Raw genomic sequence first — 288,358 nt, 5'->3', positions numbered from 1 at the left:
ACACATTTACACGCTACTGATAACACCAAACGTACAAAAGCAATGTGAATGTTGTCCAATCCCATTCCCCTTAACGAATACAAATTTCCCATCAAAAATCTAACGGTAATATAAAATTATATAATTTTTCCAAAATTACTTTAATTCCTTGCCAAAATTATTGAACTTTAACACAAGTCCAAACGGGATGTAGAAAAGTTCCAATACATGAGCCACATCTAAAACAAGATTCCAAATTACTAAACCCATATTTTTTTATAGCATTTCCAGGGTCAAATATAATTGATGTAAAAAATTATAATTAACCATTCCATATCTTACATTAATCAATTTAATTTCATTGTCCTGACACATAGTTGCCCAATCAACTTAGGGAAAAATAAATACTAAATCACTCTCCCATTTAAGTTTAGATTTCTCTCAATCTGACTTATCCATACTACCTTGTAACAAATTAGACATAACTGAAATATAACCCTTTTTGGAATAGAGGAAATCAAAGATTCAAATTTTGACAAAGTAGGTAAAATCACCTCTCTACCATAATTATCTTTTATCTAAGTTCTAAGTTGATAATACGCAAACAAAGAATTTACAGGTATATCAAATCTTTCTCTCAATTGATTAAAATAAAGAAATTACCCCTCTGCAAAACAATCTTGTATTGTCTTTATACCTTTAGAATCCCAAATCTTTAAATAATTATTAAACTTTGAAAAAGGAAGAAACTGATTATTATACAATGGAGTTAAAATTAATAATTTATCTTTCAACCCTAAGACCCTGTTTTTTTAAATCCAAATCTTTAACAAATGTTTCAATATCTGCATATCATATTGCTGTAACAAAATCAAATTCCAATGAAATATAAATGTATGTATCTCAACCACAGAAATATACCCCATCTCCACTTTAGCCCAGCTAGGAGGCTGATCTAAATCCATCAATCTACTAATAAACTTCAACGGGGCCGTTTCATAATAGTTTTGAAAATGTGGTAATTGTAGTCCGCCCAATGCATACTTCCATGTAAGTCTGCAATGCCACTCGAGCTAATTTACCTTTCTATAAAAACTCTCACACTGCTTTATTCAAATCTTGAAAAAAGCCCTGAGTAAGAAAACAAGGTATTGACTGAAATAAATATTGAATTCAAGGAAAAATATTCATTTTAATACAATTAACCCAACTAATCAAAGTTAATGGATGATCTTTCCACTTAATCAAATCTGCCTTAATCCATCTTAATATAGGTACATAATTTAATTGATCTAATGATTGATAATTAGTATCTATAAACACACCTAAATATTTAATTTTACTTGTCCACCTTAATTTTGTAATAGTTTTAAATTTAGAATAATCTCCCACTCCAACTGGTGAAATTTCACTTTTATCCCAATTAACTTTATAACCATAACCATATAACCATTTACGGAGCGGAAACAGGCCATGTTGGCCTTTGAAGTCCTCACCGGTTCACTGATTTTGTGCGCCCTCTTCAGGCATTGGTGATTTTAAGTGTAGTGTATCTTTGAGAATTTTAACATCTATCCATAGGTACTCTGTACTTTGGATATCCCGATAATTTTCCAAATTTCAACAAATACTCTTGCAATTGTTTCAATGACCGCTCCGGTTCCTTCAAGTATACCAACACATCGTTCGCAAGTAAGTTAATTTTATATTCTTCATTCTTAATCCTCATCCCTCTAATTTCTTCATTTTTTTCTAATAGCCTGAGCTAACAGTTCAATAACCAACGCAAATAAGGCTGGTGACAATGGGCAGCCCTGTCGAGTTGAACGAGTCAATTTAAATGGTAAAGAAATCTGTCTATTTGTCAGCACCCTAGCAATCGGGTTCGTATATAAAGCCTTAACCCAACCAATAAAAAAGAGCCGAATTTAAATTTCTCTAACAGTTTAAATAAAAAAAAATCACACTCAACTCTATCAAAAGCTTTTTCTGCATCTAATGGTATGCGTTGACCAAAGTAATTAATTGCAATATATTGTCTGATGCATTTCTATTCTTAATAAAACTCAGAGCTCTATGAGCCCGATCCAATTCCAAGCCTTCAGGAAAAAGCTCTTTACCCAGCACCTCTGGGATCCAATGCTTAAAAAAAATTATAGGATCGGAACCTTCAATGTCCTCTGGAAGACCAACTATTTTCACATTATTCCTTCGGCTTTGATTTTCCAACGAATCAATCTTCTTCAATAAATCTCCTTTTTGAATCCCCCAATCTACAAAAGAACCTTCCACTTTTTCCATTTTTTCTCTATTACTTTCCACCTGATTTTGACACTCAAAGTTTCATTTTTCTTAAAATTATCTTGCACAGTATCAACTGATTTTATACATCTATTAATATCACTCTTAACTACAGTCATTACCTGTTTCATAGTCGACATTTTATCACACAGGGTATTCATTTTTATTTTCATCTCCATAAATCCTTGATTCACCTGAGTTGATATTCATTTTGACATATTATGCATTTGACAAGCAATCCCTTCCAAAACAGTGAACACTGAATCCATTCCAGATTCCACCTCCACTTTTTGTGGTCTTCCTCCTGGACAAATTCCAATAAGGTAAGTTCCTCTTCCTCAGTCATCGTAGATCCTTAAGCTGAACGGCTGCAGGTCTGGACACTCGACGCCAGCACCCTGACCTCTTCGGGACATTGGCATTCGGGCTTCGCCACAGCCCATACTTTGTCAAGCAATTCTCGGACCCGAGATGTCCCACGCAAGCCAGGCAAAGCTGCCAGATGCTCAGGAGCGTACTTAGACGCTACACTGCGCGTCCCCAGGCCGCCCAGTGAGGTCGCGGGTCCCCTTGTCGGCTGTGCCGCCCACGCTCACGGCTTCACGTGAATGCGGGTAGGCAACGGCCGAGCTCACCAAAGTGTCGGCGCCATTTTGGGGAGGCAGGATCGGCGCCAAGGTCAAACTCGAACGGGCTGGAGTCCTCTGAGGCTTGGAGACTCCCAACGACAATTTCGTGGATTCAGCTATGCAGGTAGGCCTCAATTCTTCTGCACTTTTGTATAGTAATTTTTTCTGAAGTTGAGGTTTAAATTTTTTCACATTAGATGCCATCATAAATCACTGTTATTTAAACAACTAAATATTATTTTTAACCACTTTTATGCTTTTTTAAAACCGGGTATTTAGTAATCCAGCTGGGGAAAGGTGGAATACACATCTTTCTTCTATGCCATCTTGCCACGCTCCCCTTATACCCCATTTTAAACTCAATTCATTGAAAAATACATAGCACAAAAAAAATTGGCACATAGCAAACAAGTGGCTGGCTTGCTCAAATGTATAAATGCTTTTTATTCAAAGCTGTGTTCATTCACCTGATGATAGTAGGTAGTTGTACAAAAGCTTGAAGATGGCATTTTCAGTTATTTTTTGGACTGAGAACGATTTGTATTCTAGCTATCTGGTTGTTGTGCAAAATACATTTTTTTTGTACACAGATGGATTGAAGTTTGACATTCACCACGTTTGAAACCTGAGAGTAAGCAATAGAAATAAACTTGAGACATTTGGACCACTGAGCTCTTCAGTCTTTGCCAAGTCTGTGAAGGTCAAGATTTTGCTCATGTGGTCAATTATTGGAACATAGCAGTTTTCCAAATATGCTTAAACTTTAACTTGATGTATATTTCACAGAACAGATTGAGGTAAATTGCTTAACTACTTACCTAAAAATCAATAGGTCCTGCAACACTTATTTTTAACCTAACGGCTACAGAAAAATATTATCCCAAGCAGTTTGTTATTTTATTTGTTTTATGATGTAAAATCGTGTGAGTGCTACTGGTACCATGTAACCTAGTACTACCTGTCACATAGTCGGGTGGTCGGCGACTAAACCGGCTCCCCCATCAGGGTTGCCTGGCGCAGAGAGTGGTTAGACACCCTGAAGGATGAAAAAGAAGACCTACCAAAGGACAGATGAACCCACTCTTAGGGTCAATATCCATCTAGCAAACACGTACCATGAAGCACTGAAAGGGCACCCCTTGCATTGGTATAGCCATTCATTGCAACAGAACCTCCCCCAGCCTTCTTGGACCTCATCATGCTGCTGGATCTGGGAAGGGATGCTGAGAGGGTGGGACTGGACCTGTGCAATCCCTACTCACCTAAATCCATTCACGCACTTGCTGTTCCTTTCTGAGGAGTGGGATATCCTTATATCAAACCCTACAGATTGAATGAAAGGAACCATCATCATCCTGTGGGATGGTTAGCAAAAACAGTGGAAATAAATAATTAACAGTGATTGACTTCTATACTTCAGAAGTTGAAATCCTTGTAAAGAGTGGAAAGATCCTTGCAGATGATCTCAGTTAGATTTTGTAATTTGGCCATTGGCTAGAAACGTGGATCACTACAGCACAGGAACAAGCCCTTCAGCCCATCTTGTCTGTGCTGAATTATTATTTGTCTTATCCCAATAATCTGCACCTGGGCCAAAAACCTCCAGACCCCTCCCATTCATGTACCTTACCAAATTTTTCTTAAATGACAAAATTTAGTCTGCATTCACCACTTCAGTTGACAGCTCATTCTGCACTCTCCCCACTCTTTGCATGAAAAGTTCTCCCTAATGTGCCCGTTAAACATTTCATATTTCACCCTTAAGCCATGTCCTCTAGTTCTTGTCTCACTTAACCTCATGCAAAAAGACTCTATGTATGCTATCTATATCCTTCAATTTTTTATGCCTTTATCAAATCTCCACTGTATTCTTCTATGTTCCAGGTATAAAGTCCTAACCTGCTTCACCTTTCCCTATGACTCAGTTCCTCAACTCCCTCTAACATCAGTAATGAGGTTATGGAGTACTTGAGGGACATGGCAAGATAGGTCAAAGCAAGAATGGTTTCCTTGAGGGAAAATCTTCTTTGGAATTGGAATTCTTTGAAAAAGTGATAAGCAGGCAAGATGAGGGAAATGCAGTGGGTGTTAAAAATTTGGATCTTCAGAAGGCCTTTGACAAAGTGCCATACATGAGCTACTTAACAAGATAAGAGCCCAAGCTATTAAAGGAAATTTACTTGCATGGATAGAGCAGTAGCTGATTGGCAGGAAGGAGAGAGTCAAAAGACAGATCAAATTCTGGTTGGCTGCCATTTGAGCATGGAGTTCCACAGGTCGGTGTTGGGACCGCCTCTTTTTATGATGTATATTAATGATTTGGATTTTGGAATTAATGGCTTTGTGCCAAGTTTGCAGATGAATTGAAGGTAGGTGGAGGAGGAGGTAGTGTTGAGGAAACAGGAAGATTACAGAAGGATTCAGCCAGATTTGGAGAATCTGCTTGAGAAGTGACAAATGAAATACAATGTCAGAAAGGGTATGGTCATGCATTTTGGTAGAAAAAAATAAACAATAAACAGACAGACTTTTTTAAATGGCAAAAAAGTTGAAAATGCCCAGATGCAAAGGGACCTGGGAGTATTCATACAGGATAACCTGAAGGTAAACTTACAGGTTGAGACAGTGGTGAAGAAGGCAAATGCAATGCTGGCATTCATTTCAAGAGGAATACAATACAAGAGCAGGGGCATGATGTTGAGGCTTTAGAAGGCACTGGTGATGTGGTGATATGTAATTACACCACTAGGTCACCGGGGGTCACCGGTTTATTAAAGTTGTCTTATACTCGCACTGCTGGTGTGGTTATTGTCAGTACAAGGTGAAAGCAATTCTCGAGATGCCCAAACTCATAGACAAAAAGGGTATATTGAGACTGCTGGGAATGATCCATTTCATTGGTAAATTCATACCTTACCTGCCTTCCAAAACAATGTTCCTGACGAACTTTGTTACACGATAAATGTGAATTCAAGTGGACAGCCAACCATGAGGAAGAATGGGGATGACTGAAGAGCATTCTAATACAGAACTGATGCTTTTGATGTTCTTTGACCTATCCAGAAGGACGAAAATATCTATAGATGCTTCAAAAGATGGAATAGGTGCCATACTACATCAGGCTGTGGAAAAGATTGAAGAACAGTAGCATACACATCAAGGACGATGACCACAACTGAATGTTAATATGTGCAGATCGAGAAAGAGTGTCTAGGTCTGGTGTATGGATTTGAGAAATTCCATAGTTATATGTATGGTCTACCAACATTTATGGCAGAGACAAGACCACAAGCCATTAATAGCCATAATCAAGAAAAATCTTAGTGAGCTGCCACCACAAATCCAAAGAAGCTACAACGTTATGACTTTGAATTGGTGTACACACCAAGGAAACTTATTGTCCTGGCTGAAACATTGTACAGGGCAATGACACAGAGTGAAGCACACAATAAAAATTCCACAGAGAGAGTGATGTGAATCTCCATGTGAACATGATCACTGAAACTCTTCCCATATCTGACATGAAATCCAAGTGGATTATAACTGAAACAGAAAAGGAGATAGTTCTACAGAAGGTCATCAAGAATCTGAATGAAGGATGGTCTAAAGGTGAATGTCAGCCATACTACAACATCAGAGCTGAGTTGAGTGTTGTCATTGGGCTTCTACTCAGACAGAGAAGCCCAATGACAACACTCAGCTCAATCACTGACAAGAGATGCTGAAAAGGCTGCATGACGGACACCTTGGAATGGAAAAATGCAAGCAAAAGGAGGGCCAGGACTGCAGTTTATTGGCCAGGGATAAATGCTGATGTTGACAGGATGATTTCAAATTGTGAAACGTGTTTGAAACATCATGCAAAGCAGACAAATAACCCCAGCAGAAAGTTGGGACTGATCTGTTCCACATGGATAGAAAAAATTACTTACCGGTTATTGATTATCTATTGAACGATCCAGAGATTGTGCTGCTTCCCAATATGTCTGCTGCCTGTGTGATCAAATGTATGAAATTGATCTTTGTAAGACATGGAATTTTTCAAATCGTCTGCTGAGTTTCTCCAGCATTGTTTTGATTTTAACAATGGTGTCTGCAGGCTTCCACCATCAAATTTCTGAACAGAGAGGTGGAGAGGATGAGCAAATGTAGGTTCTTTGGAGTCACTATCTCGGAAGATCTTTCCTGGAACCAACACACCAATGGCATCATGAAGAAAGCCTCTACTTCCTCAGGAGTTTGCGGAGGAGCTAGTGGAGTTGTTCAAGTGAACCGGTACGGACTTGAAGGGCCGACATGGCCTGTTTCCGTGCTGTAAACGGGTTATATGGTTATGGTTATATGGTCTCCAGTAACAATCGACCATGCTACAGTTGTAGAGAATTCCAGAACTTTGCAGAAGAGTATGATTTTTGACATATGACTTCAAGTCCTCTGCATCCATAGTCAAATGGTAAAGCAGAGAAGGAGTTCACAGAGTTAAACAGCTGCTCCAAGAAAGCACAAGTCAGTGGGTCAGATCCTTAATGAGCTCGGTTGAGTTATCGAGCTTCACCTCTTGTAGATGGCATGTCACCCGCTGAGCTCCTGATGAGACATAGACTACACACCACACTTCCCTATTCTGCAGATCCAAACAAGAGCAGAGATGTCAAATGGAAACAAAAGCATCTGCAAAGGAGACAAAAAGCAACTATGACAAGTCATCAAGAAACTTAGGACCTCTCGCACATGACACAGTGAGACTTAGAGATTCCAACACCTGGGACAAGATCCTACACTGTCAGAACAAAGGATGGTCAAACACTGAGGAGGAAATGAAAGAATCTTCTGAAAACACAAATGACACTGCAGGAACAGACAAATGCAGAGGATCCAGCCTTCACAGCAACAGAAACACCACTAGACAGTAGTGAACCAGAGGAGTGACACATGCACCTGAGTTAAGAAGATCCACACACGTTATCAATGCACTTGACAGGCTGAATCTCTAAAAGAAAAAGAACTGCACACTTAAAAAGTCCGTGCTGTTAATGCTTGTGTTTATGTTTGTGTTTAACTTTAAATTAAAATTAATACTGTATTACTATGCGTAATGTGCTAGATTGAACATCTTCAGGAAATGCAATGTAGTGAATGGGAGTTAATTATCCTCCTGACAATAGACAATAGGTCCAGGCATAGGCCATTCGGCCCTTTGACCCAGCACCACTATTCACTGTGATTATGACTGATCATCCACAATCAGTACCCCGTTCCTGCCTTCTCCCTATATCCCTTGACTCCGCTATCTTTAAGAACTCTACCTAACTCTTTCTGTAAAGCATCCAGAGAATTGGCCTCCACTGCCTTTTGAGACAGAGAATTCCACAGATCACTATCTGGGTGAAAAGATTTTTCCTCAACATTGTTCTATATGGCTTACCCCTTATATTGTGGCCTCTGGTTCTAGACTGTCCCATCAATGGGAACATGTTTCCTGCCTCTAGCTTGTCCAATACCTTAATAATCTTACATTTCAATCAGATCCCCTCTCATTCTTTTAAATTCCACTGTATACAAGCCCAGTTGCTCAAATCTTTCAACATATGTTAGTCCCGCCATCCCGGGAATCAACCTCATTAACCTATGCTGTTCTCCCTCAATAGCAAGAATGTTGTTCCTCCAATTTGGAGACTAAAACTGCACTCAATATTCCAGGTGTGGTCCCACTCGGGTCCTATGCAACTGCAGAAGGACTGCTCTGCTATTATTCTCAATTCCCTTTGTTATGAAGGCCAACATGCCATTAGCTTTATTCACTGCCTGCTGACTTTGAGTGACTGATGAACAAGGTCACCTAGATCACATTGTACTTCCCCTATTCCTAACTTGACACCATTCAGATAGTATTCTTCCTTCCTGTTCTTGCCACCAAAGTGGATAATCTCACATCCACATTAAACTGCATCTGCCATGCATCTGCCCACTCACCCAACCTGTCCAAGTCACCCTGCATTCTCATAACATCCTCCTCACATTTCACAGCTTTGTGTCAACTGCAAAGTTGCTAATGATACTTTTAATTTCTTCATCTAAATAATTAATGTATCTTGTAAATAGCTGCAGTCCCAGCACCGAGCCTTGTGGTACCCCATTAGTCACCGCCTGCCATTCTGAAAGGGACCTGTTAATTCCTACATTTTGTTTCCTGTCTGCTAACCAATTTTCTATCGATGTCAGTACCCTGCCTCCAATATCATGTGCTCTAATTTTGCCCACCAATCTCCTATGTGGGACCTTATCAAAAGCTTTCTAAAGTCCAGGTACACGACATCCACTGGCTCTCCCTTGTCCATTTTCATAGTTATATCCTCAAAATATTGAAGAATATCAGTCAATTATGATTTTCCTTTGTAAATCCATGTTGGCTCAGTCCTATCCTGTTACTGCTATCCAAATGTGCCTTTATTTAATCCTTTATAATTGACCCCAGCCACGAGACAGCACATCCTGATGCCTTCCTGATCATTGTGGAAGACTTCAATCAAGCCAACCTGAAGACGTGTCTATCATCAACACATCACTTCCAAGACCAGGGGAACCAATGCACTCGACCACTGCTACACCACCGTGAAAAACGCATACCGAGCCGTACCACAACCGCACTTCAGCAAGTCTGATCACCTGGCTGTACTTCTACTCCATGCATACAAGCAGAGACTAAAGACCACAGCACCAGTGGTGAAGACAGCGAAGGTATGCTTGAAGGAGACAGAGGTGCATCTGCAGCAGGACTGCTTTGAGTCGGTGGATTGGAACATATTCAAGAATTCATCCCCTAGACAAATGAATATCCAGCAGGTGTCATCGACTTCATCAAGACCTGCGTGGATAAATGTGTTCCCATGTGCAAATACTGGGTATTCCCCAACCAAAAGCCCTAGTTGAATCATAGAATCCACAACGTGCTGAGGGTGAGAACAAGAAAATTTAAGGCCAGAGATGGTGATCTTTACAAGAAGTCCAGGTACGATCTGCAGAAGGCCATCTCTGAAGCAAAGTGGTAATTCCAGAGGAAGCTACACACAGAGACAGATAGACTCCAGCTATTGCAGAAGAGCAGGCCATTACAGCCTTCAATGCATGGGCAAACCCTATAGGTCGCTGTGGTGCTTCACTACCCAATGAGCTGAACAACTTCTATGCCTACCTTGAGAAGAACCAAACAATGCCTACTAGAATCTCTGAAAAGGTTGAGGTCCCTGTGATATCTGTCTCTGAGGGTGAAGTCAGAATGAAAAAGTCTATTCTCTTTGAATATATTTAATGTTTTGGCCTCTGCTTCTTTCAATGGGAGAGAATAGCTTTTTGGGTGAAGAAATTTCTCATGATCTTGATTCAAAATTGCATTTCTCACATTCTGAAGTTGAGTTATGGACCACAACCATCAGGACCATCTTTGTATCTGTTCAGTCTATGCAATTCTGACAGGTTTAGATTTCAATGAGATATTCTCCTAATCTTTTGTACTCCAGTAAACATAGGCCTAATTGGCCCAATCCCACCTCTTCTGTTTCCCAGGAATCAGTTTCCTTCATTTTCATTGCACTCCCTCCATGATAATATAAACCAATATACAGAATGCCAGATTAGATCTCACCATAGCCCTGCACAACTGCAGCAAGACATCTTTGATCCTTTTCCTTTCACCTCAGTTATGGTGTAGTGCCTTTAGCCACTCAAACTCTATACTACCAAATTTCCTCTCTAAACTTCTCTATAAAGACCTAAGATTTTGGTTACCCTTTCTTATAGTTTGTTAAGCTCTTTGATTTTTTTTTTCTCTCAAAAGTTAGCATTTAGCCTATACCATTGACCTGCAAACAAACTTTACAATGCTAAAAGAAATCAAATTAAAATGAATACCTTCCTAGAAATGTAAATAACATATCAACAGTTGTTCTCCTCAAAATGATAAAAATTCCAATTATTGGCTATTTAACTGAAATGAGTAATAGACTTTTTTTCATTATTGAGAAGCCTTAGAGCAGAGCCAAGACCCATGAATAGCAAATGTATTATCAAAGAACGAGTTAATCAGGAAGTGTTGCAAAGTTTATTTCAGGTTTCAAAAAACCTATACAGGCTCATTTAAGTAATTGAAATATTCAACACAAGGTTTATTAACACACCAAGGTTAATTTGACAGCGTTTCAACTGAAGTGAATTTTTATTAGCAAGAATATAATGTATCTTTAATTTTAAAAGCCAGTAGATTGTGAGAAGAGGAAGTTTAAGGTAATTGAAGAGTTCTATAGTTTTGAAATCCTAAGAAAGATTCAGATAGAGCAAGGGAAGGTGAGGTGAGTATTCACTTCAATACAATGAGGATGAATAGGAGTGAAATAAGTGGATAATGTGTCACTCAAAAAGCACAAACAAACTAAATAATCTGGCATTTACTCTTGAATCATTAGCTTTCTGTTATATTGTTAAAATCCTAGCAATTACATTGAGGTTGAATTAGAACAGAAAACCCTTATCAACCGTTATCAACCATTTTATTTGGCTAAAGCACCCTTAGGACTCTACTGTGCTCAAAGTTCTGGGCCCTCTTCTCTGTGAACCAGTCAAGTTTAGTTTGTTTCTTCCCTCCTACAGTCGACATAAAAAACATTTAAAAAAATATGATTTCAGTCCAGAATTTCCCCCCCCCATATGTGGGCCTTGGGGGGAGGGGCTTATGGCCCCCCATTGAAAATGGCTGCTATAAATATTAACTGTCAACTGAAATGCAAATGCATATAAGCAATAAAATGATTTACATGTAGATTTATGTGATGCATAAGTATTTGAAGAAGACCGCAGAGCCCACCTCACTGACAAAAGGCAAAGGAGGAAAAACCCAACACCCAACCCCAACCCACCAATTTTCCCCTGCAACCGCTGCAACCGTGTCTGCCTGTCCCGCATCGGACTTGTCAGCCACCAACGAGCCTGCAGCTGACGTGGACTTTTTACCCCCTCCATAAATCTTCGTCCGCGAAGCCAAGCCAAAGAAGAAGTATATAATGTAAAAGACAATAAATCATTTATAAATCATCAATCTTCTGATTCAGTGACTGAAGAATTTATTACAGTCACTTGTGATCCACTTGTCTTTGATTGGCTGTTTGCTCAGGTTATGCCTGACTTTAAGATAACTCGCCTTCAACTAATTCGCTGACCAGTTAATTACACTGGTTTGCAGCTTCTTCTCAAGACCCTTTGTCTTGTTGATGAGCTGACATTTTGACATTATATCTATTTTCCAGATGAACAGCAAGTGAAGTATTTGTACAGCCATCTTATACTGACTGCAACCCAGAGAGTGACCACTGCAAATCCAAAATATCAGCAGATAGCTTTGACTCTTTATTTTGCAGAGAGCTTCCCTCTTCTTTCAGAGATTGTGGACATTAAAACACAGTTTATCTTAGTTTAGCTACTCTTTATATTTCCTTGTTTATTCTCAAGCATTGCTCTGTGCCCTCATTTAGAACCTTGAATATATTATCTGCTGAAAGGATACTTCTTCTTTAACATACATGGACAATAGTTGTATCTGCTCAAGGTCTTGAGTTTCCTAATAAATCCAACATGTCCTTACTTTCCATTGTCATTGCATGTTCTCAAAATAATTCTTCTCTGGTTTCCTCATGCCGAATGATGTCATGCTCTCAAGCAGTGATGTTCCATTCTTTTTTTTTAATAATTTTTTTATTTTTCACACAATGAGCCATACTGACCAAAATACACACAAACATTTCCCTCTTGAATATACACAGTGTCACTTTCTTCCCCTTCCCCCCTCCCTTCCCTCCCTCCTTCACCCCCCCCTCCCCACTCACTCAACGTTCAACATAAATGATACATTAAACCCATTAAACAATGTCATCACACAATGAAAATAAACAATAAAATTTGTGTCATCTACTTTTACACACTGGGTCAGTTCATTTCGTCTTCTTCTCCTTCTGTCATTTTAGGGGGTGGAGGTCCACGGTAGGACTCCTCTGTTGTGTTCCATGTACAGTACTCAAATTTGTTCAAATACTGTGATGTTATTTCTTAAATTATATGTTGTTTTTTCCAATGGAATACATTTATTCATTTCTATGTACCATTGCTGTATTCTCAGGCTATCTTCTAATTTCCAGGTTGACATTATACATTTTTTTGCTACAGCTAAGACTATCATAATAAATCTTTTTTGTGCTTCATCCAAATCGAGGCCTAATTCTTTACTTCTTATATTACTTAGAAGAAAGATCTCTGGATTTTTTGGGATGTTGCTTTTTGTGATTTTATTTAATACTGGGTTTAGATCTTCCCAAAACTTTTCCACTTTCTCACATGCCCAAATTGCATGTACTGTTGTTCCCGTTTCCTCCTTACAGTGAAAACATCTGTCTGATACTGTTGGGTCCCATTTATTTAACTTTTGGGGCGTGATGTATAGCCTGTGTAACCAATTATATTGTATCATGCGTAACCTCATGTTTATTGAATTTCTCATAGTTCCGGAGCATGCCAGATTCATGCAAAACAGCAATAATTACAGTAATACCAAAGATGGGGAAAGACCCACTAACACCAGCATCATATAGTCCAATATCTCTAATTAACACAGATTATAAGATAATAGCGAAACTATTAGCAAACAGATTGGCCGACTGTGTACCAAAAATAGTAAAACTAGATCAAACTGGATTTATTAAGAAAAGACGAACAACGGACAATATCTGTAAGTTCATTAACTTAATCCATGCAGTACAAGGAAACAAGACGCCAACGGTGGCGGTTGCCTTAGACGCAGAAAAAGCCTTTTACATAGTAGAATGTAATTATTTATTCAAAGTACTACAGAGGTTCAACCTACCAGAGAAATATATTAATTGGATTAAAGCATTATATAAGGGACCATTGGCAAAGGAGACAGTAAATGGATATATATCAAACCAATTTAAATTAAGCAGATCAACTAGGCAGGGATGTCCACTATCTCCCTCACTGTTCGTGTTAGCTATAGAACCACTGGCAGAACTGATAAGAACAGAAAATAAAATAAGAGGGATAAAAATAAAAGAGAAGGAATATAAAATCAGTCTATTTGCAGATGACATCATAGGATACTTAACAGAACCAGAAATATCAATAAAAGAATTACATAAGGAATTGAAGAAATATGGAGAAGTATCGGGGTACAAGATCAATGCAAATAAAAGTAAAGCAATGCCAATGAACAATGCGGATTTCACAAAGTTTAAGAAAGAATGACCATTTAGATGGCAAACACAAGCAATTCGATACCTAGGAATACAATTAGATAATAATTTAGGCCATCTATATAAACTAAATTATCAGCCATTAATGAAGAAATTACAAGACGACTTAAAACATTGGAAAGACGCCACTAAATTGTATTAAAATGAATATCTTCCCAAGGATACAATACCTATTTCAATCCTTACCAATTCACCTAACAGAGAAATTCTTCAAGGAGCTAAAGAAAATAATAAGGAAATTCTTATGGAAAGGGGGGAAACCGAGGATAGCGTTAGATAAATTAACAGAAAGGTACAAAAAAGGGAGCTTACAGCTACCAAACTTTAAGAATTATTATAGAGCAGCACAATTAAGATACCTATCAGATTTTTATCAAACAAGGGAAAAACCAGATTGGACCAGATTAGAGCTAGATAAAATAGTCCCCTATTCAGGTACCTGAACAAATACTCTATGAAAAGCTGGTGCAACATACGAATTCACCAGTACTGCACCATCTGCTCAACATTTGGAAGAAGATTCACGTAGAAAGGAATAAAACAAATTATCAACTACCAAAACTAATATTGACGCAAAATGAACTAATCCCTTTCACAATAGATAACCTTTCCTTGAGAAAATGGGAGAGAAAAGGGATCAAAAGAAAATAAAATTGTTTTTCGAGAAATAAATGATCTTTTGAACAAATGAAGGACAAATATGGTATAACTCATGGTACAATGTTTGCATATCACCAACTGAAATCCTACTTGAAGGACAAATTGGGAAGCAGACTGAGATTACCAGAAGGAAACTGTTTTGAATATGTGATTACAGACACAATGATAATTGAAAGATTTATAACAAACATGTACATCAAACTGCAAGAGAAAGAGAATGAGGCAACAAGCTGCAAACCCAAACAAAAATGGGAACAAGATCTGAACATAAAGATAAAGAATGAAACATGGGAAAAGATGTTCCATTCTTGATGCTAATATTTTAAGAGACAAAAGCTCGTTGTTTACCTTTGTTGATTTAACTGCAGGTGTCAGTGGCATCCTGGGGTCTGGAGGCTTCCAGCGTGCACGCGCTATGGACTTACGTGCGGGAGTTGCGCCTAGTTGGGCCAGTTAGTTAGCCCGCATTGACTGGTATGGCAGGATAGACAATGGGTGAATAAGGCTCTGATATTTTCTGTTGACCATTACCACCGATTCACAGTCATTACACGTTACGTTACTAAAGAGTCTGGTGAATACCGTTGGACTTTAGACATTGATCGTTATCCTTAGAAAACACATCATTATATTATCAGGAAAGTTACCAAGTTCAAGAATATTACCATGGACATTATGAGTCGTTTGTGTTAATTAATAAACCATTTAAAATTCAACTGGACTTCGATACGCGTCACAATAAAGACCCTACTTAGCCTCTGAGCAGCTTTTTTATGGGTGATAATCGTTATATATTATAATGATTAGACGAGACAGAATTTTGAAAAGAGCTACCATGATTAAAGGCAATATTATTGAATAATTGAGTTATAAAATGTAACTCTTGAAAATAGATATTCTATCTCTCTCTTTCTGTCTTCCCCACCCCACCCCAATCTCTCCATTACCTCGTTGTTTCTTCCATTTCCTTCTCTGGCAAACTACTTCTGGAGTGACTACATTAAGAGTATGAAAGGGTCCTGACTTTTAGTGGGGGGGGGGGTTTGCCAAGGGTCTTGTAAGATTCTGTTATGCATGTCTTTTCTCAGAAAGCCCAGTTCCACACTGCATCTGATACTGCTGTGCTGCAATGGTCTGGTCATCACCAAGGAGCAGGGTTGGCGCCAGAACATATGTTAGAGGGGGCATTAGCGAATTCGAGGGAGGCTCGTTTAGTGCGGGGTGGTGCTGGCAGAAACCTACCTGTCGTTAACACCATCTGCCCCTGCAATGTGGGGCACGAAGACGCCTTTTATTGCGTCAGTGTCACTAGATGCTACTGACGCTTGACTCATGCTAGTGACACAACCAGGGGCAGGTGGAAAGTCGCTAGCATGTGTCAACCTAGACGCTAAGAACGTGGGAGGGACTATGAGGGTCTGATGGCCACACCGTATGGGGGGCACAGCACCTTGTTTGGGGGAGCAATACCCATGGATGCCCATTCTTGGCATCGACCTTGCCCAGGACTGAGTAACTGATTGTCGGTTGAGAGGGTTTAGTAAGTTTGTACTCAGTGACTCTATTGGTCATTTTCCTCCACTTAAAATGGGTGGCATTATTTCAGACTTTATTAAATGGGCTTCATTTGGGCCTGGGAATATAGCAAGTAATTTTTTTATATCTTTGTATCAATTTAATATTTAACGAAACACAAATTTTGATCTAAATTAATGTTAAAATTCCAAACATTTTATGTGCAAATTCTTTACCGTTTTGATATCACGTCAATTATTTGTGATGTAAATTCCCAAGTGCTAAGCTTGTGCAATAACAAGTCTTGATGTTTCTGATAGTGTGTCATAGATGGAATCTTGCTTGCTTTATCACATTGCAAGTGTAACTACACGCTTTACATGTACAGCAAGCATTTAAGTATATTCTACTGAGTATTCTCTTGATTGTTAATGGACTGATTCTGTGTTCACAGCAGGAAATTGAACTTGAATAGATTACAAATCAAAGATGCCAAACCATTCTCTCTTTGAAAGTAATTCCACGGTGGGAATAGAGAATCCAGGTATTTACTCTTTCATCCAATACCTTGCAAAATATGACATTCATTTGATTCTAATTCTTAGTGTTATCTTTGCTTTAAATATTCACTTTGGTATTTTTCTTTTATTTGCTGAGTCTGGCCATCTTAAGAACTCAGTTATTACATTCTCAAATTAAATTTAAAATTTAATTTTATTCATAGAGATAAAACGTGTAACAGTTTGTTGAAATGTGTCTGAAGGAAGTGATTTAATGAGTATTTTGGAAATTTAACCATCCCAGAATCAATATCTGGGTAATTATTAAAATAATCATGGCATGAAACCCTTTAAATGTACTGTTCGTAATTTTAACAGATGAATTTTCGAGCTTCTTCAAACTTTATGACAGTGACTGCCAATTGAAATTAAATCGTGCTTCAGATGTATTAAACAGAGAAATTTAAAGCAAAGCATTAATCAATTTATATCATAAATTGCACAGGAGTAGGTGGTAATGATAATGAAAAAAGAAATCGGCTTTAACTGTTCACATACACTGTGGTTAACTGACAAAATATTTGCCATTATATTCCCTGATATCTTGTTATCCACATATGTTTTCTAATATCTGAGCAGCATGTGACTATCATGAGACATTTTTTAGAGCACCGTGCCCACAATTGGAGATCAATGATGCATGGGGGAAAAAAACCAGACAGCAGTGCAGCAGATTGAAGAATTTTCACTGGGACATGGAGGGATGAATCAGAAAATAGAAATTAGGATATTTCATTCAATGACAAGCTATTGACAATAAAAGTAATGAAATATTGGATTATAGATTGGATATTGGAAATACTGGACTATTGAAAAGTAACACTTAACGTCAACAGTGATGAAGGGTTGTTGAAAGGCTGGTGATGAAGTATATCAGTTCCTCTCTGAGCAGTGACATGGAGTCATTCCAGGGCTCTACACAAAGCCCTGGAACAACTGGATGCATACATCTTTATTAACACGATTATTGCCTCAAAACTGATCAGCAAACACCCCGCTGTATAATTGGATCATGGATTTCTTCACCTTCAGACCACAATCAGTGAAGATTGGTAAGAATTTCTACTCCACAATCTCCATCAATACCGGAGCACCACAGGGCTGTGTTCTTAGCCCTCTGCTCTACTCACTTTACACCTACGACTTATTGCACCTACGACTTTGTAGCTCAGTACGACAATAACACGGTAATGGGTTGTATAAAGGATGGGGATGGAGATTGAAAACTTGGCTGAATGGTGAACCTACAACAACCTTGCACTCAATGTCACCAAAACTGAGCAGCTGATTGTTGACTTCAGGAAAGGAAATCTAGAAGTATATAATCCAGTGATCATTGGGGGATCAGAGGTGGAGAGGGTGAGCAAATTTAAGTTCTTGGGAGTTGCCATCTTGAAGGATCTTTCCTGGATCCAACACACCAATGGCATCTTGAAGAAAGCATGTCAACTCCTCAGGAGTTTACGGAGGTTCGGTGTGACACAGAAACACTGGCAAATTTCTACAGAGGTGTGGTGGAAGGCTGGATCGCAGTCTGGTATGGGAACACCAAAACCCCTGAGCGTAACACCCTCCAAAAGGTAGTGGACACAGCCCAGGTCATCACAGGCAAAACCCTCCCCAATATTGAGTACATCTATAGGGAAAGCTTCAGTCGAAGGGCAGCAGCAATTATCAAAGATCCACACCACCCAGCACACGGTCTGTCTCACTGCTGCCATCAGGAAAAAGGTATAAATTCCACAGGACTTGCAGCACCAGGTAAAAGAACAACTTCTACCCTGCCACCATTAGACTTCTCAATGTCAAACTCAATCAGAGACTCACTTAAGGACACTTTTTTGTGCACTTTATTGATTTTCTTTTTGTTCTCCTGCATTGCGCAGTCAGTTTGTTTCATTTATTATCTGTTTACAGTTCTTTTATTTAGAAACATAGAAAATAGATGTAGGAGCAGGCCATTTGGCCCTTCAAGCCTACACCTCCATTCATTATGATCATGGCTGATCAGTACCTGGTTCCTGCCTTCTCCCTATGCCCCCTAATCCCCTAATCTGCCTCTGTTTACGCTGTGTACAGTTTATTTTTGCACTACCAATTAGTGGTAATTCTGCCGTGCCTGCAAGATAAAGGAATCTCAGGGCTGTATGCGATGTCATGTCATGTACAGTGGAACCCTGTTATAATGTCCAAAAAATCGGATTGTGAGAAAAAACGGGGTCGTGCTAAATTGAAGTCACAAAAACAGTGTTTTCAAAAATTTAAAAAACACATGTACAATACCAGTATTTGCAATCATCTTTTTTTATTTCTTACAATCATCATTTTATTTCTTAAAAAAACACAGCATGTTGCTGGCAGTGAGTGAAATCCAAAAGACTTCTGGGCTGCAGGATTTTTATTTGGTCCACATCCTGGGCCTCCATCCAACAGAGGCTAGCCTCGAAGTACTCAATAGCTTCAGACGCTTTCAGGGGTGAGAGTGGAAGCTCCTCATCGTCATCTTCCTGTGGTTCTGGAACCAGTGCTATAGTAATGGTATGGACGATCTCAGAGTCCGTCAGGTGCTCGTATGTCAGGCATTTCTCATCGGCAGAATACCACTGGTGAAAATCCTCTTTGCTCATTTGAAACAGCCTCTGTGCCTCTTCATCTGTGAAGCCATAGAATTCTTGTTCATCATCATCTTCATCTTCCTTGGTGGATTGAAAAGGCTGGACCCAGACCCTTCTCCCAGCATTTTTCCACACACGAGGAGTTGACTGCTGCCCAGCGCATCCCAACTAAGTGGCAAACTTCTTTAATGTTCATGCTTTTCAGATAGTCTTCCAGCGTGGTTGATTATCTACAATTCTATGAATTAATTCACACCTGTAATTCTGCTTGAACACGGAGATGATCCCCTGACCCTAGGGGATGGATGATGTGTTCTTTGGGAGGTAAGAAACTTGGATCTTTGCATCGTGGCTTAATAGGTTGGAAGCTGGTGAGTGGGTGGGACATTTGTCAAGCAAAAGAAGGGCTTTGGGTTCTAACTTCTGCTTTGGCAAATGTGTGTGGACAGCAGGGACAAAGGTTATGTAAAACCAATCCTCAAAGATGACACTGGTCATCCAAGCATTGCTGCTATGTGTGCACTTGAACAGTAATGACTTCATGTTGACATGGTCTAAACAGCAATGTGAGCGAAATTTGCCAATCGTGAATGGTTTTAACTTGTGTATTCCAGTCTTGTTAACACAAAACAACAATGTCACGCAATCTTTGCATTGTTTGAATCCCTCACGTTGCTGGGCGTCATCAATGTGTGGTCTGGGATCATCTTGTAGCAGAGGCCTGTTTCATCACAGTTGTACACTTGTTCTTCAACATAGTCACCTTTTAAGAGAGTTTTAGTTCTGCCAGATATTCGCTGGCAGCGGCACTGTTGGTTGAGCTAATTTCTCTGGGCACAAACACTTGAGCAATCCCGTGACGCTGTTTAAACCGGTCGAACCATCCATTGCTGGCTTTGAACTGTGAGGTTTCTCTGTTGATCAGCTGGTCAAACTTCTCAGCTTGAGCTTTGAGAATAGGCCTGAAAATTGGAAGGCCTTCTGAGCGCGCTTGAACAAAACACTCGTAGCCATCGAGGCTGACATCTTTGGCTGATTCATGCGTTTGGCCTTTGGTACTGCCTTTTCCTAGACTTTCTAAAGTGACGGGCGTAACTTATATTCCTGAGATTTCCAGCCATGAAGTGTTGATTCAGTCTGAAACTTGGGTTTGACTTTTATTATTGATCGCATCAAATGCGTGAAGTTTATCTTTCAATAAAAATTATTTTCTTCCATTTTGACCTGAAAACCATTGCTATTCCGGAAAGAAGGAAAAAAGGGGTCCATTGGCTGATCGCGTTTTTTCCAGGTTTGTGTAAAATGGGGTTGCATTAAATTGGGGTTCCACTGTATGTACTCTGACAATAAATCTGAAATCTATAAAAGGAGAAAGTAAGATCCAGAAAAAAAAACACTCCTTCATGAAGGAATGAGACTCCTGAGTTGAAAATTTGATTATTTGGAAATAATTATGACTTGCGTTATGGAAAATAAATCACGATCCGAACGCACCAATATATTTTTCTCGTGCACACACTGCATAATTTTGGCTAATGCAGTTTTATTCCCTTGTAATAAATTCAGTGAGTTTATTGGTGAGGTTTATATGGAGGGGATCTTTCAGATTTCAATATTTAACTGCAGATGCAGACTCTCAAAGTCCTCAACTAAACCTCTTCATACTGTCAGTGTTAACTAGCTATCTGATTTTTGAGCTATTCAACCATTCTGAGAGATTCATCTATCATCTATCATATCCAATGGTTTCTTGGGCATAAGAATAAAGCATTTACAGACCTTGAAGCTGGAGAAATTTAACAACTTACAACCCTTTGATTGTTGAACTTCTCTTCTTTCCTTCATTACATATCTCTACTTCTAGATTCTTTAGACAGTGGAAATTCAGTTCTATCATTAATAGCTCTACTACCAATAACTGAATATAGTATATGATCACAGTTTGAATCAACACAATCTATCTTCTGCAATTAAGTTTCTCATCCTAGAAATTAACCTTGCTACCTTCCACTGAACTTTGTCTAAAGCTGTAATGTCTATTGAGTTAAACCTTTTCACTCTTTTTTTTCTAATTTTATCAAATTAAGATTTTGTTTCGTCAAGGTGCAATGCAAATAAAAGCCATTTCTAAATTTATTTTTTATGGCATCAGAAAATAAACCAGTTAATTCTGAGCACGAGTTACCCTTGTATCTCATGATATGGCTTTCTGTCATGGGTACACTGGTGATACAACATTCCTTTTGGAGCATTATGGTAAACTTGGAAGTGATCATTTTTGAATTCCCTCTGCATAGCTCGATCCTCCTAATGCTGTAATAAATTAGGATCCCTGTCAAGTAAGAGACTTGTGATTTTAATTGTTATAGTTTTGCAACACCACATTGACTCCCTGCCTTACCACAATGTCCTTCGATCTCCCAATCACTGGACCTCAGGATCCATTGAGACTCAATAATATGCTACTTGTACATAACCAGGGCAGCAAATCATGAAAGCTTGGAAAGCAAAATCATGCAATACATCTCAGTGATGCAAACCACAGCAGGTCATGCAGCATTCAGTTTAAGTAACCAATCAATGTTTTGGGCCTGAGTTTCCCTTTCACCTCCTGTGAATCCTGCCTGATCTGCCAAGTTACCCCAGCGCATTTGTGTATTGCACTTGACTTCAGCATCTGCAGATTTTCTTGTTTAACTCGAATAAAACAATGCCAATGTTTTTAGTGAGAGTGTGTGTGGTCTATGGAGATACGTTTTATAGGTTGTGACCGATGTATTCATTTTCTGACATTTACTTTGCTAACTGCATTTGAGTCAGTTTGTTAAACAAAAAGGTGACAAATTGGAAATTGGGGCTAGTCGCTGAAGACATGGCTCCTGAATCAAAGCAACAATGATAAGATTGCCAAAGACTAGTCTGGATCTGCAGAGGAGTGCGCCGAATGTGTATGGGACTATTTGTATGGATCAATTATGTGACCAAAATAGGGACTGCTCTAACGATCAAGGATGGGGAAGTTTCATTGTGAAAGCTCTGTGCTTTGTTGTTGTTTGAGGAGGAAACATGGCCTCCTTGCCTGTCTGGAATGTGTGTTTTGCAGGTGGTCATGTGTCCTCCCCATCTGCAACTTATATTTGGAAGTCACAACATCTGTCAATCAAGGTTGGACTCCGGCCACCCATTGGTGCACTTTGGCTATTCTGTCCACACAGCACTCAGAAAATAAACCAGTTAATTCTGAGCACGAGTTACCCTTGTATCTCATGATATGGCTTTCTGTCATGGGTACATCCCTGAAGGGATCGTGGAGGGGAGCACACTATGGTTCCAGGTAGTGACTGAGCTGTGAGCCATGTTTTCCACGCTATTAGAATGGAACCTGACATTCCGACTGCAGTGGCGCACCATTTGCGAAATCAGGGAATGGGCCCTTATCACTAACCTCTACAATGGGGCTTCTGGGCGCAACGTCCCTGAGGACGTCAGGGTAACCCTCGTCTTGGTGGGACATCTAGTCACCACCATCCACCCCAACCTCAAAGGGGTGGTCTTGCCCTTGATGGGAAAGGCAAGCAACAAGATAGTCCATAAAGCCATTGCCCTGCTGGAAGGGCTGGAGTATTTAGAACAAGGAGCACTGCAAAGGGGGCACCCACACAGGTTCGCAGCGTAGACACTAAAATATGGGGAAAGCAGGAACAGTGAAGTTCATGCATCTCCACTGTTGCCATGTGGCAGGAATACTGCAAAAATAACCTGCAAAAACCTGCACCACCCACTGAGCCTCCCACCATGCTGCCCACTGTGGCTCTCACCACACAGCCTTCTGCTCCTACCCCATCTGAGATGGCCCCTCCTGCCCTCAGGGCAGAGATAATCTCCCTTGTGTGACAGGAAATGACCAACAAAGGCACCCTGTCACAGCAGATGCCCCCCTGCTCCATAGGATGGAGGCCAGGGATCCTGGCAGATCCACTCAGCGGTCCTGAACCACCCAGATGACCCGAGGCCATTTATCCTAGTGGCCATCCACTGGGAAAAGGGGAATTCCAAGAGCTGGATGGCACTAGTAGACACTGGGGCAGGGCACACAATCTTCCACAGGAATCCCAATGGGGTGGAGGTGTCTCGAAGTCAATATAGAGGGACAAGAGAGTTTCATCCTGTGATAGTACAGATTCTATCACCAATGTGTATATGTACAGATGGTCGTGTAGGATGAATGTGATTGGCTGAGAGTGTAGCACCACCTACTGGCTGGTCTTAAAGGATTGCTCCTTGCCAGACCAAGCCATTCTGGACTGGACGACCTACATGTGATACACTCCAGTCTTCTAGTTAATAAAACCTTGGTTTGGATCAACAAGCCTTTGATTCTTTCAACATGCTCTACACATCCTTTCTGCCAGGGAAGTCACTCTCCGCCTGTCCTTTGGGAATGAGCCTCCCTGTTTTGTCCTGGCATTTATGGCACCTGTGTAAAGAGAACATGAGCAGGAACAGCACAGAAAAATGGGGTACTCCAGATACACCCTGGATGCATGCCTGCCGGCCTGGCCCCTGCATCACAATGGGATAGAACAGTGATAGACATCTGGGCTCTGTGCTTAGGGAGCACCCAAGCATGAGGCCAAGGCGCAGGATGTGCAAGCCAAGGGAGGGATCAGGCACCTGATGGATGACCTTGCACTGTCTGCTCACAGACATTGGTGGTAAGGGTGCTTACATTTGCCAGCAAGTTGGTGTCCAAAGACGTTCCTTTTTATACCCTCCCCTCACATGCTGGGGAATGGCTTCCATAGCACTCTGCTCCATTAGGGGAGCTGATGAGGTGCTGTCATTGAATTTGTCCAGCATACAGAAGGCACTTGTTTATATATTGATCTGCTTAATCAGTATCATTTTTTAAATATGTCTTTTTGTTCTTTAAGTTTCCTGTTTTTATAATTATGGCATGTGCATAGAGTTATTGATTGTCATCATAGAGTTTGCAAGGTGATATGGTTTCCGTGGGGTGGAAGGGTGTGCGGAGGAAATGTGGCCTCCCTGCCTCTCTGGAATGTGTGTATTGTGGGTGCTCACGTGTCCTTCCCATCTGGAACTTGTTCGGAAGTCACATCACCTGTTAATAAAGGATGGACTCCGGCCACCCATTAGTGCACATTTGCTATTGCCTACTTTAAATCTCGTAGGGTCATTATTGGCTAGAAGCACAGATTAGCACTGTATATAGTACCAGCACACAGCACATTCTGTCTCTGCCTCGTGGTCCAAGTCCAAGACACCGCTCCATGCCAGGCGACTACTGTGAATGTCACTGGAAGGGTCGTGGATAAGGTGTGCACTACACTGAAGCTGAGCCGTTGTATTCTGATTGCTCAATTCTTGCAGTAGAGCTGAACTCCCATTGATCAGGGAACTGGGAGCGTGTGTAAGAGTCCCTGTTTATAGTGTGTGAGTGGGGTCGAATACATGTTTACCATTGTTAGAGTGTAACTGATGACCGAGGTGAATGTCTGTATTGTCGCTTACATGAATTAGTAATTGTGTACTGTTTAATGTTTCCTGTATGTTAATAAAAGTTACGTGTGATTGTAACACTTGTGTCCAGATTCATCTCCCTGTGAACCCACTGACCCTGATACTCTTCTCATCACAACATTTGTTCAGTAAGATGTATGTTGCAAGACATCTGCTGAGCACAGACTCTATTCACAACAAATCTTTTCATGTGCATTTCTTCTTTCCATCTCCAATATTGTGTGTGTCTTTTCTTATCCTGTCAGATTATCGTGCATGAGTAAATTTGCTCAGAGTCCAGTTCTGGAAGCCTATAATACAACAAAGATGTGCAGACATGGCAATTTATAGTTAACAGATTCATTTATTAAGGGCAGCAAGATATTCAGCGAATATACAAAAAACAGATATTCCCAGAAGGAACAATAAGGCAAAATTGATAGTAGATATACAATTAACTCACTGTGGGTGCTGGTCAATTTGATGATGGTTCCTTGACTTGTAATTTTTAACATCACGTCTATATATATCAGTTATCAGTTAAATACATGATTGGTGAAGACCGCAGAGCCCACCTCACTGATAAAAGGCAAAGGAGGAAAAACCCAACACCCAACCCCAACCAACCAATTTTCCCTTGCAACCGCTGCAATCGTGTCTGCCTGTCCCGCATCGGACTTGTCAGCCACAAACGAGCCTGCAGCTGACGTGGACTCTTTACCCCCTCCATAAATCTTCGTCCGCGAAGCCAAGCCAAAGAAAAGACATGATTGGTGAGTGATTTCAATATAATCACATCTTTTGGTGGATTGAGTGATATTACGGTAAATACCACAAAAGGATGGAATTTGGTGTTTGTATGATCCTCAATACGTTGATGTGTTTGAACATCGAACACAAGACCAAAGTACTGGCCCTTCAGCCCTCAATGTTATACTAAACCATCCCTATCTCATAACCCTCTATTTTTCTTTCATCCACTTGCCTGTCTGAGTCTCTCAAATGCTCCTAATGTTCCAGCCCCCACCACCTCCCCTGACAAGGCATTCCAGGCCCCCACAACTCTCTGTGTAAAAAAAAAACATATCCATGATATCTCCCTAAACATTCCTCTCTCCACTTTGTACATTTATCCTCTGGTGTTTGCTACTCCCGCCTTGGGAAAAAAGTTCTGACAGCCAACCTCTCAGAATCTTGTAGATCTCTATTAAGTCACCTCTCACCCTTCTACACTCCAAAGAAAAAAGGCAAAGCTCTTCTAACCTTGCCTCGTAAGACTTGTTTTCCAATGCAGGCAACATCCTGGAAAATCTCTCCTGCACCCTCTCCACAGCTTCCATGTGCTTCCTATAATGAGGTGATCAATATTCTAAGTGTGGTCTCACCAGGGATTTGTAGAACTGCAACATGACCTCTCAACTCTTGAACTCAATCCCAGCATTCATTGGCCTTCTTAACTATCTATAACCTGCGCTGCAACCTTGTGAGGTATGAATTTGGACCCAAAGTTCTTCCACATTGTTATATATCCAACCAGTAACCCTGTACTCAGCCTTCAAGTTTGACCTTCCAAAATGCAAACCTCTCACTTATCTGGATTGAACTCCATCTGCCACTTTTCCACCCAACTCTGCATCCTGCCTATGTCATTTTGTAACCAACAATGACTTTCAACACTATCCACAACTCCTCCACTTCAGTATCAACCACAAACTTACTGATCCATCTAGGTCATTTATAAAAATCACGAAGTGCAGGGTCAAGAACAGATCCCTTCAGAACTCCACTAGTCACTGATTTCCAGTCAGAATACTTTCTGTCCTCTCTTACACTCTGCCTTCGACAGGCAACCCGATTCTGAATCAAAACATCCAAAGTTCCATGCATCCCATTTCTAAGGATTTTCTGAACGAGTCTATTATGGAGAATCTTGTCAAATGCCATACTAAAATCAATATATACCATATCTATTGCCCTACCTTCATCAAGTTTCTTTTGTACCTCCTCAAAAAACTAAAGCAGGCTCATGAGGCATGACCTTCCCCTTACAAGGCCATGCTGACTGTCCCTGAAAAGACTGGACTTCTCCAAATGGTCATAAATTCTGTCCTTAAGAATCTTCTCCAATAGTTTTCACAACACTGATGTAAGATTCACTGGACCATAATTCCCAGGTTTCTACCTATTTAAACAAGGGGATCACTTTTGCCATTCTCCAATCCTGCAGCACCTCCCCTGTGGCCAAGGAGGATGCAAAGATCATTGCCAACACTCCAGCTATCTCTTTCCTCCCTTCCCACAGCAACCTGTGGTATATCACATCTGGCCCCAGGGACTTCATGTTTTTAAAAAGATCCAGCACTTGCTCTTTCCTAATCTCAGTATAGTCCAGCACACAAGCTTGTTCTATTCTGACCTTACTTGACCAACGTCCTTTTTTTCTGGTGAATACTGAAGCAAAGTATTCATTCAGGACCTTCCCAACCCCCTCCTCTTCCATGCAAACGTTGTCTTCTTTATACTTAAGCAGCCCTACCTTCACTCTTGTCATCCTTCTGTTCTTCACGTATGCATAGAACGCCTTGGGATTCTCCTTAATCTTTACCAGGGCATTCTCATGACCACTTTGAGCTCTCCAAAGTCCTACCTACTACATGTCATGGTTCTATTTGGGTGCACTGTAACAAATCAGTCAACCTGTAACCTACAATTTTGACATGGACAAAAACTCATTAAAAAATGTTTTGCATGATTTGGTTTTTTTTTAAAAAGCAGGGAAAATTACACATACAAATAGAACCATAGAACATTACAGCACAGAAAACAGGCCATTCAGCCCTTCTAGTAGAAATATCATTCTGCTAGTCCCACTGACCTGCACCCAGTCCATACCCTCCAGACCTCTCCCATCCATATATCTATCCAATTTATTCTTACAACATATGAGTGAGACTGCATTTACCACATCAGATGGCAGCTCGTTCCATACTCACACCACTCTCTGAGTGAAAAGGTTCCCCCTAAACCTTTCTCCTTTCACCCTAAAACCGTCCTCTTGTATTTATCTCTTCTAATCTAAGTGAAAAGAGCCTACTCGCATTTACTCTGTTTATACCCCTCCTAATTTTGTAAGCCTCTATAAAATCTCCCCTCATTCTTCTATGCTCCAAGGAATAGAGACCTAACTTGTTTAATCTTTCCCTGTAACTCAATTCCTGAAGACTGGGCAACATTCTTGTAAATCTTATCTGCACTGTTTCAATCTAACCAGAACTGAACGCAATTCTCCAAATTTGGCCTCACCAATGCCTTATACAACCTCACCATAATATCCCAACTCCTATACTCAATACTTTGATTTATGAAGGGCAATACCCAAAAGCTTTCTTTATAACCCTGACTACCTGTGACACCACTTTCAGGGAATTACGTATCTGTATTCCCAGATCTCTTTGTACCTCCACCTTCCTCAGTGCTCTACCAAATACTGAGTATGTCCTACCTTGGTTTATCCTTCCAAAATGCAATACCTCACACATGTCTGCATTAAATTCCATCCGCCATTTTCCGTCCCATTTTTCCAGTTGGTTCAGACCCCTCTGAAAGCTTTGAAAGTCTTCCTCACTGTCCACAACTCCTCCAATCTTAGTGTCGTCAGCAAACTTGCTGATCCAATTTACCACATTATCATCCAGATTATTGATAAAGACATCAAACAAGTCTGAGAAGCAACCACCCAGTATCACTGTCTGCCTTCTCTCATTCAGCCAGTTTCCAATCCACTTTACACCCTCTTCATGTTATAGTGTCTGAACCTTCTGAACTAACCTCCCATGTGGGACCTTGTCAAAGGCCTTACTAAAGTCCATGTAGACAACATTCATCGACTTTTCTTCATCTATTTTCTTGGTAATCTTTTTGAAAAGCTCTATAATATAGATTTTTTTAACACGACCTACCACGCACGAAGCCATGCAGACTATCCTTAACCATCCCTTGGTTTTCCAAATACTTGTATATCCAATAATTTACCAACGACAGACATCAGGCTCAGCAGCTTGTAATTTCCTGGTTTACTTTTGGAGCCTTTTTTAAACAATGGAACAACAGGAGCTGCCCTCCAATCCTCCGGCACCTCACCCGAGGTTAAGGACATTTTAAATATTTCTGCCAGCGCCCCGCAATTTCATTTCGCTGTTGAAGGCCTTCCACCTATTGAACACATCCTTGCCAGAAAACAACTTATCCCAATCCTTTCTTCCTAGATCCTTTCTCATTTCCATAAAATTGGCCTTTCTCTACAAAGATGAGCTGCATTCTAATCATTCTTTTATGCATGAAGTGAGGTCCTGTATGCACAAAAAGTCACAAACCATATCAGCAATTATAAATATTGTAAAATGATAGTCATTTAAGTTAGAGCTGATTTTTTTCAAAAGTGTGGTAAACCCTGACATGTACCTGCCAACCCTGGCCAATTCTAAATGCAACACTTCCCCATGAATATAATCAGATAAAAAAATGAACGTGCACAGTATAAAGCTGAGATCTTCATGTGCCTGTTTTTTTAACTTTATTAAAATTAGTGTGCCATGTCAGATTTGGAAGCAGCAATGTAAATCTTTCTTGTGGAGAAACCAGTCTGCTAAATTAGTTGATTTAATATAGTTATTCTACAAGAAGTAATGGTCTAAGAATGGCAGAGAGGCCTGAATTTTATTCCAAATTATGTGACTCTCTGCATGATCAGCAAGAAGAGTTATGCCTTCCCAATATGTATTGTTTAGATCAGTGGGTTTCAAATTTCCCCCCCTAAACTTGTATACCACCTTAAGTAATCCCTAGGCCATAAATCAGGTGTGGGCAACCTTTTTTAAATTTACATTCCACCTTAAGTAATCCCTATACCATAAGTGCTCTGTGATTGGTAATGGTGGGATGTGAGTGGGAAGGGAAGGTTGAGAATCACTGCTCTAGGCCCAATTGTTACTGAAATATTTTGCTTGAGAAAATTTGTTGTTGGCCCATTTCCTTTGGAGTTATGAAACTGTGCACATAACGAGTCAATTAGGCACAATTAAAACAGTGGTTTTCCAACCTTTTCTTTCGACTCACTTACGACTTTAAGCAATTCCCTACTAACCACAGAGCCCCTATGGCATAGGGATTATTTAAGATGGAATGTGAGTTGAGAGGGGCAGTTTGAAAACCACTGGTTTAGATGATTGTTGAAAGAGTGCATTATTTTACTATTATTTCCCCTCTTTCTCCTCCACTCAAACCAATTTATCCAAGGTACAGATAACACAATACTGCACAAAGCCACCATCACTGAATATAAAGAACCAATGGTCTTCAGTTGAAGAAGACACCCAAAAATGGCAACTCAAGGATCAGTGCCATAGTTTTCCATGGATTGATTTTATTGCCAAGATGTTCATGTGTGAAGTTTGCACTGGTGCACTCTCTTCAGGCACATTTGAAAGCCATACTGATACAGGTTCCTTTTTTAGACAATGCTTTTCACTGTCTATTCCAAGCCATAATTTCACACAGTGTTACTTTTTCTGTGTATTAATCCCAGAAGCACTTGTATCTGTCAAATTGGAAAAATTATGATGCCATATGCACAATGCCAGACGACTCATTCCTGGTGCCAGGAAACATTCCACCCATAGCACCAACTATTTGTCCCTGAAAAAAAATTAATGCTTCTTTTCAGCATTTGAATATGGGGGAAGGGTAGAATTAAAGCAAGTAACAGTTTTTAAATATCTTGCAGTTTCAGAGGCTTTTGACAACTGAACAGAATTGCAAACTAGCACATGTTCTTCACAACAAGACTTGTTGGGTTCCTTTCATTATTCTTATCCTTGACTCTGAGATTTTAACTTGTTAAATTTATTTAAGAATAATATTGAGTAGCATCAATTTCCCTGTCCAGAAGAGAGTGCCAAATTTATACCTTGTGTGTTGAAGTGTTCCTTAAGTTTACACAACAAAAACTGGCTTTAATATTTAAAAAAAGACTCCATATCCAACTCTCAGCAACCAGAAATCCGTTTTCCCAAACCACTTAATTACTGTAATTCCCTTTAATAGCTTGAAAATTTATGAAATTACCACTAAATCTTCAACATTTCCAAGAATACAATCATGAAATCTTTCCTCATAATTTAATGCATCCCAACAACTATATCTTGGAGCAATCATCTGATTCAAAAGACCGTCAATGCCAGCATACTCCTTTCATTTAGCAATCAAAGAATTTCTGGAGAAACTCATCAGGTCAAACAGCATCCATTAGAAATGGGCAGTCAATCATCTCTTTTTCATGAAACATCAAAATTCAAGCAACTGTGGTCTTTGCAATACTTGTTTTATTTCCCTATGTTCCTATCGATAACTCGAAAGATTGGAGTTACAGAACACTCGGCTTTTATTTACAATAAACGTGAAGGTCATCCTGTGCTATGACCTAGGCTTTCTGAGCCTTTATACAGGGTCAAGAGGGAGGAGCCATGGGTACAGTCACAGACTGGGGCAGAGTCAGATAAACAAGTGTACCGCAGTTCACCACATTCATCCCTTGTTTTTTTTTGTTCAGTGGGGTGATGTGGGGCACAAAGTCTTACAGGTTAACTCTGTCCAGTGGCCTGATCTTCTGCTGTGACTGGTGGAGAGCCAGTTGCTATGCTGTAGTTGGGGTCATTGGTGAATCCTGGACCTCCAACACTGTGTCAACCTGCTGGGTGTGTGACGGTTCGAACAGAGTGACTGGAGCGGGGATGGGTTTGGGGTACAATGGTATGTAGTGTGTGTCCATGAAAGGGGAGGGGGTGCTGTTTGGTGGTATGCTCCTTGGATGCTCCCGCGGTCATGAGGGCCTGGATGGAGACAGTTTCTTCACGCCCATCCAGGTAGGCCACGTACACATATTGGGGGTTTGCTTGGAGAAGCTGGACCCTTTCGAGCAGTGGGTCGATTTTATGGCTCCTCACATGCTCTCGTAGCAGGACCGGTCCTGGGGACGTCAACCAAGGTGGCAGGGTGGTGCCCGACAAAGACTTCCTGGGGATTTAAGGGGAAGGATTATGGCCTTCCGCACAGTGGCATTCTCACTCTCCACCTGGCTATTCCCTCGGGGGGTTATAACTGGTGGTCTTGCTAGTGGTGATATCTCTGGCCAGCAGGTACTGGCGCAGCTCATTGCTCATGAATGAGGGCCCCGGGTCGCTGTGGACATATGACAGGTACCCAAACAGGGTGAACAAGTTATGCAATACCCTGATGACTGTGGTGCTGGTCACGTCCAGGCAGGGGATGGCAAAGGGGAAATATGAATACTCATCAATGACCATGAGGAAAAACATGTTGCAGTTAGTGCAGGGAAGGGGGCCCTTGAAGTCCATACTCAAGTGTTTGAAAGACTGTGTAGCTTTTACAAGGTGAGCCCTATCTGGTTGGTAGCAGAATGGTTTGTACTCTGTGCAGACCCAGCAGTCCCTAGTTATGTCTCTGACATCCCGGATTGAGTACGGCAGATTATGAGATTTGATGAAGTGGAAAAATCTCATGATATAGGGGTGGGAGGGGTTATTGTGGAGGGTTTTGAGGCAGTCTATACACTGGCACATGTCCCTTGGGACAGGGCATCTGGGGGCTCGTTGAGCTTCCCTGGTCAAGAGAGGATATCGTAGTTATAGGTGGAGAGTTCGATCCTCCACCTCAAAATTTTATCATTCTTTATCTTACCCTACTATTTGTTGTTAAAATGAATGCCGCGGCCCGTTGGTCTGTGAACAGAGTTAAATGACTGCCGGCCAGGTAATGCCTCCAGTGCAGCACCGCCTCAACTAATGCCGAAGCCGCCTCCTCGACAGAGGAGTGTCACACTTCATGGCCTTGGAGGATATGGGAGAAGAAGGCCATGGGCCAACCTGCCTGATTAAGGTTGGTGGCCAGGGCAAAATCGGTTGCATTGCTCTCCACCTGAAATGGGGCATATTCATCCACCCCATATGTTGTGGCTTTAGCGATGTCTTCTTTTAGGAGACAGAAGGCTACCCAGGCCTCTCTTATCAGGGGGAAGGATTTGAACTTGATAAGGGGTGGGCTTTGTCTGCATAATTAGGGACCCACTGGGCATAGTAGGAAAATAATCCCAGACACCTTTTCAAGACCTTGAGGCTGCGGGGAGGAGGAGCTGTAGCAGGTGGTGCATGCAGTCAGGGTCGGGATCAATGAGTTCATTCTCCACAATGCAGCTAAGGATTGCTAGATGGGTAGTACGGAAAACACTCTGTTGTATGTTAGATTCAGGCATTTGGCAGTTGTGAGGAATTTCTGGAGCTTGGCATCCAAATTATGACGTTTTCCAGGTAGGGGAAGGCGGCACGTGAGTCATTTTGGTCCACCATCCAGTCCATCTCCTGCTGGAAGACGGAACCACCATTGGTAACACCGAAGGAGACCCTGAGGAAATGGTAGAGGTGGCCATCTACCTCGAAGGCAGTGTACTGGCGGTCCTCCAGGTGGATGGAGAGTTGGTGATAGGTGGATTTCAGATCGATCGTGGAGAACACATGATATTGGGCAATTTGATTGACATACCCATAATGCATCCAGCTGCATATAGTGGTTAATGATCTGGCTATAATCAATCACCATTCTGTATTTACCACCACCACTTTGAGCTCTCCATGGGCTGGTACTAGCCTCGATGATCCCCTCATTCAAGAGTTGCCACACTTCTGTTTTAATAAATGCCCTGCCTCTTCACATTCTTTAGCAACTGGTTTATATTTGAGAGTGAGGTTTGTGAACAGCGGTGGGGAATCGATCAGAGAGTAAAGAGACCGTGGGTCAGTTGCTCCAGTGGTGGGGGGGAGGGGGCATTGCGGGGAGCAGCGCGGTCTGCTGACAAACTGCAGGCGGACAACCATGGTGGAGGGGGGGTGGGGAGAAGACTGTCATATTGCTTCATAACCCTCTTAAGGTGTCACCAAAAGTCCAACTCCAGCAGCACTGGTGCGTAGAGCTGTAGCATGATGAAGAGTTTAAAGACCCTGTAAGCCGTGCCCCACATGGTCAGTGTCCCGGTAATGTAGCTGCAGATCTCGGCTGAATGGGACTTTAAGGCCAGGGTGACTTTATACCTTACTGGCCTTGCTTTAAGAGGGTAACACTGCACCATATTGGGGTGGATAAAACTCTCAGTGCTCCCGCTATTGAAAAGATATCTTGTCACCTGATCATTGATCGAGCTGTCTATCATAGACCAAGAGAGTTGACGTGGGCTGTTTTGATCCTGTACTACAGCGGTCAGTGTCGGTTCGTGGTCTTGCCTGTGCTGTCTTGTAGTCTGGGAGCATAATGCCAGTGGCCTGGTTAACCCCAGAAGTTGGCAGCATCCAAAATGGTGGCCCTCATGTTGTGGCGTGGTTGTCACCGGGAGATGACGGTGACCAAGATGGCAGCCCCCGTGCTGTGCATGCAGCGGTGCTGGGACAGGAAAGTGGCTGTGGTCAATGTACCTTCGCATAGAGTCCCTCCTTTCTGCACATTGTGTCTTTTGCTGGGCAGCATTTTCGGGGGTGCTTTGGTTGGCCACAAAGGTAGCACTTTGGGTGCTCCTGGGAGACTCGCTCATCAGACGCAGTAGCAGACTGTTGGCCTGTCAACCCACGTCCCAAGACGGTGGCCCCCGTGCTATTCGCTGAGTAAGCTTCTATGTTACGGAGGGCGATCTCCAGCGATTTCGCGAGGTTGATCGCCCCTTTTCAATCCAACTTTCTCTGAGTAACCTCTGGTGCATGTTGTCCAACCCGATGCCTGCAACATAGGTGTCACGGATCATGTTCTCTGTGTTTTGGGCAGCCGATACTGACTGGAAGTTGCACACGCATGCGAGTTCCCGCAGGGTGCAGAAGAATATGTCGCTCGATTCACCCACTGGGTAAAACTGAAAAGAATGTTGGTTTTCTTACTCAGAACGCAGTGGAGCACCGATCAGGAACCACAGGACATCAACCACCTCATCAAATCCATAATTCTGCATTATCTCTTGCTCTCTCTACAAAGAACAAAATGATTCCTTGAAGAAGCTTCAGCAGGCTTTAAATTGGGATTGAAGTGAGCATGAACTAGCTGAAAGCCAAGCACATTCCAGGTAGGATAATGTGGCACAATTTCTGTCTGCAACATACTAGCAGTTGCGACATCTGACTATAATCTTTGTGGACAAACAGTTATTGTACATGGAAGGTCATTAAATGATTAGTCATGTCTGATCAAACTGTGCTTTCTTCCCTCTTTGGTTTCCTCTAAAATATAACCTTTTGCTTCGGATCCTCTTCCTGGTCATAGCTATGCTTGGAGAGCACCAAGGCTGCAATTAAAGTTATCATTTTTTTGTTGTACTGAAATGGAAAAGATCATTTTAACTATAATTCTATTCCTCCAAACTAAGTTGAACACAATTCTGCCGCATAACTAATACCTAAGTAGTTTCCCTTTCTGTCACTTGTGCAAATTTGTGGAAAGTGGGGAGCGGAGACACAGCGCTCCTCCGCAGAGTCTGACTGCCCAGTCCAACTACTGACAGTTTTGTACAGACTTTATATAGCCTATTAAAGGAGTTGATGGTGCTTTATTTTAAAATCCTGCAACCAAAAGATATGGGCCAAGATGGCAACACCTAGGTTGCAGACTCCAGGGAAGCAGAGGACTGGTAATAGAGTCCCAGAAACTGGGAATAACACCTCCCACCCCATTTGAAAAGGAGATGACACTACGGGGTACTGACCACAGTGGCGAACCAGCGAGAGGCTCTGCAGATGAAGACCAGGTGTCATGCAGGTGGCCTATATATGTTGGTAGATGCATCTATAGGACTAAATTTGATAATGCAATTACAAAATAAGTGCTGAAACAGCCAGACATAACTGTTTATTTCCAAAACATGCTCAGCATGGACTGAACTGCACAATTTATTTCATGTTTCTATCGATAACTCGAAAGATTGGAGTTACAGAACACTCGGCTTTTATTTACAATAAACGTGAAGGTCATCCTGTGCTATGACCTAGGCTTTCTGAGCCTTTATACAGGGTCAAGAGGGAGGAGCCATGGGTACAGTCACAGACTGGGGCAGAGTCAGATAAACAAGTGTACCGCAGTTCACCACATTCATCCCTTGTTTTTTTTGTTCAGTGGGGTGATGTGGGGCACAAAGTCTTACAGGTCAACTCTGTCCAGTGGCCTGATCTTCTGCTGTGACTGGTGGAGAGCCAGTTGCTATGCTGTAGTTGGGGTCATTGGTGAATCCTGGACCTCCAACACTGTGTCAACCTGCTGGGTGTGTGGCGGCTCGACCAGAGTGACTGGAGCGGGGATGGGTTCAACTGTATCAGTTCCCAAATGCCAAAGAAAAGCATGCTCCAATTTTACAATGTACTCCAATTTCTAGGACCTGTTATTGCCCAGGTGAATCTAAACAGGGTTTTGCAAACCCACAACTACAGACTTTCGTGTTTGACTCCATAGTTTCTGTCCCTCATATTTAAATCTTTGATGTGAACATTCCCTTCATCTTTTTGATAATTTTCTCTTTGAGTCCATGATCAGTTGGTCATTTGTTCACATAAATTGCCAAGTTTTTCTGGATCTCCATTATAATTTTTGAAAAGGATGTAAGTATAATATTTCTTTGTCCAAAGTGGATGGTTGCACACTTACTTACAATGAATAGCTGGTTCATGCCTCCTTTTGATCCACTAATGTCTATTTGTAATTTTATATTCCTACCAACACTACTTCCAATATTGTGTATATCTTTGTGTTGAAACACAGCTTTTTAATCCCATCATTTAAGTCATTAATAAGTAAGTCAGCAAATCCAAGGACTATCCTAGCTGGACACCATTTAAATCAACCTTCCATTTGGCGAACCCGACTATTATCACTACCTCCTGCTGCTCAGCTAATTTGTTAATCAGATCAATAACTTAATTTCATTTTCGTGAGTTTCCATATTTCGTCGTCAGTCTATTATGAGGAACTTCATTATGTGCATTGTAGAAATATGTAAAAATAAGATTGCAGGTATTGCCTTGTAACCTCTTTAAAAAAATAATGCTGAACAACAGGGGTGGTTGGTTTGATTTGTGGATTAACCTGAGTGCATTAATCTCAATTGGGATACCAATAAGACACTCACAATTGGCAGAATTGCAGACGCAAACAAAAATAAAACTCCCTTGGCTCTGAATTCTGGCTGTAATGCAGCAAAGCCTGCTGAGAAGTGTGAATGTGTGGATTCGAGGCATCACATTCGGTAGGGTAAAGCTCAGCTGTGATACCCTGTGCAATTGTACAGCCTGCTGTCAATTAACTGTGGAGAATCATTCCAGAATAATGGCTTCTTTGTTGAGGTGTAAATATGTTGTTCTTGGTAAAGTATATGTTTTTAAGGGAAGACTGAAAAATGGTAGGAGAGACTGCCCAATGTGTCCAGTCATCAATGTATTTGAACATTTACTGTTACACGCCATGGTGGACAGAAGCTGCATTTATTAGAAGGCAACATTTACATAGATAATAAATTATAAAACTTGTAATGTTTAAAAAATATGCAATGAAATTGTTCTAGGTAATCAATTTAAGGCATCAGCCCCAAAGTTCTGAATCGTCTTGATTCAGTTACAAGAACATTAATATAATTTGCTTCTCCTTTATCTTGCATTACCAGTAACTGCAACATTTTGTTATTCAGTTCCACCATTTATTTTTCTCTCTCTGTTCTCATTTATCACTTTGAAAACCTTAGGAAACCTCTACTGATTTGTAATAGAAAGTATGCTGACTCCCTACAGCACAGCCTGCTATGAGGGCACCAATACTTCTGAGCAGAAATCTTGCCACTATCGAGAAAATCTACATAAAACACTCAGTCGTCAAAGATCCACACTATTCTTGTTGCTGCTATCAGGAAAGAGGTATAGATGCCACAAGACTTGTACCACCTGGTTCAGGAACAGTTGCTACCCCTCCACCATTACACTCCTAAACAACAAACTCAGAGACTAATTTCAAGATTCTTGTGGTGGATCTAAAATACCACGACAACCCGTTCTACCTTATCAATATGTACGTCATGCCATGCAGACGAGAATCTGGGCATCTTACAGCAGCTCCCACCGTTGTTGGTGACGTCCAGGCCAGTTGTTCTAGCTGGTGACTTTCAGCGGCTGGACATTCCGATGGTGCCAAGAGCAGACTGGACAGCTCCTTTAGACTCCTGATGAAGATGGTAAAGATGCACAGCTATGCAATGCCATCAACTATCCTCCAGGTGGAGCACAGCGCAGCCTGCCTGGTCTAGATTGGATGGTTCAATCTAATCTTGGATAGACTTTGTCTTCGTGTCGAAGGCCAATTCTGTCAGAACCACCAACGTCTTCTCTTATCACTACCTCTTTCATGCTTCCTATTGTGTAATCTAGGTATAGAAATACACTAATGGTGCTTCATTCATTCTTTATTATTTAACTAAGATGGTTCCCCACAGCACACAATATATGTACGTGATGACACCATACGTGATGATGTTATATGCACGCAGGCGTATATTCACAACACTCTTTCCCACACCCACAAAATAAATGCTTCGTGAAAAGAACATATAGGCACCACTTATACTAAAGTATGATAACTATGTGGTATACATGGACTAATGATGTGAATTACAATTATACTATGACATAAGTATGACATGTTAAGCAGCCATGTCACTGTACATAGTCCCTCAGGCGTTCTGGAGGATGTCTTTCCCTTTTTGATCTTCTTGGCGAGGTTGAATCTGCCGGGAGACTTTATGACTTCTCCGGACTTTTTGCCGTTTTGGAGAGTAACCTCGTCCTTGGTTGGTGGTAAAGACTGTGAACTTTGTCTTTGTTGAGCCCCATTCGGATGTTGCGTTGGACTGTGGTGCGGAGCAGTCGACATCCAAAGGGGCATCATCTTCAGAAGATATTTCTGGAATGTCGTCGTTGGAATGAGCCCACAATGGAAAGTCGTCAGGGTCATGAGCAGTGGGTGTGGCCACTGGATCATCCACCGCTCTAAATTGGTCGATGTGGCCTTTCCATATTTTAATTCCCACCAGTATGGGATAAGAACAGGGACTCAGGTTTTTAAGAATCACGCCTCTGATCCACAGCTCCCTATTGTTGCAGTAGTCCTGTACCAGTACTCGTACTCCTACTTCCAGAGGTCTGGTAGGTTTACTTGGAGATGTGGATTGTTCCACGTGAAGGCTGATGTTCGGGTCCACCTTGTTCTTAAGTCCTGCCCAAACATCAATTCTGCTGGTGTTCATTTGGTGGTAGAGTGCAACATGTTTCTATATGCGAGTGATTCCACGCTATGTTTAGCGATTTCTTAGTTTTCATGGCTTTTTTAAAAGTTTGCAGAATATGTTCCACTTCCCTATTTGTGCTTGGGTGATGGTAAGGTGTGTTGTATTGTTGTTATTATGTACAAACATCTTAAAAGCATTAGGTACAAACTGTGGCCCATTATCGGAGACTAGTCTATAGATAATCCATATGATGTGAACATATTTCATAGTCTCTCAGTCGTCTGGTTTGTGGTTATTGTTGTTCTTTTGTGCGACACTACTGGCCATTTAGAGTGTGCATCAACAACAATAAGGAAGTGTTCTCCCATAAAGGGACCTGCAAAATCCATGTGAATTCTGCGCAATGGCCATTTCCACGGGTTGGCTTCAGCTTGAGGTCTTTGGGTTGCATCTCCTGACAAATGCAACATCTTCTCATGGTTTGTTCAATATTGATGTCCATTGATGGCCACCAGACATGCATATGTGCCAAAGATTTCAATTGAACCATCCCTGGGTGATTATTGTGGAGCTCTGATAACATGGTCATCTGCCATTTTATAGGAATTATTGTCCTTGTTCCCCATAATAAACAACCTTCCATTGATATTTCAGTACGTCATATATAAAGTTTTATTTTGGGAGAGATGACTTCAGCTTCAGGCCACCCATTTAATGTGAAATACAGGACCTTTGACAGTGTAGCTTCTTTCTGTATTTCTTTGCTGATGGTCATTGTTGTAATTGGTAAGGAATGAAGTTGTTCTTGATTAATAGCTCTAGCTTCTGCTGTCCATTTAATTATCTTGTCTTTCTGTTCAGTTACAGGTAGAGGTAAGTGAGATAGGGAATTATATTTCAAATAATGATCATTTGCGGCGAGCAGCATGGCCCACCTTTGAATTCTTGTTGCAGCTAGCACTGGAATCCCCTTTTTAGGGCCTAGAATCAAACTCAGTGGTCTGTTTTCTGTTACCAAGGTAAACTTTCTTCCATAATTGAAATTGTTTGACGCCAAATATTATGGCAAGCCCTTCTTTTTTCAGTTGTGCATAATTATGTTCACAAGGCATCAAAAACCCCGGGAGGCATAAGGCACCGGTTGTTCCCCCTTTTCCGTCACTTGTGACAAGACGGCACCTAAGCCCACTGGAGAATGATTCCAAAGATTGTTTTTCCCTTCATTATTCCAACTTGATGTCTGTTCCATGAATGAGTCCTTGAAAAATCTTCCTTCTGTCAATTAACTTTAATGAATTTAACATTGATGGAATTCTGTCTGTCAACTGTATTTAAACCTGAACCAATTACCCATTCCCAAGAGTAATATCAATCCTTCTTTGGATTTACCCTGTGTGCCAAATAAGGAGTCTAGCTATTTCTTGTTAACATTGATAATAGAACCAAGCAAAGAGGTATGTAAACAAATTAAGCACAATCTTTGAATTTGTGGAACTATGAGGAATCCTGCCATTTTGATTGCTACAAAGGAAGATGCAGGCACTTGTCGATCAAACACTGCATCTTAATGCATGTGCACAGATGCTTGGCTCAGATTCCAAATTCAAATTGGAATAGCTCCACAGCTTCAAATTTAAGGGCGATTCTCACAATTGTTACAGCAAGAACAGAGCAACATTGATGCAGTCTGGAAAAGCTTGATGATCCCAAAACAACTTTCAGACAACTTGCTGTGTAAGGCTAGTGTCTGTCCGCTCGGTCAAATGCAGGTGAGAAATACTTTGCATGCTTCAGCTGGTGGAGGCATCAATAGGTGAGTCCTTCCATTGTACTCTAGCCCTCACTGAAGGTAATTCTCATTTGAAAAGACACTGTGACTATCTATGTTCAATAGTAATGGGAGAAGGAAAAGAACACTCAGCAAAAGCATAAAAAATGTATGTGAGAAATTGAGTTTTGTTAACCATTTTATGTTAGATAACTTTTTTCATAATAATGTGAAGGTGAATGAACAGAAATGAGGTGAAAATGTTAAAAAATAAGCTGAATAAAAACCCTTGGCTGTGAATAACTTGTCATGGACCAGGAAACTCAGGGATAATGAATTCAGGATAAAGGAAGATGCAGGTTATGTCTATGGCTGGACATTGAGGGGAACTCTCAAACAGCTGGAACATAGCTGCACGAAGGAACATTGATGACCTTGACGATTCATTCAATTTAGCTTTCATGTTCCTCAGGATAACTATCGCCAGTGGCTCCATCATTTATAGTCTCTAGATGCTATCAGACTGGGAAATGAATGGCAAGTTCACCATTAGCAAGTTTACGATTAAGTTTAAGATGATTTGCGGGGTTGGGGGGAGGAATTACTGAACATATCAAATGATTTTTTTTTTGTACCATATATTTTAATTGTGTTCAATGAGAACTTGACATGATGACTGGATTCCACAGAAATATTGCTGCAGTAGAGTGTAAAATATTAAAACAAATAAATGAAGAGAATTTGGTCGAACTGAAATGAGACCTGATCACAGGGTTCTACAATATTTATGGTCTCTGGTATTAAATTTCTTTGATGTGATTAATTATAGAGATGGAGATCACCTGATTCTGAATTGTGTGCCAGCAAAAAGACTCCACAGTAATAAAATCAAACAAACTACAATGGTCTAAATTAGTAACCAATAAATTATACTCACCATTAATGACATATATAGTTATTCAGCAATACTTTGAGCTTTCGTGGGGGAAAATGATCTGTTCCTTCATTCTCTAAAATCAAAATGTCTCACTGAACACTGCATGGATACTGATTGATTCAGTTAACATCCTGAGAAGATATTAATGAAGTGATATTTGAATTGCACTGGTGTATCCCATAGCTCTGGAAAATGACAGGCTGACAGTGAAGTTGAGCTCCAGTTCAGGTGGCGATTTAAACTTCTCATTGTTCAATCTGAATAAAAGCTCATTTGTTGCAGCTGGTGTCCCTGTTCTCTCGAACAAATGTTTGGCAGAGAATGCCTGTGTGGTTATGTATTTTACTGCCTTGGAGTCTTCCACCCTGACAAAATCAGAAAAGGAGGTGTTTTTGATGTATACATTACATTAGAGAGGAAAACCATCGTCAACCACAACAGTATCACTGTGCCAAAAAGGGATTAAAAGGGAGCTGTCCTGGAGTGAATCTTACAGATGGAAGAGGACAAAGGGTCTCATTATTTATCTTTGAATGATTAAACAGTAAGCAGACCTAAAGTGGAAACTATGTCTAACTCAGCCACTGCTGTCAGAAGCCATAGTACAAAAATTCCCATCATGTGAAACATAATAAATAAATTCCACTGACCTTTCCAATACCAGCACCATTCCCAGTTTATGCACATTATTTTTTATCCTCAATGGCATTATAAAAAGAAAGCTTGACATGAAATGCATTTGCTAATTTTTGACAATAAAATGCTTCCTGTCTCTTTTGTATTGTGCATTTTCAGTGGCCTTCAGCAGAGATTAGGTTGCTCAGATTCCTGCCTTGACTGCTGAGATGCTTTAGGCCCCCACTTTTGGGCTTTTTAGTCACAAAGGACCTTGTCGAAAAGACGACTCTACCTAAATCAGTGCAAGGATAGCTTCAATGTTTGTAAATGAAGCAGGATTGTCTCAGGAGATGCTATGGGGTAGGAGTAGGAGGTGGTGGTGGTGGTAGAGGGTGGTGTTGGAAACAACAAGTGAAAGCATTTTAATTTGAATTACCAATTCCAAGTCTTCTTTTGCATCATCTATTATGAGAGTTCATTGATGCCAGTGAAAATATGCAAGAGCATTGATACATTAAGCACTCATAACTATTTAGGTTATATACCTGCCCTGGCTTTATCTCCTTCAGGGCAGTCAGAGATACTGTTGCTTCTGGCAAGACTCAAGAAAGGGGACTGTCCAAAGCAAATCCAATAACTGTCACTTCTGGGATAACTTGCTCTAATTTTGCTTTAAAAGGGACATTAGATGGGGAATCTCACATTTGGGATGCTCATTTGATGTAGAAATCATGTCAGAAACCGAAATTGCGGATGGGGATAAGAAACAACCAGCAAAAAAACTGTTAGCATTCACAATTTTAGGCATTGAGTACTCATGTACATATTCCTTCATTCCTTGCATCATTGAGAGTGGGAAGGAAGTTCAAAACGTACCAGGGGTGCAGGTTAATGGGGTGTAAATTGGGCAGTACGGACTCATGGGCCGAAATGGCCTGTTTCCGTGCTGTATGTCTAATTTTTTTTTTTAGTATCATCTCCTTCCAAGAAAGAGGCTGGCAGTGAAGGCACCAAGAGCAAGTCAATATTAGAAACTATGGAGGTGAACCTTCCTCTGGATCTGGAATGATTTCTTCTGAGGAATTTGGCAATTATAAAAGTTAACTTCTCTAAACTTATTAAAATTGCATTGTCAATGGCCAGGAAATGTATTGTGGTAACATGGAAATTCGATTCCCTACTTCACACTGATCATTGGACATGGAAGTGCAAAGTTGTATTCCCCCTGAGAAGATTACTTATAGTCTTAGGATTAGATATAATATGTTTGTTGAAATTTGGCAAGCTTATTTAGATTACTTAAATGCCAAAGTTGTATAATTAATTTTGATATTTGTCAATTACTATACTCATTATATGAAATTTAGTACTTTTAAAATGATGTGACTCTGAGATGTCGAACATTGCTCCTGTTGCTTTTTCTTTTCTAATTTCTTTCTTTTTATCTCCCCCTGCTGCTGTCTGTCCCTTTTGAATCTGGGGAGGGGGTGTTGGGAGAAGAGGGACTCTCCTTTCCTTTTTATTTTTTTCTGACCTTATGAATTTTTTCTATGATTTGCATCCTATATTCTGTATTTTTTCTTAAAACGTAAGTAAAATATTCAAAAAAGAGCAAATCAGTGGTCTGACCAGGTATCATTTGTAATAAACCATTACAAGAGCAAGAAGTACCATGTTCTTCGAGTAAATGTCTGCCCTGCTGAGTCCCTCTTTGCACCTCTCTCCCTGCTTAAGATTATAAAGATTTTCAGGCAATTCCGAATGAGGTCTTCCTTTCATGGAGGCTTTACTGGGTAACATGTGGAGAGAGAGAGTGGCCAGAAATTAGATGAATAAATTTATGAAACTCTGCAAATCAATTAATTCCGTTGGTACATCAAAGTTGTAGTGGAAATGAAATGAGGAAGAGAATAAACTCCTAGCAACTATCTGCCTATGAACATTAGCACTGCCAGGGTACAGCTTGGGATCTATCATATGATAAAGATAGAAGATCACAATGAACATTAAACGAGGGTCCTGTTGTAATTAGTGGAGGTGCCTTTCATAAAACCACTAAAGTCCAAAGATCCCTGCGAGTCAACGAAGCATCACCCTTCCCCGCGCATCGGTGACTTCACCTTTAGTGTCCTTGATCGAATTTGGTACAGAACAGGATTCATTTGGTGATTATGATGGGCATAGCTATTGGATCCTATCCATTTTAAGTAGTGAATCTTCACTGCTCAGCTACCCATGCCCAGGATATGTGAATATTCAATTCAAAAATTAAAAATCGCAGACGGAATCCTTTGAATTCTAAAATACCACATATTTTTGTCTTTTCCATTCTATGTTCTTGTCTCCAATGTACACACTTTGATTAGGAATGCATTCTAACAAGCTATTCACTCACATGATGACCCATGCCTGTGTGTGAGATAATTAACCATTTGAAAATACATTTTAAAAATTGCTTAGTACACGTATAGATTACTATTTGTTCTAAAAAGCCTTTTTATCTAACTATCTTTTTCAACTTTCTTCATTGGATACTGTTTTTAAGGATTGGCATAGGTTAGATGTTAACTATTTTAAAGATCTTTTCATTCCTTTGAGCAATTGGTGGTAAAATTTAAAATTCATTTTTTTAGATATTTAAAATTAGACATTTTGTTCAATCAAAGATCCCTGACTTTCCACGAATTTTTGAGACAAATATTCTCAATTTACTTTTTGATTTACAACTTTCTCATAAAGGCTCAATATCAATTATTGAATAACAATTTGCTGGACTTAAGAATAGCGTCACTAGCTCACATCAAGGATGATTGGGAACACAATTTGCATGTTTCACTTTTAGATGAGGATTGGGATTCTATTTCTAATCTGTTGCAATTCAAGGTGGTCCATCGAGTACATATATCTATAACCATATAACAATTACAGCGTAGAAACAGGCCATCTTGGCCCTTCTAATCCATGCTGAACCCATTCTCCCACCTAACCCCACTGACCTACACTCTACCTGTATCCTTCCATTCCTCACCCATCCATATCCAACTTCTCCTTAAATGCTAATATCGAACTTCATCTGGAAACTCATTCCACACACCCACCATTCTCTGAATAAAAAAAGTCCCCCCCTCATGTTTCCTCAAAACTTTTTCCCCTAAATCTCAGCTCATGCCCCCTTGTTTGTATCTCCCCTTTCTCAAGATCTCCACATCAACTCTATCTATACCCTTAATAATTTTAAATAGCTCAATCAAAACCCCTCTCAACCTTCCACGCTCCAAAGAATAAATACTTAACTTATTTAACCTTTATAGACCCTGAAACCCCAGCAACATTCAAGTAATTTTTTTTCTGAACTCTCCAAATTGTTGATATTTTTGCTCTATTTTGGTGAACAAAACTGTACATAATACTCCAAGTTTGGCCTCACCAGTGCCTTGTACAATTTTAACATAATATCCCAGCTCCTATAGTCAATACTCTAATTTATAAAGGCCAACATACCATAAGCTTTCTTCACCACCCTATCTGCTTGTGACTTAACCTTCAGGGAACTATGTACGATTATTTCTAGATCCCTCTGTTCTACTGCAGTCTTATGTCCTATTTTGATTAACCCTACCAAAATGTAGCACCTCACACTTATCTTCATTCAACTCCATCTGCCATCTGTCAGCCCACTCTTCTAACGGACCTAAATCCCTCTTCAAGATTTGAAACCCTTCTTCACTATCCACAGCTCTTTGTATCAACTGCATACTTACTAATCCAATTTACCATCTCATCATCCAGATTATTAATGTATATGACAAAAAGTAATGAACCCAATACTGAACCCTGAACTAGTCACCGGCTTCCAATCTGACAAATAGTTATCTACTTTTACTCTCTGGCATCTCCCATTCAACCACTGTTGAATCCATTTTACTACTTCAATATTAATACCGAATGATTGAACCTTCCTAACTAACCTTTCCCGAGGAACCTTATCAGAGGCCTTACTAAAGTCCATATATATAGCAACTATTGATAAAATAGTTGTTACAAAGGAAGTAGTGATGGAGAAACTAATGGGACTAAAGCCAGACAAATCACCTGGTCCTGATGATATGCATCCAAGGGTTCTGAAGGAAATGGCAGCAGTTATAGTTGATGCATTGGTGGTCATAGACCAAAATTCCTTGGATTATGGGCAGGTCCCGGCAGATTGTAAGACAGCACATGTCACGCCACTTTTTAAGAAGGGATGTAGACAGAAGACTGGAAATTATCAGCCAATTAGCTTGACGTCTGTAGTTGGAAAAATGCTTGAAGCCGTCATTAAAGATGAAATAGTGAAACTTTTGGAATGTAAGGGTTCAATCAGGCAGATGCAGCATGGTTTTAGAAAGGGAAGATCTTGTTTGACAAACTTGTTAGGATTCTTTGAGGATATAATGGGTGCGGAGGATAGAGGGGAACAGGTTGATGTTGTATATTTGGATTTCCAGAAAGTGTTTGGTAAGGTGCCGCACAAGAGACTTCTCAGTAAGTTACAGGAAAGTGGAGTCCGGGGAAGTCTATTGGCCTGGATTGAAAATTGGTTGTCTGACAGGAGGCAGAGAGTCGGGATAAGTGGGAGTTTTTCAGGTTGGCAGAGAGTGGTAAGTGGGGTGCCGTAGGGGTCAGTGTTAGGCCCACAACTGTTCATCATTTACATTGATGAGGAGGAGGGGACAAAATGTGGTGTAGCCAAGTTTGCGGATGACACCCAATTGAGTGGAAGAGCAAATTGTAATGAGGATGTGGAGAGTCTGCAGAGGGATAGAGTTAAGCTGGATGAGTGGGCAAAGGTATGGCAGATGGAGTACAATGTTAGTAAGTGTGAGGTTATCCACTTTGGCAAGAAAAATAAAAGAGCTGAATATTATTTAAAGGGTGAGAGGGACTTGGGAGGGCTTGTGCATGAATCGCAAAACGTTAGGTTGCAGGTGGAGCAGGTTATTAAGAAGGCAAATGGAATGTTGGCCTTCATCGCTAGAGGAATTTAATTGAATTTAATTCAAGAGTAGGGAGGTAATGTTGCTACTGTATAAGGTACTGGTGAGACCGCACCTGGAGTACTGTGTCCAGTTCTGGTCTCCATATTTGAGGAAGGATTTACTGGCTTTGGAGACGGTCCAGAGGAGGTTTACTAGGTTGATCCCTGGGATGAAGGGGTTGACTTATGATGAAAGATTAAATCGTCTAGGATTGTATTCGCTCGAGTTCAGAAGAATGAGAGGAGATCTTATAGAAACATATAGGATTATGAAGGGTGTGGATAGGATAGATGTAGGAAGGTTTTTTGAGCTGGCCGGGGAAACTAAAACGAGAGGACACAGTCTCAAGATTCGGGGGAGTAGATTTAGGACAGAGATGAGGAAAAATAGTTTTTCCCAGAGAGTAGTGAATGTTTGGAATTCTCTAACCAGGGAAGTGGTTGAGGCTGCTTCATTAAACATATTTAAAATTTGGATAGATAAATTTTTACATGATAGAGGAATTAGGGGATATGGGGAGAAGGCAGGTAGGTGAAGTTAGGTCATAAATTAGATCAGCCATGATCGTATTGAATGGCGGAGCAGGCTCGATGGGCCATTTTTGGCCGACTCCTGTTCCTACCTCCTATGTTCCTATGTTCCTATCCACTGTCTTACCCTCATCAACTTTCCTAGGAACCACCTCAAAAAAATTCGCTAAGGTCTAAAGTTAAAACTATCTCACTTTCAGTCTGATATAAATCCTTTATGAGACAAATGCAAAATTTTTGAGGCTTCATTGTTTCATATGTTCTGGGCTTGCCCTAGTTTAGAAAAATTTTGGAAAAACATCTTTCAAACTCTATCAGTGATTTTTAAGGTCAAACCAGAACCCTGCCCCTTAATTGCTTTATTTGGATTTTCTCAAGAAGATGATGTTTTACTAACTTCAACCCAAAAGTGAATTCTGTCTTTATTTCTCGGATAGCCAGATAGGCAATTTTGATTACATGGGAAGACAGTAGTCTCCCTACACACACACTATGGTTAAGTGATATCAGTTCTACCGAAATTTGGAAAAAAAATCAGATACGCTATTAATGATGTAACGACAAACTTCCATTTATGGATTATTATTATAATGTTATTGATTTTTTTTGTGAGAGTATTTTCCAATTCACACTTTTTTGGCGGCAGTATCCTGGCTGCAGTGTGGAATTGGTGAACTTACATAAATTATCTCTGCATTTTTCCACAAATACATGCATAGTTCTATTCTGTCTTCCAAACATTGGTAACATTAAACGATGTGTCTGCCATACAGGCTCTACTGCATTAATTTTCCTTTCGGTCTCTGTTCCAAGTACATAAATTTTAATTTTGAAGTAATAGCACTGGAACAATTACTTCCTGTGGTCTGATTTATCTGATAACGTTGCCATTATCAAATCATTCTTATACTTCTTTTTGTACACAAAGTCCAGGCATATGCATTTAGTTATTTGTCATCTCAGCCAGGACAAATAATGACACCTCCGCTGAACTGGCAATAAAATCAGTATCTATGCTGTTCCAGGAGTAGTCATTTTCAAAATTGACGGATTTATCTTGCACTGATTCTATTGTTAAGTGATTCATCCCGAGCATTCCACTAAGGAAAAGTAAATCATATTACTGTCAACTGCTGTCACATCAGACTTATTTTTAGGTTGGCTGACAAAACATGAAAATAGCACAAATCCACTTCACTGAATATGATGGATCTATTTTTTCTGCATCATCACAGAGTTAGCAATATTTCCAATTATTAATAAAGTTCAACATGTCACTGCTCTATCTTTTAATTTAATAATATCTCACAGCTGTTGGAGTAGACAAGATGGATTTCCAAGCTTTTTTTTTTGCTCAGGGAATGTAGATGTTTCTCACAATGCCAGCATTTGTAATCCATCCCTGACTGTCCCTGAACTATCAAGGCAGTTAAAGTTCAGCTCCACTTTAATTCTGCAGTCAAATATAGGCCAAACCTCAGAATTTATCCAAGCAAAGGACATTAGTCAGGTCTAGCAAAGTCAAGTCATTTATTGTCACCTGATTGTACAAATACAGCGTCCTCCGGTCCTCGGTGTAAAAATAAGCAAACATTCAACCAGATATAACATACATACAGACAAATGCAGTAAAACATATATATATATATATATATATATATATGGACAAGTATTTTATCTGAAAGTAAATAAATAAATTTTGTTTTTACACAAATGAGATCCTCAGATGGTTAGTGTGAGCAGTTCTTTTGGTCATTCAGCATTCTCACTGCCCATGGCAAGAAGCTGTTCCTCATTGGTGGTGCTGGCTTTGATACTCCTGTATCTCTTCTCCAATGGGAGCAATTGAAACATGTTGTGTTCAGAGTGGAAGGGTCCTCAATGATTTTGCACGGCCCCTTCAGTTAAGATCACAGTTGATCATGTCAATGTTGGGGGGGATGGAGACTCCAGTGATCCTCTGTGCCACTCCTGTGGACTGACCTCCGATCCATTTCTCTGTAACAACCGTACCACACTGTGATGCAGCCGGCCAGGATGCTCTCGATAGAACTCCTATAAAGGTTGACATAATGGAGGCTGGTAGCCTTGCCTGCTTCAGTCTTCTCAGGAAATGTAATCGCTGTTGTGCCTTCCTAACAAGTGAGGAGATGTTGAGCGTCCATGATAAGTCACTAGTTAAGTGAACTCCAAGGAACTTGATGCTCTCCACTTTCTCCACTACAGAGCTGTTGACGTGTAGGGGGTAGTCATTCCCGGTTCTCCTGAAGTCGACGATAATCTCTGTCTCGTCCACAGTGAGACTCAGGTTGTTACTCTTACACCATTTCATGCGATTTTCCACCTCTTCTCTGTAGTGCATCTCATTGTGGTGGCTGATGAGGCCAACTCCTGTCGTGCCATCTGCAAACCGATGACACTATTGGAGCTTGATCTGATGATGCAGTCGTGGGTCAGTTGCGTGAACAGGAGCAGCCTGAGCACACAGCCCTGAGGTACGCCAATGCTCAGTGTGACAGTGCTCAATATTTTGCTACCAACACGGACAGACTATGGTCTTTCCCATAGAAAGACCAGGATCCAGTTACAGAGAGGAGTGTGTAGTCCCATTGAGGACAGCTTCTCCACCAGCCTCTGGGGAATGATCATATTAAATCCCGAACTGAAGTCAATGAACAACAGCCTGGCATATGAGGCGTCATTCTCCAGGTGGGCCTAGATGGAGTGAGATGAAAAGGTTATAGCATTGCCTGTGGAACAGTTTCTTCTTTAGGCAAATTGAAATGGATCCAGCATTCCTTGGAGGTATGCTTTGATGTGTTTTATCACCAGATGCTTGAAGCATTTCATAATGGTGGAGGTCAGTGCCACAGGGTGGTAGTCATTGAGGCCTGTTATTGTCACGCTTTTGGGTGGTTGCCTTGAACCCTGCAGGAAAAATGGACTGCTGCAATGAGGTATTGAAGATGTCCGTGAAAACCTCCGTCAATTGGTCAGAGCAGTCCTTCAGTACCCAACCAGGTATATTGTCTGATTCCGCCACCTTATATGGGTTCACCCTGGATAGGGTTTTCCTTACCTCAGTCCCCGGCAATGTGCAGGGCCCGTTCATCAGCGAACATGGAGAACGAAATAGAGAACCAGGTTGGTTTCTGCGACATTCCACTAGTTTCATGGCTAGCGTTTTTGTCTACTTTTTTTTCCCTGAAAGTCTAGAATTAATCACTTGAGCTAAAATTTTCCAGCTGCCTCAAGATTTTAACTCACATTTCCCGACCAGAATTTTAGTCATAGTTCAGAACTTATCCACTATTTTGCCTTATTATTACACAAAATTTTCAAACACTATTATTAAAGATTGACAGGACCACATAAATTTTGACAACTACTAAAGTAAATAATTTGCTAAAACATTAATGCAGTTCATTTTAAAACAGAATTTAATTAATTTTTTTAACACAATGAATAGTTTTAGCTTCATATATTTGAGAATAAACCTGTCATAAGTTTCAATGATGAAAATCACACTTCACTCCCATCAGATTGCTAATGTGCCTCCTTTGTTTAAAAATGGTTTGAGGAGCAAGCCTAGCAATTATAGGCCTGTACGTTTGACATCTATGGTAGGAAAGTTAATAGAAAGCGTTCTTCAAGATAATATATAGAAGTATCTGGAGAGACAGGGTCAGATCAGGAATTCTCAACACGGGTTTGTGCGTGGAAGATGATGTTTGACCAATTTTGTTGAATTTTTTGAAGAGGTGATTCAGAATGTTGATGGGGGAAAAGCAGTGAATGTTGTCTATATTGACATCAGTAAGACCTTCGATAAGGTTCCGCATGGAAGGTTAATTCGGAAGGTTCAACTACTAGGTATTAACTTTGAGATAGTCAAGTGGATTCCACAGTGGCTGGAAGGGAAATGCCAGAGAGTCATAGTGGATAACCCTGAGGCCAGTAACAAGTGGTGTGCCTCAGGGTTTTATATTGGGTCACTTGCTGTTTGACATTTACATTAATGATCTGGATGATGGGGTGGTAAATTGGATTAGTAAATATGCAGATGATACTAAAATAGATGGAATTGTGGATGATGAAGAAGGTTTGCAAAGATAGCAGAAGGATTTGGACTGCTTGGAAGAGTGGGCTGAAAGATGGCAGATGGAGTTTAATGCTGAGAAGTGCAAAGTGCTTCATTTTGGAAGGAATAATCAAAACAGGACACACACAGTAAATGGGAGGGCATTGAGGAATGCAGTGGAGCAGAAAGATCTAGGAATAATGGTTCATTGTTCCCTAAAGGTGGAATCTCATGTGGATAGGGTAGTGAAGAAGACCTTCAGTATGTTGGCCTTTATAAATCAAAACATAGAATACAGGAATTGGGACATGATGTTGAGATGATTCAAGGCATTGGTGAGGCCAAATTTAGAATACTGTGTGCAGTTCTGGTCATCAAATTATAGGAAGGATATCAACAAGGTAGAGAGAGTGCAGAGAAGATTGACAAAAATGTTACCTGGGTTTCAGAATCTAGATTACAAAGAAAGATTGAGCAGATTAGGTCTTTATTCCTTGGAGCATAGAAGGTTGAGGGGGGGGATTTGATAGAGGTATTTAAGATTATGAGGGGAATAGGTCGAGTTAATGTGGAAAGGCTTTTTCCCTTGAGGACAGATTGAAATAAGAGGTCACGAATTAAGAGTTAAGGGGCAATAGTTTATAAGTAATGAAGGGGATCTTCTTCTTTACTCAGAGAGTGGTGTGTAGAATGAGCTTCTGCGAGAAGTAGTGGCGGCATGGTCAATTTTGTCATTTAAGGAAAAATTGGATTGGTATATGGATGGGTGGGGAATGGAGGGTTATGGGCAGGGGGCAGGTAGATGGGACTAGAGGAGGGTACTTGGGTTAGTGTGGACTAGAAGGCCGAGCTGGCCTGTTTCCATGTTGTAATTGTTATATGATTATTGAGATCCAAGTATCTAATCTTCAGGATTGTGTCCACATTGCACAATATCACATATTACAAATATGGTCCATTCGGACCAGAAATACCAGAAAAAAATAGTGCTTGAAATATTGTTCCCTTTTTGGAAAAATCCATTCTTGTCGTTGAAATACATTTGGCTTTTCCCCCCATTGGTTTATGGTGAATAATGAAAAATTAAGAATTTGGAACCATATTAATTCTATTATTTGTGTCAAGATTTCCTATTTCATTGATTCATTTAACATTTTCTAAAGTAAAATAAAATCTTCAAGATACAGGTTTCATTAAGTAGTTTTGTAAAAAAAATTGTGTCAGATTCCATGAGGACTTAGCCACTACCTTACTTTCTCCTATTTTCTTAAGCTATTTATTTATTTTTGAAATGTGATTAATAGCAATATTTGTAGTATGATCGCTGCTCCAAAGTATAGAATTTTGAGACGTGTTCCAGACAATAAATCCTGATTGTGTTTAGCCACTTTACCAGCTGTATCGCTGAATATCTTCCCAATTTTCTTTAGTTCCTTTCTAAAACAAGCAGAACATGGACATGTATCCATTTTGGGGTTGATGTCATATCTGCCATGTGCAGCCTCATATTTCTCAGTCTATAAAATTAGACTGAAACGTAATGATCTGGTGAGACAGATGTAAAATGTTAATCAACTTTACAGGAAGAAACTGAATCTCCAGAATAACAGACCTAATCAAATTTTAACGGGTAGTTATCAATTAAAATTGACGCAATTATCTGCAGGAGAGTAATGTTACGAGCCCAGAGGACCCCGAACCTCAGCAACAATGGATATTCACCAAGACAAATGGTTAGTTAAACAAAAGTTGCTTTTAATTATCTTTAAACATGAAAATAGAATCAAACTTTAACATAAATATTGACTTACTTAACCTAACTTAACCCCCTTCTCATTCTAAGCGCACATGTATGTAATGTGTGTGTAAGTTCAGAAAAGTTCTTTGGTTCACAGTCCAAACTCACTTCTCATTCCTCCAAGTTCACTGGATGCAGGCAATTCTTATACAGTGCACAGAATTTAACGTTTATAAAGTTCACCAGGCTTTGGTGCTTGAAAGGGAAATGATTACAGCTCAAGAGGGTTCTTGTCGGTTTTCAGAGAGAGATTTGTTGTTCCAGGATATCCACAACTGATGTACTTCCATCAGCCACTTCAGTGTCTTGCTGATGAAACTTGCCCCCTCTGGGTTCTCCAGATGATAACCTCTTTCTTTCAGGTCATCACAGAGTTCCTTTTTGTTTCACTTATTCCAAGTGAAACATTAGACAGCCAGTCCTCTTTTCTTGCATGAACCACAAGGGTTTTGACCAGGCTACTTTCCAAGTGGGGTTTTCCACAAGCTTACCAGCTTGTCCTGTTCCAATCCCAGCTGCTATAGCTGACTGTAACACTGATCTCTGTCTCTCTATCTGTGTGTGTGTGTGTCTCTCTCTCTCTCTCTCTCTCTCTCTCTCTCACACACACACACACACACACACACACACACACACACACACACACACACACACACACACACACACACACACACACACACACACACACACACACACACACACAGAGCCTGTTTGACTCTCTCTGCTTGAAAAACAACATGACCCTCTTAGAACAGCGTTCTCTTCCAGACAGAAGGTGACTCCGACAAGATCTTTCATCTGTTGCCTTTTTGAAAACAACAATCCATTAATGAAGTCTCTTGGACACTCTCCAAATCTCTTGCAAAGATTGCATGTTTGCCCTGACAGGTCTAGCATGGGGCAGAGCTCCAGTATTTTAAATAAGATCTATTTTAAAGTGTTTGTTTGTGACCTACTCTAATAAACCTTTCATAGAAACATAGAAACATGGAAGATAGGAGCAGGAGTAGGTCATTTGGACCTTCGAGCCTACTCCGCCATTCAATGGGATCATGGCTGATCAGTACCCCGTCCCCACCTTCTCTCCGTAACCCCTAATTCCCTTATACTGAAGAAATATATCTAATTCCCTCTTAAATATATTCAATGAACCTGCCTCTCCTGCTCTCTGTGGCAATGAATTCCACAGATTCACCACCCTCTGGGTAAAGGAATTCCTCCTCATCTCAGTTCTAAATGGTTTGCCTAATATCCTCAAACCCTGGCCCCGGGTTCTGGACTCCTCCACCATTGGAAACATCCCTTCCGCATCCATTCTGTCCAGTCCTGCCAGAATTTTATATGTCTCTATGAGATCCCCTCTCAATCTTCTAAACTCCAGCGACTACAATCCCAAATTGTGCAATTTTTCCTCATAAGTCATTCCTGCCATTCCAGGTATCAGCCTGGTGAATCGCCTTTGCACTCCCTCCATTGCAAGAACATCCTTCCTTAGATAAGGTGACCAAAACTGCACACAATACTCCAGGTGGGGTCTCACCAAGGCTCTGTACAGCTGCAGTAAGGTATCCTTGTTCCTAGACTCAAACCCTCTTGATATGAAGGCCAACATACTATCTGCCTTTTTAACCACCTGCTGTACCTGCATGCTCGCCTTCAGTGACTGGTGCACAAGAACCCCTAGTTCTCTCTGCACTTCCCCATCTCCCAATCTATTGCCATTTAAATAGTATTCTGCCCTCTGGTTTGTATTACCAAAGTGGATAACCTCACATTTATCCACATTGTAGTGCATTTCCATGTATCTGCCCAGTCCCCCAATTTATCCAAATCACACTGAAGCTTCCTGACCCCCTCTTCAGTGCACACAACCCCTCCTAGCTTAGTGTCATCTGCAAATTTGGAGATATTACATCCAATCCCCTTATCTAGATCATTAATGTAAATTGTGAACAGCTGGAATCCCAGTACAGATCCCTGTGGCACCCCACTGGTCACCGCCTGCCACTCAGAAAATGAGCCGTTTATCCCAACTCTCTGTCTTCTATCTGCCAGCCAGTTCACAATCCACATCAATACTTTGCCCCCAATCCCATGACCCTTGATTTTGCATGCCAGTCATTTATGTGGGACCTTATCAAAGGCCTTTTGGAAATCCAGGTACACCACATCCACTGGCTCTCCCCCATCTATTTCACCTGTAACCATCTCAAAGAATTCCAATAGATTTGTCAAGCATGATTTACCTTTTGTAAATCCATGTTGACTCCGTCCGATCCCTTCTCTGCTAGTCATATGCTCCGCTATTACATCCTTAATAATGGATTCCATCATTTTGCCCACTACTGATGTAAGGCTCACCGGCCTATAATTCCCCGCTTTTTTTCTACCCCACTTTTTAAATAGTGGGGTAACATTAGCTACCCTCCAATCCATGAGTACTGATCCCGAGTCTATTGAGTTCTGGAAAATAATTCTTAAAGCATCTACTATCTGAATGTCCTCTTTTTTAAGTACCCTAGGATGTAGATTATCAGGCCCTTGGGATTTATTGGCCTTCAATTTCCCCAAGATCATGTCCTTAGAGATACTGATTTCTTTCAGTTCCTCCCTTGCATTAGTCTCTATGTTTCCCAACATCCTTGGGAGGTTATTTGTATCCTCTCTTGTGAAAACAGAACTAAAGTAAGAATTTAATTGGTCTGCCATTTCCTTATTCCCCATTATATATTCCCCTGATTCTGACTGCAAGGGACCTACTCTGGATTTCACCAATCTTTTCCTCTTGACATATTTATAAAAACTTTTGCAGTCAGTTTTTATATTTGCCGCCAGCTTACTTTCATAATTTATTTTTGCCCTCTTGATTAATCCCTTTGTCCTCCTTTGGTGCATCTTGAACTGTTCCCAGTCTTCGGATTTGGTACTTTTTTTGGCCAATTGATACGCTCTCTCTTTGGACCCAATTTATCTCCCAAAAACTAGATCTATATATGAGGTTGTGGCAAATAAAATTCAGTCCAAAGAAATGATCAGTTCTACACATTTCTTCCCTACACATAGGAAAGGCAGAATATGAGAAATATATAGAACATAAAAGGATATTAAAAAATGTCAAGAAACAGGAGATCCTTGGGTTAACTTTTGAATGTAGTCAGGCAGGTAGACAAGATGATCAGAAAGCAGACAGGATACTTGCCCTTGTAAGAGCAAGGAGTTCATGCTAGAAGTATTTTAAACACAAGTGAGCAGAGATGCTGTGCTGCTGGAGCTCACCAGAGCACTGCTCCCGCACCTCGCCAGGTCGCTCCGGCATCTCTCTGGGCCGCTTTGTCACCACTACAAAAGTGTTCCAGCACATCACGGTGACAGAGGCAGCACCCCCCGTCCTGGTTCTCAGCAGCCACCCCCTCACCCCTTCTTGGTCCTAACCCTAATCCCCCGCCCTGGTTCTCAGCAGCCACCCCCTCACCCCTTCTTGGTCCTAACCCTAATCCCCCGCCCTGGGTTCTCAGCAGCCACCCCCTCACCCCTTCTTGGTCCTAACCCTAGTCCCCTGCCCTGGTTCTCAGCAGCCACCCCCTCACCCCTTCTTGGTCCTAACCCTAATCCCCTGCCCTGGTTCTCAGCAGCCACCCCCTCACCCCTTCTTGGTCCTAACCCTAATCCCCCTGCCCTGGTTCTCAGCAGCCACCCCCTCACCCCTTCTTGGTCCTAACCCTAATCCCCCTGCCCTGGTTCTCAGCAGCCACCCCCTCACCCCTTCTTGGTCCTAACCCTAATCCCCCGCCCTGGTTCTCAGCAGCCACCCCCTCACCCCTTCTTGGTCCTAACCCTAATCCCCTGCCCTGGTTCTCAGCAGCCACCCCCTCACCCCTTCTTGGTCCTAACCCTAATCCCCTGCCCTGGTTCTCAGCAGCCACCCCCTCACCCCTTCTTGGTCCTAACCCTAATCCCCTGCCCTGGTTCTCAGCAGCCACCCCCTCACCCCTTCTTGGTCCTAACCCTAATCCCCTGCCCTGGTTCTCAGCAGCCACCCCCTCACCCCTTCTTGGTCCTAACCCTAATCCCCTGCCCTGGTTCTCAGCAGCCACCCCCTCACCCCTTCTTGGTCCTAACCCTAATCCCCTGCCCTGGTTCTCAGCAGCCACCCCCTCACCCCTTCTTGGTCCTAACCCTAATCCCCCGCCCTGGTTCTCAGCAGCCACCCCCTCACCCCTTCTTGGTCCTAACCCTAATCCCCTGCCCTGGTTCTCAGCAGCCACCCCCTCACCCCTTCTTGGTCCTAACCCTAATCCCCTGCCCTGGTTCTCAGCAGCCACCCCCTCACCCCTTCTTGGTCCTAACCCTAATCCCCCACCCCGTTCTCGGCAGCAACTCTCCTGACCCGTTCTCACCGGCAGCTCCACCGCCCCCCCCCCCCCACCCATTCTCGCCAGTCTCCCCAACCGTTCTCAAGTCTCAACAAACCTCCTTGTTGCCATTTTCCATTTTGATGAGCTCCGGCTCCTAAAGATTTACCACTGCACCACTGCAGTGAGGCCACAGTTAGGGTTTTCTGACCAACACAAGAAATATTGCCAAAGAGAAGTTTAAATTTCAGGATACCTTGGCTTTAGTTGAAATGTTTTCTTCGGAGCAAAAGGATAATGATTAAGAGTACACCAACCTCTAAAATATATGAGGTGAATGTAAAATTTCTATTTCTCTTAATAGCAAGATCAACTACAAAGTGGTATACATATCATCAGTATAATGTAAGGGGGTTCAGAAGGGAGTTGAGGCAAAATATATTTTACCAAGAGGTTTCCTGGGGTGTGGAACTCACTTCCTGAATGGATGGAGAAACAGAAAACCTCAACACGTTTAAAAGTGCCTGAATAAACATTTCTGCATTCATATCAAATCAGAGATTCTGAAAATAATTCATAAAGGATCCCCCACCGTGTTTGAAAATTTAAATCCAAATCAGAAATTGAGCATGTGATCTTCTCTAAATTTAAACATGGCATGATGTCACGTAGCCATTGAGAATGAGAAGGCGGAGCAACATCCTTCCATCTGAGCAAATTGGATGGCATTAGAGCAGTGGTTCTCAACCTTTTCCTTCCCACTCACATCCCACTTTAAGGGTATTAAAGGTTACGGAGAGAAGGCGGGGACGGGGTACTGAACTTTAAGATCAGCCATGATCTCGTTGAATGGCGGAGCAGGCTCGAAGGGTCGAATGACCTACTCCTGCTCCTATCTTCTATGTTTTTTTTCTAAGTAATCCCTATGCCATCGGTGCTCTGTGATGAGTAAGGGATTGCTTAAGGTGGTATGTAGGTAGAAAGAAAAAGTTTGAAAATCACTGTTTTAATCAACTCATTATGTGCACAGTTTCAGAACTCCAAAGGAAATGGGCCAATGACAATTTTTCTCAACCCATAAATATCAGAAACAAATTGGTCCAGAGCATGATTCTCAGCCTTCCCTTCCCACTCACAAACTACCTTTAGCAATCCCTTACTAATCACAGAGCACCTATGCCATCGGGATTACTTAAAGTGGGATGTGAGCGGAAAGAAAAAGGTTGAGAACCACTACGTTAGAGTTATGACACTCTCTCCAAAAGAACACCAAACAAGGCAGTTAAAGGATTAGGCTTAAAATTAAGTTTAAAAGGTACAGAAAAAGTTTGAAATAGCTCATTCCAGTATTTCTCAAGTCTCTGGCATGTCCAAAACATAAGGCCAAGAGCTGTCAAATGCTCTGCATATGATAACCCTTTTGTTCCCAGCATTTGGAGGCAGTCTGAAATGACCTCGATAAATGCGGAATATAAACAATGTTTGCAGAGCATTCCTTGCTTTGACATGATTGTGTAGGACTGGCGTGGAACTAGCTTTGGCTGGGAATTCCGCACGGTTTTCCACTTTTGTTCTATTACTTTCAATTCCAGGAAATAAGTGGCTAAGCCCTAAAGATTAGCTCTATATTTCTCATTTTTGATTGCGTTTTCATGACTACAACATACACGCCGACATACAGCACGGTACCATCCCATCCTGCCCACAAGCCCGTGCTGGCCAAATACTGCAATTAACCTACAACCCCTCTACATTTTTTTGAAGGGTGGGAGGAAACCGGACCAACCACAGGAAACCCACTCAGAAAAGGGGAGAACGTACAAACAATGCCAGATTCGAATCTGGGTTGTTGACACTGGAATAGCGCTACACTAACCGGGGCACCCAAATTATGATGTGTAGTGAATGAATGTCTTCTTCTGATAGATTTTATTGAAGGAAGTATATGCATTGTTTAATCCTTTATCTGGACATCTAAAGTCTGGAAAACTCCAAAAACCAGCAAGTGGGGAGAGAGACAGCAGTGCAAGTCGGGCGGCCAAGGGGGAGAGACCGGCAGCGCGAGTCGGGTGGCCGAGGCAGTGGGGAGACTGGCAGCGCGTCGGGTGGGCCGGGGGGGGGAGACGGCAGCGCGACTGGAAGGGGGTGGGGTGGATACGCAGCACAATTCAGGTGAGCTTAAATCTGGTTTTCCGAAATCTGGAAAAATCCAAAATTCGGAACACACTGTCCCCCAAGGGTTCCAGATAAAGGATTGTATACCTGTATTTTATATTCAGCCTAGTTTTGAACTAACCCTTGTGAGAAATGCTTTTTGTTTTATAATTATTAATATGTGTTGGCAAGGATTCGGTGGAATACTTATCGTATGGTTTCATTATATCTCTGCAAAACTCTCCGCCCAAATGGGTGAAATGCTCGCTTTGACTGAGGGCCACAAGCCTTGCCTGCTTTTGAGCAGAACTTTCTGGAGCAACTGCCCGAGCATATCCGATTCTTGCTCATGGAAGAGAACTTAAGAGAGCCCCAGAGGGTCGCAGCCCGGCAGACATGCTCTGGAGAGCAAAGAGGGATACCAGCGCCGTAGTAGACCAGGTTGGCAAGCTCCATGCACACCCGACTTCTAAGCCAAGACCAGAGGAGAGGCAAGTCAATACCCTGGGCCAATTTTGTTATTATCATCAGCGATGGGGTGTGGAGGCCTATCGATGCCTCCCACCCTGTGGGTTTCCGGGAAATGCCCTGGCCAACCGTTATTGATGGTTGCAGCAGTTGGTCCACATGATAGTGTCCTCTACGTTTGGGACTTCTTGTCGGGCAGGCGTTTCCTGGTTGACACTGGCGCCGAGATAAGTGTCTTGCGCCCTGCAGGCCTTTACACCCACAATGGCAAGCAGGGCCCAGCACTGAGGGCAGCCAGTAGCTCCTCCATTCAAACATTTGGTACCAAACCACTCCCTTTGGTTCGGCCACAACCAGTTAATGTGGACTTTAACTCTCATGGCAGTGGCACAACTGCTCCTGGGGGCTAACTTCCTTCATGCCCACTGCCTGCTCGTAGACCTCAAGGGACGGTGCTTGGTGCATGCCAGACCTTTTCAATCTCTACCTCTAGGGGAAGCCAAACTACCTGCCCCCCACCTTGACTCCATAACACTTTATGACAAAGAGTTTGCCTGCATCCTGGCAGAGTTCCCCTTAATAGTGGTGCCACAGTTCTCCGTGGCTGAGCCAAAACATGGATAAGGCATCACATTCTGACCAAGGGACCCCCACCCCACGCCAGGGCATGCCGGCTCTGTCCCGAGAAGCTCAGCCTCGCTAAGGAGGAGTTCAAGATAATGGGATAATGTGGCACTCCAACTGTCCCTGGGCTTCCCCCATTCACATGGTGCCAAAAACAGTGGGGAGGGGGGTGGAGGCCATGTGGAAAGAACCCTTACCCCCTTACCTCAACAAGGCCACCACACCTGACTCATACCCCATGCCCCACATCCAAGAATTTGCTGCCAACCTGCATGGGGCATGGGTGTTTTCCAAGATGGACCTCATTGGGAGTACCACCAAATCCCAATTCACCCCCAGAATGTCTCCAAAACCACCTTTATAACCCCCTTTGGCCTGTTCAAATTCCTACGGATGCCCTCAAGTCTGAAAAATGTGGCACAAACTTTCCAGTGGTTGATGGACACAGTGGGACCACCTATTTGCGTTCATCTATTTGGAGGATATCCAAAATGCTAGCTGCAGCCACAAAGACCATGCTGCCCACTTGAGACAACTGTGCACCCAGTAGAGTGAGTTCAGGCTGACAATTAACCCCGCAAAGTGCCAATTCGGCCTGGACACTACTGATTTCCTGGGATACAGAATAAACAAGCACAGGGCAACACCCTTTCCTGAAAAAGGTCGAGGTGGTCCAGCGCTTCACCAAGCCACGAACAATTAAGGGGCTACAGGAATTTGCCAGTAATATAAACTTTTACCACAGATTCATACCAGCAGCAGCCTGCATCATGCGCCCCTTCTTTGCGCTAATGTTGAGGAAGTCAAAGGACATTACCTGGGACAATACATCTTCAAGAGCATTCCAAAATGCCAAAAAAACGCTGGCCAATACCACCCTCCTGGCATTCCCCACACCAGAGGTACCTACCGCTCTGAAAGTCAACGCCTCCAGCACAGTGGTAGGAGGCGCACTGGAGCAGCTCATTAAAGGCCAGTAGCAACCCCTGGCCTTTTCAGCAGACACCCCCAGAGCTCAAATATAGCGTCTTTGACCGAGAACTATTTGCGCTGTACCTGGCGGTTAGATACTCTTGTTACTTTTTAGAAGGTCGGCAATTCAAGGTCTTCACCAATCACAAGTCACTGACCTTCGCCTTCTATAAGGTATCAGACCTGCGGTCAGCCCGGCAGCAGAGACACTTGTCCTACATATCTGAATTTACCACAGACATACAGCACATTGCTGGCAAAAAGAATGTAGTAGCCAATGCTCTGTCATGCCCCACAATCGAGTTGGTCCATGCCCTGTCCCAGGGGGTCAATTACATGGCCCTCCCCATGGCACAACACCCAGGCCCGGAGATCCCTGCGAATAAGACAGCCGTCTCTGGTCTCAGGGTGAAAGACGTCCCCGTCAGCCCAGGTCACGTGACTCTCCACCAGCAGTCCTCGCCCCATCGTTCCGGCCACATGGAGGTGCTAGGTTTTCGACGCCATACACAACCTGGCACATCCAGCCACACAAGCTACTATCAAGATAGCGACTAGCAGGTTTATCTGGCATGGTCTCCAGAAGCATGTCAGCCAGTGGGCCGACTTGCACGAATTGCCAATACTCAAACGTGCAGACTCGCATGAAGGCGCCCACACATATTTTTGAACCAGGACAGCGCAAGTTCAACCATGTACATATCGATATGGGGGGTCACTACCAGTTTCCCATGGGGTGAGATACCTACTTACCATGACTGACTGTTCCACAAGGTGACCTGAGTTGGTCCTGTCTGCTGATACCATCACAGAAAACTGTGCCAGGGCACTCAATGATACACGAGTGTCCAGATTCAGGGTCCTAGAGCACCTAACCTCGGACTGTGAGCCCAATTTATTTCTGGGCTCTGGCAGCACTGGCTAACGTGCTGGGGACACAGCTCCACCACACCATTGCATACCAACCTCAGGTCAATTGGTTGGTGGAGCAGTTTCACACCCTTGATGGCCCAACTCAAGCATCCCAGCTGGGTGGATGAACTGCCATGGTTCCTGCTAGACATTCGCACCATGCCTCAGTGGCAGAGATGGTCTATGGCACACCATTAATCATACCGGAAGGTGTTCCCGGCCCCTGACAAACCACCGGAAGCCCCGTAACTACCCTTGAGAGCTTGCGGCAAAATCTGGGCTCGCTCGTCCCACAACAACTTCTACCACATGGCCACCCCAAGCATAACAGGGACTTTAAGACTTGCCAATAGGTGTGAAGAGGTGCACAAAGGCCACTCCTGCAATGGCCCTACCAGGGGCCTTACAGGGTCATCAGCGACAACAGCTCCACTTTCATTCTGAATGTTGGCGGTAAGGAGGAGATCTTTACCATCAACTGCCTGAAGCTGGCATATCTAGACTGTAACTAGCTAGTCCCCACTCCTCCCACAACACAGGGGCAGACCATCCAAGTAAATCGATGATTCTGGGAGGGGAGTCATGTAGCGGCCCGCGCATGGAGATATGGACCGGCTCATAAAATGGCCGATGAATGTGGCAGCCACGCGGACCTGGGGGTATGACACCAGCCATCATCCCAGGTGACCTCCCGCATGGTGGGAACACAGCGAGCTGTGACAGGAACGCAGTGCCCTGACACCAGTGCCTGGGACCTTATAAACACGACGACCAGAGCAATAAACCAGTCTTGACTTCAACGCTTTGGTGGGTGTATCATTCTTCTCCACGCTCGCATAGCGCGAATGCTACAATCCTTGAATTACTCGAAAACCCTTCGAGATAATTTTGAGAAGGTCAACAATCAAGCAGATGATTACTGACACAGCACAGAAATTAGATAGGGGTCTTCTTGCAGGAGAAGTGAATTGATTGTTAAAAGTGGAAATGCTCAGAATATCGCTGAGTCACTTATTTTGTATTCAGTGTCTAATAATATCTGTTGTCATGAACTTAAATGCCAAAAAAACTATTCAGTCAATTCCACTGTTTCTAGAAGAATCAATGAGATGGGAAGGGCATTGAAAAACAATTAGTCATTTCATTACAATCCAAGAAATTTTCTTTGCAAGAGGACATTGCTCTTCTCGAGGCTTATGTCAGATTCGAGAATGGAAACGAGCTGATGGAAGACATGTTATTTGCCATAAGGATTAAAACAGATACTAAGGGACTGATTATTTTAGAAAAAAATAAGGATTGCATAAATGATAACAGTATTCCATTCGGAAACATAGTTGCCTTTGCAACTAATGGTTTCTCTTCAATAGTTGGACAATGCAGAGGGTTCTTCACATGCCTGAAGAATGTAATACCTTCACTCTTTTGCTCTTGCGTCATTCACAAGGAGCACCTAGTGACTACAAAAATTCAGAGGATGCATTCAATTGTCATAAAGACTCTAAACTTTATAAAATCACATCGCTTTTAGACCGATTATCCCGGCAGGTGTGTGAAGAAAATGATGAACATTTTCAGACGCTGCTGCTTCATACGGAGGTGAGGAGGTGGTCCAAAGAAAATGGTCTTCATCCTTTGGTTGCACTCTGGGACATGATTATTTTCTTTCTTTCTCAAAACGAACATGGAGAAAAACTTGTTTTGCAAAGGCGGACATATTTAATCTGGCAGGTATCTTTGACAAACTCATTTTATTGGACCAGATCTGACAGGGTAAATACAATAACGCCATTGTTTCTTCCCTTAAAAAGCTCAAAGTCTATTGGAGCAATGTCAGACGACAGGATTTTTTAAAGTTATTTTTATTAAGAATTCACATCCTCAACTCAATGTGTGCAAACTATTGCGCTGCCAGAATCTTTTCTAATTTTTTTGTGAAGTGTATGCTCATCATTTCTTTTTTCTTACATGTTCAATAAGAATTATTTCCTATTTGTCGAATTGTTCTGGATCCACAAGTCACAGTTATTACACTCAAAGTAAAAAGCCGAGTTCTCTTTGCACCTCATGTATCATCAATACTTTCATGATATGATGTATTTGGAAGGAGAGAAGCATGGAAGAGACCAATTAAACCTGACTGCTCTCAGGGTAGCGAGCTCATAAACTTTGAACTGAGTCCTCAGGGGGCCATAGCCAAAGAGGTTGATAAAGGCTGATATATCCCTATCTAAGATTTGTTTAACTTTTCTGGTTAATTTTGACTGAGACAAACACATTTTGCTTCAATCATCTCTAGCTAACTAATGATTGTTTACAGGATGTGGACAGGAAAGCCAATATTTGAGTACCTCCTGTTAACATTACCTAACTCCACATGTATCTCCTTATTCTATTTTGCTGTATTCAGCCAATGGAGAGGCTTTCTTTCTGACTCCATCCCTGATCAGTGGCCCACCAGTCAGCTTGCCATGAAAGCTGGTATCTCTCAGACTGACTTTGAGTTGCAGATTTAAAATATCTCCACCTTTGTCCAACAATTCTGTCAAACAAAAAAAGAAAAGAACAATGAATGAATCTTTCAACAAGAACACAAAAAATGGGAACCGGAGGAAGCCAGTGAGTCCCTAAGACTTTCTACCATTTAATAAGAGCAGATCTTAATGTCATCACCATTTCCTTTCTTCATATCTTTTGATTTCTTTGTAATTTACTTGTCTGTTATCCTTTTCCTTGAATGCATTCAGTGTTTATGCCTCTACACTGCCTGATGTCGAATTCCAAAGATTCACATTTTTGAGAGATGAAATTCCTCCTTTCTGTCTTGAGTGGATGATTCTTTATTCTGCATCCCTACTTCCAGACACCCCACCACAGGAAATTTCCTGTTAGCATCCGTTGTGCCAGTTCCTTTCAGAGGATGCCATGTTTAATTTCATTACCTCTCATTCTTCCAAACGGCAATGGGTACAGGTCCAAGCTACTCCACCTTTCTTCATAAGTCAACTCATTCTCCCAACGATCCATCTGGAAAACTTCTCTGTGCTGCATCCAAAATAAGGACATCCTGCCTTAAATAGAGAGGTTGATCCTCCAGCTTTGGTCCCATCAGCACTCTTAAATAACTTGCACTGCAAATTGAAATATAATAACTAGGTCATTGTAATACAATAAGTTAATTGAGTGATGCAGAAAAGTCTGATTACTCAATTCACAATTGATGTGCAGATCAGGATGGACCAAAGAGAAACATACAGATAGACCCCCTACTTACAATATCCCAACATACAATATTTCAAAGTTATAATGGTTCCATTCTCGTGTTTTTCAGCGAAATCTCATGTTTTTTTGGTGTAATCTCACGCTTTTTTTCTGGCAAAATCTCATGTTATTTTGGCCAGTTTTAATAATTTCAACTTACACTGTGAGCCCTGGAATGGAAACCCATCAAAAGTAAGGGTCTACCTGTACTGGATCTGGTCCCAATGAGGTTGCCAGCAGTTTAAATGGAACTACTGACACTCAGCCTATTTGAATGACCTGACATCACAGACTTCTAAACTTCCACATTCAAACATACAGATCTGGAACATACTGAATGACATTCAGTGCCTCCTGTGTTTCGATGCTCCACAAATGGACTGCACAGGATTGGAAACCATACTGGCTACAAAGGGAATTTCAGCTCTGTAATCAGTTGGCAAAAAGAAATTCAAATAACGATTTGATTTCCATTTAATGCTTTCAATTCTGCAGGTATACAGAAGTATAGAACTTTATAGCATGGGAAAAAGGCCCTTTGGCCCTTCTAGTCTATGCTGAACTATTATTCTGCCTAGTCCCACTGACCTACACCCATTACATATCACTCCATAGGTCTCCCATCCATGGATCTGTCCAAAATGTTCTTAAATGTGAAAAATAAGCCCGCATTCACCACAAAGAAAGAAGAGGAATCTTTCTGGGGCTGATTCTTGATAGGCAAGAGGTGAATAGATGCTGCAAATCAGAGACCAGGTGGAGATCAGTGCTGACATTATTGATTTATTAACTGCCTTTGCCACCACACCATCCATCCCCCCCCACCCCCACTCTTTTGCTCGGACACCTACTGACATTTTTCAAGCCCGAAACATCGACATTTGCTATATAAAGTACACTGTTTGACCTGCTGAGTTTCTCTAGGATTGTGTCTTTTTACTTCAAGCACGGTGTCTGCTGACTTTCATGTTTCACTTCTGACATTAGTGAATGGTGGGGTAGGCTGAAGGGCCATCTACTGCTACTACCAATTCATGTCTTCGCCTCTTCGTATGTAAGTGCAAATCAGGGGTTCTACAGTGGAGTCATCTTTGGTGCTCAGACAATGGTGGCAGTGTGACTCATTAAAATGCTGGAAGAACTCAGCTGATCTCACAGCATCTATAGGAGGTAAAGTCATGTTACCAAACTGCAGTGGATCAACTGAACAGCATCTATAGGAGGTAAACATATATTACTGACCATTATCCAGCATTTCTGTGCGTTTTTACAACAATCATAGCATCTGCAGGCTTTCACATTTCACTCCGTTCAGTTGATCCACTGCTAGTTGGTAATGTATCTTGACCTCCTATGGATGCTGCGAGACTGCCTGAGTCCCTCCAGCATTTCAGTGCTTTTACTACTATCACCACGTTTGAAGACTTTTAACTCCGTTCAGTGGATCAACTGTGTGAATCAAACTGGATGAAAACTGTGAACTTGAGGGCAAAGGTTCTTTTTTTGAGAGGTTGATAAATGAAGCCTCAGAGTCAAATGAAATCAGAACAGCTTCCCTCTTCACCTGGTAAACCTTCTTATAATGATGCAGGATATATGGCATTTTATACCAGTTGATCATAGCTAGTTGAGAAATGTTTTTAAAAAATCCTTTTTGTAATGGGCTGATATGATGATATTGGGACAATATTGGTGCTTTCTTGTTTCACTTGTGAAGAATATTGTTGAAGCTCTAACAGATCCTTGTTTGTAAGCTCTTTGCCATGAGATTCCAGTTGCAGATTCCAGCAGCGCACCTCATTCAATGCATGCACGCACACACGCACACTGCAGTCAAGGGAAGTGAGGCAGCAAGAGTGTGCGGAGTACGGACCCCCCTGGAATTTGCCAACAGCCTGCCCCAGATCACAACCCGGACAGCTACGGCAGGGTCAGTGCAGAGTCAGGTCAAAAACTGGAGTGATGGAACTTCAGCACAGAGTCCTACAGCACAGCAGGCAAATCAGCATGAAGTCAGGCCTGTCTGTTCCTGTCACGGTGAAAGGCAAGGCTCGTGCATTTCAGGAACCCTGCTGACAAGGCTTTGGTCAGGGAAAAGAAGGTGGCTTCTGTCAGACTGAAATAATCTTCATCAAGTCACTCCCTTTATGAGGACAGACCACTGGAGAGGACACTTGGGAGGCAGGAAAAGGAAGTGAGAGGGCAAGATAGATGGGAACTTCAAGAGACTTGGGAAGCTAAATAATGGTGTAAAGGTAGATGAATCTGCCGGGAATGCACCCTCGGGTTCTGAAGAAGGTAACTGAAGAGATTGTGGGGGCAGTGGAAATGATCTTCCAGGAATCTATGGTTTCTGGGGGACTGGCGGATCGTGAATGTTACTGCATTATTTAAGAAGGGAGGGAGGCAGCAGAAAGGACCTATTAGACTGACATCACTGGGTTGGGAATCTGTTGCAGTCAATTGTCAAGGTTGATGTTACAAAGTACCTAGACGCATATGACAAGATAAGCCCAAGTCAGCATGGTTTCCTTAAAGGAAAATCATGCCTGACAAATCTGCATTTTTTTGAAAGGATCACAAGTAGGAGAGGCGGGGGAGATGCAGTAGAGGATGTGTATTTGAACTTTCAAAAGGCCTTCAAAAAGGAGGCACATTCGAGGCTGCTTAACAAGATGAGAGCCCATGGATTTACAGGAAGGGTAGAGCATTGGCTGGTCGCCAGGAAGCAACAAGTGGGAATGAAGGAGTCCTATTCTGGTTGGCTATCAGTAACCAGTTGTGTATCACAGGGGTCAGTGTTGGGGCCACTTCTTTTTTTACGTTGTATATAATTATGAAATAGATGGCTTTGTAGCTAAATTTACAGATGATACCAACATAAGTCGTAGGGCAGCTGGTGTTGAGGATTCCAAAAGGCTGCAGAGAGACGGATAGATTAGGAGAATGGGCAATGAGGTGGCAATCGAAGTACAATGTTAGAAAGTATATGGTCATACATTTTGGTTGGAGAAATAGATAGGCAGACTTTTACCGAGATGGGGAGAAAATTAAAAATTCAGAGATGCAAAAGGACTTGGGGGTCCTCGTGCAGGATCCCCTAAAGGATAACCTCCAGGTTGAGTCAGTAGTGAAGAAAGCGAATGCAATGTTGGCGTTCATATCGAGAAGAATAGTGCAAGAGCAGGCACATCATGTTGAGACGCTATTGGACTCTGATGAGACCTCACTTGGAGTACTGCATACAATTTTGGGTGCCTTATATGCTGGTGTTAGAGAGGGTTCAGAGAAGATTTACTAGAATTATGCCAGGAATGAAAGGGTCAACATATGAGGAACGTTTGTCGGCTCTTGGACTGTACTCATTGGAGTACACAGAAGTATAAGGGGAACCTCATAGAGACATCTTGAATGCTGAAAGGTCTGGACAAATTTAAATGTGACAAGGTTGTTTCCCATGATAGGGGATTCTCGGGCAGGATGGCACAACTTCAGGATAAAAGGGCATCAATTTAAAACGAGGATGTGGAGAAGTTTCTTTAGCCAAAGGGTTGTGAGTCTGTGGAACTTGTGGCTGTGGAAGCAAGGTTTGTGGGTGTGTTTAAGGCAAAGATTGACACGTATTTGAATAGTCAGGGCATCAAGGGTTACTGGGAGGAAGCTGAGGAGTGGGGCTGAGTGAGAGGATGGATCAGCTCATGATAGAATGGCAGAGTAGACTCAATGGGCCGATTGGCCCACCTCTGCTCCTAGATCATGACCTTGTGAAATTCCACAGAAATATCAAGGAGAGCGGGAGAGAGAAATGGTCCCAATGACGGTGGACAGGACAATCTTTGCTGCTCTCTACCACCTTCCCCACCATCTCCCAGCCTGCAGTTGCTGTCTTTCTGTCATCCTAAAGGAAGACTGATGAGGTATTCATCCAAAACCACAACCCTCTCCCATGGGTCCAAAAGGAATGCAGATTAATCCAAAAGATGCAAACCACTCGTTAGCCACAGAAACAGGACGGCCAGATTCCAGTTGGCCAAGAAGGATTTAAAAGAACCTTCAAAATTCTGGAAAAAGGACTTGTGGACAGATGAGCCCAAGATTAACCGGTTGACAGTGAAAACAAGAGCAAAGTTTGGACATACAAAGGAACTGCCCAAGATTCGAAGCATACCACTTTTGCTGTAGTTAGCATCTTGCTGTGTAGCCTCTGCATTTCTGTTCAAGAAGTCTTCTGCAAAAATTCGTCATTGACACATCCACACCTGTGACCCGAAGTGTGATTCTGAACTGTCAGACATACATTTGGGGATTTTTCTTCATAATGATGAGAATTTGTCATCAACATTGGGGTCTTCCTTGGAGCTCAGTAGTCCCTTTGCGATTACTGAGTTCATCAGCATGCTCTTTCTTCTTAATGAACTTCCTAACCGTTGATTTTGGTAATCCTCAGGATGTCTCTTACTATTTTATTCTTGTATTTCAGCCTCATAACGGTTTCTTTGACTTTCAGTGGGACAACTCTGGTCCTCATGTTGAAAAAATGGCAGCTACAGATCCCAAAGGTGATCAAAAGCTTGGAAGCAAACCCAGCTCTCTCATATCTGCACCAATGAAGCAATTAAACATACCCGAGTACTCACAAACAACGGTGAAGCCAAAAGTCCCAATGAAAACAAGGGGACTATGTCTAAAAAGTGCTGTAATTTCTACATGGTCAAAGCAAAATGTATAAATAACCTTGAATAAAATCTGGAATGTGCACTTTAATTACATGTGAATTGTTTGATTACAAATTTAAAACTGTGGAGCACAGGGGCAATTAGTGTCTTTGTCCCAAACATTATGGAGGGTACTGTACGCTAGGCATGAGGGGTTGCAGAATCCAAGGGGTTGCAGACCAGCGCTGGACACCAGAATTCCCTGTTGAGAAGGAGAAGCCTGGAAAATGACCCTACCGGGTGGTAACCACGACAGCAGACTAGCAAGGGGCTCAACTTCTGAAGGACACCCAGGGTGTGGCTGTTGGCAACTTACAGGCTGCTGGCAACTTGTGGTCAATGGACTCACTGCTGGAGACTGGTTCATGGGAACCAGGTATTAGAACTAGATTTCGAGAGAATACCGAGGGCAAGATGGGCTCTCGAAAGGCCTCGGGTGCTGAAAGTTTCCTGATAGTCTCGGAGGTTTTGATCGAGAGCTCGGGTTGTGAATGGATTGAACTGTAGACTGTAAGGCTACAGGAGTACTGGTGGCTAATCCACGGGCACTCAGTGTTTCTGAAGGGACTCCTTTTTTGCTTCTCATGGTTGGGGGTGCTGTATAATGCTTATGGTGACTATTTCCCTTAATGGTAGGCAAAATTTGAAGTATACAGTAAATCCCCATGATTCAGAATTCAAGCATCCGGCAACAAAAATCACTGAAAATAAATATGCAAAAATATAAAAGTTTAAGATTGGTTAAATCGTCAATCACACAACATTCAATCTTGAGCAACCAGCAAATTCACTTAACTGGCACCTACCAATCCCGATCGATGTCGGAAACCAGGGGTTTTTACTGTATCACGTATATTACAATTTTTTTTTGCATTATTACATGACAGTAAAAGGAAACTTTGAACTTTGAACTCATTCTCAATTACTTCATCAAAGTCAACCTCATTTGCCAACTTCACGATGTCTTATTGAATGTTTTTCATATTCATAAACCCATTGGAGTTATGCCCACACTCTGGCCATAATTACCTCAGGTCAACATTGATTACGACCAACACATCCTTCAGGATTTCTTGGGGCTAAGACTGCTCCGCCACTCTAGTCATATCAGGACACTACATTGCACCATTACCATGACCATTGAAACAGGCACCACTGGAAGGAGTTGATTTGGACTTGATTGAACAAGATACTATTAAAATGAGAATAAAAAGAAAAACACAAATGATATGAGGCAACAAGTGCTATGAGGGATAAACCTTGAGTTACTTTCGAAATTGGATCACTGAGCATCACTGGGAATAATATCAGGTTCAGTGGGTTCACAGAGAGATGAGTCTGGACACAAATGAAACAATCAAAGTCATGGGAATCGAACAGGAAGATGTCAAATGTTAATTAATTACTCACGAATGACTAGCTGTACAAGCATTCACATTGGATCCAGGTCGGACTCCGATACCAGTGGCAGCGTATCTTCTACACTTTTTGAAACAAAAATTATAATGTTGTAAGCAGGCTTAACCTACCACACTCTTCCACGCATGTAAACACTCACAGACAGGGACTTCAGCAGACACTCCCAAACCCTGTAACTCAGGGTGCAGCTCATTGTGAAGTAATATACAGTTACTAACACACTCTCACAAGACAGGGACTTAAACGCACAGGCCAGGTTCCCTGTACCAACCGGGGTGGTGGGGAAGTCGGGTCAATGCTACGGTCCTGTTCTAGGTGTAGTGCACACCTGACCAACGACTCCTCCAGCAATGTCCACAGTTAAGTGACCTGGCATCGGCAGCATTCGTAGTCAGGACCAAGGAGCAGAGAGAACTGTTGCACATGTTGGAGTTTATACTGTTCTGAACTGGGTGTCTGACCATTGATGATGCTGGATCATTTAATGAGCAAACGGCAAGGTGTGCACTAATGGGTGGCCGGAGTCAGGTGATGCGTCTTCTGACTAGGTTTCAGTCAGGGAGATCGCATGATCCTCCGCAATCCACAATGTTGCAGCCAGGGAGGCCACGTGGGTCTCCACAATCCACATATAACAGTGAATCATCATAAGGCTAAAATGGAATTAATATCCTCCAACATGCAAGAAGGTCAAAATGTACACACAGCATTTTAACTGAAGCCATATTAAGCTTGAAAAGCAATTGGAATAAAATGTAAAATCATACAGCCTGGCTATCAGCCACTAATACCAGATGGGTGGTGGTTAAGTCATCTTCAGCAAGGACAAAAGTTAGCAGTAAGGGAGCCAAAACCTCCCCAATCAACTCAGTGAAAGCATTTCATGTTGTGACATGCACAAGTAATAAAATAACGCTGCTGGATTTGAGTGAGTGCCCTTTTCAACAGCTCAGAGAACAGGTTACACTGGAGAAAAATCATTATTTCTACCCAGGTATCTAAGTTCTTTAGAAAAGGAAAAGTTAGTGAGAAAAATTGAAAAGGTAAACATAGTATTTTATTGATCCAAAAACAAGGTCAAAATATATTGCAGTCCAGAAGATATGAAATGGTAACAATCGCAGCTTTTATATTGCACTGCATTGGACAGGTGAAATGCACAAACAGATGGTTTAATTTTAATACAACATGTATTAATAAATTAACAATAATAGAATTACCTCAATAAACTTAACTCCTGAACATATGCCTTCGTGGAAACTCTTCATTAACAACAGGAGTATGTGGGAAAAAAACCCCAGACCATTACAGTCAAAGCTCAAAATAAAAAAGAAAACTCCCAAATCAAACCTCAAGTCAGTCACATCAAGTCCATCAGTCAGAAAGGAACAGCTCTCAGAGTCTGGTCTCCAGGCTTGGGATTCTTAGTTTGGTCTTTTAGTTGGATGCGGAGACAGATGGCCGTGATCACTGTAGACGTACAACTTACCTGAGTTTAGAATGTGGCAACGACCACCTATGATTTCTTCACACGGGGATTGTCACCTCCAGTGACCTCCAAATCACTGCAAGAGGTTCACGTCTCTGAAGCCCACTTTAGGGTTGACAAGTGACCTTCTATCACACAAGTCTTCCCCTCTAAACAGCCTGTCTTGGGTTGTCAAGTGACTCCTGTCACACAAAGACCTCCCTTTGGAAGGGGATTGGGGAAGCCCAGGTAAGGGACACACACACACACACAAACACACACACACACACACACACACACACACACACACACACACACACACACACACACACACACACTCTGGGTATCGGAGTGGTAGAAACTGCCATCAGGACATCAGTGTTGGCACCCGTGGACAAAGTAGCTCAGTCTCTTTTCTCCCACTGAAACTACTGACGAGTACATTGACAGTTACAGACGCCAGTGTGCTGGCACTCATGAACGAAGCAACCCAGCCTGTTGCTGAAGCTGCCAGGTGATCACGCATACACAGACAGACTGTCCGACTGACTGCCCTCCAACCAACCGACTAACCTGTGCAAAACTCAACTGCCCCGCGTGTGCCTTCAGCTCTCCCGATTGGTGGAGAGAGGTTGGCAACAGCGGACGCGCTCTCCACGGGCCCACCATCTTCCAGCGCAAGCCTCGCACTTCTGACACCTGTCATTTCTCTCAGCACTGTTTCAGCGCTTCTCACCAGTGCACAATCCTCTCTCTCCTGCCATAGGTTCAATCCTTTCCCCGGTCCGAAAAATAAAATTGTCCAGGGTCCATAACGCAGGAATATTTTAAAGTCTCCAGAATCAGGCTTGTCATTGCCATCATTAAGAATTAGAAGCAGAATTAAGCCAAGTATGTTATTTTGATATCCTCAGTGGACATAGTAGAATACCACATTAGATAATCAGGCTGCTGCAAATCAACCAGTTAATGGAATACCAAGTAAAGTTATTAAAGGATCGTTATAGGCAAGAGCAGAGCCTAGGGATCAGTTCCACAACTTCCTATTCATGATATTTATAAATTATGTAGATATCACATCATACTGAATTGGGATTTGGAACCTTTGCTACAAAATGACATCAATCTCAGAACCACTTTACCTTCATTCCACATTGACCACATCCTGTCTCCTCCACTGCTCTGGAACCCTGCTCTGCCACAGACTTCAGTGGGATGAACCCTCACCAAAACCCGGTGGGAAAAACACATGATTCTGGAGAAGCTCCGCGGTGTTCTTTACGTAGCAAAGACAGAGATACAGATCCGACGTTTTGGACTTGAGCCCTTCATCAAAAGTATGAGGAAATGCCGGCGAGCGTGAGAACAAAAAAGTGGGAGGGGGAAAAGGTAGTTGGCAAGGCAGGAGATGATAGGCGGAGAAAGGAGGGAGGGGACAGCAGCAAGGGGGGGAGGGGTGAAAGAACTGGAAGGACAGGAAAGGGGGATGGAGAAGAAAAGGCAAGCAGGTTTAATGTAAAGCAGTGAAATCAATGTTCATGCCATGTGGCTGGAGGGTGCCCGGCTGGAAAATAAGGTGTTGTTCCCCCAATCTGTGGGTTGTCAGGGTGGGACAGTGCACAAGCCCATAGACAGACATGTGCGCGTGGAAATGTGAGCCGGAATTGAAATGGTTGGCCACTGGGAGGTTGCTGTGGTTATGAATCGAGTGGAGGTGCTCAGCGAAGTGATCTCCTAGTCAGCGACCGGTCTCTCCAATGTAGAGAGTGCCACAAAGGGTGCACCGGATACGGTAAATATGTCCTCTGGATGTACAAGTGACGTGTTTTTTTTCATGTGAAAGGACTGTTTGGGCCCCTAGACCATGATGAGGGAGGAGGTGTGGGGAGCAAGGGTTGCACCTCCTATGGGCACAGGGGAAAGTGCTGGGGGTGCGGTGAGTGGGGAGGAATCAGTGCATGAGGGAATCGTGGAAGGAGCAGTGCCTATGGAAGGCCGAGAGAGGAGGTGAGGGAAAAATGTGTCTGGTGTTGGGATCCTGTAGTAAGTGCCAGAAATTCTGATGGATGATGTGTTGGATGCAGAGGCTGGTGGGGTGGTAGGTGAGGATGAGAGGGATTCTATGTTTGTGGCCTCTGGGGGGAAGAGGGGGCCAGGGCAGATGAGCAGGAAATGGAAGAGTTGTGGGTGAGTACTGAGTTGATAGTGGTGGAGGGGAAGCCACGTTTGTGGAAGAAGGCAGACATTTCAGAAGATCTGGACTAGAAGACCTCATCTTGGGAACAGATCAGGCAGAGACAGAGAATTTGAGAGAAGGGGATGGAATCCTTGCAGGGGGCAGGGTTAGAGGAAGTGTAGTCCAGGTAGTTGTGGGGGTCAGATGGTTTGTAATAAACGTCAGTGAAGGGGAGAGTGTTATCAGACCAGGTGAGTCTGAGATCAGGGTGGAAGTTGGACCCCAAGTGGATGAACCTGAAAAGCTCATCGTACATGCATGAGGCAGCCCCGATGTAGTCATCTATATACCAGGGGAAGAGTTGAGGGGGGAGGGGTCCTTGCCTGTGTTGGCTTGCAGCATGGATTACTCCACAAAGCCTACAAACAGGCAGGTGTAGCTGGGACCCATGTGGTATATCTAGGTAAAATAGCGCCTATGGCAAAGCACTGAAATTGCATTCCCCTCTACCTCCATTAAAATAAACACATATAAAGTTGACAGTTGGGTGATTTTCATGCGCAATTGGGCTGATGCTAACCGCTACACCAACTGTACCGCCCCATGTATCCTTGTCAATTTCACATGTTGCGTTGTCATTTATTAGAAGTGAACCAGTAGATTAACTCCCACCTGGGCCCCGAGGCTGAGCTTTAGTAAGGGAAAGGCCTCTCCCCTTCTTACTACCCCCCCCATTCCCACCGTCCTCTTGCTTCCCCCCACCCACCGGCTCCCTACCTCCCCACAGAACCCTCAATTGCGAACCACGCCACACCACATTGAGGTTTATTATTCCCAATTGCTTTGAAGTGACCCCACCCTTGTATTTATTACCTGCCGCTCCCAGCTGGAAGCTGAAGCCTCCGCAGGCAAAATGGGCGACTTCCTTATCCATAATCCTCCTTGCAGCTGGAACCGTTCAGCATTCCCTGGCACTGCCAGAGCAGTTCCAGCAGTGTGGGGGATTATGGGGAATGAAGACGGCCATTGCTCAGTTTACCAGTGCCCAAGGGTATGTGAATATTTCAATTCAAATATTAAAAACCAAAGGCAGAATCCTTTGGATTCTAAAATACAATTTGTTTTTGTCTTTTCAATTCTATGTTATTTTCTCCAATGTACACACTTTGATTAGGAATGCATTTTAACATAACCAGCAGTATGTCGGGCTGCGGCACCCCGAGCCACCCCCAGCACCAATCACTGTGGGAACCCTGGGTGGTGCTGCCCCTGTGTGCTGACGGGCCTGGACTGCTAAGGAAATCAACTGGCACAAAAAAGCAAAACATCCTTCCCGGAGTAAAACTCCAAAGTCTGCAGACACCGTGAAACAATACTGGAGAAAGTCAGCACAGCAGGTTGAAACAGTGAGTCAAGGCGAGGACCATGGTGCCCTTCCCCTTCAAGAGGGGTCCAGGGCATGTGCCCTGGCTGCCATACCCTGGATACACTTATGATGAAACCTATTCTCTAGTCATGACTGGATTGCCCAATTTATCCACCCACCTTGGAAACCTATTTTCTTTCCCACTTTCTTCTTGTCGGCTTAAATACTTCTAGGGATAAAATATGAGCCATTTTCCTGCATTTGAGCATTGATATGGAACAAATATAAAGGCAGTTGTATGACTGGGTAAACTGGACTAATAGCAAGCCAATGGGCATCTGTTAAACATTTGTAAAAGCACCAACACATTCAAAGGAAATAATGTTAAGTCTTTGCCCAGATTTTACCATGGCAACTCAAGAACCAAACCTATCATTCGCTCGACCTGCCCCAAAAAGTTGCCCAATTTGCAATAAAGGGACAGGAATCAAATCCAACAGGCTACTTCCAGATTTGAAGATGGTAAAACACAGAATTCTGTGGACACTGCGGTTGAAGCAAAAACGCACGATGCTGGAGAATCTCAGCAGGTCAAACACTATGTAGACACAAAACCAACATTTCAGACTTGATCCCTTCATCAAAGTATGACAAAATGTCAGTGAATGTCAGAGTAAAAGAGTGGGAGGTATTACACGCCTGCACTCACATGTCTGTCCATGGCCTTATACACTGTCCCACCCTGACCACCCGCAGATTGGAGGAACAACACCTTATCTTCTGACTGGACATCCACCAGCCAAATGCAATGAACAATGACTTCACTGCTTTCCATTAAACCTGCTTGCTTTTCTTCCCCCTCCCCTTTCCTATCCTTTCAGTTCTTTCATCCACACAGCCCTGCCTTTCCATACCCCCCCCCCCCAGTGCTGCTTTCCCCCTCCCTCCCTTCTCCACACATCATCTCCTGGCCTGCCACCCCCTCCTACTCTTCACTGGCATTTTCTCATATTATGAAATAAACCACTGTTATACTACGATTGACTGCTGCCAGCTGGACACACTGCCTGAGATCGATCCTACCTCTAACTCTTTGCATGCTCCCCATTTCACTCTGCCTTGATCAGTCAATGCAGTTGACGGCTGTTCCAGTCTATTGTTAATAAAAGCCTGTCATTTTCACAACTTCAATCTTTTGTGATTATTGATGGTGCGTCAATTTTATTAAGTTTAATTTTTCAAAAAGTCATGGAACAGTCCCTGAAATCTAAGAAGTTCAACTCGACCCTCCATTGCCAGATGCCCCGAATACGTTCGAACTTTGACTATGCTGTTTTGAAGACAGTGGCCGTGGACGTTATCACCATGGATGCTAACCGACTAAGATTACTCTTCTCACGAGTCAGACCCCATGTATTCCCAATGATTAGTGACACCAGCTCATACCCTGTGGCCATGGAGACTCTGAAGACCCAGTAAGAAGGTAAATGAGGTCTACGCCAGGCACCTCCTGGCCAACAAAAAGCAGCAACCCGGATAGTCAAGCGGCCATTACCTGCAGGCCCTCCAGAGCCTATGCAGAGCATGTGACTGGAAGGCTGTGTCAGCTGCCCAGAACGCTGAGGACCTCATCTAAGATGCTTATGTGGCCGGTATCCTCTCCAGGCAGCAACTCCTGGAACAAAAGGTACTTGATCTACAGAAGGCATTAAAAGAGAAATTAGAAAAGCGTGCAATAAGGGAACAGCTGTCATCATGGGAGACTTTAATTTGCATATAGATTGGACTAGTCAAATTGGTAAAAATACTGAGGTTGAGGAATTCCTTGAATGTTTACGGGACGGTTATCTAGACCAATATGTCGAGGAACCAACTCGGGAGCAGGCCATTTTAGATTGGGTATTATGCAATGATAAGGGGCTAATCAACAATCTTGTTGTATGAGGCCCTTTGGGTAGGAGCGATCACAATATGATCGAATTCTCACTCGACATGGAGAGTGATGAAATTAAAACCGAGACTAAGGTCCTGAATTTAAATAAAGGGAATTATGATGGTATGAGACGGGAGTTTATTGATTGGGTGGTGTTTATGGGGGAGTTGACCGTGGATAGACAATGGAAAGCATTCAAGGATCGAATGGAGAAATTACAAAAATCGTTTATACCGGCTTGGCATAAAAATAAACCAAAAAAGGTGACTCAACCGTGGATAACAAGGGAAATTAGAGACAGCATTAGGTCCAAAGAGAGAGCATATCAATTGGCCAAAAAAAAGTACCACAACAAAAGACTGGGAGCAGTTCAAGATGCACCAAAGGAGGACAAAGGGATTAATCAAGAGAGCAAAAATAAATTACGAAAGTAAGCTTGCGGCAAATATAAAAACCGACTGCAAAAGCTTTTATAAATATGTCAAGAGGAAAAGATTGGTGAAATCCAGAGTAGGTCCCTTGCAGTCAGAATCAGGGGAATATATAATGGGGAATAAGGAAATGGCAGACCAATTAAATTTTTACTTTAGTTCTGTTTTCACAAGAGAGGATACAAATAACCTCCCAAGGATGTTGGGAAACATAGAGACTAATGCAAGGGAGGAACTGAAAGAAATCAGTATCTCTAAGGACATGGTCTTGGGGAAATTGATGGGATTGAAGGCAGATAAATCCCAAGGGCCTGATAATCTACATCCTAAGGTACTTAAGGAAGTGGCCATTCAGATAGCAGATGCTTTAAGAATTATTTTCCAGAACTCGATAGACTCAGGATCAGTACCCATGGATTGGAGGGTAGCTAATGTTACCCCACTATTTAAAAAGGGGGTTAGAGAAAAAGCGGGGAATTATAGGCCGGTGAGCCTTACATCAGTAGTGGGCAAAATGATGGAATCCATTATTAAGGATGTAATAGCGGAGCATATGACTAGCAGAGAAGGGATCAGACGGAGTCAACATGGATTTACAAAAGGTAAATCATGCTTGACAAATCTATTGGAATTCTTTGAGATGGTGACAGGTGAAATAGATGGGGGAGAGCCAGTGGATGTGGTGTACCTGGACTTCCAAAAGGTCTTCGATAAGGTCCCGCATGAACGACTGGCTTCCAAAATCAAGGCTCATGGGATTGGGGGAAAGTATTGATGTGGATTGAGAACTGGCTGGCAGGTAGAAGACAGAGAGTTGGGATAAATGGCTCATTTTCTGAGTGGCAGGCGGTGACCAGTGGGGTGCCACAGGGATCTGTACTGGGACCCCAGCTGTTCACAATTTACATTAATGATCTGGATGAGGGGATTGGATGTAATATCTCCAAATTTGCAGATGACACTAAGCTAGGAGGGGTTGTGTGCACAGAAGAGGGGGTCAGGAAGCTCCAGTGTGATTTGGATAAATTGAGGGACTGGGCAGATACATGGCAAATGCACTACAATGTGGATAAATGTGAGGTTATCCACTATGGTAATACAAACCGGAGGGCAGATTACTATTTGAATGGCAATAGATTAAGAGATGGGGAAGTGCAGAGAGACCTAGGTGTACTTGTACACCAGTTTCTGAAGGCAAGCATGCAGGTACAGCAGGCGGTTAAAAAGGCAAATGGTATGTTGGCCTTCATATCAAGAGGGTTTGAGTCTAGGAACAAGGAAACCTTATTGCAGCTGTACAGGGCCTTGGTGAGACCCCACCTGGAGTATTGTGTGCAGTTTTGGTCACCTTATCTAAGGAAGGATGTTCTTGCAATGGAGGGAGTGCAGAGGCGATTCACCAGCTGATACCTGGAATGGCAGGAATGACTATGAGGAAAGATTGCGCAAATTGGGATTGTACTCGCTGAAGTTTAGAAGATTGAGAGGGGATCTCATAGAGACATATAAAATTCTGGCAGGACTGGACAGAATGGATGCAGATAGGATGTTTCCAAGGATGGGAAAATCCAGAACCCGGGGCCATGGTTTGAGGATAATAGGCAAACCATTTAGGACTGAGATGAGGAGGAATTTCTATACCCAGAGGGTGGTGAATCTGTGGAATTCATTGCCACAGAGGGCAGTAGAGGCAGGTTCATTAAATATATTTAAGAGGGAATTAGATCTATTTCTTCAGTATAAGGGTATTAAAGGTTACGGAGAGAAGGCGGGGACGGGGTACTGAACTTTAAGATCAGCCATGATCCCATTGAATGGCGGAGCAGGCTCGAAGGGTCGAATGACCTACTCCTGCTCCTATCTTCTATGTTTCTATGTTTCTATGAACTGACAGAGACACTAGAGGTGGTCCTCCAAAACTCAGATGATTACTCAGCCGCTTCTTGGTCATCATGGGCACTGCTATCTGGGATGGTAGAATTGTACCATGCCGTAGCACTACATCACTCCTCTAATGACCTGACCAGCTGCCATTGCGGGTGATCTCCCCAAATGCTACTTCTGCAGGCAGGTAAGCACCCAATGAAATGCTGCCCTGCCAAGGAGGTGATAGGCAGTAGGTGCCAGGGTTTGCCAGTCCAGACCGTCTGCAAAACCTAGCAGCACCGGATACAGACAGTTGCCATTTCAGACTGCATGATCGGCACCATCTCCTCTACAAAACAGTGATGCCATGTGGAAGTCATGGAGGCTTTCATCTTGGACTGCGCAGCAAACACCATCTTCTCAGGAAAACGACACCACAAGGAAACAGTGAGGGTGGTCATTTTAGGGTTGAGGGCAGCCATGTCAGGATCATGAGTACCTATCAGACTCAAACAATGAGTCTATAGTAGCCTTCATCACCCTGAACCAAGAGGCACCACATGATCTTGCCAGGTCCATGATGGACATCCGGGTAAATGGGCACATTATCAACTGTTTATCCGATAGTGGGAGTACAGAAAGTTTTATCCACACAGATACCGCGAAGCGCCTATCCCTTAAAGTACGGCTGGCAAGCACTCAAGTCCAAATCATATATGGCAGCCATTCATGGGTCCTGAGTAGTGACCCTAACCATTGGAGGGATAGTTTACCAACATTTTAGGCTACTCGTCATGCCACAGCTCTGTGCCCCCTTGCTACTGGGGCTGGACTTACAGTGCCAACTTCAGAAAGTTACATAGAAATTTGATAGTCCCCATCCACCACCACCCCACCATCTGCAACGATCAATTCACGGATGACCTTCTGTGTGTGACCTGTGGTCTTTCAACCCTCAAAGTTGACCCCGCCCACCCGTCAACTGCAAGCTGGTGGCCATCAGGAGTAAATGGTTCCATGTGGCTGGAAAGGTATTCATTAAGTCGGAGGTTCAGGGCTTGTTGGGCGAGGGCATCATCAAGGACATCAAATAACCTTTAGAGGGCCCAGGTAGTTGTTGTAAAGAATGGGGAAAAGAATAAGATGGTTAGAGACTACAGCCTGACCATCAACCGGTACACGCAGCTCGGCACGTACCCCCTTCGCCGCATATCCGATATGGTCAACCAGATCACACAGTATCAGGTATTCACCACGATCGACCTGAGGTTGGCATATCACCAGCTCCCGATCCGCCCGGAGGACTGCCAGGATGGCCACCTCTACCAGTTCCTCTGGGTCCCTTTTGGCATCACCAACAGGGTCTCCATCTTCCAGCGGGAGATGGACTGCATGGTGGACCACTATAATCTGCAGGCCACTTTCCCACATGTAGATAATATGACCATCTGCCACCACGATCTGCAAGATCATGATGCAAATCTCCATAAATTTCTCCAGGCAGCAAAATGCCGGAACCTTACTTATAACACGGACAAATGTATGTTCCGGACAACACGACCAGCCATCCTCAGCTGCATGGACGAGAACAGCATCATCAGGCCCTGAACCTGACCTCATGTATCCATTGCTGGAGCTAATTCTCCCACATACCCCCAAAGCACTGAAGAGATGTCTCAGGTTCTTCTCATTGGGTCCTCAACTATGCGGACAAGATTCGCCCATTCTTCAAAGCCATCATGTTTCCCGTTACCGGCAGAGGCTGAAGCTGCATTTGATCTGATCAAGGACGACATCAGCAAGGCAACCATAGATGAGTCCAACCATTCCAAGTGGAGAGTGATGTGTCCAACTTTGCTCTGGCTGCCACATTCAACCAAGCGGGCAAACGTTTTTCTCATGCACCCTCAAGGGCCCTGTAATCCACCACTCTTCATCAAGAAGGAGGCCCAGGCCATCATGGAGGCAGCACGCCACTGAAGGCACTACATCACTGGAAAGCGATTCACCTTGCTCACTGTGGTGATATAACCACCATTATAGCCGCAGTCCTACCGGCCTAAACAGGGAGCAACCATTGTACCTGTAGGTAGATAAACTGGGAGGCTGGCCCCAACATGCTGGCTGTCAATCACCAGCCCATATAAAGGGTCGAGCTGGCCTTTTCCTAAACCAGTCAGGCACGTGGAACTGGAAGCTACACACATATCTCGTGCTTTCTACTTTAAGCTGATCACAGCCTGCTGTACAGTCTTTCGAGTTTTGTGTTGCTTGCTACACCACCCGCATGGATCAGCAAGTGGACACATTCATGTTTAATAATAAGCAGAGGGGCAAAATCAAGAACAATAAGATCCTCATGTGGAGAATCAAACTGTCCACTTACAGCTCTGATATCCTCTACTGGCCCGGCAAAATTAACGATCTTCTCCATAATAAACTTTGTCACCTAGGTTTTTTCATTTTATCAAAGCTTGGAACTGACCATATGCTGTTTTTTTTTTCGAAACTTTATTTATTAATTTTAACAAATGAAGAAAGTAAGTAATTCATGTACAGAAAAAATACAAAATAAAGTAATACAAGTACAAAGTAACATAGTTAATACAATACCAATCTCGGCATCTCCCCTAACAACTAAAAACTAAGACTAAAAGAAAACTATTTTTAACCCTTAAACCCCCCTTCCCCACCCCCACGATAAAGAGTGAAGAATTAATACTATTAGTATAATTAAAAAAATAAAAAATATATATCTTAAAAAAAAGATTGATATTTATAAAAAAACAAAAAAAATATTAATTAAGTATTAAATATTAATCTTTTTTAAAAATTATATAAGAATATATATGAAAAAACAAAAACAAAAAGAACTTAAATGAAAAAAAAACCAACTAATAATAAAAAAACTAAAAAAAAGGAAAAAAAAAGAAAACATATAATATAGAAAAAATATATAATAAAAAGTTTTTTTAAAGAAAAAAATGATTAATTCAAACTTATTTAAATTGTATATAATCAATGAATGGGGTCGACTTTAACTCAGATATTTTTTTCCATAACCAAACAAAACTTCATCTCTGAATACCACCTATCTAAAGACAGTACATTTCTATTCTTCCAAGTAATCGCTATACATTTCTTGGCCACTGCCAGTGCTAAGTAAATAAAAGAGATCTGGTAATTATCTAATTCTAAATCAATCAACGGTTGCATATTCCCTCATAAAAATATATCAGGGTCTAATACAATATGAAGATTATATAGATTATTAAATACAGATTGAATACCTTTCCAAAATTGTTGTAACCGATCACACAACCAAACAGCATGTAAAAAAGTACCATAAACCTGATCACAACGAAAACAAAGATCTGACTTACTAAAATCAAATTTTTTTAATTTTTCGGGTGTTAAATATAATTGATGTATAAAACTATAATTAATCATCGCCAATCTAGCATTAATCAATTTTCGAACACTATTATGGCAGATTTCAGACCAATCTTCTTCAGTTATTATTAAACTTAAATCTTTTTCCCATTTCATTTTATCTTCATCCCAATCTATTTTACTTTCACTTTCCAACAAAATACGATACAAACCTGATATATAACCCTTTTTTGGAAATGAGAGCACATATTTCTCAAAATCAGTTTCAGACAGTAAATTCATTTGATGACCGCATACCTGTTTTACAAAAGATCTTAACTGATAATACACAAATATAGAATAACCACTTAGACCATATGCTGTTGAGAAGTCCGGACAGCGGCTAAAAACTGCCAGGTCTGCGCCGAATGCAAACTACGATTCTAAAAACAAGACAAGGTGCACCTGATGAAATCTACCCACCCTTTTGACCACCTGAGCTTTGATTTCAAGGGGCCACTAGCAGGACCACCAGCTACAATCCTAGAAGAAACAGCCAAGTGGAAAGGGGGAACCACGATCTAGAAAATGATCCTCCTGGCACTGAGGTGACGGGGCCTCCCTGTCTTCCAATGGCAAGTCCTCCCAGACGCACTCTACTCCATCCAGTCACTTTTATGTTCGGCCACTAACACACCTCATGAGCGGATGTTTGCTATTCCTCGGAAGTCTGCATCAGAGACTACGCTACCCGCCTGGCTTACCTCCCCAGGACAGGTCCTGCTTCAGTGGCATGCCAGGCAATCTAAGACTGTTCAAGAGGATCTGCCTCCCTCCTCCACGCTAACCCCCAGTATACCTATGTTGGCTTCCCTGACGGGCGCGAGGACAAGGTCTCGATCCAAGATCTGGCACCATCGGGAACTCCTACGATCACCACTGACCACCAACAGACACTCCACCCCCACCCCCCACTGCTACTTTACGGGTCCCTGAGCCTGCGGCTGACAATTCTTCACCAAGGCTACCATTGTCACCCATGATGAACCAGCACCAAACCCCCTTACCCCCTCACCTGTTTCCCCCCCCCTTGACGAAGTGTGACCAGTGATGACAGGCCAACCCCACAACCTGCTCAAGACACTACGGCAGCACTCCAACCATGATCATATCATTCACTGCGGCAAAGGAGACCCCCCCGACAGACTTAATCTGTAAAATGTAGAATTGTTTCATCTTTTTTTCTCACCCAGCAGGAATCTTCTTAAAAAGGAGGGGTGAATGTGGTGAACCCCTGTAGTGCTATGATTGGCTGCTGCCAGCTGGACATGCTCCTGAGACCGATCCTACCCATAGCCCTTTCCCTGCTCCCCATTCCACTCTGCCACGATCAGTCAACTTCAGTGCGCTATTGAGCAGAAAAGCAGACATAAAACATAAAGTCTGTTCTACAGGCTTTATTCCACAGAGCTGGCTGTGAGAGGAGCAGTGCTGGCTCTGAGACTGACCTCAAGGGGGCGATGTAGCTTATGTCCCGGAGGGTGATTGGCAGCCGACCGAGTGGGGCTTGGTTCATTCAGGTCGGCTGATTGACAGCCGGCCTGGTGTTGCCTTGTCCTCCAGTGCTCTTCCTGCAGGTACACAGGTTGCACCTGCAGTCGGCTAGTGGTGTATCACCATAGTCAGTATACAGTTTCCTTTCTGGTCCCTGAGAATTGAAAGGGAACTCATGGCTGTGGTAGGGTTACCCCTCTACAAATACCTGAGGCAGACAGGAATCTATCGCTTGTACGAAGCTGAAGGCAAAGTAGTGCAACTTGAAGAGCTAATTTTGGCTATTGGCATTTAACCTTGCATCTGATTTTTGCCTGAGACTGCTGTGCTATTTACACAGGGAGAACCATGAGCCCAACTAATACCTTGGCAGAAGGACCTAGCCTAATGTTTTCTTTGTGTAGCGGGCAGTGTAAAATAAGCCAAAACTTCATCTGTTAAATTGTTTATTGATTTTTCTTTTCCTTGAAGGAACAAGCCAAATTTAATGACATCCTTTAGTTTAGTCCAGTTCTGAGGTGGAAAGGTAGTAAGTGAATCTGAAAGCATTGCCAGTTGTTGCTGTGGTATCAGGAGAATTTGAATTCATCCAAAAAGAACAAGACCAATCGAATATTTCCAACATTTTTCTTTATTAACTATAAAAACATGTTTTGAGCTGCTAACACGTGAATCATTATTGGGTTTTTAATATAATTAATTTGTTTTTAAACCAAAAAAAAATCTCAGGTCATGAAATACCATGCATCAGTAAACCACAGTTGAGGATACAAAAAGATTCATGGTTCTCATCCAAAAGACAGCCTGAGATTTCTTTATAACACCAAGTGGACATTAACAATATTAATATTCCCTAATAATAACTTGGAATGTGACTCAGATATAATATGAATCATTTTCATCTTGCCAAGTTTGTTAGCAGTAACTCATCATTACTAACATGGTCAGGCATTTGTCATGAGATTTCTTTATTAAAATGATAGCTTTGCACAGAAGGCAATCAACATTTACCTTCTTTTTTGGCTTGGCTTCGCGGATGAAGATTTACGGAGGGGTAATGTCCACGTCAGCTGAAGGCTCGTTTGTGGCTGAAAAGTCCGATGCGGGACAGGCAGACATGGTTGCAGCGGTTGCAAGGGAAAATTGGTGGATTGGGGTTGGGTGTTGGGTTTTTCCTCCTTTGTCTTTTGTCAGTGAGGTGGGCTCTGCGGTCTTCTTCAAAGGAGGTTGCTGCCCGCCGAACTGTGAGGCGCCAAGATGCACGGTTTGAGGCGATATCAGCCCACTGGCGGTGGTCAAAGTGACAGGCACCAAGAGATTTCTTTAGGCAGTCCTTGTACCTCTTCCTTGGTGCACCTCTGTCTCGGTGGCCAATGGAGAGTTCGCCATAGAACACGATCTTGAGAAGGCGATGGTCCTCCATTCTGGAGTCATGACCTACCCAGCGCAGTTGGATCTTCAGCAGCGTGGATTCGATGCTGTTGGCCTCTGCCATCTCGAGTACTTCGATGTTGGTGATGAAGTCACTCCAATGAATGTTGAGGATGGAGCGGAGACAAAGCTGGTGGAAGCGTTCTAGGAGCCGTAGGTGATGCCGGTAGAGGACCCATGATTCGGAGCTGAACAGGAATGTGGGTATGACAACGGCTCATTTACCTACCCTCTTTCTCATTGCTAATTGAAGCTTGTGCTGAGGTCAATATCATTATGGAAATGTTATTCCTTGTTTACAAATTAATTTTGCATAATTATATTGTGTCCAGGAAATATGTTGGCGAAATTAGTACATAGTTTTGTTGAGCATGGCAAAATAATTTTGTAGAAACCTAACACTGTTAGGATCAACCTTCCAATGCACATAGATATAAACAAGATATATATCAACAAACACACAGATAATTTAAGCCTTTTACATGTCAGTACAATGATTCTTTCTGATAATCTGTATTCTACATCGTATTTTGTTTTGAGAATTTTCGACATACAAAGAATAATCAAAAGGTAAAACATCAATATCAATAATATTAACAAAATAATAAATATCGATCTGCAACAATATTAAAGATGAAAGATGTCAACATTGTGATTTAATTATTATAAAGAAAAATTATAATACTACCAAAATGCAAATTCAACATCCATGTTGAACCAAAGTGTGAAAAAGAGAATAGAAAGCTAATAGAGAGAAAGAAGAACAAAAAGAGGACCACTTCCACCCTTCGCCCCCCCCCAATAAACAAGAAGAAAGCTGAAAAAGTAAGAAAAGAGAAAGAAAAAGAAAATGGTTGGCTTTACCTAGAATAAACCCCATTCCCATCAAGGGATAAATTACCTGAATTATCTTGGGTCCTTGGCGCTGCAAGCACCAGAAGGAAGAGACAGGAAGGGGGAATCATTAAAGATTTACCCCAATGCACCTCAGGTATGAATTCCATATTCTTGAAAATATATCCTACCTGTTTCTGAGGTTCTAGATGATCTTCGCCATGGGAACACCGTGATGCATTTCTATCATCCAACGGGCTAAACCTAGTTGGGAATCGGATTTCCAAGTCACTGCTATGCATTTCCTGACCACTGCCATATGAATTTTAATTGATATTTTGACAGCCTCATTTTAGGTCTTAAACTTCTAAATTCACCAATAAAAATAATTTAGGTCCCTGATGATATCGAATTCCAGTAATTTTTTTTTCCCCAGGCGATTTCCCAAATCTTCCCAGAAAGGCCTCACTTTAGGGCAGGACCAGATTGAATGCAAAAATGTACCTATTTCTTGACCACATCGAAAACATTAGTCTGATGTTTCCAATTTCAATTTATGTAACTTTTATGGAGAAAGGTATGTTGCACCAACTGATACCTTACATTAATTGTGTTAATCTGACTCCCACCTATGTCTTGATTCATCAAGCTCTTGTTTAGGAGTTCCCGCTACATCACATATTTGATCAAAACTCAAAACCAAATCTTGAATCTAAATTATCTTATACAATGCAGGGATTATCCAAGATTATGACTGAACTTGGTACTAGGTTTAATACCCTGGTGAAAATACATTCTCAACAGATGGCTGAGTTTGGAGCTTTTAAGCTTGAAGTGAGAGATAAATTTAATTTGTGTGAAGAAGATATAGACAAAATACGGGATCAAGTTCTTGATGTGACCAAAATGGTTGAAGACTTACAAACTCAAAATAAAAATTTGGTGAAAAAGATTGATTATTTGGAAAATCAATACAGGTGGAACAATATTGGTTTGCTGGAAAGTATGGAGGGACCAGACCCAAGAACATTTTTTACTGAATGGATTCCACAGGTGCTGGGTCAAGAACATTTCCCGGAAGGTATAATACTGGAACGTGCTCACAGAGCTTTGCGTAGAAGACCTATTTCAGGTCAAAGTCCAAGACCTGTTTTGGTTCGTTGCTTGAATTATTATGACAGAGAAATAATTTTACGAGTGGCTATTAGAAAAGCACAACAGAGAAATTCACCCTTGATGATTCAAAACAATCTAGTTTTCTTCTATGCGGATTTGAGTCAAGAAGTTATGTTCCAACGACGGGAATTCAATTCTGCTAAAGAGTTGTTGTGGAAGAAAGGTTATAAGGCAACCTTTAGATATCCAGCTGTTTTGAAGGTTTTTCAAGATGGTTGCCAACCAAAGTTCTTTGATTCTCCAAAGGAAGCTATAGCATTTGCTCAAGAGCTGCAAATCACTCAGTTTCAACAGAGATATAGTCCGCTGCGATCTCCAAGGAGACAAGAGATGGAAGAAAAGAGCCGTGCTCCAAGAAGGAATGGTCGTAATGGTGACTTGGCAGTTGGAGCTGATTAAAAGAAGAGTTGTCCTTTTTTTTTCTAATGATTTTTTTCAAAAAAAGGGGATATTAAATAATGATGATGTTAGTTTAAGATGAAGTGAGAGTTGGGGGAGAGAACTGGATAGGCACTATTTTCTGAAAGTCATCTGCTACGTGTGAGTTATCTCACACCCATTTTTTTGGGGGAGTTACCGCATTGCGCGGTTTAGACGGGAGGGGGTATTTTTAACCTCCTACCCATTTTTTTTTCTTTTTCTTTTGTATTATTAGATTAAAGAGTGAATGGGTTTTTTTGTTTAAATAATTTTAAAAAAAAATTTTTTTCCTTTTTTTTCTCTTCTTTATTTTTTTCTTTTTTTTGATCGTATTAAGAGAGGGTAAGGGGGTAAGAGTTGTTTTTTTTTCTAACTGTTGTAAGACATGTCAAAATTTAAATTTGCTTCTCTTAATGTTCAGGGTTTGAATAATCCTATAAAGCGTAAGAAAGTACTTGCTTATTTAAAAAAACCTAAAGTAGATGTGGCCTTTTTACAGGAAACTCATTTGACAGATAAAGAACATTTGAAACTTAAGCGGGACTGGGTTGGACAAGTCTTCTATTCTTCATTTAATTCAAAGGCAAAAGGAGTTGCGGTTTTGGTACATAAGAATTTACCGTTTCAATTGCAAGACCAGGAGAAAAATGGAGGAAGACTACTTAAGTTGAATTGTATGATCTCTAATGAAGCCTGGACTTTGATTGATGTTTATGCTCCAAATGTTGAAGACACTGCTTTTATTACAGAAATATCTTTATTATTGGGACAAGCTAATTCCAATGTGATGATTGGGGGGGATTTAAATATGGTATTAGAACTGTTATTGGATAAGTATCCAAAGGTAATTAAGAAATCTAAGATGGCGATACACATGGCTAATATGATGAAAGATTTGAATTTAGTTGATATTTGGCGTAGATTTAATCCTACACAGAAAGACTTTTCTTTTTATTCTTCTCAACATAATTCTTTATCAAGACTTGATTATTTTTTTAATTTCGGCACATTTACAGGATAAGGTTATATCTGTGGATTATAAGGCAAGGTTAGTCTCGGACCATTCATTGTTATTACTGGAATATCAAAGTTCTCAAGTTACACAACTTACTTTAAGATGGAGATTTAATATTATGTTACTACAAAAGCCAGAATTTATTGTTTATTTGAGAAAACAAATTGAGGATTTCATTGCTAATAATGTTCACTCTGTTTCTGATCAGTTTGTTTTGTGGGACGCAATGAAAGCTTTTTTACGAGGTCAAATTATTAGTTATGCATCCAAACTGAAGAAAGAGAGAGTTAGAGAAACTGAGGATTTCTAGAAGAAAATAACAATCTGTGAAAAAGAATTGCAAAAGTAAGCTACTGAATTCCAAAAGATCCAATTAACTAATTTAAAGTTGAAGTATAATAAGTTACAGTCATATCGATTTGAATGTCTGTTGAATCGTTCAAAAAATAAATTTTATGAATGGGGTGAGAAAGCTCATAAAGTATTAGCTTGGCAATTAAAAAAAGAACAGTTATCTAGGATTATACCAGCTATTAGAAATAAATCGGGTATTACTTTTAGTCAAAAAGAAATTAATGATGAATTTTGTAATTTTTACAAAAAACTTTATTTGATTGAATGTAAAGAGATAAAAGAAGATGCAATAGACTCTTTTTTGAAAAATATTAATTTACCACAGTTATCTCAAGAAGACAGACAAGAGTTAGATAAACCTTTTACGGATAGTGAAATTGAAATGGCTATAAAAGATATGCCAAATGGAAAAGCGCCTGGTGGAGATGGTTTTTCTATTGAGTTTTACAAGACTTTTTATGTTGATATATCTTCCTTATTTAAGAATGTAATACAACAACTTTATGATACTTTTCAATTACCTGAGTCCTGTTCTAATGCTATAATTACAGTTATACCAAAAAAAGATAAAGATCCCTTACAGGTAGCTTCTTACCATCTTATATCTTTGTTAAATGTAGACTATAAAATAGTGGCTAAAGTTATGGCTAATAGGTTGGCTCAGTATTTACCAAAGATAATACATCATGATCAAACAGGTTTTATAAAAAATAGGTATGCTTCGGATAATATTCTATGATTAATTACTTTGATAAATAGATCTAAATCTCAGAAGAATTATCCAATGGTGGTTTCATTGGATGCAGAAAAGGCATTCGATAGAGTAGAATGGAAGTTTTTATTTAAAGTACTTGAAAAGTTTTCGTTTGGTCTCTCATTTATTGGTATGATTAGGGCTCTGTATAATGGTTCGAATGCTAGAGTTGTTACTAATGGTTTGCTTTCAGAATCCTTTAATTTAACAAGATCTACTAGACAAGGATGTCCATTATCACCCGCCTTGTTTGCTTTAGTTATTGAACCTCTAGCACAATTAATACGTCAGAATGAAAGTATCAAAGGTATGAGAGTCTTGAATGAAAATTATAAAATAAATTTATTTGCGGATGACGTTTTGCTGTATTTGGTGGATCCTGATGTTTCTCTGCCAGCACTTCAAGATTCCTTAGAGATTTATGGTCAATTATCTGGTTATAAGGTTACTTGGACTAAAAGTGAAATTTTATCAATTAGTAAAGATGATTATTCAATGTTTAGAAATATTACAAATTTGAAGTGGACGAAACAAATTAAATATTTGGGAATTAATGTTAATACTGACTACCAAAATTTATATTCACTTAATTATCTTCCTTTAATGAAGAAGATTAAGGCAGATTTAGTTAAATGGAAAGATTTACCTTTGGGTTTATTAGGAAGAATACTATTTTGAAACAATGGGAGGAGAAAGGAATACATAATTTATCTGACTGTTTTTTAGAAGGTCATTTTTGTTCTTTTGTAGAATTGCAAAAGAGATTTGATATAAGTGGTTATTCTATATTTGTGTATTATCAGTTAAGATCTTTAGTAAAACACGATCCTATTCCTATCACCGTCAGTCATTCAGTGTAGACAACTAGTGCTCATGCCAACAAGTCACAATCTGAAGCAAAGCCTTGGTACCAGGACCCGATCATGGCCATTTTCCATTTACCTCCTTTAAATCTTTCCTTGGGAAGGGACAGTTCAAATGAACAAATCTGAAGAAACACTTGCTGAATTTGTCATTCCTCTGATCTCCTGTCCATTTTCACCTTCCTTTCCCAAACCGTCAGATGAGATATTTGATGCTTTAGTTTGTTGGTTCTCAACCTTTTATTTTTCACTAACAATACCACCTTAAGTAATCTCTTATTAATTGCCTATGGCATCCTCAGACAAAAGCACTCACTTTTGTTTGTGTGTGGAATTAAAATTTAACATACTTGGAGCCTGTAGTTTGGTTCCAAATGCTTTCCACTCAGCATGATTCCTTCTATGGCCTACCTACAATATAAGAGTACTGACATCGGATTGGTAAAGGAAATGGTTTCCTTATTCTTCAATCCAACCCCAAGGACTAATAACACAATTATAAGCTTTTATTAATGCAGAAGTATGTTATGGGCCCAGAGGACCCCAAAACCCAGCAGCAATAGAAATTCACCAAGACAAATGGTGACTTAAAGGTTGCTTTTAATAATCTTTAAACATGAAAACAGGATCAAACTTTAACTTATTATTATTAACTTAACCTAACTTAACCCCCTTCTAATTCTAAGTGCACGTGTATGTAATTTGTGTGTGAAAGTTCAGAAAAGTTCTTTGATTCATAGTCCAATCTCATTTCTCACACCTCCAATGCAGGCAATTCTTACATTTAACATTTATGAATCTTCACCAGGCTTTGGTGCTTGAAAGGTAAATGTTACCGCTCAGGAAGGTTCTTGTCGGTTTTCTGCTCATTGGACACAAACTGATTCCTTCCGATCAACCATTTCAGTGTCTTGCCAAAGAAACTTGCCCCATCAGGGTTTTCCAGATGATAACCTCTTTCTATCAGGTCACCACAGAGTTCCTTTTTGTTTCCCTTATTTCAAGTGAAACATGATGCAGCCAGTCCTCTCCACTTGTATGGACCACAAAGGCTTTGAACAGGCTGGATCAAGAACTCACAACCCGTCTTCAAAATGGGGTTTTTCCACAAGCTTGTCAGTTTGTGTCCTGTTCCAGTCCCAGCTGCCGCTGCTGAACTGTAGAACTTAATTCTCTCTCTCTCTCTCTCTCTCTCTCTCTCTCTCTCTCTCTCTCTCTCTCTCTCTCTCTCTCCCTCTCTCTCTCTCTCTCTCTCTGAGAGAGACCTTCTTAGAACAGCAAACTGCACTCAGACTGTGGCTCTGGACCTAATCTTCAGAGTTCATTCATCGCTTGCTTTCCAAAACAATAATCGATTTCTCCACGGCGTGTCAATTAACACCTACTTGTGAAGTCCTTATAGGACAAAGTTTTTGCAAAGGCACTCGGAGCCTGGACTGTCTGGCTTGAGGAGAGCTCTAGTATTTTAAATGAGATCTGTTTTGAAGTCTTTGTATCTGTGTGTGACCTACACTAACAGAACCTGCCACAATTTATCTCCTTTAAAACTTATCTATATACAATATAAAATATAACATAATCTGTCACAGGTACATTTGTGATTTTACAGTTATGAGCAGAAATGATGCCTCAGTAATACTTGTCCAGCTCAAATTTTGCAGTGACGAACATAATGAGGATTTCATTGCTCCCTGTCATTTCTGGTACCTGCAGTTGCATTAAAAACACACTGAAATTTTGGCGGAACTGAGCTGGTCTTTTCAGCAAAGATATGTTGCCGACGTTTCGGGGCTGAGCCCTGCTTCAAGGAATAAGCAGAATTAGCCAGAAGCAGGAAATCTCAGAGTCTCAGAATCCAAGCAATGCTGGCTGGGGAAGGAATCCAGACTAACAAAATGGTATGATAAGGGATGAGGTAAGAATTTATCATGTTTGTGCAAAAGCAAACTGGGAAGGGAGAGGCAGAGCTGGGGGAAGGTACTGGGGGAAGAAGTCGGGGGGAGTGGGGGAGGGTTTAACAAAAGCCAGAGAAGTCAATATTAATGCCTTCCAGTTGGAGGGTACCAGGATGGAAAATGAAGTGTTGTTCCTCCCATTTGTGGATGGTCTCAGTCTGGCAGTACATGAGTCCATGGGCAGACATGGGGAATTGAAATGGGTGGCCACTGGGAGATCCACGCTATTGTACCAAAAAGCGACCTCCCAGTCTGCATCCAATCTCTCTGATGTAGAGACTTCAAATGGATCTGTGCATGCAGAAGATGACATCTGCAGATTTACAAGTGAACTGTTGCTTCACTTGGAAGGACTGTTTAGGGCTCCAAATGGTGGTAAGGGAGGAGATATGGGCATTAATGAAACATTTCCTGCAGTTACTGGGGTAGGTCCCAAGGGGACGATTGGTGGGGCAGGAGGAGTGGACAAGTGGTTCACTAAGAGGAGGTCAGGATATGTCTAGTGCTGGGATAATGTAGTAGGTGGTGTAAATGGCAGAGGAGGATGTGTTGGATGCGGAGGCTGGTGGGGTGGTAGGTGAGGACAAGAGGAATCCTGTCCTTGTTGTGTATGGGGGCGGAGAAGGGGCCAGGACACATGTGCAGGTAATGGAGGTTATGTGGGTGAGGACAGAGTTGATGATAGTAGAGGGAAAGCCACGTTGTTTAAAGAAGGACAACATCTCTGATGATCTGGCATGGAGGTCCTCATCCTGGTGTAGATGCAACAGAGATAGAGGAACTGAGAGAATTAAATGGAATCCTTACAGGGGCAGGGTTGGAAGAGGTGCATGGCTAAATCCAGAAACCAGGACTTGCTGTCTGAATTGCTCTGATCCTTGAGAAGTTGCATGAATTACATTTTTTTCTGAGCTTCAGGATTAAATGGCAAAAAGTAAAGTTGGTGCTCTGTGATAAATATAGTAAAAAATGGATAATTCCTTGTCTACTCACGTGTAATTGAAGTTTTGAAGGCTTGCAAAGTCTTATCATAATCTTAATATCAATACCTTATCTCCAGTGTTGAATATTGACAGAGCTGAACACCCGTTGCTTCAATTTTTAAGATATGAATGTAAATATAAAATTGTGCATGATTTCCTGGCAGCAGTGAGCTTCATTCAGGAAGCCACCTCCAATCTGTTTGGTGTGGCCCTCTATTGCTTGTGCCTTTTGGTTGCAAATGCCATCACCTGACAGTCCCAAAGCAACAGAAGTGCTTTGACAGCCTTAGCCATCGTCAACAGTCAGAGCTCTCAAACAAATGGCCTGTTCGTGAAATGTCACAGCTCAAGGTGCTGGCAATTACTTTTCAGGAAGTTAGAAATTCTGCAAGGGTGTATACTCACATTAAATTGCCAAGAGGGTTGTGGAAGAAATTGCCAACAGCTTTCTATAAATCTACTGGCATTTTGAAGGGAAGTTAGGGCCAATATTGTTTCTGTATTTTCCTTCTGAATCTAATCTCTCTCCCGTTCTTTTCCTTTATTATTTTCATTCTGAGCATAATTTTACATTGACTTGTCCATTGTAAGAAATATTATTGAAACTGATTGATAAGGAGATATACAGGTTACAACAGGACACAGACTACCTGCAGAAGGTGCAGCAAGTGGATGCCTGCAGGTGGATGCCTGCAGGTGGATGCCTGCAGGTGGATGCCTGCAGGTGGATGCCTGCAGGTGGATGCCTGCAGGTGGATGCCTGCAGGTGGATGCCTGCAGATGGATGCCTGCAGGTGGATGCCTGCAGGTGGATGCCTGCAGTCCACTGCAAACCTGATTAAAAAAATTTCAGTGCAAGTGGAAGTATAACAAATGTTGTTTTATGAACAATATGTGTTGAATTATTTGCATTTCTGTGAAGTTCATGGCAGTACTGATTGCTCCAAATCAAAATACATTATCATCCATTGAAATTTAATAAAACATTAAACATAATTTAATTCCAACAAATTACAAATTAAATTAACACACACTTTGTTTATGAAATAAAAGGAAAAGGTCGGGTAAATCAATTTCAATGTTTAGCTGCAAAATCGAGTTTATACAGTGTTGTGAAACCACTATTGTACATACTTGCTATATGTAAATTACACGACCTTTCCTGGTCGACCCTGCTCTCAGTGGCCGGCTCATGACTCCTCCCCCTTTCTTCCCCATAAAGACTGTCATGCCATAAGCCTGCCCCCAGTTTGAGTCTGGGTCAGTGTGAATGACCAGCACAGGGATGCTGTCCATCCCTTATCTCTGTCCCTTCAGTCTCAGCAACTTCAGTCTTTGTGTAATTGATGGTGCATCATACAGGTAGTGCCCAACTTGCGACTGTAATGGGGACACAAGGATTGGTTGTAACTCGGGTTGGCCATAAATCGGGGAATGGGGACCTCGGGCTGCCGACGAGGAACTCGGACTTTGGGTTGCCGCCAGGAGCGGGGACCACTATATACATTAATTTTAATATAAATATGAACTTGTACCACAGTTTTAATAAAGATTTTTCTTTTTCATTTTGGTGGTATTTGCAGATGGATGTAACTTGTGTAGGTTGGAAGTCAAACTTTTGAGTTTGGTGAGTGTCACGGCTGGTTGGATGTACAATGAATGGCAAAGGAGGAGTTTGAAATATGACAGAAAATAATCACTGAGTACATTTCGTAGGCAATAGCTGAAAACATCTATTTGGCTTCATTGTAATAATAAAATTATGTCTAAAGAGGGGATGAAAAGCTAATGCACAATTTACCATAATTCTCGTCAGGAATAAACTGTTGTGCAAAGAAACACCATTCAATCTTGCAGTCAGAATGTTCGAGAGAACTGAGAGTTAATTGGAGTTCACGGAAATTGCGATTTAGGTTTAGATTTTGTTACAGATTGAACACTTGGTTTTATTTATGTTAAAATAAATACTGAGAATCTTTCAGTTGCACAGTGACAATTTTTTGAATTGCACGTTTCTGTGGCATGAGAGGATGCAGAACCTCATTCTCATCTCTCATGTTGCTGTTGTCTGACCAGAATCACTGCTATTGCTAATGCTTTAGTGAGACCACACTAGAGCATTGTCTGCAAATTTGGTCTCTATACCTAAGGAAAGATATTCCTTCCTTTCAGCAAGAATTCACTTGATTGATTTCTAAGGAGTGGATTGTCGTAAAAGAAGAGATTAATTTAGGCATGTTCAGTCAAGTTCTGATAAGTAAGCGTTGTTCTCATTTGGGTCAGTAAATTGGCTTAGCTGGTAAACCTGCAAGCGGGGTTCAATCCTGTCTGTGTGGAGATAGACATGCACCCTGTGACCATCTGGGTTCTCCGCTTTCTCCCCATTCCTCAAAGATGTGCTGATTGATAGATTAATTGACTTCTGTGTTGATGGGCATGTGAAAAGAATAAAACAAGATAACAGGGTGAAGGACCTGTTCCTGCTCCAAACGACACAATTCTGAGGGGGTCAACAGGTAGATGATACAGGGCTGAAAATGAAAAAAATGTGCTAGAAACACTCAACCGGTCACTTTTGTTCTGTTTTTATTTCAGATGGTAGAAGATTATTTGCTTAGGGACCAGCCAGAAAGACTCCACAACGAAGTCATATTAAGGAGAAATGTCTTTCTCGTTGCTTTGAATCTTGGGAATTCTCAATCTTAGAGATCTGAGAATGCTGTCTTTGGATATACTCAAGGGTGAGAATCAGAGACTTTTGGACACCAAGCGATGGTAATGGGTAGCGACAAGTCTAAAAGTGCCCTGTGGAAAATACATGGAGGGGTTGCGTCATGGCCTGGTTCGGAAACTCAAGTGGCCAGCAGAAAGTGGCAAACCCTTGTCATTCCTCACATGCACCAATCTTCCATCCACTGAAGACATTTACAGGAGGCACTCCTTCACAAAGGATCCCCCCCCCCCACCCCCACCACCACCACAATCCTACCTTCATCCAGGTCACAACTTCTCTCCACTACCTTCGAGCAGAATGGGCCAAAGTCTGAAGTCTGGCATCTCTACAACTGCTATGAAGCCCTTGAAATTCCCTATACTACCCCCAACCCTAACTATAAGCTACTCCAAGACCACCTAAAGATCCATCTGCACATTTGAAACATCATCTATTTTGAACTTAACTGCAGCTGTGAATATTTATTTTACTTAATTTAGGATATAGCGGTGTAACGGACTTCCCAGACCATGAGTGTGTACCACCTAAATACATCCTACTAACCTACTTACCTGGACATCTTTGCAATGTGGGAGGAAACTGGACCATCGAAAGGAAATCCATCTGACATGTGGACAACATACAAACTCCATACAGAGAGCAGTGGATTCCAACTCAAGTCGCTGGAACTGTAATTGCATTGCACTACGCTAACCATCCTTTCATATTTATTATCTCTTTCTGTCTCATGGCTGCAGCTGGTAAAAATTTGGTGCATCAGTGCATTGTACTAAGGAATATGTAAATAAACTGTTATGCTCCCACTTGCACACGCAAGATTTAAAGACAGCCAAAATAATGGAGCAAGGTTAAGCAGCTGCTTCTGGATTCTTTTTCTTCTTTCTTGCTATTCTTCTAATTGTCGACAAAATTTTGTGGAAGTGAAGGTACAAGAAATATTTGTCATCTTGAAGCAATCAGACAACCTGCTGCTCTCAAAGATTTATGACACCGAGGTTTCACAATTTATGAAGCTGAAATGACTCGACTATTCAGTTTATCTCCTGCTTCTTTTCCCAATTGAAATACATAATATCACCCCCTTCCTCTTGAAGGATCCCCGGACTCAAAATGTTGACTGATCATTTAGGCCCATGGATGGTGTCGGACCTGTCGAGTCCACCAGCAATTCTTTGCCGCAGGTCATTTTATCATTGGAAAAGGCAATTGGTCAGGGTGTGAATTCCACAGTTTTTAAAGACCTGAGTCATTCTCACAAATTGAACATTTTTTTTGGAAGCAGTATCTGCAGTAAAGGTAAAACAGGCAAGAGTGAAGGCTAAAAATGCAGCAAACTTCAGAAGAAAAAAATAACAAAAACAAGAAATAAGAATGAAAGCCTAAAGTCTGTGTGCTTACATGGTAACTCAGGGAAACGATTCAGAATTTGTTCTGAGAGCCACCCAGTGCAATTAAAGACTAACGAGATTACGCAGGCAAAACAGACTGGAGCTGAATTACTCTGTTCAATCCAAGTCCAGAAACAAGCCAGGATCCACAAATGCTGCATCCCTGTCTTTGCAAGAAGAGAAGCTTTCTGCCACCCTTTATGGTGACACACAAACTCGGAGATTCCCCTGCTTCCTGAATCAAACTAGGCAGGATGTACAGGCCTTTGCCCTCTCACCAAAAGCTGAAGGACTGATTAAAATAAAATGATGTCAACATATTTCCAAGGAGAGACAACAACCCGATTCAGGGGTTTATTTTAATAACCTCCGATTGTCGCCTTGTTCAGTTGACCTAAGTGAACTAAAAATATGTTTTATGGGATTTAAATTTAGACATATATCATGGTAACAGGCCCTCCTGGCCCACAAGCCCAAGCTACCCAAATACGCTAATTAAATTAAAACCCCCATATGTTTTGAAGGGTGGGAAGAACTGGAGCACCCGGAGGACACCCACGCAGAATCTGAGAGAACATACAAACTCCTTACGGACAATCCGGGTCACTGGCGCTGTGCTAACCACTAGACTAACCATGCTGCCCTAATTTCCAGCAGTCATGGGCTAGCAGGAGTTTGTATGTGCCCATTCTGCAGCGAACATCCCAATAACACAAAATACCTCCCTACTACACCCCTGTGAGTACTTGTCTACATTGAAATTTCAGGAAATGTGATTCCAGCAAGGACCACCCCCAAAGGTCACAAGGTAAATGATACATAGGAATTTTTCTTTCTTTTTAAAATATTTTTATTGAGTTTAATATAAATCTACATACATAGTCATCTGGTAATAGCATACAACAGGTCGTATCATTTACATATCATGTATCTTAAGACATCGAATTCAATTATATATTAATCAGCAGTTAATCCAATTCTCATAATATGTCCAATATAATATTGAATAAAAAATAAAAGGAACAAAATTGAAAATCCCTTTATATAGATAAATATATATTTTCATCTTATTTGTTGATATGATCCATGATAAACCCATATTTATGTATTTTTAGGTCTGCTTTGTTCGAGAATGAGTGAGTCAGACACCAGACTGAGTCGAAATCAAGGTTCTTTATTACCGGATTGTAACACTTGCAACTAACAGTGTTAGTTGGAGAAGGCGCATTCTCCCGATATCAGCAAGAAGTGTTTTTTTTATACCTCAGGACACGCACTTAGTAAATTATCATACCATTACATTGTCCAATGAATAAGCTGTTGCTACTCTTCTCTGTTAGTCTGCTGCACATCATCTTGTTATTGCCACACTTATCTTGAGCGTACAAGGTTACACCTGTTACTCCTTAGTACTGGGTGACTCCTTCTCCGGTCCCAACTCATGATGTTTTTACCTTACAGTATTCTAAAAAAAAGGATACATTAAAAATAAAAAAAAGAGGGGAAAAAAGCAAAATAATCTGACTCATCTATCCCTCCCTAACCAAGGTCAACTTGTAAAAATTGTAAAGACACGGATCAAAGAGTGACCTCCAGACAACAGGTCGAGAGCCCCAGGACCCTCCAACCTTCTTAAATCTTCCAATTATGATAAAAGTCAGTGAATGGGCCCCACGTCTTGTCAAATAGAAACTTTCCATCTTTAATGTTGTATCTAATTTTCTCCAAACTTAAATAGGAATTTTTAAAGGAAAAGCTTGACACATAAATGGAAATCTGGAGTTCATGTGGACAGCACCTGCATGCAAACACTGTTTATAATTTCAATTAGATATTAAACAGGAGACATGTCTTTACCAGATCCTTCCTTCCTTCCCCACCAGAGTTATTTTGTTAAATGACAGTAATGTGTGGCCTTGCATTATATTGATGGCGTACTCTCATAATTTTCCCATTTTTTTTCCCTCATGGCCTTCATTCAGAGAGTGGTGGGCATGTGGAATGAGCTACCATCTGATGTGGTGAATGTGGGCTTGGTCTTGAGTTTCAAGAATAAATTGGAGAGATACATGGATGGGAGAGATCTGGAGGGTTATGGAATTGTAGCAGACTTCAGCAGGGATTTTATCTGAAGGCCGCATCTGGCAATTGGAGTCAGGTGACTCAGGCAGTTGGTTTTGAAAAGCTCAGATCAACAGGAAGCTGATTGGGCAATAGAGATCGAGTGATCCAGAGGATTTGTATTTCTTTTCCTGAACTTGTGGCACAGGGTGGTATTAATTGACTTCAACTCAACAGTTTGGAGATGATACTATCAACTGGAGTTCCACACTCTGTTTGCAGCAGTGAGTAAGAAATTCACAAGTAACAAGTTTTTTTTTCTGCAGAATGGGAGCAGGTCAATGGGACTGGTTAAATAATGGTCAGCACAGATTAGAAGGGCTGAATGGCCTGTTTTCTGTGCTGTAGCATTTGATGGTTCTATGGCCTTCTCTTTACTACAATATTATTACACTAATAGGAAGCACCTTTTAGCACCTCAACAAACAGGTGATTGTTCAGGTTATTCTACCATGTGAATGATGGCCTGATTTTGTTATATACTTACAGTAACTTTGAATTCTGATTTTTTCCTTTGATTTTTAAAGGGGATTAAAGACTGCATTTCTGCTATTCTTGATGCGGGCCCAATGGCATAGATAGGGGGAGAAGGCAATTCCAAGAATGTCTCTTGGTGTGAGAAAGAAAGTGAAAGTCCAGACAAACAAGGTTTAAAATTTTATCTTCTTAACATGTGACTTCACGTCCTTATCAGTCCTGCTAAAAATAATAGAATCAAATGTTATTCTGAGGAAATGCCACTTGTTAAAACGGTTTTTAGACCCTTCAGTTTTTCAGACCATTTAAAAACTCAGATTTATTTATTTCAAAATAGTTGATAACTTCAATTATTTTTTTAGTCCATAGAACATTACAGCACAGTACAGGCCCTTCAGCCCTCAATATTGTGCCAACCTACATATTCCTACCAAAAAAATTAAAAATACTAAACTCTTCCCATCTCGTTACCTTCTTTTTTTCTTTCATCCTGGTGCCTGACAAAGTCTGTTAAATTCCCTAATGTTCCAGCCTCCACTATCATCCCTGACATGGCATTCCAGGCACCCACAACTCTCTGTATTTAAAAAAAAATCCCCTGATGTCTCCCCTAAACTTCTCTCCCCTCACTTTGCCCTCTGGTGTTTGCTATTCCTGCCCTTATCTATGCCTCTCATTATCTTGTAGACCTCTACTAGTCCCCTCTCATCCTTCTTCACTCCAAAGAGAAAAGTCCCAGCTCTGCTAACCATGCCTCATGAGACTTATTTTCCAATCCAGGCAACATCCTGGTAAATCTCCTCTGTCCCCTCTCCATTGTTTCCACCTCCTTCCTATAATGAGACGACCTGGCCTAAACACAGCCAGAGTAACTAGCTGGATCTTGTTAGCCACTGACAACAGTCCCAAGAGAAAGGTTATTTGAACTGAATAAGGCCGGGTCATCTGCATGTGCAATGTCTCATGTTCAGGATCAGGGCACGTTGACAAATTCCAGAGGCCAAGCTATCAGGAACATTTTGCGGCAGCGAGCCCCCACGATGTTATTGGGACACCCTCCCCCCACTACAGCCTTAAATGTGCTGCTGGACTCTGGGATGCCTTGGATCAGTTAGGCTGGTCTTCTGTATGTGAAGCAATTTTCATTTGCTTTCTCCGCAGATGCTGCCCGATCTACTGAGTATCTCCAGCATTTTTTTGTTCTTTATTTAATTACATGAAGAATCGTGGCTCGTGGCCGATCAGTGATCTATGTACTCTGCTGCTTGTTTGTGTTCAGATTGTAATATACTTTATGAAGGACTGTGGAGCGAACCAGTTTTACATGATAATAAAGAACGAGCTGACAGATTTTCCTGTATTACAATTGTAAATTCCATTGTAACTCTGGATCTGGCCCAGAAAAAATATCAATTGGAAATTAAGCAAAAGAACTCCGCTCTTTTAAGGTAGAAATGATTCTTCAAACATGATAAAGTTTGCGCAATTTTTCAATAATGTTCTTCATGTGGGTGTAAAAAGGCGCTTCATGGCATTATTGGAGGTTAATGTGAAGTGTCCATAATTCTAACACAAGAATCTCAAACACACAATTAAAAAGGTAAAATTGCATTGAGTCTCAGAAGGTTCAGCAATTAAAAAATATTGTGTCCCTTTTTATTTTCACCTCTCGAAGTGTGACAGGAAATCTACTTCAATTGTAAATACAACAGGAGATAGATTACATTTTATAAGTTTAAGCCTTCAATATATTTGGTAAATTAAATGTTTCAGAGGCATGTGTTCATTATTTTGTCCAGATATATTTCTTACCTTGTGGTGTTTCCTCCATTGTATATAGTTATTGTTGGCTACTGTATATATGGAGCTGGACTGCCCACTGATGTCTCATACCCTATGACTCCTCCCTCGTGGTCCTGGGCCATAAAGGTCGAGCCACCTCTCCCTTCCCTCCAGTCCTGTACCTGGATCTGGGCCAGCAAGGATCTTCTGTATATTAAAGCCTATCGTCCCCTCAGCCTAGCTTTGGTGGTTACTGGTAGTGCACTACATACCTTAAATTAGCAGTAATATTTTTCATTGTTGAAATATAATTGATAGGATTGCAACAGAAATGGTATACTGATGGATCCTTGATTTGCTCATTTGGTTAAAAACAACAGCTTGCCATCGAGTGACATCCATGGTGTGAGCTTCTGAAGCCCGCAGCTGAGCAGATTGCTGGAGCTCCACGGGACACTCCAGGAGGATAATATGCCAAAGGGTTGCCAAAATTCTCTCAAGTCTCAACTGTGGAGTCAATATGATGAAACTTACAGCTTCCACACCCATGCTCATGGACTGATTAAATTGTTTTATTTTGTTGACCTTTGCCTTCTGAAGAATAGGCCTGATTGGACATTTCAAGTAGGTCATTCAAGAAAGAAATTAATTTTCCAAGTTTCCATTCTTCAATATATTGTGAAATTTGGGTCTCATAAATAATTTTTGCAAGTTAGAATTTCAGACAATGGAAGCATTTTTTCCAATTTTGATTTGAGATGGAGTTTAACCAAAACATTTGTGCCCAAACTTGTGATTCCATGTATTAGTTGTAATCAACTGGTTTCCAGAATATTTCTATAAGCCTTTTTTCAAATTTTGTGGTGAAATCAAGCTTGAAACTAAATAGTGTGTTAATTAATTTTTGGTTTCTGATTTAAAAATATTTTATAAAAGACAATTGCAAGCACATTTATTTGCCCTCATCATGAAAACAATTTTCTCTTTGGATGTAACTTTTGTTTCATCATTGAGAGAAATACACAAAGTGGTGGAAGAACTCACTGGGTCAGGCAGCATCCAAGGAAGGCAATAGATAGTCAATGTTTCAGGATGAAACCCCTCATCAGGGAATGAACAGAAACCTGGAAAAAAGGGTAGGTGACAGGTGAATATACAGGTAGGAGGAGGATGAAAGTAAGAAGCTAGGGGGTGCTAGGAGGTTGCATTCTGATTGGAGGAATGTCGGTTGTAGGAAGAAGGAAAGTGTGGGTGACAGGCAGGTAGAGAAGGTGGGGGAAGGGATAGAGGAGGGAATCAGAAGGAATGGGTTGATAGAGAGATAAGGGAATGCAAGGGCAGGTTAAGAGAATGGGGTGGGGGGGAGATTACTGGAAATAGAAGAATGCGATGTTGATGTTGTCTGATTAAAGCAGTGATTCTCAACCTTTTTCTTTCCACTCACATATCACTTTAAGTGTTCCCTAGGCCATCGGTGCTCTGTGATTAGTAAAGGATTGTTTAAGGTGGTATGTGGGTGGAAAGAAATAGCTTGAAAACCACTGTTTTAATTGTACCTAATTTACTCATTATGTGCGTGGATTCAGATCTCCAAAGGAAATGGGCCAATGACAATTTTTCTCAAGCAAAGTAGTTCAGGAACAATTGGTCCAGAGCAGTGATTCTCAACCTTCCCTTCCCACTCACATGCCACCTTACTAATCACGGAGCATTGATGGCATAGGGAATACTTAAAGTAGATGTGAGTGGAAAGAAAAAGGTTGAGAACCACTGGGTCAGAGACTACTAAAATGGAATATAAGGAGCTGTTCTCCAATTTCCATGTTGCCTCAACCTGGTGGTGCAGTAGACTATATTAGACAGGCATGTGCATATTGGAATGAGAAGTGGAATTAATGTAGGCAGCCACTGGAAGATTCTGGTTGTTGTGATAAATGAAGCAAAAGTGCTCAATGAAACAGTCCCCCAATCTGTGCCTGGTCTCCCCAGATGACCAAATGTTGCAAGTGATCACTACTGATTTGCAGGTGAAATGTTGCCTTGCCTCTCAGGGCTGTTTGGGGCCCTGAATGGTGGTGAGGGCGGAGGTGCAAGTGTAGCACTTGGTGCAGTTACAAGGGGGCGACCAAGGGGAAGTGGCAATTCGTGGAAAGGGGTGAGGGGACAAGGGAGTCATCGAGAGAGGAATCCCAAGAAAAAGTAGAGAGGGGAGAGGAAGGGAAGATGTATCTGGTAGTGGGAAACCACTGGTGGTGATGGATATTGTGGAAAATACTATGAAGGCTGGTGGAATGGTCAGTTTGAACAAGGGGAGCTCTATCCCCATTATGTTGGGAGGATGGGGAGAGGGCAGATGTTTGGGAAATGGAGCAGATGCAGGTGAGAACTTAATAATATGGATGATTTAATCATCTGCAGTGATTGTAATTATTAAAGAAAAATTTTCCATTTGGTTTAACTTTGAAAAAATCATCATCTCCTGACTTTTAAGATGAATGGATATAGAAAGTGTTTTAATTTTAAGTAATTTCTTACATTACAATGAATTCTGTTTGTGAATGTGATACTTACAATAGGCACACCTTGAGAATGCACTTTTAGAACACTTTAGTACATCACTTGGCACACAACTAAGTTCTGTTCCAACTCTAGCTGAAAATTTAGCAACCCCACAATTATGGGCAATACAGGAGGGAGATTGAAAACTTGGCTGAATGGTGCACCAGCAATAACCTTGTGCTCACTGTCACCGAAACCACAGAGCTGATTGTTGATTTCAGGAAGGGAAAATCAGATGTGTATGATCCAGTGATCATTGGGGGATCAGAGGTGGAGAGTTCTTGGGAATCACTATCTCAGAGAAGCTTTCCTGGACCCAATGGCATCATGAAGAAAGCACATCAGCTTCTTTACTTCCCCAGGAGTTTGCAGAGGTTTGGTATGACATCAGAAACCCTGGCTAATTTCTACAGGTGTGTGGTGACCGACTGCATCATGGTCTGGTATGGAAATACCAATACCCCTGAGTGTAAACCCCTCCAAAAGGTAGTGGACATGGCCCAGGACACCACAGGCAAAACCTTTCCCACTATTGAGTACAACTACAGGAAACACTGCCATTGGAAAGCAGTAGCAATCATCAAAGACCCTCACCACTCATCACACGCTCTGTTCTCACTACTGCCGTTTGGGAAGAGGTATCGGTGCCACAAGACTCACACCACTAGGTTCAGGAACAGCTGCCTCCCCTCCACCATCAGACTCCTCGACGACAAACTCAATCAGGGACCCATTTAAGGGCTCTTACTTCTATACTTTATTGATTTTTATTTTTGCACAGTCAGTTTGTTTACATTTATCTGTTTACATTTCTTTGTTTGTTTACATGTTTACACTGAGTAACTTCCACCCACAGGAAAAAGTACTATCAGGATTGTATGTGATGTCAGGTATGTTCTCTGACAATAAATCTGAAATCTGAATCTACTTCTGTCCTGGAGTAGACCAGCTCCTGTACCAAGCTGAGATGTATCCAGCAAGTATGCTTTGAAGGTTGAAGGACAAGGGGGAGATGCCCAACTTGCTTAGCTTTCTGAGAAATAGAGGCATTGGAATGCTTTCTTGACAGTCACATCAATGTGTTTGTCCTCAGACAAGTCACAGGAGATATTTATTTATTTAATTATTGTGACCGTCTAGCTGGAGGTGGTTTGGGAGGAATTGTTAGAGCAGCTTGCACTCACACAATGAAAGCTTATTTGAAAGGACAAATTATTTCTTATGCAGCAAATATTAATATTAATAAGAAGACTAATAAAGAAAGAAAGATCAGAATTAGTTAATCAGATTAAGCAAATTGATATACTGTTTGTTCAAGATAAAAATTCGGAAAACCAAATTTGATCTTCTCTCTACATATCCTATTGAACAACAATTTTTGAGAAGTAAGAGTCAATTTTATATTCATGGTGAAAAACCTAGTAAACTATTGTCAGGACAAGTGAGGGGAATCTCGGTTAAAAAAAACAAATTAACAGATCATTTTAAAATCAATGAAACTTTTAGAGAATTTTACTCTAACCACTATAGTTCAGAATTTAATCATAATTTCATTAAAATATCAGAGTTTTTAGGCTAAATTAACTTACCCACCCTATCTCAGGATAAGCGTACAAGTCTGGTGGCACCTATTTCTCAGGAGGAAATATCCTTTGCTATTTCCTCCTTGCAGTGTGGTAAATCTCCAGGGCCAGATGGTTTTCTTGTTGAACTTTATAAATCTTTCTCCAAATGGCTTGTACTTCACTTAGGATCCATGCTTGATGACTCATTTAAGGATAAGATGCTTCCCTCATCTTTTAATGAGGCTAGTATATCTCTTATTCTGAAAAAAATATTAAGAATCAACAGAATTTGCATCTATTTCATTATTTAACGTAGATATGATTTTATCTGAAGTTCTAGCACATAGATTAGAAAATATTCTACCAATAATTATCGATTCTGACCAAACTGGTTTCATCAAAAATCATACACCAATGATTGAATACCTTGTATTTACCCTCCATCCCAGCCATGGAATGTGTATTTTCATTAGATGCTGAGAAAGTGTTTGATCAGCTGGAATGGGAATATTTATTTGCTTTTTTAGGAAAATTTATTTTTGGTGCAGATTTCATTAAATGGATTAAATTACTGTGTTCATGTCCTATAGCTTCAATTCGTTCTAATTCATAACAATCAAAAATGTTTAGGCTTTATAAGGGAACTCGGCAAGGATGCCATTTAAGTCCTTTGCTTTTTGATAAGGCATTGGAAACTCTAGCTGTTGCTCTTCAACAGTGTAGCGAATTTAAAGGAATCAGAAGAAGTGGAGTTGAACATAAAATATCTCTGTATGCAGATGATCTTTTGATTTTTATTTCAAATCCTGAAGTTTCTATACTGAATATATTAACTTTGGGTTATAAATTAAATTTGCACAAGAGTGAATATTACCCCTAAAAGAATCTTTTCAAAGGTATCCTAATTTCACATTTAAAATAGTGGAAGACCAATTCCAATATTTAGGAATTACAATTACTAGAAGCTATAAAAATTAATTGAAATCAGATTAAACTATTATTATTAGGATAGTGACCTTTATCTATGACAATCATTGGATGTATCAATTTGATTAAAATGAACATTTTACCTAAATTGTGGTAACTTTTTTAAGCTTTACCAATTTTCATTCCTAAATCCTCCTTTAACTCATTAGATTAGGTTATTTCTTCACATATATGTGGCAGGGAAAACAACCATCTTCAAATGACTAAAATGAACAGGGGATTATCTTTCCAAATTTTAGATTTTATTATTGGGCAATTTAACATACGTAATCTACTCTTATTGTTACATTTTGATAAATTAGTGAATTACCTTTCTGGAGAAGAAATGGAACTGAAGTTTTCGATGTTGGCAATTTTAGATTCCTTTTTTACCCTTTTCCTTTTCGAAATTGACACGTAATCTGATAATGAGAAATAGGTTGACAAAATGGGTTCAATTTCACTTCATGGGCTCAAATACCATTTAAGATGGTGGCGCTGCCGGAGCCGGTGAAGTGGCAGCGCTGCTGCTGGTGCGGACCGGCCAAGAGTGAGGGAGCGGAGATACAGCACTCCTGCGGGGGTCTGACCACCCAGTCAACTGCTTTCAGCTTTGCACGGGCTTTGAATGGCCCATTGAGGGAGCCGGCAGTAGTTTGAGTTGAAATCTCTTGAGTGCAAGTCTGCACCTAAGATGGTGGTGCTTATTAATCTGGAGCACCCATGAGAGACTTTAGACTCCAGGCAGAGCTCCAGAAAACAGAAAGACCACAAACCATCTGAGAGGAAGAAGCGGAGGAGACGAACCACAGGGATGTTGACCAAGGTGGCGAGGGGACTCAGCGGCTGATGGACCAGTGCATGCAGCGAGCTGCTGGCGACTTGAGGTGAGGAACCCACGGAAGCAGTGAGCTGCTTAGAACTGCTGTTAGGAGACTCACACTGACTGCTGGTTGCTGGCTCGAACTGGCTGGAGGGGTACCGGGTATTGGAACTGGGATGTGAGGAAGTGCCAAGGGTGCTGAAGGATCCCTGACTATGTCAGCGGTTCAGATCTGGAGCTCAGGTCTCCAGTGATTTGGACTGGACTCTGTGTGGCTGTGGGGGCTGCGGAAGTGCTGGAGGCAAATCCATGGACACTCGGAGACTCTGGGGGATCTCTCTTTTGCTTCTCTCTCTCTGACTGTAAGAGGCTCTTAGGCAATTCCTGTCAGTGGAGAATCTCTCTGCCTTGCAGCAGGCAAAAAGAAATTTCATGTTATAGGGATACAAAGATAATAAATTGAATCTTGAATTTAGAAAATGATTTGGTTATAACAGTTTCTCTCTTGCCAATCCCATTATTATCAACCATCTTTTTTAGCCATCTATGTTAGACACAGGTTTTAAGGAATGGTATATATTAGGTGTTAAAGTTATAAAGATCTTTTTATTCAAGATAACTTACCTCTTTTGTACAACTACATTTAATCTTCCTAATAAACACTTTTTTTAGATATTTACAAGGATTCGGTGGACTGTGCGGAAGAAACCTTTACCGGTTCCACAGGCAGAAAGGCGATTCTCAGCAATGCGTTGTGGAGCACTAAGAGGACACTGTTTGACACAGTGAAATACTGCTGGCCATCCACTGCATCCTGACCTGTCTCCAGCCATCTTGACGATGTCTTGCCTGATAGGCCAGGGCGAGAGAGTGAGGCTGACGACCTGCGCAACTCTCCCTCACTTTAATCCAAGTCAAGCGCAAGTCGTGACTTCAAACCTAACGACTTTGAAGCCACGGTCATCTTCAACTACGCAGGCCATACAACCACAATCATATCTATATGATATGACCTGTAATTAGTTTTATTAATAGACTTTATATGCAGGATTTATAGATAAACCCAATAAAAATATTTTAGGAAAAGGGAAGATCCTCTGAGATAGTGACTCCCAAGAACCTAAATTTGCTCACCCTCTCCACCTCTGATCACCCAACAATCACTGGATTGTACACTTTTGGCTTTACTTTGAAGTCAACAATCAGCTCTTTAGTTTTGGTGACATTGAGTGGAAGGTTGGTGGTGGTGACACCGTTCAGCCAAGTTTTCCATCTCCATCAATCTCATTCTCTTCCTTTGTACAACCCACCTACTCTGGCATCATCAGGAAATTTGTAGATACAGTAATTTAATCCATTTCATGAAATCTGCACCAAAAATACATTTTCCTAAAAAAGCAAATACATATTCCCATTCCACCTGATCAAACGCTTTCTCAGCATCTAATTGTTGCACCGAGTCACACAGTCTTAGTTGTAGAGCGGGGGCTAAGAACACAGCCCTGTGGTGCTCCGGTACTGATGGAGATGGTGGAGGAGATGTTCTTACCAATCTTCACTGATTGTGAGGAAATCCTTGATCCAATTCCACAGTGGGGTGTCAGCTCCCAGGTCTTGGAGTTTGCTGATCAGTTTTGAGGGGATGATGGTGTTAAATGCTGAACTGTAGTCGATAAAGAGCATCCTGATATGCATCTTTGCTGTCCAGGTGTTCTAGGGCTTTATGTAGAGCCAGTGAGATGTTTCTACAATATTTGTTTCGACAATGTTTCTAGACCTGTTTCTTGAATAGGTGAACTGGAATGTATCCATGTTACCGCTCAGACAGGAGCTGATATGCTTCAACACCAGGCTTTCAAAACTCTTCATCACTGTTGATGTAAGTGTGACTGGTCAATAATCATTAAGGCAGGTTACTACACTCTCCTTGGGCACTGGTATGATTGTTGCCTGTTTCAAACAGGTGGGTACTACACCCTGCTGGAGTGAGATATTGAAGATATCTGTGAATACCTTGGCACGTTGGTCAGCACTGATCTTTAATACTTGGCCAGGTACTCCATCCAGGCCAGATGCTTTCCTCAGATTCACTGTCCTGAAGCAGCACGCACATCATCTTCCAGATACAGACAGGATGGGGTCATCAGGGGACATGGAGGAGCGGAGGGGTACTTCTTCGCTGTCATCAAATTGGGCATGGAAGGTGTTGAGTTCCTCTAGGAGAGAAGCTTTGCTGTCTGCTACTTTACCAGATTTGGTTTTGTAGCAGGTTATGACTTTTAGGTCCTGCTGTACATCATTGTTTCCAATTTTATCCAGAATCTTCACTCCAGAAGGTGGTGAATGCAGCTCAGAACAACATGGAAAGATCCTTCTCCACCATGGACTCCATCTACTTCTAAAAAAGTAGCCATCACATTGAAAGACCCATCACACCCTGGACACACTCTCTTCTCCATCCCTCCCATTGGGAGAATGTTTGAGAGTGTGAAAGTGCACACCAACAGGATTAAAGGTAGCTTCTCCCCCTCAGTCATCAGGATCCTAAATGAATGCCATAAAGGTGCTCTCATAAAGATCTGGACCCACTGCAATTCGCCTATCATCACATCCGTTCCATAGCAGATGCAATTTCGCTGGCTCTCCGCTCAGCTCTAGGTCACCTCGAAAACAGCAAATCATACATACAGCTGCTCTTCATCGACTGCAGCTCAGCCTTCAATACCATTATTCCCTCAGTGCTGGTCAAGAAGCTACAAACTCTAGGCCACTGTAACCCTCCCCCCACCCCCCACCCCTGCACCTGGATCATTGACTTTCTTATTGGAAGACCACAGTGAGTATGAATTGGAAACAACGTCTCCTCCTCACTGACTATCAATACAGGTGCAACCCAAGGATGTGTGCTTAGCCCCTCTGCTCTACTCATTATACACCCACGACAATGTGGCCAGGCACAATTCCAATGCTACTTACAAGTTTGCCGATGACACCACGGTTGTCGACTGAATCACAAACAGCACTGAGGAAGCGTCCAGGAGGGAAAGAGATTAGCTCGTTGAATAGTGTAATGACAACAACCTTGCGCTCAACGTCAGCAAAACCAAGGAGATGATTGTGGATTTCAGGAGGAAGTCAGGGGAACATGATCCAGTCCTCATCAAGGGCTCAGTAGTGGAGAGGGTCAAGAACTTCAAATTCCTGGGTGTCAACATCTCCGAGGATCTGTCCCGGAGCCTCCAATTTGATGTAATCACAAAGAAGGTTTGCCAGCTTGTGAGGTGTCAGGAGATTTGTTATGTCACTGAAGACTTCCGAAAACCTTTACAGGTGTACCATGGAGAGCATTCTTGCTGGTTGCATCACTGCCTGGTATGAAGGCGCCAACTCTCAGGACAAGAATAAACTCCAGAGGGTTGTTAACTCAGCCTGCAACATCACAAGCACCAGACTTCATTCCATTGAGAACATCTACATGAGGCAGTGCCTTAAAAAAGCAGCCTCTCTCCTCAAAAACTTCCACCACCCAGCCCATGCCTTCTTCACCCTACTACCATCGGGAAAATGGTACAGGAGACTAAAGACCAGCACTCAGCGGTGTAAGGACACAGGATCTATGCCGGAATGTAGGTTAGAAGGGGGCATTAGTGTGTTAGGGGGGGCGGCCGTTCAGTGGGGGAGGGGTGCTGGCCGGGACCTACCTGTCCATGGGAGGGAGGGGCGGTGGGAGGGGGTTGAGGGGGTGCTGGGAAGGGTCTGCCTGTCCTTAACACCATCCACTCCTCCAATGCATGAGACGAGGGCACTGCTTTTATTGCATCAAGCGTCACTAGATGCTACTGAAGCTTGACACATGCTAGTGACGCGGCCGGGGATGGGTGGAGATTCACTAGCGTGCGTCAACCTAGACACTAGTGACACTGGAAGGGTGGGGGCTGGTCTAATGGCCGTGACCGTATGGAGGGGGCACAATGCCTTGTTTGGGGGGGAAATGCCCGTGAATGCACCACTCTTCCCCCCACCCTAGTGCTGACCGGGTGAGGACAGCTTCTTCTCAGCTGCCATCAGGTTCCTGAATGATCAGTAAAGCAAAGACATTGCCTACTTTTTGTGCACCATTTTATTAAAGTAATGTCATAAGATGATTATAATATGAATGTTTGCACTTTGATGCTGCCACAAGACACCGAATTTCATGACTTGTTCATGAGAACAAATTCTGATTCTTATTCCTGTCACCTTCGCTCGGTGCTGATTGATCTTCCCTTTTCATTGACGTCCTCTGTACATTGTGCTTTTTACATGGCTGTATGAATGTCAGAGATAACCTTCTTAGTTTGCTCGCAGAAGAATAAACTTCACTCTCTAGATTCAGCTGAAGTCCGACCCTGGGCGCTTATGAACAATCTTCATAATGCATTCTCCTTCTGCAGCAACTCGAAGAGAATTTCCTTTCTGCTGAAGTAGTTAAAATTGTCATGTGATTAATGACTTTGCCAATTTTCCACGAAATCAATGATTCTCCAGAGGTTTGGGCTCTTCCACTTTCTTTCTTTCTTTTTTTTTTCATCATTAATCACATCACATATTCATCAAAAAGCTCATCCACACTTTTGGTGATTTTTTTTTCCCTCCTGCATTTAGTGCCTTTTATTTAGATTGGAAAACCTGGTGCGTTCACCTTCTATTATCCTGCAATGCGCCAGATAAATTGTTACAACCGAAGACCTACCTTATTTGTTTTTCTGTATGTGCCCTTCGCTTGCTAGGACAACATTTAAGCTCCATTTTCAATTGTCTCTGAGATTATGGTTGTGAGCCACTGGCTTGATTTCCTGGTGAAACTATTCTCACAGTTTAAGTAGTTCAAGTATTTTGTCCGAGTAACACTAAGAATAAAAGCAATCTGGTTTGGAATAATGATGCTGTGTGACTGATTAAAAATTGCAATCGGTGGTGTTCCCATGCACATGGTACCCTTGCCCCTTGCGTTGAAGAGGTCACCATTTTAGAGCTGTCATTCAGTCAGTGAGGCAAGTCATTGCATTACTTGGTGCACACAATTCAGCCGTAGTGGAGAGCAGGGAACCAATGAAGTGAGCTGCTTCATCTTGGGTGCTTCTTGAATATTGCTGGATCTGCACGAGTGCTCCATCTGTGTCTTGCAGCTGGTAGAAAGGCTGCAAGTGGAAAACCACCTGCTGCATAACTACCCAGCCCTGACTGACTCTGAGAGCTGGGGTGTTTATTTTGCTGATCGAGTTGAGTTTCTGATCATAAATGAAGACCCAGCAATGGTAATGCCTTGGAATACGAATGTTGTTGGAGATTATCATTGCCTGGAACTTTTTTCACAGAGCCAGAGTTACTTGCCACTTCTCAGCTCGTCTAGCTTTTGTCGTACGCGTGCGTGGATTGCTTCATACGATGAGGAATTGCGATTCGAAATGAACACTGTGCACTCATCAGTCAACATCTCCGCTTTTCTGTTATTCGTCCCTCCGTGCTCCTCAGTCCTGATGCAGAGTCTCGACCCAAAATGTTGACCATCTCTTTGCCTTTATTTTTTTTTGCTCCACATTCCAGCAATCTGCTGCCTCTTGTGTTTCCAAGATAATCTATTCATTTTGTTTCTTCTTCTTTGGTTGCCTGCAGGTTCTGAGAATAAGAAAAGAGGGCAGTATAAATAAATTCCAGTGTGTACCGTGTATAGCCACTTCTAAATGTGACAATATTAAGCACATTGCACGCAGGATGTGCCAATATTTTATTGGAGAAATGTGGACGTAGTTAAGGGAAGGTGTTGGATTCTGGAGCTCCACTTTGGCAAGACCAAAATAAGTCCTGGAGATGGTGGATGTCCTGTTGCAAGCTCCTCCAGGAAGGTTTGTAGCAGTGACCTCACTGCTGGGAAGGGAAGTTAAAGTAGTTCCTGATCTGCAGAAAGATCTGCCTATGCTCAGCTCTTATCGCACTGTAACAGGCTCAGAAGAAGGTGTTGATGTGTCCCTGTAGTTGTCCTCCTCCTCCTTCCTCACTTTAGTCATTACCCTTGATAGCCTCAACCTGGGAGATCAAGTATGATATCTAAATCCCATACAAGGCAATCCGATCATTTTAAAGTCCATTCACCTTCTCCATCAGCACAGAAGCAGCACCACAGGGATGGATACTTAGCCAGCTGCTCAACTTGCTTGATTTGTTAGCTCTTAAAGTGACAGTCCCACTCAAATGAAATAAAATTGGAGCACGCTATTGTGATAGTACAGATCTATCACCAATGTATATAATGTATATAGTTACAGTACGGAGCTGCCCGAAAGGTGAACAATACATCATAATTAACCCATCCCTTCCTCAAGTTAACAGATAAAGCCTTGCTCCTCTTTGGCTTGGCTTCGCGGATGAAGATTTATGGAGGGATATGTCCACGTCTGCTGCAGGCTCGTTGGTGACTGACAAGTCCGGTGCGGGAGAGGCAGGCACGGTTGCAGCGGTTGCAAGGGAAAATTGGTGGGTTGGGATTGGGTGTTGGGTTTTTCCTCCTTTGTCTTTTGTCAGTGAGGTGGGCTCTGCGGTCTTCTTCAAAGGAGGTTGCTGCCCGTCGAACTGTGAGGCGCCAAGATGCACGGTTTGAGGCGAGATCAGCCCACTGGCGGTGGTCAATGTGGCAGGCACCAAGAGATTTCTTTAAGCAGTCCTTGTACCTCTTCTTTGGTGCACCTCTGTCTCGGTGGCCAGTGGAGAACTTGCCATATAACACGATCTTGGGAAGGCGATGGTCCTCCATTCTGGAGATGTGACCCACCCAGCGCAGTTGGGTCTTCAGCAGCATGGATTCGATGCAATAAAGTTAAACACTCTTACTTAGCAGGGACAAGGAGACACTTTAAGAGAGTCACCCCAATACTGAGCGGCATCAACCAGCTCTTCATGCTGGGCTACGGGATTTTATTCAAACACAACTTTATTCAAAAAGTTGCTACAAGCCAAGCACAACCAAGGGAAATATTGGCTCCCGTCTTCACCAACATTTGTGTGTTATTTCAGAGAATATTTAATTTTGTAATTTAAAAATTTTATGTACATTTTTATTTGTTCTTATTTATTTCTATTGCAATGGATAAATATTTGGGAGGATTTTGGTAAGATTTAGAGTAAGGTTACATACATACACACATTTTAAAACAATCTTATTTGAAATACTGAAGAATTCATATTTCGTAACATTGTAGAATCTCTGGAGAATGTGATGCACATTTCACAAGTAGGTGTTAATTGAAATGATGTCATGAGATGAATGGACTGGAGACACTAGCTGTTGGAAGCTCTTTTCAAGGGTTTTGACAGAGTGCACAGAAAGGTCACTCCTGGGTTTTGTTTATCTAAGCCAACATCTTGACTAAGGAGAAGAACTCCTGTTGTTTGTTGAAGAAGGTGGGTGTTTTGCAAGTGAGAGAGTTGCGTGGGCTTTCTGGCAGTTGGTAGTTGGAGAGAGAGAGGGAGAGAAGACAAACCCCCTCAGCTAGTGTGTGTGACACTGAAAAGAGACTAAACAGTCACGGTTGAAACAAGCCAGGAAGAGCTGATTGGAAACAGAAAGTTCCAGAGCAGTGGATGGTTGGAAGTGCTATCTGTCTGATGTTTCTCTTGGAATAAGGAGTACAGAAAGAAACTCTGTGGTAGCCGTTAAAGAAAGAGGTTACCATCTGGAAAACCCTGATGGGGAAGTTTCATCAGCGAGACAATGAAGTGACTAATGATGGTACCTCAGTTGTGGAAATTCTGGAACAACAAATCCTACAAGAACCTTCCTGAGCAGTAAACATTTACCTTTCGAGCACCAAATCCTAGTGAACTTTATACATGTTGAATTTTGTGCACAGTATAAGAATTGCCTGCATCCAGAGAACTTGGAAGAAGAAGAAGTGAGATTGAACTGTGAACCAAAGAACTTTTCTTAAATTTACACACACACATTACATATACGTGTGCTTAGAATTAGAAGGGGGTTAATTTGGGTTAGTTAAGTATAGAGATAAGTTAAAGTTAAAGATTCTGTTTTCATGTTTAACGTTGATTAAAAACAACTTTGATTTTAAAAACTACTTGTCTTGGTGAATGTCTATTGCTGCTGGGTTTTGGGGTCCTTTGGGCTCGTAACACTATTTATTTCTTTTCGTTGACTTTTTTGCCAGTTGCTTGAGGTTGCCGGTTGCTTGAGTTCTGGATAATAGGGGGTTTATTGGGTTATGGCTGTAAAGACTTGTTGATCCAAACCAAGGCTTTTATTAGCAAAAGACAGGAGCTCTTCACAGGTGGCCAACCAGTCCGGAATGATCCGACTTGGCTAGGGACACAACCCTTTTCAGGCCCAGACAGTAGGCGTGGCTAAGCTTCCAGCCAATCGCTGTAAGCACAGTCTAGATACTGTAACTATATACATTATATACATTGGTGATAGATCTGTACTATCACAATAGCGTGCTCCAATTTTATTTCATTTGAGTGGGACTGTCACTTTAAGAGCTAACAAATCAAGCTGCATACCTTGCAAGCTTTGGACTACTTCTAAAGAGAAGCAAGGAAGTGTTTCAGGGACACAGGTGCAGAGTCACGTGACCAACATTTTAAAGAAACAGCACATTGTTTGATCAGGGGCCATTTTAAAGAAGCAACACTTGGAGCAGAAGCTCTTTGAAGGAATACTATGCTGGAGTAGCTGTGCGATAATGGTCAATTGATTTATTTTTCCCTGTCAGGAGGATTTTGATCCCCACTGTGGCTAAAGGAAAGGTTATTTTTGAAGGGGAATTAGTGTACCCCACTGTGGCCCAAGAAAAGGTCACATTGATTGGCCCGTATTTGGGCTTCTGGAAGCAGAGGAATCACTGCATTGTGATGGTCCTTTTGGACTGACCCATGTCTGGGTTCTGGAAATATTGTTAGAGTCACTCCTTGTTGATTCCCCCACAAAAAGAAAAGGGGAGCTGTGACCACCACTTGTCTGAAAGGACATTCGCTCTGGAAGTAACTCATCAAGGATTTGTGAGTCTGTCACCTGGTCTCTCCCACCTAATTCGTAATCACTTCTTTGCATCAATTTAAGAGTCTTCATCTCAACATTGGATGTCTAAGAATGTCTTTGGAATAACTTTCCAGAATTATGCCTGAGCTATAATAGTTTGGGTAATTCCACACACACACACACACACACACACACACACACACACGTATATTTGCATATTGTTGGGGGTTATGTTTAGATAAATTTAGATAAGTTACATAAGTGTTATATTATTGGTAATTAACAAATAAAAATATTATTTTAAATATAACACTGTCTTGGCAAATTTATATTGCTTTGTCTGAGATGTAACAGAATTGGGGGCTTGTCCAGGATCACGTCAAAATTGGAGCTTGGTGGGAGGAGTCAGGTGATGGAGTAGTGGCCAGTAGGAGAATACCAGCCCTCTTCAGAAAAGAAGAAAAAAAGTGAAGAAAAAGCAAAGCCCCAGATACACAAAACACAACAAATAAAAGATAAAGGTGTGGAGAAAATGGCACCTAAGAAAGAAAAACCAAAAACAATGGGAAAAAAAAGAAGGAAAGATGCCGGAAAAGAAAGGTGAAGGCCTTACCTACACAAAAAAGCATGGACCCGCCATGGAAAGAGGAGCCCACTCCCCGAGGTAGAGTGGGGACCCCACAGGGTCGCAAACCACTGACCGCGGGACTGTAAAGATGGCTCATGGAGTCAAACAGAGGTGCACAACTGCATATGCGGGGTGCGCACAACAAGTAGAACACCGACGGAAGGGGGGACCAGCTGTGGAGTGAAAGTCCACAGCACGAACAGCTGACAGATACCTGACAGCAGGGCTCCCAGCTGGAAGATAAAGAAAGCAACGGGAAAGGGAGGGGTGAGAAAGAAAAAAGGAAGCAAGAGACACAACAGATAACCAGCCCAGAAGAAGAGGACCAACATCAAGAAACCATGAAAAAAAAATACCCAACAAACTGAGACAAGCAGCTCAACAAGAAAGTCAGAAGAGACACAGATACGGGGAAGAGAAATAGAAGACACAAACCCAAGAGCAGACACAGAAGAAGAAGAAGATCAAGCTCTACACAGAGGAATAGAAGGTAAAATGAATGGACAGTACATAGATTTTTTAAAAATTCAAGAACAAATGAAAGCATTAAAAGAATAGTTGACACTAGAATTTAATGAAATTAAAAGAAAAATGAAAAGTACAGAAGCAAAAGTGAATAGAATAGAACTGGTCATAACACATGTAGGAAAAGGATTAGAAAATGTGGAAGAACGTATAATGGCGGTAGATATGGAAGTGAATGACTTAAAAAGAAAATTGGAAGAAAGTGACAAAAAAGTTAAATAAACACAGGAATTGTTAGCTCAGAGGATGGATATAATGGAAAACTATAGTAGGCGAAACAATATAAAGATAATGGGCCTTAAGGAAGATGAAGAAAGCAAAGATATGAAAGAATTTATGAAAGAATGGATCCCATAAGTCCTGGGAATGCCAGAAATGCAGGAAGGAATGGAAATAGAAAGGGCAGACAGAACATTAGCCCTGAAACCACAGTCACAACAAAAACCAAGATCCGTTTTAGCAAAATTTCTGATATACACAACAAGAGAAAATATATTGGAGAAGGCAATGAATAAAATTAGAGAAGACAAAAAAACCACTGGAATACAAAGGTTAAAAAAAATTTTCTACCCAGACACAAGTATTGAGCTCCTAAAGAAGAGGAAGGAGTTTAACGCAGCAAAATCGATCCTATGGAAAAAAGGCTATAAATTTATGTTAAGATATCCACCGGTGCTTAAAATAGTTATCCCAGGGGAGCAAAACAGACTGTTCTCGGATCCAGAGAAAGCACGAGAATTTGCAGAACGACTGCAAGACAGAAAGAAAGATGAAAAGATGTAACAAAAACAAAGAACGACGACAAACTACATATAAAGATGTAAAAATAATGTATAAGTAAGAACTAAAGGAGGGAAGAAAAGGGAAGTAAGGGAGAAGGGCTCCGAATCATGGGTCCTCTACCGGCACCACCTACGGCTCCTAGAACGCTTCCACCAGCGTTGTCTCCGCTCCATCCTCAACATCCATTGGAGTGCTTACATCCCTAACGTCGAAGTACTCGAGATGGCAGAGGTCGACAGCATCGAGTCCACGCTGCTGAAGATCCAGCTGCGCTGGATGGGTCACGTCTCCAGAATGGAGGACCATCGCCTTCCCAAGATCGTGTTATATGGCGAGCTCTCCACTGGCCACCGTGACAGAGGTGCACCAAAGAAAAGGTACAAGGACTGCCTAAAGAAATCTCTTGGTGCCTGCCACATTGACCACCACCAGTGGGCTGATAACGCCTCAAACCGTGCATCTTGGCGCCTCACAGTTTGGCGGGCAGCAACCTCCTTTGAAGAAGACCGCAGAGCCCACCTCACTGACAAAAGGCAAAGGAGGAAAAACCCAACACCCAACCCCAACCAACCAATTTTCCCCTGCAACCGCTGCAATCGTGTCTGCCTGTCCCGCATCGGACTTGTCAGCCACAAACGAGCCTGCAGCTGACGTGGACTTTTTAACCCCTCCATAAATCTTCGTCCGCGAAGCCAAGCCAAAGATGCACCTAATGAAGAGGATCAAAAGTTTATGCAAGATATTTTTTTGAAGACTGTAGATACGCAGGGGAATATATTAATAGGAGGGGACTTTAACCTTAATTTGGATTCAAAGATGGATAAAATTGGACAAAAGACTAGCAGAAAGAACAAAGTGGCCAAATTTATGGTTAAATCAATGCAGGAAATGCAACTTTTGGATATATGGAGGAGACAACATCCAAAGGAGAAGGAATACTCATATTATTTGGGTAGACATAAAACATACTCAAGGATAGACCTGTTCTTGTTGTCAGCCCATATCCAAGGGAGAGTTAGGAAAACGGAATATAAAGCTAGATTGTTATCTGATCACTCACCCCTGTTATTAGCAATAGAACTGGAGGACATCCCAACAAGAACATATAGATGGAGATTAAACTCCATGCTACTTAAAAGACAGGATTTTAGATAATTTATTGAGCGCCAAATTAAAATGTACTTTGAAATAAATACGGAATCAGTGAAAGACAAATTTATACTATGGGATGCAATGAAAGCCTTCTCAGAGGACAGATAATAAGTTATGTATCTAAGATGAAGAAGGACTACAATCGGGAAATAGAACAGGTGGAAAGGGAAATAGTAAGTACAGAAAAAGAACTAGCAACAAGGGAAGATACAACAAAAAGAAGAGAATTGGCAGACAAAAAAATAAAATACGAAACACTACAAACGTATAAGGTGGAGAAGAACATAATGGAAATAAAGCAGAAGTATTATGAGCTAGGAGAAAAAAACACACAAAATACTAGCTTGGCAGCTTAAAACAGAACAAGCATCAAGGAAAAAGGACAAACAAATTATATATAACCCAACAGAGATCAATGAAAACTTTAAGGAATTCTACGAGCAATTATACCGAACTGAGAACAAAGGGAAAGAAGACAAAATACATGAGTTTCTAGCTAAAACTGAACAATCGAAATTGCAAGAAGAGGAGCAAAACAAATTGATAAAACCATTTGAAATAGAGGAAATAAAAGATATATTAAAAAGCTACCAAACAATAAAATACCTGGGGAGGACGGACTCCCAATAGAATTCTATAAAACATTTAAAGAGTTACTAATTCCTCCTCTCCTGGAAGTAATGAACCAGATAGAAGAAACACAAAACTTGCCAGATTCATGTAAAATAGCAATAATTACAGTAATACCAAAGATGGGGAAAGATCCACTAACACCAGCATCATTTTGACCAATATCTCTATTTAATTCAGATTATAAGATAATAGCAAAACTATTAGCAAACAGATTGGCCAACTGTGTACCAAAAATAGTAAAACTAGATCAAACTGGATTTATTAAGAAAAGACGAACAACAGACAATATCTGTAAGTTCATTAACTTAATCTATGCAGTACAAGGAAATAAGACGCCAACAGTGGCAGTTGCTTTAGACGCAGAGAAAGCCTTTGACAGGGTAGAATGAAATTATTTCTTCAAAGTATTACAGAGGTTCAACCTACCAGAGAAATATATTAATTAGATTAAAGCATTATATAAGGGTCCAATGGCAAAGGTGACAGTAAATGGATATAGATTGAACCAATTTAAATTAAGCAGGTCAATGAGATAGGGATGTCCACTATCTCCCTCATTGTTCACTTTAGTAATATAACCATTGGTAAAACTGATAAGAACAGAAAATAAAATAAAAGGGATAAAAATAAAAGAGAAAGAATATAAAATCAGTCTATTTGCAGATGACATCATAGAATACTTAACAGAACCAGAATTATCAATAAAAGAATTACATAAGAATTGAAGGAATATGGAGAAATATCGGGGTACAAGATCAACACAAATAAAAGTGAAGCGATGCCAATGAATAATGCGGATTACACAAAGTTTAAAAAAGAATCACCATTTAAATGGCAAACACAAGCAATCTGATACCTAGGTATCAGACTAGATAATAACCTAGGCCATCTATACAAATTAAATTATCAGCCATTAATGAAGAAATTACAGAAGGACTTAGAATATTGGAAAGATTTACCATTAACACTGGTAGGAAGGGTAAATTGCATTAAAATGAATATCTTTGCAAGGATACAATACCTATTTCAATCATTACCAATTTCCTTAAGAGACAAATTTTTCAATGAACTAAAGAAAATAATAAGGAAATTCTAATGGAAAGGGGGGGAAACCGAGCATAGCGCTAGATAAATTAACAGAATGGTACAAACAAGGTGGTTTGCAGCTACCAACCTTTAAAAATTATTATAGAGCAGCACAATTAAGATATCTATCAGATTTTTATCAAACAAGGGAAAAACCAGATTGGACCAGAATAAAATAGGGGAGAAGGTACCAGAACATATACTTTATAAGTGGGAGGAAAAACTGGTGTAATATAGAAGTTCACCAGTACTGCACCATCTGCTCAACATTTGGAAAAAGATTCACGTAGAAAGAAAAAAAACAAATTTCCAACTACCAAAATTATTATTGACGCAAAATCAACTCATCCCTTTCACAATAGATAACCTTTCCTTTGGAAAATGGGAGAGAAAAGGGATTAAAAGAATAGAAAATTGTCTTTTTGGAAATAATTTATTATCATTTGAACAAATGAAGTACAAATATGGAATAACTCATGGTACAATGTTTGCATACAATCAACTGAAAGCCTACTTAAAGGTAAAAGTGGGAAACAGACTGAGGTTACCAAAAGGAAGCAGCTTTGAATATGTGATTACAGACACAATGATAATTAAAAGATTTAAAACAAACATGTACATCAAGCTGCAAGAGAAAGAAAATGATGAAATAATCTATAAACCCAAACAAAAGTGGGAACAAGATCTAAAAATAAAGATTAAAAATGAAATATGGGAAAAGCTATGCTCCGGAACTATGAGAAATACAATAAACACGAGGTTACGCATGATACAATATAATTGGTTACACAGGCTATATATCATGCCCCAAAAGTTAAATAAATGGGACCCAAAAGTATCAGATAGATGTTTTTGCTGTAAGAAGGAAACGGGAAAAACAGTACATGCAATTTGGGCACGTGAGAAAGTGAAAAAGTTTTGGGAAGATCTAAATCAGGTATGAAATAAAATCACAAAAAGCAACATACCAAAAAATCCAGAGATCTTTCTTCTAAGTAATATAAAAGTAAAGAATTAGGCCTCAAACTGGATGAAGTGCAAAAAAATTTTATTATGATGACCTTAGCTGTAGCAAAAAAAATACATAATGTCATCTTGGAAATCAGAAGAGAGCCTGAGAGTGCAGCAATGGTACATGGAAATGAATAAATGTATTCCATTGGAAAAAATAACATCAAATTAAAACAATAAAGTCACATTATTTGAACAAATTTGGGAACCATACATGGAATGCAACAGAGAAGTCCTACCGCGGGCCTCCACCCCCTAAAATGATAGAATGAGAAGAAGACGAAATGAACTGACCCAGTGTGTAAAAGTAGATGACAAAATTTTCTTGTTTATTTTCATTGTGTGATGACATTGTTTAATGGGCTTATTGTATTGTATATGTTGAAAGTTTAAGGGTTTGGAGGGGGGTGGGAAGGAGGGAGGGAAGGGAGGGAAGGGAGGGGGAAAAGGGGAGAAAATGACACTGTGTATATTCAAGAAATGCTTGTGTGTATTTTGATTAATATGAACATAAAAAAACATAAATGTAACAATTACAGCACGGAAACAGGCCATTAGGCCCTTCTAGTCCGCACCGAACCAAACACCCCTTTCTAGTCCCACCTCCCTGCACAATGCCCATAACCCTCCATCTTCTTCTCATCCATATACCTGTCCAACCTTTTCTTAAATAATACAATTGACTCCGCCGCCACTATTTCTCCCGGAAGATCATTCCACACGGCTACCACTCTCTGAGTAAAGAAGTTCCCCCTCATGTTACCTCTAAACCTCTGCCCCTTAATTCTTAACTCATGTCCTCTTGTTTTAATCTTTCCTCCTCTTAATGGAAATAGTCTATCCACATCCACTCTGTCTATCCCTTTCATAATCTTAAATACTTCTATCAAATCCCCTCTCAACCTTCTACGCTCCAAAGAATAAAGACCTAATCTGTCCAATCTCTCCCTATACTCTAGATGCTTAAACCCAGGTAACATTCTGGTAAACCTTCTCTGCACTCTCTCCACTCTGTTTATATCCTTCCTATAATTAGGCGACCAGAACTGCACACAGAACTCTAAATTAGGCTGCACCAACGTCTTATACAATCTCAACATCACCTCCCAACTCCTATATTCCATGCAATGATTGATAAAGGCCAGCATACTAAAAGCCTTCTTCACCACCCTATTCACGTGAGTTTCTACCTTCAGGGAACGATGTACCGTTACTCCTAAATCTTTCTGCTCTTCTATATTCCTCAATGCTCTCCCATTTACCACGTATGTCCTATTCTGATTCTTCTTACCAAAATGAAGCACCTCACACTTATCAGCATTAAATTCCATCTGCCATTTTTCAGCCCACTTTTCTAAGCAGCCCAAATCCCTCTGCAATCCTTGAAAACCTTCTTCATTATCCACTATTCCACCTATCTTAGTATCGTCTGCATATTTACTAATCCAATTCACCACCCCATCATCTAGATCATTAATGTATATAACGAACAACAATGGGCCCAATACAGATCCTTGAGGCACACCACTGGTCACCGGCCTCCAACCTGACAGACAATTATCCACTACCACTCTCTGGCCTCTCCCTTTCAGCCAATGTTCAATCCATTTGACTATCTTAAAATTTATACCTAAAGACTGCACATTCCTAACTAACCTTCCATGTGGTATCTTATCGAAGGCCTTACTGAAGTCCATATAGACAACATCCACTGCGCTACCCTCATCCACATTCCTAGTCACCTCTTCAAAAAATTCAATCAGATTGGTCAAACATGACCTTCCTCCCACAAATCCATGCTGAGTGCTCCTGATCAGACCCTGTCTATTCAGATGTTTATAAGTACTATCTCTAAGAATTTTCTCCATTAATTTACCTAGCACAGACGTCAAACTTACAGGCCGATAGTTGCCAGGCTTCCTCCTTGAACCCTTTTTAAATAACGGAACCACATGCGCAATGCGCCAATCCTCCGGCACTATCCCCATATCTAATGACATTTGGAAAATTACCGCCAGAGCCTCTGCTATTTCCTCCTTCACTTCTCTCAATGTCCTGGGGAAGATCCCGTCTGGTCCCGGAGACTTATCCACCTTTATATTCTTCAAAAGCCTTAAAACTACACCTTTTGTAATCTCTATATTCCCCATATTTACCCAATTTGCTTTTTTTATCTCACATCTCCCAATATCCTTCTCCTTAGTGAATACCGAAGAAAAGAAACTGTTCAATATCTCCCCCATTTCTCTAGGCTCCACACACAATTTTCCGCTCTGATTTTCTAAGGGACCAATTTTGTCTCTAGCTTTCCTCTTACCATTAACATATTTGTAGAACTCTTTTGGATTAGTTTTCACCCTGCTTGCCATAGTTTTCTCGTACCTTCTTTTAGCTTTCCTAATTCCTCTCTTAAGATTCCTCTTACATTCAATGTATCTTTCAAACATCTCCTTAACTCCATGCTTCTTATATCTAATGTACGCCTCCCTTTTTCTTCGAACCAAGTTTCCAATATTCCTTGAAAACCACGGCTCTCTCAAACCTTTTGCCCCTCCTTTTAACCTAACAGGAACATAAAGCTTTTGCACTCTCAAAATCTGATCTTTAAAAGACTTCCATCTCTCTACTACATCCTGCCCATAAAACAAATTGTCCCAATGCACACCCTGCAAGTCCTTTTGCATCTCCTCAAATCTAGCTTTTTCCCAATCAAAAACCTCAATCCTTGGCCCTGATTTCTCTCTTTCCATAATGACATTGAAGCTGATGGCATTATGATCACTGGACCCGAAGTGCTCGCCAACACTAACCTCCGTCACTTGACCCATCCCATTTGCCAACAGTAGATCTAACACTGCTCCTTCTCTGGTCGGCACCTCTACATATTGTTGTAAAAAACTATCTTGCACACATTTCACAAACTCTAACCCATCCAGTCCTTTCACAGAATGTGTTTCCCAATCTATATGTGGAAAATTAAAATCTCCCATAATTACAACCCTGTGCTTATCACAAATATCTACTATCTCCCTACAGATTTGCTCCTCTAGGTCTCGGTCCCCTCCGGGTGGTCTATAATACACCCCTACAAGTGTAACCTCTCCTTTCCTACTCCTCAGTTCCACCCAAATAGCCTCCATGGATGTGCCCTCTAATCTATCCTTCCTAGGCACCGCTGTAATATTTTCCCTGACAAGCAATGCAACCCCACCTCCTCTTGCCCCTCCGACTCTATCACACAATGAAACCCAGGGATATTCAGCTGCCAATCACATCCCTCCTGCAACCATGTCTCACTAATCGCTACTACATCATACTTCCAAGTATCAATCCGCACCTTCAGCTCATCCACCTTTTTTACAATACTCCTGGCATTAAAAAATATGAATTTCAGAGATTTCCCAATTTTTAATCCCTGTTTTCCCTCATCTTTAATAACAACATTATTTACTTTTCCTGCCTATTGCCCTTCATCTTCTTCCAGAGCATTTCCCTTCTCTATCACCTGCCCATCCATATTCAAATACTTACTACAAACTTTCTTTGTTTGCATTCTAACCTTCTCCTTACTGCTCTGTACTATTTTGTTTCCTCCCCCCCAACCATTCTAGTTTAAAGGATCCTGAGTAGCCCTAGCAAATACCTCTGCCAGGATTCTGGTCCCCCTGGGATTTAAGTGTAACCCGTCCTTACTGTACAGGTCACATCTCCCCCAAAAAAGGTCCCAGTTATCCAGAAACTTAAAACCCTGCCCCTTACTCCACCCCTTCAGCCACGTGTTAATCCTCCACCTCATTCTATTTCTATTCACACTGTCACGTGGCACAGGGAGTAATCCAGAGATTACCCCCTTTGCGGTCCTTCTTTTTAACTCCCTACCTAACTGCCTGTACTCACTTTTTAGGACCTCTTCTCTAATTCTCTAATTCTCTAATTCTCCCTATGTCATTGGTACCTACATGTACCACGACCTCTGGCTCCTGTCCCTCCCACTTTAGGATATCTGGTTCATAGTGTGAAAAATTTAAAAAATTAAAAAAAATAATTGGAGCTTAGTGATTGATTAATTTTCAATTTGATTGATTCAAATTATTTTCAGCCAATTGAAAGGCTTGTGTGTGGAGAAACAGCAACAATGGACATTGACGAGTTTTTGGGATCACCAACCTTTGCAGATTTTTCAGAGGGCAAAAAAGAATGAACTGTTGACTGTTGTCCAAAAGTTGAAACTTGTGGTGGTAAAACCAATAATAAAAAAGGCAGAGATCCACAAAGTTATAGTTTACTATTATGTCATAAAAGGGAAGTTTGGAGAAGAAGAGTTAAAACAATTTCCCCCGAGTAAAACTCATTAGAGCAGTGGTCAGCAGTGGAACAAACTGAATTAGAAAAACTTAGATTTGCTGAAGCAGAGAAACAAAGGCAGTTTGAGGAGGCCGAGAAGTGAAGGCAGTTTGAGTTAGAACAATATAAAATTGTGGAGGTAGAGGACAAAGGCAGATTGAGAGAGAACAAAGGCAGACTGAGCAAGAGTTAAGAAAAATATAGAGAAGCAAAGGGAGTTTGAGAGAGAGAAATGGAATCAAATCTTGGTTTGACCCACACGGTTATGTTTGTGCCAAGTGGCGCCTTCCAGAAGGGTAATGTGGGATATCCACATAAGTTAGAAAATAAAGTGGCACCACCTACGGCTCCTAGAACGCTTCCACCAGCGTTGTCTCCGCTCCATCCTCAACATCCATTGGAGCGCTTACATCCCTAACGTCGAAGTACTCGAGATGGCAGAGGTCGACAGCATCGAGTCCACGCTGCTGAAGATCCAGCTGCGCTGGGTGGGTCACGTCTCCAGAATGGAGGACCATCGCCTTCCCAAGATCGTGTTATATGGCGAGCTCTCCACTGGCCACCGTGACAGAGGTGCACCAAAGAAAAGGTACAAGGACTGCCTAAAGAAATCTCTTGGTGCCTGCCACATTGACCACCGCCAGTGGGCTGATATCACCTCAAACCGTGCATCTTGGCGCCTCACAGTTTGGCGGGCAGCAACCTCCTTTGAAGAAGACCGCAGAGCCTACCTCACTGACAAAAGGCAAAGGAGGAAAAACCCAACACCCAACCCCAACCAACCAATTTTCCCCTGCAACCGCTGCAATCGTGTCTGCCTGTCCCGCATCGGACTTGTCAGCCACAAACGAGCCTGCAGCTGACGTGGACTTTTTACCCCCTCCATAAATCTTCGTCCGCGAAGCCAAGCCAAAGAAAAGAAGAAAATAAATCAGAAATTAGGGCTGGGACAATGAAAAGGAAAAACCTTTAGGCCCCCTTTGCCACTGTTGTAAGAAACCTAGTCATGTGATAGCAAACTGTTCTGTGCTGAGGGAAAAGATGAGAAATGAAGATCTACCTTCTGGTCCCAGTGAGATGTTTGTCACCATTAGGGAGGAATGTTAGTTCCTCCTTTTCATGAGGCAAAGACAGATTCGGATATCTACCCAGCCTGCGCAATGAATTGCGTCAGGGATACAAAGTTTGCTAGTGCAGACAGTGCTGTGCAGACTGATTTAAAAGGGTCTGGAATCTGTCAAGGTGAAAAACAGCAATTACCTGCCAAAAGGCTTTACATCCTTCTCTACTGGACCAGAGTTATGGTGTTATACCCAAGAGTGGGGATTTTTCGTTGTCCCAAAAATTTTGATCTTACTGAAGTGAGAGGTAAGGCTCTCTCTGAGGAGGAAATTAAGAAAGTGCCAGTTGGATATTATTTTAAGGAAGGGGTGCTAATGAGGAAGTGGGTCCATTTGATATCCCTGCCAAAGAAGAATGGGCAGTTGTTCACCAGATTGTTGTTCCTAAAGCCTATAGGGACAAAATTTTAACTTTGGCCCATAGCACACTCTTAGGTGGTCATCTTGGTGTAAAGAATACTATATATAACATTATGAAACAATTCTATTGGCCTAGCCTGAGAAAAGATATTGTGGCATTTTGCCGGACCTGTCACGTTTGTCAGGTGGTAGGTAAACCCAATCAGGGTCCCCCAGTGGCTCCTATAAAACCTATTTCAGCTTTTGGCAAACCATTTTCTAACGTTATTGTGGATTATATTGACTCATTGCCCAAAACAAAAACTGGGAATCAGTATTTGTTAAATGTCATGCCTTCAGATTTCCAGAAACAATGCCATTTAGAAATATTAAAGCTAAAATTGGTGTCAAGAGCTCTTGTAAAAAAATTCTCTTTGTTTGGTTTGCCTAAAGAGATTCAATCAGATCAGTGAAGTAATTTCATGTCAGAGCTGTTTCAGCAGATAGTTTATAAATTTGGAGCTAACCAGATTATATTATTTGCATATCACCCAGAATCTCAACAGGGCTTGAAGAGGTTCCATTCACCCTCAAAACCATGATGAGGACATATTGTTTTGAGAATGAAAGGACTGGGATGAGGGTGTCCATTTGCTTTTGTTTGCAGTAAATGAGTCTTTGCAAGAATTATTAACTTTAGCCCTTTTGAACTGATGTTTGGACACCAAGTTAGAGACATCGAACAATACAGCACAGTACATGCTCTTCAGCTCTCGATATTCCCTGCCAAAAAATAAAGTACTAAACCCTCCCTACCCCATAACTCTCTACTTTTCTTTCATCCATGTGTCTGAATAAGAGTTTCTTAAATGTCCCCAATGTTTCATCTTCCACCACCATCCTCGGCAAGGTATTCCAGGCACCCACCACTCTCTGTGCAAAAACATTACCCCTGAGGTCTCCCCTAAACTTCCCTACCTTAACTTTGTACATATGTCCTCTGGTGTTTGCTGATCCTGCCCTGGGAAACAGGTGCTGGCTGTCCACCCTATCTGTGCTTCTCATAATTTTGTAGACTTCTATCAAGTCTCCTCTCCTCCTTCTTATGCTCCAAAGTGAAAATCCCCAAGTCTGCTAATGTTGCCTCATAAGACTCATTTTCCAATCTAGGCAAATCTCCTCTGCACCCTCTCCATAGCTTCCACATCCTTCCTATAATGAGGTGACCTGAATTGAACACAATTCTCTAAGTGTGGTCTTTAGAATGAATATGTGGCTTAACAGTGGTGCAGGAGGGAAGGTTTCAGTTTTTTTGGGCCTTGGAACTAGTTCTGTGGTGGATGGGGCCAGTACAAACTGGATGGTCTATATCTGGACAGGGCCGGGATCAATGTCCAAGGGAAATTGTTTGTTAGTGGTGTTGGGGAAGGTTTAAACTAATGGGGCAGGGGGATTGGAACCCACAAAGAAAGAATAAGCAAGGTGGTACAGAGACCAAAGATAGAGTTAGGAAAGAAAAAAAGAAAAATAGAGGGCAGAAAAGTCAAAAGCAAAGGATGCAGAGGTCACCAGATTCCAAAAGGTCAATGAGAATAAAGGCACTTTATCTGAATGCCTGCAGTATAAGAAACAAGGTGAGTGAACTTGTGGCATATGATTTAGTGGCCATCTCAGAAACATGGCTGCAAGATGGGCATGATTGGGAATTAAACCTTCAAGGGTATCAGGTAATATGAAAAGATAGGATGATAAGGGTGGTGGGGTGGCCCTCTTAATCAAGGATGAGATCAGGACAATAGTGAGAGACGATATAAGATCTAAGGAACAGAATGTTGAATCCATCTGGATAGAGATTAAGAATAGCAAAGGGAAAAAAAAAATCACTGGTAGGAATTGTCTACGCCCACCAAATAACAATGGCACTGGCCATTAACGGAGAGAGAGCTGAGGCATGGAAGAAATGAACTGCAGTTGACTTGGGGGACTTTAATTTCCACGTAGATTGGGAAAATCAAGTTGGTCAAGGGAGTCTGGAGGATGACTTCATAGAATGCATCCGTGATAGCTTTCTTGAGCAGTATGTTAAGGAGCCAGCAAGGGAGAATGCTGTTTTAGATCTAGTATTATGTAATGAGATAGGTAAAATTAATGATCTCGTAGTTAGGGACCTTCTTGGAAAAAGCGATCATAGTACGATTGAATTTCTCATCCAGATGGAGGGTTCAACAATCAGATCTAAAACTCGTGCATTGTGCTTGAACAGGGGAGACTATGACAGGGTGAAGGAGAAATTGGTCAGCATGGACTGGGACCACAGGCTGGTTGGCAGAACAGTTGAGGAACAGTGGCAGATTTCAAAGAGATTTTTCACAGTCATCAACAAAAATATATTCCTGTTAAAAATAAGGGCCATAAGAGAGGGAAGAGTCAGCCTTGGATAACTAAGGAAATAAAGGAAAGTATAAAATTAAAAGCTCATCTGTACAAAGTAGCCAAGAGTAGTGGGAAACTGAAGGACTGGGAAAACTTTAAAAGGTGACAACTAAACTGAAAATAAGGAAAAGGTAAAAAGATTATGAAGGTAAATTAGCACAAAATAGAAAAACAGATAGCAAATATTTTTATAAATATATAAAATGTAAGAGGGTGGCTAGAGTCAACATAGGTCCCTTGGAAGATGAGAGAGGGAGATTGATATTGAGTAATGAGGAAATGGCTGAGGGATGGAACAGATATTTTGTGTCAATCTTCATGGTGCAAGACATGTCCAGCATGTGATAGGGATGCGAAGGGAGGTGAGGGCCTCGATAAAATAATTGTTACAAAAGAGATTGTGATGAACAAACTAATGGGACTGAAAGTGGTCCTGATGGGATACATCCCAGGGTACTGAGGGAAATGGCAGGATTTATAGTCATTTGCATTGGTAGTCATTGACCAAAATTCTCTGGATTCTGGGCAGGTCCCGACAGATTGGAAGACAACAAATGTCACACCGCTTTTTAAAAAGGGACGTAGGCTGAAGACGGGTATCTATCAGCCAGTTACCTTAATATCTGTAGTCAGGAAAATGCTTGAAACTGTCATTAAGGAAATAGCGAGACATTTACAAAAAGGGATTCCATCAGACAGACACAGCATGGATTCAGAAAGGGCAGGTCTTGTTTGACAAACTTGCTGGAGTTCTTTGAGGATATAATGGGTGCAGTAGATAGAGGGGAACAGGTTGATGTTGTATATTTGGATTTCCAGAAGGCGTGTGATAAGGTGCCGCACAAAAGTCTTATCAGTAAGATACAGATGAATAGAGTTGGGGGAAGTATAATGGCATGGATTGAGGACTGGTTAACTGACAGAAGGCAGAGAGTCAGGGTAAATGGTTGTTTTTCTGATTGGCAGACGGTGGTAAGTGGGGTGCTGCAGGGGTCAGCAGTGGGCCCACAGCTGTTCACCATTAACGTTGATGATTTGCATACAAGTATGGACCTTTAGTGTTGCTGAAGTAACAATGGGTTAATGAGGATAGGCAATTGAATTAGTTAGAATATGTTTCAAAATTTAAAGATTTATTGCTGCTGTCCGAGACATAACAGTATAACTGATATTTTGGGGACTAAGCCCTTCTTCAAGTTATAGAGATAGACCTCAGCTTCCTATGGACGTTGAGAGACCTGCTGAGTTGCTTCAGCATTTTTGTGTTTTCACTTTCTTTCTTCGCATACAGTTCACAGTTACCAGTAATTAGAAATTCTGCCTGCCTCACAGAAAAATAATCTCAGTACATGATGCCATGTATGTACTCTGACAATAGATTTGAACTTTGAACTGTACCCTTCCATCTAGCATTGTTGACAAGGGCCTCGACTGCATCTCAACTATTACATATACCCCTACTTTCACCCCATCTCCAGGATAGAACAAGAAACGAGATTCCCTGGTCTTCTACTTCCAATCCACCAACATCAGCATTCAACAGACCATTCTCCACAATTTCCACCACCTTTAGAGATTCCACCACCAGACACTTCTTCCTCTCTCCATTTCTGTCAGCATTTTGCCAGGAATGTTCTCTTCGGCACTCTCTCGCCCCCCCCTTCCGTCCATTGCCACCAACCCCACCCTATTCTTGGGGTATTTTCCATCGAACCACAGAACATTACAGCACAGAAACAAGCCCCTTTGCTGCATTCAGTCACCCGGGCCAACCCTGAGCTTCCCTTTTCCAGCCGTTTTTAATTTTCCATCCCATCCCCACTCTGACCTCTTGGACTGTAGCCACCAGAACTGTTACAATCAGGCCTAGTGTAAACTTGCAGAACTCTGAATTTAACAACTTCAAGAGACTTGACACCTCTGACTGTATCAGCCTTTCATATGTGATATTGGCTCAGCTCTCCCTGGAAGTGGAGGACATGTCCAGCTTGACCTGCCAGGCATGTCTTCCCGATCTGCATTTCACAACAAATATTGAGGTGCCGGAAGAACTCAGCAAGCCACGCAATGTTCATGAGTAGAGAAACGATCAGTCAGCTTTTTTGGATCAGGACTCTTCAGTCAAATTTTTAGGTATTTTCCTGTGGCTGGGGCCCACCAAACAATAACTGCACTGACACTTGCCACTGAACAACCAAGGCTGCGACACTTGTATTCGATGGCCTGCATTTTTTAATCTATGTTCTTTTGTCCATGTTCTCATACTTCGACTGCCCCCATTTATTCATTGGGCTGGATTTCTGTGTTTACAGCTTATCTTCATGGTCATCCCAGTTTTACACGATGAGACTCATCTCCCCTCTCCCACTCTCCCTCTAGCTCAGTCAGCTTCTCTTCCCCACTTCCCATTTCTGCTGATGGTTCTTGGATCTGAAACACTTTTTTTTAACCAAAAACACAATTAATTCATAATAAATTATTTATAAAAGGAAAAGCGTTTAAAGTCTCCTGCCACTATTCATTTCGTATTCATCACTGTACATTGTTACATTCATTTCTATTTACACCATTACCATAACCAAGGCCCCTATTGTTACTCCACCTCTGTGGTTTGAGGGGCTTCCCCTTGGTCTCAATGCCCAGTAACAGAGGGAGTCTAGAGAACCCTCGTGTTGGCTGCACCCAACCTCAACACGTACTCTAGTCAGTAGCATACCCTCACTGATGCCTCTGTGGGCTGAAAGATCGGGTTTCGGGCAGACCAAAGTGTGTCTTTCATTGAGTTGATGAATTTTGAGTGTGGATCCCTGAGATCAGCCCGTAAATCATGGTCCTCTGTCACGCTGCTGCAAGGGATGAACAGCAACAAGGACCCTGCATCCTTCTCCACACACTCTTTGCAAATCTGCATTCTGAAAAGAGGTGGGTGACTGCCTCCTCTCCATCCCCGACATCTTGGGGATAACGTGCATTGTGGGTGATGTTCCAAATGTTAAGGAAGAATCTGACTGGAGGGCTCTTCTCGCTGTCAGTCAGGCTGTGTCCTGGTGCTTGTTTGTGAGTTACTGGGAATGAGGCATTTCTCCCTATGACGTGGACGGTCTGCTCAGGGAACCAATCCACCATGCCAATTGAGTCCTTGTCTCTCAGTGTCTGCAGGATATTTTTGCTGACCATTGACTATTGGTCAAAGGAGTTTACTGGAAAAAAAAACTTTTCCACGATGGCTAGATGGTGTGGCAAAGTCCAGCTGACTGAGAGATTTCATGGCCACAGGGCCAGGTCCTTCCTTTGCCACACCTGGGACACATAATGGCACGATGCCCTCGTTCTTTGTTTCCACACTCAGCCTGATGCAGCTACACAAGAAGGTGGTCATCAGGATGAGGGCCACATTGGGTACACCATTGCCCCTCGTTCTCTGTCGACTGAATGGCGACCCTTCAGACCCTTTCCATCTTGGATCCCCACCTGAACAAGAAAACTGCTCTGGTGGCCGTCAGGGCAGCGTGCAGGGGATGAACCACACATGCGCCATGTACAGCAGTAGTGAGAGCAACCCGCACCTGATGACCAGGTTCTTCCTGTTATTGAGGGGGAGTGTCGTGCCAACAGAACCATTTTCTGGTCTATCTTTGTGAACCATACAGCCAATTTTTGTTGTCCACCTTGGCCCTTCCAAATCAGATCCCCAACACCTTCAGGTAGTCAGATCTGACAGTGAAGGGGATGGTGGACCGGTCAGACCAGTTTCCAAAGAGCACTGCCTTATTCTTCAGTGGCTTACCCTGGCGCCTGACGCAGATGCAAATGGCTGCAGATATTGATCATGTGTCCAAATAGAAGATGGTTATGTTGTCCATATATAGAGATGCCTTGACCTCAGTGCCTCCACTGCCTTGCAATGTCACTCCTCTTATGCCTTCGTTCTTACTGATGGATTCATCAAAGTGCTCTATGCAGTATTTCAGGCATTTTCTGTTTTTAATTTAAAAGACGTGCTCTTCCAGGAGGTGCACACTCTTGCCATTCTGACATCACATTAAAGTTACACTGTTCACGGAATCCAGCAGCAAACCTATCAGCATCCTTTGATTGGTCAACATCTGTATTGCAAAATCTGGACTCTGAACTTGTGCCAGGTTAAGACCACCAGAAGCTCACCAACTCTTAATTAATTGGCAAGAAACTGTGAAAGAGAGGTAGATTTGTTAATTTGCTTGATTCATAAATCACTGTAATATATTTAATTTTAAATATATTTATTTGTTTACTGGTCTTTCATTTCTAATGTTTCAATTCTTTGTAATAGCAACATTCATTTTTGTTGTTTTTGGTGAGGGCAGCAGCAAGACAGAGCGAGTGCTGGTGGTGTGGATCCTTGATGATTGCTGCTGCTCTCAATGGTAGGGAGAGCTTTGCCTGTGATGTTCTGGGCTGTGTCTACTACCATTTGCAGATCTTTCCGTTCAGAGGTTTGGGTCCCCCCGTACCAGGCCGTGATGCAGCCTGTTGCCACACTCCTGCCACACATCTGTAGAAGTTTGCCAAGGTTTTTGATGTCATATCAAACCTGCAAACTTTTGAGGAAGTAGAGGCACTGATGTGATTTGTTCACAATGACGTTAGTGTGTGGGGTCCAGGAAGGTCTCTCTGAGATGCTAGGCCTTTTCACACCACAGTGCAAAATGAAGACTCCCAGGAAATTTTCCCGGGAACCCTCCCATGAACCTGCGGTGGGTAAAGGTCAACCTGGGGATTTTAAACGGGACTGCGGCCTGACCTAGTGGTTCCAGGTAATTTTCCTGGACCACCCTCTCCCTGCGGTGTGAAAACGCAAATGGCCAAGCAGAGAAAGTGAAGTCAGCGCTTGTGTGTTGTGTCAAGTAGGTGATTAAAATTAAAAGATTCATACCTCCTGACAACAGTGGGCCATTTTGGCCATTCTTGTTAACCATAATCCCTCACACAGTGGCCGCAGCATTGTGCCACTGTCATAATGTGCCGAAGTGTCCCCGAAGCATGGGGAGGGGGTCAGGTGGGCAACCGACTGACAGACGACCGTGGGGGGAGGGAAGGAGTGAGCAGGCAGGCGGGTGAGTGACCGACGGAGAGGGGGGACTTATTCTTACTCTTGTGAGCACGTAACGCATCATTGGTTGGAAGCGCCCCCCCCCCCCCCCCCCCAATTTCTGGGGAGGGCAAATTCCCAGGAATTTGGGCCACTGTGTGAAAGGCCCAGGAGTTCCTGCATTCCCAGGAATTTCACCGGGTCCAAGTTGGGTCACCGGTCGTCTGCGGTGTGAAAACGGCTAGTGACTCCCAGGAATTTATATTTGCTCACCCTCTCTGCCTCTGATCCTCCATTGATCACTGGATCATACACCTCTGGTTTTCCCTTCTGACAGTCTACACTCAGCTCCTTGGTGACATTGAGTGTGAGATTATTGTGAGTGCATCATCCAACCAAGTTTTCAATCTCCCTCCTGCATCCTGACTCATCGCCCTTTTCCACAGAACCCACTACCATGGATTCATCAGCAAATTTGTAGATGCCATAAAATCATAGGCGGGGGACGGGGGGGCGGGGCTAAGAACGTAGCACTTTGATGCTCTGGTACTGACGGAGATTGTGGAGGAGATGTTCTTTCCAATCCTCACTGATTGAGGTCTGGAGGTGAGGAAATTACATAGTGGGGTATTGAGGCTAAGTTATTGGAATTTGCTGATCTGTTATGAGGGGATGATGATGTCGAATGCTGAACTGTAGTTCATAAAACGCATCCTGATGTGTTCCCAGGTGTTCCAGGGCTTTGCTCAGAGCTAGTGTGACAGCATCAGCCAAAGACCTGTTGGAAATTGAAATGGATCTATGTCACTGTCACCACTCAGAAAGGAACTGATGTGCTTCAGTGTCAGCCTCTCAAAACACTTCATTACTGTGGATATCAGTGCCACTGGTCGGTAGTCATTTAGGCAAGTGACCACACTCTTCTTGGGTATCAGTATGATTGAAGCCTGTTTGAAAGGGGTGAGAAGCACTCCCTGCTGGAGTGAAATGTTGAAGATACTGTAAATACATTGGCAAGTTGGACAGCACAGGTTTTCAGTACTCAGCTGGGTACTCCGACTGGACCGGATGCTTTCCTTGGATTCACTCTCCTGAAGGCAGCCTGCACGTCATTCTCATTAACTGAGAGTAAAGGATCATCAGGGGCATGTGGGTGTGCAGTAGCTCTTCCTTGTTCTGATGGGCAAATCAGGCGTTGAAGGCCTTTGGCTCATCTGGAAGCGGAGCGTTGCTGTCTTCTCCTGCATCAGATTTGGTTTTGTAACATATGATGTCATTTAGGCGCTGTCAGGTATTCTTCGTTGTTTCTATTCTCGTCCAGAACTTCCACTTCTCCCAGGAGATGGCTTTCCGTCGGTCATACCTGCTCCTCGTGTAGGGTTCTAGATCTCTGGATCTAGCCCTCAGCAGGCTCTGGATTTCATTGTTCATCCAGGATTCTGGTTGGGGAAACCTTGAATGATTCAACATGTCCACACTGATTTTGATAAAGCCTGTGATGGCCCTGATGCAATAATTCAGATCATTATTTCATTTCAATTCAATTCAATTCAATACAATTAAATTCAAGGATGGAGTCCTTGAATTTCAAAGGTGTTGCTTTCAACATTCCTTTATTGTGGTGTACATTTTCCACACAACTCGTGTCAAGGCACACAAAGAAGCACCGCTAGCCCAACAGCCCCACCAATGAGAGAAAGGTAAACAAATGATATAGATCTACCTGATCTCTTTTGTAGAAGCAAAGAAGCCCAAGGCAGTTTTTGGAAGAGGAAGACTTCCCTTCATCCTTTTTTAAAATTTTTAGAAATACAGCATGGAGCAGACTCTTCTGATCCCTGAGCCCGTGCTGTCCAAAATCAACAATTAACCTCTGTTTTTGTAAAGTTGGAGGAAATCAGAGCACCCAGAGGAAACCTACACCATCGTGCGGGTGTCATTCAAACTCCTTACGGACAGCGCCAGATTTAAATCCACGTCACTGACACTGCAATAGCTTTGGCCACTATTTATTTCTAAATGACAATCACTAAAACAGATGGCCTGTTTTTTTTTAATCACATTGCTGCTTGTGCAAGGTGACGGAATTGTTATTATTGATCTTTAGTTGTTATATATATTTTTAGTAAAGTTATATTGTGGGCTTGACAGGGGCACACTCAGTCACCACACTCTCTTACACAAAGAAACCATTTTGAAAGCCGAAATGTCTGCAGATGAAGCTATGCATAAAACCTGAAGTGAATTTTCATAGAAATGTTGAAGACAATGCCCTTTACTCAGAGAAGCACCTGCGTACACAAAAAGGACTTTTGATTTAATGGCCAGCAGAGAGGAGACATTTGCTTTTGAATTACAATTCTGAAGTGGTTTCAAGAAACTTCAAAGACAGCAGTGATGCCATGTGATTTTGAAACTCCAAAAAAGCTGCATTTTAATATTGCACCAAGATTCATCTGGAATCAGAAATACAGTAGCCTCTGATCAGAGAGGTACTGGTCATGTTGTATTCTCTTTGACAAGGGAGGAACACAGAATTGCAATGTCTTTGGAAAGGATGGCCATTTTGCTGCTTCTCTTGGTCAAGAGAGAGAGAGCAGTGCTGTAGTGGCATTTTAAACAGCTCCTTGCAACTGATCTAATACTGGGTTAAAGAAAGCAAGATCATTTTTGTTTCTGGATCGATAGCCATTGGGATGGTTACTTCATCAGACTGATTCCTGGGTTTGTGAAATTACCGTGTGAAACACAGATATTGTAACCTGTATGCAAGTGGGGGAAATCATTCATATGAAGAAACAATTCTCTGAAAACAACTATACAAGAATTTAGTGAGTTTTGAGAAGTCTGAAGCCTCACACCTACTCCATAATTACTTTTGAGCAGCAATTTAAAGAATCTGAGTTTCAACATAAAACTGATTGAACATAAAAATTGATTCTTTTTACAATTGTGTGCCTTAAACTACCATGGTTCAATGGTTTTAGAAAGGGAAGATCTTGTTTGACAAACTTGTTAGGATTCTTTGAGGATATAATGGGTGCGGTGGATAGAGGGGAATAGGTTGATGTTGTATATTTGGATTTCCAGAAAGCGTTTGATAAGGTGCCGCACAAGAGACTTCTCAGTAAGTTACGGGAAAGTGGAGTCCGGGGAAGTCTATTGCCCTGGATTGAAAATTGGTTGTCTGACAGGAGGTAGAGAGTCGGGATAAATGGGAGTTTTTCAGGTTGGCAGAGAGTGGTCAGTGGGGTGCCGCAGGGGTCAGTGTTAGGCCCACAACTGTTCATCATTTGCATTGATGACTTGGAGGAGGGGACAAAATGTGGTGCAGCCAAGTTTGTGGATGACACCAAATTGAGTGGAAGAGCAAATTGAATTGAGGAGGTGGAGAGTCTGCAGAGGGATATAGTTAAGCTGGATGAGTGGGCAAAGGTCTGGCAGATGGAGTACAATGTTAGTAAGTGTGAGGTTATCCACTTTGGCAAGAAAAATAAAAGAGCTGAATATTATTTAAAGGGTGAGAAACTACAGCATGCTGTTGTGCAGAGGGACTTGGGAGGGCTTGTGCATGAATCGCAAAAAGTTGCAGGTGCAGCAGGTTATTAAGAAGGCAAATGGAATGTTGGCCTTCATCGCTAGAGGAATTGAATTCAGGAGTAGGGAAGTCATGTTGCAACTGTATAAGGTACTGGTGAGACCGCACCTGGAGTACTGCGTCCAGTTCTGGTCTCCATATTTGAGGAAAGATATACTGGCTTTGGAGATGGTCCAGAGGAGGTTTACTAGGTTGATGCCTGGGATGAAGGGGTTGACTTATGTTGAAAGATTAAATCGTCTAGGATTGTATTCACTCGAGTTCAGAAGAATGAGAGGAGATCTTATAGAAACATATGGGATTATGAAGGGTATGGATAGGATAGATGTAGGAAGGTTTTTTGAGCTGGCCGGTGAAACTAAAATGAGAGGACACAGTCTCAAGATTCGGGGGAGTGGATTTAGGACAGAGATGAGGAAAAATAGTTTTTCCCAAAGAGTGGTGAATGTTTGGAATTCTCTAACCAGGGAAGTGGTTGAGGCTGCTTCATTAAACATATTTAAAATTCGGTTAGATCAATTTTTACATGATAAAGGAATTAGGGGATATGGGGAGAAGGCAGGTAGGTGGAGTTAGGTCATCAATTAGATCAGCCATGATCGTATTGAATGGCGGAGCAGGGTCGATGGGCCATTTTTGGCCTATTCCTGTTCCTACTTCCTATGTTCATATGTGAGAGGCTGAGGCCGGGTGGAGATGGTGTACCGTGTATACGCGGAGTGTGAGAGGATGAGGCCGGGAGTAGATGATGTACCGTGTATATACAGAGAGTGAGAGGATGAGGCCGGGAGGAGATGGTGTACTGTGTATACGCTAAGTGTGAGAGGCTGAGGCCAGGAGGTGATGGTGTACCGTGTATAAACGGAATGTGAGAGGCTGTGGCCAGGAGGAAATGGTGTACCGTGTATACGTGGAGTGTGAGAGGCTGAGGCCGGGAAGAGATGGTGTACTGTGTATATACAGAGTATGAGAGGCCGAGACCGGGAGGAGATGGTATACCGTGTATACGCGGAGTGTGAGAGGATGAGGCCGGGAGTAGATGATGTACCGTGTATATACAGAGAGTGAGAGGATGAGGCCGGGAGAAGATAGTGTACTGTGTATATGCGGAGTGTGAGAGGCCATGGCCGGGAGGAGATGGTGTACTGTGTATATACAGAGTGTGAGAGGCTGAGGCCGGGAGGAGATGATGTACCATGTATACGCGGAGTATGAGAGTCTGTGGCCGGGAGGAGATGATGTACTGTGTATATACAGAATGTGAGAGGATGAGGCCGGGAGGAGATGATGTACCGTGTATATACAGAGTGTGAGAGTCCGTGGCTGGGAGGAGATGATGTACCGTGATGTAATGGAAGATTTAGACCATGCTTTTGCTTATACAACTTTATGTATTGGTAACCTTCTTTGAGAATAATTTATGAAGCAGACATAATCTAATTTACATCATGAGGCCCAGAGATGCAGTTGTCTTTTGTTGGTCGCAGACTGTCAGGAGACCTTGAAGATAAGTAAACCATTTATTCAGGGTGATGGACTATGAGTAAACAATTTTTGGGTAATAAATGCCATGGTCCCGCTGCTGAAGTTTCAGACTCTCTGAGGGGTGGGAACGTCTCTCAGCAAGAAGAAGAACTTCTGGAGTCCAACCAACGTCACAGTTGGGGGAGGTGGAGAAGCTGCTACTGGCGCCCCGACAACCTACTACAAGTGTGCGGTCGTTGCCTCACTTCGGCAGTTGGGACAGTCCAGGCATTGATAAGTATAATTGGGAAGGGCTTGCATATTGTAGTTTGAAATCAGCTTTAGATTGAGTAATAAAGATTTGTATAAACTGAAGTGATCTCGGCGTGTGTCTCTGTTTTCTTTCGGTAGCTCAAACACTGTGACCAATCTAAAACAAGTTTACCCAGGAGTGTGCTGTGGCCGGGAGGAGATGGTGTATCGTGTATATACAGAGTGTGAGAGGCTGAGGCTGGGAGGAGATGGTGTACAGTGTATACGCGGAGTGTGAGAGGCTGAGGCCGGGAGGAGATGGTGTACCGTGTATATACAGAGTGTGAGAGGCTGAGGCCGGGAGGAGATGATGTACCGTGTATATGCGGAGTGTGAGAGGCCGTGGCCAGGATGAGATGGTGTACGGGTATATAGAGACTGAGAGGCTGAGGCCGGGAGGAGATGACGTACCATGTATACGTGGAGTGTGAGAGGCTGTGGCCTCTATTTGAATATCTAAAGGAGGTGCTCCTCAAATTCTGGCTGCATGTCAGTCTCATGCTCCTGATCTTCAGTCACCCGGTGAGCAGGGTGGGGGGGGGGGGGGGGGTTAGGTTGCTGACGGGATCTTTTTAAATTTTCAGTTGAATGTTTTGATAAACGTTTTTGAAGATTTTATGTGTTTCCCTGTTAAACAAGTGTTGGTGTGTTTTTCTCAATGGCGAGCAAAATAAAGCTTGTTTCCTTCTCATGAATGGCTCTTGGATGTGTTTCTGGGGATGAACCTGGGCCACATTCACCTTGTAACTCCTGTTTTTCCTCATTCCTGGCGGATGTGGGTTTCCCATGACTTCCTATGGATGCTAAACTCCTCCATCCCGCTTGTGCGTGGCCCCTCGCAGATGAAATCCGTTCTTTTCCCTTGGGTTTGCTGCTGCCTTCAGCACCGAGTGGACAGGGAACGTTGCTCGACTGCAACGTGCGGCGGAATTGCTGTTTCACGCGCCCACCCCGACCCCGTGTGGGTGAATCGGCTTAGTTCACGGGTCCATTCCCGGTATTCGCGCGGCGGGAAACGTCCCAGCTTGGCAGGGCAAGTTCAATGCCACATGGCGGGGAGGGTGGGGGTGGGTCAAAGGTCAGAGCCCGGCCGAGTTCACTGACTCATTGCGCTCCGGCGGTGTGGGAACATTGCCAATGACGCAGCCGGGCCACCCCCTTCGGATGCCGGGTGGCCGATTCACCGGGTAAAGAGGGAAAGCCGCAGGGCAGCGTGCCCGCTTCCGTTAACCCGCTTCCGAGGAGGGTCGGCAGTGTGAAAGGGTGGGGGGGGGGGGGTTGGCTTTTGCTTCCCGGCGCGGACGGAAGCGGAGCTGCGCTTCAGGCCTCCGACCTGCGGGGGGCGCGCGCGTGGGCCGGGGCCCCCGCTGCGCGTGCGTGCGTGTTTGCGTGCGTGCGTGTTTGCGTGCGTGCGTGCGTGTTTGCGTGCGTGCGTGCGTGTTTGCGTGCGTGCGTGCGTGTTTGCGTGCGTGCGTCGCGTCCTCCCTGGTTCTCGTTGCATCGGGACTCCACCATATGGCGAAGTGAAAGTTGCGAGTGCGCGGCGGTAAAGTTTCGCGGCGAGGAAGCGCCGCAGCCCCCCCGCCCCCCGCCCCCCGCCCCCCGCCGCACGGAGCCCAGCTCGGCGCCCTCGCTCGCAGGGATGGCCAGACGGTGAGTGGCCGCCGCTCGCGCCTGCTTCGGGTCGCGCCGGGACGGCGCAGGCCGCGGCGCCTCGGGCTGCTGGTGACGAGGGAGCCGGCCAGGAAGTGCGCTGCCCGGGCCGCCACCTGCAGGCTGAGCGCGGGGCCGGCGCGGTGCGTGGTTGGGCGGCTGGTGGGGGGGGAGGGGGGAGAGAGTGGGGGGGGAGGGGGAGAGTAGAGGGGGGAAGATTGGGGGGGAGGGGGGAGAGTTGGGGGGGGAAGAGTGGGGGGGAGTAGAGGGGGTAGAGTGGGGGGGAGGGGGGAGAGTAGAGGGGGGAGAGTAGAGGGGGGAGGGGGGAGAGTAGAGGGGGGAGGGGGGAGAGTAGAGGGGGGGAGGGGGGAGAGTAGAGGGGGGAGGGGGGAGAGTAGAGGGGGGAGGGGGGAGAGTAGAGGGGGGAGGGGGGAGAGTAGAGGGGGGAGGGGGGAGAGTAGAGGGGGGAGGGGGGAGAGTAGAGGGGGGAGGGGGGGAGAGTAGAGGGGGAGGGGGGAGAGTAGAGGGGGGAGGGGGGAGAGTAGAGGGGGGAGGGGGGAGAGTAGAGGGGGGAGGGGGGAGAGTAGAGGGGGGAGGGGGGAGAGTAGAGGGGGGAGAGTAGAGGGGGGAGGGGGGAGAGTAGAGGGGGGAGGGGGGAGAGTAGAGGGGGGAGAGTGGGGGGGAGGGGGAGAGTGGGGGGGAGGGGGAGAGTAGAGGGGGGGAGAGTGGGGGGAGGGAGGAGAGTTGAGGGGGTAGAGTGGGGGGAGGGAGGAGAGTAGAGGGGGTAGAGTGGGGGGGAGGGGGAGAGTAGAGGGGGGAGGGGGGAGAGTAGAGGGGGGGAGAGTGGGGGGAGGGAGGAGAGTTGAGGGGTTAGAGTGGGGGGAGGGAGGAGAGTAGAGGGGGTAGAGTGGGGGGGAGGGGGGAGAGTAGAGGGGGGAGGGGGAGAGGGGAGGGGGGAGAGTAGAGGGGGGAGAGTAGAGGGGGGAGAGTAGAGGGGGGAGAGTGGGGGGGAGAATAGAGGGGGGAGAGTGGGGGGGAGGGAGGAGAGTTGAGGGGGTAGAGTGGGGGGAGGGAGGAGAGTAGAGGGGGTAGAGTGGGGGGGAGGGGGAGAGTAGAGGGGGGAGAGTGGGGGGGAGGGGGGAGAGTGGGGGGAGGGGGAGAGTAGAGGGGGGAGAGTGGGGGGGAGGGGGAGAGTAGAGGGTGGGAGAGTGGGGGGGGAGGGAGGAGAGTAGAGGGGGGAGAGTGGGGGGGAGGGGGAGAGTAGAGGGGGGAGAGTGGGGGAAGGGGGAGAGTAGAGGGGGGAGAGTGGGGGGAGGGGGAGAGTAGAGGGGGTGAGAGTGGGGGGAGGGGGAGAGTAGAGGGGGTGAGAGTAGAGGGGGGGGAAGAGTGGGGGGAGGGGGAGAGTAGAGGGGGGAGAGTGGGGGGGAGGGGGAGAGTAGAGGGGGGGAGGGGGGGAGAGTGGGGGTGTGGTGATGCAGCCCAGAGATAGGAGTTGGTGGATTGACAAACTTGGAACGAGCTACAGCTCAACCCCCTGCCCAAGGTGGGCTCCACTTGAAGAGGACCAGTCCCACCCCCACCCATTGGCATCCCTGATTTGCATTATATTCTAAATTTGAAGTCCACTTTATAAACTGTTGACTTCATTGCGCCTGGTGGACTAAGTTTACTCTGTTCAGTTGGAAGCTTGGCAATATTACTTTGCAGGATCTGTGAAATAATTTTTTTTTGAAATCAAGACGGTGAAAATGTGGCATTTTAATACTTGTCGCATTTATAGATTTGTTGTGACTGGATAAAATTATTTCAGGTGTGACAGAGTATATACATATGTTTTTAGGAGATAAGCTGGGAAAGGGTTGTTGGAGGAGGTCACATACAAACACTTTTAAACAGACCTTATTTGAAATACTGGAGCTCCGGCCCATGCTAGACCATTTTTGCAAGAGCTCTGGAGCATGCCCAAAAGACTTCACTGATGGATTGTTGCTTAAAAAGGCCACAGATGAAAGATCTTGGAGCCGCTTCTGTGTAGGAGGGTCATGTGGTTTGGCAGGCAGAGAGAGAGAGAGTCAAACAGTTTTTTCCTCTGAGAGAGAGACACACGCACACACCGAGATCACTTTGACAGTTTTACAGCCAGCAACAGGAGCTGGGAACTGGAACAGGACAAGCTAGAAAGCCCCATTTGGAAGACGGCCTGGTCAAAACCCTTGTGGTTCATGCAAGAGGAGAGGACTGGCTGTCTCATGTTTCACTTCAAATAAGTGAAGCAAGAAGGAACTCTGATGACCTGAAAGAAAGGTTATCAGCTGGAGAACCCTGAAGGGGCAAGTTTTGTCAGCAAGACACTGAAGTGGCTGATGGAAGTCCATCAGTTGTGCATGTCCTGGAACAATAAATCTCTGAAAATCATCAGGAACCATCCTGAGTGGTAACATTTACCTTTCAAGCATCAAAGCCTGGTGGACTTTATAAATGTTAAATTCTGTGCACGGTATAAGAATTTCCTGCAACCAATGAACTTGGAGGAATGGGAAGTGAGATTGGACTCTGAACCAAAGAACTTTTCTGAACTTACACATACATTACATACACGTGCGCTTAGAATTAGAAGGGGGTAAAGTCAGTCAATAGTGATGTTTGATTCTGTTTTCATGTGTAAAGATAATTAAAAGCAACTTTTGTTTAAGTAAGCATTTGTCTTGGTGAATATCTATTGCTGCTGGGCTTTAGGGTCCTCTGGGCTTGTATCACAGGAAATTTATATCAATGCAGTAAACATACAAATTCAAATGCAAGATCTAGGGAAGAGAACATCAGTATATACATCAGATATACCTTTGATGCATATTTAAGTTTATTCATAATACACTACAGCACAGAAAACAGGCCCTTCTAGTCTGTGCCGAAATGTCATTCCACTCGTCTCACTGACCTGCATCCGTTCCATAACCCTCCAGACCTCTCCCATCCATGTATCTGTCCACTTTATTCCTAAATCTTAAGAGTGAGCTCGCTTTTACCATGCCAGATGGCAGCTTGTGTCACGCTCCCACCATTCTGAGCAGCGAAGTAGTTTCCCCTAATGTCCTCCCCAAACCTTTTACCCAAAAGCCATGTCCTCTTGTAATTATTTTCTCCTCAGTGGAAAGAGGCCTACTCACATTTGCTCTGTCTATTCCCCTCCTAATTTTGTCAACCTCTATCAAATCTCTGCTCATTCTTTTAAGATCGTATTCTCTCTGACTTTTGAGTATGCAGATATAGGCAGCGAGTGACAAAATCATTTGGATAAGGCTCACATTATTTGATCTCATTGGAATACTCCGATTTTAAATAATTTGGGTTAAGGGAGAGGAAATTGTCTCTTGCAGCTATTAAAAGAAAAAAAACCTTTGAATTAGAAATGTATTTTGGTATGAGCATATTTTGAATTCTGATATGCTTCTGCAGTTGAATGGTCATTTTGTGATGTGCAGGCTTGTTAACTCCCAACCTCTTGAGGCTTAGTCATTTTGTTTAACACTAATGTAAAGTGTTGACAGACATAAGAACAATGAATATTAAACAGAAATAGCAGCAATTCAATGTTTTATTGAAAACCCCAAATAATGAAATTTGGAGTTTTTTAGAATGGTAGAAAATTATTACTGAATAGGGTGTAAAAAACTGAAAAAAGCAAGTATAATTCTGGTACAATTTTGAATAAAACTTCAGTTTTTGTCATTGTCAAAGAGTGCTTATGACGTGCAGAAATCCTCTTAACAATCAACATACAATAGCTTTTGCTGTCATTGCAAGGTTTGAGTCCTGGCAGGGTCACCCATGGCAAAAAAATAGTCCTAACCATGTCTTTAAGGGTGGAAACAGGTGGATGAAGTTACTCCGAACTCCACGGCTGTGATAACGGATGAAGGCTGCAACAAATCCATCAGCTCCAATCGTCGTGGTTTTTAGGCAATTGGAATTAGTTGGTTGATTTGTGAAGTATCGTGTGCTTCTTTGAGTGCAGCATCAAGTACACATTAAACAAATACGCGCACAGGTGTCTTCTTTCTGTCGATCAACGGAAAGAAGGCCTCATCCTTGACTCGAGGGATAGCCATGATAAAGGTACGAGTCCTGTGAGGGTTTCTCTGAATTGCACACCAATCGAGCAAACTATTTGGATTTTTAAAAAAAATCAATGTATGTGGATTCCAAAGTCAGGTTTAAGATTATGGACTGGAGACCTGATTATAGATAAATGGGATGTAGGCCACAATGAACCTCTTAATTCAGGCATTTAAAATAATGTTTCCAGAACTCTTCATGGACATAATGTGAGTGTTAGTAGCCAGAAACTGGTCAGATGGTGAGACCGACGGCATTCTCAAGAATCAAAATTAAATTATACCTCAACTCATACTTATCACATTGACAGCCATATTTTTGTAATATGCAGTAAACATTAATTTAAAATTATGAGTGTCATCCTTGATTTAATGGCATTGTTCCCCACCAAGGGTGCCCCTCCTGTCTGAGTGCCCGACATTCCCGCTGCTGCCGGGAGGCCACTCTCCTTGATGACACTGGGACAAAGGGTTTCTTCCGACTGCTTGCAGCTGGGAGACTTGGCACACAGTTAAAGAGGGAGAGTTGGAGAGAAAAGTCAATAAGGGAAGGTAAAAGAAGAAATGCAAAAAGAAAGGATAGGGGGTTACCTGAAACAAGGACAATCGTCATTCTAATTTCATATTGAGTGAATTTTTTTTACAACTTGAGGTCAGATTAAGGGGTTTTTTTTTGCTTCATGTACTGGGCTAGCATATAAATGTAGTAGAGAAAGGAATGCTTCCTTTTGCATGGTGTACTGATGTTCTCTTCCCCAGAATAAATGTAAAAGGCTCAAGGAGCCATTGGAAGGTCATGGGAATTCTTCCATTTTCTTGTCCAATATTTATTCCAACGAATAATTTTTTTAAAGATAGAATTATGTTCCTCATCCTAGGAGCTGCCTACTTGCAAATAATCTGTACATTTTCGACAAAACACCAGTTGCATTTTCTGAGTACTTAATTGTCATAAGGAGTATTATACTGATGGTGTAAGAAATGGGGCTTTTGTAATCTTTGATTTCTGCCAATTGCATCAAGAGCTTTCCCATTTTCAGACGTTGAATCCAAGATTGCTTGGCTTTTCTCATTTTATTGCTATTGTTTTCAAAACATCTGATATCTTCAAACCTGTTTATGTGGATTTTAAATTTCTGATTTCTTGATCTGCAATTAAAATCATTAATGTTTGTGGAAAATAACCAAAATAACCGAGTTTGGTCCCATGTAATGAAAATGAAATAAATTGCACAGGCAAAAAAAAAATTCATAAGAGGATGAAAATTAAACTGGATTTAAGTAAGAATTACTTTTTGTAGGAATTGACCAGATTTACTTGCATGTGCTTTAAAAGTCCAGCATTTTTTTTTGCTGAGGTGATAGGAAACCTTTTGATAATTGTGGATTATAAGTAAATAAACATTTTGAAATGATAAGAAAATAGAAAAATCAGATTGTCTGAAGAGAGCATTACCCCCTTTAAAGTTTTCTACTCTACAAACTTGGAAGTTAGATAAAAAGTAAACAGGTACATCTTCACAATTCAATTCTCTCATTCTACTGAATATCCCTTTCACTGTCTCATTCACTGTCTCATTTCACTGTCTCATTCTACTGAATATCCCTTTCACTGTCTGTTACTCTGGCTTATAACATGTTTCCCGTGAGCAGAAAATATTCAACCAATTTGTATATTAAGTTAGTAGACAAATGACTGCAAATAGTTCAGATTTAGATTTAATCTTATTTATACTTCTGCTTTCTTCCCATTCCCAGCAAACAATTTTAGTCTGTGCTTTTATATTTTTAATAGAGTTTATGTTGTGATGTTTTGCAGAAGAGCACTTTGATTTGTTTAAAATGTATGTGATCAGTGTACTTTGAAAGCCTACGTTGTCAAATAGAAACCAAATGTAATATGGATTAAAATGTATTTATTAACCAATTTCCCAGTTATTTTAACATATTTTGATACAATATCAAAAGTAAAGATGTTTCAAGTTGTGAGAATTTTAATTTGGATTTATAGTGAGTGTTAGTGTTAGTGGTAAAATTATGTTTTTCATTGCTGACCGAATGAACTATGCCATAAAAATCCAGTCATCGTCCTGGGTTTCCATTGTCAGACATTAGATGCTATCAAGGGACAGATCAAAGGAATCCCTGATCGGCAACTGATTTATCACCAAGTTAGCTGAATAGTGAGTCACATTGAAGATTTCTTGTCAATACTAAACCAGGAAGGAAAAGCACAATTGAAAGATTGAAAGCATTAATTGAAAGATTTTATACTGTGAAATAATTAGTAGGATTAAGGGTCAAGAGTATGATTAAAGGCCAAGATGAAATGTAGAAATGAGTTCTAAATCAGAAAAAAATATGATTTGAAGTGTTTGTACCGAAAAACAGTCCAAGTCCGATTATCTGAAATGTTTGGGTCCTGGCCTATGACAAGGAAAGGTTTTTAAGCATTAAAGTAATGTTTAATTCTCAGCAAAAAAAAATGCTGGCCACTGCTGATCACAAACACCTCCCCACCAAGAGTCCCCCTCCTGTCCGAGTGCCCGACATTCCCGCTGCTGCAGGGAGGCCGCTCTCCTTGATGACACCGGGACAAAGGGTTCTTCCGACTGCTTGCAGCTGGGAGACTTGGCACACAGTTAAAGAGGGAGAGTTGGAGAGAAAAGTCAATAAGGGAAGGTAAAAGAAGAAATGGAAAAAGAAAGGATAGGGGGGTTACCTGAAACAAGGACAATCGTCATTCTAATTTCATATTGAGTGAATTTTTTTTACAACTTGAGGTCAGTTTGGCTCCAGAAATATTTTGGATAAAGGAGGATTTCTGATTTGTTTCGGACATCCTCATTTATCTAAAATTTAAAAACTTTTTCGGATAAATCCAATTTCGGATCATCGGAGTTGTACTGTACTATTAACTTAATATTACTTAAACCCAGAGATCTACGCCCATGATTGTGTGGCTAGGTACAATTCAAATGCTGTCTACTGATTTGCTGATGACACTGCAGTTGGCAGCAGAATCACAGATGGCGATGAGGAGGCGTACAGGAGTGAGCTAGATCAGCTGGTTGACTGGTGTCACAATAACCAAATATTTAATGTTAGCAGAAGTAAGGAACTGATTGTGGACTTCGGGAGAGGGAAATCGGGAAGATACTCACCAGTCCTCATCGATGGATCGTCAGTGGAAAAGATTAACATAACATAACATAACAATTACAGCACGGAAACAGGCCATTAGGCCCTTCTAGTCCGCACCGAACCAAACACCCCTTTCTAGTCCTACCTCCCTGCACAATGCCCATAACCCTCCATCTTCTTCTCTTCCATATACCTGTCCAGCTTTTTCTTAAATAATACAATTGACTCCGCCGCCGCTATTTCTCCCGGAAGATCATTCCACACAGCTACCACTCTCTGAGTAAAGAAGTTCCCCCTCATGTTACCTCTAAACCTCAGCCCCTTAATTCTTAACTCATGTCCTCTTGTTTTAATCTTTCCTCCTCTTAACGGAAATAGTCTATCCACATCCATTCTGTCTATCCCTTTCATAATCTTAAATACTTCTATCAAATCCCCTCTCAACCTTCTACGCTCCAAAGAATAAAGACCCAATCTGTCCAATCTCTCCCCATACTCCAGATGCTTAAACCCACGTAACATTCTGGTAAACCTTCTCTGCACTCTCTCCACTCTGTTTATATCCTTCCTATAATTAGGCGACCAGAACTGCACACAGAACTCCAAATGAGGCCGCACCAACGTCTTATACAATCTCAACATCACCTCCCAACTCCTATATTCCATGCAATGATTGATAAAGGCCAGCATACTAAAAGCCTTCATCAAGGAGCCTCCATGTCGATGCAATCAGGAAGAAGGCTCTCCAGCAGCTATACTTTATGAGGAATTTGAAGAGATTTGGTGTGTCACCAAAGCCTCTCTCAAATTTCTACAGATGTACAGTGGAGAGCATTCTGACTGATTGCATCGCTGTCTGGAATGGAGGTGCCAGTGCACAGGACAGAACAATATTTCAGAGTTGTGATCTAGGCCAGCATCCTCAAGGGCATCAATTTTCACTCCATTAAAAACATCTACAAGTGGTAAAGTCCCAAGAAAGCAGCCTCTGTCCTTAAGCATCCTCACCACTTCTTACTGTCTCCATCAGGAAGGAGGGACAGGAGCCTGAAGGCAAACAAAAACAGAGCTGCTTAATTTCTGCCATCGGATTTCCTTTGCACTAATATATTTATTATTTAAAAAAAATGTGATTTATAACAATTTTGCGCCAGTAATGTTGCCGCAAAACAACATGGCATGTTCATGACATAAGTTCTGATCGAGTTTGCTGAGCATGAATTATACTATTTAAAAATTCAACTGGATTATCCATTAAAGCATTGTAGAAGGGCATATGCTTTGAGGCAGTTCATAATTCGACATTAATTTCAGCGATTTAAATGATTGTGAAGTTTGCATGATTAAACAGTGGGGTTTAATCATGTGGGGAAGCAGAATTGTTGAGTTACTTCAGGATGAAAGGATTTCAGGGGCTTTGCTCCCATCCCACTTGGCCTTTTGAAGTCTTTCTCTCAGACATCTGCAGATTGATGTCTAAATGGACCTGTGTTCCAGTCATGGAAGAGCCTAATATTGTCATGTAAAAGAATAGTGTCTTGCAATGTGCAATATATTGTCTTACTGCACAGGGACACTCAGGCAAGCAGCCTTTCAAAGCTTCAGCATTGATACCTGAAGTCTCATAGCATCAGGTCAAATAGTTAAGTGCCCCCACCCACCCCAAACAAAGGAAGAAGATACACGGGTTTGAAGTACACACCACCAATTTCAAGGACAAGTTGTTGTCACTCTTGAATAAGCCTTTTATTTGTCAACTGATGATGACTTTACACTGGTTTAAATTAACTTTTTTTTTGTCTCTGTAACACTATAAGCTACACTTTATTTTGTACTACCAGTTGTATTGAAGTCTGGGTCAAATTGCCTGGAAAGCAAGCAAAACAAGATTTTTCATTGTTAATATGACAATGAACAATTACATTCAACACCCTTCTCCTTGTGCCAATTAATGCTGTGCCAGGTTGAACAATGCTTGGGTGAGGGACTTCAATGCCCATAGCCAAGAGGGGCTTGGTAACACCACCAATGAGTAACCTGGCCATGTCTTGAAGTACAAAGCTGCCTAAATGTGTTTGTAGCAGGTCCTGAGTGAACCAAACGAGTGACAAATCTACTTGTTCCCATTCCCCCAAGCTTAGCCATGTCTAACTTTGCCCATGATAACTTGGTTAAATATGATTGCATAACCCTTGTGAAAATGCAGTCCATTCTTCACATCGAAGACGCCAATATCATGTTGTGTGGCATTCCAAAGGGACTAACTCCAAACATGTAGCAGCTCAAAATTGGCATGGATCAGTAGCAGCACCGGAAATGTGCAGCACAATGTATAATCCTGTGATCCTAATATACCATGTAATTAAGCCAGAATTAATGGATAGCTTGGAAGGGCAAGCTTAAAATGCACTAGTGATAAATACAATGGCAGCTTGCCTGGTGAACACAAAAATAGTGTTTAAAAGCTCTTAAAGCACCAGAAATCTCTCAAACAATGGATTAGATAAATACTCTGCTGTTCTATGACATTCAAGATACTTTTATGGTCATGTAATATAGACAGTGCAATATAACATGGAATTTGCTTTCATTTGCCACTGTTGACAGAAACTGGCTGAAGCACCTCTTAAAGTCAGGGAAAGAGAAGTGAAGGAGTTTCCTCAGAGTCCCTCAGTGTCCATAGATTTACCTCCAGCACTGCCTTCTGCAGCGCCCACATTCAGTCCAGTCCAAACCATCAGCAACCCGAGCTCCAGATCCAAACCTCCGACACGATCAAGAAACCTTCAGTGCCCTTGGCAACCTCTCACATAGCGGTTTATCAATATCTGGTATGGCTTCAGCCAGTCTCAAGCCACTGTCTAGCTGTCCACCATCTAGTGTGAATCCAACTACAGTTGCCAGTAGTCTGGCAGGTTCCTCACCTCAGGTTGCCCCCCCCCCCCCCCCCCCCCCCCCCCCAACTAGTCTGCCTCTGTGGGTCATCTCTGCCTCTGGTTTTCCTTCTCAAATGGAGATGGTGGTGGTGGAGGGTTGTTCTCCCTATTTTCTGGTGCCTTGTGCCAGTTATCTGCTCCCCTGGAATCTGCAACCCTGTGTGAGCTGCTGCCGATCATAGGCGCTGCCATCTTGAGCAGTCGCAAATTTAAAAAAAAAATGAAACTGCTGTTGGCTCCATTAACAGGCTGGTTACAGCCTGTATGGAGCTGATGGCAATTAGATTGGGTGGTTGGACTCTGCAGGAGCACTGTGTCTCTACTCCCTGCTCTCCACAGGTCTGCAACAGTGACTGTGTTGCCATTACAGCAGCTCTGGCAACGCTGCCATTTTATAAATGGTGGTGGGCAATGAAATAGCCAATGAAAGAGGGGGTTCCAAAAATGTCCAAATGCTCAACAAAGATGTGGCCCATAAATAAATGCTGGAGACAAAGTCAAAGCATTCACAACTACGTGCACTTCCAAATGCTGGATATTTGATCCATTCTACTTCCTCTTGAGATCTCCACTATCTTTAACCCAAATGATTCATTCCACGTGATGTCAAAAAACAGCAGAAAACACTGGGTACAACAAAAGGTATGGGACCAAAAAGCATCCTATTTGTAGTACTGATGGCTTGCCCTCCAGAACTAGCTGCACCTCTAGTCTATGAAGTGTAAAATTGCCTAAGTATCTCATGTTCACAAAAAGCAGGTCACACCAGTCTGGTGAATTCTAGCATATCCGCTAAATCATCCATTCTCAACCTTTTTATTTGGCTATGGCACCCTTGGAACTTTGCTCAAAGTTATATGGCCCCCTTCCCTGCGAAGTAATCAAGTTTGGTTTTTTCTTTTTTTTTCAAAACTTTATTTATTAATTTTAACATATGAAGAAAGTAAGTAATTCACGTACAGAAAAAATACAAAATAAAGTAATACAAGTACAAAGTAACATAGTTAATACAATACCAATCTCGGCATCTCCCCTAACAACTAAAAACTAAGACTAAAAAAAAACTATTTTTAACCCCTAAACCCCCCCTCCCCAACCCCACGATAAAGAGTGAAGAATTAATACTATTAGTATAATAAAAAAATTTAAAAATATATATCTTTAAAAAAAGATCGATATATTTAAAACAAACATTTTTTTTATTAATTATTAATTATTAATCCAAAAAATTTTTATTATATAAAATATATATGAAAAAACAAAAACAAAAAGAACTTAAAAGAAAAAAAAACAACTAATAATTAAAAAAAAACTAAAAAAAAGAAAACATATATAGAAAAAAGTTTTTTTAAAGAAAGAAAATGATTAATTCAAACTTATTTAAATTGTATATAATCAATAAATGGGGTCGACTTTAACTCGTAAAAAGACATCTTATCTTGTATAGAAAAAGATATTCTTTCCATAACCAAACAAAACTTCATCTCTGAATACCACCTATCTAAAGACAATACATTTCTATTCTTCAAAGTAATCGCTATACATTTCTTGGCCACTGCCAGCGCTAAGTAAATAAAAGAAATCTGGTAATTATCTAATTCTAAATCAATGAACGGTTGCATATTCCCTAATAAAAATATATCAGGGTCTCATACAATATGAAGATTATATAGATTATTAAATACAGATTGAATACCTTTCCAAAATTGTTGTAACCGATCACACAACCAAACAGCATGTAAAAAAAGTACCAGAAACCTGATCAAGTTTGGTTTTTTCCATACTTCTCTTCTATCAATTACATTAAAAAAAATTATGTTCGTGAGGTGAAAAGAATTCAAAGCTTTTACTTAAATGTGGCCCTATTGGGAAGTCATCAAGTGATGGATGGTGTCATCAACAATGCAATCAAGTAGCACTCATTGTTCACTAATGACTAATACATGGTGATTCCAAGTTTTGGAATTTGAGATGTTTGCAATGATTCCATCATGTTTAGATCCTTTCTCCTCTCCTTGGCAAGTACAACAATGAAGCTTGCCTGCAGCAAGACCTTGACAACATTCAGACATGAGCTGATGTGGCAAATAATGCTTATTCCTGAAATGGCAGGTAATGACTACCTCCAACATGAGAGTCCAAACCTCTGACCCTTGACATTCAGTGTCATTACTTGTGTCATGTTCCCCACAGTCAATGTGCTAATGGTCACTGTTGACAAGAAAATGAACTGGAGCAGTTGTGTTGTGCCATTGCAAGAGTAGGCAAGACAGAAGCTGAGTGTTGTGGTAAGAGACCCCATTCCTAACTCGGTCTGTTTTACCATGTGCAAGGCACATGTCAGGATTGTAATGGAATACTCCATTTGCTTAGGTAAGAGTTCCAACAACTTGCAGGAAGCTTAGTGATAATCTTGGACAAAGCTGCTGATTTGATTGACGCCACTATCTCCATCCTAGAGACTTCACTGTCTTCTCAACAAATGCACTACAATTACCCTTCAAGGATACTTTGGATCCTTCAAAATCTGTAACCTCTGTCATCCTGGGAACACCAGCTGCAGGCCTTTCAGCATTCAAAATGCCTCTGAGGTCCCCCCTCGCCCTTCTGTACTACGAGTATAGTCCAAGAGTTAACAATTGTTCCACATATACTAACCCTTTCATTCCTAGCATCATTCTAGTAAATTTTCTCTGAACCTTCTTCAACATCAGCACATTTTTTTCAAATGCAGTGCCCAAAACTACAAGTGAGGTCTCACCAGTGCTTTGTAGAGTTTCAACATCACTTCTTGTATGCTAGCCCTCTAGAAATGAATGCCAGCATTGAATTTGCCTTCACCACAATTCAACCTGGAGGTCAACCTTTAGGGAATTCTGCACGAGGACTCCTAAGTCCCTTTGCACCTTGGAATTTTGAATTTTCTCTCCATTTAAATAATAGTTTGCCCATCTATTTCTTCTACCAAAATCCATGACCATACACTTTCCAACATTGTACTTCATCTGCCACCTCATTGCCCATTCTCCTAATCTATCCAAGTCTGCAGCCTTTTGGTATCCTTAGCACCACCTCCCCAACCACTTATTGTGGTTTTGTCTAGAAATTTATACACAAAGCTATCTCTTCCATAATTCAAATCATTATTTACAATGTTAAAAGAAGTAGCCCCAACTCCAACCCTGGTGGAACACCACCAGTAGCCAACCAGAATAGGGTCCCTTCATTCCTACTCTGTTTTCTACTGACCATTTCTGCTCTAGCCATGAGAGCATCCTGGTAATTCCATGAGCTCTCATCTTGTTTACCAAGCTTGTGTTGTGGCACCTTGACAAAGGCCTTTTAAAAGTCAACATTCACTGCATGCTCCACTACATGTGATAGTTATTGTACCTCACTCTTCTGCCAGAAGTCAAGCATTACTGTGGGAGGAAAATGTATGATTATTTTTCTTTACATCAGTGAAAATGTTTTCGTTGTCCATGGGTGAGGAATTAATTGTCTTTGAAGTTATAGTTTAATGTCTACATTCACATTCGATGGGCTCAAAGCTTGGGCTTGCGTCTCCTACTACTTTCCATATGATAACTTTGAATTGCTTTGAACATGTGGTTTTGGAGCCTGTTGGACAAACATAAAAGATTTATTTTAGTTTGTCTTGTTATTTTTATACATATATTAAAAAAAAAATATATATATATATATATATGTGTGTGTGTATTTTAAAATTCTAAATAAATAAAAAAAAAATAAAAGAATGTAGCAGATCTTGGGGGGGGAAACCTCTATTTACAATTAATTTTGGTGTACCTGTTTTGGCCAAAATGAGAAAAAGTATCTGCAGGAGAAATCGCAAAAGTTAACATTTATTGTGCAAGATGAAATCATTGTCTCGTGCATCTGTGCTGGAGTAATACAAAATAGTTTATTTTGCTCTGTTCTGTCACATACATGAAACAAATGAAGGTGCTACATGTTCACTGAACTGTGACAAATTGTTCCATGATTTCACAATTCTTTCGGAGGCATCTCCAAGATGAAGTTAATTTCCATGTTGACTTGAAATTAACAAAATCAAAATCAGTACAAATCATTTATGCTTTTTATACTGCCATTTCGTTCTGGGACATTTTCTCCTTTTTCCCCAGAATGCCTGCTGTGTAAAAGGCACTGAACTGGAAGGGTGGTGGGGAGGTCATTCTAATACTGATTTTTTTCCACAAAGGGACCTAGTAAAATCCTTGGAACGCCTGCAGTGTAAACGACACTTCTGGCATTCTGGGACCAATTTGGGTAATGAATATGATATTTTGATGATGTGTTAAGTACATGACGTTTCAGCGCAAGATTTGAAACCAACAGTCAGTCTATTCTAAGCATCCAACAGTCAGTTATTAGCATCCAATGACCATGATGTCTGCCAACTGAAGGGATTCTGAGATCCGTGAGCACCTCACCATCCGTGCGGAGGCCAAAATAAACTGCCACGTAATGGGCACAGTGAGGGATGGACCGATATTAGATTGGGTAGCTCAAAAAATGAGAGACGGGCTTTGGACAGGGCAAGTCGCAGGTTATTCGGAAGCTGAAATGCCTGCGTAAGAAATACCAACATGTAAATTACCACAACGGCAGGAGTGGCGGTTGGGGGGGGGGGGTGCTGATTGGACTGGGCATATTTTGAACTGTGCTATGCCATCTGGGCGCAAGCCATTCAGCACACCCAGTTGCACTATGGAGCTACGCGAAGGATCCATCGCCCACTGAAATTGTCCAGCTGCGTCCTCCTCCTCCAGCACCAGTCCTGATGCCAGGGTCCTGAACGGCATGGAAACTAAGTCCAGCAATCCAGGCCTGCGCCTCATGAGCAACCAGGTAAAAACTTACTTCTTCTCGTGATCAACAAATTTTGTCATGTGTTTTGTAAGTGTGTCTGCCCATAAAGAGTAGTCTTGCTAATGTAGCTTATGCTCCATTGGTTTCCAGGGTACCAGCTGCCTAAGAAGAGACCGAGACCTACCAAGGTACGGTGGTGACCCAGGAAATGAGGGAAATGATGCACTCAACGAACCATGATGATGTGGAGAGGGAGCGTATTCGGCAGGAGATGAGGAGGGGTACAGGAGGCAGACAGACGTACATGGTCAGAGGAGATGTCCAAGGTTTGGACAAATGTTCAAAGATTTCCAACAGGAAACGCAGAACCAAGCCTCACTCATGAGGGACATGATTACGCTAATGTCATCCTCTGCTCGACAGCATCAAGCTCCTGCTGCCCTGCAACAGACTCTTGTACCACAGTATCACACTCATCAACCTCACAGCTAGTGTTTCTCTCATGCATCACTGCAGAATGATTTCATGCAACACTCAGACAAGGCAAATGAGTCTTTTCAATCACCCTCGTCCTCCTCCTTCCTCCAGCTGCTGGAGGATGTGACTTTTGCAAATGGTTATTGATATTTGGTTTCATTGCGCAGGTGTAAATAGTTAAATGCAGTTGAATTAAAAGTTTTTTTATTTTCATTTACATGTCTCCTGTTCAGTACTATTCTTTGACAAGTGCACCAATACATTTACTAAAGGCTGTCATTTACTTGCTTAATTGCTTACAGAAGGGACATAATTGCTTCATGGATCGCATGGTAACTGTGTGCCTGTGTTCCATGTTGATCTCACATATATTGTGTAGAAACACAACAGGCAACAACATCTGATATAAAAATAGTACAAATATAAAGTCCTTGACCAGGCACCTCCAGTGACCGTTGAGACATCCGAAAGTAGTTTCCACCACCATCCTTGCCAAATGCAAATTATAGCTACGCTGCTGTTGATCGAGTGCGTGGTGGTTAGTGAACCCCTTCAGCAACCACTTCCTGAGTGGGTAAGCTGGGTCTCTGATTCAATGCATGGGGATCTCCACTCCTTAAACAGTTTGGCATTTCTGTAGGCAGGGCAATGTAGATGTATAAGTGCCTTCTGCAACCTCTAAGAACGACACATAAATCACTGCACAGTGGAGTAGATTAACTTATTTCACATGGGAAGAGGTACCCCCTTTCTGGAGTTGGGCGAGTTGGCAGAAATTCTAGCATCATGGGTGCAACCAGGCCAACCCACATTCACATTGATGAAGCTGGAACAACAAAAAAAATCTGTGTTTAGACAGACATATATATGAGAGACAACTCAGGTCATGATCCTTACCAGTAGCTGTGGTGTACAACAGCCTGAAGAGCAATATATTGTAGTAAGTTAGTGGGTTCTCATGGGGGGCTCTAATGGGAATATGTGTGCCATCAATGGCACTAGCACTCATTGGCTACCCCTGTTCTGCGAATTCGTCCATTGTCTTCTGAAGTCGTGCACTACTTGGCAGATGAACAAAATGTACTAAATAAGGCCTTGTTCAATGCTTCAGTAACTTGGGGCGCGCGCGCGCGCACACACACACACATATTATTTGTGGATCGATATTACACACACACACACAATATTATTTGTGGATCGATATTACACACACACACACAATATTATTTGTGGATCGATATTACACACATACACAATATTATTTGTGGATCGATATTACACACATACACAATATTATTTGTGGATCGATATTACACACACACACACACACAATATAATTTGTAGATTGATATTTACATGGGGTAGCATACTACCATAAAGCAAATACAAAGTCAAAAGTGTCCCGAGACATATGGAAATGACCCCTCCACTCATTTTAATCAAAATTGATTAGGACATTAGGCCGGAATAAGAGTCCATGTGGTCACTCTCTCTCCTCCACATTTTTTTTAATCCAACGGCAGCACGAACTGACCCAAAAGAAGGAAACCTCTCTGTCTGCGGTGTCTAAGGTCCACACATGTTTCTGCCTCAAACTGCCCTCTTCTTCTCTTCAAATTCTCCTCCATTGTATTTCTGATCACACAAATATGTTGCTCACACAAATTCTGCATCCATCTGTGCATCATGAATTGATGTATGATGTGCAGGAAATTAGCCTGTGCTTGAAGAATGCTATTGTTCATGGCTTGTACCATAAGCACATCAAGATCAATTGCCATTTTGATTTGTTTTGAAGGATTTGTCCACAGGGGTGTAGTGGGGGGGGGGGGGGGGGGGATCGAGTGCACTCCATGCCTTTTCAGCCCGGCAGCACCCCCGACCCTACAGTCCTCCTGCACCGCATATTTTTGAATTGTTGTGAGACCACTGAATCCCTCATCCCACACCAGAGCTCCGAACGCCCGTCCAATGTACGTGTGTGGTAGGCTGAGGGGAGGAGACACGAAGCTCCTGACGCCCGAGTACCGACTCTGAACCTTTCCCTCGGCCTACACTGGAGATCCCGACACTCAACTCTAAACCCTCCCCTCAGCCTACACCAGAGCTCTGACACTTGACTCCAAGCCCTCCCTCAGCCTACTCCAGATCTTCATTTCAAACCGCAGGCAACAATCACTGAAAGAAATACACAACCACTCTACTCAACCTTTCCCAAAAAAAAGCAAACTGGCAGGTGCATAGCGGAGTAAATGATCATTTTGACAGTCTTTGGTCTGCACCATACACTGGGATGGTCTGTTGCAGTTTTATCTCATGTCATTTGGATTCTCACTGAGAGTGTATGTGTGTGTTTATGTTCACTGGTTGCAAAACGTGCGTGAGCATACAGGTGAGGTTGTAGCGCCTTTTTAATGTGCTCTCGCTCCCCCAACGTTAAAACCTGGCTATGCCGTTGTGCATCACAGCAGTGGAGTTACACGTCCCGCCTTTTTTGCTCCCACAATGGCGGCTTGCTGTGTAAAAAGCCACACTGACCTGAAAAATTGCAGGATTTGCTCGTTTCAAAGCTGGTACATTGGCGGGTCTTCATTATAGAAATATCGTGTGATTTCTGTGTATATTTTAAAAAAAACATAATTATTTCATTGACATTTTACAGAAATGTTGCTTCAGAATTTATGGTAATTGTAACCAACAAAGAACCTATTGCCTTGTGTGAAGGCCATAATGAAAAGCACTCTAAATTTCTACCATACATTCTTACTTCATGGAATGACCGCGAACATGTAAATTTCACAAGGTGAAGATGGGGCCTGAATAAATCCTTTCCATGAAAATCCTGAAAAACTGGCCATTAATGAGGCTTTACTTTCTGTTTGCTTGACTGTCAAAGTTGTGAAAAGATCAATATTTTTGACATTCAACAATCGTGCAAATATACAAATTTTAAATGTTCAAAACATTAAATTGCTTGTGTCAAATGAATAAACAGTTTAAAAATAATGTTAAATGCGTATAACTTAAGCTCTAAATACAATGATATAAATATTTAAAATGAGAATTCTAAAACAAATGAACTCAGACCTTAATTCCTCATTGAATGGATGTTTTTTGGTTAATGGATTGCCTGCCATACTTGCTGCAAGTGTGCTCCACCAGTACCTCAACAAGAAAAAGCAGGCAAAGAGTGTGTCTGAGAGAGAATAGGAATCCTGAACTGGTATTTTTCCTTCAGAATCTGAGCCAAATCCTTTTTTGTTGTTGCAGATATTCACCAAAGTATATTGTCTCAATTAATTTCAATCACCTGCTATTGTCCGAGTTTGCTTGCCTTTGCACATGTAATGGGGTTCTCAAATGTCTCTGAACAAATATGTTCTTCGCACTATCACAGCAATTTCTTGAAGGTCAGTGAAAATGCTTTGAAATGTTCAGGTGGGGAAATCCTTGACCCTTAACTACTCAAACTGGAGACAAAGCCCAGAGTCCCTAGGAGAATCTGGTGAGCACATGTGTGGTGAATGTCTCCCCTCTGGCGACCCTTGCTGTCCTAATATTGGATGTGCATTATCTCGACTGTTAAGGACACTCCCCTTGGATATAACTGTAGATGCACATTATTGTCCCATAAGTTTCTGCTAATAAAAGCCATGATTATTGTTTGACCACATCGTCTTTGTCGACTTCATCAACTGGCACTTCAATTTTATGAGCAGAAATGGATGCAGCCCTCAAGCCAGAGCGCCTGGTAATCGACCCGTCTGCCCCGAGGGCCAGAGAAAATTTCAACCACTGGATTGCTTGTTCCGATTACTACATGTAAACAGAACAAAGAATGAAAAGCAATCTACCATATAACCATACCATAACCATCTAACCATTTATGGAGTGGAAACTGGCCATGTTGGCCTTTCGAGTCCGCACCGGTTCACTGATTTTGTGCGCCCTCTTCAGGCCTTGGTCCCGGTAGATCTTCATTCAATAACGACGGGCGAATTCAATGCGGGTGGAATCAGTCGTAGAATTGTTTGATAATGAACCTCATTCCTTTATTCTTTCACCCTCAAATTTCCAATTTTTCTTTGATGCAAAAGTCTTCTAAACCTCCCTCTTATTTCACAGAATATTTCAAATTTATGCCAATCACTGACCAGTAGAAACACCGACAAAAACTCAACAAATAACATTAGCTTATTTTAAGTCAGAGTTTTAAAAATGGACAAAGTCGGAGAATCCACACCGTTCTTGAGCTAAATGCTGATTATAATTAAAGATTCTCCCGATAAAGATTGTTATATAAATTGTTGTTATTGTGCATTATTGATGAAGTTAGAAATGCTCCTCAGCTTCACGTGACTTTGTCTTTATTCAAAGAATTTTCTGTATAAATTTGTGTCACTCTGAAATTTATGCACCTCCATTTCTTTTTTGAGAGCATATGCAATGGAAATGTTTTTTTTAAAAGATATTTGAAGGTTAGAAGGTGGAAAGAAATACTTAATCGATTGCTCAAAATATTCTCTTGCCTTGATGGCTGATAATTGGGGCAAATAGTTATAAGAAGACATGCTAAGAGAGTTCAATTATCCATCCATCCCAACCTGAGTCAGGTTCCAGGAAAAACTTGCAGGGGGATTGCTGACAGCAGTGCAGTAGAAGAGTGGTCTCACTGGCACGTTGATCGGCAACCATTTTCTCCATCTGACTTGCCTTCACGTGAGAAGTTCGATAAATGCAACAGTCACTGCCAGTTGGTAGGTCTCACTGTGGTCAAGAGTTTTTTCTATCAAGATATGCTAAACAATGTTTGTGCCGCCAACCAAAAAAAAAGAGGCTAACCTGTGGTGGTAGTTGATGTGGTGAAGTAATTGTAAGTTTTTAGTTGGTTCTTTTATGTTCCTGACAAGATTAAGTCAATAGTACAGAAAGATGCCATTTTTTTGCGTAATTACAAATTGATTCTATGATTTCAATTTTCTGAATTAAAAATATTACTCTTGATATCACTCTAATTTCATCTGTTAGTTTATCATGAGAGATCCACTGGCTGCATTGCTGTACAGAATTATATTAATTAAATATAAATAAGATTTAAATAAAACATGAAAATCTAAACACTGGTTGAAGTAAAAATATAATGCTAGAGAAAGTCAGCAGGTCAAGTAATGTCTTTTATCGAGCAAAGGTAAAAATACATAACCGAGGACCCCTTCATCAAGTTATGGAAAAATGTTGGTCGCGTCTGAACGAAAGAGTAAGGGGGGGAGGGGAGGTGTGGTCGCAAAGGCAGGAGGTGATAGGTGGAGAAGGGAGGGAGGGGGTCAGCAGATATCCAGGAGAGGGGAGGGATGGCTGGGTGAATAACGAAGGAAGGGAGGGAGGAGAACTGGAAAAGAGAAGGGGTGAGAGAGAACTGGTAAGCAGGACAGCAGAAACTGGAAAAGTCAATGTTCATGCCATCTGGCTGGAGAGTGCCCAGACCCTTCCCTTCCCCTCTCCAGTTTTCTTCCCTCCCTTCCCTCTCTATTCACCAGTATTGTGTTTTTAGAAAATACTTAATCCTCTTTAAGGTTTTATGAGCATTTCCACTTGATCACCAAGAGTGACCAATTGCATCTCTAGATTACTGGCATCATGTTGTTTCCTTTGGGATGAAATGGTGAAAATGCTGTTTGTATAATAAGATTTTAGACATTGTACAATTGCTGGAAGTTGGATATGAAATATTTTTTTGATAAATTAGAGCCAATTAAGACTTGTATGACAGATGCCTTGTAGGATAAACATACTATTGTGGGTTTGTTGCATTTGAATGTGGCTTAGGATAGAAAATCGCAAAATGCCGTTGGGGAAGGGTGTAGGAACGTTCTGAACAAGATTAATGATTTCATCAAGCTTGCACATGAAATGTTCTGTTGAGTTCCAGATTGTGTTCTGTTGAGTTCCAGATTTTGTTCTGTTGAGTTCCAGATTTTGTTCTGTTGAGTTCCAGATTGTGTTCTGTTGAGTTCCAGATTGTGTTCTGTTGAGTTCCAGATTTTGTTCTGTTGAGTTCCAGATTGTGTTCTGTTGAGTTCCAGACTGTGTTCTGTTGAGTTCCAGATTGTGTTCTGTTGAGTTCCAGATTGTGTTCTGTTGAGTTCCAGATTTTGTTCTGTTGAGTTCCAGATTGTGTTCTGTTGAGTTCCAGATTGTGTTCTGTTGAGTTCCAGATTGTGTTCTCTTGAGTTCCAGATTGTGTTCTCTTGAGTTCCAGATTGTGTTCTCTTGAGTTCCAGATTGTGTTCTCTTGAGTTCCAGATTGTGTTCTCTTGAGTTCCAGATTGTGTTCTCTTGAGTTCCAGATTGTGTTCTCTTGAGTTCCAGATTGTGTTCTCTTGAGTTCCAGATTGTGTTCTGTTGAGTTCCAGATTTTCCATAGTCGCAGTTCAGACTTCAGGGTTGTATGCGAGGTACAGCTTTTGCACTAAGATTTTGTTCAGTTGGTACACAACACTGATCTGTAATGTCTGTGTAGTATTGAATATGTTTAAGGTGCTTATAATGCAATTATTAACCTGCCAATGAAAGTAAATTAATTTTTTCAAAATAGTCATGTTCTGAGTTCAGGGAAGGAAAACAAAAATCACAGGTGTAATTGTATCTTTACAGGATATCCCTCCAATTACATTCCAGACTGTCCCCTGAAATACTGCTTAAATCATTCAGGTTTTATTTTATTTGGTTTAGGATAGGTTTATTTGGGTAGACTCTGTGTGCTTGAATGAATAATTCATAAGTGACTGAGGTGAGAAGTTGGAAGGCTTGAGTCTGCTTTGTTTGAGACTTCATTTTGACAGATCCAGAACAAAGGGATACTGATTTAAAATGACAGGGGCAACCATTTTAAGGTGAAAGCTAAAACAGTTCCTCTGGCAATTGAGTCTTGAACTTTTTCCTTAATGGGGAGTGGAAGTAAAGTTTAAATATTTTCAAGGCCTAAGCAAAGGGGGTGAATGGTGACCACAGGTGGTTAGGAATGCAGCTGTGATCTTATGAAATTGTGGAATATGTTGAGAAGTCAAGTGGCCTATTACTGTTGAAAACATGTTTGCGTGCCAAACACAAGAAAATGATGCCACCATACAAACTTCTCAAGACTGAACCTGAAAACCTCAATTTGGAGCAAAATTAACAAGTAACCCTTGTAATCTTGTAATTGCTCCTATGTTGCCCAGTTTACCGTTATCAGTTTAGGCCCATAGGTTTGAAATTCTTTCTCTGAACCTCTTTGTTTCTTTACATTTTGTTTTGAGATGTTAAGTTACTTTGGCAGTTGATCTCGGGAGTATTTCTTTCAGAGGAGTGGGTACTCAACACTGCAGATGCTGAAATCTTGAGCAAAAACATCAGCAGATCGGACAGCATCTGTGAAGGTCCTGCTTCAGGGCTGAGAAAGGAGAGTTAAGATGGGCAAAGTGAGAGAAGTTGGTAGGTGGACTGAGAAGGGGTGAAAGATGATGGGCAAATGGAGCCAGGTGGGGCAGTTAGAGACAGAAGAATGAGAGAAGAGTGTATATGGGGCAAAGTAGGGAGGATAAAGGTGGAGATTGGTGCAACCAAATTATGGCAGGACAGGGCAGGAGAGAAAGTAGAAGTTTTTGTGATGGGCAGGTGGACCTGGTGAAAGGAACTGGGTAGCAGGTGGCTGTGGGGGAGGGTTGGAGAGAAGGAAGGGGCTATGTGAGAGGACCTAGAAGGGTGAGGAGAGAAAAAAAACTGGGTTGTGGAATGTGGTTTGCTTGAAATTGGAGAATTCAGTGTTTTTGCAGTTGGGTTGTTCTTTCCCTTCTCTAAGTCTGCTTGTCTTCTGCCTCTTCTCAGTTCTAACCATATAACCATATTCAGCACAGAACAGGCCAGTTTGGCCCAACTAGTCTTTTTTTTTTAATTTTTTATTTTTCACACTATAAACCACATTGATCAAGATACATACATTTTCCTTTTCAAATATATAGTGTCGTTTTCTCCCCCCCCCTCTTCCCATCCCACCCTCCCTACCTCCCCTCCCATTCATTTAAAGTATAGAATCTAAGATACATTAAACCCGTCAAACAAGAAATTCCACTGAGTCAATTCTTTTCATTTCCTTCTCCTTCTGTCATATTCCCGGTAGGTTTTCTCTATTGTGTTTCATGTATGGCTCCCATATTTGTTCAAATATTGTAATATTATTTCTTAAACTATATGTTATTTTTTCTAATGGAATACATTTAATCATTTCTATATACCATTGTTGTATTCTCAAGTTATCCTCTAATTTCCAGGCTGACATAATACATTTTTTTGCTACAGCTAGGGCTATCCTAACAAATCTTTTTTGTGCTCCATCCAAATCGAGTCCAAATTCTTTGTTTTTTATGTTACTTAGGAGGAAGGCCCTACTAGTCCATGCCAGAACAAATCCCCACCCTCCTAGTCCCACTGACCAATATAAACATAACCATATTCACAGACCAGTTTTGACCTGAAGCATTGACTCTCATTTATCTCCAATGATTGTCAGAGAACATGCATGACATCATATACCATCCTGGGATTATTTTTCCTGAGGGTGTGGCAAAATTACTACTTATTGGTAGTGGAAAAAAAATTAATTAAGGTACACATGAAAACAAACAAATACAAACAAACTGTAATACAGTGAGAAAACAAATCCATAAAATGCAAAAGTGTCCTTAAATGAGTCTCTGATTGAGTTTATTGTTGAATCTGGTGGTGGAGAGATAATCCTGAACTTGGTGGCACTAGTCTTGTGACACCTATTACACTTTCCTGATGGTAGCAGCTAGAACAGAGCATGTCCTGGGTGGTGTGGATCCTTGATGATTGCTGCTGCTCTCCAATGGCAGTGTTCCTTGTAAATGTTGTTAGTGGTGGGGGAGGGTTTTGCCTATGATATCTTGGGCTGTGTTCCACTCACTCACTCACTACCTTTTGCAGGCTTTACATTCAGGGATATCGGTGGTGTCTGATTCACTGAGTTCCTCCAGCAATTTGTATTTTTATTTTAGAAGAATCTCTGGTTGGAAATGCAGAATTATCTTGCGAGCCCTGGCCAAATTTATCCCTCAATTTGCATCAATGAAGTATTTTGAAGGCACTGCTCATACTAACAATTGCAGACTGTAATAGTCACTAATCGATATTTATTTATTTAGTTTTATATGCATAGTTTCCCTGTGCGTTTATTGTTTCTCTGTATGTGTGCGATATCTGGTTCTGTGCATGTTTTACATTGATGACCAGAGAATGCTGTTTCTTTGGGCTGCACTTGTGCAATCAGATGGTAATAAACCTGAACATGAAGTGCTGAGAAGGACATGAAAGGCTATACATAAATACAGCTTTTCCTTTTATGTCACTCAGTGGCAAATCTTGTTTGATAAATCTTCTTAAAGCACTTTAGGGCATTTGCTCCAAATGCTTTGAATACAAGTTATCACTGTTATGAAGTATCAAGCTAATAATGAAACTAAAGCCCCTTTTACACTTGAGTCCCACTAAATTGGCTGTTCAGTTTCCCGGGATAGAAATGGCGTTTTTGCTGTTTACACTTGACCACTCTTAACTGGGACACTGAACACTTTCACACTTACAAGGAGCCGTCCCCAGAGTTAGGACTGTTAACCCTAACTAACCATGGGCCTTGAGTCCATCCGGCTAACTCTGCCAGGCACTGATGAGGACAGACCCCCAGGCCAGAACACAATTAGGAATCACAGAGGTAACCTTACCCAGACTCCACCTATCCTAAATACACAACAACACAAAATCAATCCCACAAGGACCTCAAGGCAAACTCAAACAGGCACTGCCTGAGGGAGACTCTAAGCTAGGACACAACCAGAGAGAGTAAAGACACCCTTACCCAGACTCAACCCCATCCAAAGACAGCACAAATAGAAGCCCCACAACAACACCAATTCCCACAACAGACTCCCTGGGCCAGAACACTTATGACACATAACAGGAACACTCTATCATAGACCCAAGCTTACAACCCAATTCTAACCCTAACCCTGATCCTAACCCTAATGTGGCAGTACAGAGTGACACAGAACCCCAGAGAGGGGAAACATGTGAACACAAGGGGGATGATTATCCCGCTGCCTGCATATTGACAACCTAACGCTTCTATTGGTGATGTCATGACGCATCAAGTGATAGTGGACCTGCCCTAAATCCTGATCAATGTATTATGATCTTATACTTGAACAAAATTAATCATGCCTAATTATAGCATAATTAAGCTTTATGTACAGAATAGTATGAGTCCTTCAGCCCCCGTTGTTGTTGTGCCGACCTATGTGAACCTTTAGAAGGGACTGTGGAAAAGTGCTGGCACACAAAGCCGACCCAAATAAACCTACCCTAAACCAAATAAAATAAAACCTGAATGATTTAAGCAATATTTCAGGGGACAGCCTGGAATGTAACTGGAGGGATATCCTGTAAAGTGCTGGCAGATTAAAATGAAGGTATAAACTTAGTGGGAAAGTCGTGCAGGAGAGAGAGGGGGAAATGCTAGCAATAAATAGCAAGAGTGGACAATTTTTAAACAGTGGGGAAAGTTAGTAGCACACAATTGATAAAGACCGTGAGGAAAAAGCAATAGCGGACCTGCTCTCCCAGAATTCCGAGCAGCAAAGAAAAGACAATGTACGACTGCATGCATGGAACGCTTGTGGAGAGGTTTCTTTGCCACACAGCATTCTGGGAGGGCAGGTCCGCCATTACTTTCTCCCATGGTCTTTATTAATTGTGCGTGACAGCACTACCAACTTTCCCACACTGTTTAAAAATTGTCCGCTATTGGTATTTATTGCTAGCACTTCCCCCCCATTCTCTCTCTCTCTCCTGCACGACTTTCCCACAGACAAAGGTTATGCCTTCATTTTAATCTTTCTTTACGTTCCTGCACTCATGCAAAACTTGGGTCATTTCTGTTGGGAGGTGATGTTGAGATTGTATAAGACGTTGGTGTGGCCTAATTTGGAGTTCTGTGTGCAGTTCTGGTCGCCTAATTATAGGAAGGATATAAACAGAGTGGAGAGAGTGCAGAGAAGGTTTACCAGAATGTTACCTGGGTTTAAGCATCTAGAGTATAGGGAGAGATTGGACAGATTAGGTTTTTATTCTTTGGAGCGTAGAAGGTTGAGAGGGGATTTGATAGAAGTATTTAAGATTATGAAAGGGATAGACAGAGTGGATGTGGATAGACTATTTCCGTTAAGAGGAGGAAAGATTAAAACAAGAGGACATGAGTTAAGAATTAAGGGGCAGAGGTTTAGAGGTAACATGAGGGGGAACTTCTTTACTCAGAGAGTGGTAGCTGTGTGGAATGATCTTCCGGGAGAAATAGTGGCGGCGGAGTCAATTGTATTATTTAAGAAAAGGTTGGACAGGTATATGGATGAGAAGAAGATGGAGGGTTATGGGCATTGTGCAGGGAGGTGGGACTAGAAAGGGGTGTTTGGTTCGGTGCGGACTAGAAAGGCCTAATGGCCTGTTTCCGTGCTGTAATTGTTATGTTATGTTATGTTAGAATGCATTTGCCCATTCTACCCTTGTGCCTGATTGCAATGCCGGCGTCTGCAGATGTCAAAGATTGCACTATGAGTCGAGGCAATCCATCCCTGGTGTGAGAGGATGTCATCTCACACTGGCCGGCGTTGAGACGACTTTCATTCCACACTAGACCCTTTTTAGGCCGATTGCCTGTTATTTCCTGGGTCAACTTGCAAGTGTGTTAAGGGGCTATTAATTTCAAGTTTTAATGATCAAGGAGTGGCAAAAAAGTAGGAACTTTACAGGTATACTTGACGAAATAACATTTTACATAAGCCCCTCCATAAATCTTCGTCCGCGAAGGCAAGCCAAAGAAAGAAAGAAGAACATAAGCCCCTTTCACACTTGCAAGTGATCCCAGGAATTAACAGCCAATCGGCCTAAAAAGGGAGTAGGAAGCCCCTTTCACAACCATTTTTTTTCCCAAAAGGTTTGCTTCCTGAAAATAAAGATCATGACAGACAACTTCAAGCCGAACACAAGGATAATTTCAGATTTCTGTATCAAGTAGGAAGTTGGAGAAACATTAAATTAACTTCTTTTGAACTTAGCATGTTTAATTGCTTAATGATGCTGGCACATTGCGTTAGTTCAACTGACCTAAAAATGTTTTGCTGTTGAATCTCTGCCCAATAATAGTCGGTGAGCATTGATGGTTTCTAGTTACCCTGACATCACTTTTTCCATGGTCGCAATGTCCTGGTGAATGGTCATGAAAGACATGGTTCATGTCTTTCACCACATTCATTCCTGACTGCACCAAGATAGCAAGGAATGTGAATGTATTTTATAGCCTGTCCTGACTAAGCATGTCCAGGCCTAAGACATTACTGCACTGACTGCATGCTTGGCCTGACCAAAACAGCTGGCTTTGTGGGCAATTTACGAGTAGACTTCAAATATGACAGGAAATCACAAAAATAGGTTATATTTTTTACATTAATTTTCATGATCAGAGGCCCAAAATCCATAAAATATATCCAGAAAAGTTTAGGAAGCAAAATCTTTGTTGTGATGTGGAATATGCTGTTACAACAGTGAACAACATGTACATTTATCTGAAATGTATACAGAAATGCTATTCATGGAAGATTTTATATCAACTGTGGCTTGGAAGATGCCAATACAGGAAAACCCTGCTTTATGGATACTCAAATTATTAAGAAATTATAATGGGCTTTCGCTTTTACAAAAATTGCCTTCAATGGGTCTTTGCTTTACGAATTTTTGGTTTACAAATAGTTTCTCAGAAACACTCTACCTTCATAAAGCGGAGTATACCTGTATTGGGTTGAAGCTGCTTTATTATAAATAGAAATAATCTAATTTCTCCCCTCATTCTTGTTATTCTTACAAGCTTAATTAAAAGCTTTTTCCATATCTCTTCTGAATACTGCAATGCTATGCTCGATCAAAATTGTAAAATTTCTGATGCCGAACTTCCAACTTTTGTTACATTTCATAGGCACGTTGTAGCAAATGCAATAATAGGAAAATGGATGTTTTCATGTCTGGATTATTCTTTAAAGATGGGAATGGTATTGGTGCTTATCAACTGTTTTAAATACATGCAGTTGACGGTATTTATTCTGCAAAGCATTTTAGATATTTGCAAAGCATTTTAAATATTTTAAATCACAAGTAATATTGGAACAAAGTAATATTTTGTTGCTTGGTTTTCACTTGGATGTTTATCAAAATACACAGATCATAGCAGTTAGTGCAATGCCTTTACATCGCCAGCGATCGGAATCGGACTGCGGTTTGAATCCCATGCTGTCTGTCTGTAAGGAGTTTGTATGTTCTCCCCATGTCCATGTGGGTTTTGTCTGGGTGCTCTGGCTTCCTCACACAGTTCAAAATGTACCGGTGGTGTAGGTTAATGAGGTGTAAATTGGGCGGCACAGACTCGGCCAGAATGGCCTATTACATAGAAACATTGAAAATAGGTATAGGAGTAGGCCATTTGGCCCTTCAAGCCTACACTGCCATTCATTTTGATCATGGCTGATCATCTACTCAATACCTGCCTTCTCCCCATACCCCTGATCCCCTAAGCCGCAAGGGCCAAATCTAACTCCCTCTTAAATATAGATAAGGAACTGGCTTCAACCACTTCCTGTGGCAAAGAATTCCACAGATTCACCACTCTCTGAGAGATTTTTTTTGCCTCATCTCAGTCTTATCCTTAAACTGTGACCCCAATTCAGGATTTCCCCAACAACAGGAACAACTTTCCTGCATCTCGGCTGTCCAATCCTTAAGAATTTTATACATTTCTTTAAGATTCCCCCCACAATTTTCTAAATTCGAGTGAGTATAAGCCTAGTCGATCTAGCCTTTCTTTATATGTAAGTCCTGCCATCCCTGGTATCAATCTAGTGAACCTTCTTTGCACTCCCTCCATGGCAAGGATGTCTTTCCACAGATAAGGAGACCAAAACTGTACACCATGCTCTATGTATCAACTGCAGTAGAAACTCTCTGCTCCTGTACTTGAATCCTTTTGCTATGAACGCCAACATACCATTCGCTTTCCTCACGGCCTGCTGTACCTGCATGCCCACTTTCAATGACTGGTGCATTGCGATACTCAGGTCTTGTCGCATTTCTCCTTTTCCTAATCGGATGCCATTTAGGTAATAATCTTCTCTCCTATTCTTGCCTCCAAAGTGGATAACCTCACATTTATCCACATAATATTGCACCTGCCATACATTAGCCCACTCATCTAACTTGTCCAAGTAACCCTGCATCTTCTTAGCATCCTCCATACAGCTAACCCTACCACCCAGCTTCATGTTGTCTTCAAACCTGGAGATGCTGCTTTCTATTCTCTCATCTAAGTCATTGATATATATTGTAAATAACTGGGGTCCTAGCGCTGAGCCTTGCGGTACCCCACTTGTCACTGTCTACCATTCTGAAAGGAACCTGTTTATTCCTTCTCTTTGCTTCCTGTCTCTCAACTAGTTCTCTTATCCACCTCAATACAATCCCTCCTATACTGTGTGCTTTAAGTTTGTACACTAATCTCCTGTGTGGGACCTTATCAAAAGCCTTCGGAAAGTCCAGATATATGACATCCACTGGTTCTTCCTTATCCACTCTACTAGTTACATCTTCAAAAAATACTATAAGATCTGTCAGACAGGAGATTCCCTTCATAAAACCATGCTGACTGTCCGATGATATCACTACTCTTCAAATGTGCTGCAATCGCATCTTTAATAACAGACTCCAGCATTTTCCCCACTACAGATGTCAAATTAACTGGTCTATAATTTCCTCTTTTCCCTCTCACTCCCTTCTTAAAAAGTAGGGTTAAGTTACCATGCTGTATGTCTAAATTAAATTATATTTGAAAATTCATATCAAATTTATGATTGAGTTAATTAAATAGAAAACTTATAATCTCCAAATTGACTGGGGTTAGAATTTTCATTTTATGCTCAAGTGTTCATCCTGGTGCAAACCTGATTTTCATACTTTCATGTGCAATAATAGAGCAAGCAGTGAATTTATCCCTTCATCCTCATACCTGACACAACAAAATATTCCACTATTAGGTCCTGTTCTTTGCTGAAATTTCACTATTTCTGGGTCAAGTCAAAATATGAAGGTGGTTTATAAATTGTAGTGAAAAAAAATCTTTACATTTAGTAGCATGCCCTATTGCTATTTAAAAACTGCTTTTGGACTGGTTGTAGAAATACAGTAAAATTCCTATTATCTGGTATTCGAGCAAAAAAATCAGAAAATAAATAGGTAAAAAATAAAGTTTAAAATTGGTGCCCCCCCCTCTCTCCCCTCTCCCCCCCCCCCCCACAGTGGTTAGTGGTTAGTTCACCAATCCATCACATGCAATATCAAGCAACCAGTAAATTCATTTAACTTGTATCCACCAATTCTCATAGGTGCCGGATACTGTATATTGAACCTTAACTTCTGTTAACTTTTCACTTTATTTTCATCTCATTTTAGGAGTACTCTTAAATTTTATGATGTGCTAAATAAAAAATGAGTCCCATGCTGTATTTTTTTTAAATCTAATTAATGTGAGGAGTGTAAATAAGGCATGCTATTCGTCTGAATTAGTTTTGCAGTTATTTGACTTGATATTGCCAAAAGGTTAAAACTTGTTAGGTTATTAGGACATGATTAAAGCTGAGAATAAGTTATATCGAATCCACCATATCATTGAAATGAAAGATTGATCAGTGAAGGTTCCCAATTTTATCATTTTAAATGGCAGAGTAGTTATATTTTAACCCTGGGAATATTCTTTCTGGTGGTCAAGGAGTCAATTGGAAATGTTTTTCAAATTTAAATTTGGACAAGCAGCACGGTTCTGGCTCTTTCAGCCACAAGCCAGTCCCACCCAATTGACCTATAACCCCGGTATGTTTTGAATGGTGGGAGAAAACCCATGTTGATGCAGGGAGGACATACAAATTCCTTACAGTGGTGGATATGAACCTGGGACACTAACTGCTATGTTTACCGTGTTGCCCTGAGTGAGATATTTTGCATTAAGTGCAATTTTAAAAAAAATACATGGTTGCGATTGTGATTAACTATGAAAGGGCTTCAGGGTGGAATAATAGAAGTTGGTCACAACAAAGTAGGAATGAGCTATGTTAGAAGAACATGACTTGTGTCTCAATTCAATTAATGTTTTTTCCTTTCTCTTAATGTTATAGTGGTACTTTAAAATTACAAGTAGACCTTTAAATATGAAAAGAGATGAGGCAAAAAAAAGCTCCACCTTGGCATTATTCCAGTAGGTTTTGGTTTGTAAGAGATGATAATCTGCTCCACCTTGTCATCGGAACTCCTGCATTATACCTTATCATTATTCCTTTCCCAATGTTGAAGTGACCAGATACTGATGAAGTTATAATATTGTCTTGGATCAGTTAGAAATCAAGACTTGCAAATTCATTTTGGTTTCATTGAAGAAAGAAGGTATTTATGCAGATTTTAAAAATAAATTACAAATTGTAATATCTCACTGGATTATTGGCACTTGTCTCTTGTTCAGATAATTTTCCAAGGATTTAAGATCACAGCTTGGCCTGGCACATTTCATTACACTGTGATTTCCCCATTGTTGAAGATGCGGAGGGCTGTGTACTACATAAATAATGATGTTAATTGGGATTTTCCTTAAAATCTTGCCAGAATTTATTTCTGTAGAACTTCAGTAAAATGAATTGATTTTTGATTTTGCTTCTTTCTTGTTCATCCTTGCACTGCACAAATTGGTTCATGTTTCTTCCTCTTCTTTGGCTTGGCTTCGCGGACGAAGATTAATGGAGGGGGTAAAAAGTCCACGTCAGCTGCAGGCTCGTTTGTGGCTGACAAGTCCGATGCGGGACAGGCAGACACGGTTGCATCGGCTGCAGGGGAAAATTGGTTGGTTGGGGTTGGGTGTTGGGTTTTTCCTCCTTTGCCTTTTGTCAGTGAGGTGGGCTCTGTGGTCTTCTTCAAAGGAGGTTGCTGCCCGCCGAACTGTGAGGCGCCAAGATGCACGGTTTGAGGCGAGATCAGCCCACTGGTGGTGGTCAATGTGGCAGGCACCAAGAGATTTCTTTAGGCAGTCCTTGTACCTTTTCTTTGGTGCACCTCTGTCACGGTGGCCAGTGGAGAGCTCGCCATATAACACGATCTTGGGAAGGCGATGGTCCTCCATTCTGGAGACGTGACCCACCCAGCGCAGCTGGATCTTCAGCAGCGTGGACTCGATGCTGTCGACCTCTGCCATCTCGAGTACTTCGACGTTAGGGATGAAAGCGCTCCAATGGATGTTGAGGATGGAGCGGAGACAACGCTGGTGGAAGTGTTCGCGGAGCCGTAGGTGATGCCGGTAGAGGACCCATGATTCGGAGCCGAACAGGAGTGTGGGTATGACAACGGCTCTGTATACGCTTATCTTTGTGAGGTTTTTCAATTGGTTGTTTTTCCAGACTCTTTTGTGTAGTCTTCCAAAGGCGCTATTTGCCTTGGCGAGTCTGTTGTCTATCTCATTGTCGATCCTTGCATCTGATGAAATGGTGCAGCCGAGATAGGTAAACTGGTTGACCGTTTTGAGTTTTGTGTGCCCGATGGAGATGTGGGGGGGCTGGTAGTCATGGTGGGGAGCTGGCTGATGGAGGACCTCAGTTTTCTTCAGGCTGACTTCCAGGCCAAATATTTTGGCAGTTTCCGCAAAGCAGGACGTCAAGCGCTGAAGAGCTGGCTCTGAATGGGCAACTAAAGCGGCATCGTCTGCAAAGAGTAGTTCACGGACAAGTTTCTCTTCAATAAATGCATTAATGGCTGTGAATGCATTTAGACATTGTGTTACATTAATGGAGCTGTAGAAATGCTTTGACATCTTTTTATTTTTTTTGCCTGCCTTGATGTTGAATGAAGAAGTTGGGTGGCAAATCCCCATCTGATAACTTTTGAATTGATTCTGCTGGTCCACACTAATTTAAAAAAAATCCCTTTCAGGTGTGAATTTAAGAAAATATAATGTAAATTGTAAAAGACCTTCTATGCAGGTTTAAAATTTGGAACCTCATTGTTGTTGTTGATCAGTTAGTTTTCTTCTTGCTGGAGTTGCAATTCGAATGGATTTTGGTTCTTCACACTTGTATGTCCCTCAGCCTTGGTATTAAAGTTAAAAAATATAAACAACCTTGCAAGTTAAGAAAACTTTGAATTGCATAAATAGTACAAATAGGGATTTTTTTTTCCCTGCGTTTGTCTCGTTTTACACTAGTTTAGGAATAGAAATCGTCAATTGTTCAAGTAATTTTTTTGGCTTGGAGGCAATCTTTCATTTGGGAGGAAGTTGGTCATGTATTTTCAGAGGGAATTAATCTAGATTCTTTTATTATCATTGCTGAAAGCAAAGATTTAAAAAAAACATGATCTGAATTATATTTTTCTACCTCATAAAGTCTGATGGTGGTGCTTTTCCACCAACTTAGATATGAAATGTATTTCTAGAAATTGTTCTAGAAATTCTACAACAATAGAATCCCCTTTATCCGAATTCAATCAAATGGAAACAACCAGCAAAAAAAGAGGAAACAAAGAAATAAATAAAATTTCAAATAAACAAGACTGGGCGATGATCCCACAGGGCAGCGCTGAGACTTTGTAGGACACGTGCAGGTTTGTCCTTCTTTACTGGCATTGCCCCTCAATATGCATGCATTCTTTTAGCTGTCACCACTTGCATGGAGGTGAGCTAGGTTGTCAGCACAAGGAAGGTGCTCATGTAAAGGTAAATGTTCTCGAAAGCAACAAAAAATCACTTGGTGAAGATGGGAGCAACATTCAGCCAGCGGAGAACCCCGATCATTCCCTGCCTACAGCAGCCGTTTCAATAAAGTTGCGTTGGAATGAAATGGCAGCGCCCAGGAAGAAGAGCAGGCTGATGCCACTTGCCGCGAAGCAACTCTCCCAAAGTGTCTCCCTATCCATACCTAGTAAGATATTACTAAGGCTTTATCTAAACTTGGGGAAGGGCGGGTTAATTATGATGGCAGTGCGGTTACCGCAACGCTGTTACAGTGCCAGTGACTGGAGTTCAAATTTAAATTTTGTAAGTTAGTGGAATTGCCTGATTAAAGTGAACTTTATGTATGGTAATTAAAGACACAATACTGATTATTTTCATATTTCTATACTTTACATTTTGCATTGCCTTTTGTCTTTTAAACTATATATTCTTAATGCTGGTGTATTAGTTCGGCATTGGAAGAGGAGTCTCAGTTAACCGGAACATTTGCATATTCGACATCCACGATCCCTGTAGGTGCTGCTGGATAATGGGTATTCTACTGTATTAAACTTTTGAAAAAAACAGAGTTCAAATGGAATTAATTGCCTTGGTAAAGATCTGTGGTTTAGTGTTTAGTGGAGAGTGCTAGTGTAACTAACCTACAAGTAGTCCTTGACACTTGACCTAGGCAAGTTACGTCCACCCAAAATTTTTAAAAATCTTTATTAAAACTCCTGTAAAAGTACATATTTTGTATTAAAAGTCCCTGCTCCTTTCGGCAGCCGGATTTTTCCCATGGCAGCCCAACAGCCGAGTCCAAAGACTATTATATACAAGAAGTTCATCTGGGAAATGGGGAGCATTTTTATTGAAAGTACTGTGCTGTACATATCTTTACATTCTTCATGATAAATTCATTTGTTAAAAATCTTTTAAAAATTCTTTATGGTCTCGTTTAATCGTAATGGTGGGCAAACTTGACTTACGATCAATCCAAGTTGCGACCAATTTGTCGGTCCTAATTATGGTTGGAAGTCGGGGACCATCTGTACTCCATGAGGAAGGTAAATTTATTGCAGATATTTAAGCAAAATTAATGAGTTAAACGAGCACTTACCTGTGCAAAGTTTGATGATTATTATCTGAGCAATGGGAGTTGGTGAGTCAACATGAGATCCCATCTGTGCATGGGCAGCCATTCCTTTACAGCCCAGAAGGGAGAAGCCACTGAACTTAATGCACTAAATTAAACGAACCAACCATAACACGAACCTGGGAAGGGAGAGGTGGACACATCGATTCACCAACTCCCATTGGTCAAGTAATCATCAAACTTCACACAGGTAAGTGCTCATTTAATTCATTATTCTTTGGTTCACCATGATGAGAGTTTATAGCTCAGTGGCTTATCCACTTTGGGTGGTCCGACAGACCATAGTCAGTTCAATGGGTCCCCTTCCCCTGTGTCTTTTACTTTTTTTTTAAAAAAAACTTTATTTATTCGTTCAAAAAAAACAAATAATATGACATATACAGCAATTAAACATGAACATGAACATTTTTTAAATAAATATTTAAAAAAAGAAAAAGGGAAACCCCCCCCCCTTCAGCCAACTCTCCTCAGGAGAGCCATAAAAAAAGAAAGGATATTAAAAAAAGTTAAATATTCATATTAAAATCTAATCAATATAAATTGAAATGTAAATATTCTGAGTATAACAGCCACTTATTAATAAAAAAATTAAAATTATCATGCAAAAAGTATGTATTTTTTTCCATTATAAAACAATATTTACATTTAATGAAGTTATGGATAAAGAAAAATAAAATGATGGGTTCTAGGGATAAATTATTGGCTTTGACTCCATTGTATAATAATCAACTTATTTCTTTTTCAATACATAATCAAAGTTTATTGCATTGGAGATTTAAAGGTGTGAAAAATTTGGGAGATTGTTTTAAAGAGGGTAAGTTTTAATCTTTTAATCAGATGAGGGAAGATTTTGGTATTGATAAGAATTCTTTATTATCAAATTCGATCTTTGGTAAAACATATGTTTGGTGGAGAGGTGATTTTACCTAAAATTACTAAATTTGAGACTTCTCATGAAGGTACCAGAGAATGGTTATATTTCATTTATGTATCAAATATTACAGGATGGATCTAAAATTAAATGGGAAGTGGATATTGGTTTTATTTTTTCTGAAGAGGATTGGTTAGATATTTGTTATGATAGTGTAACTAGATTGATAAATGCATGTTATGCAATGATTAATTACAATTTTTTACATCAATTATATTTGACACCTGAAAAATTAAAAAAATATGGTTTTAATGAATCAGATTTGTGTTTTAGATGTGGTGATACGGTTGGAACTTTTTTTCATGCTGTTTGGTCATGTATACATATACAATCTTTTTGGAAGAAAATCCAATCGTTTTTAGAATATCTGTATAAGATTAAAATAGTTTTAGATCCAATAATATTTTTATTGGGTTGTTTGCAACCTCTGAAAGGCTTGGGATTAAATAAGCTTCCCCCGTGTCGTGTTCAATCCGCCGCGTGTAGGATGGAAGCCGTGAAACTCAGCCCCTTTGAGTTTAAAGGTTTATTTTAGAACCTACTAAAGGTTCTCTCATTGCTCCATTCCGCCTGGCAAAGGATATTCCATATAGGGACCTCAGCCCAGTAGAAACCTTTAGATTCGTGGCTATCCAACCTTCGCCACTGGCGTCTGACCTGATCTCCAGGTCCACCTTTCTGAGCTCGCTCCTCGCATAAGCCTGCAAGATATGGTCGATCCGCCATTCCAGGTTGGATCTGATCTCACTAGCTAGCCTCATGGGCCTGTCAAAGTGTCCCCTGTCTGCCTTAAGAGCAGATATTTTGTCCCTTTTCAGGAATCTATAATTTAGTGGGCCATGTTGTACCGCCGGGAAAGCTGCCACCAGTTTCCTAATCAATCTGGTCACCTTTCTTATGGAAGAACGACACTCTGTCATGAGCCCTCTGCAGGTAGTCCTGATCTCTAACGCTTTATCCTCTGGCAGAGTAAGTTTCATGTCTTCTGTATCAATAATGAAGCCGAGGAATTTTAACCTCTTGGTAGGCACCAACACTGATTTCTCAGGATGTATGAGAAACCCCACATGGCTTAATCTCAAGGTGACTGCTACTACCCTTTTTATTTCCTTGAATGATCTGCCCACAATAAGAGTATCGTCTAGGTAACCCATTACCATGTGCCCCTCTTTCCTGAGCTTGGCAAACACTGGCTTCAGTAACTTGGTAAATGGCCTGGGTGGTGAGCTCAGCCTTATACTACTATAGTTCTCCCTTCCAGGAAAATTTTAAGAACTTCCTGTCGGCAGATCTGCATATGTATATTATTCTCTCGAGGCCATGTAATAACCCTTATGTAACTTAGGAAACACAGAATATATGTTAGCCATTTTAAAATGTCTGTACAAAACCTATTTGTTAATATCCGATAGATCCAGTATCACTCTAGTGCTGCCATTTCCTTTGGGTCGCGTGAAGATGTTTGATACAAATATGTTTTTCATGGCGACAACATTCAATAACATTTTTCCTTTTTAACACCATGATCTCGGCAGATACAGTCTCCATTAGTTGCGGTCTATGCATATATGTATATCGACCCTTCCTCCTTATCGGAGGGGATTTCTGTGGGACAAATTTGATTTTATACCCCTTTACTCTCTGCCGAATAGAAACATCAGTGGTAATATTACACCATCTATTCTAGAATAGCGTTAATTGACCACCAACCTTTAAAGCCTTGTAATTATCAAGAGTATTCAACTGTAAATCCTCAACTCGCCTAGTCTGTGGGCTGGTGCATTCTGGGCCCATCTCTGCGAAGTACCTTGAGCGGGAAAATTCTGCCGCTGTCTCCATGGAGGGCGTTGCCCTAAAAAAGAACTGCTGGCTGTAGCCGCTTGGAGCGGGAAACCGCCTCGGATAACCCACTTAAATTCCCCTGCATACCTGCGATGGGGTGAAACATAACAGGTTCTCTTGCCTGTGCTCTCGAACCTCTGACCGCGCCAGCCGCTGCTCATTCAAATCTTTCACCTGTTTGCTGTGATGATCACCAGGTAGAAATTTCGTTACAGGGTTAGATGGTCTGCACCAATGAGCATATCTTACATTTAGTTTGGATTTGATCAGCTCCTTCTTGAAGGCATTCAGTTCATAGTTTGCATGGGATAACAACCCTAGAGCGTCTTGTTGGGTCTCCAATAAATCGTGTGAGAGCATTTGTGTGAATGACGTAATACCATTAACCAGTGACCCCTGTTGTCTTTGCAATTTCATGCCTTTTGCCCTTCAAATTATCCCATATTGAGGGGTTTACCTTAGGCACCTCCAACAGAGGGCAGTTAACAGGGCAGGGGTACTTTTTGATGGATTCTTCTAGTACCATCTCCTGAAAAGCATTCAACACCATATATGTTATAGACCCCACAATATCATCCTCTAGCTGCTGGCCGATACCCTTTGGTACTGCAAACTTAAAGGGAATAGCCGGTATGTTCTCCTCCTGACTGGCTTGAGCAGTGTATGGGAATTTGGGTGACTCGGCCTCCATATCTGGCCCTTCATCTTCTTCCCATGTATAATCATAAATGTCCTCTCCCTGCCCTGATGGCGTAGGAAACTTACTCACCATGGCCGTCACCAGTTCCTCCAATTTGTCCAGACGGCTTACAATTTTGTTGCTGGTCAAGGCCTCTGCTCTCTGGTAGGTCTTACTCTCGGGATGATTGAGTGGGTGCCCGTCGTGCAGAGATCACACCCTTCGGGCTTTTTCTGACTATTGCCCGTCGAGTGGGCAGCTTTGCTACACGACGCGTTAAGTTTGGCTCAGGTCCTACCTGCTCTTGTTCAGGGTACTCCCCCTCACTTGATACACTGAGGTCCAATTATCTCATGCAGCTCACCTCTTGCAGCGGCATAATGATATCCCTGCTAGCTTTTTGAGGCCCTGGTTTCCACAAAGCCAAGCCCGTGCAACCAGACTTGGACCCCACCTTCAGCGAAGGTAGATCTCTGTTGCCTGATCCCACCCCCAACGGAGGTAGATCGACCTTGCTGCTTCTCAGCTGGGACACAGCACTCCGGCAGGCCTGCTGGATTTTTGGCGCTAACGAAGCGCTACAGGGGGTCTTCCTGGAGGCCTTCATCCTCAGGCTCTTGCCGCTCTGCCTTTGCCCCAGCCCTGCATCGGGACGCGGGACCCTCTGCCGGCAGTTATAGAATTTGTACCGCTCCCCTCCTCTGGAGGGCTCAATTGGGGGTTTGATTCCATTTTGTGGATCGCACTCCTGTGATCTCCCTCAGGGCTCTGCTCCTGCAGGCCCACTAATTTAGTGCTTTTTTGGGATCGCTCTACTGCAATTCTCCACTGATTCAGCACTTTTGCTCCCGCACCAAAGACACATGCTGCTCCTCACAAGTCATCGGATGTAATGGCTGTGCATGCGCGGATGGGATCTCACTTTGGCGAACCAACGTACATTGTGAAGAATAATTTCAGCTAATGCTGTTTACACATTGGTAGATTGTGGATTTACATTGGATACTATTTGATATTTTCAGTTGTGGCAACTGGAGTGGGCAATAATTTATTCTTCAAGGAGAACAATATTTTTGTAATAGAGAAGATAGTGGTATGTATCACCCACCTTTTCATGGAAGCTAATTTTTTAAAATTGATGTTTGCAGCCAAGTGAAGAAAATTACAAATGCAGACTGCAGACTGGAGCTTCTTTGTGAATTGAAATGTTGCCCACCCAATGAATGACTTGAATTTGTGATGCTGGTTTCATAATCAAATTTAGTAACTAATTTGTTTATTGCAAAGTATCATAAATAGTAATTGTATGAATGATGAAGTAGTTTTAATGCTACTGTGGAGCATTCCTTCATTGCTTTAAACTTGGCTGATATTGGGGCATGTAATATTAGCTCCTTTCACACTTGCATCCTATTAAATTGGCTGTTCAGTGTCCTCGGATAGGAATAGGGATTTGACTTTTCACACTTGACCACTCCTAACTGGGACACTGAATGCTTTCACATTTACAAGGAGCCGTCCCCGAGGTTAGGACTGTTCTACCCTCTACTGATGATGTCATGACACATCGAGTGATGGTGAACCTGCCCTAAATCCTCATCAATGTATTGTGATCTTATATTTCAACAAAATTAATCATGCCTAACTATAACATAATTAAGCTTTATGTCTAGCACAGCATGAGCTCTTCAGCTCTTGTTGTGCCGACCTATGTAAACCTTCATAAGGGACTGTGGAAAAGTGCTAGCCATAAATAGCAATAGTGGACAATTTTTATGTGAGAAAATTGAAAATACTATCACACACAATATCAATATCGTGGGGTAAAAAATGATGGCAGACCTGCTCTTCCAGAATTCACTGCAGCAGAAAAAAGGCTGTATGCCCGGCTGCAGCAACAGAGCAGTTATGGAGGGATTTCTCTACTGCACGGCATCCTGGGAAGTGAGCTCCGCCATTGCTTTTCCCACGGTCTTTATAAATTGTGCGCTACAGCACTACCATCTTTCCCACGCTGTTTAAAAATTGTCTATCATTGCTATTTATTTCACCCTCTCTCCCCCCACTGCGATTTTCCTACGGCAAAGTTTATACCTTGATTTTAATTTTTTCTTCCTTCACATTCCTGCACTTCCCCAAAAACTGGGGTAATTTCAATCCCACAATGCAATTACCCGTTTCACACTTGCCTGATTGCAACGCCATCATCTGCAGACTCCGGGGATTGGACTAGGGTTTGAGGCTGTCAATCCCTGGCATGAGATGACGTCATCTGATGCAGGCGTTGATCTGATTTTGCTTTCACACAGCATGTTAAAGACCGATTGGTGGTTAATTCCTGGGACCAATTGCAAGTGTGAAAGGGGCTATTTATGCCTCATTTGACCATTGAGTCAAATTTGCATTAATTCATTGTCACAGTCACTGTTTTTTGAGGAAATTCACCAAAAGGTTGCTTTGACTCAGGAGTTTTTGACAAGAGAATGTTTTTGAAAATGATACCACCTCAAAATCTGTTTTTAATAACATTTGAGTTTTAGTGTTATTTTTTTCCTTGTGTTTTTGGAATTGATAACTTGGACTCAGCCAAGCAGTTGAATGAATAGGAGCGTGGATTAATTTTTCTTCAGAGATACAGCTGGGAGAATGATGCATGGCCTAATCCCAGTGCCAGAGCTGAGGTACCTGGTTCATTGTCAGTAGCCCCTTTTCCACTGACATCCCAGTTAATTGGTCGTGCAGTGTCCTGGGATAGGAAGCTGTTTGCTCTTTCCAGTGGCCACCTTAACTGGGACAATGACTGCTTTTTCACTGAACACACTCATTCCTGGGGATTGGAGTGTTCTATCTTCAACTGGAAACGGGTGACTTTCTGCTGTCTCTTTTCCACTGGTTTAATTGGCACACCAGCAAATGCTGGGGTTATAAGTAGGGGTAGAGGCTGTCAATACCCGGCGTGAAATGATGTTAACCATATTACGATATATAGCACAGAACAGGCCAGTTTGGCACTACTAGACCATGCCGGAACAAATCCCCACCCTCCTCGTCCCACTGACCAGCACCTGGTCCATACCCTCTAATCCTCTCCCCTCCATGTAATTATCCATCTTTCCTTAAATGTAAATAATGTCCCTGCTTCAACCACCTCCGCCGGAAGCTTATTCCACATCCCAACCACCCTTTGCGTGAAGAAATTTCCCCTCATGTTCCCCTTATAATTTTCCCCCTTCAATCTCAAACCATGGCCTCTGGTTTGAATATCCCCCACTCTTAATTGAAAAAGCCTATCCACGTTGACTCTCTCTGTCCCTTTTAAAATCTTGAACACCTCCATCAAATCCCCCCTCAATCTTCTACGCTCCAGAGAAAAAAGCCCCAGGCTGCTCAACCTTTCTCTGTAACTCAAACCCTGACATCCTGTCAACATTCTCATGAACCTTCTCTGCGCTCTCTCTATTTTGTTTATATCCTTCCTATAATTTGGTGACCAAAACTGCTCAGAGTATTCCAAATTTGGCCTCACCAATGCTTTGTACAATTTCATCATAAGATCCCAACTCTTGAAGCTGGTGTGCTGACCGTTTTTCCACTGGACCCTGTCCCAGTTAATTCCTGGGACAATGTGCCAGTGAAAAAGCAGCTAGTTTTTAACCCAAGGCCTCCACTTTGGAGGTACATTTTTTTGAATGTCAGATGATTATGAAAAGTGGTGTGATCATCCTCTGAAACACGTTTGCACAATCTATTTGTTTTTATATCTGTGACCTTTTTCAGTATATAATGAAAAATTGTGCATTAAATGTGACCCCTGTTGACATCTTGAACATTTCAACAAAAGCATTCATTTTTCTATTGGATTCTGTTCTTGTGCAACTGCAGTTGTCTAGTTTTGTTCAAGAGAAGTCCTTGTATCTTGCAGTTCAAGGGAAAACAAATGTTCACTGAAGGTTTGATCATTGCACTTGCGATATTTGTATAATTGAATTACATCACATAACATTCATTTAATGAACCTCGAATTACAGCACTGTACAAACAGGCCCTTTGGCCCTCGAAGTTGTGCCAATCTATATATATTCCCACCAAAATAAATAAATAAATTGAAAATCTTAACCCTTCCTACCTTGTGATCCTCGATTTTCCTTTCATCTGTGTGCCTGTCTAAGAATCTCTTAAATGCCCCAAATGTTTCAGCCTCAACCACCATCCCTGGCTAGGCATTCCAGGCATCCACAAGTCTCTTTATTTAAAAAAAAAACTACCTCCGATATCTCCCTTAAACTTTCCTCCCTTACTTTGTAGAGATGTCTCCTGGTATTTTCCTTTGGGCAATGGATGGAATCTGTACTATAAATATGTTGTGTTTTTTGTACACTTTAAGTAGCTAGTGAGTTTGGATAGACTTTGCTGCAAAATTTTCATTTGTTGCATTATGCCCCTGGTTATAGAAAATGGTTAGATTCTGGAGCCAGTTCCAGTGTTGCAGTAAATCTGATTTTTCTACAGTGTTCTGTAGTGTGAAGTCCAGCCGACCAATATTTATGCTGGTACTGTAATAGGTGAGGATCTGTAAAGTTTTAAACTTCAAGCAAAAGGGATGGTGAGTTTTTACTTTTTTATTTTAATGCTGTAGAATTTAATTCAGATTATTTTCAATTCAGTAGCTTTTTAACATCTCCGTCTATACTAAAAACAAAAATTGCTCATTATCTATACAGTGATGGTAATGTTAAGTTACTGAATGAGCATCCACAGACTTGAATCAGGGTAGTGTACCAGCACTGCGGTGTTGCGAGTCAAATGAATCCAGGTTCAATTATGATCTCCAGTGCTTTAAGTGTGCAGTTTGTATGTTGGCTGTATGAGCACTTGGGTTTTCTTCCACATGGCAAAGATGTACTACTTGGGTTATTTGGCGACTGTAAATTGCTTAATGCAATGGGTAGAAGAAGAGTGTGAACAGGAAATGGAGGGAAGGAGTTGGTAATGGGCATATGTAAGAGAAAAATATTGAAAAATTATGTGGGAGAATAGGAACTGACATGGACACAACAAATTGAATGGCCTTCTGTATCTTAATACAAGTTCATGTTTATTGTCACATGTGGTGAGAAAGTTTGTTTTGTGAGCAGTCCAACTCATTCCATACATAGTACAGTAAGTAAAATCAACAAAGTGCAAAGTTAGAGAGAGATCAGTTAGTACAGAATAAAGGCAACATTGAGATTCATGTGAGATTCATTCACTGTTTGCCGACAGTGGAAAAGAAACTGCTTTAATCTGGTTGCCTGTGATCACACGTGTGAATCTTCTTCCCTCTGGGAGGAGGGTGAAGAGTGAAATGAGTCTTTTCCAAGCAGAGGGAAGTAAAGATGTAGGTGATGGCAAGGGAGGAGATTTGTGTAATAGTCTGAGTTGTGTTAACAATGTTCCTTTATCTGTAGAAGTTGTTGAGAGAGACAGGTGATATGACAAATATCCACAGGCCTCACAGAGTAGAGGCACTTTCTTGGCCAACACAACAACTTGAATAGACCAAGATGGGTCTCCGGCGATGTTTATGCGTAGAAATTTGAAGCTTCCTGCAAACTCCACTTCGACGTGGTCGATGTGTATAGAAGAATGACCTTTTCCCTCTTTGGGGTCAGGAAGATGGCATGTGCAGTGCACCTGTTGTCACAATAGGTAAATTGGAGTGAGACAAGGCTGGCTGAGAATCTGAGTTAATGTGAACCATGATCGGCCTCTTGAAGTACTCAGTGATGGTGGATGTCAGAGCCACTGTCCACCAGTTATTTAGACCATCATTACATTCCTCTTTGTACCAGAATAATGGTGGCTATTTTTTAAGCACGGGTGTACTACTTAGTGCAGCAACAAGAGATTAAAGATATCTGTGAACAATCCTGGTTTACGCAGGCTCAAAGAACGTCCAAGGACTCAGAATATAACTACAGGAGTAGGCCATGCAGCCCTTCAATCCTGCACCACTATTCAATAAGATCATGGCAGGTCATGCAACCTCAATATCCTGTTGCTGCTTTATCTCCATACCCTTGATCCCTTTAGGTATTAAGGGTATGGAGGGCTTCATCCAACTTTCTTTTGAATACATTGGATGAACTGGCCTCAACAACTTGTGAAAGTGAGTTCCACAATTTGAAAATCTGAGGGGAACAATTTTTCCCCCCCTTACCTCAGTCATGGGTCCAGGAGTGGGATTGAACTGTCAGCGTATTGTGTGGCAGGTGACGGATAGTGTTGAGGTCTCTGGTGGAATAGGAAATACGCTGATGGAATTTTAGTAGCAATTCTTTGGTTGGCTGAAGTCACAGGTATTGAAAAACTTTCCAGATGCTTCATTTCGAGGTCGTTGATGGAAGGGAATATTTCATGTAGTGCTAATTTTACATTTTGTCTGAGGTGGGATGTAGACTGTTGTCCGTGTAGGGTTAGGGTGAGGGTTAAGCAAGCTCTTCAGTCAAGTACTGCAGGCCCTGGGTGCAGGTGCTCATGATAGCACTATCAATAAGGAAATGGACACCTCAGTCTTTTGCCTCCTGAGGACACGGTCTGGAGTGGAAGGTGTGAGCCATGTTTCAGTGAAACAGAGCACACAGCAGTCCTTGTTCTCTTCGAAAGGCAAGTCTTGCTTTAAGTTCATCCAGCTTGTTTCCAGTGGCTTTAATGTTTCTCAGAAGTATGGGAGGGAAATGGGAAGATGAAACCATGTTGTTTCAATCTCGCCTGCAGACCAGTGCATGTGTCCCATTTTCTAGAAGGATGACTGCTTCCAGATGAGCCTTGGAGTTGATAAGTAGTCAGTTCCCGCAACTAGGTCGACGTGTGAGTCATATCCGTGGGTTAGGTCACAGAATTGGGTGCTCTGGTGAGGCCTGGGACGTCAGCAACAGCGGACAGATGAACTCCGTCGTCTGCAAGTGCTCTGGTGGGGCTTGGGAAGTTGCCGTTAGCAGGTGGTTAGGGCCTACTATCCGCGAGTCTAGTCCCCGAAACAGATGGAAGATCTGTATGAGGCTCCAGGGAGTTGGGCAGAAAGAGAATGAGAAATGTGGGTACTTGTAAAATATAGTTTAAAAAACATATCTGAAAAAGAGAGGCTGGCACTAAAATAGCAGACTCAGTACTGTAGATGTGCCATAAATCCAGTCTGTTTCACCATAATCCTTCAGGTAATATTGTTTGTTTTGATTTGGTTTAGCTGTATGTGACTTCCACACACCAATTGTGTTTCTTTTTCAATTTGTGGTGGTTAGGGATGGATAGGAGGCGCGCGGTGTTGCCAGTGATGTCCATGTGATATTTTTAAGAGAGAAAAACTGACAAAACTGAATATCAATGCTGGTATAGTTTAAGGAGATAGAATGGTATTTCTACAACGCACCTTTAGACTGCTGCTCAGGCTTGAAGTCGTGGCTTTATGAAGCAATTTGCCACATTCGAAAAGGCTTCAAAAAGGTTTAGGAGAAGTTGAAAATGGCATTGCTTGGATTAAGGCTTGTTTTTTGAGGCAAAGTTAAATGAGCTTAATTGTATGTTTGAATGTTTGCAATCAATAGTGACCAAAATGGAAAATCAGTCAAATTTGATATTCAGTGGGGGTTATCTCTGATTTCTCAAATTATTCTTTGCTCTTTACAGGGATAGCAGCAGTGATAGTGATTCCAGCTCATCCAGCAGCAGCAGTGAGAGTGATTCCAGCTCATCCAGCAGCAGTTCAAGCAATTCAAGTGGAAGTAGCAGTACGAGTAGCAGCAGCGGCAGCGGGAGTTCCGGAAGCAGTAGTGGGAGTTCCTCTTCAAGTCTGAAGGAAAAAGGAGGCAGATCACCAAGGAATACCAGTAGGAGAAAAGAGGAAAGACTCACAGATAGGAGAGAGAAAACCTCCTCGCATGGGGACCACCGAATGAGGTCATCCGATCGAGACAGAAGGGATGAAAAGCCAGCCATCAGAGAAGAAAGGCGTTCAGATATCAAGCGATCAAGCAGGTCAAAGGAAAGAAGGCCAGACAGTGACAGAAGACATCATTCTCCAGAATATACTTGGAAAGAACTTTCAAGAAGTCAAAGTCCTCAAGAGGATATTAGGCAAAGATATAGTCCAGATTCAAGGAGCAAAATTGGGGATGACAAGAGCAGAAGACACCGACAAAAATCTAATAGCTCTTCTCCCAGACCACAAAGAAGGGAGTACAGGTCCAGTTCCAGAAGCCCTCGCCGGTCATCAAGGAAAGAGGCGACTACTTCAAAATATAGCCATAGATCAGAAAAGGCTGATAGCCACAAAAGAAGTCCGGAGAGCAGGGGCAGGAGGAGTCCGGAGAGCAGGGGCAGGAGGAGTCCGGAGAGCCGGGGCAGGAGGAGTCCGGAGAGCCGGGGCAGGAGGAGTCCGGAGAGCCGGGGCAGGAGGAGTCCGGAGAGCCGGGGCAGGAGGAGTCCGGAGACCAGGGGCAGGAGGAGTCCGGAGAGCAGGGGCAGGAGGAGTCCGGAGAGCAGGGGCAGGAGGAGTCCGGAGATCAGAGGCAGGAGGAGTCCGGAGAGCAGGGGCAGGAGGAGTCCGGAGACCCGGGGCAGGAGGAGTCCGGAGACCCGGGGCAGGAGGAGTCCGGAGACCCGGGGCAGGAGGAGTCCGGAGACCCGGGGCAGGAGGAGTCCGGAGACCCGGGGCAGGAGGAGTCCGGAGACCAGGGGCAGGAGGAGTCCGGAGAGCCGGGGCAGGAGGAGTCCGGAGAGCCGGGGCAGGAGGAGTCCGGAGAGCCGGGGCAGGAGGAGTCCGGAGACCAGGGGCAGGAGGAGTCCGGAGAGCCGGGGCAGGAGGAGTCCGGAGAGCCGGGGCAGGAGGAGTCCAGAAAGCCGGGGCAGGAGGAGTCCGGAGACCCGGGGCAGGAGGAGTCCGGAGACCCGGGGCAGGAGGAGTCCGGAGAGCCGGGGCAGGAGGAGTCCGGAGAGCCGGGGCAGGAGGAGTCCGGAGAGCCGGGGCAGGAGGAGTCCGGAGAGCCGGGGCAGGAGGAGTCCGGAGAGCCGGGGCAGGAGGAGTCCGGAGAGCCGGGGCAGGAGGAGTCCGGAGAGCCGGGGCAGGAGGAGTCCGGAGAGCCGGGGCAGGAGGAGTCCGGAGAGCCGGGGCAGGAGTCCAGAGAGCCGGGGCAGGAGGAGTCCGGAGAGCCGGGGCAGGAGAATGTCGAAGGAAAATGATTCATTCAGTAACAGACGAAGTTTGCAGGTAGAAGAAAGTACGTATCGAGCACACTCAAGAAGTTGCAGTCCTTCAAAGTCAAGACTTGATTCAAAGGAGAAAGCAAGAGATGGTCAACATCGAAGATCAAGGAGTTCATCTTGTAGTCCTCACAAGGAAGATAAAAGTTCCAAGAGTCCTGATTCCCATTCTTCAAATGAAAGGGTCAAATCCCAAAAAAGTAACAAAATAGAAGAATCTGAATCAAGAAGGAAAGAAGAATGCATTGTGACTCAAGGAAGGGGAAATACTTCTGAAAGTCCAGACAGTCATGAGCCAAGTGTCAAATCGCCAACAGATAGAAAACAGCCCACAGTGAGCTCTGTTGGAGAATATTCCCGAAATATCAGTCCTGAAAGTACAAATCAAGACTCCCCAAGTCTCTCAACCAGAAGTAGAGGTGATGATCGTGAACGTATTCCTCTTACACCACAACAACAACCTGATGTTTCACCATCTTCAAGTACAATAGAAACACTGAAATCACAGACAGAAAGTCCCATATCAACACATAATGAAATTTCTGATTTTCAGAAAAGCATTATGCTGCAACCAGATTGTCTGGAAGAAAGTAAAACACATGCGGACCAGGAAGAATCCAGTCAAGAGCCAAGTCCTGATCAAGGTAAAGAAAATTGGGCTGAGACCATACATTCTACAAGCAATAGAACTCTAACTCATTCTTCTACAAGTTCTGGGAAAGATTTACCTGAAAATATGAACAACAAAGAATCAAAAATTAATGTTCTTGATGCAGAGAAAAGTAAAAAAGATAGTAGAAATTCTTCGAAAATTTCCAGGCAAAGATCATCCAGCACATCATCTTCCTCTTCTTCTTCTTCATCATCCTCTTCCTCTACCAGTTCCTCATCTTCTTCATCATCCTCATCTTCATCCAGTGAAGAAGATACAAATGATCAGCCTTGCTCTGATTCAGAGCAGATGGCATCACTTCGTGGTCTTCAAAAGAAAGGATCTATTTCAGAGACATCGCCAACTCCTGCAATTGCTAACAGTAGGAGAGCAAGCCCTGTTGGTAAAGAAGAAGAGATTGAACATTTTCAGAGTTCAGTTGAAAAAAGTATGCTTTGCCCTGCAGATAGTTCTGGAAAAATCCCTATTCGGAGTCATAGTCCTTTGCAAGAACAATCCCAGTTCCCAACTTCGTGTGATGGAGTTTGCAGAAATCAATTACCAGAAAAGGAAATACAAAGTCCTGATGGAGTATCTTCCAGTGGGAAAAAACATGAATCTGACACATCAGAATCTTCCCCAGTTCGGGTAACACCCAGTAGAATATCTTTGTCAGATGCTGAACAAATAGATGAAAGGATCTGTCAAAAAGTAAGTCCTGAAAATAAAGAACCTGACAGTACTTTGTCATCTGATTCAACAGGTGACAAGGATCTGCAAACTGTTGAAAGCTCTGAAGTGGAAAATTCAAGTGTCCAAAGTCCACATATATCCAGTCAAAGACCACAGAGCCCCATTTTAGAAAGCAACGATGGAAAAGAACCAAAGTATCCTCGGAGAAAGAGGCAACGATCATCTTCCTCTGAGAGGAGAGATGGTTTTGGATCCAGATCTGAGAGTCCTGGTGCACCACCTCGTAAGATAAAATCCAAGTCGTGCAGTCCGGTTTCGAGTTTAAGAAAGCTGTCAAGTCGTTCTCGGTCGTCTTCACCCAAAGAACAAGATAAAGAGAGCAAAAAGTCAAGGGACAAGTCAGGTATAGTTACTTTGGATATATAATTGAGTACCTTACGCTTACTGAAAATTTATTCCCCAGAAGTAATCGGCTCAAATTTGCTTTTACATTTTCAGCATTAATTGTGCACGAGACATCTAGATAGAACTTATTTTGGCACCATGTAAATAAAGTAAATGTTATCCTTCAGGAATCAATTAAAAAATGAAATCATTTAACCCAGTGGTTTTCAGCCTTTTTCTTTCCATTCACTTACCACTTTAAGTGTTCCCTATGCCATCGGTGCTCTGTGATTAGTAAGGGATTGCTTAAGGTGGTATGTGAATGGAAAGAAAAAGTTTGTAAACCACGGTTTTAATCATACCTAATTGGCTCATTATGTGCATGGTTTCGTAACTCCAAAGGAAATGGGCTAATGACAATTTTTCTCAAGGAAAATATTTCAGTAACAATTGTGTCTCGAGCAGAGGTTCTCAACCTTCCCTTCCTACTCACAGACCACCTTAAGCAATCCCTCACTCATCACAGAGCACTGATGGCATAGTTCAAGTGGTCTATGAGTGGAAAGAAAAAGGTTGAGAACCACTAATTTAGCCATTTGTATTTAAATGTTATAAGCCACAGGATCTGCTTTGGACATTTGACTCTTTGTATTTAACATTCATGGCATTTACACATCTGTTTGAAGTATTAATTGTGAATGGCTGTTTTATTTGGAAATGTGTTAAATTGTAACTGCACTTTGAACTTTTCGTTGACTCTGAAAGCTTTGTTGTTTGAAATTAAACATTGGAAACATTGAATTCAAGTTTATTTATAATCTAATTGTGACAGTAAACCCAACAAAAAAATGTTCTTCAGTTGATGGTGCAAACACACATAAAGGCATAATGCACGAACAAACTATACAGAGACACAGGACCTACGTATGTGTCTTATATACATATACTATATTAAAAATAAATAGTAGAATTATGGGGAGTTGTTTTAGCTGTTGAGCAGTCCCACTGTCTATAGGAAGAAGCTGCTCCTCAGCCTGATACATCTGGCTCGAATACTTCTGTATTTCTTTTCGAACAACAGTTGCTGCAGGATGCTGTGTGTGGGATGTAGGGAGATTTTTGCGAGCTCTCTATAAACTATGATGGCAGTAAATCACATCAATGTGGGGGAGGGAGACCCCAGTGGTCCTCTTTGTCACATTTGTAGACCTGCAGATGATCCGATGCAGCCGGCCAGGACACTCTTGATAGAGCTTCTGCAGAAAATGGACCATAATGGTGGCTGATGGCATTGCCTGTCTCAGCCTTCTAAGGAAGTGCAGTCACTGTTGTGCCTTCCTGACAAGGGAGGAGATGTTGTGTCCAGGAATGGTTACATCTTAAGTGGAGAGCACCACTCTCTCCTCTACCAAGTTATTAATGCCCACTATGGGTTGTCATCTCTGGTCCTCCTGAAGTCCACAATCTTCCCCTTTGCCTTGTCCACGTTGAGTCTTGGGTTGATCTTCTTTGACCATTTCATGAAATTTTCAACCTCTTCTTTGTATATTGTGAATCAAGTTTGTTGATAAGGCATGTCACCTGGAAACTAGATGACTCAATTGGAGCTGGATCTGGCGTAGTAGTCATGGGTCTGCAGCGTGGAGCGGAGTGGCTAAGCACTGTGTTCTGGGGTGCACCAGTGTTCAGTGTAATGAGGGTCAACATTCTACTGCCAACCAGGACAGACAGTGGTCTTTCTGTTAGGAAGTCCAGAACCCAGTTACAGAGAAAGATGTTGAGTCTCAGTGAGGACGGTTTCTTGACTAGCCTCTGGGTATGATTGTACGCTAGGTATAATGTTGTGGCCATCAAGGAGTCATGGCTAAAACTTGGATGTCATTGGGAGCTGAATGTCCAAGGATACAGTGTGTTGAAAGAATAGACAGGTAAGCAGAGGCTCTGTTGGTAACATATAACATTAAATCATTAGAAAGAAGGGACATTAGATCAGAAGATATAGAATCATTGTTCATTTACAAAATAGCAGGGGTAAAAAGACACTGTTTACAGTTATATACAGACCTCCAACCAGTAGCTGGGATGTTGACAACAAATAGGAAAAGCCTAACATAAGGACAATGGGGGGATTTTAACGTGCAAGTGGATTGGGGAAACCAGGTTGGTTTTCAAGAGAGTATTTGTCGAATGCCAATGAGCTCAGAGTAAAGGAACCATTGGGGGCAGTGATCATGATCAATTCAATTTGAGATTTAACAAGGAGAAAGTGGAGTAAAGTGAATGACTATGGCATGAGAGAGAAACAGGTCAAAGTATATTTGAAGGAGCATCAGTAGTAGCAATGGATGGAGTTTCTGCAAGAAATGAGGAAGGTGCAGTATAAGTAAATAGCTAAAAAAAATGATTCAAGTGGAAAAATTTCATAACCGCTGCTGACTAGGGAAGACAAAGCCATCATAAAAGCAAATGAGAGCAAAAATTAGTGGGAAAATAGAGGATTGGCAAGTTTTATAAAAAAAAGTTGCAGAAGTTAAGTTCCAGATGTTGAAGAGTATCTGTCAGTGAAGGGGAGTGAATGCAGTTACTATTTCTGGGAAGAAAGTGCTCAAAGTTGAATGGTCTAAGGGTGGATAAGTCTCCTGTACCAAATGGACTGCACCCTCGTGTTTTAAAAGAAGTAGCGGTAGAGATTGTGGAGGCATTGGTGATGAACTTTCAGGAATCAATAGATTCTGGTATGGAACCGAAGAACCAGAAAATCAAAAATGTCACCACCCTATTACAAAAAGGAGGGAGGCAGCAGAAGGGAAATTAGAGACTGGTCAGCCTGAGATCAGTGATGTTGGACTCAACTGTCAAGGATGAGTTTATGGATACTTAGAGATGCATGACAAGATGAGGTTTCCTTGAGGAAAAATCATGCTTGACATACCTATTGAAATTCTTTGAGGAAGTGGCAACCAAGCTGGACAAAGGCAATGCAGTGGATGTGTGTATTTGGATTTTCAGAAGGCCTTTGACAAGGGGCCACACGAGAGGCTACTTACTTAACAAGATAAGAGCCCATGGTAGAAGAGGAAATATGCTAGTGCGTGAAGAGCATTGGCTGATTCACAGGAAGCAAAGAGTTGGAATACAGGGATCATATCCTAGTTCCACAGGGGTCGGTGTTGGGGCCGTTTCTTTTCATGGTGTAGATGAATGATTTGGATTATGGAATGAATGGCTTTGTAGCTAAGTTTGCAGATGATTCAAAGGTACATGAAGGAGCAGGTGGTGCTGAGGAAATGGGTAGAAGAAGGACTTCGATTCGGAGAATGGGCAGAAATACAGCGTCAAAAAGTGCATGGTTGTGCACTTTGGCAGAAGAAATAAATTAATAGATTACTTTCTAAATGGGGAGAAAATTGAAAATTCCCAGGTGCAAAGGGACCTGGGAGTCCTCATGCAGGATGCCCTGAAGATAAACACAGTTTGAGTCCGTGGTGAAGAAGATAAATGCAATGCTGCCATTCATTTCAAGGAATAGAATACAAGAGCAAGGATGTGATGCTGAGGCTTTCTAAGGCACTGGTGGGATATTACTTGCAGTTTAATGAGCAATTTGGGATCCTAAATCAATATTCCCTCTAAAATTTAGACCTCACTCTGCACAAAAATCTTATGCTGTGCCATTTTTTTTCTCCTCCCCCCCCCCCCGCCCCCCCCATCCCCCCCGTCCCCGTCCCCGTGACAAAAGTATGTGCGCACTGAGGGCTTGAGCAAATGTAAACTTGAAATAGTTTCAAGTAAATTTTGGTACAAGGTTAATAAAACTGTATTGGCATGTTTTAATATAATACAAGTGTTACAGTATTATGTCACCACAGTATTTTCGGTCACTAACTTTTTGTGTGCACCTTGATTTCCTTTGTGCGCTGGTTGCAAAGCGTGTGCGCACACGTGCATAGCTTAGAGGCTCCTGATTTAAGGAAGGGTGTGCTGACAATGGAGAGGGTTCAGAGGAGGTTCACAAGGATGATTCCAGAAATGAAATGCTCTTGGCTTGTTGAGATTAGTCGGTTCTTGATTAGCCAGGGCATCAAAGATTATGGATAGAAGGCTGGGCATTGAGGCTGAGGGGGAAAATGGATCAGCTCATGATTAAATGGTAGTCTCGGCTGAACAGCCTATTTCTGCCCCTATGACATGGTCTTTTTGCGTTAAATGCCAAGCTGAAGTCAATGAACAGCAGCCTGGCCTGATATGCTTTGATTCCATGTGCCTCATGTTCCCAGTGTCCATGGATGCCTTTCGAATTCCATGGGAGAGTTCAGCCCTGGCTAATCTTAGTGCTGACTTGCTCCGTGCATTGATGGCTGCCTCTTGAGTTCTGAGAAGTGCACAGACATCTGCATCCAACTACGGTTTCTTGTTAGCCCTGATTGTGCAGCATTGGATTGGTGTGATATTCTCGGTGCACTTGCTCATGTAGTCACTCATTGAGTTTGTGTACTTGTCGATGTTTACCAAGTCATTGTTAAGTGGCCACCTTCCTGAAACAGGAACACCTTCCTCTCATAGAGGCCTGTAGTCCTGCTGTGACTCCCCCCCACCCCCAGTCACGTCCTGATTTCCCTACAAACTGTTAGTTTATTTTTCTATTGATCTATATGCTGGGGTTAGCAGGACAGATATGTGGTCCGAATATTCAAGATGGTGGTGAGGGGCAGCCTTGTATGCACCAGGGATGTTAGTGTACCCTCAATTTAGGGAGTTATCCTCTGGCAGAAAAATTCACATGCTGTTGAACAGCTTTCAGGTTGGCATGGTTGAAGTCGCAAGCTCCAATCACGTAGCCATCATGTCGCAGGTCAGCTTCGCAGATGGCACCATAAAGCTCCTTCATCTCTTCATCCTCTTTCGCCAATTCCTGCAGATGTTGGTATAGAGTGCAATACATAAACACAGTGGAGAAACTCAGCAGGTCACACGGTATCCATTAGGAAGTAAAGGGTAACACGTTGCTTTGTGTCTGAGTTTCGCCAGAGCATGATCTCCAACAACTACCTTTTTCTGGAAGGTTGTGCAACAGAGCATTCTTTTAGTATCGCAGCGTGAGGTGAAGTGCAAGAGAATAAAAATGCAAGATAGAGAAGTAAACTGTTGGAGGAACTCTGCTTGAGTAGTATCCCTAAGGGAGAAGGAATTGTTGACTTTTTAGATTGGTACCCTGTAGCATCCTGCAGACCAAAGGATGCAGTTGATTGATCTATTGAATAGCCACTGCTTGTTCTCCACAAGGCTCATACTTTTCACGCAGGCCAGGCTGCCTTATATTTCAATATAAAGCAGATAGATCATTTACTCCAGTCCTTGCATTAACTCGGAGATTAATTCCACACTGAGCCATAACCATCTGATTGAGGTTTGTGGCAGGTTTGCTGATGGCACAGCCTAAGCAGGTGTCTTCAAATTACCATGGGTGTGTGCCGATGAGTGATCAAGTGGAAAGCCAAGAGTGTGTTAACATAGTTTTCTGCAAGGGAACTCTTAAGAAAGGTACAGAAGCATTTACTTAGTAAAGATTTGAGGAAGTTATACATGAAAGTATGAGATTAAAGGGGTGCCAGAGGCTGAGGGGCGACCTGATAGAAGATTACAGAATTATCTAAGACATAGTGTTGCATATAGTCTTTTATTTTGCACTCTTTCTTTGTTTGGTGATGCAATATTTGATGGAAAGATTGGAGTATACTTCAGGAAGCTCTATAAAGAGAGTTATTGATCATAACATATTTTGAAAAATATTTGCTGAGATTGTAAAATTATCACATTGATATTTTCTAAGAATGTTTTACGGTTTATTTTGAATAAATGTCTATTTTTACTTGATGATTCAAAGAGCTTGAGTCTGAAGATTTAGCTTCCAGATTAAAGCAATTAAAAGTATGATGTAAAAACATGGTTGTGATTTGTAAAATTTTGGTCAGGCATAGAAATGGCTCCTCTTCGGGAGGAAAGTGAAGCAGTCCTTCCCAGTGAAGCCCACGATCATTTGGAGAATCCTGTGAGGATTGGAGATGGAGAGATGTCAAGTAGCTCGGACAGTGAGGAGAGTGCGGCCAGCAGTGGTACAGCTGTCCAAAAGATGAAAAGCAGTGTGGTGCAGATACAGGTACGAGCATTTATCAGTTAACGTAAGTGCTTTAAGGCAATAAATTTACATCATGTTTTATTGTAGAAGTTCAGTTATGCTAGTTGAGTGTCATAAGGTTTCTATATCCTTACTATTGTTTGGCGTTCCCTGAACCACACAGCAATTATCCGAAAGGTCAGGCTAGTGAGTGACCTGACCATGCTGTGCTGTTGCAAGTTAAATCAAAAGGGCAGCCAGTTGAGAGTAAATGGGGAAGTAGTAATTCTTGATACTGCAACTGAACTCAGTACAGTGGGATGATAATGAACAGCAACTCCAATTTGTGTACCATGCAAACTTGAACATGTATGTGAACCACAGACTTGTTCTGAAACTCTAGTTAAAGAATGGCATTGCCATATTCAGTGGTTTCCACTAGCATGTCAGCCTGAATCATCATTAATAAATGGTCAATACCAAATTCATGATTGTCCTACGACGCTGATGTCTTTATTGCATTCTGGAAGGGAAGAGGACTAGTAGGACCACCAGCAGTGAGTCCATGAGTTGTACATCCCAAAGTCGAGCTATTCATTGTTGGTGATTTCAATGAGGGATTCATACAGAGCTGAACATCCTTGTTCCATGGAACAAGATCTCATTGATACCATTGTTCTATCATTTTTTTTTTCTCCTTTTTCACTTCCATCACTAAATCAGGGACAGGATCTACCAGCATTTGGACAAGCATTTTTTGGAAAAAGTCAGGAACAGAATCGATGAGAGCAGGGCAGTGGATGACTGTTTAGACTGTAACTAGGCCTTTAAAAATGTCCGCCAAGGTAGGCTGGTATGGAGGATTAGATCACATGGAATCCAAAGAGATTTGCTGATTAGTGTCGAAGGAGACAGAAGGTAGTAGAGGAGGTTTGCTGATCTAACTGGAATTCTGTGATCAGTGTTGTTCCTTAGGAGCCGGGGTTACATCTACAGTGGTTTGTAATTGAAATGAAAGATTTAAATGATAATATAATTAGTCTGGTTAGTAATTTTGCAGTTGACAAAAAACTAGTGGCATTGTAGACTGAGGAAGAATATAAAAATCAGACCAGAGCAGCATTTGCACAGAAAATGGCAGAACTCTGGAGTGTATTACAAAAGGGAGAGAGAGACATTGGAATACAGGTACACCCTGCTTTACGAACACTCGCTTTACGCAAATTCGCTTTTACGAAGAAATACGTTTGCCGTCCGAAAATAAATTTGAATGGGTTTTTCCTTTTACAAAAATAATCTTCAATCGTAGTGAATAGATCTTCGCTTTATGCCATTTTGGCTTATGAATGGTTTTATTGGAATGCTCTACTTTCGTAAAGCGGGGTGTATTGTTCCATGAAAGTGATGACAAAAATATTGATGACAGAAAATATTTGGCATGCTTGTCTATGGTGAGCAAGGTTTTGAGTACAAAAGTTGTGCAAGTTATTGATGACTCCTCAGTTGGAGAACTGCATGCAATTCTGGTTGCGCTGATATCGGAAAGATGTTATTAAGTTAAGTAAAAAGTGCAGAAGAAATTCATCAGGCTATTACTAGGGCCTGAGTTATGGAGATAGGCTAAGTCATTGTTTCCTGGTGTTTTGGGGGGGCTAAGGTGTGTAAAATCATGATGGGGTCGGATAAGGTGAATGATCGTTCTTTTTCCTTGGGCGGGTGATTCTAGGTGAAACACAAAAGTGCAGACGCTGTGATTGTAGTAAAAAAATCATTGAAATGCTGGGAGGAACTCAGCTGGTCTTTCAGCATCCATGGGAGACAAAGGTTTGTTGCTGACGTACGGGTCTCAGCCCTTCTTCGAAGGATCAGCAAAGAATAAGCAGAATGAGCAAAAAAAAAAAGGAAATCTTGGTGGCTGGGGGAGGTCCAGATCAACAAAAGGTGTTAATTGGATATGATAAGGGGAGAGGTGAGAATTGATTATGTCTATGTAAAAGGAGATGGGGAAAAAGGGATAGAGTTGGGGGAAGGCGACAGGTGAAGAAATGAGGGGGGTGGGATTTACAAAAGCCAGAGAGGTCTATATTAATGGCATCTGGTTGGAGGTTGCCCATTCGGAAGATGAGTTGTTCCACCAGTTTGCAGTTGGTCTCAGTCTGGCAGTGCATGAGACCATGGACAGACAAGGGAATGGGATGAAGAATTGAAATTGGTAGCCACTGGGAGATCTACGCTATTGCAGTGGACAGAGCTGAAGTGCTCAACTAAGTGATCTACCAGTCTGCGCTCAGTCTCCGATGTGGCGACCACAGCAGGAGCACGGAATGCAGTAGCCGACCCCTGCAGATTCACAAGTGAAATGTTGCTTCACTTGGAAGGACAGTTTGAGGCCCCAAATGGTGGTGAGGGAGCAAATGTGGGTGCAAGTGGAGCATCTTCTATGGTCAAAGGGTTAAGTAGAAAGGGGTTGATTGGTGGGGAGGGAGGAATGGACAAGGTAATCACGGAGGGAGCAGTCCCTGCAGAAGGCAGAGAGGAAAATATGTGATTAATGGTGGGATCATATAGTAGGTTATGGAAATGCCAGAGGAGAAGTGTTGGATGTGGAGGCTGGTGGTCCGATCGGTGAGGACAAGGGGAACCTGTTATGAGGAAGACTCTTCCTCTGATATATTGATGTGTATATTAGGGCTGCCTCATGCATCCATGATGAGCTTGTCAATTTCATCCACTTCTTGGCCAACTTCCACCCTGATCTCAAACTCACATGGTCCATCTCCGACAACACTCCCCTTCCTGGATCTCTGTCTCCATCTTGGGAGACAAGATTTCCACCGACATATTACAAGCCCTCTAACTCCCACGACTATCTTGACTACACTTCCTCACACCCTGTCCCCTGCAAGGATTCCATCATCTTCTCTCAATTTCTCTCTATGCTCCAACTGTTCCCAAGATGAGGCCTTCCAGCCCAGATCATCTGAAATGTCTGCCTTCTTCCACAAACGTGGCTTCCCCTCCACTACCATCAACTCAGCCCTCACCCGCGTCTCCTCCTTATCTTCCCCCCTCATCTTCACCTACCACCGCACCAGCCTTCACATCCAGCACATAATCTGCCGGAATTTCTGACGACTACAGGATACCACCATCAGATATATTTTCCCTTCTTCTCCCCTCTCTGCCTAATATGTAGGGACCGCTCACTCAGTGATTTCCCTCATGCACTGATCCTTCCCTATCCCTGCACCTTCCCCTATGGCCGTAGGGGGTGCAACACATGCCCACACCTCCTCCCTCACCTCGGACCAGGGCCCCAAACAGACCTTTCAAGTGAAGCAGCACTTCACTCGTATATTCACAGGACTGATTTACTGCATCCAATGCTCCCTTTGTGGCCTTCTCCACATCCGAGAGACCAGTCGCAAATTGGGAGCTTTCTTCGCCGAGCACCTCTGCTACAACAGAGACCTTTCAGTAGCCAACCATTTCAATTCTGAGTCGCATGTCTCTCCATGGCCTTGTATACTATTCCACCCTGACCACCTACAGATTGGAGGAACAACACCTTATTTTCCGTCAGGGCACTCTCCAGCCAGATGGCAGTAACATCGATTTCTCTGCTTTCTCCTAACCTGCTCGCCTTTTTTCCCCCTCCCCCCCTTTCCAGTTTTTCCAGTTTTCCCCCTCCATTCTCCATCCACCCACCCACCTCTGTCCTCCCCCGATCGCTGCTGTCCCTCCTTCCGTTCTCTACCTTTGCCTCCCATCCTTTGTTCGGATGCCTGCCAAAATCTTTCTATACCATGATGAAGGGCTCAAGCCCAAAGCGTCAATTATATATTTTTACCATTGCTACATAAAGGACACTGAGTTTCTCCAGCATTTTGTGTTTTTACTTCAACCACTTTGTCAACAGATTTTTGTGATTTACTTGGGAAGAAACTGAGTTCAGCTGATCAAGTTACTTTTGAGAGGTGCCTAAATTCACGTCAGGGAAAGATGGCTAATTTGTTTAGCTGCTTGTATGATTTTAATATATTTTTAATTTTCTCAGCTCAACTCAAACCAGGAGACAGTCAGCAGCCACAGTCCACATCAAAGGAGTTCTTCTCCTGAGCACAGGTAAAGGTGTACTTTATAAGTTATTTAGGATTACACCAGTTAACCAAAACCACTTCATAGTACCCGAGTTCAAATGGCTGATTTAGTTTCCACAAGCCGGTAATTAGAAAAGAAAACTCAATCATATTCACACTTGCGTATTTCTGCTGGTTTAAATGCCTTCCAATAGCATCGGAACTTAAACTATTGAACCAATAATGCTTTTAATTTAAACCATGATGATTACTACAGGTGCCTAACCTATCTGGAATTCCGAAAACCAGCACCTTCAAAAGCTGGCATTCTTTTGGCTAGATGACATCTGCTCATCAAAGATGGAGTTTGGCACCAAACATGATCCCGTGTATACCGTTGTGATCCGCTACTTTATAAATGCCTCTGAATCACCTATTCCTTGTCTGCCCAGTGTCGCGGCCCTTTCAGTCAGCCTGGCGGCGGCTCAGTGGCCGTCGTCACTACCATAACTCCCCCACACAGCTGAAACCACTGGAGCAGCGCCAGCACTGGGGAACCTAGAAAGGGGCTGTTTTCCTGGTGGTGGTACAGCGGGGGAGGAGGGAAGAGAGAAAGAAACGGCAGCACGACTCGGTCAGGTGAGGGGGAGAGATAGCAGCATGACTCTGGGAGGCGAGGGGGTGGGGGGAGAGACGGCATGTGGCTCAGGCAGGCGAGGGGGGAGAGATGGCAGCAGGATGTAGTTGGGCAGGGGTAGAGAGGTGGCAGTATGAAAGGTGGACAGGTGAGGGGGAGAGAGACAGTAGCATGACTCTGGAAGGGGGAGGAGATGGCTGTGCGACTCAGGCGGTCTTAATGGGTCAGAAATCAAAATGATTCTGCAATCTTTAAGATTTCGAACAATGGCACGTGTCTGGCCCCAACAATTCCGGATAAAAGGTTTGGCACCTGTACTTGCATATAAAGTGACACAGAAAGGAGGACATTAATTCTATCTGATCTACTCCTGCTCCCGGGGAGCAGACAAAATTTCCACTCTTATTTCCCCTTGCATCTGCAACTTTTTCTTTTCTCATCCATTAATTGTCCTTTGATTTTTTTAAAAACTAATCCTACACAAAGGAGTAATTTGCAGTAGTCAACAAATCTAACAGCGCATCTGAGATACGGGGGAGGAAATCAGAGCACTTGGAAAGCACCAAACCATTGTGTCGAAAATGCACATCCAAGGTCAGGATTGAACCATCGCTCCCTGGAGTTGTGAAGCAGCAGCATTATTGTTGCATTACTGTGCTGCCATTCACCATAACTTTTATAAGTCGTTCTTTAATTACCTATGCTTGCCTTAAATTGATAGATATTTTCCCTAGATTTCATGCATTTTTGTGATGCACATGTACAGCATGCAAATATGATTAACCAGTGTCAAATTTTTATTTGATATCTCTTGCATTAATCCTTATGGATTTTCATTTCTTCAGTATTTAAAAAGGGCTACAAGGACAAGTCGCCGAACCACAGGCAGGGGAGCCTAACGTAAGTGGTGGTAAACTTACTGGAGGGGTTTTTGTCTGTATTTGGAAAGGCTAGGGCTGATTAAGGATGGTTCCCATGCCTCAGTGCATGGGAAATTTTGTCTTTGGGAATTGCAATGAATTTTTTTTAAAATGATCGAGGGCTGAGCGCTTAACGTTGTCTTCATGGACCTTAGTTAACTTTTCAAGATCCTGTAATGTTGGCTGGCCTAGAAGGTTTGATTACCTGTAATTCAGGGTAAACCAATTGGATACACAATTAGCATGGTGGGAGGTGTTAAATGGGTGGTAGTGAAGGGTTGATTTTCAGATTATGCAGCAGGGATCAAAGCTGGGTCATGTTTATTAACAATTTGAAAGCGTTGTTGGCTTCGTTAGGTTTGTGGATGATTCCAATATTGGTCCATTTAAAAAAAAGTGTTATTTGAGAATGCAAAAGCATCTATATCAATTTGGAATGATGGCCAATTGAATTTAACCCGGACAGATACCACGTGTTGCATTTTGTTGATGAGGGTGTACTGTAGATGGTAAATGAGAGGGCTTCAGAAAGTGTTTTAGAACAGAGAAACCTTGGGTGCAAGTGCATAGTTCTCTAAGTGGAAATACAGGTAGAACTGGAAGGTGAAAAATGCATTTGGCATGCTTTCCCTTCTCAGTCAGGACCGATGCAAGCATTGGAACATTATGTTGCAGCTATACAAGACGTTGGTGAGACCACTCTTGAGGCATTGTGTGCTATTCACATTGCCTACCTACTATTGGAAGGAAATCATCGAGCTGGACAGGATGAAGAAAAGATTCAAAAATATGGGGCACAGCTTGAGTTACAAGGACTGGCTGGATAGACAAGAGCTTTTCACTTAGAGGCTGAGGAGCGATCAGATAGGGATATCCAAGATTGAAGAGGGAAATTTAAGGTGAAGAAGTACAATTATGCAACAGTAGGGGAGTCTAAAGCGAGAGAGCGTAGGTTGACGTTGAGAGAGGAAAGATTCAAATGGGATTTGAGAGGCAAGATTTTCCATGCAGCAGGTGGGGAGTGTATGGAACGAATTGCCAGAGGAAGTGGTAGAGGCATGCACAATTTCAACATTTTAAAAGATATTTCGACACGGAAGTGGATAGGAAAGATTAGGGATATGGGCTGAAATGGAACTAGCTCAATTAGACACCTTGATTGACATGGACGAGTTGGGGTGCAGAACCTGTCCCGAAATTGATGTAATTCAATAATTAATTCTATTACAAAACCGAGCTTCATTGACATTGTAGCATGGTTATATGTGATTAATGAAGTCAAACTCAGCTTTTTGCCTTATTTGATTATTTTGAAGGGTGTGCACCAGCTGAAAGATCCATACATGTGACTTTTTGCAGGAATTGGGGCTGGGATTTTTGAGGTACTGTGGAGTTTCACAATTTTTAGTCAATGAAAATGATGACCTGATGTGGGTAAAAGTAGATTCACTGTTTTCCCATATCCAAAATTCCGTTAACTGAAAAGTTCAATTAACCAAACTTCTGTTTGGTGCCAACATGACGTCACAAGTTGAAAAATATTTATCACCAAACTTGCCCATGTGGGACTCTGATGCTCTGTTGGGGCCAGTTTGGTAACAATAGAGCCCAGAACCAGCTGGGAAGACACCTGCTGAACGGCGAGATGTTGGCTCAGAGAAGCAAGGCTGGAATCTCAATCCATCAGTGAGCGACTGGAGGAAGTCAGCGGGTCAGGCAGTGCATGGGGAGAAATTAGAATGCTGATTATCTTTGTTTCAGGTAACTCCCTCCGCTCTCTTTTTCAATTTCTTCTTTACTCTCCACTGTACTTGGTTCTCCAAATGTTTCATTTGACAGCATCATCAAGGAGAGCGCCCTCGTGGGCAGGAGCGGGAAATTCAGGCTCCTGTGCAGGAGCGGGGACCTTGGTGGGCAGGTGCCAGGGATCGGTGGTGGGGAAGTGTCGTGGATTGGCGGTGGTTGTTTTTGAAGTTTTTTCGGTTTTGTGGCGGTAACTGAAAAAAATCCAGTAAAAATCATCTGGTCTCAATCTTTTCAGATATGGGGAAGTGTACTGTCCTTAATTCAGCAGATCAAAACTACTAATTTCAGTTTTTCTTTGCAGTAAAGGTGGGGAATAAAATGGGCTTGCTTCAGGAAAGCAATTGAAGGAAAGGGAAAGAATTCTAGCATATCTAATTAAAGCATAATCGATGTTATGTGCTTTCTGAGCAAATGTGAAAGAAAGTAATTTGATGTGTAGAAGCAGAAGGGGAGAAATATCTTCACAAATCTTGCAAAGAATGAGAGAAAAGAATTAAAAAAAAATCTATATGCAAAAATATCAAGGCCCTATTGGAAGCAGAAATGAGCTGGAAAGTAGTTTAGCTGGATTATTTTGAAAATAGTATTTCCAGTTGCTCTTTTAAGGAGAGAGGATTTCAAAGATTAAGGGGGATTCCAAAGAGTGGAGACTTCGAAGCTGATGGTCTTGTCAAAATTGGTGGTGAGCAGAAAGGCAGCAGTAAGAATTAGAATTGCAAGAGCAAAGGATGCAAGTTCAGGCAATAGGGCTTGTAGATTTTGAAGAAGTTTGTCGAGTAAGACTGGGAATGATTTGAAGACTGTGGGAGGCAGTTTGTAGCCAGGAGTAATGACTGAAGTTGGGAGCATTGTGCCAGGTAAGCACTGATAAATGTGAAGGTTGTAAGGAAATTTAAATAATGAAATAATTGTCAAGTGACAAGAGCACTCATAGAATTTTGCAACAGAGGAATTGATTTGGGCAGTTTTGCACAGTTGATAAGAGGTAGTATTTTTTCCTGTCAGTTCATACATGGTTTTAAAACTTATTTCTAGGTTGGAATGGCAAGGCTTTGGTCATATAGCATTAAATCACAAAGACTTGAAACCAATAAGTTGGAGAGTAAGTCAAAAATAGATGATGAAATGCATTTTCATATTCAAACTTGTTAAATTATGCTTGAAAGCATATTACCATATATCTTGGTGTATGTTGACAGGCAGATAGGTCAACAACCCCACCCCTCCCTTATCCTCATTTTAATGGTTTTGTGTCATATCCAGCGTATAAGTTGACCCGGGCTTCTCAGGAACAACCCAGCAGCAAGTAACAAAGCTGTAAGTTATAAAAAAAACCTAAGTCTACCAGGCCGCGATGGCTCACGGAGCTGGAGCAGCGACATAGTGCTCCCAGCAGGAGCAGGAACTTCGGCCTACCAGGCAGGAGCGGCAACAATAACCTCAGGGTCCCACGTAGGAGCAGTTATGGTGGCGCCCAGCGGTGGGAAGGTGTTGGGAAACGGCGACACCAGCAGTGGGGAGGTGGTTCCAGCATCGACTTGTATGCCGAATCGACATCAATCTGTTTTTATTTGGTGAATTGAAGGTCTCAAAAGTAGATGAGGCATTTTAGTCAACCCCCCACCCCCACCTGAGAATTTTTTTTAGGTTTTAGCGATTCAACTTGTATGGCAAAATATATGATAATAGCTTAATATAAATGATATAGCAATTTAAGTTGAAGAGGAAGACTTTGGAAAATTTAAAATTTCAAATGTATTATTTATGTCAAGAGATAAACTGATAGATAATGTGTGAGAGTCGCTGACTGGTTATCATCATGACTTGCAGACTCGTTCGTCTTAAAGCAAAGATAAAAATGTGTTGTATGCTGTGTGAGAAGTTATTCAAAGAAGGGGACAAATTCCAAAAATTAAGGTGTCAAAAGATTTTTCTAGCTTGGGTCAGTGCTGAACTGGATTGAAAAATGGGGGTGAAAGAACTGAATTATTAAAAATCTAAGCCTCTTAAGCCAGACCGTGCCTGTTTTGCAGGGATAACTGTAGATCAGTGCCTAACTGCGGGCAGATCATAATTGACAGAATTTTGCCAGATTTTCAATGATCTGTGGATAACAGTGGGTAGGAATTGAGAGAATGCATTGAAATGCCGATTGATTCTCAGAAAATTAGAGTTTGATTATTTGTATCTAATTTTTTTTTGTGCTTTCATTCAATTTTGTATTTGGAAAAAATTTTAAGCCATCATTTCTGTGTTCATTAACTACTATTGCTGCCATCTTCTTGATTGTTTCATTTGACAGGGTAAACAGTTCACAACTCCAGGGATCCACGGTTGTGATCCTGAGTGGAATTCTTTTTTATGCTTAATTTTCCTGTAAGTTAGAAATTTCTGGTGAAAATGGAATTGTCAACTCTGAAACTATTGTATGTGGTCAAAGTTGCAACTTGTCAAAAATCTTTCACAACGAACATTTGGACAAGGATGCTTTTCTGTTGATCATCAAAAAAAAAATGCTTATCTGCTTTTAATTTCTCAGGCACAGAGGACATGAAAAGTCACGATCAAGATCTCCAAGCGATACGAACAGGAATATCTGTGACAGAAGACCATCCAGCAATGGCAGATACAATGATAAAAATTTACAATCTCGGTATTTAATTCCAACTTTGCAATACTAGGTCAATAAATGAGATAATAACGGGCAATAGAATAATAATAGTTTGTTCCAATGGTTCACTAGCAGCTTACATAAAGTAAAACCCTGATAATCTAGAATCCTGGCAGATTTTATTTTTGGAGTGACTGCAGAGTTGTTCCAATGAATACAGATTTTTAAAAAATCACATTTAATATGTTAAATAGTTGTATAACAATTTTCCAGGACCATCAGTTTTGAAGCAAAGATAATGGATTATCAGAATTTTACTGTATTTTAGTTTAAGTCATTGTGTCTTGTTCTCTTTGAATATTGCTTACTGGATCTTGATTTGTAATTCAGTAGTTTGTTTATCGTCTCAGAAATTTGAAGATATGAATATTCTCTCTGGTTCATTTTCCCTCACTCACAGCATTAAGCTATAAAAGGGAAGACCCCTGTTCAAGAATCTATAGATTTCTTAGAAGAAGCAATACATAATGTGTCCAATTTAATTCAGTTGTTGACAAGTACTGGTTTATTCCAGAACAGTACTGACTCATTGCGCATATGTTCCTTATCCATCTGTGTATTTTCATGCACATGAGACATTTCTAAAATTTGGATTAGCTTTGAGTAGTTAAAAGAAACAAGAACTTTTATTTCTAGCTCCAAGCAAATAGCTTGTGTATTTGACATTTATACCCTCCTCTATCCTTTCCTACAATATATTTTATTGGACAATAATCAAGTGTGGCTATGTGAATTTATAATGCAAAACATTCATGAAGATTGGGATAGGAATTTAGGTTTCATGTGTGCAGTAAATAGCCAACACGAGATTTTTAATATATTGATATGTATATATGAATATATTTTAAGTATAGACTTCGAGAAAATTTTTCATTTTAGAGGTAGAGACACAGCAAGATACACAAATGCAGATCGTGAATCAGATCACAAGAAGAGAGCAAAATCGCCATCACCTATAACAAGAAATAAAGATGTCATTCAGAGCTCTTCTGAACCACCATTGAAAAAGAAAAAGACAGAATTGGATCCTATTCTCACACGGACAGGTGGAGCATACATTCCTCCCGCAAGGCTAAGAATGATGCAAGAACAAATTGCAGACAAAAGCAGGTAAAGTGAAAGTTGTTGAGATTTGTGTTCCTGATTTTCTGAGCTGTCCTGTCTTTTAATACAAGTATCTGATTTTGTACTCCTATTTCAATTCATAATTTCTTTCTTTGTGGACACCTTTTAGTATCAACATGGCTCTTTTTCTCTCCTGCGCTTTTTTGAAAGACTCAGGTTCTCAACAAACACTTATGCTATTAAGAACATTTAGTCTTTTATGAACCTTGTTGATTTTTAGCATCTCCATCAAGCCACCTTTCAATCATTACCAATCATTCCTATCTCCAATTATAAAGCATAGGATTCCATATGTTGGCTTGCTCTAATGCTTTGGAGTCTGGGCTTGTTTCTGTTCAGGTCTCTGTTCCTGACAATCCTTTAAATCGTACATATTCTATTGCCCTACTTCATTCTTACTTCCAAAATATATCATTTTGTTTACAGTAATTTTATCTGCCACATGTGCATTTAAAATTTGTCACTGAAGGCATCGCTCTCCACTGCATGTTTCAGTTTTAAGCTGATTGTGAAATTGTGGTTTGTCCTTCAAAGCTTGTCATCAGCACCTTTCAAGAAAAAAATAGTTTCAGTACAAATCCTTGCTGATTGCATTGGACAGATTCCTTCAGCTAAAAGAGAGTACCTCCTTTTGTTCTGATGCTAGTTTCCTTTGCTTCGTGACCTGTTGAGTTTCTGCGGCACTTTTGTGTATTGCACTTTGACCCCAGCTACTGCACTAAACTTTTTTGTTTAACTTCTGATGCATATCCCATGGTTATTAATGGACTTCAAAGCTAATAATCTCTCAATTACTACCCATGCCAGTGAGTTCTGATGAATGTATAATTGGTGAGGTGGTGGTTTGGAAGGGCTCAGGTTCTTGGGCATTGAGATCAGATCTGGAGAAGGTGGGATTAGTACAGGCAGGATGGGTTGTAAATAAAAGCAAGCATGGTTAGGTGTGACCTCATTGGCAGTGATGTTTGTGAAGCCATTATTGCTGTGGGAAGAAATGGATAGGTTTGGGTTTGCATGATGTGAAGGATAACTATGGAGAACAATGTGATAGATGTTCAAATAACCTGAAGAGCAAATATGTTGGCAAATTTCTGTCAAGTGCAAAAACAGTAGAGCAGTCGCAATGGAGATATAAATTATTCCAACACTAAACTAGGATACAGTTAGTATTAAAGATCTACAAGGCACAGAATTAATTCCTAAATTGCTTTCTGACTAACTTCATCATCAGTAATCAGCAAGCCCAACAAGACAGTGGACTATGTTGGATTTGGTTTAGAGAATGGAGATGAGCAAATGGAAGGAACAATTACCGTATGTATCACTGGATAAGATGGAATTTGAACTCTAAAAATGTCACCCAAAAACCAGGGGTGGTCTTATGCGCCAAGTATAAAATCCGAACCTTAATATCTTGTGGTTTAGAGTGTCCCCCATGGTGAGTGAGAACAGCATAAAACATTTGCTTAATTCCTATGGTCCTACCACTAAATATTTCTTGACTGAAACTTGCTTTTGGGAGGCTGGATTAGTAGTAATGTTATATTAAAACAAAAATGTATTATAAACCTGCCTAACAGCACAGCAAACCAAGCTAACAGTTAACCATTTCCAACAACTGACGAACAATAAACAATCACCCAGGTTCCCAGTTTACACTGTCACGTCGGGCCAATCACAGTAAATCTCACAGTGGCCAGTTACTGGTACTTACAAACTTTTTGGTGGGGGGGTGTGGAAAGGCTCAAGTTTTCACACCTTCATAAACAGCAGCATTTTCTGTGGGTGAACATGAATCTCCAGCTCCCATAAAACCCCATCATTAGCTCTAACTGATAAACGAAGGAAATATAAAACAAGTTTGAAGCTGAACGTGGTAGCACACGCCAAGGTCCACAATAATGCGGTGTAACCCAGAAGATGGTGCAAGTTTGGAGATTGAAGGAAGACTAGAAATGTCAGCATTCCTAACGTATTAGCATTATAATATAGTATACATAAGAATCAATAAATCAGTTTCAAGTAAATGGTAAAATTATACTCAACACAAGGTTTGTTCCTGTAAACCAAAAAGTGATGTCAGTAGCGTTGGGAACACCTGATGCACATTACAGTAGGTAATTGACAATATTTTGCCATTACTTGAAAATTAATTTGCCAAATTTTAAATAACCAAGATGGTGTTGCTTCGTAGTATGCTTAACAGCATCACATCACTGGTCAGTGGGATAGTTGTAAAGGACTGTTGGGCCAGTAAACTCTCAACAATGAGTGTCAGACTTTGGGTAGTCTTGTACAGTGAGAAAAGTTCAAAACTGTCAAAATGGAAATTCTGGGGGGGGGGGGGTTGTCCTATTCACCATGTCGCCTTATACACTGACATATATTGTATTGGAAAGCAATTTAATGCTAGATATCAAATTTGCAAATTGGAGGAAAACTGATTTTGCTAAACTGAGAAGTTACTTAGTTTTGATAGGTAATGATCTAAGGCTAAGAAGAGATTTAAAGGTTATTATTTTACTTTTGTGTGATTAGGAGTGTGATCGTAGTGGGAAAGAAACTGACCTTGAATTTGATGGTGTGATTTTACACTCATCAATCTTCTCCTCAGGAGGAGGGTGATACATTGATTAAATCACCAAATAGGAACTTTTCTGATAATTCTTCCTTGATTTTGATGTTCAATATCTTGTTTCTATATTTGTTTCTGTGAATTAATTTGAAAATCAGACATGCGTGACTTGGACTAGCAATGAGTTCGAGATTCATCCTTTTCATTGGTTTCATTAATAACTTCACCAGCTGTCCGTTTGATATCACATCATCCATTTTAAATGAGTTAACTTAAATTTCTTTGGCTGTCACTACAATGTCCTCAAATCTCTACCCTTCACCTCCATAGTTAGCTCCCTGATGTGCATGCTCTGCAACTACTGTCTTATTCCAGATCAGCAGCTGTTTTCTTCATTCCTAACTTTGTTTTCTGTAACTTGGTTGTTGTTTTAAAATGCAAATTATTTTGAATTTGCTTTGTTTCCCTTTTTCAATGCTTGGCTTGTTCCCTTCCATTTCTTAATGTAGTCAGGTAGCATTCTGTGCCAACCACTCCTGTTTTTCTCTTTTGTTATAGTTTGGCATATCAAAGAATGAGTTGGGAAGCTCTAAAGAAATCAATTAATGGTCTCATCAACAAAGTGAATGTCTCAAATATTGCTAATATTATTCATGAACTTCTTCAAGAAAATATTGTTCGTGGAAGGTGAGTATGTGTGCATGTCACTTGTTCATGATTAATTTTCTCTGATTTATAGCAAGTGTTTGTAGCTTTGAAGTTCAATGCAATTATTTTACAAAACAACTCTAAACATTACCTGGTATTTCTGTTAATGTCAAGTCACCTGTATTAACAGATGGCTCCCCATTTTCTAGGCATGTCCTTGACCAAAGGAAAGGGTCTGAAATCAATGATTTACCATGCTGATTTGAGTATGAACCCAGTGTGGTGCATTGCCTTGACGTCATAAATTATATATGAAGAAGATTGAACAAGCTCCACCCACAATATGCTTTGTCATTGAGTTAAGATAATTTAATGCGGCTATTTATTTAATGATATTATTTGTTAAAATAGAAACAGTTCTCTAAGAAGAAAAAATAACAATGGAAAAACACAGTTAAATCTACTATTGACTCTGTTTTAAGAAGAGGTTAGTTACTCCACTCCCTTGCACCAGTTTTTCTCTCCTAGAGGTAAATTGAGCCATTGAACCTACATGAGGTCTAACATGACAAGCTAAATGGGTAATTTCTCATAATTAAAGCTGGCGCACTGCCTTTCAGATCCTTGGGTTACTCTTGAACACACACTCGTCAGAGTTAAATTCCATTTGCCATTCCTTGGCCCACTTTCCCAACCGATCTGGGTTCTGTTATAAACCTAAGTATCCTCTATCACTATCTATTACAACGCCAGTTTTGGTGTCATCTGCAAATTGAATAATCATGTTAATTACACTTCCATCTAATTTATTAATATAACAGTGGACCCAGCACCGACCCCTGCGGCACACCACTGGTCACAGGTCTCTCATCAAGAAAACAACCTTCCATTATCACTCTGCCTCCTTCTGTCAAGCCAGTTTTGAATCTAATTAGCCAGCTGAATTTTGGATCCTGTATGCTCTAATTTTCCAGACCAACCTGGCGTGCGGAATTCAAGGCCTTGCTGAAATTCATATTTTTCTTTGGCTTGGCTTCGCGGACGAAGATTTATGGAGGGGGTAAAAAGTCCACGTCAGCTGCAGGCTCGTTTGTGGCTGACAAGTCCGATGCGGGACAGGCAGACACGATTGCAGCGGTTGCAAGGGAAAATTGGTTGGTTGGGGTTGGGTGTTGGGTTTTTCCTCCTTTGCCTTTTGTCAGTGAGATGGGCTCTGCGGTCTTCTTCAAAGGAGGCTGCTGCCCGCCAAACTGTGAGGCGCCAAGATGCACGGTTTGAGGCGTTATCAGCCCACTGGCGGTGGTCAATGTGGCAGGCACCAAGAGATTTCTTTAGGCAGTCCTTGTACCTTTTCTTTGGTGCACCTCTGTCACGGTGGCCAGTGGAGAGCTCGCCATATAATACGATCTTGGGAAGGCGATGGTCCTCCATTCTGGAGACGTGACCCATCCAGCGCAGCTGGATCTTCAGCAGCGTGGACTCGATGCTGTCGACCTCTGCCATCTCGAGTACCTCGACGTTAGGGGTGTGAGCGCTCCAATGGATGTTGAGGATGGAGCGGAGACAACGCTGGTGGAAGCGTTCTAGGAGCCGTAGGTGGTGCCGGTAGAGGACCCATGATTCGGAGCCGAACAGGAGTGTGGGTATGACAACGGCTCTGTATACGCTTATCTTTGTGAGGTTTTTCAGTTGGTTGTTTTTCCAGACTCTTTTGTGTAGTCTTCCAAAGGCGCTATTTGCCTTGGCGAGTCTGTTGTCTATCTCATTGTCGATCCTTGCATCTGATGAAATGGTGCAGCCGAGATAGGTAAACTGGTTGACCGTTTTGAGTTTTGTGTGCCCGATGGAGATGTGGGGGGGCTGGTAGTCATGGTGGGGAGCTGGCTGATGGAGGACCTCAGTTTTCTTCAGGCTGACTTCCAGGCCAAACATTTTGGCAGTTTCCGCAAAGCAGGACGTTCATATAGACTGAACAATATCCACTGCTCTGCCCTTGTTAGTTCTCTTGGTAATCTCTTGCAGAGGGAGGTGATGGGCAGAAAACTATCAAATTCACGAGGCAATCTCCCATGCACCATGCTGACTATCTTTATTCATTCCCTTTCTATCCAAGTGATCGTAGATTCTGTTTCTCAATCCCCATAAGTATCTTTCTCACTACTGAGTTCTCTGGGTTGTCGTTGCTACCCTTTTTAAATGATGGCACAACACAAGCCACCTTCCAGTTTTTTAGCACTTCATCTGAGGCCAGAGATGATATAAATATCTCTGCAAGAACCTCTCTGCAAGAACTTCCCACAAGATCTGAGGATGCCCTTTGGAATTGTCTACCTTAATGTACGCCAAGGCTGCAAACATCTTCCGGGAACTGTATCTGTGGTCCAGGGCATAGCCACACATTTGCTTCAATTTCTTAGCTTCCATGAGCACAGTAAAGACTGGTGAGAAATGTTCATTTAAAATCTCATCCATATGTTGCTCCACTAAGTGAAAGCCATGTTGTTCTTTAATGGAATTGATTCTCTCAATAGCCATCTTTTTATTCTGCCTGCCAGATCCGTGTCATGTCCTTTTGCCCCATTGATTTTTTTTTTGAGTGTGCTTCCTGCACCCCTTGTGCTCACCAAGGGATTTGCTTGATGCATGTCGTTTAAATTTGACTTGTATTTTTTTCTTGACGTGCTCCTGCCTGTCCCATCCACTAAACTTGCCCTCTTTGCTTCTGGTATTCGCTGCTAACTTCTCACCTCTGCTGTGGAGCCCCACTCCTCTAACATCAACCTTCCAAAGGAAATTCTAGACCATTATTTGGCATATATACAAAGACACTCCAAGTTTAAAACTGTAACCAATAATTTCAAATTCTTGAATGGAACCAAATGTGGCTTTTATCATAAATAGGCATGAGTAAGCTTTTGTGTACAGTCTTTGGATTGATTGATTGTTATTGCTACTGAACTGATTTGTTAAGTATAGATTAACGAGGCTAACATGGGAAATCGGAGCGGCGTATCTGAAATTCAAGTTGAAGAAAATAAGTGACAGCAGGTTTGGAGGGATGGACATTTGTTCTGAATGAATCTCATAACAAAAAATATCCATGCTCTCTCCAGTGATCATGTCTATGCTCTTTCCATACAGAGGACTGATTTCTAGATACGTTATACAGGCACAGACTGCCTCTCCGATATTTACACATGTTCATGCTGCTGTTGTGGCAATCATAAATTCTAAGTTTCCTCAAATTGGGGAGCTGATTCTCAAAAGATTAATTTTGAACTTCCGCAAAGGTTACCGCAGAAATGATAAGGTGAGCAATTATTTCTGTAACAAATAAATATCAGAATTTTTTTCATTATATTTTTGTATTTGTTGGGAGGGGGGAATTTTGTAAATATTTAATATATTTGATGTGTATAAAAGTTTAAGGATAATGCGAATATATTTATGGAAAATTATTTTTTTAAAATGAATTAACTTTGTTTTCTCTTGATTGAAAATGCAAAACTTCTGCTTTTCCCTCCAGCAACTGTGCCTTTCAGCCTGCAAGTTTGTAGGTCATCTTGTTAATCAGAACGTTGTAAGTACAGATTTAAAATTTCTATTCCTGTGAGTGTTTGTGTCAGGTTGACTGTTTGGTTTCTCTTGCGTTTCATATGATGGCCTGCTCGATCTTGATGGCTCACATTTGCTGTCATCAAGGAGCAATTTGGGCATTTTGAAATATTTTGGAAATTAAGTGAACATTTTAATTTCTTCAAATTCCCAGTTAACTCTGAAGAATATGAAGTTCATCTGAGTACATTGAATTAAAAAAAAAGGAGTAATTAATAGCAGATGCCCATCTGGTTCACTTGTGACCTTGAGGCGAGAAAATCTTGCGTCCATACCCAGGCTGACACATGACTTCAAATCCACCATTCTGCTTATATCCAGCTCTCACCCCTGATTCGGATGCACAAGGGGACAGCGTCCACCACCAGGGTATAAACCACACAATAAAGCAACCACCAGGAGAGGGAACTTCCCCAGACCCCCACTATTCTCAGAGTTCTCTTTTGCCCAACGTAACCCACCCTAATGTGAAGAGACACACATCCATCACTTCCTCCAAATGCTAGCCATTCCAATCCTGACCCTACCCCAAAGCCTACCCACCCCACTCTGAACCTGATCCCACCACAAACATAATGCACTCCAGTCTAATATGGATCCCACCCCAAATACTAACCCACAACTCCCATTGATGCTTCTGAGCCCAGTGAGTTCCCCCAGCAATTTTTTTTTTGCTCCAGATTCCAGCATTGCAGTGTCTTGTGACTCCCAGGATCAAGTTCCACGTGACTTGGATACCCATGAGGAAATTACACAGCAGCAAGTGCACAAGTTTTTTTGAATGTCGTTAAGCACCCTGCAAAGACAGGCCTCGGTTTAACATCTCATCTGGTAGCTGACAATTCCAAAATAATGGTAAACCTCTTTATTGAACAAGCACGGAACCTGAGATTTTGTGGTCAAATCTCACAAAAGCATTAGCAGCTTTTTTTAAAATTTTAATTTAGATAATGCTGTAAAACTGAAATAAAATCCAGAAAAAGAAACAACAGAAAATTCTGGAAAAATCCAACAGGTTCAGCAGCCTCTTATGAGAAGCAGAGCACAGTTTCAGGGGGAGACCCTTTGTCACAACCACTGAGAGCGATATCACAATGTTCTTCCTTCTTTTCCACAACGCAGTCATCATTTCCCCCCTCCGATCCACCCCTCTCACTTAAGATCAAAGTTGAGGAGAAAGGCTGCAACATGAATGAAGTGTATGCTTAAGAATGTGGAGGAACAGAGGGACCTTGGGATTCAAATCCATTTATCTCTCATGGTTGCCTTGCAGGTTGATAGGATAGTTAAGAAGGCCAATGGGATGCTGGGCTTCATGAGTCGGGGAATTTAGTGAAAGGTCACGTTGCAACTCTACAAATCTCTGGTGAGATCACACAGAGTATTGTCTTCAGTTCTAGCTGCCCCATTATAGGATGTGAAAGCTATGGAGAGGGTACTGAGGAGATTTACCAGGATGTTGCCTGGTTTGGAGAATGTGTTATGAGGCAAGGTTAACAGAGCTTGAACTTTGCTCTCTGGAACAAAGAAGAATAAGAGGTGTTACCTAATAGAGGTCTACAAGATTCTGAGAGGCATAGATAAGGTGGACAGCCAGCACCTGTTTCCCAAATTTAAACCTAAACTCAACCTAAGCCTGACCTGATTCCCACACCTAACCCTAACATGAACCTCGCAACCAACTCCAAACAAAGCCTAGTGCTGAGCTCAACCCCCACGCCCTGAGATGAGGAGGAGCACCCATCAGAAATGTAGACTTGCCACCGGACCCACATTTCTTCCCCCATTACTCCGCAACCCGAGGAGGGGCCTCAGAACCCCCAACCAAGGACTGAGTAAATAATGGAAATAGTTCCTCACTCTTAATTAAGAGTAGAAACTTGCTCCAGAATGCATCAAGACACACAAACCACCACAGGAAAAGAAGTAAGGCACTGATCCCACTAAGTGTGGTCCATGGTAATGAACGCATGGGCCAACTAAAAGTGTGAGTTTATAGCGACTGAGAAGCTCTAAGAAAAGAGACCAAGTGAACACAAGAGGGATAATTATCCCGCTGTCCGCATATTAACAAATAAACACTTGTATCACTTCAGATATCAGCAAATGTAACTACGTGAATGTTGAAAAAAGGCACTTATTTTCGATAAATTGTCCCATTTAGAAGCAATTTCAGATTAAGCATTTGGAGGTTCTCAATAATTGGACATCTATTTTTAAAAAAAAACCCACTACAGATGTGGAGTCATGTCCAATTAAGATAAATATAGTTTACGTTTCTGTTTGGTTTCAGATTATGCAAATTTAGGGTTTAGCTCAAATCAGATTTGTACAAATAAGTAATAATGGCCATAATGTGCAAGTTTAAACTTTTTTTTTAGAAATAAGGTTTTTTTTTAAATTCAGAATGAGTCACTTCAGTTTAAACGAAAGCTCAGAAGTCAAAATGTGAATACGTTTGGCAAGCTTTACAATCATAAAACCAAAATCTCACATTTTGATGTTTGGGTGCAAGACATCAATTTAGAATTCATTTTAACATTTGCAGTTCTACACATTTTGTATGAACGACTAAATGAGGTTTATTACTTTATCTACTTGTAAAACCTCTATAGGTGCATATTACAATTATTTCATTCACCTTACAGATCTTTCAGCTTCCACCCTACTCCAGCACTGTTAGATCTTTGATGTTTTCTTGACAGTTCCTTGGTTTAAAATGCATCTGTGTTTATATTGAACGAGATCTGGACAAGGTACTGGCTTTTATTGACAAAGTTGCATTTACACCAAGGACGTGCCAGTGGATGACCATCTTCAACTAAAAAGAATTTGGGTGTCTTCCAATGACATTACTCTAAGTATCATTAATCAGAAACAAATGAAGCAGCTGTATTGTGGCCTGAAGGACAGAGACTGAGAAAACTATGGTCCAAAGCTTTTCAGTTGTCTGCAAGGCACAAACCAGGAGCATGATGGAATATTCTCCACTTGCCTGGGAGAATCCATCCGCCCCTTTAAACGTTGAACTTCTTTAATTGCCAAAACATTATGGCTTCATAATGAATCATCTGCAGATTGCATAACATGACTTGCCAAAACTTGTTTTAACAGTCTGCAATCTCTCTATTATGTAAAAAAGGCAGGAGGTTTTCTGATGTCAGGTTCCCTTTTCTTTATACAAGCAAAATTCTTCAGTCAATGCAGTTTTAAATCTTGGAGCTCTTTGCACACTGCAGTAGTTTATCGAGGTGGATTATCAGTTTGACTTCGCCACTGGAGGTTGAACCTGATAGACCTTTAATCATCACACAAGTCTCCTGGAGAATCTTTCTCTTGCCCGGACACAGTGATGTTTTGTGCTTTTCAAGCACTAAGACAAATGATGAGCAATTATTTATAGTTTCAATGGCCACTTAACCATAGCATTTTGAGTGTAGGCAGGTTACTCTTTCAGAATTGCATTTTTATAGTGGAAGCACAAATCAACTGACAGAACTCATTTGAGTGGTTGGTCCATGGGTTCTTGGACTGGCCACTAGTATTTGAATACAAATCTAAACTATGCTACTTCTGTTACAGTGTTGAGGGATGACTCACTGGATATACAAACAAACAGAATATTAATTGGCTGTTTGTATATCCAGAGAGACATGTCCTGAACTGTGCATTGAGTGGCAGGGATAGGACTTTAACAATGTGTTAATGCCAGAGATGGCCATTTAGAATCTTCTCTGATCTCATGGAGATTTCAATGAAGGCTTAATTGACACAACCATGTTGCGGCTGTTACTGCTGGAGAGGTTACACTCGAAGAAGAGACACACACACTACGGGAGTGAATTCAACACTGATTTATTGCGCTGGCAGCTCTGTATATAAAGGGCTCAGAAGCCCATCTCTGACGTCTTAATGCCACCCGACTAGTGGCGTTACAATTCGCTTCTGGGATTGATCGTTTAGTGCTACCTGGGGAGAGGCCTCTCATCTCCAGGTGTGGCTGTTTCCCGAGCTCCACCCTATTGGCTGCCGCTGGCTTGCCCATTGGAGTGGGGCGCTGCATCCTTGTGCTGCTGAGTCGAGCACCGACTTCCAAGCACGTAGCCCGTCTCGGCCAGCTGTGATGGCCGCAGGCTCCCGGTGCCAGGTCGCTGCTTCAGGAGTGGCGCGTTGGGCGGCCCGTTACAAACATTCATGGATTTTGTTCCTGTGCATGTTTGCAATGATACAGAATCAGAACACCTCACAGCCAATGACTGGTTTCAGTGGCCTTGAGATGCCCGTGGAAATAAAATTGTTTTGAAGTAAAATACAAATGTCTGCAGACACTTGTTGAAGTGAAAACACAATGCTGGAGAAACTCAGCAGATCAAACAGTGTACTTTTATGGTAAAGATAAAGATACATAACCAACGTTTCGGGCTTGAGCCCTTCATCAAGATCAGCAAGTGTTCGAACAAAATGGTAAGGGGTAGGGGTAGTGGGAAGAGCACAAATAAGGGAGGGAGGCACAGCAACAGGCAGGGGGAGGAGGGATGGCTCCATGAATAGAGAGTGAAGGGGGTGGAGAGCTAAAAGAAAGAAGACAAAGGGAAAAGGAAAGGGAGGGAGAATGGAGAGTCGGTGAGCAGAAACCAGTGAAGACAATGTTAATGCCATCCGGTTAGTGAATGCCCAGATGGAAAATCAGGTGTTGTTTCTCCAGTTTACAGGTGGTCTTGGTGGGATAGCTCGAGGCCATGGACAGACATGGGAGTGGAGCGCAGAATTGAAATGATTGGCCACTGGCAGATCCCTGACACTGATGCAGGCAGCGAAGATGCTCAGCAGAGTGAACTCCCAGTCTGCCATCAGTCTCTCTGATGTAGAGAAGGTCATACATGTTGTAGGTGGTGGAAATTACAGAGTGTTAGATGCAGAGGCTGGTGGGGTGGTAGATAAGGACAAAGGGAATCCTGTGTTTGTTATGTCTTGGGGCAGAAATGTTCAGGGCAGATGAGTGTGAAATAAAGCACTTACCCATATCTCCTCCATTTCCGGCTCTTCTTCCCTGGCCTTCTCTGCCCCCAAGACGTAACAAACACGGGATTCCCTTGTCATTGCCTACCACCTCACCAGCCTCATTATTGTAATTTATGGCATCTACAACACGATCCCACAACTAGACACATCTTCTCTTCTCTTCCCATCTCTGCCTTTCGTAGACTGCTCCCTCCATAACTCCCTTGTCTGCTCATCCCTCCCCACCAATTGCCCCCCCACCCCCGTAAGGTAAAACATCATGAGATGGGAATGTGTAAGGAGTTACCCTGTACAGGGCTGTAACAAGAAGGGGAGGTGTCCTTGTACTCCTGTTAGGTAAAACATCATGAGATGGGAATGTGCAGGGCTGTAACAAGATGTGAATGCATCCTTGTACTTACAAGATAAGAGAGACATTGATGGATTGAGAGGCAGGAAGCTAGCAGGGAAAGGATAGCAACAGTTTTAGTCATTGGACAAGTAATGATATGATGATGTTCTAAGCACATATCCAAGGGTATAAAAAATCACCATTTTGCTGATAACGGCAGAATGCATTCTCCGACTAACATGGTTAGTCGCAAGTGTTACAATCCGGTAATAAAGAAGAAAGAACCCTGATTTCGACTCAGCCTGGTGTTTGTCTCACTCATTCATGAACAAAGCAGACCTAACACCCCGCAGCCCCACCCCCAAGGCACCTTCCCCTCTGACCACAGGAAATATCATTCTTGCACCCACACTTCCTCCCTCACCACAATTCAGGACCCCAAACAGTCCTTTCAAGTGAATCGGTGGGAGTCATCTATTGCATCTGGTGCTCCCTTTCTGGCCGCCTCTACGTCAGAGAGATTGGGTGCAGACTGGGAGATTGCTTTGCTAAGCTCTTTTCCATTAGTGACAGATCTCTGAGTGGCCAACCATTGAAATTCTGTATCCCACTCCCATACTCACATTTCTGTCCATGGGCTCGTGTAGTATCCCACTAAAACAACCTGTACTTGATTTTCCATCTTGGCACTCTCCAACCAGATGGCATTAACATTGTCTTCACTGGTTTCTGCTAACCTACTCTCCATTCTCCCTCTTTTCCCTTTGTCTTCTCTCCTTTAGTTCGCCACCCCCTTCCCTCTCTATTCACCGAGCCATCTCTCCTCCCCGTGCTTGCTGGTGTGCCCTCCCTCCCTTATCCACCTATTGCCTCCTGCCTTTGGGTCCTTGCTCCTCCCCCTACCCCCCACTATTTTGTTTTGGCGCCTACTGACGTTTATTCATTCCTTGATGAAGGGCTCAAGCCTGAAACATTGGTTATGTATCTTTATCTTTGCTATATAACTATCCTATTTGATCTGCTGAGTTTCCCCAGCATTGTGTTTTTACCTTTTGTTTTGAAGACTAGTTCTCATTTAAATTAACTAGCAACTTCCCCATTTCATAACAGAATACGTCCCGTGTTATCGCTAACATCCACCGTATCAACTAGCTTGGGTTGGATGATAAATATAGGAATTTCTTGTGAAATCCTTGTATTATGAGGAGATAACATAGTGCTCTTAAGATTTAATTTTCTCTCCAGTTTCTTTTGATTCTTGTCTTGGGAAGTTGTCCCATGACTTTTTTTGGATGTTGTCTCTGCTATCGTCTCTAGTCCCAAGATACAACTCATTTTCAGAAATTTGTAGCCCCTTTCACACTTGCAAGTGGCCCCAAGAATTAATGGCCTTTAAAGTGTCTATTGTAAAAGGAAATTTGTCTCAATGTCGGCATCAGATGATATCATCTCTCGACAGGGATTGACGGCCTTGACCCCCAGTACAATCCTGGCATCTGCAATCAGTCAAGTGTAGGATGGGCAGTTGCATTGTGGAATTGAAGTGATCCAAGTTTTTGCGTGAGTGCAGGAACGTGAAGGAAGAAAAGATTAAAATGAAGGTATAAACTTTGCCGTGGGAAAGTCGCAGTGGGAGATAGAGAGTAAATAAATACCTGTCGTGGACAATTTTTAAACAGCGTGGGAAAGTTGGTAGCGCTATAGCGCACAATTTATAAAGACTGTGGGGAAAATAGTGATGGCGGATCTGACTTCCCAGAATGCCGTGCGGCAGAGAACCCCTCCTTGAATGCTGCACGAATGCAGTCGTTCACACAGCCCTTTCTCTGGTGCACAGCATTCTGGGAGGGCGGGTCCGCCATCGCTTTTTCCCCACGATATTTATAAATTGTGCACTATAGCACTACCAACTTTTCCACGCTGTTTAAAAATTGTCCACGACAGGTATTGCTATTTATTGCTCGCACTTTCCCATGGACCCTTATAAAGGTTTATATAGGTTGGCACAACAACAACAGGAACTGAAGGGCTCATACTGTCCTGTACATAAAGCTTAATTATGTTATAACTAGGCATGATTTAATTTTGTTCAAATATAAGATCATAATACATTGGATCAGGATTTGGGGCAGGTCCACCATCGCTCAGTCAGTCACTGGTAGAAGGTAGAACAGTCCTAACTCTGGGAGTCCCTCCTTGCAAGTGTCGGAGTGGTCAAGTGTGAAAAGCCAAACCCCATTCCTATTGTGGGACACTGAACTGCCGATTTAGTGGGACGCAAGTGTAAAAGGGGCTTGTAAATAATATTTCCATCATCGTTCCACCAGCATCAAGCCTGTTCACCGTGCTGTTTTTGAGAACTTCCCAACGGTTATTAATATTTGTTTTCCCTCTTGAGAAGGACCTTGGAATCTTTCTCAATGTTAAAATTGTTATAAGAATGGGGGTTTCAAAAACTTGACCCATGTTGTTTTGTCTTCCAACGGATTGTTTCACAAATCAATATTGTGGTGAATCTTGTGTTGGGAATGTCAATTAAAACTTGGTGTCCCTGTGTGCAATGATTCGACTTGGCAAAGTTTAGGTGTTGAATTACTTCTTGTTTTCAATAGTTTTATATTTAATAGAGTGAATTTGGCCAAACACAATTATTTGAGAGCATTATAAAGAGCTCAATTTTAAATGCAGTAGTTTATCAGGAGGATGAGCGGTATGGAAAATCTGTTGCCAGCATTTAACTGGAACTGATAGGTTCAATCGTGCTAATCAAATCGTGTTTATTTTTTCCCATCTTTTGTTATTCATGATCTTTATTTTGATGCAACTATTATGTTTTAAGTGTACCACAAACTGCAGAATTATTAGTAGACAGAACTGTATTTTTGGTAGAATTGCGGAGTGAACATTGGTGATAAGGTCAGTGAGGATAATTCACATGTATTTATTTAAATACCAGTTTGATTCGTTCAAAATGAATTGTTCCAAATTGCTGAAATGTTACCTGAAGTTCAAAGTAAAGATACCTCACTACTGGATTGAAATGTTGGTGCCATTTCTGAACATCAACATAAGCAGGCATTACTTTAGCCCCTTTTCCACTGGCACCCTGTCCCAGGAATTAACTGGGAATTTACTGGGACAGAGTCCAGTGGAAAAGGAATACTGTCCGAATGCCGGCATCAAATGACGTCATTTCACACTGGGGATTAACTACCTCTACCCCGACTCATATCCCTGGCATTTGCTGATGCCAGTGTGCTGATAGAACCAGTGGAAAAGGGACACCAGAAAATTGCCCATTTCTAGTTGAAGGTAGAACACTCCGATCCCCGGGGATGAGTGTGTTCAATGGAAAAGCGATTAGTGTCCCAGTGGAAACGGCACAAAGGGCTTCCTATCCCGGGACGTTGCACAACCAATTAATTGGGATGCCAGTGGAAAAGGGGCTTATCAAGTGAAAATTAATTGGTATTATGTCTGTGTCAATCGGAGAAAATAAATGCGGCTTTTCAAAATAAAAATAACAGGTCACAAAAAATTACTTGTTTATTTCTTCCCATTAGGCCCATGAAGTTTTATCTTTGGAAATGCTAACATTGTTGCTTGAGCGTCCCACGGATGACAGCGTTGAAGTGTCGATTGCATTTCTGAAAGAGTGTGGAATGAAACTGACTGAGGTTTCTCCCAGAGGTGTTAATGGTAATTGTGTCGATGAATTTGTGAAACATAGCAAAACCAGATTATTTGTGTTTTCCCCCTGCTGAAGTTATTTGGTTTGCATTGCAGCAATATTTGAACGTCTTCGTAATATTCTTCATGAATCTCAGATTGACAAGCGAGTCCAATACATGATAGAAGTGATGTTTGCAATTCGTAAAGATGGATTTAAGGATCACCCCATCATACCCGAAGGTCTTGATCTGGTTGAGGAAGATGATCAATTTACTCATATGCTTCCTTTGGAAGATGAATATAATCCTGAAGATGTGTTAAGTATGTCAACAGATTTGTCGATGTATTGTACATCAGATTAATGCAACTTTTTCAAACGAGTTTTATGAATTTTGATTGTTTTTCTGGTTCTTGATGCTACAGTAGAAATTTGAACAGATTTGCTAAATATGTACCTTCTTGGAAGAATGTATTAAATAGAATATAATAGAAATGATTGTATTTTAATTTAATCATAACTGTTCAATGCATATTATTTAGCTGAAGTTCTCAGTTCAGTTGTGCAGAACTCTTAACCCTTAATTGTGAAATTGCAGATTCTACAATATCACACCAATTCTCTAGCTTCAATTTGTGGTTGCTGGTCCTCCTCCTCTTTGCTTTTCTAATATTTTGACCTTCCTCCTGACCATTGTACTCAATAGCATAGGGAATATGCAACCAGACCACTGGTCCAGAGATGTGAGTTTGAATCTCACGATTGTACAGCATAGAACAAGCCCTTTGGCCCAATTTGTCCATGCTGACAGAGTTGATATTCAAAGCTAACTGCATTTGCCTGCAATTGGTCTAAAAAACCTGTCTTGCTATCTGTCCAAATTTATTTTAAATGTTGTAACTACCTGCTTCTATGGCTACCTCTGATACGGACTACCTTCTGTGTGCAAAAGCTTCTTCTGAAATTCCTCTTGGATCTCTATTTTCTCATCTTAAATCCATGCTCTTTAGTTATAGCATAATCTGCCCTGAGGGGGAAAAAAAAACTGAGTATTTACTTTATCCATGCCCCTCATAATTGTATGGACCACTGTTAGCTCACTCCTCAATATCCTATACTCCAGCAAATAAAGACCTAGTCTCTCTCCCCATAACTCATCCCAGCAACATCCTGTTGAATCTCATCTGTGCCCCTTACTACATTGATATCCTTCCTCTAGCTGGCATCCAGAACTGCACGCAGTACTTGCAAGTGTGGTCTCACCAGTGCCTTGTACAGTTGTACAACGAGATCTGAACATGTACACGAAATACCCTGCTCAAGCGTGCCAAATTCTTTCGACATCTATTTTCATGGAACTGTGCACCTGTACCTCAGTTCTACAATGACAGTTGCAGCCAGATAATTGAAATTCAAGTGATTAAACAAATCTGTAATTTGGATAAGAAGCTTGACACAACAGTTACCCTCTTGTATTGTCAGTAAAATCTATTTGGTTCCCTTCAGCTATTCTTCAGACTTGTCTCTTTGTGACTCCAGACCAATCAATTTGGCTGATATTTAACTATTCTCAGTTCAAGGGAGATTGGGGATAGCCAATAGATGTCGGTGATACCTATACCAACGAATAAATTATTAAAAACTTCCACAAGCACAGAACTTGCTTTTTCTGGAGAAGATGCTATAAAATAGATGAATCAGTTCACGCCAGTGCAGTCCACCAATGAACATGATTGAGGAAAACGGGTAGTTGCTCAGATAAAACACTTGTATGATCTATGGTGCACTTTGAATCTTTTAAAGTGGTTATTTTTTTCATCCTGAAACGCTTGCTTGCCTCTCTATATTTCAATAATTAAGCTACATGTCACTTTTTGGCCATATGGTCTGTCCTGTCAGTGACCCAGATGCAATTTTGTTCAATTTTATCTTGCAATTTAGATTAACCATTTATTGTTCATAATTAAATCATAAGGTACCATAAAAATCATTAACCTTAGGATGGCTGGAAAAGCTTTTAATGTAAAAACTCTTTCAAATGCAGATGTCTTCAAGATGGATTCTGAGTTCCTTGATAATGAACAGAAGTATAAAGATCTAAAAAGAGGTGAGATCTCTGAATCGTTTGAATATACAGCTGAATCTGATTATTTCTTTTTAATTGGTATGTTGTAGAAGCAGTCGTTTAAAATGAGCAATAAACTTTACACAGTAAGCGGGAGTTATGCACATGATTCTTTGATTATGATGGGTTTGTTGTCTTAACCACAAATAAGTTAATCCTCAGGTCTCCCTTGTGTCCAAAATTCAATTTATCTTGCCTTAAATATGCTTAACAACTGAGGCACAGGTTTTGAAAGATCTACAACCCTCAGAAGAAAATAAATTTCTCTGCATCTTATTCCAAAATAGCTTATTTCATTATCCTAGTCCATTCTCTATATTTTTGAATTTCATTAAAAATAAACCATCTTTCTCCATCTTCTCTGTTAAGTCTTTCTCTGAATCTTGCATGTTTCAATATTTTAAAACCTTTCCTTTTTTAAACTCCAGTCAATTTTAGCCAAGCTTACTGGATTGCTCTTTTTGGACAATGCCTTCATCCCATTATTCAGCTATGGAAATTTTTGATTAACTGCCATTTATTTTTACACCCAAATGAAAATGCAGAGGTACCTCCGTGCACAATACCAATATTTCAACTCTTATTTTTCAATGATCTCTGCATTGCAACCAGTGCCTTGTGTCCGTGAGGACAGATGAATGGATGACTGATGAGTTGGTACAGCAGGTATAGGTTCAGATTTGTGGTTCACTGGGATCTCGTTTGGGAAATATATGATGTACACAAAGGCAGGCAGGTTTCCAGGAGCGATTGGAGAGGGTTTAAACTTGTTTGGCAGGGAGATGGGAACTAGAATAAGGGCAGAAAATAGAGCAGCTGGTGGAAAGGTTAATGCAATGTGTAATGTGTTTGTGAGAAAAGACAGGCAGTGGAGTGAGTGGTGGTCAGTTGGAGGGTTTGAAATGTGTTGATTTCACTGCAGTAAGTATCAGGATTAAGGGAGATGTAGTTGGAGCAAAGATCAGTAGGTGGAATTACGATGTGGCTGTTACAGGCGTGGGGCTGATGCAAGGACAGGATTGGCCGATGCTGGTAAAAGACTTGATATTTTAAAAGGGATAGGATGGGAGGTAAAAGAGGGGTGGGAGTAGCATCACTAATCAGGGATAGTATCATATCTGCTTAAAGGAAGGGAGTGTCCACTGAGTTGGTGTGTGTGGAAGTCAGAAGCTGGAAAGCTGCAATCACTGTGTTGGGAGAGGTCTACAGGTCCCCAAATAGTCCTCGGGGCACGGAGAAGCAAATAAGTAGGCAGATTTTGGAATGGTGCAGAAATCACAGGGTTTGCAAATATTGACTGGAACCTCCTTATTGCAAGAAGGATAGATGGGGCAGAATTTTTCAGGTCAGGATTCCTAACAAAGTATGTGGACAAGCCATCTAGAGGAAAGACCATATTGGATAATGAACCTGGTCAGTTGACAGCTCAGTGAGGGAGCATTTTGCTGAAAGTCACAACTCCATGACCTTCAGCATAGCTTTGGAGAAGGATTGGAATAGACAAAATAGTGGTATTTAATTGGGCAAGGCCTAAGTCCTAATTATGATGGCATTAGGCAAGAACTGGGGTAAGATAATTGAGAATTGATGTCCTGGCTTTTTTTGGGGGGGGGGGGTGGTTGTGGTGGTGGCATGCTGGGGAGAAGCCCAGAAGTTTTGTGGAGAATGTTGTGGGACCACTTGCATGGGGTTCTGGACAGGAAAAAGATGGTAGGATAAGGGAACTGTGGTTGACAAAACAGGTGAGACAGCTAGGTAAATTTTAAATTTAATATAAAAAAAAGATTTAGATATACAGCACGATAACAGGTCATTTCGGCCCACAAGCACGTGCCACCCAATTAACCTAAACCTACAAAAGTTTTGAATGATAGGAGGAAATCAGAACCCCCCAGAGGAAACCCACACGGATACGGGGAGAACGCACAAACTCCTTACAGATAGCGCAGGATTCAAACTCAAGTCCCGATTGCTGGTGCTATGTTGATTTAACCGCCATGTTAACCATGCCACCTTACCAGTAAGGGGAAGAAAGACGCATTCACAAGGTTTAGGACGCAAAAGACAGGATGGGCTCATGAGAATTACATGGTTGCCAGGAAGTAAATAAAATAAGCTCTTAGGAGAGCTTGAAGGGGGCACGAGAGAGCCTTGGCAAGTTGGATTCAAGTGTTCAATGCATACATAAAAGACAGAAGGTGGAGTAGCAAAGGAGGCAACATGTGCCTGGAGGTAGGAGAGGTCCTAAATGAGTATTCTGCTTCACTGTTCACCAGAAGGAGGGACCTTGGTCAATGTGAAGATAGTATAGAACAAGCTTACAGTAAGTGCTGGAGCATGTTGAGGTCAAGAAAGAAGAAGTTCTGGATCTTCTTAAAATACATTAGGATTGCTAAATCCCCGGGACTGGACAAGAAATACCCCAACTTACGACAAGAAGCGAAGGAAGAAATTGCTGGTGCTTGGGCAATGATCTTTGCATCCTCCCTGGCCACTGGAATTGGAGAATGGCAAATGCAGTCTCCTTGTTTAAAAAATGGTAATAGGGAGAATCCTGTGAGTTGTAGACCAACGAGTCTTTGGCAAGCTATTGGAGAGAATTCTTGGAGGTCAAATTTACGAGCATTTGGAGAAGTGTAGTATTCGCGGGGATTATCAGCATGACTTTGTGAGGGTAAGGTCATGCTTCAAGGGACTAATTGAGTTTTTTGAGGAAGGAACAAAAATATTGAAGGTAGGGCGGGAGATGTGGTGTATATGGATTTTAGTGAGGCATTTGGCAAGATTCCCCATGGTTGACTCATTCAGAAAGTCATGAGGCATAGATCCATGGCTGTGTGGATTCAGAATTGGCTTACCTGCAGAAAGCTGAGGGTCGTAGGAAATGGACAGTATTCTACCTGGAAGTCAATGACTAGTGGAGCTTTGAAGGAATCTGTTCTGGGACTCTTGATCTTTCTGATTTAAAAAAAAAATTACCTTGATGAAGAAGTAGCAGGATGGGTCAGTAAGTTTGAAGATGACACAAAGATTGGAGATATTATTTTAGGTAATGTAGAAGGTCATCAACTGTTACAAAAGGATATAGGTAGGATGCAGAATTGGGAAGAAAAGTGACCAATCTGGATGTGTAAATTATTGGATTTGGAGGGTCAAAGCTGAAGCAGAATACGTAGTTAATGGCAGGATTCATGACGGTGTGGAAGGACACAGGGGCTAAATTGATCGATGTCTTAAGATTGCCGCGCAGATTGATAATGTAGTTTTTTTTTTAAAAAAGGCTAGAATGCTGGTCTTCATTAGTCAGGAGGTTGAATTCAAGAGTCGTGATGTAATGTTGCAGCTCTATAAAACTCTGGTTGGACTACACAGTGTTGAATTCTGGTCACCTCAATACAGGAGGATGTGGAAGCTATGGAGAGGGTGCGGAAGTGATTTACCAGGATGTTACGCAGATTGGAGAATGTGTCTGATGAGGCAAGGTCAGCAGAGCGAAGAAGGATGAGAGGTGGCTTAGTGGATGTTTGCAAGATTACAAAAGGCATAGATGGGGAGAACAGCCAGCACCTTTTTCCTGGGGGCGAGAGTAGCAAACACCAGAGGATATCTGTAAAAGTTAAGGGGTGGAACATTTGAGAGGCGTCACAAGTAAGTTTTTTTTTACACAGTGTGTTGTGAGTGCCAGGCATGCACTGCCGGAGTGGTGGTGGAGGCTGGAACAATCGGGACATTTAAAAGACTAAGACAGGCATATGGATACAAGAAAAATAGAGAGTTATGACTGTGAGGTAGAGAAACATAGAAGGTTATGGTGTGAAGTAGGGAAGGTTTAGTTTGTTGAGTAAGCTTAACAGGTCAGCACAACATCATGGGCCGAAGGACCTGTGCTGTACCGTAACATTCTGTTCTTGTTGGGTTTTGATAAGACTGATTCAAGATTCAAAATTTAATCTGCCATTTACCATTCCTTTCATCTTTGTTTACATTTTTAAAAACTAAATCAGGATTGTGAGGCGTCACTGCAGGAATGAAGGATTCGAACATGAAATGAGTAAGTAAACAGATTTATATATTACTGATCGCAAGTTATAATCTATTACCCACAGAGATCCTTGACGAAGGTAGTAGTGACTCTGCTTCTGGTGACGAAGAGGGAGGTGATGATACAGAAAGTGGTGATGAGGATGAGGAGGAAACTGAAGAAGGTAAGTGCATCGGCCTTCACGACCAGCAGAATTTTGTTTTATGCTGAATTAAGCAGAAGTTTTTGTGACTTTTTTGCTATTTCCCAGCTCCGTAAGGAGTATAATTTCTGCAAATAGAAAAATGGTGTACGTGGTAGATTTGCATGTTCATAGGTTTACAAAAAGTTGAAGTGCTTTATTTTGCTTATAGGTGTAAAGAAAATAACCATACATGACAAAACTGAAGTAAATCTAGTTTCATTTCGTCGAACCATTTATCTTGCTATTCAATCCAGGTAAGCAGACGTCTCAGTGCTAATGGAATGCTAACTTCAGGCCATCCTTTCTTTACATTAGGCCACATAAAACACATGTATTGTGAAACAGAAAAAAATTACGATTCCACCTCACAATGATTAAAGAGAGTACAGTTATGTTTATTTGAGTAACCTTGGTTTTTGACAAGAAGCACATAGTATATTAATTTTTATATGGGGGCGTGAGAAATAGATGTTTGGCAAGCTTTGGGCTCCAATCTCCTTTCTGCCGAGCTTTCTCTTCTCTGCAAACTGTCATCTTTTTGACACTGAATGCGGCAACATTTTTTTTCCTCAAAATCAATGCTAAACTCATTAAATAACTTGAGAGGAAATAAAAAATAATCCAATGTGATACTAGGGAAAATCCCACCTGTAATTGGGCGTAATCGTTGATCGGCCAGCCCACATTTACCATCATTCTGTTTCTGTAAAAGATAACTGGAGAACTTGAGCTGTTTTAGAGTTTGAGAGGAAAATGATGAAGTAAAGCTTATTTGTAGCAGAAGTGGTCATGAGGTGCTTCAGTTTCCTTCTATGTTCCAAAGACAGCCACAGCACTCTTTATGTTAGTTGTTACTTCAAGCTTTAGATTGTTTTCCTCCTCATGTTAGAATTTGTAGTTGAAGCACAAGTGCATTGTCGTATGACAATTATGTTATATTTTATATTGTATATAGATATTATTTTTAAAATATGGGGTTCTTAGCTAGGCCACACACAGATACAAACTCTTCAAAATAGATCTCATCTGAAATGCCAGAGCTTTGCACAAGCCAGACATTCCAGGCTCCGAGTGCCTTTGCAAAAACTTTGAAGAATGCCTATTGAGATTTCACAAGTAGGTGTTAATTGGGAATGTTTGTAGAGTAATGGATTATGGTTTTGGAAAGCAGCGGATGAACAGACTCGGAAGATTGGGTCCGGTGCCGCAGTCTGTCTGAATGCAGTTTGCTGTTCTAGGAAGGTCATGTGATTTTGAAAGCAGAGAGAGTCAAACAGGCTTTTCTCTGGGAGAGAGAATTCAGTTCTACAGTTCGCTTAGAATTAGAAGGGGGTTAAGTTAATAGTAATGTTAAAGTTTGATCCTGTTTTCATGTTTGAAGAAAATTTAAACCAACTTTTGTTCAAGCAATCATTTGGCTTGGTGAATTTCTATTGCTGGGTTTTCGGGTCCTCTGGGCCCATCACATTATCCATGAAATAAAACTTTTGCAGCAGCTTTCAATTTACATAAAGGATACATCAAGAGCAATTGTCGTATTATTAATCTGCCACTGGGAGAAAATAAATAATGCATTTAAAAGAAAGAGAAATAACTCTTCACAATTTGCTGATAGTGCAAAACATTTGTTGTTAGGAGTTCGAGTTTATCAGGATTCCTTAGTGCTACATTGGGTCAATTGTTGCTTTTCTTTGGCTTGGCTTCGCGGACGAAGATTTCTGGAGGGGTAATGTCCACGTCTGCTGCAGGCTCGTTGGTGACTGACAAGTCCGATGCGGGACAGGCAGGCACGGTTGCAGCGGTTGCAGGGGAAAATTGGTGGGTTGGGGTTGGGTGTTGGGTTTTTCCTCCTTTGTCTTTTGTCAGTGAGGTGGGCTCTGCGGTCTTCTTCAAAGGAGGTTGCTGCCTCCTTGCTTTGACAAAAAGGAAATCACAGTATGAATTCTTAATCTGACCTTTACGGTCCAGATTTAGACCACCGCAGTGACAAGGTCCAGAGCTAAGTAGTTCTGTTAAAATACAAAGCATTGATGCCTGGGTGGAGGTGAGTAGATGCCAGTTGACAACACTTTCCATTGCTTTGATGACTGAGTGGACTGATATGGTACTAATCAGGCTGATAGGTCTTTTTTTGTAAATTGGTAACTGTCACGTCATAGACCATCAACAATAGAAATTCACCAAGACAGTACTATTTTAAAACAATTTTTATTAATAACTTAATAATATAGCATCTTAAATCTAAACTTAACCCCATCTTTGCACAAATATATGTGTGTGGATTACCCAAACCATAACAGCTTGGGCACAATTCTGAAAAGTCAATTCAAAGTTCGGTCTTAGAAATCTTGTGTTGAAACTCAGAACCTTTAAACTGGTGTTCAGAGTAATTATGAAGAAGGTGAGACACCGAATCATCAGACTTCTGAAAACCACAAATCCTTGTCACGTTATTCCTTCATACGAATGATTTATCACAACTCCCCTCTCCTTTGCGTAGGGGTTGCAAAACTTGTGACTTCCATGATGCGATGCTTCCACAAACCCAAGCAAGAGTTGAAATGACCATTGGAATGGTCATGATCGAAATACAGGACTGATCCTGTTTCCTTCACCCAGACATGGGTCAAACAAAAATAACCATTACAATGACCATAGTAGATCCCTGCTCTCCTCTGTCATGGAGAAACAGCAGAAGAGACAATCTCTCCCCAAGTTACTCCACTTCTATCTTTCCAGATGACTTTCTTCTTTTTACAATTTTTTGATGTAAATACATGATAATAAAGTATTAACAAATCACATAATAAAAAATAATAAGACCTATGCTACATTGAAAAGTAACAAAAAACTATACTAATTGTCAGCCCACTCCCTTTGGAGGCTACGGTCTAAACATGAACAGTCCAATAAATAATAATAATGGGGAAGGTAATCAATGGGATTTTTTTTTTAAAAGTAAACAAAACCGACAAGTTTTGAAAATAATTAAAAAAACTATAAGCAAACAAAATTAAGATTCATTTCAGTCGTGGAGCATCTAATTTTTTTTCACCAAGGTCAGACCTGCCATCATATTGGACAACCATTAGTGGGAAGGACAGCATCTTTCCATCTCATTGATATGGCCCTTCTAGTGATACAAAGCAAAGGCAACTATGTGGGATTGTGAAGCCGTACATATCAGACCCATTGGCCCACTTATTCCAAAAAGAGCAAGAAAAGGATTTGAAGTAAGTGTTTTTATGACAAGGAACGAAGTACCCCTTCCCAAAAATTGGAAAGAGAGGGATGTAACCAGAACATACGATACAATGTACCTTCCTCAGTTATATATTAATCACATTTAGAAGAAAGATTAGAATTGAATTTTGGAATAGTGAGCCTGGTATATGACCTTAAACTGTAGTAATGCATGTCTAGCACAAAGAGATGGTGAATGCACTCGCTTCAAAATAGAGTCCCATGTAGTTTCAGAAAATATCTGTTGGAAATCAGTATCCCATAGTTTTTTTAATTCTGTCCGGGGGAACCATCCTTGGATCTTGAAATTAGTCCATAAAGGATTGATAACAACCGTTTATGATCAGGTTTAAAATTATAAATCTTCCCTATCATATTAGGTTCCAACTCTTGAGGGAGCCTCAAAATTAAAGAATTCAAGAAGCCTGTAACCTGTAAATAATGAAGAAAGTGTTTAGGTATTATAAGTTTGGTTAATAATTGATCAAAAGAAGCAAGATTTTGGTCAATAAAAAAATCTAAAAAGATTTTTTATGATTCACCATTGATGGCAACTAATATCTTGAACCAAAGGTAAAAAGAGGGAATTACCTAAAATAGGACAAATTAATAAAAATTTCTAGAACCCAAATGCTTTCTGCTTTGAAACCAAATTTTCAATGCATGTCTGACAATAAAATTGTCAGTTAATTTGGAAGCCTTAAAGTAACAAGCACCAAAAGAAGAGAATACTTTTTAGTTCATTTAATTTCTAAATTAATCCATCTTAAAGCACCAAGATGTTCCTGATGATGGATCCAAAAAAACATACCTAGTAATAACACCTAAAATTTCCTAATGCCAAGCAACGGGTTTTTTTTTAAAAAAGTTTGAAGAAGAACTTTTTTAAAGATGGGGACACTTATTTTTCCATATAAAAGAAGAAATGAGATAGTCCAGTGAATCAAAAAAGAATTTGGGAATAAAAATCAGTACAGCTTGAAAAATATATCAAAATTTGGTAGGATATTCAACTTAATTATATTGACATGTCCAATTAATGTCCTCAAAAGAAGGGACCTCTATGTCCAGTTGACTTTCTGATGAACTAAATGCTGGGTTTTTTTTGTGTCCCAATTACATGACTTGCTTGATCAATATTGGTTTTCAGTTTCAATTTCCCAAAATCCAGAGTCAGAAGCAGATGTCTTTCTCTCTGAACAGATGTCTTCTTGAGTAAATATCCATTGTTATAGTCTTTCAATTGAGAACAGTAATGTTGTTTACAGCTTTGAATTATGTGCCAGATAATATGTTATGATCTGCGAGTGTCTTTCCCTGTTCCAACCCCTCCAAAGTAACTTTACTAAAAAATAACAGAAGCCTGCAACAGTCACGTCTGAGCAACTTTCCATTTTGTTGGGTAGATGGCCATGTGTTGGCCACTCTACTGACTGTGTTGAATGCACACATCTAGTTCTCGGTCCCAATTCTTCAGAGCTTCCACCTACAGGTTCTTGGTTTTAAAAATATTTGGCTCCATTTCAGTGCTCTGGGTCATTTCTTTAGTAGATTGAATTTTATCAAACTTGACCTTGGAGATTTCAAGGTGAAGCCATGTGGCAAAAGTCCAGAGTTTTAGCTCGGGCATTGTTTGTAGGGCTGCTCAGCTCTATTCGTTGTATGTAGTCCTGTGCTGGCATTTGCTGCTTCCAGCAGACCAGTTTCCAGATTGAACCAGGGTTTGATAATCTTGGTTTTATTTTGATTTGTCTTCTGAGTTGCACAGCATGGAAAAGGTTCTTCTGAAGCATTCATTCGCTAGCTCGTAGAACATAGGAGCAGGTGCATAACTACTTGTGTTGCTGAGTCACTGGATATGTTTTCAATTGATCTCAAGTGTTGCTTTAGTTTTTGTGAGTTCCTGTGTCTACATGCATCATTGATAGCACATAATGTTTACCGTACGACATTCTCTCACCAGAATGCGGGACTAGAAACTTTGCATGAGTTTCTAACTTTTATTGCATCCCAACCAAATCATTGTGGTAGTTTGGAAATAAAGTCCAGAATTAGACATTTGTGTTTAGAAAATGTACCCTTCCACAAGTGAAGTACTCTCCAGCCTAAGGCACTCATCGCCTCTCCTGGATGGTGTCAAACGACTTGAAAGTTGTAATCATGGATACTGAAGCAAATAGTATACAGTACAAATCACATATTTCAATGTTGATCTTTGTTTCTTATTCCTTCCTCCAAATGTCGTCATTTATTATTTCTGGAGTTGAGGAAGTATTTGCATAATTTTTGACGCAGTTTTGTGTAAAGAAGTATCGAGTAATACTAGTCAAAGTATCAGTTGGAAAGAAGCAGCAGCTGTTGGCACATGGAGGCAAGGGGAATTTTGATTTGTAGTTGTATATTTAATGGCAGGTGGAAACATAATAGTAAATGAAATAGAATTTGAAATGTTACACTGAAAGTTATCAATGTGACATTGTACAAGATTTTAAATAGACGACAGTTTAAGGTCCGAATACATTTATCGGAAACACTTCAGAGCGTAGGGATATAAGGATAGAGCATTTTAGCATTAATCAAGCTATGAAAATAAAACCTGCGGTTTGGTTCATGCAGTTAATTACTCTCAAATTAATCAACTGGATGACATCGTCATCATAAGATTTTGAGTTAATTGTACTTTTTTGGGGGCATCCTTCTGAACTGGCATCAGGAGGGACTAACATCTGGACTGTAATAAAATACTTGATTTTGGGCCAGAGGATTGGTATGGTATTTCAGGGCAGGAGTTGGGTAAGAGTAATATACAAAACTGTTTTGCATCTCAAATGGAAATGGACTTCAAAAAGTAAATTGTATTGAGGCCAGGATGCTATGAACGGTTAATCAAGCTGCAAACGCATAAGATCTTGAGCAGTTGATATATTGGACAAGAATATTTTATTTAAAAAAGTGAAGATCGTGTCATTATTCATTGATAAAGTTCATTGTTTTTGTTTCACCTCCATCTCTTATTTTTATATATTTACACATTGAATAGAAGTTAAGATGAGGTCATATTATTGGAGATAAACCAGAAGTCAGCAAATGTCAAGGTTACATGCAGTACATAACAGTGCTTGAGAAACTCAGCAGCCGTCATGCAGCAGCCCAAGAAAGCAAAAGGAGTCGAAATTTTGGCCTGAAGCATATCTTTGGCTATTTTTATAATGACACCTTGTGTTGTATTTTATAGTTTGGACTTTGAAGAGTGCGCTCATAAATTATTAAAGATGGAATTTCCTGAAAGTCAAACCGTGAGTATTGATTTTCATATGTTACATTTTTCTGATCCAGCCAGGGGAATTTTATTGTTGGAGTAAAATTAGCCAAAGCTGCATTTTCAAGTCCTTTAACATTAATCAATGATGAAACCAAAATAATATCTTTGGTAGGAGATAGAACATAGAGGTTATGGAGGTCAGAAAAATAAGTAGTTATTTGTTATAAACTATATCAAAGTCTAAGAATTGTAGGATTACAAATGTTGTTTTCAAGTGTGGTCTCAAGATTGTTTTGCATTAACTGTGTCAACAGTCAATTGAAATAATTTGATTCTTATTGTATTCTAATGGATTGAATAAGATTTTTTGCTTATCCTCTTTATTTTACATGAATTTTGTACATTTGGGTCCATTGCAGATTGAACACTTCATCTGCTCTGCTTGTTTTTTTTGTGTGGTCAATTTAATTTTATCCCATTGTCTTTTCTGTACAACAAAATCCATTCCCCAGCTACTGACTTCGGTGCTTTACACTGGTCATTGCTTTGTGCAGTAGAAATTGGTTCTCAATTATCTGGACCTAAATTCCTCATCTACATATTCATCCAAACTACCACCTCTCACCTAATCCCTCATTTGCCATGAATTTCATTTGTGTTGATTTGAAGCTGAAATTCACTTCCAGGGCTCCTGGAACATATTCCCTCGGTCCCATTCTCCTGCGAGAAGGCAATGTGGGGGGAGGTCAATGCTGACCTCTGCAACATCTTAGAGATAATGTTACAAGCCCAGAGGACCTCAAAACCCAGCAGCAATAGAAATTCACCAAGACAAATGGTCACTTAACCAAAAGTTACTTTTAATTTTCTTTAAACATAAAAGCAGGATCAAACTTTAACTTATTACGATTAACTTAATCTAACAACCCCCTTCTAATTCTAAGCGCACATGTATGTAATGTGTGTGTCAGTTCAGAAACGTTCTTTGATTCAGAATCCAATCTCTCTTCTCACTCCTCCAAGTTCACCAGTGTCAGGCAATTCTTATACTGTGCACAGAGTTTAATGTTTATGAGGCCTTGGCACTTGAAAGGTAAATGGCTTTCAGAGAGAGATTTGTTGCTCGTTGGACACACACACAAACTGATCCCTTCTGATGAACTACTTCAATGTCTTGCCGAGAAACTTGCCCCATCAGGATTTTTCAAATGATGACCTCTTTTTTTCAGGTCACCACAGAGTTCCCTTTCTGTTTCCCTTATCTCAGGTGAAACATTATACAGCCGGCCATCTCCTCTTGTATGGACCACAAGGACTTTGAATAAGCTGAACTAAGAACATATAACCCGTCTTCAAAATGGGGTTACAAACAAGCTTCCAAAAGCCACTGCAGAAAACTAGCAGTCTCTCTCTCTCTCTCTCTCTCTCTCTCTCTCTCTCTCTCTCTGTCTTTTAGAGAAAGCCAATTTGGTCTTCTCTCTCCCTCCCACCCCCCACCCCCCCCCCCCCCCCCCAAACCACATGATCTTCTGAGAATAGCAAACTGCATTCGGACAGATTGCGGCACACAGTCTTCTGAGTCTGTTCATCTGTTGCTTTCCAAAACAATTGTGTATTACTCCACAGCATGTTCAATTAACCCTTACTTGTGAAGTCCTTCAGTAAAGCAGTGTCCATTGGGAGCCTGGACTGTCTGGCTTAAGCAGAGCTTTGGCATTTTAAATGAGATCTGTGTAATGAAGTTTTTGTGTTTGTGACCTACACTTGAAAAAAAACCCCACAATTTATCTCCTTTAAAACAAATCTATATACAATATAAAAAATAACATAATCTGTCACAGTGCTCAGAGGCAAGACCATGAAGAAGTCGGAAAGAATGTGGAATCAATATGTAGCTATGGGGCAGAGCGTTTTGGAGTGTAAGAGAGGAAGAAGACGACACTGATGATCCCCACTAATCCAGGAGGCAGAAGAAGATCTGTTGTCTGATCACAGAGAGGAGGCAGCTGAAGAAACAGAGGAGCAAGGACACAGAAGAGGAGAAGGAAGGCATAAACCTGTTGCAAGCAAATATCCAGAGCAGGCTTCCAACACTGAGGAGAGCTGAGAACCTGGTAAGAAAGCGCAGGAAGAAGTAGTAGACAAGAACAAGCTTCTATAAAGATCCCTTCAAGTTTGTGAAGGGTCTCTTTACAAGGTTAAGGGAGAAGAGTGGAATTCTCTCTGTCTTGGGCAGAACTGGAAAAACACTTGGAAAAGCTCCACACAGATTATTAAAGCCACAAAGAGATCACCACCCCACCTGACATGCCACCGGAACACCAACTTGCTATAAGCCCACCTGGATGGAGTGAGGTGGAGAAAATTGTGCACAGAGCAAGGGCTACATCAGTCCCAGATCCCAATGGAGTGCCATAAATGCTCTACAAAAATTCATGAGGTGTCTTGCATTTCCTCTGAAGGCTCATGCAGGTAGTATGGCATAACCAGGAGATACCAACATCCTGGCAGAGAGCGGGAAGAATCCCGTTTCAAAGGAAAAGGGTTCATCAGAAATCAGCCAATTCTGCCAGATAAGCCTCCTTGGGGGCAAAATCTTCTTTAGTGTGATGTCACATAGGCTGTCAAGATATCTGCAAAGAAACCATTGTTACGGAGTCCAGAGGACCCCAAAAACCAGCACTAATAGATATGCCCCACAACACAGGGCTATTTTAGTTTTTAATTATATTTGAACAAGAAAACAAAATTAAACTTTAACTTAATACTTAATCTACCTAACCTACTTAATCCCCCCCCCCCCCCCTCAAAGACTAAACGCAGGTGTGTGTAATGTAAATTTTTTTAGAAAAGTTCTTTGGATAGCAGTCCAAGCTCACGGGTTGCAGGCAATTCTTGTACTGTGCACAGAAGTTAGCAGTAACAAAGTTCACCAGACTGGTGTTTCACAGGCAAATGGTTACCACTCAGGAGGGTTCTTGCTGGTTTTCAGAGAGAGATTCCTTTTCCAGGACATCCACAAATGATTCCTTCTCAATCAGTCTTGCTGACGAAACTTGCCCCCTTCAGGGTTTTTCAGGTCACCTTTCAGACTGCCAGTCTTCTCCTTTGACCAGGCAGCCTTCCAAAGTTTGCCAGCTTGTCCCTCTGGAACTGATTTCTGTCTCCTCTCTCTCTGTTTCACACCCTCCCTCTGAGAGCAAAACTGTTCTCTTGCTTGCAAAGATCACATGTTTCCAGGCAAGCTGTATGTTGATATTTTGTTGCCTCTTGCAAAAAGCACCCTGCAAAATATTCTGTTTTTACAATGTGTGTGTGCAAACTGTTCTAGCAATTCCTTCCAAGCCCCCTCCAAATACTTGGTCACACCATCTAATTGATAAATCAATCCAGAAGGCAGGGATCTTGAGCTTCTCCAGCAATATGCTTGCACTATCCGGCCTCAGATCCATGTCTTAAAGAGGGAGTGAACAGATCTTCATGTGGTATTCCTGGACCTCGCCAATGCCTATTCTCTGCCCATAACCCTCCAACCCCCTCTTATATATCCAGCTTCCTCTTAAATGAAAGAATTGACTCTGCCTCAACTATTTCCTCCAGAAGATTATTCCATTCAGCCACCGCTCTCTGAGTGAAGAAACATCCTCTCATGTTTCTCCTAAAATTTTGCCCCCTTACCCTCAACTTGTGTCCTCTTGTTTCAACCTCCCCTGCTCTCAAGGGGAAGAGTCTACTTGCATCTAGTCTATCTATTCCCTTCATAATTTTAAACACCTCTATCAAATCCCCTCTCAACTGTCGACGTTCCAAGGAATAAAGTCCTAACCTCTTCAATCTTTCTCTGTACTCTTGTGTATTTTAAGCCAGGCAACATCCTTGTAAATCTTCTCTGCACCCTCTCCACCTCATCTATATCCTTCCTATAATTTGTTTTGTTAGTTCTTCAGGAGCCACCTCTCGTTCTTCCACGTCCTCATCATCTGTGTCTAGGTTCAAGTTGTTATTTACCATGTCAACAACAGCTCTATTAATCCTTGCAATCTCATCATCTTTTTCAAATCCCTTAAAGTCATGCACATGGCATTTCAGTATTTTTTTTTCCTTATACCATTCATGCACTGTTTAGTCACATCATCTCAGGCCCAAGCAAGGTTCTTTATGCAGTGGAAAGTGTTTTACTCCTTCCAGAACTGCAGCAGTAGCCACTTTTACACTTGCGTCCCATTAAATTAGCCATTCAGTGTCCTGGGATAGGAATAGCATTTTTGCTGTTCACACTTGACCACTCTTAACTGGGACCCTTGTGCTCTTAAGAAATTAGTAAGTTGACAAACGGAACAGGCAATCTTATCCCTGAACATTGAGCTACTAAAACAAAATGTACTTTCATACTATTTTGTAATGTATACATTTTTGTGGATATACAGTGCCCTCCATTATGTTTGGGGCACAGATGTGTTTTTTTCCTTTATTTGTCCCTGTGCTCTACAGTTTTAAATTTGTAAATAAAGAATTCACTTGTGATTAATATGCACATTCCAGATTTTATTAAAGAGTATTTGTGTACATTTTGGTTTGATCGTGTAGAAATTAAAGCACTTTTTATGTCATTTCAGTCCACCATAATATTTGGGATATTTGGTTTCACGGGTGTTTGTGATTTCTCGGGTATATTTAATTGCTTCATAAGAGATCTCAGCTTGCTTGCTTCTAAGCTTTTGATCATCGCTGAAGTCTTTCGTTTCAATTTTTCAACACGAGGACCAGGGTTTGTGCCCAATGAAAGTCAAAGAAACCGTTATGAGGCTGAACAACAGGAATAAAACAGTAAGACACATCGCACAAACCTAAGGATCACCGAAATCAACAGTTTGGGATGTCATTAAGCATACTGTTGAGCTCAATACTAGCAAGTGAACTGGTGGACCAAGAAAGACCTCCAATGCTGAGGACAGAAGAATTCTCCACATAATGAAGAAAAATCTCCAAATACCTGTGCGACAGATCAGAAACACTCTTTAGGAGGCAGGTGCAGATGTGTCCATACTACTGTCAGCAGAAAACTTCACGAACAGAACTACAGAGACTACACTGCAATTACACCACATGACAAACACCAAAAGAGGATAGCTAGATTACAGTTTGCCAAGAAGTATTAAAAATGCCTTCAGTATTCTGGAAAATGTCTTGTGGACAGATGATAATTTGTATCAGAGGAATGGCGAAAGTAAAATGTGGAGGCATAAAGGTCCAAAGCACACCACCTCAGTTGTGAAACGTGGTGCGGGTGTTATGGTCTGGGCATGTATGGCTGCCATAGGTTCTGGCGCAATTATCATTGATGATATAACTGCTGATGGGAGTAGCAAAATGAATTCTAAGGAGTACAGAAATATCAGCTCAAGTGTAAGCAAATGCCTCCAAGCTCATTTGATGGTGCTTCATCCAACAGCAAGACAATGATCCCAAACGTACTGCTCAAGCAACAAAAAAGTTTTTGCAAAGCTAAAAGCTTGAAAATTCTTGAATGGCCAAGTCAGTTACCTGATCTGAATTCAATTGAGCCTGCCTTCCATATGCTGAAGAGACAAGCTCCTGAAAGAAGCAGGAGTTGAAATGGCCGCAGTAGAGGCCTGGAAGAGCATCACCAGAGAATATACTGAGCACCTGGTGATGTCTATGAATCACAGAAATCAAACAATGATTGTGTGCAAGAAATAGGCAACAAAGTACTAAACATGACTAATAGATATGCATTGTTATGTCCCAAATATTATGGTGCCCTGAAATGAGGGGATCATATATAAAAAGTGCTTTAATTTCTTCCTGGTCAAATCAAAATGTATTCCAAAAACTTTGAATAAAATCTGGAATGTGCATTTTAATCACATGTGAATTTTTTGATTACATATTTAAAACTGGAGACCACATGTGCAAATAAAGGGGGGAAAAAAAGTGTCTCTGTTTCAAACATTATGGAGTGCACTGTATATTTTTGTAATGTGTTCCTCAAAGTTTAAAAACCCCATTTGTTTGTCCGACATGTGCCCATTTCAATATGATGAAAATTTGTTTTTACGTGTGTTTGCAACTTCAGGTGTTAATGTTGAATGATCTGAGGAATCTGTGCCTTTTTAATATGTGTTGATAAAAGAGCCTGAATTTAGGAAAGTTCGAGTACTTCACATTTTCTGAAAGTTGAAATAATTGAAATCCTGATTCTTGCCGAGTTCTGAATTGGTAGGGCAGGTGTGGAACTATTTAGAATTATAAACTGATCTTTTTCATGATCTTTTATAAATTATAAACTGATCTTTTTCATTGATAAAGTCTCAAAATTTTGAGCAGAAAAAAAGCATTTTGATTTTGCCTTTCTGAGAAATCTTGCCAGATGGACTTGCCAGTGTATCATATTATGAAGTACCAAGTGATTGTGGCGGATATATATATATATATATATATATATTTCTAAGAATTATTTCTTCAAATGGTATAAAATACAAGATCCTTCATGTGCTTCCAAGAAATTGTTTTGAGATTATCACAACTTTGGTGGGTAAATGTTGCACGTGAGAGACCTCTTAAGCAAGAGTAAGATTGAAACCTACAACTTTTAATTTACGACTCTAGCCTAACCTCTTTTAAACTGCAGCACCTGGGTAGCCCTCCTGGGACCCAGGCGCAATTACTGGGTCAAGGTGTTGGAAGCACCTTTTAAATTGCAGGGAGATCGACCCATTAAATCGCCAACCCAGCAATTTATGGGGGATCCAGCCCTGCAATGACATGTCATGTACTCACCAGAAGTACTACTGGATGTTCAGATGCTAGCTGCCCAGTGACGTACGTACGCATCACTGGAATAAGTAGGTCGCTCATTTTCGTTTTCAAATAGCCTGTGGTCGCGACCTCTAAGTTTAACTAGGTAGGTCAGGGACCCGATTGGATTCTGATGGGGTTGAATGGGTCAGACGCTTTCTAACTGCTGTGTAACTGGGGCGCTAACCGGGCCCATTTCACACGGCAGTTTGAAAGGGCCTAATGAAAATGTCTATGAATTGCTTGTACTGTAAGACATTCCAGGAAGCTGTTGAAATTATGACTAAAAATACTGCAAGAAAAAAGTCCATATTAAAGAGCACTTATAGGGATGACATTCAAAATTAAATTCTTTTTTGATTATTTTGGTATTTTGTTATCTTGAAACTACAATCAGTAGAATTCTGTTGAATTTGGAAAACTGATAAGCCAAACTACACTGTAACCAGAACGCCTGTCAAAGTAAACAATTTCAAGTGGGGACAGGGTTAACTGTGGAGATGCTGATATAGTAAAGTTTTGGTGTAATTGGTTAAGCCTGGATTCAAAATATGGTGTAATACATGTTATCTTTTGTATTTTGAGAGAATTTAATTGTGTAATTTTTCGAATGATATTAGAACTTTCACCAGTTAAGTGTATGATAGCCACCAAATGGTATTGCAGAGTCTTCTGTGTCAATAAGCAGTGACTGAATTTCCGCACTCAGTTTCTAATGAGTTTTTTTTTTGCTTTTGAGTTTGTAGCCATCTGCTGATGGCTTTTTTTCAGGAACGTAATGTTTTGCCTAATATAGGGGTAGAATTTGCAGGGAAATGGAAAGAGATGCAGTGAAACCCTGATTTTTATGTGCCCCAATTTAACACAAATTCAGATATAATTCAATGAGTCATTGGACATCGCGTTATATCTGCACACGGAGGGCCTGTTTGCATGCTAATTACACTCCAATGCTTCAAACGCAAGTATTGGATCATTAGGTCAGGTAAGTGTGTTCTTGCGTCGCAGAGATTCAAGACACTACGACGAATGTTGAGTTCACCCATCTGCCACTTATTACTGACAGACGACGGGGCAGAGTTGCAAGTGCTCACTCCATGAATGTAGTTCTTGCTGCTTTGAAATGTGTTTAAACATGCTGCCGAGCAGCATTAAGCTGTGAGCATTCTGTGTTGCTTGCTTTTTGTTTCCTGCCAGCAAAATTGCCATTTCTAGTTTACTAAAAATTAATTTGGTGCTTTAACTTCAACTGCAATAACAATTTATTGAAACCCTGATTTAGTGTGACCCCGGTTTTTTCATGATGAGATTTTATGGGCCCCAATGATCACGTTATAATGGGGCCACACTGTAGTTGCTGGAGAAGGTGGGAGTAGACAAGTTGGCTCACTCAGAGAGAGTAAGCAGGATATCATCCTTTTCTGCTCTAATCATCCTGATTCTTTGAAATAATTTTGCTTTAAAAAGTAAGTTTAAAAGTAGCCCCTTATAAATATAAGATTCCACTTGGTGCAAATCCTTTTGGATTTGTTTTGTGATGTTGGATATTGTTTTGCACATCTAGCTGAAAATGTTGTCATACTTGCTCTAATTTTACTTCTCTCCTATTTATGATTTTTGGGCCAATTTTGGACTTGCATTTAATGTTTTCCTTGCATAATAATATGAAAAATGACCCGTATTTTTCATCATTTTAATTGGAGTTTTCAAGATGAAATGAGGTATGACAGGAGAAAAATGCCACTCTTGATTAAAACATTAGAATCGGTCAAATCCTTCCAGAATGCTTAAAAATGACTATATTAGCATGCAGTAACTGTGGCAATTAGAAGTCATTTGTAATCTTGCTCACATTGTCATTCTGGAGTTCGAACAGGTAAACTAATCTGTCTGGACGTTACATTCAAATTTGATTCTATCTAACATTGTATAAGAGGAAAGATCAGAGTTTGGGAGTTTGACTATTTTCCACCCAGCCCAGAATAAATTGGGTCAATTGTACTTAAATCTGCCCTTGATAGAGAGCAGCTCACCAAATACTATTTTTGTTTGCAAGTCTGTCGAGTGCAAGTTTATCCATTTTAATGCAACTCTGTTATATCATTCTGACAACTCACAATAAGACTAGGCCCAAATAGTAATTGGTCATAAATCACATCATGGTTTTATTCTATGATACTTTAACCTTGATTTTGATGCAAGTAAACTGACCTCCACAACATTGACTAAATTTCAACAAACTTGGTTCATTTTTGAAAGTGGTAATTAAAATCTAGTTGATTGTGGATGGTGAATTTTGCCCTTTCTTTCTTTGGCTTGGCTTCGCGGACGAAGATTTATGGAGGGGGTAAAAAGTCCACGTCAGCTGCAGGCTCGTTTGTGGCTGACAAGTCCGATGCGGGACAGGCAGACACGATTGCAGCGGTTGCAGGGGAAAATTGGTTGGTTGGGGTTGGGTGTTGGGTTTTTCCTCCTTTGCCTTTTGTCAGTGAGGTGGGCTCTGCGGTCTTCTTCAAAGGAGGTTGCTGCCCGCCAAACTGTGAGGCGCCAAGATGCACGGTTTGAGGCGTTATCAGCCCACTGGCGGTGGTCAATGTGGCAGGCACCAAGAGATTTCTTTAGGCAGTCCTTGTACCTTTTCTTTGGTGCACCTCTGTCACGGTGGCCAGTGGAGAGCTCGCCATATAACACGATCTTGGGAAGGCGATGGTCCTCCATTCTGGAGACGTGACCCACCCAGCGCAGCTGGATCTTCAGCAGCGTGGACTCGATGCTGTCGACCTCTGCCATCTCGAGTACTTCGACGTTAGGGATGAAAGCGCTCCAATGGATGTTGAGGATGGAGCGGAGACAACGCTGGTGGAAGCGTTCTAGGAGCCGTAGGTGGTGCCGGTAGAGGACCCATGATTCGGAGCCGAACAGGAGTGTGGGTATGACAACGGCTCTGTAGACGCTTATCTTTGTGAGGTTTTTCAGTTGGTTGTTTTTCCAGACTCTTTTGTGTAGTCTTCCAAAGGCGCTATTTGCCTTGGCGAGTCTGTTGTCTATCTCATTGTCGATCCTTGCATCTGATGAAATGGTGCAGCCGAGATAGGTAAACTGGTTGACCGTTTTGAGTTTTGTGTGCCCGATGGAGATGTGGGGGGGCTGGTAGTCATGGTGGGGAGCTGGCTGATGGAGGACCTCAGTTTTCTTCAGGCTGACTTCCAGGCCAAACATTTTGGCAGTTTCTGCAAAGCAGGACGTCAAGCGCTGAAGAGCTGGCTCTGAATGGGCAAGTAAAGCGGCATCTTGCCCTTTATTGAATAGAAATCAGACATAATCAAAGCGCAGGGAATGTATAGGAGGACCATCAGTGCCTGAAACTGAAAATATAAGATTGTGTATTGTGCTGGGGGGTCGGACCTTAAGGACAGGTTCTGTTTTTGCAAAGTAAATTGAAGGTATTTAATCAAGTCATATTTCAAACATAGAGCAATGCAAGAACTTTACTGTGAGATTGGCAGATATTCCAGACTATTGGCGATTATCCCAACTAATTCACCGGCACATTTTAATTGATGTATTGAGATGCTGTATGGTAGTAATATATTTTACAATGATCCAGGCGAGTTTAAAGAGAGTGCAAGAATGAGATCCTGGTGAGTATAAAAAGTTTGTGGCATTCGGGCCCCAGTACACTTAAAGGAATGTACACTCAATGAATCCACAATATTAAAGAATGAATTATTGACACTTTGCTGTAGTTTGTGTCCACAATTAAAAATGGAAAGGGTTGACAACTGCAAGACCTAATTGCCATTAAAACTCAGTTATCAAATAAATGCTGTGAAAAAGGTATTATAAATTTGCGGATTTAAAATATTTTCATGAATTTGAATTTTACCTGCTTGTTCTCGTGACAACTCATAACCTAAAAGAATGACCAGAATCGTATTTAACATTTCCGAATGGCGGGATTACAACTTGTGCGTAAATATGATGCGAATTGAACTTTGAAATAATAAATCGAGCTTGTGTTTCATAACTTGGCTCCATAAAATAATTTATTCTCCAATGTTTCTATTATTTGGTTTTGTTTTCCCTATTTTGTTTGCATGGCCAACTTAGTGTTTTGATAGAAAAAACATCAAACCTGCTTTATTCTCTTCTGTTTTTCTTTTCACAGAAAGAACTATGCAACATGATTCTAGATTGCTGTGCACAACAAAGAACATATGAGAAATTTTTTGGCCTCTTGGCTGGGGTGAGTCATTCAATGTAAATATTGTCATGTATTTTGGCAGACTACTGTTAATTTACATTGCTCTGCCTTCAGCGCCATTGTTTGAACTAGTCTTTCAGTTCTTGGACCTTGGGTTCAGCACATCTGTCCTGTAACTGGATCCTTCATTTGCTGACTTGGAAACCATACCTACTTGACAATAATCTGAAATGCTGGTGGCTCGCAAGACCCTTGCTCTTCTCAGCCCCTTGCAATATCCCTTGTACACTCACGACTGGCCAACTGCTCCATTTCAAAGTTTACAGATGACACAGCTGTTGTAAGGTGCATCTCACCCAATGGTAAGATCGCATGCAGAAAGGAGATATAGTCCAAAGGCATTGTCAGAACAACCTGTCAATGTCAAAAAAGCAAAAGAGTTGGTCATTGATTTCAGGAAGCAAGTGGACCACACACCCCACTCTGTATCATTGCATTAATTGTGGAGATGATAGATGCATTTATTGGTTTTTTTTAATGTCAATGGCACCATAATCTTTTCTTAAGGTCCATCTATGTAGATGCTATGGCCAAGAAGGCACACCGAGTTTCTCAGAACCCCAAATTAATTCATTATGTCTCCAATATCTCTTACCAATTTTATAGAGCACCAATTCCTGTCTGAATCCATCACAGCTTGGTACAGAAACTGCTGTGCCCAAAACTGCCAAAAGTTTTACAGTTGTGAACATAGCTCAGGTTATCATATTGTCCCACCCCGGTCACACTATCTTCTCTCTCCTGTCAGAGAAGATATTCAAGTTTGAAAATGCGTGCCATCAGATTCAAGTAAAGTTTCTTCTGTATTATAAGACTATTGAATAGTAAATTTGGTCACCTGTGCACTCTTTTAAAGTGAACTTTTTCTCTGCACTATGTACTTTTATTTTTGCACCACTTGTTATACTCCTCGAGGATAGTTAACTTGACTGGATAGTGCAGAAAACAGTTTTTCCACTGTCTCTCAGTACAGTGACAGTAAACAATTAAATATGAAGCATTTAACTCGTATTAAGAATGACTGCTATTAAAATTGTTCACCATTGATATATTTCAGTCCATAAAATGTAATGATATTAAATATCCCTCCGAATATAATCTGCAGAACTTGTATTCTGTTGAATGAGGAATTGTATTGCTTCACACTTGTTTTGATTTCCATATAATTGCAGCGCTTTTGCATGTTGAAGAAGGATTATATGGAATCTTTTGAAGGAATATACAAAGAGCAGTATGAAACTATACATCGTTTAGAAACAAACAAACTACGCAATGTAGCAAAGATGTTTGCACACCTCCTGTACACAGATTCGATTCCTTGGAGTGTAAGTCATAGCCATTGACAATATTCCATTATTTGTTTTTTCTTTGAATCTTCTTCTAAAACTTTATATGTTGGAACCCATTGAAAATTTCACGTTGACCAAGATTGACCCTGTCTATTACAAAATTGGATTTTTTAATGAAAAGAATAAATAGATAAAAGTATTTGTTCCACAATCTGACAATTTTTATTTTTTACTTCCTTCCAAACAATAATCATAATGTTACTCTTTCTCTATCCAAGTTCCTTTATTTTCCTCTATCGTGTTTTATATATTTAATCAGACTTCAAACATTGACATGGTCTCCACTTAACAGAGAACATTATAGCACAGTACAGACCATTTGGGATGTAGAGGTAGATAGGTGGGTGGGTAGGGATGTAGAGATGTGGATGGGGATGTCAATGGGGATAGGTGGGTAGGGGCATTGATGCTGGTGGTCAAATGGGGATATATACCTACCAAAAAAAAAACTGAACCCTCCCTACCTCAGAACTCTCTATTTTTCTTTCAACCATTTGTCTGTCTCAGAATTTCTTAAATGTCCCTATTGATCCAGCCTCCACAACTAACCCTGCATTGCAGGCCCCATAACTCTTGTGTCTAAAAACTTAACCCTGATGTCTCCCCTAAACTTAACTCACTTCACTTTGCCTGTCATAATCTTGTAGACCCTCAGGTCACCTCTTTGCTCCAAAGAAAAAATCCCTAGCTCTGCTAACCTTGCCTCATAAGACATAATTTCCAATCCTGGTAAATTTGCTTTGCTCCCTCTCCATAGCTTCTACATCCTTCCTGAACTGAGCACAGTATTCTAAGTGTAGTCTCACCAGAGATTTATAGAGCGCCAACATTATCTCATGACTCTTGAACTCAATATGAAGCCCAGCATACTATAGACCTTCTTAACTATCGTATCAACCTGCAAGGCAACCTTGAGAGATCTATGGATTTGGACCCCAACATCCCTCTTTTCTTCCTCTCTGTTAAATATCCTACCAGTGACCATGTACTCTACCTTCGTTTAACCTACCAAAATGCACCACCTTATACTTCTCCAGATTTAACTCCATGTGCCACTTCTCTGCCCAGCTCTGCATCCTATCTATTATCCTGTTGAAACATACGACAATCTTCAACACTATCCACAACATCTTCAACCTTCGAATCATCTGCAAACTTATTGACCCATCCCTCTTCTTCTTCAATCAGGTCATTTATAAAAATCACAAAAAGCAGGGGCCCAGAACAGATCCATTCGGAACTCCATGAGTCACTGACCTCCGGGCAGAATACGTTCTATCCACTACTACTCTCTGATTTATACAGGCAAGCCAATTCTGAATCCACACAGCCAAGGTTCCACGACTTTATAAACCAGTCTCCCAAGGGGGACGACATTAAATGCCTTACTAATATCCATATACACCACATCTGCCATCCTACATTCATCAATTTCTTTTGTTATCTCCTCAAAAACTCAATTAGACTCCTGAGGCACAATGTTCCCCTCATAAATCCATGTTTACTATCTCCAAAAAGACCATTTTTCTAAATGCTCATAAATCCTGTCCTTAAGAATCCTCTCTAATAGTTTACCTACCACTAATGTAAGACTAATTTGTCTATAATTCCCAGGATTCTCTCTTTTATTAAAAAAGTACCATATTTGCCATTCTCCAATCCTCTGGCACTTCCCCTGTGACTAAGGAGGATGCAAAGATCATCTCTTACATCTGAGCAATCTCTTCCCTTCCCATAGCAATCTGAGGTCAATCTCATTTGGTCCCATGGACTTACCAATCCTAACATCTTTAAGAAGATCCACACTTCTTCTTTCTTAATCTCAACATGGTCCAGCACATAAGCCTGTCCTATTCCGACCTCACCTTTTCTCTTGGTGAATAGTGAAGCCAAGTATTTATTCAGGACCTTTCCAAACTCACCTACCCAGTGGACACTTATTCCACAGCGTCCTCCCTTTCTGGAGCTGTGGTACCATCCCTGAGTACTAATGCACTCTCTCTTGTCCCCCCCCCCCCCCCCCCAGGCTTTTTATACCCCCCATTCAATTCCTTTTAACATTTCTAAACCCTAGTACCTGCATCAGCCAATTCTCTCCTTGCATCAACCAAGTTTCTGTAACAGCCACAACAGCATAATTCACGATCTGATCATTGCTCCAAGTTCATCTTCTTTATTCCTAATGCTCCTTGCATTGGAAAACACATTTCAAACCCTCCAATTGACTATCCTTCACATTCTGCCCTCACATTCTGGTTCCCTTCCCCTTGCCAAACTAGTTTAAATTAATGAATTCAAATACAGAATTTTATGTCTGTAAACTGATTCTTGCTCTCTCCTAAATCTTCCATTTTGAAAATAGATAATGTTCTTGGGTTATAGAACTCATTTTAAGATTTTTACTTATTGAATACTTAAAATATTGCTTAAGGATGGGTGAAAAGGGATTTTAAAAATAGTCAATTAAACAGCAGACTTCATGTTTCCTGGCAAATTTGTAGGTACTCGAATGTATTCATTTAAGTGAAGAAACGACAACATCTTCCAGCAGAATCTTTGTAAAGATACTTTTTCAAGAACTTTGTGAATATATGGGACTCCCCAAACTAAATCAAAGACTACAGGATGTGTAAGTGTGAACTGAACTCCATGATGATGTATTTTGTGATTGTTCACTCCTAGATAAAATTACCAAAGTACGCCAATATGCTGTGTTCTTCAAATTGTCTTGTTTTTAGTTATTATCAGTTCAGACACGTTTTAACATTGATTTGTTGTTGAAACATTGATTTGTTTTCTCCATGGTCCTGGAGAAAAACTATCTAGTCTTTACTGTGCATTGCATTAGTCGTTATGGTATGAATGACAAATAAAGGTAACTTGAAAAGATAATCTTTGAAAATCAGTCATGTGGTTTCTTAACCTCCTGAAATATAATTCAATGCATGTTTAATTTTTGCTCAAATGATATATTTGCACATATAGTACAACTCCGATAATCCAAAAGGGTCGGGATTTATTTCAGATAAACATATTTTTCGGAGAACTGATCATTTTTTTAAAATAGCCCACGAGCAACAGAAAATCACTTGTAAGAGTGTTTAAACAACAGCAAACAGCAAGGGAAAGCTTTTAACCATTAAAATAATGTTTAATTCTCATGATAAAAAATGCTGGCTTTCGCCGATCACCGACCTTCCTCACTGAGTTCCCGGTCCTGCCCGGGAGCCCGAGGTCCGGTCCTGCCCGGGAGCCCGAGGTCCGCTGCTGCTGCCGGGAACCCAGGGTCCGCTGCTGCCACCGCCGGGAGCCAGAAATCCCTGATCAGTTTGGCTCTGAAAAAATTTTGGATAAGTGAGGATTTCAGAGAATCCGATTTTGGATAAATGGAGCTGTACTGTACTTTAAGAAAATGCTGTATTTGCCAACGATTGAGAATATGTGATAGTTCATTTTAAATTTGTCTATTAATGTTTTCAGGATATAAGTAATTGCAATGATAGTATTTTGATTGGTTGATTTTTAATCAACATGAAGTTTGTTGCAGTAGCTTTGTTGACTGTTCGGACAAATATGTCCCTGTGTGCCCTTCATCCAAAATGAATTGGAATTACCTGAGTTAAATGCACAAAACATTGATAATATAGTGGTGAGCGCAACGCCTTTACAGCGCCAGCAATTGGGACCGAACCGGGGTTTGAATCCCCTGCTGTCTGTAAGGAGTTTATACATTCTCTCTGTGTCTGCATGGGTCTTCTCCCTCTGTTCAAAAACGTACTGAGGGTGTAGGATAATTGGGGGTAAACAGGGCAGCACGGACGAGTGGACCAAAATGGCCTGTTACGGTGCTATATGTCTAAACAAATATATAATAAGAATTGATAAACAGAAATGTATCTGGGCCAAAGAAACTCCAGAGGCTTTTACCTTTGCAAATACTGAGAAGTCAGAGGTCTCAGTGGTTTGGCAGTATACATGGAGAGAAATGGACAGAATTTTCACTGAATCCCTCCAATTTCTCAACAAAATGTTGGTACATGGCAGCTATTTTTTTTTCCATTTTTCGAAAATCATCAGTCTTGAGGGGGAATGGTGTAATAATATTGATACGATCAACATAATTTGATCTTATTTCAAAGTTTTTATTTATTTAAAATCAAATTGATTTTTAGTGGATTTTCTTGTTATTGTTATTACAGAACACTGCAGCCTTTCTTTGAAGGTCTCTTTCCCAGGGATAATCCACGCAATACTCGATTTGCTATCAATTTTTTCACCTCTATTGGTCTTGGAGGACTAACGTATGTATTAATGTCCTTTTTTTTGTTTCTTCATGCACTTTATTTTTGAATCACTATTAACTACTCTACTTTTTGTTCTTCCCCCAAATCAGAGATGAATTAAGAGAACATTTGAAAAATGCACCAAAAGTAATAATGACACAGCGGCAAGATGTTGAATCTTCAGATTCTTCTTCTTCGTCATCCTCGTCTGACTCTGATTCAGATTCTTCATCTGATTCGGAGTCTGGAAGTAGCAGCAGTGATAACAGTAGCAGTTCAGGATCTTCTAGCAGTAGCTCATCCTCCAGCAGTAGCAGTGACGCAGGTATGTTCATTGTGGGTTATGGATCCTTGTTCGAAATGTAAGTTTAATTACACTCTTTTGGGGGCGGGGTGGGGGGAATCCTGAAGCAACTTCATCTCCGGCCTCTGCTGTGGAATTTTATTTCTGGAAAATGGAGAAAAACCTAGGGATGTTCCCGTAAAAATTGAGAGTTTCTCATTTTAGTTTCCTTTTTTTTCCCTCCTCTCAAAGTCCAAATGCAATGAGAGAATGAAGTTTTACAAAGGGAAAGTTCAGTTTCTTCCATTCTTTTTTTGTCATATATCATTTTTTAAACACTATGGCTGCAATTAAACAAACATGGAAATTAGATAATTATCTCTGTAATGTTGAAGTTTTCAGTTTGCGGTTAAACTGAGGCGTGCTATTTTGTGCTATCATGAAGTTAAAATATTAAAGGAAGTCTTTTGTAAAGGCATGTAACTTCATTTTCAAGATTTTTGGATCAGTGACAGGCCCAACAATTTATAGACCATTCTCATGGCTCTTGATAAAGTGTTTGGTCAGATGTTGCCTTGAGCCACTGCAGTCTTCCCGTTGAAAGGCTTGGGCATCCCAAGATTGAGAGACTGAAATGACGAGAGACTGGCAACTGCTGTCCTTATTCCCAAAGGAATAAGTACCAATTTATTCTCATACTGGGTCTAAGTGAGATGATTGAATTGGGGCATTGTTGCTGTTCGGTGGATGGAGTTCTGTTCACCTTGATGGTTAAAACCTCTTCAAGGCTTGCAATTCAGATGTAGATTAAGATTATTCACCTGGACAATGAGCTGATTCCTCACTTGCAGAGCATGTTGAAGATCTCCTTCGATCTGTTGGGATTAAAATGCCGGCATACAGATAATGAGTATTTTCGGCTTTGAACTAGTTTGAATTGACATTTTTTTTTCATTTACTCCATTTTATTTGTCTCGAAAAATGAAAAGCAGTTGAATAGTTTTCATTATTTCCCTTGTAACTGAGAATCGTTAACATCTATAAATGGGAAAAAAAGTGTTATGCTAATACATATTAAGTGAAGTTTTCTATCATTTATTTATAATGGACAAGCAGCAAAAAAATGCAAAAAGATAGTCATTTAACCTTTTCTAAACCTACTTAAATATGATTTGATTAGTGTTCCAATTATAAAATTATTGAATGTCTTCAGGAGATTTTGTTTTGACATTGTTGTGATGGACAAATTTCTTTTTAGCAGAATGCCCCAACATTTTTGGAAAGGGAAAAAGGCTAGGCACTTGACTCATTTTATGATGCCATTATCCATGATGTACTGTGCATAAATCAGAAGTGCCATGGAATACAGATCACTTGCCCAAATGACTGCAGCTCCAAAACCATTTCAATAAGCTTGACAATGTCCAGGGCACAGCATCTAACTAGATTGGTCCCTATCTACCATCATAACAGAAACATTGAATAATTATCCTTGGAACAAGCTATTTGCCTTTGAAGTCTGCTCCATTATTTAGAACAATATTGATGATTCTCTGTCCCAAAGCCATATTCATCCTTTCTCATCATATCCCCAATGCCTTTTGTACGTGGAAATTTTCCTCCTTGAATGTATTCAGGAACTTGATTGCTACCCCTCTACCGTCGGACTCCTCAACAACAACGTCAGAGGCTAATTTATGGACTCTTGTGCATTTTATTGATTTTCTTTGCTCTCCCTTTATTACACAGTCAGTTTGTTTACATTCATTGCCTGTTTACAGTTCTTTTGATTGTTTACATGCTCAAGGTGTGCGCAGTTTATTTTTTGCACTACCAATTAGTGGTAATTCTGCCGTGCCTGCAGGAAAGAAAAGAATCTCATGGTTGTATGTGAATATCATGTATGCACTTTGAAAATAAATCTGAAATCTTCAACAGCTTTATGTGGTTAGAGAATTTTTCAGGTTCATCATTCTTTGTCTGAATTTCTACTTGTCTTAATATGGTGCCATGTTGTGAGATTGTAACCCCTTTTGTAGGACACCTTCCCTCAGGATGGGGAATATCGAGTCTACTTTTTGTACATTTCGAGGAAATACTTATAAAATCTGTATTTCCTACCATCAGTAACACTATATCTGCAGTATGTTGCATTGTATTTACTCACCCAGGTTAGTCCCACTGCAGTTACCTCTACCGACAAGGACCAGAGAATGTGGAAACACCACCTCTGAGTTACTTCCCATATTGACTTTGAATATATTGCAAGTTCTTCATTGTTGCTGGATTGAAGTTCTTACAGGATCTAAGACCACCAAGCGTAATGCAGTTGATCAAGGAGAGTGTTGCGTGACCACCTTCTCAGTGCTTTTAAGTGGGTCTTAACCACAAAAAAAGCTCTCAGAAATTAGCTTTGAATTCTTAGCCATCAAACCCCTTCTTAACAAAGTGGGAAAACTCAAAATGGGTCACCAGCTATTGGTCAGACTCCTATAAGGTTGACATTTATAGATCTAGAGAGTTGTTTGATATGACCTGAAAAGCAGGTGCCTTTGCAGTTCATGGATTTGTCGTCTGTCAAACTAAGTATTGTCTTCCTTCATATTTATATTTTTAAAACACTGGATTATATCAATAATTTTGCTGCCCAGCTTTTTTTTTTCCCTGCAGTGTTCATGGCTGTCTTAATTTTCTATAAAGACAGCTAAATTTTTCTTCATATATACGCCTATTTTTATGATTCAATACCTTGGGGTACTTAGTAGTAAGAATTTGCACGAGGATAATGCTGTGCAGCAAGCATGTCAATATGTCCCATGAGTTGAGGCATTATTCTCTGAGTTCTACTTTTGATCTGATTGAAATCGAAGAAAGCAGATGGGAAACTCAATAAATGCTGATAAATTTTGGGATTAAATAGTCATCAAGGATTTAAAGGAAGCAATATTAAATGTACACATAGATTGTCCAATAATTTAGAATAACTGCAACCAATCTGTTGAAATGGCTTTTTGTATTCTTAGTTTGAATAAAACTAGGCCAGTCATAGAATACCCTTCTGGAAAAGATGATTTTATTTTTCCAGCTTTCTCAGAAGCAGTTCATTTATATGCAAGTTTTGTTGTGTCTGATTGGCATTTTTATATGTTATCATCTGTATTCGAGGTTTGTTCAGGTACAAAACCGCATTTTCTATCTGCAACTGACCAGCAGGAAAATTTTGTTTGCATTAAGAGCCATTAAGAGTTTCAGACTTGACATCCATTTAATAAGAAAGTACCCCAAGTCTCTGCTCTTCCCCCTCCCCTCCCCCCTAGATTTTACAACCTGTTTATGGCACTGAATTCATCTTGAAACAGAGAATGGAGAAATATGTCCCAAGCCTTAGCAATCTTCATTGTTCACTTTCTTGCCAGTCATCAAAACCTGCCACTTGGCATTTATGTTTTGACTCCCTACTTTTGATGTTATTGAATAAGATATTTCAGAACCTAAAACCAGTAACAATGAGAAAAGTGATGTATTTCCAACTCAACATCAGGGTAATAATTTCACACATTCTGCGGCAAGAGATCCTGTCATGTTTCAGATCACTTTCTAGCATTTTTTTGTTTCAGGTTTTCAACACATCAGCTTTTTGATTTTTATTGATCTGACTCAAACTCAACATAGTGTCCATTCCCATTTGTCCAATCTGAGATTCTGGGCTCCTGACTGTTTTAGCATAAAAATAATTATTTTAGCCATACTTGGAGGCCTTTCTGCAGTTCTGATTGCCCAGGAATTGGAAGGATGCCATTAAACTGGAAAGGGTGTAGAAGAGATTCATTTGGATTCTACCAGGTCTTGACAGCTTGAGATGAAGAGGAAGGTTGGGTCTCCATTCTCTGGACCATGGGATACTGAGGGTTGACCTTCAAGGTTTTTGTAACCATGAGGAGCATGGATAACGTGTATGCTGTCTTTTACCCAGGTGTGATGATCTCTCGAGCGAGAGAACATAGTTTTAATGAGACGGGCAAGAGTTAAGAAGGACCTGAGGGGCAACTTTTTTTTTTACTCCGTGTAATCTGAGTCTGGAATGAGCTGCTGAAGGAAGCGGATGCGATTTTGAAGTTCAAAAGATATCTGGACAGATATCAAGGACTAGTCCAGAATATCAACTTGGAAGAGTTGGGACAAATATCCTGCTATGTCTTTGAGCCCTTTTTTTTAGATCTCTTTCTGGAGATCCCCATCTCTTGAGCTCTGCTGAGGCGAGATTCGTAAAATTCAAATTCAAGGTTTGGTCAGTTTTTACAATTTCACTGTTCTTTTTCCAATTAAAAAAAAACTGCATATTTCAGTTGTTAGTTTTAATTGAAATTGTAATTTACCACCAGCTGTTAAATGGAATATGCCAGACAAATCATTGGATATAAATGCCAACCTTACACGCATTGATTGTACAATTTATGTTGTTGAGATTGTGCAATTCTCAACTTTCAATGAACCCAGAGATCTAAAAATGTAAAGATCACCAAAGATTAATGTCTGCTGAAAAAGAAAATATTTATGTTGATTGAATGTTTTTTTTATTCAGATGATTTAAATTCAAAGAACAAGAAAGTACAGAACAAACAAGAACGTGGTGAAGAAAAAATGGATAAAACGAGAAAAAGATCAAACGAGAGGGAGAGATCCAGAAAGGAGCAAGAAAGCAGGTATCGAGACGACAGTGAGGAGCGGGAAAGAATTAGTGGCAGAACTCGTAGGCAATCCGGAGAGAGAAGAAATGACTCAACCAGATATGATAGAGAGGAGAGGAATGAACGAGATCAGAAACGCAGTGAGAGGGTTAAGGAACATGATCGAAGCAGAGATTTTTCAGATAAACGTGCTGAATCCAGAAAAGATAATGAAAAAAACTATTCTCGTTCTAAAAATGATAGGAACAGCTCCAGGAGCAAAGATGGAAATGATCATTATGGTTATAGAAGTGAAACATCAAAATCTAGAGAGAAATGTCATGGGGAAATTCAGACGTCAAGAAATTGTGAAGAAGACCGCCCAAAAAATGGTGTTGATAAACGATCTGGAAAGCATGATCGTCAAGAAAGTAGCTATCCAGAACGTTCGAAGGACTATAGAAAAGAAGATGACAGATACAGAGAAAGTTCTCCAAGAAGACACTGACGAGCATTTGCAATGCTACCACTTAGAAAAAAACTGCATTGCCAAAGCTCTGAAGGCAGTATAAACCCCATAACTAAACAAAACGGAACCACGTCTTGAATAGAACAGCTGATCTGTACGTAGTTTCCACTGGAACCTTACAAACTGATATTTCCAGTTGTCATCTTTTGTAATTTAAAAAATCTGCAGTTTAAAAAAAAAAATCTAAGTAAATATCTTCAACCAATCCCTCCTTTTTGGACAAACCTGAAAGGTGTGCAGATTTATTTTGTGGACAGTGATACATTTGATAATGCATTTATAGAGGATTTGACATTCTCTTGTTTCATGTAAATGTTTTGTTTGTCAGCTCAAATAAAAATCGTGCAGATATGTCACCACTTTGGAGGTTTTTAATCAAGTACTTTATTTTATTTTCATAAGATCAATTTCACATTAGCATTTACAATTAGGGTTTAAATAGTCACCAATCAACCTGTAACTTCAAGAACTAAATATTTAGGCTTTTTTTAAAAATGTGCCATAATTTTTAAATATTGGGAAGAATGTATTATATTAATTTGATGTGTATGTAATGAATGTTTATGTCTACATTTAATGTTGATTTTTATTTGTAAAATAGAACTGCAAATTAATTTTTTTAAGCTTGGACAATTAGCATTAACTCATGTACGAGGCAAATTATTCTGGAAAACGTCATTTAATACCTTCACACTACATATGACTGCTTAAATGTTGCCATGTTAACAGTATTTGAGTTCTGCAACTGTGAAATGTCATAACACAATTTGATTATTTCACTGGATTGTTTAAAGACGAAGTTTGATTTTACAAATTTAAAATCTAGCTTAGAACTGCTCCCTGGAAAACAAAATGTTCTGTTTCATTGTGAATTATATTTTTGTTAACCCATTTCTGAAATCTATCTGTTGATGTTAATGGCTTCTACACTGAAAGCCAAAATATATTCTTTTTCCTTGTGGCAGGGAAAAAAATTATTTATTATTGAATCTAGCTCATTGTTGTTGAGGCATTTATTGGATTACACCATAGATTGGAAATTGAGAAAGGTTGCATAAGATCTCTGTCCTGGTATTCATGAAAAGCTGAATCTTTCAACAATTGATGAAAACATATTTAAAATTAATATTATCCACATGTAGTTATAACAAAACTGGCCTATTCTGTTTTATAATTTTTAAAAAATCAGCCATCTGGATTTGATTGATACTGAAAGGACCATCTTCAGTCCACCCTCAGGGACTGAAAGCAATCCGAATTCTTGCACAAAATTTTCAAAAGTGTATCGGAAAGGAAAGTTATTTAAGATCGGGGATTTCTGAATATTGACCCAACATTCGTCAAAGAATTTCAGTCCATTTCCAATTCAGGCTTGTGCGTGGGACAAGGAGAACTGGAAGGTAATGATATTTGCATCACTTGTTTTTCTCAGCATTCAAAATCAGGGCACTGTGTTATTTCCAAAGCAAGTTTCATCGCAGGACATTGTGCCATAACGTATTGAAGCTACTAAAGAATGAATTTAGCAGTTAGTATAGCTCTTGGCCAAGAATGGGGTTGAATTTGATTGTTGAGGCTTAGTGAAAGAGGGAAAAAAAAACTTTAGTTTGGTCAGATCCAGGTAAGCATTTATTCAACATTTTACCTTCTTGGACTTTAATGTGTGCTTTTGAAATGACAATAATTGCCTATCTTCATGAGAAGAAAACTGTCCCTTCACCCTGCTGAATGCTTATCGACCCAGTTCTGGATGTTGCGTAACTTTGTGCTGTTCTGTAACTGTGACTTCTGTTAAAAGCTGACATGCAATCAACTTAATATCAGACTAGTTATGAAACTGCTTGGGTCAATGAAACTCCAAAATCCTCCAAAGTGGCTTCTGCTCTTGTTCCTTCTCTTTCCCCTCTCTGCACTCTGCACTCTCCACCTGCCCCTCACCCATACTTTTCGCCAGCTCCCCACCCATGTCCTTTCTTCCTCCTGTCACCTCACTTCTTGCATTTTACCATTTCTTTCACTTCTCACGTGTTTTCACCTGAGCTCCTCCTCCTCTTACCCCTTTCTGCCCCTTGCTATTCCTGATGAAGGGTTATTGCCTGAACCATTGACTTTCTTTCCTTGGATGTTGTCAGACCTGCTGAGTTCCTCCAGCATTTTGTGCATTGCTCCAGTTTTCCCAGCATCTGCAGTTGCTGGCACAAGTAAAAGTGTAACTTAATTCAAGTCAGGTTGCTGAACAGATGATGCACAGGGTGATCACTTTTTATTATCTTTGAATCTTTGAATTTCTGAATCAAAACACCATGCAATGCCACTTTACAGACATGTCTCCATTGCTTTTCACAAGTTGATCAGATTAACGGGTTATGAAATATACAAAATGTTCAAGATGCATTCACAATGTGGATTTATCAAATTTTTGAGGAACAACTTAGAAAGCCCTTTGAAAGAATGCATTTTAAATTTTGAAGCAGAGGTTGACAGCAGGTTGCTGTCCAGGTAGAAGCGAGGCAGAGTGTGTCGAGGCTGGATTGGTCTCAGCTGAAAAATAAAATTGCACGAGATAGGAATTTTGGGAAGAGAGGAATTCGAAGATTGAGATTGGGTAAAATGGAATGAGCCAGGAATAGCAGTCAAAGTGAGTATGAAGAAGGAGGAAGTGAAATCGGGTCAAAAGATCTTGTCTTTGTCCTCAGTGAATTGTTTTGGTAAGAAGGAGAGACCATAAATAGGGGTTTGAAAATGTGTTGCTGGGATGTAGGAAGTCTATTGGAGATTGAAAGGGGCAGGGATGTGTGGCTCAGCATTCTGTGCAGAAGGTGAAGTAACAAAATGAAAAAGAAGCATTGCTGAGAAAGAAGGAGCAGTAAAAGGAAGAGCTTGTGATTTATTTTGTGCGTAATTATTGAAAGATAGTTTCTATTGAATTGGAATCTGGGTAAGACACAAGAAACTCCAGTTCACGGAGGAATGTGTTGATATAAGGCCAGTATTAGTACGGTGACATTTGGAATTCCAGAGAAAGCAACTTTTAAACAACAGTACTTCATTGGTACAATTTTTTTTTTTTTAAATGCTGGTTCCTAAAAGATTATTTAACTGCAAATGAACTGTTTAATACAAGTGAACACATGATAGTCTCACAGTTACTTAGGACCAAATCTTAGAGATAACGGATTTTAACGATCAAAAATCTCCTTTCTTCAGAGCAGAATTATATTCTTCTGCCACTGAATGTTTCATCTAGGGTCACAAAAGGGTCTTAAAATCAACATGTCATTCTTCACATATTGAGATTACTCCAACACGGACAGGTCAATGAGCTTAAGGATTAATGTTGCATTAATATTACCCCATGTTCAAACATTTTTGCAAAATGTGGCACCTGATCTATACCTGTTGTAGTCAAATGGGATTATCACTAAAGGGATAGTATAGACAGGAGGAACTGAATGGTAACAACATTTAACATTTCACATAAACAACACAAATCACCCCAGCGACAATTTGATACATTAGAAGAACAGAGGGAAGGTTTGTCAGAGTCTTCCAGAATTCGATACATTTTCCAAAACACTGATTTTGCAAGGGAGAATCATTCTGACGGCTGGAGAGAAAGCAGCTCTTGTGGCCAGCCATTCTGTGGAATTCAGAGCAAAGCGTGCTCTGTGGATGGGCCTTTTCAGTGGATTGACCTGTGCTAGGAGGGTCTTTTTGGGAAGCAAAGTGATTCATTTTGATTGTGACTAACAGTGGAGGTCACTTCGAGAGACGGCTTCATTTTTAGTGTGACTAGCAGTGAAGTTCCCTTGGAGAGACCGGTGCCGGGGTCTTGGAAGCTTTGTGGAGGCCGCCCATTTCAAGTCTTGCCTACAAAAGGTCCAAGAGTGTTAAGACTACAGCTCATGTGGATGGACATTTCTTCAAAGACAACACAAGAAGAATTTGTGAGTCTAGCAGCCACAACTCCAGTCTTCCCATCAGTTCAACGTTAATTCTGGGCATCAAATTCCAAAGGTCTGCGCTTCACCACTGAATTTAAAAAACTGAACTTTGAAGTAACTTTCTAGATTTTGGCCTGGACTGTAATCGTTTGGGTAGATCTTTCACACACACACACACACACACACACACACACACACACACACACACACACACGGAGATAATTCAGTGTTAAGGATAGTTCAAAAGTTAAGACTATAGTTTGAGTAAGAAATAAAATTAGTGTTTTAATATTAAACACTCTGGTTCATTGTCTTTTGCTGCTTGTTACTTGTGGTTTGTAGCATCTGTGCCATTTAAATTCTTCACATTGCTGCTAAATTGTCCAAAAATTGTTTGAAGTGCATTTGCTTTAATGTATATTTTGAATGGCATGTGCTTTATTGATCAGACCTTCAATTTCAAACTTTTACCAGAAAAGAATACTTCAATATTTCTTCAAATGTTGAAAAATAGAAAAGCACAAGTTAACTTGTTGGACATTCAAGATGTTTGCATGACTTGGACATTTGTGATTTAGTTGTGCTTGAAATGTTGTCTCCAAGTAAGATTTTAAGTTTTACACACCTAAACTGATCACATATCTTTGTTTAAGGTACTTTTTCCAGAGAATGCATTGATATTCAAGATTTCATAGTTTTTTTCTGTAGAAAGGATATTTTTGACTCTTTAAAATCCATTATATCTTGTATTTGGTCTGTCATAATAATTGAAGCAACTTTGAGACTCTCTTGTTCATTTGTGTAAAACAGTAATTTGCAGTTAAATAATCTTTTTGTAGGAATTGTGTGGATATATTCAGATTATATAATTATCAACCATTATGAATTGTATGGTGCTGTTGAGTTAACCGTGTTAATATGCATTTTTTTAAGGAAGGGGGTCAATTTGTCTTGCACTAAGACTGTTTCGATTTAACTCTAGCCTTTGCACCAGGATCTGTTTCTCTTGAATGAATTATTTTAAATCATGGATTACTATCAAGCTGTACTCAACACCCAAACGATTTCACATATTGAATGCTTTACTGTGAAGTTTTCCTCTAAAATTGATTTATAGTTGTTCTTTGGTTTGTTACAAATAAAAGTAGGGCAGTGTGATTGGGTTCTCCGCTGAACTGCTGCTTTTCACCGGTTTCAAAAGCTAATGATTCAAGCTAAGAAATTACTATCACCAAACAACCTCACGAAAAGTGAAGAATATGAGGAATAACCAATGGGGGATTTGAAATCACAAAAAAGTAAGGCATACAGCCATTTGGATGGAAACCTACACTGATGTTTCCAAGTTTATTATCTGACTAAATATACAATCAGACAAAACAACATTATGATTCTTACTCTTCCCCCTTCCCTTCCTTTCCCTCTCCCCTCCCCTTCCTTCTCCTTCCCCTCCGCCGCCTCCCCTTCCCCCTCTGCCGCCTCCCCTTCCCCCTCCGCCGCCTCCCCTTCCCCCTCCGCCGCCTCCCCTTCCCCCTCCGCCGCCTCCCCTTCCCCCTCCGCCGCCTCCCCTTCCCCCTCCTGTCACTCCCCCCTCCCCTTCCTCTTTCCATGTGGTACATGCACACATTTCTCAGTCCATACTAATTACCTATAAAGACATAAATAAATAGAAGTAATGGCTTGTTTCATTTGAGACCCAAGGTTACAGAATACCATTCACAATTTCACACCCTGTGAGAAGAAGCTATTTCCCATCCAGGCAAGTCTTGGTTTTGTTCTCCAGTACCTCCTTCCTGATAGTAATAGGTCAAGGATCCTCTGTGATTGATAGGGTCCTCAATAATTCTTTGACCCTATTGAAGCAATGATCCCAGAGAATGTTGTCAATGGAACATAGGGAGACCCAGTGATCTTTACAGCTGATTTAATAATCCTCGCAGACTGCAAATGAAATCGATAGCAAATATTGACTGTTAATTGGCTGTTGAGTATAAAAAAGAATTGATAGTTAAATGGCAGCTTGCATTTTAATTTTGAATACTATTTGGCATGATATCAAGTCTTTCCTCATGGGGCAATTAATTATGATTAAGTATTTGAAATGCAATAATGGTAGTGTGATTTAATTAACAAAAGTTACTGAATATTACATAACTAAATGAGGCTAAATATATTAATTCATAAATTAACACAGTGAGCTTCTTAGAGAATGTTAGTCTTTTCTCCACTGGCCACGGCAAGACTTCAATAATCAGCTCGTGTTGAAGGCTGAGTAGGTCAGCAAAATGATGTAGGCCTTGAAATACTGTAACATGTACATCAGCCAGCAGCTCAAGAGGCTGTAACCTTGACCCTTTTTTTTTTGGTTCTTCATAGAAATTTCTGGAATTCGTTTTGGTGTTGGTGCAAACACAGGAAGAATCTGGAATGTAACATTGTACTGTTGTTTGGCACACAACCATTGATATCTTGTTGGGCTACAGCTTCTTCCTGCAGGTCATGAGACTTATGAACAATATCCTTTTACTGAGTAAATTACCCCAGAATATTTATATTAATTTCTTTAAATTATAACTTTGTATATATGTGATTATTATGTACTGTGTGTGTGTGCACCGTGGTTTGGAGAAACATTTTTTTTAGGTTGTATATACAGCCAGATGATAATAAAAATTGAACTTGAAGAGAACAAAAACTGGGTAGGCATTCGATAATAAATTCTACCAATATTTTATCAATGTATGAGCTGTGGGTACCTTTTAGTACTAGCAACTTGTTAAAGAAAGCTTGGAGGTAGCAAACAACTCTGCCAAATTAAATAATTATATATTAGGCAAGAATTTGGAAGCATGACTGCAGGTTTCAGTAATCAAAATGAATCACTTATTTCAGCTTGCCAAAGTAAAAAAAAACTCAGATGCTGGAGAAACTCGGCCATCGGAGTTAAAGATCTACTGCCTACGTTTCTCGCCCGAGCTCTTCCACAAGTGGACTCAGTCTTTGCAGAAGATGAATTTGGAATTGCTTTGATTCTGACTACAACATTGCAGCGCCAGAAATTTTTCAAAGCAACAATTGATAACTTAAATTTAAAATTAATTTTGGAACTACTCTGTACAACCTGTGCATATCTGCACGTTTCACTAGCTCCATTTTGTAAACCACAGGGTAAGTAATTGGTGTGAAAATTTTCATTCTCCTTGCTGTCCTTGGACATAAAGAGGTTCCATTCTCGGTGTCACCTTTCTAACCTAATCTGTGAACCTAAAATCTGAATGCACACAAATATCTGTTAAACTAGCAGTTGCCTTCTCATTCATTTTGTCATTTGATGTTGATCTGAACTGCCACAAGCATTTTCATGATTAAAAAAAAGATTGGAGAATATTAGTGATCCTTTCCCTTTTTGAGATCTACATTAGGAAATGTATTTTGATGTTAAGAAAGCCCTTAAAGAATTTGGATCATTTAGCTCAGTCTGGTCAATATGCTCACCTGAGCAAACTTCTCCCAGCAAAGTTTCTCATCAATGAGCAGGAATGAGATCAGAGTTCAGCAGGGCAACATTGTTAATTAATTCTTCACTCTTTATTTTGGGGGGGAGGGTTGGACTAATTTTAAATTAGATGATGAATGTGTTATAATTATTGGGGGGGGGGTTAATTTGTGTAGTTTAATGATGTATTCTAATTTTTATTATCTTATTTTTTATTATTTCTTTAAATGTAATTTTTATTTTATTCATGTCATAAAATTTTAAATAAAGTTTAAAAAAGAGTTCAGCAGGGGACTAATATCCTTGCAGGAAGGTTTGCTTGTGCTGCTCCAGTGGGTTTAAACTAGATTTGCAGGAGGAGGGGAACCAGCACATATAGAAGAGTGGAGGAGGGAACAGATGGTGTTAAAATTGTATCCACTGTTATAAATTAATGTGTTGAATGTGGTGGAAATATTCTCGGGTGCATCTATCTCAATTCAATGAGTATTGAGAAGAAGGCAGATGATCTTAGAGCGTGGATTGGCACGGGCAATTATGGCATGGTCACCATAATTGCAAGAGGGAAAGGCTGGTACCTCAGTGTTCTGGGCTTCCATTGATCTAGATGTGATAGAACTGGGGGGATAAAAGGGGGAGGAGTGGCATTGTTCATCAGGGAAAATACCACAGCTGCACTCAGGCTGGACAGACCAGATGGCTCACCTCCTGAGGCTATATGGGTGGAGCTGTGGAATGGGGAAAGTATGACCACACTCATGGGTTTCATACTTGCAAGTGGTCCCAGTAATTAACAGTCATTCAGCCTAAAAGGTCAGAAGTGGAATGAAAATCATCTCAATGCCTAGTGAAATCCCCGGTGTCCGCAGACGCCAGTGTTGTAATCAGCCAATCATACAAGTTTTTGTGTTGAGTGCAGGTGTAAACGTGGCCATGGGCAAATCACAGCTGGTGAGAGAAACAAAGTGCAAACAATAGTGGACAATTGAAGATCGCATGGGCTCGTTGGTAGTGCTATCATACAAAATATATAGACCATGGGAAAAAGCAATGGCGGAGCTGCCGTCCCAGAAATCTGCGGCAGAGAAACTCCTCCATGAGTGGTGTCTGCATGCAGTTCTTTCTCTTCTGCATGAAATTCTGAGAGGGCAGGTCGCCATCGCTTTTTCCCACTAACTTATTTAATTGTGCACGATAGCACTACCAAATTTCCCACGCTGTTTATAAATTGTACGCGATGGCTAGTACTTTCTCTTGCTCGATGGCAAAGTTCATTTTTAATCTCTTCATTCATGTTCCTGCACTCAGGCAAAAACTTGATCATTTCTATCCTAGAATGCAATGACCCTTTCTATACTAGCAACATCAGCATCTGTAAATGCTAGGGATTGAGACTATTCTCAATCCACACTAGATCATTTTTGGGCCGATTGGCCATTAATTCCTGGGTCCACTTAGCAAGTGCGAAAGGGGTTTGAGATTGGAGATGTGGACCAGCAAAGAAAGTTCTCAAAAGTTTGCAGAGGGATCTGGACCAGCTGGAGGAATGGGCTGAAAAATGGAAGATGGAATTTAATGCAGACAGGTGCGAGTTGTTTCATTTTGGAAGGAAAAGCCATGAATGGATATAGATGGTAAATGGTAGGGCACTGAGGCGTGTGGTAGAACAGAGAGATCTGAGAATACAGATCCATAATTCCCTCAAAGTGGTGTATAGGGTTGTAAAGAGAGCTTTTGGCATATTGGTCTTCATGAATCAAAGTATTGAGGACAGGAGATGGGATGTTATATTATTGTTGTATAAGACATTGGTGAGGCCATATTTGGAGTAATGTGTGCAGGTTTGGTCACCGAACTACAGGTAAGATATAAATAATATAGAAAGATTGCAGAGACGATTTACTGTGATGTTATCCGGACTTCAGGAGCTGACTTACATGGAAAGGTTAAAGAGGTTCAGGTTTTATTCCCTGAAGTGTAGAAGAATTGAGGGGAGATTTGATAGATGTATTTAAAATTATGAGGGGGATAGACAGAACAAATGTAGATAGGCTTTTTCCCCCCACTGAGAATACAAACCAGAAAACACGAGTTAAGAGTAAAAGGGGAAAACTTTAGGGATAACATAAAAGGGAACTTCTTCACACAGTGGTGGGAATGTGGAACGAGCATCTAGCTGAGGTGGTGAATGCAGGCTCAATTTTAACATTTACGAAGAATTTGAACAGATACATGGATGGGAGAGGTATGGAGGGCTATGGACTGGGTGCAGTTCAGTGGGATGAGGCAAAAAAATGGTTCAGTACAGACTAGAAGGGCCAAAAAGGACTTTTTCCTGTGCTGTAATGTTCTATGGTTCACATGGAACGCCTGTCGCAGACATAAAAAAGCTTAGTTGCTAATTGTAATAAATGTCATATTTAATTGCATAAGTGTTGTCACCTAAATGAACCACAAGTCCTTAGCCAAAGGGGCAAATTTTTAATTCAACTTAATTTCTTAATAGCACCCTTAATAAGTATTAAAGCAGTAAAGCTGCAGGTTTTCCCACATACTGCTTCAATTAATTCTTGTATTAAAGCATTATAGAGTGATGTTACTTCCTTCATTGCATCCCCATTTTCTCCCCACCACCCCAACCGCATGCAAGTGTCATCTTAAATGTCTCTGGGTCCTGGAGGGAGTGAGATTTTCAACTGCAGGTGGCAGCAAATGCCTTCAGTTAATTGAAGTCACCCAGTAACTTGTGTTGGTTCACACGTCTGGAGCAACAGCTACCAAGATGATTTTTAAAAAATTTTTTTACATTTTTTACACTATGAACCATACCAACCAAAATACACACAAACATTTCCCTCTTGAATATACACAGTCATTTTCTCCCCTTTTTCCCCCTCCCTTCCCTCCCTCCTTTACCCCCCCCCCCACCCACTCAACGTTCAACCTATATGATACATTAAACCCATTAAGATGATCGATGGAACTGCTGAACTTGTATTCTCAGACTCTTGTTCATCAATATTTGAATGATGTGATGAATGTAATGTCATCCCCCAAACTTCGCCAGTATCTTCTGCTTTTGTTTCAGCATTTGTATAGCTTTGAAAATATGAAGCAAGATTGCAGTGAGAGAAAAGAAATTGTGTGAGATGCATGATTTTCACACGGCAGCATGCACAGTGACAAGGTAACTCAATAATCTGTCTCGGTATTGGACGAGGGATGAATATTAGCTGCAGGGGTAGGAACTCCTGGTTTTCAATGAAATAGCACAAGATATTTTGGATTGATGCAAGCAAGTCTATTGGTCCTCAGTTTGGCTAATGAAGCACAAAATATGCACACTTATGAACCCTTTGTCACATTCTGCGGATGAGTAGACTGGTTCTGGCCATTACTGCCACCTTCATCTGAATTGAACTTTGTACCGTTGAACCAAAAAAGGGCATCATGTCAACTATAATTTTGAGAGAGGCATCTGGAAATGATTCACTGGTGTCACTAATAGTATTTTTACAACCTTACATAGAGGCGGTCTGGTTGGCGCAGCGGTTAGCACAATGCCTTTACAGCACCAGCGAATGGGGTCAGGGTTCGAATCCTGCGCTGTCCTTTTGGAGTTTGTACGTTCTCCCTGTGTCTGCTTGGATTTTCCCTGGGAGCTCCGGTTTTGTCCCACTGTTCGAAACGTACCCGGGGGGTGGGGGGGAGGGGGTTAATTGGGTGTAAGTTGGGCGGCAAGGACTCATGGGCCAAAATGACCTGTAACTGTGCTGTATTTATGTCTAAATTTTAAAATTTAACCTTGGAGCGTTGCGACTGGAAACCTGCCTCCCCTGCTTGGATGTTCTCAGCATATTTTATGAAGTAACTAGTTGTAAAGTCAACAGTCTGCTGTGTTAAAAGAATGTTCAGAAACCATCATCTGAGCAGTATGACCAATTAATGATCCATTGCAGTAAAGAGAAACACAAAAACTGCAGATGTAGGAGTCTTGAGCAAACGCCAAACTGCTGGAGGAACTCTCAGCGAGACAGGTAGCCTCCGTGCCTGGAAATGGTCAGTCACTTTCATGTCATTTCTTTGAGACCACTCATGATTAATTACACTTTTACAAAGATCTGGAAGATTATTTTGGATTTTGAGCTTGTGAATCTTTCAAACTTGTAATTATTTGTATAATTTCTAATACTGAATGAGTGGATGTATGTTTTGAGTGAACAAGAGTCGTGGGATGAGCTCCAGCTGACTAAAGCATTGTATTCATTTCCCTTGATTTGTCCTTACCACCTGCAGCACTCCCTCTCCTTTGATAGGTCCATCACACTGCAAATGGCTTGCGGTACCTCCAGTTCCAATCATGGCCCCATTACCTACAGAGGTAAAGTTGGCTTTAGTCATAGATTGTAGTAAATGAGATGGTTTTGTGAAAATATGTTTCGTCTTTCTTGGTGTCAGTTACTTTTGCTATTCCCACATACAACATGTTCTGCGTTAGGAAAAGTAAATAAAGTTTGAGGAGCAAATGACTAAGAGCTCTTGTCTGTCGTGATGCAGGTAAAGCCACATTGAACAAATTGGTGCTACGTGCATTTTAATTGATGGGAAAAATTGGAATGCTCACTATACCAAAATGTACATGGTGTGGTGACCCACCGCAGTGGCGAGCCCAACCATAGGCCAGCAGCCCGCGCAGCAGCACTGGCCCCAGCAAGCGAACCAGTGGGTGAACGGCAAGGGCAGCTTAAAGGCCAGTGACCGCAAAATGGCACTGGCCTCACTGCACAGACAGGGACAGCACGTAGGGAAGAAGGGCATTGTTATGCAGGAAAGTACCTGCATGCGGGAAACCCGCTTCTGTTATGCATGTTGTGACGTCACCCACGGGGGGCCACGGTGGGAACAGTGCAAGTATAAAAGTCAGGCCTGAGCCTAACCTGACTACATTACGTGTGTTTGTCTTCTTTTGAGTAGCATGCGGCTACAATACTTTTATTGCCATGTTCAACTTTGGTGGAGATAAGTAGACGACCCCTAGATTTAGAGAATGTAGCAAAAAAAAGGGATTTTCATATTCACCTTACAAAACTTGAAACAGAGAGAACTCTGCTATGTTTCCATTTCCCCAGCCTCCAAACTCCTATGCGGAGCCGGGGAATAGGAATATTTAAATCTTCATTGCTGCTTTTAGAGTTAATGTTCCTTTCACTAATATTTAATTTTCATTTCTAATTGAATTCACATTCAATTAATATTAATTATTTTAACTTTTTTTTGCAGCAAGGGAAGATTTTAATTGAAACACACCTGCTCCACTCCAAGCAGAAGGCCCTAAACCGGGCCTTCACCAATCAAGCCAAAGGTGGGAGTCAGTCTTAGGAACAACCATCCAACTGTGTTGGATCAGCATGACAGTGATTGCATGGTACACACTCCTGTTCAGCTCCGAATCGTGGGTCCTCTATCGGCACCACCTACGGCTCCTAGAACGCTTCCACCAGCGTTGTCTCCGCTCCATCCTCAACATCCATTGGAGCGCTTTCATCCCTAACGTCGAAGTACTCGAGATGGCAGAGGCCGACAGCATCGAGTCCACGCTGCTGAAGATCCAGCTGCGCTGGATGGGTCACGTCTCCAGAATGGAGGACCATCGCCTTCCCAGGATCGTGTTATATGGCGAGCTCTCCACTGGCCACCTTGACCAAAGAAGAGGTACAAAGACTGCCTAAAGAAATCTCTTGGTGCCTGCCCCATTGACCACCGCCAGTGGGCTGATGTCGCCTCAAACCGTGCATCTTGGCGCCTCACAGTTCGCCGGGCAGCAACCTCCTTTGAAGAAGACCGCAGAGCCCACCTCACTGACAAAAGACAAAGGAGAAAAAATCCAACACCCAACCCCAACCCACCAATTTTCCCCTGCAACCGCTGCAACCGTGTCTGCCTGTCCCGCATCGGACTTGTCAGCCACCAACGAGCCTGCAGCTGACGTGGACATTACCCCTCCATAAATCTTCGTCCGCGAAGCCAAGCCAAAGAAAGAAGAAAGAAGACAGGCTGGTGCAGTATAACTTTCTCCACCAGCTATATTTGACACTGAAAAAAATTGATTAAGGCTGAATCAGAAATTTCAGACCAATGCTTCAAATGTGGCATTGCAACCTGGACATGTAGCAAGGTGAGACCCTTCTGAGTGGAACTAGGCCAAGCCTTAGAAAAAAATCACAGGTAAAGAATTCTCACAGGACCCAGAGCTGCTCCTATTGGGAAATATGATGGACATAAGACTTAAGATGAAACGGTCCAAATTCCAAATCCAATTTGTAATTATTGCATTGACAGTGGCCAGGAAGTGCATAGCAGTTACCTGGAAATCTAACTCTCATTTGGGTACTGCGCGCTGCAATATGGAAATCCAAACCTGTGTTCCCCTGGAGAAAATTACCTGTAATTTAAGGAAAAAATATAACATCTTCCTAAACATTTAGCAACCATATTTAAATTTAATTGGGGCACAGTTATAGTGTGGATCTGTGCATCTCACCGCCCTACCTTCCCCGTCTATCCTTCTACTGAGGGAGGGTTGAGGGATCCATTCCATCCCAGTCAAGTTAAAAAATAAATGTACCAGCCTAGGTGCCAGCTGTCGGGCTGTGACAAATCCCTGATGTGTTCCTTATCTTTGCTGTGGGTGTCTTGAATGTTGTACATAACTGTGGTTTGTTGAGTGGGGGGAGAGGGAAAAATGGCTTGGACTCAACAGCGAATTTTGTATATACGGATAACTAATTTGTGATTGATTACTGGAAATTGAGTTTGAAAATCTAAAATAAAATATTGAAAATATAACCACTCCCCTCCCCACCCCCAACCAAGTTAAAATCAACATTTTATGCAGTATTTATTCTCTTTGTTTCAGATTGTTCATTGGTAAGAGTGAGAGTGAATACCAACGCTGCCAGACGGCCTCTTAACATGTGGTACTTGGCCTACTTGGACCTCTTTATCACATTAACTGTTCACTTTATTGGCAACTTTGAATTCCAACCAGAGGGGATGAAAATCATCCTGGGGAGGTTCACAAGTGCTGCTGCGGAGGATTTAACCTGGAGTGGTGGGGGGTGGGAACCTGAGCAGCAAGTGGAGGAGTTGAGGGGGTGGCAGCTGCTGGAGGCAAGCAAGCCTGAAAGGAAGGATAGGTCACAGAGAAACTGAGTATAGACAACACTTTCCTTATTCTAATATATCCTAATTTCACAGTATCATCTTCCAAAAGCATGAGCTACAATATTCTGAATTTCTATCTCTTTAATCCAATAAATCAAACTCTGTGGCTGTTACTTTATGCAGTCTAATTTGTTGACAAAATGGATAAACATTTTGCTTAGCTTTGCAACAAGACTTTCATAACAAATGAATAACAAAGCTTTTACTGTATAATGAAGATATAAAATGTAGATAGAGATACTTAATTTTTTAAGAAATACACAAAAATATTTAAGAAAGATTTCTCGTGCTCACGCTTCCTTCATATCTGGTTGAATGATGAGTAAGCCATTAGTCTGGGCGGATATTATGACCTATTACAAACAATAGTTCTCTTAAAGAGACAGACACAAAATTAACTAAGTATTTAAAAAAAACACAATGTTTTAACCTTTTCACTAAGGGCTCAAGAGTGTTTATTTTAAAGCAAGAAATATTGTGCAAAAGGCTGATGAACTTTAAGCTTGGGGTCGGTACTTTGAATTCTGAGATTATGGCAGTTACAGAGCCATAGCTGGGATTGGTAGCTCAATGTTATGGGGTTCATTGATTTAGATGGGATAGAGAAGTGTGACAGATTATGTTGTGTTTGTATTGTATATAGATATGTTTTTGGGAGATAAATTGGGGCAGATTTTTTAGTGTAGGACACATACAAACACTTCAAAACAGATCTCATTTAAAATACTGGAGCTCTGCTCAAGACAGACAGGGCAGATCTTGCAGGCCTTTGCCAAAACTTTGGGGAGTGCCCAAGAGACTTCATTAATGGATTGTTGTTTTGAAAAGACAGATGAAAGAGATAGGAGGAATAGTTTGGACCCACAGGCTGGCTGGAGTCCAGGTTGCTGTTCTGAGAGGGTCATGTGGTTTTGCAAGCAAAGAGAGTTAAACAGTATTTTTCTCAGAGAGAGAGAGAGAGATCAGTTCTGCAGTTTTACAGACAGCAACAGCTGGGACTGGAACAGGACAATCTGGAAAGCTTGTGGAAAACCCCATTTGGAAGTTGGATTGTGAGTGCTTTGTGGTTCATGCAAGTGGAGAGGACTGGCTGTTGAATGTTTCACTTGGAATAAGAGAAACAAAAAGGAACTCTGTGGTGACCTGAAAGAAAGAGGTTATCATCTGGAGAACCCCGAGGGGGCAAGTTTCTTCGGCAAGACACTGATGTAGCTGATTAAAAGAGATCCATTTGTGTCCAGGAACAACACATCTCTCTCTGAAAATTGACAAGAACCTTCCTGAGTGATAGCCATTTACCTTTCAAGCACCAAAGCCTGGTGAACTTTATACATGTTAAATTCTGTGCACAGTATGAGAATTGCCTGCAACCAGTGAACTTGGAGGAGTGAAAAGTAAGATTGGACTGTGAATCAAATAACTTTTCTGAACTTGCACACACATTACACAAGCGCTTAGAATTAGAAGGGGGTTGTTGGGTTAAGTAAGTTAATAGTAATAAGTTAGAGTTTGATCCTGTTTTCTTGTTTAAAGATAATTAAAGGCAACTTTTGTTTAAGTAACCATTTGTCTTGGTGAATTTCTGTTGCTGCTGGGTTTTGGGGTTCTCTGGGCTCGTAACTCAAGCATGAGTTCCTCCATAAATTCTTTGTCTGCTTCAGATGAGATTACCCTGTTTGGAACAGCGGATGCCATTTATTTTTGTCTTTGCAGGATTCAGATACCGATTTCTGTATTGATTGGAATACTTCCGAAGTTTTGAAATTCCTTTGCTCCGGCTTTTTTCTGTCGTCAAGCCATTGACCATCCTTTTTCCTTTTAGTTTGCTTCCTTGATAACTATTCATCTCCTGGATTACATTGTTAATTTAAAGGGTTATCCCAGTCATCATATTCACACTAGCTGCTAAACCACTTTGAGCTAGTGCTTCCATAGATTTCTATTTTCAGATTTTCACCAAGACTGGTATGTGTTTTTTAAAGATCTCTTGTATTTTGGAGAATATGGTCGAGTGAAGAAGATGGGCCAAATTTTGCACATTTCTAAAATTTATAAGCTCAACAACATTCTTCAGGTTTTCAGATTTTTTGTTTGCTGGGTACAAAGAAAATGTAAATTGGGCTAAAGAGGTGGAATGGATTTTTGCATGGATTTTTGGATGAGTGAAGTCGTTGAGGTTGTCTCAGAATCACCTGCTCTCCTCAAAGCACATATTTGCTTTATAGTGGGTATTACCTTGCATTATCGTACTGACATGTATATAAATATTTTAAATATAAGCTATTGGCATTGAAGATTTGAATAAATTTGGAATTGGGAAAGAAATCAGAGCAATGGAGAAAACAAGTACTGAGAAAACCAGGAAGAACCAGCAGCCATAGAGTCAAGATGAGTTTGCTTGATAAATGAGATGGGCATATTCTTTGATTCTTCTGGAGTGTAATTTAACACTGTAATTGACATATTTTTGCCCATTTTTCTTGCAGTGTACTTTCCCGCCTACCCTTTGTATCAACAGAAAAATGATAAGTTACTCAATCCCCTCATTAAGTCATTTAGGCAGCTTATAAATGTCTGAAGCTTAAGTAGCACTCGAGTTGTTAAAACCTTCTATTTTGAGAATGACCTGTTTAATCTTTAATCCAAGCTTTCAAACTGAAATGTGCATCTCTAACCCAACGTCCTCCTTTTATGGGTCAGTTCTGGAACTTGGATTGATGGACAGAAGTTGGAGAAGAATGGGAAGCCAAATGTCAGTGAATGTGACCCCCTTCCCTTTCTATTCCTGGTCTCATCTCTGTGGCAAAACACAAAAATATCCCAAATGGAGGAGCTGAGTGCACTTCAAAAATTTGCCCTCATTGCTTTATGCCCGCATGACTGGTACAAGTAACACAACGTCACCCATTTTACTGTTTAAAAGGTGCAATGAATGATTTGTTTTAGTTTATATTTTTGACAGGTTTATAAAAGTTCTACAGTTATAATTACATATTTGGTTAATTATTGTTTTAATTATTGTTTTAATGTAACTAGCTGAATGTAATTATGAGATACATTAAGAAATGGTTATATTGGCTCTTGGCAGCAGATTAACGCATGGACAGGATAGAATTTCATCGGCATCTGTAATTGCATCAGGTTCGTTGCACAGCAAACCTTCCGTTGTTTCCATTTTGGGTCTTCCATTGTAGTTTGTATTGTGTCAGGCCCTCACCTTCTGTGAATTTTCCTTCACATGCTCTTCAGAATTCTTGCAGGACATTCTGAGCGCGGGGTCTTTGAATTGACCAGTTGAGTTGCTATTGATGGGCACTTCTGCTTTTGGGCTCTATGCAGCATCCAAGTCTTTGAGATCGACTGCAGGACCCCCCCCCCCCCCCCACCCCACACACACACACACACACACACACTGAGAACATGGTGAGAACAGGCATAGTTTCTATTTCTCTCCAACCTATCCTGTTGCTCTAATGGTAACGACTCCCAGTTTGATGAATCAAACACCTTACCATTGAAATTCAATCATGTTTTCTTAGTGCAGTGATTGTGACCACTTCTGAGTGGCTTCACTCCAGAAAAATCAGCCTGGCTGTTAATGATCAGTCATGTGTAGAATTATACCATTTCCTGCCCAATGATCTCAGAGAGCCATCACAGGGGATGTGGGCATGTCGTTTTGAGGAAAGCTAGTTATTGAACTCAGCGGAGCAACTGCTGTGTGATAATTGCCAATAAATCTGCCATAGTTATTTGAATGAGTGAAACAAGACAGTCTGTGGATGCTGTGATCGTGGGAAATACATGAATTGCTGCAAAGTCTCACAGCCTCCAAAGTGGGGGGGGGGGGGGGGGTCAAAATAAATAACCAATGTTTCAGGCCTGAGCCTTTCCTCAAGGTATGAGAATAAAGCAGGCTCATAAAAAGGTTAGGGAAGGGGGGTGGGGGAAGAAAGGGCAGAGAGAGAAGTGCAAGTTAACAGTCATCAGGTTATAATTGGACATGGATAGGACAGAGGAGGGAAAGTGAGAATTGATTGAATGCAGACCTGGAGTAATGGAGGCAGAAAGAGACACAAAAAGGAGAGATGGGGAAGGGCGGGGGGGGGGGACAGGCTAACAAAAACTGGAGAAGTTAATACCATCTGGTTGGAGGGTACCCAGATGGAATATAAGGTGTTCATTCAGTTTGCAGGTGGTCTCAGTCTGGCAGTGCATCAGACCATGGACAGACATGTTTCATGGGAATGGGGGAGGGGTTGGATTGAAATGGGTTGTGACTGGGCATACCCGATTTTGCAGCAGACAGAGTGAATGTGCTCATTGAAGCGAACTCGCAGTCTGTTGCCAGTCTCTCCAATGTGGAGGAGCCAAAATGGGAGCACCAGATGCATAGCTCAGGTGTTGCTTCATTCGGAAGAACTGTTCGGGGTCCCTGATGGTGATGAAGGAAGAAGTGCAGGTGTAAGTGTTGCAATTCTTGTGGTCACAAGGGTAAGTGCCAAGGGGGTGATTGGTGGGAAGGTAAAGTGGGCAAGTGTGGAAAGAATGGTCCTTGGGGAAGATAGAGAGGGGAAGATGTCTCTGCTGGTGGCATCAAATGAAAGGTGGCAGAAATGGTGGAAGATGTTATGCTGTATTGTTATGGGTTATATTATAGTTATGGATAAATATGTCTTTAAAAGAGGCAGATTGTGGGGGGTTTAGTGTAGGTCACTTCACAGAGTAACACTTCACTAAAGATATCTCATTTAAATTGCAAGAACTTTGCTGAAATAAGACATTGAGGCTCCAGTTGATTTTGCAGAGACAATGGAACTGCTTTGGAAAGAACTTCAAAAGGCAGTGCAAATGGAACAGAGTCCAGGGTCAAGTACTGATAAGACCTTTCAAAGATTGGGTTTTTGGTTTTCACAAGCAGAGAGATGGAAAAAAAACAAACAGGATTCTTCTCAGAGAGTTGAGGCTTCAAAATGGTTGTCGAAAACCCCATTTTGAAGACAGGTTGTGAGTTCTGAGTTCAGCCTGTTCAAAACCCCTGTAGTCCTTACAAGAGGAAATGGCTGGCTAGAGTGTTTCTCCTGAAATCAGGGAAATAGGAGGAATTCTGGTGACCTGGAAGAAGAGGTTATCATTGGGAAAACACATGATCGGGGGAAGTTTCTTCAGCAAGACTCTGAACTGACTGATTGGAGGAAATCAGTTTGTGTGTGTCCAACGAGCAACACATTTCTCTCTGAAACCAACAAGAATCTTCCTGAGCAGTGACCATTTAACTTTAAACAATAGATCCACAAATGTTGAATTCTGTGCACAGTATAAGAATTGCCTGATAGGGGTGATCTTGGAGGAGTGGGAAGTGAATGATTGGACTGTGAAGCAAAGAACTTTTCTGATTTTATACACATTACATACCCATGCGCTTAAGTTGTTAATATTAATAAGTTAAAATTTGATCCTGTTTTTATGTTTAAAGAAAACTAAAAGCAACTTTTGTTTAAGCAACCATTGTCTTGGTGAATTTCTATTGCTGCTGGGTTTTGGTGAGGTGGTAGGTGAGCGAAGGGGAATCTTGTCCTTGTTCCACAGGGGGTGGAGGGGGCCAGAGCAGATGTGTGGGCCATAGAGAATATGGGGGTGAGGACCAAGTTGATGATAGTAGAGAGGAAGCCACATTTATACTTGCGCCCACATCTTCTTTCTCACCACTATTTTGGGCACAGGAACAATATCTCTCAATAATTGTGTCTGCCTGACCAAGTATGCTAATCTGATCTACCAATGAATGATCTGTGTACTTGTATATTTTGGTGATTCAAGTGTTCAACTAGATAATTTAAAATGTGAGAATTTCTGCTTCACCCAGACACTAAGACAGCATGTACCAAATTGTAACCATCTGGATGAGAAAATGTCTTCCTCAAATCCCTTCTAAACTCTTTCCCCCTTATCCTAAACCTCTGTCCCCTCAGTTTGGACACATCTGCTTTGAGAAGAAATTTCTTTTTTTAATCTCTTGTTCAATGCCCCTCAAAATTTTGTTTATTTCTCTCAGGTCCCACCTTGGCCTTCTCCCCTTGAAGGAAAATAAACCCAGCCTGTGCAGACTCTGCTCACAACTAAAACACTCAATTGGAGGCAACATCCTGGAGAATCTGCTCTGTACTCTCTCCAGTGCGGCCGTGTATTTCCTCCACATTTTGCAAGAGGTGGTCCAAATTATGTTTTTAAATAATTTTTTCAGCTGCCTGGAAATATCAATTAAACTTGTTGCAAGGAACATAACCTCAGAGGTCAGTATAAATCTTCAAAGCTTTACAACACCATGTGCATTCCTTTCTCCCAATACTTTAATGAACCGAGATACTGGCCTGCCCATAATCCCCGAAAACTTTTATACTTGGCTTACCGCAATTGCCTGGTGGGCAAGCCCAAAGGTTCGTCCATCCCCTACATCTGTGGTCTATTTTCAACCCAAATCACACTCACATTCTTCTCTCCCTGACAACTCATCCTATCGAAAGGTAACTGATTCAAGATGACTGCTGCTTCAGGTTGACAATGCCCATCCACCTCTTCCCCTCTTCTGAGTGCTCCACCTCGGATTCCAGCTCAATGAAGAGATTCAAGTTGCCAGCAACTGACGGGTTCAGCTAGTGTTCTGCCACGGGAAGGACTTGTGTGGCAGCTTTGTGTGGGGTGATTGGGTCCAGAGTGATAGATGCCTGCACATGTGCTGGAATGCTCGAACCAATGATAGGGTCACACTTCTCATTCCTTTTACTTGGTAGCTCAAACATGGTGGAGATTGGGAAGATGGTTATTTTTAATTTTTTTTATTGGGCTTTACATGTCTCTGTATCAGAGAGATTCAAAACCTCTCATCAAGCAAGCTCCTCCTCCATCCATGCTTCCTGTCCCAGTTCATGGGGAGCTGTTTCATTGGTGGTTAAGGTGGAGCTGGCATTGAGGCCTTGTTCGAATTTGCTTCCCAACCCAGATTAATCAGCCGAGGTGAAATGGACCAGTGCATCAACGCTGAGTTTAATGTATGGAAGATGGAGTCCAAATGATGAGATAAATCGACCATGATTCAGCGTGAAAGCTCTGGATCCTAGTCCTTCGAGTTGCCAGTGCATTCTTAAGATTTGATTATGGAAAAGCAACGTGGAAGGAATGATACGATTTGGAGAGAAGTGCAAGAAAGGTAAGGTGGATACATCATTAAAAAGCTGTTACATTGATAAGGAAAGTTAATGCTGATAAATAAAATGCTTGCAAACCTTGACTTTGTAAGTTGGAGTCAGAAAGTTGTGTTAAATCTTTACCAGTATTTAAGCTTTAGTTTGAATAATTGTGTGCAGTTCTGGATGCCAAACTTGGGGAGGATATCAAAGACATTGGTACCACACAGAAAGGTCAACCAGATGATGTTAAACAAGGAAGTCTCTGGGCACTGAGGTCAGGTGCAGTGCACAAACACACTGGAGAAACTCTGAAGGCCATACAGCATCCAGAGAAAGTGTATCAGTGGTTCTCAATCTTTTCCTTTCCATTCACATACCCCTTTATGTCATCCCTCTGCCATCAGTGCTCTGTAATTAGTAAGGGATTGCTTAATGTGGTATGTGAGTGGGAAGGGAAGGTTGAAAATCACTGCTGCAGACCTGATAGTTACTGAAATATTTTGCTTGAGAAAAATTGTCATTGGCCAATTTCCTTTGGAGTTCTGAAACCTTGCACATAACGAGTCAATGAGGGACGATTAAAACAGTGGTTTTCAAACTATTTCTTTCCACTCACATCCCACCCTAAGCAATCCCTTACTAATCACAGAGCACCGATGGCATCAGGAATACTTAAAGTGGTACGTGGGTGGAAAGAAAAAGGTTGAGAACAACTGCTGTAGACACTGCGGTTGAAGAGAAAACACCAAAGCTCAGCTGGTCAAAGGTAAAAATACATAACCCACGTTTCTGGCTTGAGCCCTTCATGCAAGTATGAAAGAGTGTTGGGGGCATCCGAACAAAACAATGGGGTGGGACGTGGTGGGGGGGGGGGGGGTGAAGGTGGCAAAGGCAGTGACAGCAGTGATTGGGGGGAGGAGGGATGGCTGGGTGGGTGGAGGTGGAAGGGAGGGGAGAACTGGAAAGGCAGAGGGGAAAGAAAAGGGGCGCAGAAAGCAGAGAAGTTGATGTTAATGCCATCTGGCTGGAGAGTGCCCAGATGGTGGGATAGTACACAAGATGATGGACAGACGTGTGAGCATGGGAGTGTGACTCAGAATTGAAATGGTTGGCTACTGGGAGGTCATTTGCCTGCCATGCTTACCATGCCTTTCCTTTTTAATTTGACCCAAATGGTATTGAATCCAAGATTCTGATCTCTGACTTTGTTTTATTCCCATATTTTTCTCACGAACGCACCCAAAGAAAGCTCCACTCTGAACAAATTCCGTGCTCGTTAATGTTCTGGTGACAAAGAAATTGCCCCTCCTTTGGTAATTCTATTAGCTCTTCATGAACAATTTAAAATCCCTATCCTCGGATTCTTCAATAAATTTGCTACTTCAAAGCCTGTACCTTGCCTCATGCACTTCATTCTACAAAAAAAAAATCTATCGTCCTTTTGTTATACTATCTGGAGATGATCATTGAGCTATCTTGTATCCACGGTCAAATTCTTATTCTTGAATCTTTTTGTCCTGCCCTGAGTTAATCCAAATCTCTCCCTACATTGTTCCCAGAGGCCTCCCAGAATGAGTAAGGGGCACAACCACCCCTCACACAGCATCTTCCAGCTCCTTCTGTCGGCAGAGATACAGGAGTAACA

General features: G+C 41.4%; 2 protein-coding genes and 1 long non-coding RNA gene across 3 annotated transcripts in view; 1 reads left to right on the top strand and 2 right to left on the bottom strand.

Moving 5' to 3' along the window:
* The window catches only part of ube2e3 (ubiquitin-conjugating enzyme E2E 3 (UBC4/5 homolog, yeast)), a 143,843-nt gene extending 127,631 nt beyond the window's left edge, over positions 1-16,212 (bottom strand). The window contains exon 1 of the mRNA XM_069936235.1: positions 16,121-16,212. Coding sequence (XP_069792336.1) covers positions 16,121-16,212 — 92 coding nt within the window. The remainder of the gene's footprint in view (positions 1-16,120) is intronic.
* Positions 16,213-109,435: 93,223 nt separating this feature from the next.
* On the bottom strand, positions 109,436-146,213 carry LOC138760201 (uncharacterized). Its single transcript, XR_011355507.1, has 3 exons — positions 145,715-146,213; positions 110,955-111,045; positions 109,436-109,917 (listed from the first exon to the last, which is right to left on the bottom strand). It is a non-coding gene; the product is annotated as an uncharacterized lncRNA (long non-coding RNA).
* Positions 146,214-146,449: 236 nt separating this feature from the next.
* Positions 146,450-265,218, top strand: cwc22 (CWC22 spliceosome associated protein homolog). Its single transcript, XM_069935864.1, has 21 exons — positions 146,450-146,627; positions 193,298-196,617; positions 202,571-202,755; positions 206,771-206,838; positions 212,695-212,808; positions 213,706-213,936; positions 217,085-217,213; positions 220,316-220,484; positions 220,701-220,754; positions 229,706-229,841; positions 229,929-230,135; positions 231,857-231,919; positions 236,044-236,142; positions 236,333-236,417; positions 242,642-242,702; positions 253,656-253,733; positions 254,924-255,076; positions 257,602-257,729; positions 259,300-259,401; positions 259,494-259,708; positions 264,249-265,218. Exons 1-21 carry the CDS (start codon positions 146,617-146,619, stop codon positions 264,839-264,841), a joined length of 6,201 nt encoding a protein of 2,066 aa, XP_069791965.1. The 5' UTR covers positions 146,450-146,616; the 3' UTR covers positions 264,842-265,218.
* Positions 265,219-288,358: the final 23,140 nt, after the last annotated feature.

The sequence above is a fragment of the Narcine bancroftii genome, chromosome 4, assembly GCF_036971445.1.
Source record: "Narcine bancroftii isolate sNarBan1 chromosome 4, sNarBan1.hap1, whole genome shotgun sequence".
Taxonomy (NCBI): domain Eukaryota; kingdom Metazoa; phylum Chordata; class Chondrichthyes; order Torpediniformes; family Narcinidae; genus Narcine; species Narcine bancroftii.
Note: the sequence above shows the minus strand (reverse complement) of the source record. Positions and strands in the feature narration are given on the sequence as shown.

Excerpts from the sequence above, each read along its gene's own strand:
- cwc22 (XM_069935864.1), top strand. Across the intron at positions 196,618-202,570 it reads AAAGTCAAGGGACAAGTCAG|GCATAGAAATGGCTCCTCTT; the intron begins GTATAGTTACTT and ends AATTTTGGTCAG. Across the intron at positions 231,920-236,043 it reads GTATAAAGATCTAAAAAGAG|AGATCCTTGACGAAGGTAGT; the intron begins GTGAGATCTCTG and ends TATTACCCACAG.